Genomic DNA, 288,358 nt, shown 5'->3' on the forward strand with positions numbered 1-288,358 from the left:
TTAGGGAGTAGCGTTTTGTGAGGGAGGGGGGTTGAAATCAACTGAAAACATCTATTACGACCCCCCCCCCCCCCCCCCTCTATTACGACCCTATTCCTGGGAACTGTGAGGGGTCGTTTCAGAGAGGTTTGACTGTAGTCTGGATCTAGCCTCGAAGGCAGATAAACGTGTCCAGCCTTTGAAAGGTCCCGGCACAGTTCAGGGGCCTGAAGCGTAAACGCTGCATTTTCATATGTTTTGTCACAAAGCTGTGCACTTAGAGGTGGTTACCGACCTGACTTCAGATAGTTTTGTTGCTGCTCTCACTCGATTTGTCAAGACGAGGTCTATGCCCTCATTTGTACTCTGATTGTGGCACTAATTTTATCGGTGCTTCGAGACAGCTGGGCCAGGTTTTTTAAACAGTTTCTTAAATCCCCCTTAGTGGAAAGCTTCGCTATGTCGCATGAGATCACCTTTAATTTTTTGCCTTCTGCCTCTCCTCACCAATAAGGAGTCTGGGAAGCTGCGGTCAAATCAGCAAAATACCATCTAAGGCGAATCATTGGCAGCCAAGTGTTTACTCTTGAGGAATTGATGACGCTCACTACTCGAGTCGAGGCTGTTCTGAATTCTAGGCCTCTCACTCCCATTTCTTCTGACCCGCATGACATGGCTGCCCTTACCCCTGGTCATTTTCTAATTGGTCGGCCTCTGGTCTCGCTGCCCGAGCCTTACGAGAAGAATGGAGATAGCGATCTATATCTCCGAGATGGAAAATGGTATGTGCACTTGCCAACCAGTTTTGGACACGGTGGTATCAACAGCTGCAGCCTCGGGGTAAATGGCACACGACACAGCCTGGTCTTCAGGTGGGAGAAGAGCATGTCCCACCCCTGTCATGGTGTCTAGCGAGAGTCGTCAAACTCCGCCCTGGGAATGATGGCATCACAAGAGTGGTAGACGTACGCACACCGAAATGAGAACTGCGGCGTCCGGTACATAAGTTGTATCGTCTCCCACAACAATAGTGATAGTGCATCAAGTGACTTACCATACTGTATATAGTGTAAATTGTGTTATGATAATGCTGGACACCTCAGCCGGTCTTGGCGGGCGGTAATGTTCGGTAAAATAATACACGTGTTGTGCTTATCGTGGGATTTGGCGGATGGATACTACTCCTGCAAGTAGTCATCTGGCAACACTCCGTTGTTAGAGCAGTGGCGTCACGGTAAGCTTTGATCTGGCACAGTTGTATATACACAACAGGTAAGGTAAATCAACCAAAAACAAATTCTTTTTTAACTGCAATACCAATATACGTATAGCACTTCATGCTGTATTATTGTACATGTTAAAATAAAAAAACTTATCTTATCTGAAACAAGAAGGAATTTTTAAAATGCTGTTTCAGGAGAGAGATGTCTAAAATTTGGAATTCTATAAATAACCCACCCTCCACAACCATGAAAGGAAAGGTGTGACCCGTACAATTTACCAAAATAATTGTTAATGGTATGAATGAGAAAACATGTACTTTTACTTAAGATGTTAATACCATGTTTTCTCGCATAACCATTGTACATTTTATTCTAAAATCAAATTTGAAAAGTAGGGGTGCGACAATTATGTGAGAAAAAAAATTTGTTAGATAGTTATATTTATGAAACACCCCCCCAAAATTTATGGAAAGTACGTTTATTTAAAAAGTGAAGTTTGAAAGAGCACGCCAAACAATTTAAATTAATAAATTGTGCAACAAAAACCTTTCTTCAACTTTAATTAGAAACACCAAAACTGTGACGCGAATGCCACTTGAATCTGTGACGTGAACTAACGCGTAACTATTGTCGTAGCACACACTTGCCACGAAAGAGTGCGAGCCATCAAATGTAGTTAACTCATCACTTGACAGTGCATGTTGCATGCACTCGGCGAGATTGATATTCAACATGTAAACGCTCTATACGGGAAGCAACATAACCAAACACGAATGATGCCATCTAGCGCTTTCTACATTATTGTAAAATACATCTTGTATACGGAAAAGATACCTACACAAAGCGCTCGGCATCTAATAGCGGGAGCAAAAACATGCGACGTTTACGAGAGAAGTTATTTTTATCCCAGATTTGATGGTCTAAAATATAAGTGCGACGATTATGTGATAAAAGAGGGTACATCTGCGTATTTTTCTTCCAATACCTGCAATACTTTGGCCGATGTATTGGTATCAATACAGTCCTAGTTGGAACTGCAGAGGCTGGCACAAACACCTGAAGAACCTGTCAAAACAATGACTAGGGATAGACAGAGAAAAACAATTCAATGGAAATGAAACTTATTTTTATTTTGTTGTCATCTCATATGTAAACAATTATCACAATGAAAGTGGAAACATTTACGAGGGATGAACAAAGCTGCAGCAGATCCCATGAGGTGCACTGTATGCACAACTGAAAATGCAAAAAGAGTTGCTAACAATTATATTAATAAATAAACGAGCACTTGGTTGCACCAAGAGGGCACGATCGATCACTGCTGCATCACGCCCGGGCATCTTAACAAACCGGAGTGTTTTCGGAAAGGCTCTTTTCCAATAGATTCTTTTTCGTAAACACAACACAAAATGTGTGGTTTCCACCAGAACTGAGAAAAACGCTAGTGGTAAAGTCGCTTTCGTAAGCCACACACCTTGCAGTCGAAAATAACATCTCAACTGTGGTTCGTTAAGAGGTCTGCTTTGCTTCCCTCAAGACAGAATAAAAAATTCTTCAGATTCCCTTCACTCCCTCTTTCCGCCTCTCGTGTGGCACTGCCAGCACTTCACAGCCACTCGGATGGTTAAGGAACGTAACACGATCAAGGGCAGCACGGTGAATCTTGGAATTTCACGAAGGTTCAGAATGCCACAAGACTTGTACACAGCTACAATCAACAATACCTAGCAGGCTAACAGCTACACGAGGTAACAATGCAGCTGAATAAAAAATGTGTGTGTGTGTTAAAACCTAAAAGAAGTGTGAACAGACGCAAGGCGCTCATCAGTCGAGCAGTAGCGGCTTGGGCTTCTCCCAGGAGAAGATGTCCCGCCCGAAGTGGCCGTAGGCACTCGTCTGCTGGTAGATGGGGTTGCGCAGATTCAGGTCCCTGCGACACACGAGCCACCAGACCGTACTCACTGCTATCTATCATATGTGCTAAACATATTAATATGGCACTTAGTTTTTAAAATCCACATTACATACACGGTAAAAGTAATCAATGCAGTGTTTTTTATCTTTACTAACATAAAAACCAATATAGTTTTATTGAAATTAAAATTAATTTTGATGATAAAACTCTCAAATCGATGTCCTTTCGAAATATCTGGGAAAATTCATTAGGTAACAAGATTTTAACCCACATTTTTTATAGTATTTTCCATAAATTTATGAGTCACGATTTTTTTTGGTTGTCTACGAAAGCAGTCATTTAATGTACAATTCGCTGCAATAATTGTTTATCAAAAAAAGCTACAAACAACTCAAAAAGTAACAAACTTACTAAATACACATCTATTATTTGCAGTCCACCTAGTTGAAAATGGCGCACAAAGCACGTGAAAACTAAAGAACAGCTAATGATGAATAAACTTGAAGTACCAGTGTTACCATAAATGGCCAGATACCTATTGTGCAAGTAAATGTTATAGTAAAATAACCTTGTATGCAGTACCATAGTTACCATGAACGGCCTGATACATATTGTACAAGTTGGATATTACGGCACTGCTTAACGTGCCCAGCACACACAAAACCCAAACAAGCTTGCAAAAGAAGGGGTCACAATGCTCAGAATGTTTGGGCATGAAATGGGTTTAGATTAGTGATGGGTCGATTCCAATTCCAGAATCGGTCGGTTCCACCGATTCCACCATAATCACATGATTCAGAATACAATGGTTTTGGAATCGACCATGACCGATTCCTGCATTGTTTTTTTAAAGTTTGCAAAATACATCTCCTTCGAAAAATGTAAGAAATATTAAAATGTATGCAAATTTAATTTTTAAACTACATAATAAAATATTTTTTACGGAACTGAGATTTACGAATTTCTGTGATTAACGTATTTATTTACTTGCATAGCCATTTTCCCCACAGTACAAATGCAGTATCTACTTTCCCACTTTAAGCGAAAGCATTTTTCGGAAATTACGTTGCAGCAGCACTGCAGTTAATAGTAAACCTTAAAAAAAAATTATACAAAACCATCAATGTTTAAAGAAACTAATGTAAATTTTATTTACTAAACGTTAACTATTTGATCATGGCAGATATGTTTGCCATTGTAAACAACCTAATTTTTTGTTTGTACTACCTGCCATGGTAAACCATACGGCCATGGTGACGTGAACATGAAAATTAAGAGGTTTCACATCTCTGCACTTTAAACTTTAAAGAATTATAAAGAACATAACTTTTTAACAAGATTTTACTAAAATTCACAGTGGATTACTGCAACCATATTAAAATACAGCGAAACCCCTTATTTGCGTTACCGTTATTTGCACTATATTCTTAAGGTCCCGTTTAGTTCCCATTTAGTCCAATACAATACTTTCACGCGAATTACGTCTCAAAAATCGAATCCATCCCGCTATTTACGTCACGTAACAACCATAAACAACTTGGTGCAATCGCCATAGATGATGAAACTGGAAAAGAATTATCCGAGAATAAACATGTGAAACGCATCAAAGATTGCGTTCATATCGAAAACCACAACAAACACATTACAAGATGGCGATAAAAGTTGTGCTGGCTCTATTTGCGCTGCGAGCGCTGTTGAGTTTCTGGACGATATTTTAATCACATACAGTGAAACCTCGATTCTACATACACTCACGGTTCTCCAAAATTTGTCCTTACGACCGAGTTGTACGTACGAACCAGCGAGGCCAAATTACGTCCATTTGTGGCTGCTGCTGCCACGGGAAATGACCTGCCGTGACTATATATTATGCTGATGTAATTTCGATCGAAATTATATCTATACTTGCCAACTTTTGAAATTCCCAATCCAGTAGAAATTTTAAATGCTTTATTATAGCATAAACCAAACACAGCAATTTGGTACTCCATGATTAAACATAAAAAATAACCAAATGCTGTATATTTTAAACTATCTAACAAAAAAGTATATACGGCTATTGTTTGATGTTGTGTATCAATAATGGTGATGGACAGACTGTACTGGCAGGAGAGGGTCAGGCAGGGGAGGATGAAACCAGTTTTGAAGGGTAGCGGACAGAGGGGTGCCGTGAAGCTGGAGCGGAGAGCTCGCGAGGGGACAGTGTGTTTGTAGGCTCTGCGTGTGGACTGCACACAGAGATGCCCAGTAAATATTACAGTGAACGATGTTGTTATCATTTCACAGCCCTGCATCATAGTAAGCTTGCAACATTTTGGTCCTCCGGGCCGGATCGGTACGACAAGTGAGTGTTTACCGGTTCCGCGCACTATGAAAACACGACTAACAATACAGTGGCGTAATTTATACAAATGTAACGAACAGTCAATGGGTTTGTGTAAGAGACTTGGTGCAGTTTGGGAGCTTCCCGTGTTACGTCATCGCAATCATTCCCGGTCGCGTCCGCTCATGTTTCCGGCGAGGCACAAGCAGTAAAAACGCAACTACGCGCGCATTGTAACTAGCGTTCATCCGCGACAAGTATTCCCAGCAATAGAGTGAAAATGCCAGCAGACGAAGTATAATTTGGACTACTACAGTGGTTCTTCAGGATCAACATTGAACAGAGACAGGTTAGTCAGACATCATGACAGGCCTCCCTTGTCCCTACTAATCCTTCTACTCATATCCATTGTATATTGTATGTCGATTTTCGACCATGGATAAGGATCAGTGCAAACGACTTAAGAAACAACGCGCTGTGTACAAGGGTTCATTGACTCGTATGCAAACCTTTGCATCCAATTACGGTGAATCTCAGAACATTGGTGAGATTCTTAGTAGATTACAGGCACTTCCCGACTTATGGTCACGGTTTGACGATGTACAATTAAAATTGGAATTGGATGATGAAGAAACTGACCATAGTGAACACAGAGCGGAATTTGAAGCTATGTTTTATCATGTTAAGGCCCACTTAGAAACATTTATGACACTCAGTTCAACAGATAAATCTACCCATGACAAACCAAATTATTTACATCTCCCTGCAGTCAATCTGCCTACATTTTCTGGTGATTTTGCAACATGGGTACAATTCAGGGACACATTCAAGGGTTTGATCGTTGGCAATAAATCTCTCCCAGAAGTACAGAAACTTCACTACTTGATTTCTTCATTGAAAGGTGAAGCACTTGAAATGGTGCAAAATTTGACAATTTCCGACGAAAACTTTCAAGTGGCATTTGAAAAAACTTGGAAGATGGGAAAGGGAATATTTGGAAACGTGTGATTATTGGCTAGCACTGTTACTATGCGGGCGTGTTTGGAAGATAACGTGGTGAGTCAAGCCAGGCATAGAAGAGGGCAAAGAAACCCTTCATGACGTCATGTGTCGCGGACAGTCTATCTATCCAGGCGCGCGCAATGGCACGCACCTACGCAATTCAGTTACAGCGCCCGGAGTTTTTAAGCAATTTGAACAACTTTTTTAATTTTTTCGTATTTGAACAGATGATGCAAAGGCACATATTAATATATAGTACCTCCATTCTATTACTGACACCACAAAGTGTAATTTTTAATAAGATTCCATTACTATTTACTTTCATTTTTTGGAAATCTATATTATTATTTTAATAAATAGGTGTTTTTTTGATGGTTCCTGAAAACATTTACGTTAAATAGCTGTTTTCGTTAAATCCGTGTTCGCAAAATCGGGGTTCTACTGTATGTGCCTTTGCATCATCTGTCCAAATACGAAAAAATTAAAAAATAATTGTTCAAATTGCTTAAAAGCTGCGGGCGCTGTAACTGAATTGCGTAGGTGCGTGCCATTGCGCGCGCCTGGATAGATAGACTGTCTGCGACACATGACGTCATGAAGGGTTCCTTTGTCTGCATCCCCCTCCCCCTCCAATGCCTGGCTTGACTCACCACGTTATCTTCCAAACACGCCCGCATAGTAACAGTGCTAGCCAATAATCACACGTTTCCAAATATTCCCTTTCCCATCCTCCAGGTTTTTTCAACTTGTGACCACGTCACACCAATACGCCATTATCATTATTCTCTAGATGTGTAAAAGTAACGAAAAAAAGCGTCCCCGTATGTATTCGTTACTATAACAATTAGTACTCGTTACTATCGTATCACGTTACATAACTCGTTACTTCTGATACTGCATAACATGCTATGTTATGTTGCAGCAACGAATTGAGTCGTATTGCGTACGCGTACAGTATGACGTCGCGTAAATAATAATAAATGGAATATAAACAATTATCAATATTTGATAATTAACAGTTTTTGTTAACCAAGAAACAATTAAATCTCATTAATGCGGCTTTTTTACATTATCTCTTTTAAGATAATAACAAAAAAAAAATGTGAAAATAGGCGATAATAAAAAACAAAAACATACATATTTCTAATTTGTAAACAATACTTTCTTACGTTGTTTCTGTTCCAATCTCAAACTTTGTCTACACACACAATACCTTTAATAAACAGTAAAAAACTTGGACGACGAATTTCCAAATTATACTTTACTTAATAAACGAACATTGTTTTTGTAACGCAAATTCATCGAATATGCGCGCGCATGCGTAAAACATACGAAAAATGCGAGTAACGAGATGCAGCCGTGTGTAACGCTTCGTTACTCGTTACTAGATGGCGCACCCGTTAGTCAGTACCGAATACATACGGTTTGCTACAGCTCTATTATTCTCAGTAAGAGCTTTGTGCGCGGTGTTTAGTTTTTGGAATACGTTTTTTATAAGTGCTGCGCAGCTCAGCGAACAAAGAGTCAGCCGGCGGCTACGCCGCGCAGTAATAGCAGCTGACCGAGTACAATGACCTTTCTCCGCGTACGGCACGCTATGGACGGTAAATTTCCATCAATTTGCGGCCATTTTTTTTATTTTTTACTGTGACGCAATGTGTATGTAGCTCATTTTTGTTATAAACGCTGCAGGTTGCGACTGTATTTTAATAAACTTTAACGTATTTCTTACACTTTACATATTTTTAAACTTTTTTTATGCCTCATTTTTCAGTTTCTAAAAATCTGTATGTACGACCGAGGTGTACGTACGAACCGGGGGCCGTACGAGCGAGATAAAAAACTTTGAAGATGGAATGTTGACAAAGTCTGAGATAGCACGGCAGCACAAGATATCAGCGTCGACCCTGTCTACGATATGGAAACGTAGGTACGCGATTATGAGTGCGGGGGTCATTGAAAATCGGTAAATCGGATTTAACGAAACATCGATTTAGAGTAAACATTTTCGGTAACCGTAGCACTTCGTTAAATCGGGGTTCTACTGTATTTTGTGGTACCTGTTAAGTAATCACTTATGAAACAAATGATAATTTAAATTGATGTGTGGTGATGCGTCAGGAAAATACTTAAACTCTGCTGTGTAGATGGAAGATGATAAGCGCTGTATGGTCACAACTGGTACGAAGCAGGAAGGAGGGAGGCAGGCAGGAACGGGACTATGACCATCAAGTAGGGACCCCAGAAAATGGTAAATAAAACTGGCTCATTTCGGTGTAAAAAAATGACAAAAGCGGTGAAAAAAATCTGTGTAAAAATTGGGTGAGATACATTAAATTAAAATTGAAATTGGCAAACGAGGATTGTTTTGCTTCAATTTTTTTTTTAAATTGTAATATTTAACATAAAATGCACTCAGTTGGCAAACACTAAAAAGTTTTTAGTGTTTCTAGTTTTCTTCTTGGTCTTGTCTCCTTTACAGCAACCCTGTGTTCCCCTAGCCTGTTCTATTCCATCTGTTTTTAACCAAATAAAAAATAATAAAAAAATTTAAAAATGCAATAAAAATACTAAACCACAGTACCTTGAACATATTTATTTAACCAGGTCCTCATGTTTGGGTCTTCTGCTTTTTGAAAAGGTATGTTTGCCCCCACCATCATTTCAACAAAGTCAATTATAAATTGTTGTTTGTTTACAACTATGTTTTTAAAGTTTGCAAAGCAGCTCCTATAGATAGAGCCAAGATTTTATGGTGTTATGAAAAAGGACTTTTCGTCATTAAGAATTGTGGATTACGTCTTTATCGTCATAAAAAATTAAAACACATGTAATAACATGTACACACCTAGCAGAGCTGCCTTGATCAAATGCTTCAATAATTCGTGGTTAGAGACTTAAAATATGCACATTAAACAATACTATGTTGAGAGTACATAAAAAATTAACAACTAAAATATTCAGTATTCTTATGCAGGTAAGTACTGTTCCTGAGTTCAGGAGAGAGTCTAAATTAATTAAAATAGAAACTACAGTTAAACTTTTGTTCTATAAATGCAATATAATTAAGCTCAGGAAAAAGCCACCATTGTCAGCAGTTCAGCATTCATTGGTTTTAGAGATCATCTTCTGTCACAACTACAGAATACTTAGAAAAAGATCTTTCTGAGTCCACATTCGTTGCAGGTATCCATATTAACTTTAAAGCAGAAGCTGCAAATTCAGGATAATCCACTTTCATTTTGTTTACTTTATGGGCCCAACATTGTATGTGGTACATGTGGTCACCAAATACACCTTCAAGGGTACCAGCAGATTTTGTCATGTACCTGGCACTATCTGTAACATACGCAATTATGTTTTCTTCTTTGACTTCATATTTGGAGCATACATCAATCACTGCCCGAGAACAACAAACAGCATTTGCTGCATCAAGGACACAAGAAGCCCCTAAGATAACATCTTGTTCAGCACCTGGTTTCAGAATTTTAAACAAGATGTTGAAAACACAATTATTACTCTTGTCAGTGGTTTCATCTGCGAGTATGACCACATCTTGCCCCAAGAGCTGCTGCTTGATTTCCACTTCTTTTTTCTCTCTAAGTAGGGGAATGTACTTTTTCCTCATCCAATCCGCTGTTGGAAGATCACCAGCACCACTTACATGCTTCTGCATCCATGCAGTCAGCTTGCTGTTGTCAAGTTTCTCAAGAGGAATACCTGCAGCTACAAAGGCTTCAACAGTTTCGAGAACAAAATCTTCCTTTTGTTTTTTTGCGCATATTTGCGCCACTCCTGCTTCTGGGATAGAAAGCTGTCGTTTCAAATTGCATGGGGATCGTTTAGCTTTTACATGTTTGTCGCTAATTATGTGCTTGTTTACAGTGTCCTTAACGTTCATGCTCCAAACGGCAATTACAATATTTACAGAAAAGTATTTTTCCGTCACTAACATATAATCCCTCATTCTTAAACTCGTCAGCACGTGATGCCGCAGTAGCTTTATTTTTCGGCATGATTAAGAAATTTAGCTTTCATTTATGCACGTCATTTGTAAACAAAGCCCGGAGGTACCAAAAACTAGTACAGTAGAACCCCTGTCATACACTTTTCAACGGAGGGCACAAAAATGGTGTATGATGCGGGAAAGTGTATGAAAAGGGAATGGCAATAATAAAATTTTTTTCCAATCTAGCATACCAGCACAATGTCAGATTAAACATAAATACATATGTGTAAGTAATTGCATTATATTAATGAAAGAAATGAATTCATCATTATATATACATATAATAAAACCACCAGAAATGTAAAATACAGTCCATAATCAAGTAAAGCTGACATGAGAAACAGTGGCCTTACAAAATGTTAAAAAGTCCTTTCTTGGAATGCGGGAAGTCACCAAGCCTAAATTAGAAATATAAAAAAATAGGCTATTGTAAAAAAAAATCACAAATTTTTGCTTGTTTGTTTCATTTTACAAACAACTTTATGCAACAGAACAATTTTCAATAAAATTTTAACTTGAGAAACGTAAAATACAATACAATCCGATCGTAAGAAAACAATAACAAACGGGTATATTCAGTTCAAAGATTAATGAATGCACAAAATATGAGATCCGTTCCTTGGTCAAGCGCTTGCACACTTTTCATCATTGCTAGTTTGCGCCACTAGTCTCGCTTGATGCTGGCCATAGATGCTACTAGCGAAGTGCACAGTCTTCCTGATACTATCCATATCTATGGCGCGATAAAGTTATTTTCTTACGTTTGCAAAAGTAAACAATGAACTTTTTTTAAAAAGAAAGCATTAAAACGGAGTTTATAAGGCAGAATATTAAAAAAAATTTGTGAGTTTTAGGGCTTTTCCGCTTCGTAAAAACGTATGAAACGGGAAATTAATGATTTTATAAGTGTATGATCCGGGAAAGTAAACCATTGTAAATATAGTACTTTCGGCGGGACCAAAATTAATCGGCGTATGACACGGGAAAACGTATGAAATGGGAACGTATCATCGAGGTTCTACTGTATTTACTGAAGTTTTAGCGAAAAAATAAACCGCGGGAAGCCTACTTTTTACAGGCGAGAGAGCCATATACTCAACCCGAAGTAAAAGGTTAGGTTATGTCAGGTCAGTGAAATAAATGTTTTTATTTATTTTCCGGGAGGGTTGGGTAGGTAAGCGTTATTTAAAATATTTAATGACCGTAAAATAAATAAATCCTTGCAATATGGTGCTTTTTCATTAGCGATCGGAAAACTTCGATTATGTTACGATTTTGGCACTCTCGCCTGTGAAGTGTGAAATGAAAATGAAGGCTTCAGGGTAAACTGCTTATTCAACAAGCACACAAAATTGCGTTACAGTGAAATTTCATTAAATATTAAGTGATCATTAAATATCAATGTTCGCTTTTATTTTATTTTCATACGTATTTATTTAATGAATACAGTTTTTTTTCACGTGTATTTTTCAAAGGATACAGCAAACAAGGCGCTGAGATTTTTCACGTTGTTGTGTTTGTTAACTTGATAATTTTAAGTTTACGATCGTCAGTTGTTAATATTGCGTGATCTCTAGTGGCTAGATGCGTTTAAAAACCCTAACCTAACTCCGATAACGATCTTTTTTTTGTTCGTGAAATCGTCAATTTTTGTGATATCTTGTAATTTTTTAAGATGAATAATTAACGCATTAAATAACCACCACACTGCAGTTGGATGACGACCATTTCTTCTACAAACAGATACGGAATTTTTGTCAATCAACCAATAGTCGGTAGTTAACGATTTAAATCAATATTGAGGTGTTTATTTGTGGTTAGAAAACATTTCACATTTTTCGCGGTTTGGGATGAATTTCGCGTGAAAATTCGCGATTTCGCATAAAACCATATAATCTTGGCTCTACCTATAGACGTTTGTTTTGCAGTACCGGTAGTCGACGTTGATGCCGCACATTATTTTTTTTTTTATGAGTTGCGTTAGAAACGTGTTTTAGGCATGTGTCTTGACGCATCCAGTCCACACGAACATTGCAAAACTTACACATTACTATCTTATCCTTAACATAAAATATATAAAATCCTTCCTGCTTCATCTCTCGTTCTCAATCGAAAACCGTAAATATTTTCGGCATCTTAACACAAAAATAAGCACTACTAACTAGATGCTTGGAAATTAATAACGAGTAACCGAGACGTCATAAAAAAAAACACTACTGCAAGCTGCACCGTAAAAACATTTATGCCGTAGTGGCACGCACACGAAAAAATATTGTGTTCGGCCAGAATGAAACTATTATGTAAGCGTAAATATTGTGTTCGCTTCTGTGCGCTAGAATTTTTGAGAACTAATACCAACTACACGAAAATTGTGTTCGTAACGCTGCTACATAGCGGCAACGTAAATATACATGTTTGCCGCCATGTTGTAACTACAATCGATTTCGTTACGCGATAGCAATACAATCGATAGTAAGATTATTTACAGTATCCGACCAATGTAAACATTCTTGGTAACGGAAATTACGTGGATTTCGCGCAAAGTTTCGTGTTTTGTGAAAAAATAGCAGATTTCGTGAAAACGGTGAAATAGTGCCCAATTTCGCGGTATTTCGTGTATTTCGCGGTTCACCATTTTCTGGGGTCCCTACCATCAAGTAACCTTGACAGTTTACAGGACTAAACACCACGACTTCTGTCACGCTACGTTGCTAAGCTGGCGCGGAGGACTGGATGACTCACAGGTAGCTGCTGGGACGAGGAAGCGAAGTGGGAGGGGGACTAGTGACAACATTCTCTGCCTCTCTCTCTTATTTTACTAGCTGCTGCGCTGGCTTTCTAGTCCAGTCAACGAATGCTCAAAAGGGGGGTGTAGAGGGAAATGGAAGGAACACAATTTTTGACTTTGGGACTTTGTTTGGACTAGTAAGGAGGTAAACATACTAAAAGTCCCCACTTCTATGTGGTGAGCGGGAGTTGAAGGTCCCTTTTTTCGGTTTTTCTCTTATATCTTGGAAACTATACGCTCTAGTGAAAAGACCAATCTACACTAAAATAAAGCTGATAAAATTTTCCACAAAATGTATTCGTTTCAATTTTTCTCTATCTCGCATAGTTTATGAGATATTGGCGTTCAAATTCACTAATTTTTAGGGGGGAAATGTTTTTTTCTTACTTTTTTGCCCTATTTGACTAGATAACTCTTTATCCGTTCGTGTTACGTGATGGTCATGCAGAAAGAAAGTTGTAGAGAATTAAATTTTCTTTAAGAAAAACCAAACATTTTAGTTTTATCTTCAATCATTGTAAAGTTAGAGCAATTTTACCTATTTGTGTAAATCGCGAGATTTTTCAGAATAGTTTAACTTCCGTATTTTTCGCTATTCTACTGCTCTAACTATATATAAGTTAATATATACATATTTATGCGTATAAATAGTATTATATGTATAGTATATATAAATGGCACATAAATAAATTATTTGTATACATGTATATATAATGTTTTTTCAGGTACATATATAGTTCTCCAATTGTAATATTGTTTGGTATCGTTTCATACTATTTTTGGCACCGGGAATCGAATGGAAGATCTTTCAGGGCTCCTTTGTAGAGATACAGTGACTCACTGTATCTCAGGTCATTTTTGTTCGACCTTGTAAGTTCAGACAGCGTGATATTCTCAGGGTCCGCCCCCAGGCCGTCCACTCGAACCTCGCATACAATGGGGACCGTTAACCCCACCCCTCACCCCCCTCAGGAATTCCGAAGGGCTCGCAAGCTGGGGGCCCAACACCAGATTCCTTACCATTCAGTTGTATCTCAACTGCGCTTGTGAAATGTTGCGTTCGGTTGAGAAACTTTTTATATGTGCCACATATTACAGTAGTTGTTCAATATCAAGAGTGTTTTAGCGTCACAATGAGTAGTAGGTGTTTTGTGTGTGATGAAGAGATAAGTGAATCAAGTGACGGTGTTTCAAAGGTGAGTCAAAAGGGAATACATTCCCTTAAAAAAGCCAGCAAAGAGAGGGGTGATGGCAAAATACGACAACTAGATGGTTTGGAGTCATTTCTTGTCCACACTTTGTGTCGAAAAAATTACACAAGGAACAATACGATTGTAGCTTTGAAAAAATATGAAGCATCAACATCTTCACAACCGGCGGTTGTGAGATCTAAAATTCCAATATTCGATTTTAAGAAGAATTGTTTCTTCTGTGGACAGCCTATAAAAAGTGAAGACAAGAAGCCTCTGAATAAAAGGAGGAAAGTGTTTAATGTTCGCACTATTGAGTTACAAAAAACATGTCTGGAAGCCGCCTCGTTAAGAAAAGATAGTTGGGGCAATGAAGTATTAGGTCGCTTATCCTGTATTAACGACCTCGTCGCTGAGGAGGGTGTTTATCACAATGATTGTCGTTTGAAATTTGTTAAGCATTATTATGCTCAACCGCAATTAGACAGTCATTTGCCCCAGTCTGCCAATGTTACAAGAGCAATGGATGAAATTTGTGCCTACATTGAAGAGACAACTGACTGCCAATTTTCACAGACCGAAATACTTGGTGTCGTCACTGGTGTCAAACCTGTATGGAAAACAATAAAAGCACAACTTGAAGCAAAGTATGGGGATCGTATACTAGTGACTGAAGGCTCGAACAGATTCAAAGTTCCAGTGCTATGTTTTAGAGATGCTGGGCAACAACTGATACGTGATGCTTGGTACGAACACAAGGAGGACAATGCATGTGATGAACGACTCAGGATTGTCAAAAAAGCTGCCGAAATCATTCGGCAAGATATTCAGAGTGAATTGTACACTTATGAAAAATATCCCCCTAGTGATGATTTCCTTAAGGATGCAGAAGCTCTCCCTCGAACCTTACTAACCTTTCTAGAGGATGTGATGATGAAAAAAACAAAAAGAGTCAAAGAAACAAAGACAAAGTGTATTGCTATTGGGCATGCTATCGCCTCGATTGTCAGACCACGCACATTCACGTCTTCAGTAATGAGCAGTCTTTCCCTCTTTCTCCACAGGAAATATGCCTCTAAAAGACTAATTGATGTTCTAGCGAATTTGGGTTTTTGTTCATCGTATTATGAAGCCCAAACATTGGAATTTTCTGCTCTCATGCATGCTCAACCAACTTTCAAGTCAGACTCATTCAGCCAATTCGTATTTGACAATGCTGACTTTAATGTGTGCTCTATCGACGGGCTCAATTCTTTTCATGCTATGGGTGGTATCAGATGTTTTACACCGTCCAGTTCTGTGGAGAAAGGATCCGACATTCCTAGACTGATCAACATGCCAACATCGCGGGAGACAGGAAAACTCGGGATTATTCCACTCGAAACATTTCACGGCAAGGAAGTGGGGTTGCGAAAAGTCAAGGTACAAGAATTGGTGATCCCAGATGAACAAGAACATCCTTATCCTCATGAAACCTTGTGGTTTGTTGCTAAACATCAAGGTATTTCAATACCAGAGTGGAAAGGATACATGCAGTACATTACAACAGGACACTTCAGCGAGAAGACAAGAGTTGTACCTCTTCCCTTCATAAATTCACCTCCCTCCAGCTACGATACCATCTATACAGCATTACAATATGCAGCTAATTTATGTGGAAAACTTATTAAGCAACAGTGCTTGATCGTTACGTCTGACCAGCCTCTTTATTGGAAGGCCAGAGATTGTGGCAGCTGCTCCACCTGACTCAAAACTTTCAACATGTGTGGTGCGTCTTGGGGGATTCCACATCCTGATGTCCTTTTTGGGAGCCATTGGCTATTTGATGTCTGGAAGTGTTGTCTATGCTCCTCTGTCAGTAGACAAAATGCTGCAAGGCCGTGCTTTTGCCAGGGCAGTGAGAGGACATTTGCTCGCAACCACAGCTTTGTCAAACATAATATTAGAAAACATTCTGTTGACAGAAGAAGAGCAGACATGTATTGAAGAAGTTACATCAAATTTTCTTAACGAGCCTCCCTCTGTGCTTTCAATAAATAAAAACTCTCACCTTAAAGAAGTGTCCATGAAATTCAGAGCTGCACTGGATCAACTCAGTGATAAGGGACCAACAGCAAAACTTTGGGTGCAGTACTTCAAAATGGTATGCCTGATGAAAGAGTACATTCATGCTGAGAGGTCTGGGGATTGGAAAGGACACCTTGTTTGTGTGAAGCGAATGATCCCGTACTTTCATGCTTCAGGGCACTTTCCCTATGCCAAGTCATGCCATTTATACATCCAAGATATGGAAACTCTGTCTTCAAAACTGACAGCCGAACAGTACAACAAATTTGTAAATAGCAGTTACTTTACAATGCGCCAATCTGATCGCTTTTGGTCAGGGGTGTGGTCCGATATGACCATTGAGACCACCCTTATGCGAGCATTTTCTAGCCAAGGTGGCATGACTCGTGGTAGAGGTGTGACAAATATTACACTCAGCAAATGGGTAGTTGGAATGAGTGCGACACATGATATTTGTACCTCCATAGAAGAGTTTTGTGGGGTTCTATTCACATCAAGTGAGCAGCACAAAGATTTTGGACAAGCCCGCCAAATTAGGGATGCAGCTGATGTTACCAAACTAATTCAGTGGTTTGGGAAATATTTTCCCTTTCCGGCCACCTGCGACATAATATCCATTGCGACTGGGGTGGTTGGTGACAAAACAATCACATGCTACAATGCTGTTACAGTTGGTAAACAAGCAATAGCTAAAATGGTGAGTTGCCCATTTTCTGATATTAAACTGTCTCGAAAAAATCTAGCACTCCCCCTTTCGACTGTAAGCTCGTCAATCAAGATCAATGACGAAAAAGTGTCGGTGGATCCTTTTTTGCTATTCCAACGCATAGCCATAAGCAAGAAAACTGACCAAGATTTAAAAACTTATTTGCAATATGAATTAGCTCCTTTCCCTTTGGCTTTCTTCAATGAGGGTGGGATGAGGAAATCGAGGAAGTCGGTTCTCTACAAAGAGCTCAAAGCAACAACCAAAGAAGTTCATGTGACACACTTTGACATTGTTATGGACGGAGGACTTCTCCTCCACAAAGTTATATGGCCAAGAGGTTCCACGATATCTGTAATTTGTGATGGGTATGCCAATTTCGTGAACAGCCACTATCGTGGAAGGAGTTGTACTGTAGTGTTTGATGGGTACACGAGATCATCATCAAGTACCAAGGTCGCTGAGCAGCAAAGGCGGTACCATCTCAGAAAGTCAGCCGACATACATTTTAATCAGGAGACAGTCATAACTGTGAAGCAGGAAGACTTCCTTTCAAATGTCTACAACAAAAGTCGACTGATTAACATACTAAAGGTCATACTACAGGCACATGGAATCAGTACCCTTCAAGCACAGAACGATGCCGATGTCCTCATTGTAGACACAGCTGTAGAGTTATCACATACCACTGCTGTTGCTGTTATAGGTGAGGATGTCGACCTAATAGTCCTGTTGATGGCCAAAACACCTGGTGACCAGGATATAATTTTCGTAAAGCCTGGACGTGGAAACATAAATCGTTCATTGTTTTCTACCCAGGAGCTTCAGACCCAGGGGCTGCGGGATATACTTTTTCTACATGCCTTCACTGGGTGCGATACCACCTCAGCAGCCTTCCGAAAGAGTAAGCTTGGATTTATCAAAATGTATTTGAAGTCTCCAGATGTCCAGGGAGCTGCTGCAGTTTTCTCAGACCTTTCCTCAACAAAGGATGATATAGAGGAAGCTGGAAAAAAGTGTATTTTGAGGTGGTATGGAGCCCAACCTAAAGAGAGGTCTTTAAACGCTTACCGTTACCAATCTTTTGTTAAATCGGTAGCCAATATAAAACCGGACATCTCAAGCCTTCCACCCACTGAGGGGGCAGCGAAACAACATTCACTGAGGACATATCACCAAGTCCAGACGTGGTTGGGACATGAGCTGCCTCCTCAGATGTATGGGTGGAAGCTAACCACCAATAAATTTCTAACACCGGTGCACAGTGAGCAACAGGCTGCACCAGATGAAATATTAAAAATGATATTTTGTCGGTGCACGAAGGATTGTGCCACCACCAAATGTGGATGCAGAAAGGCATCTCTCAAGTGTTCCCCTGCCTGCCAAAGTTGCCAGGGTAACTGCCTTAATGGGGGGCCCCTCTTGGACAATGAAGATGAAGAACTCGACATCTATACTCTGCCAGTCATCCTCCAAGATCTATCTCCTTTCTCAACAGATGAAGAGGAAAACGAAGCAGAACCCACCCCATGGCTAAGTTCCCATGACGAGCCCGGACCATCTCACCCCAAAAGAGCCAGGAATTGATAACAACTATTACTGCACAATTGTACTATAAGGTAATAATATATTATTAACTGAAAAGTAACATAGTTCTACAAAAACATTTACAAGTTCATGTGTCAGTAAAATAGTTAAGTACAAATGTTGTTGCCTCTATACTCACCCTAACACAATTCCTTTACGGAATGAATGTACAGTTAATAGATACATATATTATACATTATTAAAAGTACATTATATATTTTATAAATTTAACTGTATACAAGTGTTATTGCTTGTGTAGAGGGTTATTATTGCTCCTAATTAAAAATGCAGTGATCCTTGATAAAGTGCCAATTATGAGTATTATTAGGAAGTTTTCATCATATATAGTAACTGCATTTCTTAAGGGGTAAGAGATGGAGCTGTCAAAGTTGCTCCATTACATTCAGGGTGCCGAAAATAGTTTTATACGACACCAAATTAATTATACTGTTAAAGAACTAGGTACATAAGTTAAGGCAAATATATAATGTATGTTCATATTATTTCTTTATACGCCACTTAGCCTATATGTAGTTGATACTTGATACTGTTTACACATATTAAAACTAGGGATGGGATTTTCGAATCTTGGATTCGTCGAATATACCGAATCCTATGGATTCGAGGATTCGTAGGATCTGAGGTGGGATTCGAGGTGGGTTTTTAAGAGTATTAGGTAGTAATTGATAATTGTAGTGCTGGGCGAAGTTTGACAATTTCGAACCGAACCCTTACGTTCGGTTCGAAACCTCTTAAAATATATTCGAAAAACCGAACGATCGTTTAAAAAAAAATACGTTTTTCTAATTTTCTAACCCCCATTTGAGACCATTCACAAAACAGCTCAACAAAATTCTATTACTTGTAATATTCCGACTTTTATCGCATAATCGTCGCCTCAACAGTTTCAAGCGCAGACAAAATAAAAATAAAATTATTAATCGTCGCATAACTCGCATAGCATTTTTTCACATGGGCGCGCTTTGTTTTTTGATTACTTTAGAGAATTTTGTATGCATTTGTCGTACTACGTAATATAAACTATCGTACAAATGCCAAAGGTATTGTATATTATACCTTTAACTATAGTGCGTATACGAGAAGTGTTGTAAAATCACCAAACATTGCGTACCCCATACGTTAAACTAAAGCGCATGTACGAGAACTCTCGTATTTCGGCAAAACTAACGTGATCAAGTTAACACAAGACAAATGCGGTAGGAAATGATTACGTAAATTACGTATTTTAAATTACTGGGATGTATTTATTTTCTTTGGCCTTTTTGGTTATAACAGTCAGGTAATGAAAATATTAATTTAATCTTGTGTATTAAAAGTACTGGTCCAGTAAATTTTACAGTACGGTACTAAGTTGACTAGCGTAGTCGCGGCAGCCAACATTATTTCTCGTGTTTTCTTTTTTCCGACGCAAATTTCTATAACCACACTTTTTACGTTACGTTTACAATATTATTGTTCTTGAGGTGATTTGCGATGAGCAGGCCAACGTCGTTTAAGTTTTCCAAATGGAGAAAAGATAATGACGACCCGGATGACCCAGAACCACCCCAAAAAAACCGTCTAAAGTTTCTTCTAACGAGCAACATTCTTCCAAGAAAACAGCAACTGCAGACAGCGGGTTTTGTAATGTAGATAGGTAACTTAATTTACATTCGCCTTTTTTTGATGTCCTATTAAAAAGTTTTACTTATTAAAAATGTTAGGTTATGTCTACCACAAAAATATGTAGATAGGTAACTTAATTCACATTCGTCTTTTTTTTATGTCCTATTAAAAAGTTTTACTTATTAAAAATGTTAGGTTATGTCTACCACAAAAATATGTTATGTGGCCTTATGCTGAATGTTCGTCATCTTTATAATATTTTTTTTAAAATGAATGTTAGTGTACACTTAAAAAGGAATATAGTCTTTTTGAAATTTAGATGTAACTTCTTCACGAATTAAAAGTAGGTATATATATAAGCTAAGCTATATAATGTTTTAATTTTACATATGGCTGGAGAATCTTTCTTTCTCACTACTCAGTTAAAGACCAAAATGCTGGTCATCTGTTCATTTTAATTGAAAACAATTATTTCTGTACGAGGTTCAGTTCGGCTCGGTTCGAAACCAGAGAACTGAGGTTCGTCCAGCTCTAGAAAATTGTAGGTATACCTAAACTATATTATAAAGGTAACGGAAATGGCACAAACATAAGATAAACTACGCTGCATTTTGTCAATTAGCATAACTACTCTATCATTTCCAACTTTCAATAATATAACATTGCAGAAAAAATGTAACTTTTTTTAAATGGTGTCTGTTATACAAACGTATTTTATTGAAAACATAGGAAGGATTAATTTAACAGAGAATTAGACAGATGCAAACTTACGTGTGTGGTTTTTGAGGTTATTTCTCTCTATTTTATATCAGGTGTATACACTATGCACTTATTTTATAATTTTATAAATACACATGTGATTTTTTTTTAATACATAGGCCTATGTAATTTTTTTTAATAACATGTGGTGAAGTTTAGTGTGGGACTGGGATTCGAGATTCGATGACAAACACTGAGGATTCGAACAAGGATTCGGATTCGACCAAAATGTGGATTCGTCCCATCCCTAATTAAAACGTATCTATTGGCTTACATTTAGAGTTAGATCAGTGGAATAACAAAAAAGACGGAATTTAAACTATGCTGTAAATTCTCGCGATTTACACAAAAAGGTAAAATTGCTCTAACTTCTTAGTGATTGAAGATAAAATTAAAATGTTTGGTTTTTATTAAAGACAATTTTATTCTCTACAGCTTTCTTTCCGCGTGACCTTTACGTACGACGAACATATAAAAAGTTATCTTGTCAAATGGGGCAAAAAACGTACGAAAAAACCTTTCCCCCCTAAAAATTAGCGAATTTGAACGCAAATATCTCATAAACTATGCAAGATAGCGAAAAATTAAAACGAATAAATTTTGTGGAAAATTTTATCAGCTTTATTTAAGTATAGATTGGTCTTTTCACTAGAGCGTATAGTTTCCGATTTATAAGAGAAAAACCGAAAAAAGGGACCTTCTACATGCCCCCTCCCTCCCGCTCACCACCTAGAAGTGGGGACTTTTAGTATGTTTACCTCCTTACTATTCCAAACAAAGTCCCAAAGTCAAAAATTGTGTTCCTTCCATTTCCCTCTACAACTTTTCATTGACTGGACTATTCTGTAGAGGGGGAGGTCTAAAAATACAGGGTGGCCACTCTATTATTAAAACCAAATTCCAGACTTTTTCCAGATTTTTCCAGGTTTTCTTAAGATTTTCCAGGTTTAAAAAAATTGACATATATGTGGCAAAAAAATATATTTTGAAATAGTTTTTCAATTGTTTTGATTAATGTTGTTTACCGACATCAAGGACACTATAACAATAATCACTTTAAGAATTTATTAAAACCAAGAATACTCACCAATCAGTGAACAAATTACAAAAACATTTTGAAGTATTTTGAAGTGTTCTTGATATAAAGTGTTATTTTATTTAAATAAAAATCGCTGATATAGAGGTATTTGAGAAGCCCTCAATAGAAATGAATTTTATGTTTATTATTTTACTTCTTACCTCTATGACTTTGTCTTAGTCCTGTTATGAATTATATTTACCAGTATTGTATCTCTATGGTCAGGTCAATTTGGTTTTACTCTTTAAGTATTTTCATGTTTTATCTAAGTAATAATTTTATGAAATGTCTTTGCAAACATTTGTTAAACGGCGACGAATAGGAAATGAGCTTACACCTTTTAATATTGTTTTTGGGTCATTACTGAGGAAAGAGTATATGTGATTGGACGCTCGACTGCGCATATATTTTATTTAAAGAATTTAGTATTTCCAGTGTGTTTTCGGAGAGTGTTCAATAGAGAAAGCTTTGACTGTTTGAAACAAATTGGAACTTGAGTTTCTGTTCTACTATCATGGGAGAAGGATTAGAGAGAAAGAGCTCCGTGATTTAGTCATAAATGAATGTAAGAATATCACGTAAAACATTGGTACGACGACTGAATAGCTAGAATCTACGTGAAATTGATGATTTTATAATAAATACCGGAACTACACAATGAAGAAGAGGTAGTTACCGATGTTCGAAGCTCTACTAAAGAATCGACGACGACGATAAGTTTTGACTAACAGCATAAATAGAACTGGATCAACGACGAATTAAGAAGAAAAGAAGAAAAGGACTATCAATCTTCGAGATGGAAGGAGTTCGACAGCGGTAGACGGCATCGTAGACGGTGTACCGGAGGACATCATCCTTCTAGACGACTCCAGGTGACCGACGCCAGTCCTGCTGGAGTACCAGCAGCACGAGAGGAGGTGCATCGAGACGGAGACCCAACCAGCGACATCGGAGGAGAGTGAGATCTAACCAGCAACATCGGAGGAGAGACAGGGGTTCGGAGAGGTTTTCCACAGCCTCTTGGTATTGTAACGACGCGACGAGGTTTGTTTGCCCCATCCCCGAATTAACAAGAACAGCGAGAAGTTACCTGTCCTATTTTAATGGCAAGATATCTTAAACTATGATGTTTACGATCAAGACCTAATTTGAAACTCGCAAAAACAACTTAATACTACTTAACTACGTAAAGACTTGTAGCTTGTACATACTGGACCTGGTTAACTGACCTTGATCAGTAATATGTACGATATCAAAGTTAAAATCTGTTAGTCATTAATTGTCTTGAATGTTTAAAGAATAGCCCCAGGTCCAGAAGTCTTGAGACAGTGTGATCTACCGAAAGAGACTGAGCTAGTAAAAACAAAGAAAAGACTAATTTGCCAGTTAAAATGTGTTTCAATAATATTTAAAATATTGACTGATAACCAAACTATTATTCAGTGATACAATTACGTAAAACGTAATTAGTTCTGAAAGACATTTAAGTATAACGGATATTGAAATTTTGTTTAATGAAAAACCTATTTAAACATGAATAATTGTCTCAAAGGTATTTGTATGTTGCTTGCTAATCATTGACTCTGTCACTTTTCATGTTACAGTTGGATATGTTGCAAAAGAGTATTGTCACCCATACAACCATGATTTTGACCCTAGTAAAAAGTTAAATTTTCATTATATTTTATTTTTCCGATTGATAACCATACTTACATATCATGTGTATGTTAAACCAGATAGACAGAAATATTTAGCTTGGATTGTCTTGAAAGAATAATTAGTTTTTATTACACTGAGATCAGCAGTCATAGAGAAGTTAATGCTTTTAAATACACTACTTATATTTGTTGATTTTAAGGTCAGAATACTTACACCAAAGAGAAGGAGACATACTGCTAAGGAATTATACGACATTTTATTGTTTGGTATTCACACTGAGTCAAACTACACCAGTACATACAACTTGAGAATAATTTATTTTCACTATCAACATAACAAGACATATTTTAGTTAATATTCTGTAGAGGTTAGTAGTTGTGCTACATACACAATCACAGCACTAGTACTTTATAGAGTTTTCACGGCGCCCAACTAGACCACATTTTACATTATAGATATTGGCATTTTAGGAAATATACTCCATAGAGTAATTCTGAAAATACTTATAGAATTTTTGATCACCCAACGGTGGCACACCCTTTTGAAATTTTGGTCGCTCATCCTTGGAGCTGTCTGAAAAATAACAGAAGAAAAGGGAAAATTTTGAAAACACTTCAGAATTTTTGGCGCACAACGTGTAAGCCAACGTTAGGGACTATTTTATGATCTTTTTTTGAACAACTCAAGACACTTTGAAAAATACAGACAGTAATTTTATTTTGTCAAGATGACAGACACAGGTAGGAAGTCATATTTTTTGAGAGGTAGCAATGACACTTCTGACTCTAGTCCTGAACGAGAACCTAGAGAAGTAGTACCAGAACAGCACATCGAGACTACTGGTATGGAGTCACAGCAGGAAATGGAGTTGGGTCATTCGCCGCCGACACCAACTGTTACCCTAGATGCACTGTTCCAGTTCATGAAGGAGGAGAAACTAGAACGGGAACGGGAGAAACAAGAACGGGAGCGTAAAGAACAGGAGGAGAAACTAGAACGGGAACGGGAGAAACAAGAACGGGAGCGTAAAGAACAGGAGGAGAAACTAGAACGGGAACGGGAGAAACAAGAACGGGAGCGTAAAGAACAGGAGGAGAAACTAGAACGGGAACGGGAGAAACAAGAACGTGAGCGTATAGAACAGGAGGAGAAGTTAGAAAGGGAACAAAAGGAGCGAGAAAACGCCGAAAGACTAGACAATTTAGTGCAAGTCTTAAATAACACTTTAGGCAGGATTGCAGATGAAACAGCAGAAATCAGGCATGACTTAACTGAAACACAGCACGAGATGCAACAGAAGTTTTCCAGTGTACACACTCGTATTGAAGGTGTAGAAATATTCAGTAAACGCACTGACGATAAAGTAGTACACTTAAGCGAGCGTCTAACAGGAAGGTTAGATATGGTAGAGGCGAAAATAGGGGAAATAGAAAGAGAATCCAGACACATCGCAACATTCTCGCCCCAACTAACGACTCACCACACTAGCGAATGTAATACCGACAAGGAAGACACGCCGGTAAACAAATCGATAACGATAGAAGCCGAGCGAAATCCCGCGAATATTAGTACTGCAATTATGTCAGCAGATCCGGTACTTACACTACACCACCCTTCTAAGAAATGGTTGGATGACGTTCCAACATATTCAGGGAAAAGTAATGAAAACCCTCGAAGATTCTTAAATCAGTTTGGAGAATATTGCCACACATTTAAGTTAACAGACGCAGAAAAATTGAAATGCGTTAGCCACTGCTTGAAAAACACGGCATATTATTGGTGGGAGTTGGCGAAAGATTCGGTACACGCATACGAATCGTTTCAGAAAGCTTTCATATCCCAATTTTGGAATACTCGTATCCAAAGCAATTTGCGAATACAGTTGCATTCTGAAAAATTCGAAAATCGTAAATTTCAAAATTTAGAGGCGCATATCAGCGATATGTACGAGAGAACTCGTTATCTTGATTGCCGTATGGAAGACGAAGAGTTTATTGCCATGATAATTTCGCAATTACCACTCAATTATCAATTACAACTTAGTGGACGGCAATACAGTAATATTGTAGATTTCAAGGAACAACTGTTAACGTATGAACGACTCGTTAAGCTCGATAAAACGGTAACGCACAAAGAAACTAACGAGCGCAAGAACACGAACCAACAGACACCGTTATACAATAACTGGCGTAACCGAAATGAAGTGCAGAACAGCGGACACAAACAACCTCAAATTCACACACTGAACGTTGAAAACTGCGGAAGTAATTGGTATCACAATGGATATCGAGGTCAGCGATATGGTAACGGATTTTATAAACCACAGTACTATCGTCGTAGAAACGAGAAGCGACAAGACAGACGCGAAAATGAATCACAGTGGGAGAATAAACGTCAGGAGGGGACAGTTAATTTCAGAGAGAATTCAGGCGAAAATCGAACAACGAAAGAACGATCGGCAAATTACAATAATCATTCCGGAGGTCAGTACAGCATAAATGCACAAACGTTTGTACCGTCTGAAAAAGGGAACAGCTTTAGCACCACCATTCACGACGCGCGACAAGGAGAAAGAAATTCATATTCTATAGCGCCAAGTCACGAGCAAAGCAACACGGAATGGCCGCGCATGCAATCTAGCAGAAGCTCAGATACAAACCAAGGAGGTAATAACACATTTTTGATTTCACCGAATGCAAATAATGGATTTGCTAATTTGTCACAAGAGCAAATTAGAGGATTTAAGGACAGTGCGGTAAACTAATTAGGGATGGCGAAAACCCGCTCCGCACGTCAGTCCCTAATTGTAAGTTAGACGGGGCTAGTATAAAATTGGATCCCGACGCAAATGACAAGAATAATTGTCGAAGCATACACACCATTATGTTCAAAGAAAACGAGCGTGAATTTTTACTCAGCGAGCCCACAGAAACCGAAGTTCAAGCGAAACAAGCACTATGTCCGGAGATATCGTTAACTTTAAACGGAGTTAAAGTGCCTGTACTATTAGACAGCGGCGCAGAGATATCCTGCATCAGCGAAGACTGCGTAGCCATGATAGAGAGCACCGGAATATCATTACCGAGAATGCCAGTACCGAGTTTAAAGATTCTAGGGGTTACATCAAGGGCTAGTCCCATCATTAATCGTCAGACCTTATTGGAAGTAGAAGGTTTAGGTAGCACCAAGTACATTAATGTATTAATCGTAAAAGGATTGGCTAAACCAGTAATTTTCGGTGTAGACTTTCTAACTAGCCATAAAATAATTTTGAATTTTGCAGGTTGGATGGTAACTGCTATGGATGACACAGAAAATACGAAAACTACTGAAAATTGGGAATTTTCGGAAAAATGCATTGCAATCATTCATAAGGAAACTTCGTGTATTAATAGTGACATAAATTTGATGGCGACCGGAGCTGATTTAATAGAAGCTGTAAAGGGAATTACCATGGTAAATGAAACCGGTAGAAATAATCTTCTTCATGTCTTAAGAAATTTTCAAAATATATTTTCCGAAAAACCTGGGTTAAACAAATTATATACAGCTAGTATTCAGGTCATACCCGGTGAACCATTCCATAAAAAGTCGTATCCCATCCCGGCGAAATATTTGAAAGAGGCTGAAGAATATCTAGACTTAATGTTGGAATGGAATGTAATAAAGCGAGCGCCTAGCCCATTCACGAATGCGATACTCTGTGTGCGAAAGAAAGACGGAACAGTACGTTTATGCCTTGACGCGAGGGAGATCAACAAAATTACTGTTCGAGATCGGGAAAGTCCGAGACCAACGAATGATATTCTGCGATTATATCAGGGTGTCAAGTTTCTAACCACACTTGATTTGTCGGCAGGGTACTGGCAAATACCCTTAGAAGAAAGATCTAGACAGTACACATCATTCCTATTCAAGAACTCGCAGTATGTGTTCCAAGTCATGCCGTTCGGCTTATGTAATGCGGTAGCTGAGTTTACTCGTTGTCTGGACGAAACGCTAGGATCTGAGTGCAAAGGATTCGCGCGAGCATATGTCGACGACATTTTGATTACATCGTCATCATTCGAAGAACACCTGGAGCATATCGGCATTGTCCTAACGAAACTACGTGACGCAGGAATGACGGTGAAACTGCGAAAATCCGTATTTTGCCGACAAGAGTTACCATTTCTAGGGCATATTCTGACACCGACCGGAATTCATACCGATCCTGAAAAATTGAACAGTATTTCCAACTTCCCTACACCAAAGAATGTTAAACAACTACGTACATTCCTGGGAGTTATCGGGTTTTACCGAAATTACAGCGACAAGATAGCCAAGATCGCAGTCCCATTGTTTGATCTACTCAAGAAGGACAAGCTGTGGAAATGGGAAGCAGAACAGCGGGAAGCTTTTGAAGAACTCAAGAAGGTCTTTCTCGAAGAACGAGTCATCTATCATCCCATGTTAGGTCGGGAATTTCTACTATACACAGACGCATCTGATTATGCCTTAGGGGCGAAGCTCGCGCAAATGGACGATGAGGGAGTAGAACGTACCATAGCGATGGCGAGTAGAACATTGAATTCGGCAGAGCGAAATTACACGGTCACGGAGAAAGAGACACTAGCAATAATATGGGCTCTGCAGAAGTTTCGAGACCTGCTTCTGGGAGAACATATAAAGCTAATGACTGACCATCAAGCCCTGATGTGTCTAAAAGCAGGCAAAATTTTTGGTAGCAGGCTGACACGATGGTGCTTGCTGATGCAAGAGTTTGACTTGGAAATATGCCACATTAAAGGGAAAGAGAATGTAGTCGCTGATTACCTAAGTCGAATACCCGATGTATTGAATGATGAATTGACACCGAGGAAGAACTCCAAGGAATTTTTGGTAGCTAATCTTGTGACACAACAACTTAAAGATAACGCAACAATCAAGAATGTTTTTGACCAGATAGCTCAACTGCAACAGGAAGATGAATTCTGCAAGGTCATAATAGATAAATTGAAGGGTTCAGAGGTTCCAACTAGGTTAGAGGAGAGATACTGCATGTCGGAGGGAGTATTGTTCAATCATAGCAAGGGAAAAGCCAGATTTGAAGAGCCATGGAAGCCGGTAATACCGAAGCGAAACATCAACTCGATTATTTGGGAGGTTCATAGGAATTGCGGGCATATTGGTTCAAAGAAGCTGACACAGTCATTGATTAGGCAGCTATACTCTCCGAATCTGCACAAGTCAGTCGCCGCCATTACTCGATCGTGCGACTTGTGTCAGAAAGCGAAACATGCCCAACAAAATCTCGAAGGTGAGTTTAAACCTATCCTTCCGGAGAGACCACTGCAGTTGGTATCAGTGGATGTATTGGGACCATTACCTAGATCAACAGCCGGGGTGAAATATGTGTTCGTGATGGTAGATTTATTTACAAAATACACCAAGTTGTATCCCATAGTCAATGCCACCAGCAAGATAGTATTCCAGAAAGTTAAACAGTTTATCGCGGAAGTGGGTCGACCGGAGAAAATTATTTCAGATCATGCCACACAATTCATGAGTCAAGTTTGGCAAGAAGGACTCAGAAAACTGCAAATCGTACCCACCACGTCTTCGGTGAGACACCCGCAGAGTAATCCTGTGGAGAGACAAATGCGCACACTTGGTAATATGTTGCGGACATTCTGCCACGATACACAGCAGAACTGGATGAGTAAATTAACGTTCATTGAATGCATTTTGAATAATACTGTACACAGTTCTACCAGTGTTACTCCATATGAAGCGTTAACAGGAAAAAGATCATTGATAATACCGTCATCGTTACTACCGAGACATCACGATGAAGCTCTGGCCGCAGAAGATAAAGAATTAGTCGAGATACAGAAGGAAACTGAAGAGTTGGTCGCAGCTAAGTTGACATCCACGGCGGATCTTCGGAGAAAATACCAGAAAGATTCCAGCAAGATGAGTTTTAATTGTGGAGATTTAGTACTCAAGAGAACGAATCCAGTAAGCCAATTTTGGAAGTACGTTACTAAGAAGCTATTTCTACTCTTCGATGGACCATATATGATCACGAAGATTATTAGAAGTAACTGTTACGAACTGTCTGACATTAAAACGAAACAAGTAATAGGACACTATAATATAACGCAGTTGAGGAAATATTACACTCCTGTAGAATAGTATACACTGTTACACATATGTCCGTTTGAAGACATATATCGGTGACAATACTCTATGTTTGCAAGTAAGTATGTAAATAAGGTCAATAATATGAAATGTAAATTTTCTGCAAATAATTAGAATATAGATGAGATGTTTGTATGATGAGAAATGGTCCTAAGACCTATATCAGAGTATAGTTCGTTAGTCACATTTCTGAAGGGGACTATTCTATAGAGGTATTTGAGAAGCCCTCAATAGAAATGAATTTTATGTTTATTATTTTACTTCTTACCTCTATGACTTTGTCTTAGTCCTGTTATGAATTATATTTACCAGTATTGTATCTCTATGGTCAGGTCAATTTGGTTTTACTCTTTAAGTATTTTCATGTTTTATCTAAGTAATAACTTTATGAAATGTCTTTGCAAACATTTGTTAAACGGCGACGAATAGGAAATGAGCTTACACCTTTTAATATTGTTTTTGGGTCATTACTGAGGAAAGAGTATATGTGATTGGACGCTCGACTGCGCATATATTTTATTTAAAGAATTTAGTATTTCCAGTGTGTTTTCGGAGAGTGTTCAATAGAGAAAGCTTTGACTGTTTGAAACAAATTGGAACTTGAGTTTCTGTTCTACTATCATGGGAGAAGGATTAGAGAGAAAGAGCTCCGTGATTTAGTCATAAATGAATGTAAGAATATCACGTAAAACATTGGTACGACGACTGAATAGCTAGAATCTACGTGAAATTGATGATTTTATAATAAATACCGGAACTACACAATGAAGAAGAGGTAGTTACCGATGTTCGAAGCTCTACTAAAGAATCGACGACGACGATAAGTTTTGACTAACAGCATAAATAGAACTGGATCAACGACGAATTAAGAAGAAAAGAAGAAAAGGACTATCAATCTTCGAGATGGAAGGAGTTCGACAGCGGTAGACGGCATCGTAGACGGTGTACCGGAGGACATCATCCTTCTAGACGACTCCAGGTGACCGACGCCAGTCCTGCTGGAGTACCAGCAGCACGAGAGGAGGTGCATCGAGACGGAGACCCAACCAGCGACATCGGAGGAGAGTGAGATCTAACCAGCAACATCGGAGGAGAGACAGGGGTTCGGAGAGGTTTTCCACAGCCTCTTGGTATTGTAACGACGCGACGAGGTTTGTTTGCCCCATCCCCGAATTAACAAGAACAGCGAGAAGTTACCTGTCCTATTTTAATGGCAAGATATCTTAAACTATGATGTTTACGATCAAGACCTAATTTGAAACTCGCAAAAACAACTTAATACTACTTAACTACGTAAAGACTTGTAGCTTGTACATACTGGACCTGGTTAACTGACCTTGATCAGTAATATGTACGATATCAAAGTTAAAATCTGTTAAAGTCATTAATTGTCTTGAATGTTTAAAGAATAGCCCCAGGTCCAGAAGTCTTGAGACAGTGTGATCTACCGAAAGAGACTGAGCTAGTAAAAACAAAGAAAAGACTAATTTGCCAGTTAAAATGTGTTTCAATAATATTTAAAATATTGACTGATAACCAAACTATTATTCAGTGATACAATTACGTAAAACGTAATTAGTTCTGAAAGACATTTAAGTATAACGGATATTGAAATTTTGTTTAATGAAAAACCTATTTAAACATGAATAATTGTCTCAAAGGTATTTGTATGTTGCTTGCTAATCATTGACTGTCACTTTTCATGTTACAGTTGGATATGTTGCAAAAGAGTATTGTCACCCATACAACCATGATTTTGACCCTAGTAAAAAGTTAAATTTTCATTATATTTTATTTTTCCGATTGATAACCATACTTACATATCATGTGTATGTTAAACCAGATAGACAGAAATATTTAGCTTGGATTGTCTTGAAAGAATAATTAGTTTTTATTACACTGAGATCAGCAGTCATAGAGAAGTTAATGCTTTTAAATACACTACTTATATTTGTTGATTTTAAGGTCAGAATACTTACACCAAAGAGAAGGAGACATACTGCTAAGGAATTATACGACATTTTATTGTTTGGTATTCACACTGAGTCAAACTACACCAGTACATACAACTTGAGAATAATTTATTTTCACTATCAACATAACAAGACATATTTTAGTTAATATTCTGTAGAGGTTAGTAGTTGTGCTACATACACAATCACAGCACTAGTACTTTATAGAGTTTTCACGGCGCCCAACTAGACCACATTTTACATTATAGATATTGGCATTTTAGGAAATATACTCCATAGAGTAATTCTGAAAATACTTATAGAATTTTTGATCACCCAACGGTGGCACACCCTTTTGAAATTTTGGTCGCTCATCCTTGGAGCTGTCTGAAAAATAACAGAAGAAAAGGGAAAATTTTGAAAACACTTCACTGATACAAAAATTCTCACTTTTCCACACACATGAACCATTTAAAGTTTTTTTATTTCTTCATCAATGAGGGCTGCCTCTTTTAAGGCATCATTCATTATTTTCGCCTTTTTTGCCTCCAGTTCCCTTAGATTTTTTTGAGCTTCTCTTTTCTTGTCCCTTTCACTTTTTTCAGCCTCTACCTTCTTTCTTTTACTCTCCAGATGCTCCTTATAACGCGCACAAGAATTCCTTGCATAGTGGATAAGCGATTTAGTAATTTGCACATGTTGCACACCCTTAGAATTCATGACAGCATCATACACAATTCTTTGTGCAATAAGACTATCCTCAGTTTGATTTTCAACCAGACAATCCGAATTTACGGAAAAACCACGTTCCAAAGCAGCATTTCCATGGGAAAGAATAAGCAAATGCTTGATAAATAGTAGTAAACTTGGAAATGATTTGCCAGATTCCACCATAACCTGCACGTAGAACAAATCTAGACGTTGATTCTGGCGATGATAAGACTTCATGGCTTCTCCCACGGAAGCTATCTGGATAAATTCTTGGTATTCTTGCAGAATCTTGTCAGCGGTGGACCCCGGGATCTGTTGCTTTTCAACTAGAAGTTCCAAGCATGCTTTAATTCTTTTCTCAGCAAGGTTTGGTTTACTACGTATCAACTCAGGGTTGATACAGGAGATTTGTCTAGTAAGACTATATGCAAGTGGAGAACGCTGCAGAACCTTTTGAAGGAAGCCAACATAAAATGATCTACAGTCATTTTTAAATTGTAGCACAACCTTCTCAGCAAGCTGACCTCGTACCTTCTTCAGAGCATCTGTAGCTGCAAAACCAATGTCCACCTGATTTGCCAGCAGAAGGTTTTCATTTTTCGACAAGTCAATGTTTGTAATTGATTGAGCACTTTCGATAACCTCTTTTCTAACAACTCTCTTAAGCACAGTGGTTGTGAGTGCCTGAAGTTCTTGATGCAAGAATGGTGCCATTGGGTCATCACTCTGAAATTCTCGTAGAAAGGGTTCTACAAGTGATGCTCCAGCAGTGAAAAAGGCCAGTTTGGCACCCATCATCTCATCCTTTACAGCACTACAAATAATCTTGAAATTTTGGGATTCTTTAAGAGCAGGAAAACTTCGTTTGAAGTGTGAATCTTTAGGTTTCACTTTGTCCTTTATTTGCTTTTCGATGGCTTCAACATAAGTCTTCATATGTGGCAGTAGTTCATAAGCTCTTTCAGCAACTTTCTTATTTTCCACCCATCTCACACAGCAAAATTTAAGGGGGAATACAGTGCAACCTGTGCAAGATGAGAAATCTGCTCTCCGCAGAGGAACATCCTTGAAGTGATAATAAAGCGCTCTTAAGAACCCGACTACACACCATCCTGTCACTTTTATTCCTTCTTTAAACCCACCATGTACAACATGAAGCCCACAGCTGCCAATGTTGATTAGGTCAAAACCTTCACGACCTATTTCTTCACGCAATTCAGTAACTAGATCCTTAGATAGCTTCCAGTTCACAGAGGGCCCATCCATGGACACTTGAATAATTTTTCTCAAATTTTCATGTCCTAAAACATTCTTGAGTCCCTTCAATAGATCTTGGGCTCGAGTAGAGCTTAGGAAAACTGACGTGAAATACCTAGACTGCACCATGTTGAGTTCTTCATCCCAGAAGCGGACATGTATATCCATTTGTTCACGCTGAACAACCTTGTTTAGGCTTTCATCAAAACCAATAACAATTTCAGATGATTTTTTTACCAGCTCCTTCAATTCTTTTTCAAAATATGGAGCTATGCCATGGTTAATTAGATAACCAATCTTCGAACGCTGCAACTCCATTTTTTGAGTGACCGCACAGTCAGGAAACATGAGTTTCATGACTGATACACTTTCAGCTGCTTTACGAAGTGATGTGTGACCAACAATAGTGTGAAGAGCCCACAAAATTTCCGCCCTCGTAATATGTTCCCCCAAAAGGAACCTTTGAAGAACATTTCGATTTGGAGTCTCGCTGGTATCGATAGTTGATACCAAGTTATCTACCGATGACTTCTGATCAGGATCGACATGATTCGCTTGTTCATGTCGTGCAGCAATACCTGAAACAATGGAACATGCACACTGTTGTCTGCTGCCTACCTTGGGGAAGGAATAAAATCAATAAATATGCAATAAATGTCTGCGCATAAACTTATTTTACAGTATCGCATACTAGAGTTTAATCCCACCTCGTCTACTCTATTTTGCGATACCAGTCTTCTATTTTGCTAATTATTCTCCTCTGTGTTACTTTTACGCAGTTTGTAGCTTTGTACAAACTGTTATATTTCACGATTCCAACAAGTTGCCACGTTCACAAAAATATTTTCCTTAAAAAAACTGTATCGGAAAATAGAGTATAACCCATCCGCTCAACTCTATTTTCTGATACAACTTTTTCTGTATCAAAGAAAATGTAGCAATAGACGTGGTTTCGAGAAATATAACGTGCAAACTTAGTCTAAAAACATTCAAACTGCATATAAGACACACAGAGAACGAGAATAATTAGCAAACAAATACTGGTATAGCAGGTACTATCCGACACCGTTTTAATTTTTACGAGCAAAAATATACCTTCAATGTCCTTACACTAAAACATACGGCACTTACATGGCTGACATAATCGCAAATGTTCTAGAACGCCACAGCATAACAATTATCTGATAATTATTTTTCATTTTATTTTTTATTGGTATTATGTATTATTTATAAGCATTATTTTTATGCAGCTGACTTAACCCAACCAACCTATCACTTTGTTTTCCATACCTTCTAGAACACGATACAAAATACTTTCGTATATTAAAATAACGTTTTTACATTTAGCTAATTTTTTTTATGTAGCTGACCTAACCTAACCAACCTTTCACTTCTTTTTCAGTACCATTCAGAAAATGATACAAAATACTTTCGGGTAATCAAACAACTATTTTTTCCGTAGCAAATTTTTAATTTAATTTTTCTTTGTGTAGCTGACCTAATCTAACCAACCTTTCACTTTCTTTTCAACATCTGAAAAATGTCTTCGGGTGATGCATTTTACATTTAAATATATTTCCTACTTACCTAACCTTGCATAGTCATATTGTCTTTCCCTACAATGTGCCCCGGCTGTTATTCAGCTACCAAACATTTGCCGGCATTTCTATGTTACACTGTTGCCACACCTTTGCTTATTTTTTTTTTTCAAAATCAATTATCGCATGTGGCTACCAACACTGCCGCATTTTTATTTACTTTCATACCTACCTTCATCGAATGTGTCATGATAGTTCCCCTACTTCCGGAATCGAATTTTAGAGTTGACCCTATTCTGCTCGCAACCATTTATTCATTATTAAATTATTCATTTTTGATTGGGGGACATGATTTGACTCGCGATATACTCGATTCCGCGATCAATCGGGGCGCGATGTGCCGGGCGTTTACTGTACAACGTGAAACTATAGGCTGTATTTCAAATAAATTGTAAGCAAATGCACACACTCGGCACTCTCATTAAATCTATAGAGTTCAATAGACTCTTCAAGCATTTATTTAACACAAAACAAAAATATTAATAAAACACTAGTAACTGTAACTTACCTTTGCTGCAAGACGGAACAGCTTCATGGTGTTGACCAGGATGAGTGGAAAAAAATGCAGTAACGTACATATTTCTATCTTGGCATGACTTCGCATTTTGGTGAAATTTCGATTTGGCGTGGCTTAAAAAGGCACCTCTGCCCATAGTATCTAACTTAAAACTTTTCGCACAGATCTTGCACTTTGCGCTACCTTTGTCTTTAGGGTCCTCGGTGGCCCACGGAAACTCCACCTCATAGCGACAGGAATATCTCGTTGACATGATCCTAACCTCCCTCCTGCATTCACTGCTACAAGATACTCATGCTTCCAAAAACTACAAACAAAAAATTATTCACGTTCGTGTTCCGCTAAACAATCGACGCACCATCGCCATCTTCTAAACCCTCCTCATACCTCACAAACGAAAAAACTGCGCAATACGCCAATAAGAATATAAGAACGCATATAATTTTGTCATTGGTTCCTACGACCGATCATTGCAACCAACTGCTGAATTCAAACTCATGTACTACCATTGTATTACCCACGCATTCGTAGAGCGTATTACTGTTAGAAACGATGTTTATGGTGGTAGACCTGGGTAAAGTATTTTTTTTTTTTTTTCGTTAGTCATTTAGAACAAGTACAGGTACGAAAACACGAACGTCTTCAAATACGTAAAATGAATGTTTTGACTTCCCGTTAAGTCGTAAAACACATAGATATAGTAAATAAACAGCTGAAAAATTAATTAAATTCGAAACTAAAGCCGACGCAGTTTCTTGCAAGTCAGACGCTGCGTGTAAAAGCGGGGCACACAAACGAACTTTTCCCTAATGACTAGTAAAATTCAAGATTATTTCCAGATTTTTCCCGGGTCCTTTCCAATTCCAGACTTTTTCCAGGTTTCCCGGTTTTTCCCGGGTCGGTGGCCACCCTGAAAATAAACAAGAGACCATGATGTGCGAGCTTGCGCAAGCATGTGTGTGTGTGTGTGTGTGTGTGTTGTGAGCGTGTGTGTGCGAGAGACCAGGTTGTGTGTGTGTGTGTGTGTGTGTGTGTGTGAAAGAGAGGCCTTGTTGCTTGTGCGTATATGTGGGGGCTGGCCAGAAACGTCACCTGTCAGTTAACGACTTCAACTCCTCCTCCCCCCCCCCTCATTTTTTTTTCGTGTATAGCATGCATCCTTATTTTTTTCCTTTACTCGAGGGAAAAAAAGGGTGCGCGGTAGTTACGGCCCACACCAAATAAATTAACATCTACCTTATGAAGTCAAGTGTCCAATGGACTTAATGCTCGTTACCGCATAGCACTCTGTTTATGCTAATTTTGGTAATACTAGAAGCTAGGCAAAAATATTTTCTTTTTTATTAAAATAAAATATATTAATTTTGAAAACTAAGCAGAGATGACCAAAAAACGAACTTGGTGCAAACAATGGCATATTATGACTAGAGTCCCGGAAAATTCGCAAATGCGAAATAACCGCGATAAAATGCGAAATGACTCAATAAATGCGATAAAATGCTAAATAAGAGTTTTTCTGCGATAAATGCTAATACAGTGGAACCTCATAATTACGAGTACGGGATACTACGAGACCTTCGAAGTTACGACAGTTTTGTAATGCACCGTCGATTGGACTACGTAAATCATGCTAAATTAAAATGGCTAGAGTGATTTAAAAGGCATCTTCAAACAAGGAAAAACGCCTGCTGTTAGGAAAAAAAACATTCACGTAGTATTAACACGGACTGATAAGCGCCTTTGTGTGTGTTGCTGGGTCTGAGGGTGTGTGCGTGCATGCGTGTGTCTGTGACTTCCTCCCCCTCTCTACAAATGAACAAAGAAGATGGCAGATGCCCTTCCCTTCCCCTCCTCTTTCCAACCCTCCGGTGTTTTCCTTTCTTCTCACCACTTACCTCCCCTCCCTGAACAAGCTAGGCGACGGTGACAGCTTTTTTTTTTTTCGCTGCATCTCGGAGCACGGTCATGAGTGTGACCATTTCATTCGCGATTAAAACAAAAACTGTTGCAGATACAAAAAAAATCACAGATACATTTTATATTAGAAATTTAATTTGCTACAACTTTTATTCTATGCGTTTTTTTACTACGAGGTACCGTTTCCGAGATGTTGTGCGACATTAAGACATTCTGGGAATGTTCTGGATTTTAAATTTGACTTAAATCTTATATATTTGGTTATTAGGAGTACTCGTAGTTATGAGGATTTTTCTCGCCATTGTCAGCTCTCGTAGTAGCGAGGTTCCACTGTACTGCCGTGAATGCACGAAAATCCTGCGGATGGTCCGGCGGTAGCCAGCCAGCAAGCCAAGTGTGTGTAGGTGTGTTTGTAAGCGATAAGAATGTAGGAGAGAGAGAGGGAACAAGCAAGCCGAGTCGGCCCAGTCAGCAGGTGTGTTTGTGTGCGTAAGAGATTATTAGAAAGAGGAGGAGAGAGAGAGAGATAGTGTGAGCCCAGCTTTCGTGTGCGTGTGTGTGAGAGCAAGAGGAAGTCGCCAAGGTCAACTGGTACAGTCGGTTCACACCAGCAATACCCCTCACGTGTCTCATAGGGAAAGGTTATACGGGTAGTTCCGGTGCAGAGTTTTCTTTGCAAATTGTGTTCCACAAGTTAAACGTGGTGTATCCCTAAAACATGTCACACATCTAAATATAAGAATACCTACTGATAAATGTTAGATAAACAGTATCCAGGTAAATAACATTTTAATTAGTTGAAAAATAATTAATCATGTTTTTTGAATTTTTTTATATTTTTTTTTTCAAAATGCTACAAAGTGCTATATTTCACTTTTTAAAATGCTACAAAATGCTAAATTTCATTTTTAAAATGCTAAATTATACATTTTAAAATGCTAATTTTCCGGGGCTCTAATTATGACATATAGGAGACAGAGGTGGGTCAAACAGTTAAAAACGTTTATTACAACCCCTCTAGTTAGACTATTACCGGGAACCATGAGGGGTCGTAACAACGGGGTTTTACTGAACTACTCTATGCCAAAGACAAATGAACAACCGTGCAGCAGCACGCCAATGTATGATCTGCAAGAATAATGTGCGGTGGTAAAGAATGCAGAAAATTGAGCAGACGTATAAAACCACGTGGTGAAACTTTGTGATGTACAGAAAAAGAAAAAATATTATTTTAATTTGCCGTGGAGCAACATCCCAGCAACTACTCACTTGACGATCTTGCCAGGACGCAGGTCGAAGTTCTTGTGCACGACGTCCAGCAGTTGCTTCGGCGTCTTGTTGATGGCGGTGCCGTAGTCGAACACTGTGATGGACAGAGGCTCCGCCACTCCGATGGCATACGACACCTGCAATAGCAGGAACCCTCCCTGAAGCTGAAGGAACTGGCCATTAGTAGGCTCGTGCAAATATCAGGTTTTTTAAAGTCTGAATTGAATACGAAATCCAAATTATTTGCAAAAATAAATTTTGAATTCGAATAGTAAGATTGAGAATTATAATCCAACAAACAATTTGTCATATCACGTAACACTTTCTGGAAAATTACATAAATAATAAACAAAGGAAGGGTTGCAAAATTTTAATATTTAAATTATGAAATAAAAATGTTGTGTTTTTGATCATGCAGCTAACCTATCTTTACATAACCAACCTTTCATTTCAGTTTCTATTCACATTATTTACAGAACCTGCTGTTGATCCAGAAAATTTTTGTGAATGACAAAATACAGTTAAATCAGAGGCAATAAATTACACAAAAAAAGGAATAAAGTTTTAAAAATCTGCATCACCAAATTAGTGGTTAAATGAGCTCATAACCCTAGTTATTCATGAGCTTTCGTTGAAAGCAAAACCAGGTAAATTTGACTGCAACCGCTAGACTTGGGAATAATTCAAAGTTTTAAAGCAAAGTACAGGAGAAGGCTTGTTCTAAAGGCCCTCACCATGATTGAGTGTTCTAAAGATCCAAGTTCACTGTCAATCAGCATGTTAACTGCACTGCATTTTATTGCATTGGCTTAGTCTCAAGTTTAACCCGCATTGGCTTGATCTTAAGTTGACCCCAGTACCATCAGAAATTGTTTTAAGAAAGCAAGGGTTTCTTGTTCAGGAGGACATCACAGTTGAGGATCCTGATGTCAGTGATGTTAGTTAGTCCAGGTCAGTGGGAAATGTTCGGCAGTAATGTCACATTTGACGAGTTTGTTTGTATTGATGATGGAGTTGTTACATCTGAATTACAAACACTCGATGACATAATTGAGGACCACATTCATCAGAAGACAGATGATGCAGAACCCAGCTCTGCAACTTCGTACACACAAGCAGTAGAAGCACTGGACACTTGTCTTGATACTTTAACAGTGTCAGTGGGAGTGAGCCTGTGTTCCCTCACTTGTATAAATTGGAACAACATGTTGAAGAACTTGCAGTTGCAACAGGAAACAACAATTTCTGATCCCCCCCTCCCCTCCCAGAAATAGCCTAATTTTTTCTTCTTTATTTCTAATTTAGGCTTGGTGACTTCCCCCCCGCCCCCCAACCAACCTAGAAAGGACTTCTTAACATTTTGTTGGCCACTGTTTCTCATGTCAGCTATACTTGTTTATGTACTGTATTTTAAATTTCTGGTGGTTTCATTGTATTTATATATGATGATGAATTCATATCTTCCATTAATATAATGCAATTATTTACACATATGTATTTATGTTTAATCCGACATTGTACTGGTATGCTAGATTGGAAAAAAATATATTATTGCCATCCCCCATACACCATTTTTGTGCCCTCTGTTGAAAAGTGTATGACAGGGGTTCTACTGTAGTACATTGCATCAGATAGTATGAAACATTATGACAAATTTACTATTGTACACTATAACAAAATTATGGTACTGCATAGCAGATTACAGTAGCGCTAGAGCGGCAGTGGATGCAGAGGCAATATATTTATATCGGTTTCACACAATTAGTATTTGAAAAATTATATATTTTACTTGCTTACTGTGTTACATTATTATTAAATCTGTAAGATTATCAACAAGACATTTTTAAAGTATATTAAAAAGCACTCCTGTCACTGGTGTACGGCAAGCAGAAACAGCATTCAAGCAGGAAGAAAAAAAAATTCCCATTCCGTCCACCTCTAGTAATTTAGTATATTTACGAATTTTTTTTCTAACCGAAATGTGTTTTCCCCCGTATCGGTGCGGAAGCAGTGAAATGGAAACAGTTGTATAGGCATATCTGCAAACATTTTGTGAATCGGTACAACTCTAGTTACTAATGCCATATATAATTTTATTTCTTATTGTTTACTTAGTCACTTGTGAACAAATGTTTAGTTTTTCTCGAGCAATATATTATTGGTGTGCCTAAATTTAGTACCAACCCAGGTAAAAAAAAAAGGGGGGAGAGGGAGGTTGTTTTTATGTATTACTATATATTTTCTGCAAGACAGTATGTACATTCAGTGTTACTACAGCCATCTAGCGAGACGTGAAGCAACTGTACTACTAGAATCAAGCGACTTGTTTGGGGCCAGATCATTGTAAAGTGGGGTGCTGGTAAGTCATAATGAACAAACACGCCATTTATAGTACATACTGAATCTTTGGTGCGGCTGAAAATTGCGGAGATTAGCGCTAATGAAATAGCAGTCCGTGCAGAGACAGTACCTGGACGAGGCAGCGCCTGCACAGGCCAGCCTTCACGAGCGACTTGGCGACCCAGCGAGCGGCATACGCAGCTGAGCGGTCCACCTTGGTGAAGTCCTTGCCCGAGAAGGCCCCGCCGCCGTGGGCCCCCCAGCCTCCGTACGTGTCCACGATGATCTTGCGCCCCGTCAGACCAGCGTCGCTCTGCGGCATTCCAAACACCCTCAACATAACAGAACAGACAGCACAATATTTTCAAAGTAGTACGGAAGGAGTAAAAACACTCAAATTACACGTACAATTTTTTCTTATCAAGTGAAATACGTCGCTAGATAACACGACTGATAATTGTACAATAGAAACTAATTTAAAAAAAAAACATTCAATTTTTTTAAAAAATGCTGATTCATCATCTCCCAAAAAAAAAAAGTAAGTTGCTCTCACATTTTAAGAAATTCAACAGATGATCAGGAAAATTGTGAGGTAAAAAGATTTTAAATAGCTTATGAAAAAAAAAAAAAACTTCGTTCCACGATCTTCATACATAAAATACTAATTTTCAAGTTAATTTTTTACTTTTAATAACCCAGCTTCAATTGTCACTTTTTACAAACACAATACTTGTTGAAACTAAACAGTTTTTAATTGTCTTGTGTAATTACTCCTATTTATTTCTTAAAAAAACACCAAACCAAACTACCCTGTTTAATTGCATAATCGTCGCACGTCCATAATCGTAGCACCAACATTTTAGGCCGTCAAAATTTGGATAAAAAAAAACCTCAAGCCTACATCGCATGATGTTTTTGGTCACACTATTAGATTCCGAGCTCTTTGTGTAGGTATCTTTCCCGTATAAAATGATGTGTTTTAAAGTAGAAATCTAATTTTCATTCGGACATTACCACTTACTTATTTAATTAACGGGAATACAAAGTTGTTTGATGTGTAAATTTTCTTTTAAAGACGTTTTTAAACGTTTAAGTTATAACCTTTATCTGGTCGCCTGCGTCGCCGCGATGTACCGCTTATAAAATAGTAGCCTACGGCAGTTCGCATCATTCTGTTAGAGAACATTAGATTTAACAAGTTGTGCGAAAGAATAACTTAACAACTATGTTATTGGCAAAGTTTGATTTACTAAGAAAGGAACCAATGAAGGTGTTAAAAATTAGTATTGGGTTGATTCTAGAGGTGGACAGGATTCCAAAACTCCAGATAAAAGTTGTGAAAAAGACCATTCCCTAACTCAGGTAAAGTAATTTTTCTTCTTGGGATAATACCTTGACCAAACCAGTTTTTTTTAATAACAAAAACCCTTGATGAACTTACTTTTATATTATAAAAACACACCATCTGTGTCACATAACAAAAAGCAACTTTGCACATGTAATAAACGGAAAAAGCACATAGACATCACAAAAAACACATTTAAGCACCAAAAATCAATGTAATTCAACACTCGTTCACAAACACTGTTTAAAATAAAGCTATGACTAAATAAAGATAACAATGTGTTAAATAATATTTTAGCTTAATTGTTTTTATCTGTGATGTATGTTAACATCTTTGTCATACTTTTTGGTTATTTTGAAAATGAACTTCACAAGAGCATCAATGAACAGTGTTGCCAAACACGTAACATTCGAAACACCACAAACTCCAATTTACAAATAAACTAAAAGATGCCATCTTGTTTTCAAATATTTTAGGCCAACATAAATTTCCTGTTTTGTTTTTCAGAAGCATCAGAGCAGTTTTTGCAGTTGGTCATTATGTAAGATCTAGAGCTGGGCGAACCTCAGTTCACTGGTTTCGAACCGAACCGAATCGAACCAAAGCAAAAAAATTTCAAACCGAGCAGCTGAACCGAACCTCATACAGAAATAATTGATTTGAATTAAAATGAACCGATGACCAGCATTTTGGTCTTTAAGTGAATGGTGAGAAAGAAAGGTTCTCCAGCCATATGTAAAATTAAAACATTATATAGCTTAGCTTTATTAAAACATTGCAAAACATTTTATAAGTAAAGTTTATGCAACAAATAATGAAGGAAAGAAAACAGTTTAGAGAAAATCATTTTGCATTTTATATATATATATATATACACACACACACACACAAAAACACACACACACACACACACAAAAACACACACACACACACCAACTTTTAATTCTTGAAGAAGTTCCATCTAAATTTCAAAAAGACTATCTTCCTTTTTCAGTGTACACTGACCTTCATTAAAAAATATATAATATTATAAAGATGACGAACATTCAGCATAAGGCCACATAACATATTTTTGTGGTAGACATAACCTAACATTTTTAATAAGTAAAACTTTTAAATATGACATAAAACGTTAGCCTACTCATCGCAAATCACCTCAAGAACAATAATATCGTAAACGTAACGTAAGAAGTGTGGTTATAGAAGTTTGCGTCGGAAAAAAGAAAACACGAGAAATATTGATGGCTGCCGCGACTACGCCAGTCAACTTAGTACCATACTGTAAAATTTACTGGACCAGTACTTTTAATACACAAGAAAAAATTAATATTTTCAGTACCTGACTGTTATAACCAAAAAGGCCAAAGAAAATAAACACATCCCAGTAATTAAAAATACGTAATTTACGTAATCATTTCCTACCGCATTTGTCTAGTGTTAACTTGATCATGTTAAGTTTTACCGAAATACGAGAGTTCTCGTACATGCGCTTTAGTTTAACGTATGGGTAGGACCTGGAATTTTTAGCGATCGCGAATTTTGCAAAAATTCGCATGAAAACGCGAAAAGTAAGTTAATTCGCGAAAACCACAACATTTCTATATTACACTGCGAATATATCCCAGAAAAGTACCATTAAAGTAGAATCCCGCCGATATGACCCCCTTCTGACGCGTCCATTCCGTTTATACCACCGTTTTTTTGAGAAACCATGAAAAATTTGAGCAGAGAAAGTCGAAAATTTGAGTAAAATTGGCTGAAAAACAAGTCTGTTACACTTTGTTGGGCTCTATGTGTTCACGTTTATCTTGGCGAGAGCTGTACTGTAAGCAGGCAGACATACAAAAGACAGCTAAAAATAGATACCACCCCTCTAGACTGTCCACGCGGCAGTGACTAGGAGCTCGGCGCGTCCACTATCGCACGAAAAGCAGTCTCAGCTGTCATGTTATCTTACCCACCCCGCATGAAAAGCCGCTGTGGTAGCTTCTGCGTGAGCGTAAGAAACTCGTCCAACCAGGCTGGCAGTAGCGGCGGCTTGACGTCATACGTGACGTGACGCTTACCTCTCCCATCCCCTGCTAATTCTTCAAGACTTATCCCTCCCAGAGCCACAAACCATGTATATAACCCCCCCCACCCCCCCTTTTTTTCCAACTAACATTTCAAAACATTCCCTCCCTTATTTCAACCTTCTGCGTGAGAAACTGTCAGCATCCTCCTCCCCTCCCACACGACAAAAGCCAGGTTGTATAGTCCATTCTCGGTAAAATAAATATTTTTATGGACCTATACAACTGTCCTTCACCGTTAATAAATACTTTATAAGTTTAAGTTATTATGATACAATTTGTTCACTAAAACCTCGAATTTTATTGAATAGAAAAATTTAGCAGGGCCGTAAATATATTTATTTTACTGCATAGTTACTTTTCCATCTGCATTCCAATGTGTTTTTTTTCCTTTATTTTTTTACGCTGTGAAGGGTCGTGGAAAAGATACAGTAAAACCTCTTTATAACAAAATTGAAGGGATTAAATTTTGGCATGTTTGTTATAAAGGAGTTCTTTATAAAGGGGTCATTTTTTTTATCCAAAATCTCGAAAAAGTTTGTTTTTTGACAAATTTAATAAGGTATCGATAATAGGAATTTTGAAATACAGTAAACGATCCAAGACAAACACAATAGCCTACATACTGAACACATCAATCATAAAAAATAATAACATGGCACAATTGCAAGAGAATAACTTACAATTAGGCCCTAGCAAATAATATCAACATTTCACAATAAAAACAGAAAATTAATTGATTTGATTAATAAGGACAATCGGCACTGACCCATTAATATGTAATTCTGTACAGGTTACTGTACAATGCAGAAAATATACATCTACTTTTCTGAAAAGTAGTCCCGAATTGAAGTTTGCTTACAGCTGCTGATTTTCATTTCTTGTACAACTGCACACTCTACCTGGCGTAGTGATTTCAAGCTTGACTGATTGTTCGAACAATCTGACGTCAAAAGGAATCTTTCGAGTACGTCAAGAGCAGAATACACATCTTTTCTTGATGGTCTGGTCACTTCAGCTTCAATCTCTTCACCTTCTTCATCTTGTTCATTATCCTTGCATGTTGGTTGAGTTTCATCTGTGGAAGATGAGCTTGTGATGACTGCACTGTCAACCTCAACAAAATCTTCAAATGTAGCACCTGCTGCATTGTTGGTAACATGCTTCCACTCATCCTCATCAACATGTTCAAGTGTTTCATCATCTATTTCGTTAGGGCTAACTTGAAAGCCTGCTCTCTGGAAGCATTTGGCAATGGAAGTTGCTTCAATGCTGCTCCATGCCATATACATATGCGTTGCATTGCCTGTAGTATGTTCCACTTCATGTTTTCTGTATCTTGACATTCCATTTTTCTGATGAGGTACTGCACAAGTTGGCGACGGAAAATCCTCTTTACCTGCGATATCACACCTTGATCCATTGGCTGGAGCTTGCTAGTGGTGTTTGGTGGGAAGTAAACCACTTTTACATTTCTCAGTTGTATTCCTTCCACTCTGTGTGCAGAGCAGTTGTCAAGAAACATTAATATTTTCCTGTTCTTACAACCCATTCGTGCATCTATGCTTCCAAGCCACTCACAAAATATAGATGAGGTCATCCATGATTTCTTGTTGAATTTGTAAGGACATGGCAGGTTCTTCACATTTTTAAAGCAGCGGGGTCTTGCAAATTTACCAATGACAAGTGGTGCCAACTTTTCTGTTCCATCTGAATTTGAACACAAAAGAACTGTAAACCTGTCCTTGCTTTTCTTTCCCCCGTGACATGTTTCCCCTTTCAGTGCCAAGGTTTTATCTGGAAGGAGGTTAAAGAACACACCAGCCTCATCTGCATTAAAGATGTTGTTTGGTGCATAACCGGCTGTAATTCCATTGAGTTTTGAAGTCCATGCTTCTTCTACTGCAGGGTCAACAGAGCCTTCTTCGCCAGAAACCTTTAAAGTTGTCAGGCTCCATCGACTTTTAAATCGGTGCAACCATCCATTAGATGCCTGAAAGCCTTCTATCCCCATTCTCAGTGCTTCATACCGTGCCTTCTCCTGCAGAATCGGCCCTGAAATAGGTATGTTTGCTGATCGTGACTCCATCAAAAAATCGAACATTTTCGTATCTAACGCTTCATCTTGGCATGGTCGATATTTCTTTTTATCTGTCCCAAGAAGAACTGCACTGTCTATTTTACTTCTGTTCGAAAGTATAGTCGAGAGAGTTGATGATGGTATTCCATACTTCTTAGCGACGTCAGATTTTTTTTCACCACTATCCACAGCATGCAGAATTTCCATTTTTGTGGCTAGCGAAATTGCATTGCGTTTTCTTTTACCCTCCATCGATCAAAACAAATTAATATTTCACTTCGTTAATTTCGTTGCAGTGTATCGCGCACACAAACATCACACGAATGTAACTAGCGGGCGGTAAAAAAAACTCATAACAGTCAGAGATGTCATACTTAAATGCAGTAATCGTCACCTGGCAAAACAGAGATGAGACTGCAACTGTGGCTATAATCGATAGTTACTGTCGAGGTTTTTCTAAAATGTATTGTCGCAGCTATGGAATAGGTTTTCATAGATGTTTACTTTTTTCAATAGATGTGGTATGTAGCCTGTACTATGGTTATCTATGAAGCTAAGCCAATATTTACGTTGTGAAGTCGAATGTATACATATTACGCGAAAGCATAATACATACAAGGAAATATGTAGCTTGCAAACACTATATCGTGTTTAAAGTTATTTTAGTTCTCGTCCTATGGTAAAAGTAATTCGTAATAACGGAGTTACGTCATGTGGCGAAGAAAAAATGCTCGTTAATTAGAGGTTAATATACGTAAAAAATAATACAGTTTTGGCGGGACCATATTGCGTGTTCGTAATAAAGAGTTTGTCGTTATAACGGTGTTCGTTAGGTCGGGGTTATACTGTAATTGCTTGAGCTGTCAAAATAAACATCGCTGACGGCAAGGGCGGGAGCGCATCCTGTCGGTCTGTCACTGTGATTATCTACTCCAAAAACATGTCACAGCACTTCAGGATAGCATTGTTCTTATATCTTTCGTTTATAGCCAAATGTTTTCTACCTGATCCACACAAGTTCCTTCGCCACGTTTTGAACGAAAATAACCACCAGCCGGCTGGCATAGTCGAACTCGCGTGACGCAAATTCACTTAGCGCAAGTATTTATCGGAACCCATTGTTCGGGGAATGCGAGTCCGAGGTGTAATATGAATTTAAAAAGTTGTCTTTTTTACACCATAGACTATTTGAATATGAAATATATGCGAACAAAGGCGACTTTTCTTATGCATTTGGGTATTTGTTGGGGGGGGGGGGGGGGCCATGCGTAAAAATTGGCAGGAATTCTCTATTGTGACCATTCCGTTTATAAGTCCGTTTTTCCAGAAACTGTGAGGGGTCGCATCAGCGGGATTCTACTATTTGCAGATCACTAATACGAAGGTTAAAGTATCCTTTAACCCAAGTCTTGTGTTTCAGCATAATACCTTATTTTTACATAAGCCGTATTCATGTATGGTTTTGATGCTCAAAATTGATCTCGGGTATAGTTCGCACTCTTCTCAGTTGTGCGCCGGGGTTTGTTCAAGTGGCAACCCCGTGTTCCTCCACTCCATTATGCCAATACAGTATTTATTTATTGAATGCAAGCAAACTCAAAATTTTGCACTCTACGAAAAATAAAAATAATATGATGCCGAATTCTAAACCACCCTGCACACTTGGCCGGATATGAGAACACGTTTATTGTATTTTGCGAAAAGTGTATAAAATATTATATCAAAGCAAAAGAATAACCTAATATCTTGTATTTATCCAAGTTGCGTCATATACGGTAAAATGTAAACAAAACAAATCTGGTTTGTCCAGGTTAGCCAACATAGCTTCTACTAACTTCTCACGTAAGCGAATGCTTCCTTAACGAAGATCATACATTTCCCAGACTGTGAGAAGTTTTGTTTTGTGTAAAGCTAAACACATATGTTATCAGCTGGGAGTATGCGGGCATGCGTGACTATCATGCAGCCAGCATCTGTTGTTGACGTCACGAGCCGCGACAGCGTTTCCAACGTAGTGGCATTCCACTGCTGATATTTATTTGTGTGCCAAGTTTAGTTGATTGTTTTCGTAACAGCCTGTATGTAGTATGTTGCAACATATTTCTGTCTAGAGTTTGAAAATGCCGAATAATACTTTGAGTGCTCGAGACCGAGCATCTCAGTATCAGAAACATGGGTTTTATTGTACTGACAATAGCACAGTGATGAGCAAATTTTGCAACTGTAAAGTTTCATGGGAAAGAAAAGATTTCATTGACAAACACCTAAAGTCAGCTAAGCATGTGGCATCGGCAGCCGAAAAAAAAAAAAAAAAAAAAAAGGAAAATTTCTAGTTGCAAACATCTATAGCAACGTGTCTGTTTTGTGTAACTGTTTGGGATTTAATTGGCTGTTATTATGCATATTATTCTATTCCTAGTATACATGGATTGTTTATTAAATATGTAAACTATTATATTCAATAACTGCACAATTTAGTCAACATTTAAAATACCGGTAAAATTTCCATTGCATAACAAAAATACTGACTTTAAACCACAGCTTTTCTAATTTGAAAGTACCGCTTTTTGCATACTGAAAACACAAAAATTTTCCAGGCCCTACGTATGGGGTACGCAATCTTTGGTGATTTTACAACACTTCTCGTACACGCACTATAGTTAAAGGTATAATATACAAGACCTTTGGCATTTGTACGATAATTTAAATTACGTAGTACGACAAATGCATACAAAATTATCTACAGTAAACAAAAAACAAAGCGCGCCTATATGAAAAAATCATGGTTGCTACAGAAATAGAATCTTAGAATTCCCTGACTTTTCCCTGTTTTCCAGAAATTTAAAAGAAAAGTTCCTCGACTTTATTTTGAAGTACATACCATAAATATTACCGTGCATATGATTAAATGTAATATAAAAATTTCAACACGAGGTAAAATAAGGTTTTTTGTGTGTTATTTTGACGGCAGAATTGCGAATGTGTTTTTTTCCTTCAACATGGCTGGTGAGAGCTCTTCGACCCATATTGCTGAGTTGAATACTTTTGTAGCACAAAGTGCAGTACGCAGGATTTATGTTTTTAGCAGAGGGTTTGATATGCTGAAACTGTGGCTCATTGAGCCAATTCTCCTTAGGGCCGGATTCATGACCCCCGACTAAAGTTCCGGCTAAAATTTAACCACAGGCTAGCTCTTATTTCGGTTTTATGACTCCCTGTTAACGTCTACCTTCCAGTTAAAGTTCCGGCTAACCTAGCGGGTGGATGAACCGGCCGCTAGCTGCTTAACCGGAGGCTAAGCAACCCAAAATAAAATGGAGATATATCAGGCGAGGTTAGTTGTTAGTGATGATGACTATTTGAGGAATTCTATTTAATATTTACAGGATGCGATGGAATAATTTATTACTAAATATAAAATGCTTCGCCGTATTCGTCAAAGTTTTATTAAAAATTACATGGCATGAAAGTGTAGTCTATTCTCGTCGAGCCGTGTATTATTATTTGACTTTAATTGATCACGAAGTACATAAACGTATGCTATGTATATAAACTTAAATGTTCCTGCTTAAGAATATGTGTAAATAAGTGAATTTTAAAATTGCAAAACGAGGGGTATTATTACCTATAAAATGCGTGTTTTCGTGGAAGTTGTATCTGTGAATTTTTATTCGTAATACAGTGGACATATGCCGGGAATGAAATGCACTTCATACGACTTCAGACGTGGTTCTAATTCAATGAATACAATTGAATGTGAAAATAAATGTTACCCAATTATCCCTTCCCTATCTTACAAACCAATAGGTACTTACTATCTACCTGCCACGCAAGTGCAAAACGAAAACAGCACTGGAATTATTCTGTTTACCGTATCCAAGTTTATCCCTTGATCCTATCAGCATGACCCTTTATATGTTGATCTTGTTTTACATTATACTTGCTGTTTTAATTTATAATGTTGAAAAATCATATTCATAACACAAAATACCTAACATATCACGATACAAACAAATTATGTCAGGTCTTGTAAAAATGTATTTCTTTCGTATACATTTTACAATCATAATTATTTCCCCAGTGAATATATCTAGGATCTCTCGACCTACTAAATTAAAACAGCAAGCATCCTATACCACAAACTAATTCCATCAAGATCGGATTAATTTGGATACGTGATACGAAACTATTAGTACAAAAATGAAAACTACACCAGTGAAATGAAAATCGACATGTATTTTCCCGAAACGGGGTCTATATTGTTTGATTATGAAATAAATTTATGAAAGAAATAAGTGTTCTCTAGCAAAAATGTCATCCCTATTTATTTGTTGGTATAGAATTACTTCGTTAGTTTTGGCTTAATATATAACCTAACAAAATCATGATTTGAAATACAAGAGTAAAGTTGAAAACACGCGGTTTTGAATCGTAAATTGTAATTTTATGGTGTAATACAAAGCAGGTTTGACGTCAAAGTAGTTTTTAGTTAATTTAATTATATCTGTTGCAAGATAAAGTTCGCGGCATATTTCTTTACTGCAGCTGTAAACATTCCGAATCACAATACAAACAAACAGCTGACTAACATTCTACCAGAAAAAAAAACTGTCTTGCAACAAAAGTTACCAAATTCTGGTATATTTCATTACCAACACACCCATTATTACACCACACACTTCGTCAGGTTCCGGTTAGCCAACCGCAGGCTAAGTATGGGTCATAATACACCCCTCGTTCGTTAACCGGGGGCTAGCCTAACCTGAAGGCTAGCTAACCTGAGGATTTAGCCGGAGGTCATAATATCGGCCCTTAAAAGTAGTTTTCTTCGACATCAGTGACGGCTGGGTAGTGAATCAATGGTATAAAATAACTTCATTTATTTTTTCCCGATAACATCTTTTTGACATTAGTATAATTTAATCACTCGCCAAGCAGAGAATCTATTTTTTGTAGTCACGAAAAAAATTGTTTGACGGCTGAGCGTTCATAGCCCACGGACGTGCGCGCGCGCTCCCCGGCTTTAATGTGTTATTATTTCTTCACTGTCGTTAAGTTCGAGTTCCACTCATAATTGATTCATCGCTGCTTAATCTTTCCGACTTTCATGGGTTTTCATTACCCGATAATAATGATACGATCATTGAATTAGTTCCTGACACGGATACTAAAATGTTCAGATCGCCTACTAAAAAAGTGATTTCTAATTCGCCGGGAATATCTGAAAAAGCAAGTGAAAGTTCATCGAAGCAAAAATCATCTAGTGAAGCTTGGACGGTAAAACTTCTTGATCCCACCATGGAAGACTTAATCTCGGCCGTGAAATCCCTCAGTATGAAATTTGACGAGTTAAAAAGCGAGAATATGGTGTTAAAAACCCTTCTTATCGACTCTCGTACTGAAAATGCAGAGATAAAAAATGAACTGCAACAGATCAAACAGATCTTATCTTTTAAGACTGATTCTGTTAAATCATAGTCAAGTAGTAAAAAAAAGTCTCTTCAAACAAGAAACCTGTTTGTGTCGAGTCATCCGGTGTATCTGGCAACAGTGCGCCCACCAGTGACCCACTTACAACTCAGCGTGTCTCCAACGACGTCATCAGAAAAAACGGTAAACAGCTCGTCGACGAAGACGGCTTCACCGTAGTACAACATTCACGCAAGTCCACGAATAACGAAAACTCCGATAGAAAATCATCTAACACGGATCGTAAGAAAAATCCCTTGAAAATTGGCATCAGGAATGTTTCAACATTAAAAACAATTGCTAAACCTATTTACAAAAACACAAAAGCTCTCTTTGTCACGAGTTTTGAGCCGTCTGTCACGGAACAAGAAGTCGTAGATTATATTTCCAACGAACTAAATCTCAAGCAAGTCAAAGTGGCCAAGCTCCGGACAAAGCATAATTCTTACGCCTCCTTCCATGTATCTGTTCTGGAAGAAGATTTTAGTAGAATACATAATATTGTTTTTTGGCTCAGTGGCTGTTTAATGAGTTTTTTCTTTGGAAAACTGCATCAAGACCAAATTGTTAGTACTAATTCATCTCCTGAAGCTCTCGGTAATTCTACCCAATTACCTCCAAGTTCCTGCAGTACATAGTCACCTTTTATGCCAGCAACTTCTATGCCAGGGCCTGGAGGAGTGCTTCCTACTCACTTTCCAGTGAATGCCCAATCTTAATGAATGGGAAATTGCATATCAGAATGTTAGAGGACTTAGAACAAAATCCGTTGAATTCTTTGATAATCTTATTAATACTCAGTATGACATCATCTGTCTAACAGAAACTTGGTTCAACGAAAGATGTATCAATGCTCATTATTTCACCGATAATTATTCTATTTTTAGAACTGATAGGGAGACGCTACTCTCATCAATGGAACGTGGTGGCGGAGTGTTGATCGCAGTGAATAAACATAAATTCCCTTCTGTTCAGCTAATTCAATTATATGACTATCGTGGAATAGAAGCCGTATGGATTAATATTAAAATTTATTTTAATAAGTACTTAACATTGGGTAATATTTATCTTCCTCCAACTACATCACCTAATCTATTCACATTGTATTTTGAAGCTCTTGAACAAAAATTCGTTAATTCTCATGATAATGTGATTATCTTAGGTGACTTCAATGTACCTGGGATAGATTGGAAAGGTAATCACTATTTCAATATTGCTCGTGCACATGTCAGATCCAAGGCTCAGTGCCTACTTGATTTCATATCTAATTTGGATTTAATTCAGCACAACCTAATACAATCTTCCAATAACCTTCTAGATCTTTGTTTTTCTAATCTATCCCATTGTGTGGTTGAAAAAGCTGTTGAATCTCTGGTCAAAGAGGATATCTATCATCCTACCCTACTTATTAAACTACTTATTGAGACGACCTCACACAATTTTACTCCAGATTCTACTTTCAGAAACTACAAAGCTGGTGATTACTTAAGCCTATATAACTCTCTAAAAACCCACAATTGGGATGAATATTATAACACCTCTGATGTAGATGCTCTTGTAGATCAACTTACAACTTGTATCTGTGATAAAATCAATACTCACATTCCATTATCCACACGTAAGGCCTCTAAACATCCTTATTGGTTCTCTGGTGATTTAATTCATGCCTTAAAATCTAAAAAACACTTCATAAACTCTATAAAAAAAACAATAATACTCAGTATTACCTTCTTTTCTCTAAATATAGAGCACTAGTTAAAAATATTATTAAGCGTGATAAAACTAATTGGAATCGTAGTATCAATAATAAGGTTAAGAATAACCCTAAAAAATTCTGGAGATATGTCAATGTTATGAAAAATGGTTATTGTGAACCTCATTCTCTTAATGTCAATGGTGATATCTGTAATGATCCAGGTATTCTATCTAATGTCTTTGCTAAGTACTTTGCTAGTGTATATGTACCATCCACCAACCACCCTCGTATCATTGATCCCGATATTATTCACGATTCAATTCCTGTATCATTCTTATCAGAAAGCCAGGTCTTATGGGGAATTAAATCATTAAAACCAACTATGTCTACTGGTCCTGACGGTATACCAAATTTCATTATTAAAGGCTACTCTTTTATTCTAATGCCTCTATTGTTGCATCTATTTAATACAAGTCTAAAATCACAAGTATTTCCCACTAAATGGAAAATAGCTAAGGTTATTCCCATACATAAAAAGGGTAGTAAACTCAGTGTATTTAATTATAGGCCTATATCATTATTAAATGGCTTTACTAAAATCTTTGAAAAAATAATATTTAAACATATTAACTTCCCAATAAACAACAGATTAGCTCCTAATCAGCATGGCTTTAGAAAAAGTATGACAACTTCTACTAATCTTCTCTCATTTATTAATCCTATATACAATAAAGTTACAACAAGGGGGCAGGTTGATGCATGTTATTTTATCTGGCTAAAGCCTTTGATACCGTCAATCACTCCATTTTACTAGCTAAACTTTCTAACTTCGGTCTCTGTAATAATTATATAACCTGGTTTACTAGTTACCTTAAAGATAGATGTTTCTTTGTTTCACTTAATAAAAACACTTCTACTTTATATCATGCTACTTCTGGTGTGCCTCAAGGGGGTACTTTATCTCCCTTATTATTCAATATTTATATTAATGATATTTTTAAAGTTCTTCATCATACTACTGGTTTTCTGTTTGCTGACGATCTTAAAATATCCAGAGAAATTTCCTCCTTAAATGACTGTCTGCTTCTTCAATCTGATATTACTGAAATTGATAATTGGTGTAAAATGAATTTAGTTTCACTTAACAAAGATAAAACAAAAATTATTTCTTTCACAAGGAAAATTCATCCAGTTAAATATGATTATTTTCTTGACAACTCAAAAATTTCCATATCTCTTAGTATAAAAGATCTTGGTGTTATTCTTGACTCCAAACTATTCTTTCATCAACATGTTAATTCTTTAGTATCCTTTTCCCGTAGAACCTTATATTTAATAAATTATATAACTTACTATGCATCTAATATTGAATCCATTCTTACTCTTTATTTGTCCTTAGTTAGAAGTAAACTCGAATATTGCTCAGTTATCTGGAACAGTATTAACACCACCGATAGTGACAAAATTGAATCCATACAAAATAAATTTCTCAAAATAATTAGTTCTAGACACCATCAATTACCCAAATTAGAATCTCTTTCAAATCGTCGCATCCATCTGGATGCCCTGTTTGTGTTTAAGTGCTATAGTTCAAAAATTAATTGCTTACACTTACTTGATAACTCTGGTATTCGAGTCCCGCAGTTCAAAAGCCGCCTTCGATCCCTATTATGTTCCTTACACAATAATAATGATTTAATTTATAGACTTATCTCAAATTTCAATAAATATGAAAATTTTATTAAAAACTTTAAATTTTATTTTATGATTACCCTAATATCTTGAGTAATTTTATAATCCTGTTTATTCTTGTGTCATCTTTTATTATCCTGTGTATGTTGTATTTATTTGCTTGTATGTGTCGTCTTTTATTACCGTATATACTCGTGTATAGCGCGCCCTTTTTTCCCCTCAAGTAAAGGAAAAAAATAAGGATGCCCGCTATGCACGGGGGGGGGGGGGGGGGGGGGTGAAGTTAGGTGGTGAGGCGGGGGGGGGGGGGGGGAGGAGTGGAAGTCGTTAACTGCCGCTGACGGGTGACGTTTCTGGCCAACCCCCACACATACGCACAAGCAACAAGGCCTCTCTTTCACACACACACACACACACACACGCGCCACACACACGCACACACACACACACACACACGTGCGCAGGCAAGCTCCCACGCCTCTTGTTTATTTTTAGACCTCCCCCTCTACAGAAAGCCAGCGCAGCTAGAAAAATAAAGAGAGAGAGAGAGAGTGAGAGAGAATGTTGTCGCCATTCCCCCTCCCACTTCCTTCGCTTCCTGACGCAGCTGCTACCGGTGAGTCATCTAGTCCTCCGCGTCACGTTCCTGCCTGCCTGCCTGCCTGCCTGCCTGCCTGCCTCCCTCCCGCCTTGTACCAGTTGTGACGATACAGCGCTTCATTATCTTCCGTCTACACAGCAGAGTTTAAGTATTTTCCTGACGCATCACCACACATCAATTTAAATTATCATTTGTTTCATACATAATTACTTAACAGGTACCACAAAATGTTAGTAAAATTTAATTATGGGGAAAAAAAAAAAATTTTCTTTGGAATTTGTTGCAAAAATCGTGGTGCGCGCTATACACGAGTAAATACGGTATCCTGTTGATGTTGTATTTATTCGCTTGTATGTGTTGTGTTTTTATTACTTGTTCTGTGCACACCTCCAAAGCTTCGGCTGTTGGTGTGCATGTCACAAATCTAATAAATAAATAAATAAATAAATAAATAAATAAATAAATAAATAATAAATAAATCTCTAAGGTAAAAGAAAAAGTACACATTAATATTTTCAGGTTAGGTTAAAACATTGTTTATGAATTCTTAAAAAAATATAACTACACAAATACAAAAACTATTACAAATTCACACCTAGCAATATAACAAGCCTACTTAAAAAATTACAATAGCAGCATTACAACTTGCAATACTCTTACAATGTTAACTAACGATTCTGGGGAAAAACATGTTCAGTTATGCATATTTTTTATACATAATGTGTCACGCAACAGAACTCACGGATAACGGTTGAAAAAAAAAGTCATTTATAAAAATAGGTAGAAAAAAATGCAAAAACATAAACGCACACAATAGCCACGTGTTTTAATATCAGCTTGGTAGTTTTCAAAATGAGAATTTGTATTGCCTCTTTATCAAAATGCACTTTATTTTCTTACGATCGCATCAAAAACTAACTTCACCTGAAACAACGCCTTTAAATTCACGTAATAAGCTTTGTACTCAACTTATTCCAAGTGAAAATAGCCTTCAAAAGATAAACGACGCCATGCCCGTTCTGTAGTTCACTGCATGGAACGGAACATAATAAAAAGTCTCAAGGAAAAATTAAAAAGGAGCAAAACATGAACAAATGAAGGCCTGGGTTCGCTAGTGAACAAACCAGTGCCTGGATTGGCCAGAAGTTATGGTGGGTGGTTGTAACAGACTATTGCAACGGACAATCGTAGACCAAGTAATAAAAAAAAACGTTGCAGTTGCAATGTGCCTTAAGCAGCAGCCTTTTAGCGGAGTCGTTCGGTAGCAGTACGAGCACATCAAAACAAAGTTTTGTTTGAATTATACGCAACTTTAAAATTTACAGAATTCGTAGCATTTCCCCCGACATTTCCCGGTATTCCCTGACCATTTAAATTTCCCTGACATTTCCCGGTTTTCCAGTCCTGTAGCAACCATGAAAATGCTATGCGAGTTATGTGACGATTAATAAGAAATTTTTTTTATTTTGTCTGCGCTTGAAACTGTGCGACGATTATGCGATATAAGTCGGAATATCACAAGTAATGGAATTTTGTTGTGCTGTTTTGTGGATGGTCTCAAATGGGGGTTAGAAAATTAGAAAAACGTAAATTTTTTTTAAACGAACGTTTGGCTTTTCGAATATATTTTAAGAGGTTTCTAACTTCGCCCAGCACTAGTAGGATCAAAAGTAAATAACTAAAAACTAGTGTTTTTCTAAAGTGGACGTGATTACATTTGTGTGAATTAGTGATGGCCCGATATTCAAAAACCCGATACAGATACAGATTCCGATATTTCCAAATTTACCGATCCGATACCCGATATTCCGATAATAGGCCTATCTCATTTCTAACACTGGTTCTATAAAATTGTGGTTCTGGAGTATTGTTAGACAATAATGAAAAATGTTAAATATTAATAAAACATACTTATATGAATGTATATTATTTTTATTAATTGTAAAATATTGTAAATTCACATTAAATGAAAGCTAATAATGAAATTATCATAATGGCCTACAAATCCGCTCTCTAAATTCAAGGTATTAAAAAATTAAATTGTTTTCAAGGCCAGATAAAGCAATATTCTGTTGTAGGTATTACCTACAAAATGTAAAAAACATATTTAACTACAAGAAAACAAATTCCAGATTTTTTGTGGAGAAATGTTAGCATTTGAATGTGTTCAGGTGATAAGCAATTCGGTTTTTTTGGAACAAATTCCACCTGCAGAGCTAAACAATCTTTCTGAATGAATTGAGGCAGGTGGAAAGCCAAGATATATTCTGGCTAACCATTTCAGTCTCGGAAAGGCAGAATTTGCCTTCCAGTACGCCAGTGGGCTGTCATTCCATTGTTCCATTGTATCACTCCATTTATTGGTGCGAAAACACGTTAAAAATACATGAAAAGTAATTTCAATACAACTTTGAAACGTAATATGGTGACGTGAAGAAAGATAAATTACTCCCGCGGAAATTAAGCTTGGTTTACGGTGAAGGTTATGTGAGAAGTATTATTGGCGAGAGCAAACATCAGTTATCAAAATATGGCAAGTATTTACCGATGTCCGATATTGAAAAATGTGCCGATATTACCTATCTCCGATATCGAATATCGGGCCATCACTAGTGTGAATAATGGAGCCTGGCATTCCAGACAGTAGTGGCAAAAGTGAAGGTGTGACTTCAACACCTATTTGGATTACCAGATAAATAATATGCTGTTTCTCCCAATCTGGAAAATCAAACGTCTCTCCCCAACTGAATCCCGTCCCGAAATAAAAATTCCATTCCTGCCCACCTCTAGTTGATCTACAGCGAAACCCCTTATTTACGTTACCGTTATTTACGTTTTCCCGTTATTTGCACTATATTCTTCAGCACATTTCGTTCCCATTTAGTCAAATACAATACTTTCACGCTAATTACGTCTCAAAAATCGAATACATCCCGCTATTTACGTCACGTAACAACCATAAACAACCAGAAAATACCGTGGGTACATTTAAGAGTAGATAAGATTAGCTAGTAGGCCTAAAAACATAGTGAAAAACGTAACGTTTATAGTCGGCAACGAACATTTTAAATAGCAAAATATACATATTTTATAACATGAACAGTTACTTTTATTTCTAAACATGTAATAATTTAAGCCTAGGCATGTAAAAGTCCGAGTAATTATAGCAGGAGACAATCTAAAATGCACAAGGGAAAAACGTAAACTCACGAATGTATAAAAGTGGCTGATTGTTAAGATCTGATACAGTCAAACCTCTATCTACCGAACTCGCATGTATCGATTGTCCGTGTTTATCGAATACTTTCTACGGTCCCGGCAAAATTGCCATACAACTAAGTAGTGGTGCACCGATGCGGATACCGATGAATCGTAATCGGCGATTATGAGTTTTCCGATTAATCGTAATCGGCGATTATCTTAACGATTACTGTACCGATTATCTACGTCCCGGCGTAATTAAGTAGGTTTTTACCGTGTAATATTTTGTTACACATTTTAGGACGAAATACCGTAATATTTGTATATATATTACAAAATTCATCTAACTCCGTCATATCATGATTACAAATTTTTCGTTAAGTTTAATAAATCTAATTGCCTCGAACAATAAAAAATACGTTTTTCCTACACATTTATTTACGTTTCGTCTTTTGTTCTGTCTTTTGTTTAGTGGCCTTGTACATTACCTATAGCCAGAGACGTAAAAAATATGGCACGCAATCAAAATACCACAAGCAGTTGCAGTGGATTCTATGACAATCAATCTTTTCGAGTCGTAATAGCGGTTCAAAATCGTGGTCCCGATACCTTCTAGAGTTTATACCTGCGTTTTACAAACTCGTTATGGGTATCTTTGGGAACATTAACCGTTGTGTTATTTGTATGTGACGTGAAAAGTGTAAAAGTATTTATAATTTTATATATTCAGTCAACATAAATAAAATCACATGTGCTAGAATTGGTTTTGAGTCATTTTTATATATTTTTATACTGCTGTTATAACTGTATTCTCAATTTTACCTAATCTTGTTATTAAATTCACATGGGAATAAAAAATTTTGTGTGCATTATTATTATTACACTTAAAAATTTGTTCATTATAATCGGTAACTGAATCGGTATCTGCCGATCATTGCTCTCATAATCGGTAATCGAATCGGTAATCGGTGAAGTCATATCGGTGCACCACTACAACTAAGGTTAAAAAAGTCTGTTTGTACCGATGTTCGAATTATCGTTTTGTCCGCATTGATCGTACAAAATATGTGGTCCCGTCACTAAAAATTATAATAGATGATCGTATAACCTTTAAGATTTTGCAGAAATAACCATTTCTTAGAAAGAAACCGTCATAAAAACAGGTACGATAGTATACAGAAGTAGTAAAAATCACAGTATATCTGCAGCCATTTTATAATAGCAACGAGTGAACTGTCAACAAACAGTAGATGGCTAACATTGGTGCCATATTTCCGTGAAATCGACTCGTCACGAAACGTTGCCATACTATCGACTTGTATTTATGTACGAAACTTTTTCATGTTGGCTAAAATGGTAACGTAAAAAACAAAACATTTTATACTGTACATATATAAAATCATTTCAAGAATAAACATGTCCATTATTATGACTGAGCAGTGAGACGTCTCGTTTATAAGGTACAAAGAAACCAATATGGCGTCCGCTGTGGCGTTAAACATTTATTGATTCCTGTGCAGCATCGTGAACGCATTTCTGTAGGCCGGTATTTCGTTGTTCGGGCATGCTATCCTAATCTATGGCACATGTTACATCCTGTTTCTGATCGGTGTTTACTTTACATGTGCGTGAATGTTGACGTAATAAAAAGTGCAAAAGTGATGTTAACGTTTTAGAGCGATTAAAATGTCTCGGCATAGTAAATAATTAAGAACACTTGATGAACAAATTAGGATTATTGAAGAAATTGAAATTCAATTGTAGGTATATTGTGCATAGGTGGTTTTTTTTAAGTGTAAAATGAATTAAGTAAAATGCTTCCATTTTTATATTTTTCAATTGATTAAACTTTAATGACAAGTAACTGATATATTTCTGACACTAATTTTGAGGTTGAATTTTTTTTTTTTTAAATCTAAAGAGTGAAGTCCACATCTATTGAATGCCCGCATCTACTGAATTTTTTTGTTGGTCCTCTGAAAAACGATAGATAGAGGTTTGACTGTACTGTATTTATGTCACAACTTAGCTGAAATACTGGTACGAGACAAACTTCACAAGATAAAATGAGCGGAGTCTTGGTAACTGTTTTATACATATTTTATAATTTAGGAAGTATTGTACAGTTGACGCATATTTTTTGAACTAACAATTTATTTCTGGGGATCGTAAATAATTAATTATTGATATCAAGACATCAAGATGAACGTAAACTTGAACATGTCACGACAGCGAGAAAACTGGTGCGTATACCAATAAACTGGTATTAGAACTGGACAAAACTGGTACACGGGAGGTGGAGCTTATATTTTTTTCCGCCAAACTCTCATATACTGGCTGGCTGCTGATGGAAGGTCATGAGTCTGGGCGGAGCGTTGAGTGAGTTATCCTGCGCATGCGCAGCTCAGACAACAGAGAGAGCCAGCCGGCGACTACGCCGCGCCGTAACAGCAGCTGATCGAGTACAATGACCTTTCTCCGCGCACTGCGCGCTATTGACGGTAAATTTCCATCAATTTGCGGCCCTTTTTTAAATCTTATTTTACTGTGGTGCAATGCATCTGTGTAATGTAGCCCGTATTTGTTCTGAACGCTGCAGAATGCGACTGTATTTTAATTAACTTTAACGTATTTCTTACTTTTCCCTTTATTTACACTTTCCCGCTTTTTACACTTTTTTACTTTGTCCCCATGAAAAGTGCAAATAAGGGGTTTTGCTGTATTTGGGACAGATAGGAAATTTTGATTAGGGAAACCTGACCCAAAAAAATATCATGAAAACAGGACAGGATCAGGAATTTAGGTTTGAAAGATTCAAAAATGTCTATGATTTCACAAAGTAAAAATTGTGTACTTCAATAAGGAAGAACCTAATGAAGCAATAGCACACGAATAGGAATAGGAACTTTACACTAAGCATAAAATACCACAAAATTTATTCTATTTTACAATAGCAATAAAATTTTCTGCAAATAAAGTTGATTGCGGAACAGACAAAAAAACGTTTTATATTTATACTGTATAACCTAAATTACAGTAAAACCCTGTAACAAAAGTCTAAACATACATTACAAACAAGCAAAACTTATTAACTTCTGAAAAGGGATTTCAAGCTGTCCACACAACTCTGAAGTAAGATTCTCCTGATAAATAATTCTTTCACATTCATTGTTGGCAACCTATCATTGACTGGAGAAATTGGAACACTACTACTACTACTACTGACCTGGGGGCCGCCGATGACGAAGGTGCCGCAGGGGTTGATGTGGTAGACGGTGCGGGCGTCCAGGTAGCGGGCAGGAATCACCTCGCGCACCACCTGCTCCATCACCTCGCGCCGCAGCTCCGCCAGGCTCACCTTGTCACTGTGCTGCACCGACACCACCACCGAGTGCACGCGCACCGGCACGCACGCCCCACCACTCGTGTAGTACTCGCACGTCACCTGCCACACACACATTTCCAATCATTTCATTTAAAAACAAGCCAGTATTCCAAGTAACAAAAATAAGAGTTCAGGTGTAGAATATGCTAGTGCTCTTCACCGCTCCCAAACTAGGTGTCACGGCCAGTCCCTTAATTTTAGAGACTGGCCTACAACATCTGTGCACGCGCAAAGCTCACATGTTCAGTGATTTTGTCCAGATGGCGGACCTGAATCTGGCACCATTAACTCACACGCACTGACTTCGTCAACATCGGGGGACATACCTAGCATATTAGTGTACCCAATGACACCATGATAGTGTCACTATTAACCAATACATTTAGTATATTTTAATGGTTATAAACTTAAAAAGAAATACTTGCAACTTAAAATTACTTGAAAAAATGAGCAAATATCAAAACTTTTTTTTTTTAATTTCTTTATCACATGTCTGTATCAGAAAGCTAAGTGGTAAAGTGCAAGATACACAGGAGCAACCTTACGGATAATTGAAAATTCAAAACCAGGGATTTTGTGACTTTTTATAATCTCGATGGAACATGTGCTATGCAGCGTTGCCATGCTGTGTTGTCAAGTACAACACTTGTTTTACTAAAAATTAGGGATGGGGCGAATCCTGATTTCCTCGAATCCGAATCCTAATTCAAATCCTAGACTGGAATTGCCGAATCTCGAACCCAAACCCGAATATTTTAACAGATGATGTTCACATATCTAATGTAAGTGAGATGTATTCTGCTTGCACTAAAAGTCCCTTGACTTTATCACATGTAGTTTGGTACATTTCTGGTATAGCCTAAGTGTATATAAAGACAAAAAATTTTTCTTGAGAAATTTCAGTTTTAGTACAGATTAGCGGTTAGGATTTTTTCTATAAATAACTAGAGGTCTGCGAGCCTAAGAATTTTACTTCCAGCCGAGCTCGAGCGTATGTGGTACAGTTACACTTTTGGGAAATTATTTTTATCTTAAACTTAGTATAATGTTTGAATAGAGTATTAAAATGGAGTGGGCTTATTAATTTTGGGTAACTATTTACAGTGTGTGTTTACATTTTGCACTGCTAGAAAAAAATAACATTTTTTTCCATTGAATCTTACCTGTTTCCATTGGTTCATTAGTAACTGATATCATCCAACTAACATAACCAAGTATATGTTTGTGTAAATGTAACATATCTTTGGGAAAATTTCATCCTTGTCAATTTTTCTGGAGTCCTTACTGAGCTTCAACAAACTTAGCACCAAAAATCATGTTGTTTGAAAAGTACATTCACATTGTTTCAACATTTCCACTTTTCAGCACAATAATTCTGAGAGAGATTGTCACAGAGTATTAAATTATGTTCTTTAATCTATCATGCAGAACAATAATTTGTTCTGCACGTTCAGGAGTTAAATTAGCTCTACCATTGGAGATAGTTTTTCCAGCAGAAGAGAAGCGTCTCTCGCTGGCAACCTGCTTGGCTGGAATGCTTTAGTAAAATTGCTTAACCTCAAAATTAGTGTCATAAATATCTGTAACTGGTCATTAAAGTTTAATCAATTGAAAGTAATAAAAATAAAAGCATTTAACTTCATTCAATTTACACTTGCAAAAAAAACACACACACAAAAACCTACATGGAAATTAAAGTCTTTTTCAATATCCTGAAGTCTGAAATATGTTTACTCATGTCATTAAATGTAGAGCTGTATTGAAGAAACCGATTTTGCCAATATTTAGTTGAATCGGCATTTCTGCCGACTTCCGATACAGTACGCTTGTTAATTTTCGGCCGATATTACTGAAAAACGAAAGAGACTGCCATAACCTAAAAATCCACGAGTACCATTTTCACTTTTCGTAGTAGTACTGCATTCTTTCACATCGCATTATTTCTTAGCAACATGTGCCATCCTTACATATCAAAGTTTAACATCCTCTTTTTTTTCAATAATGTTCTTTAATTTAATATGTCATAAATAAATAATACATTACAATCACGGTAAATATACATCTCGGTTGTTACGGTAACTATAGTGCAAATATGGTAGCTATCATGCTTCTGTAGTAATTATGGTATTATACAAAGAATCTTTAGTTCTTTTTATGGTAATTATCTTGAAATAACTATTGGGTTTGTACTGTAGTTATGGTACATCATCCATATTTCTTCGTATGTTGTTGTTCATTTGTCTTTTCTTCATATTTACGTGCGCCATTATTTGAGACAGGAAGTTTCAGAAAAAATTTTAATGGACTTTGTATCACACATTTAATGGCGTAAATGATGAGACCTCGGGCAATTTAAACGCTTTATACGGAAAAACTTACCATGCGGGACCTCGTAAGCGAGTTTTACTGTATTTTTTTTTCCGTAAATAGTAAAAAACCGAATCCTTTGACGAATCCTATATCAGACCCGCCGAATCTTCGAATCCCTAGGATTCGGCGGATTCGGCGGATATTGGATTCGGTCGCCCCATCCCTACTAAAAATTGTTCATGGGTTATACGCAACGACCTAGAAATACATAGACTGCTGGTACATATGCTTTCAGCGCCATTTGCTGCTGTCGACGGCAATCTCTGGAACTACTCTTCGAGTGAGTGAGACAGAAACATGTTTTGACAGAAGAGGGGGCAAGATCGTATCCATTGTTTATTGTTCCTAATGGACAAATGAAACTACTGGATCGTTTTTCAAGTCTAATTATTCGTAACAAGTAAGGTCACCATACAAAATGTGTAATATAAAAGCAGCACAATATAAATAATACAGTGAGATTCAATCAACCACTGTGCCTAGTTGGAATTTCCGTAAATAAATGTTTGTTATGGTCTTGTATTGACAATTTTATCCCCGCGATTTCGCTTATCTTGGCTCACGTAAAGTATTTGTAAATGTACCGTTTTAAAATGATTTACGTAACAATTGAATTAAGCAACTTTTTTAAGTTAAATAGGCCTAAGTTATATAATAGTTCAGTTGCCGAAACACTGCGTTTATAGTTGAAAGGTCTTTTACATGACAAGGTCCGGTATAGTCTACTAGGATGCAATTAAAGAAAATTGAATTGAAAAAACACAGCTTTGCTTGTTTCCCATAAAACTGAAAGTGATCGTAGGTGTGTGTGGTGAACTATAGTATGCTCACAGAATTATCCTGCCCCAACATTTGTCTAGATAAGCACGTGGATTAAGGTCCCTTAGCTACTTGCAGCATGCATAGCTTCTTTCTGTTCCAGTATCGTATGTAGCAAATAATAAACGCTACATATCTAAAATACATTATGTACACCTCGGCTAGAACATACAATTTAGCAGAACCCTGTGGCAGGCAAGGTAATATTCATGGATGGTATAAAAGTGTGAGCTTAGAGTAAAGCCATCAATATTTATTTACGCAAGTTCCCAGCTTTTCATACGATTTTCAGAGATAGTTGAAATAATAACAAAAAAAATTCTGTATATATGTACACACACACACACATGGCATATCACTCACAAAAATACTCAGGAGTCCTGCAGGTCGTTGGACCTCTTCTGCTCCTGATATAGATTAAAGACAGAACTACTGCAGTTAGATGCAAAGTTACATGGATATATCGTTGGCAGATTCTGATATAATAAGGCGTGAAGTCAAATAACCTGATGGTATGTTTAAAACAATTTATCTCCAAAACTGAAATAAAACCAAGTGCATTTTTCTCAATACGAATGTATGTACATCAAAACACTACACCGTTGTCATAGCAGCGGTAAAAACTAGGTCAGCCTCCGACAATATGGTGAAATAATTTGCAGTGACACATATATGCACATCAAAGAAGTAACTCTTGAACTAGAAATGACAATGACTTGGTCAGTTTCAAGTGACAATATAGTGGATAAATCAACAGTAACAAATGTACATACATCAAAACACTATACCTTTGTATAGCAGATGTAAAAACTTGGTCTGATGCAAGTGTCACTAGGCTACAGTAAATAAACCAATAGTAAAAAGTGTATTTTTTTATGAAAACGCCTTATCATTCCTTTGGTATTGGCTACAATTGGCAGTGACAAATACATATTTAACTCACTAACAAAATTGGCTCTAGCAAAGTTATATAAATCAACACACAAAACTATATAAATAACCTAAGGAAATAATTACAAAATTGAAACCTCCCTTTTTCTGTACCCCATAAAATGATTAAATAAGGTTACAAAATTTACAGAATACTATGATGTCATAACAATCAAAACTTGACATCTCAATCATAAAAGTTGTTTTAGCTACATAACTGCACTGACTAAACAATGTTGCTAAAGTAAAACTCTGTTGTAGGCAACACACGAATTCGGCATATCTACGCTTTGTAGCCTCTTGATCTTGGCTGTTACAACAAAACTGCTAACAAATATCTTCAAGATAAAGCTTGGAGGAGATAAACATATCGCTCGGACCACAATAAACCACAAATTCACGTTTGTTTCATAAAATTACAGTCACTTCGCCATGCTTTCTTTGCTTTGGGATGGAGGTTACCGCTTTGTTTTGCCCCCTCAACTGTCAAAGTCCATCATAACCAACATCATAACATTGAGTTTCAATTGGAATCAAATATGGCGTCCTATTAGCAGTCTATGTATTTCTAGGTCGTTGGTTATACGCTATCACTAGTAAACATACTAAGCTACCCAGATAATATTTTAGTATTGTTAAATAAATGTCTTATATTGTATGTGAATCAGCATAAAATATGGTAAAATTTTAATTTTATGGTGATAGTGAAATAACTCAAAATCAATTATTTATAGCTTAAAAATATCAGAAGTAGTATGTTGCATAGCAAAAGTGTTTTGAATATTTCAAGGCATTCAATTTACGGACCCAACACTGAATGTGAACCATTAATGTATGTGCAATAATATTTTTGATGGAATCCACACACGTCGTCATGCAACGTGCCGAGTCCACAATCACACCTACAATTTTTTTATATGCAAAAGCAATTTTTGTTGTAATTTACCTAAGTATTGCCTGAGCACACTCTGTTACCGTTGCCTTTTCCAGATGCTTCACACCACCCACAAACACATGCTTCTGGCTATTTCCCGAATAAGAATGAGAACAACAAAAATACAATGCCCATCATCAGAGTATGTATCATCACTTTTTGTCCTTGTAATAACAATTCACTTTTGACTTTTCTTCCTCAGCAATTTTGGGAACACAGTTCTTTTCATGCCAGAAAAGTTTTCAGAGCTTAACATATTTGTCTATTCACCATCTTACACAAGGTCATCTGCTTTCTCCAATGGTACGTAAGATTTAACATTTGAAGACATCAAGTATGGCTTCTTCCTTCATTTGTTGCGATGTAGAAGGAATTGTCTTGGAGTTTACTATAGAAATTTGTATTGAGGTAACTTTGGCATACCATAATTTTTTATTTTTGTCTAAGACGTAGAATCCCCTTCCTTGTACTCCAGTTTGCATTCAAAAACGTAGTTTTGGCAATTCCATTAGCAAAGCGAGTACTCACTTTTAATTTAATCTTTAAGAAAGAACAAGCTCTTCAACATGTCCATTCACAGAATCACAGAGATTAATGTAAAAATCAATTTTGCAGTGGCAAGAAAGAGTAAGGCAAAATGTTTTATTTTCAAGGTTGTGGTATTTTAAGGTATGGAAATTGTATAAAATTATGAAAAAACATTAAATGTAACAGGAGCACAAGTAAACAACCAAGCCGAAAACTATAGAGCTTGGATGCACAAGAATAGGAACAATTTTGCGCACGCACATGAGCAAGTATTCAAGTTATTTTTCATTTACACCATACTTAGCACATTGCATGGACTATTTTCTTCCATCAACATGGCACTAGCAATGTATATGCATCAAAACATGCCATACATTGGTGGCACAAGAGTTAATTTCTTTTGTGTGAGAGACATTAATACAGTGATTCGATTAGGTTATTTTTCTGTGAGGAAATTCACATTTTAACCATTTTTACTAATATTCACATTGCGATTAAACAGAGTTAGGTTGTCGCAAAATCAGTCATTAAAACCACCACTCGCAAAATATCATGTCCCTAGTTATAGCAATTTATAGTTTACTTCTCACGAATGACAGTTTTTTTTTATCACTATCACTTTCATCCTTAAATCACTTTTAACTCAAAAATAATCAATGTACGTATATATCATCTTCCAACAGACCTTTAACGCGAGGGTTACATCTCTGCTCATTATAATACATAACTTGCAACTGGTCTAGTCTGTTGATACGGCTATGATAGTTTTTATATTTTTAATTTCTTGTGAAAGATATTTACATTTTTTTCAAGCAATTTTTTACGAGCCTAAATTAAATTCTGAGCCAGCAAAAAAAAAAAAAAAAAAAACACCCACCTAATGCTTCAGAATAAAGGTTATTTGTTACTGTAACCACCTAGTGAGACATGAAGCACCCATGCTACCTAGGGGCTAGGTGACTTGTTTATGGTGGATGTATGTAAAATGGTGTACAAAAGTCATTATGAACACAACATTCATCGTCACTACATACTGTATCTTTGGCATGACTTTAAATTGTGCAGTGGTTAACCTAAAACCGGAAACGAACCGAGAACTGTAATTAACGTAGAATAAACACTTCACTCGTGACTACTCGTTGCCTTAATTTTAATTTTCAACCTCATAACAAGGCAGTTTACTTTTTGCAGCATCTTAAACATGGACAGTTGTCACTTCCAACATAAAACATTCTGTTGAACAAAATACCAAATTCACTAGCATTGCATTACAATTCAAAAATGTTAAAAACCATTTTAAAATGTAAGTTAGTTAGTGAACAGAGAGTAGCTGGTGATGTCTTCAGACAATCTTCTGCATCACAACCATCAGAAGTAGCAAATACTAACACATCACGAAACATCACCATCACTACTGTTTCTGCAATGCACTCTTAGTACCAATAAACAGTGAAATTTAAAGAATGAAATAAAGGATGCAGAGGAATGGAGAAACAATGGGATGAAAAGAAATATGGACAGGCATGTGCAAAGCTCGACAGTATCAAATAAGTCAAATGCCTTGAAATATTATAAACAATTTGGCTATGCAACATACAACCTCCAATATTTTTAAGCTATAAATATTTTTGTTTTGAGTTATTTCACTATCACCATAAAATTTCAATTTTGCCATCAAATTATTTATGCTTTTTGACACAAAATATGACAAGGCATTTATTTAACAATACTAAAATATTATTTGGGTAGCTTAGTATGTTTACTAGTGATTCTTCGAAAAACATGTGTTGTACTTGACAACACTGTATGGCAACGCTGCATAGCACACGTTCCATCCAGATTCAAGGTTGGTTAACCTGCTAGTGGATGGTGGACATCTTGTGCGTGGTTTGTTGAGTATGTTTGTGAAAAAGACACAATAATTATTGACTGACTGTGGTTCTAATCATCTATTGTTAAACCAGGTTGTTAATGGTTCTTCGCTGCAGTATACAAAACAACTGCTGTTGGTAGCCAATTTGTATTTATAGCACCTTCTATGGCATCATGGTAGATATGTTATGATCCAGTTAATTCGTAAGTAAAATGATTAATGCCCGAAATCTGTACATGGGTATTGGCAAAAAAAATAGTTACTGGTAATACTGATACATTTAGTAGTACTCATGTGGTACGAATAAAGAGTGCTTAAAAAAATATCTTAAAGACATCAACACAGGTACTGAGAATGCTATTATGGTTACTCTAAACCATAAAGGCAGATATATTACAACTTTTAATAATTACACTGGTCCAGAATATAGCTATGCAGTTATGGTATGGTTTTACATCACAAACCTCATTTTTTGATCCGAGTTCCAGTTTTTATTAAGCAGCAAATAAATAAACTTTACGCTACACTAAATTTTTAACGAGGTTTACTGGGTCATTATTTGGTTATTTGAAAAATTTAAACACACAGAGAAGAATAGTAGACTCTCTGCATTTGCCAATATTACAACACATGGGCACACCCAACAGGAAGTGGGGGGGGGGGGGGAAGGGGGGGGGGGGGGAACAGTCGGGGTTCCATGCCCCGCAAGAAAAGTAACAAAAAACACAACAGTAGATGCACATTACAATGATTAAACAACATTTGCTCTGTTTGCAAATTGTGAGTTATTCTGAGCAGACAGAATCATTTGTTCTCTGTTGCTGGAGTGAAAGGACCCACTTGAAAATGGTTCGCAATTACCCCTCACAAATCGTTTGGCTATTTCTGACGATGACCGTTATATTTGTCCAAACAAGAATATTTTTTTGCTTCATCTAATTATGAGAACATTTTATCCAAACAAGGGTCTCAAGTATAAACAAACATTCGGCTCATGATGGGAATACTTCATGTCCTTTTTGATGTTGAAGTCACTAATTTTTTTTTGACGTGACATCTAATAAATTGATGAACGCCGGCTGCACGCATGAAAAAGTGTCCGGTTACGCACATTTTTCCGTTACGCTGTGTCCATTTACGCTCATTGTTCCGTTACGCTGTGTCCATTTACGCTCATTGTTCCGTTACGCTGTGTCCATTTACGCTCATTGTTCCGTTACGCTGTGTCCATTTACGCTCATTGTTCCGTTACGCTGTGTCCATTTACGCTCATTGTTCCGTTACGCTGTGTCCATTTACGCTCATTGTTCCGTTACGCTGTGTCCATTTACGCTCATTGTTCCGTTACGCTGTGTCCATTTACGCTCATTGTTCCGTTACGCTGTGTCCATTTACGCTCATTGTTCCGTTACGCTGTGTCCATTTACGCTCATTGTTCCGTTACGCTGTGTCCATTTACGCTCATTGTTCCGTTACGCTGTGTCCATTTACGCTCATTGTTCCGTTACGCTGTGTCCATTTACGCTCATTGTTCCGTTACGCTGTGTCCATTTACGCTCATTGTTCCGTTACGCTGTGTCCATTTACGCTCATTGTTCCGTTACGCTGTGTCCATTTACGCTCATTGTTCCGTTACGCTGTGTCCATTTACGCTCATTGTTCCGTTACGCTGTGTCCATTTACGCTCATTGTTCCGTTACGCTGTGTCCATTTACGCTCATTGTTCCGTTACGCTGTGTCCATTTACGCTCATTGTTCCGTTACGCTGTGTCCATTTACGCTCATTGTTCCGTTACGCTGTGTCCATTTATGCTCATTGTTCCGTTATGCTGTCGGCGAGTGCAGTAATACAGTAAAACCTCCATTAACGAATATTCTATTTAACGAAAAACCCCATGCAACAAAATAAAATTTTGGTCCCGCTGAACCTCCATAAGATCAATGCTGTTTTAACCTCTAAATACCGAATTTTATTTGTTCCGAAATAGTGAAAATCCCTTTACAACGAACTGCCGCTTTTGAAAAACACGCAAAAATAAAAATCTCCTTCAAGACATCCACTACTTAAAAATACGTGCGTATAACCTTAAAATAATATGCACCATCGCGGAAGACAATAAATAAAGCATCATGGATAACACACGTGTATAAATGCCACACTTTGTTCAAAATGACTGGTACATTTAGCGCTAGTGGCGGAAACCTCCCGTACCATCGCTCTGGCAAGACGAACAACTAGTATATTTTGCGTTTCTATGGTTAAAGATGTGCATACGCAAATATTTTTAACTATGGTGTAGTACAATTTCCGTGTTTTCAGTTTTCACAGTTGTTTATTTATTTCCACGCTTAGTTACGGAAATCAACACGGTACTACTGTAAAATAAATTCTAATCCTAAAAAAGCGGCAACAGATTGACATTAAAATAAAATTATAAATTTTAAATAAAGTTGATGAAGGACAAAAAAGTGATATAGCTAAATGTTTCGACATCACGGCGTCTACACTTTCTACCATATTAACCAACCGGGAACAGATCGAAAACAACGCTTCTCTGGTAGGAACAAATTGAAAACATTTGAATGTATGTAAAAATCATGATTTGGACAAGATATTTTTTGACTGGCTAATGGAGGCTAGGGCATCTAACAACGTCTCTGGGCCGATTTTACAAGAAAAGGCATGCCAGGAAGCACTGGGGATGGGAATTGATAATTTCCAAGCATCAAATGGTTGGCCATTAAACAAGTGTATGCAGACCTGCCAACATTCAAATTAAAAAAATCATGAGGTCCTCGATAAAAATTTTCAGGCCCATAAATACAGGTTAGATATAAAAAATAACAAATGAGAATCTTTAAATTTAAGTGCATACCTGTACATATGTTACATGGTCTCTGCTTCAAAATTTATTTCAACAAATTATAGGTTGCAGATTTAATTTAGTTGAACATAATTTAGCGCTGTCGTGTAGTGATCATGCAGGGCCGCAACTAAAAAAGATGTAAAATAACATTCTGTTCGTGTAACACTATTATCACTGTTCACAGAAAAATTAATTTTTTTATTGGAAGCAATACACTTGACCTGTTAGTTGTGTTTTTTTTGTAGCGACATGTTTCACGTCTCCTCTTCCACTATGCGAGATAGAAAAATCAGCACGGCACACGTTACAAAATGCAAAATTGCTTCCTTTACGTGACTCGAGTATTGATGGCAACTCGTTACTGTAAGCTTTCGTAAAACTTGTTTTGTAACTTTTACAAACAAAATCTTGGGGCCCCAAAAAATCGTGAGGAAACACTATTTTGGCGTGAGGGCGTGAGATGGACCTTAAAATCATGAGCCTCACTCCAAAATCGTGAGAGTTGGCAGGTCTGTGTATGCCATGTACTTTTTCATGTTTAATTCCTCATATCGTAATAAACAGTCAGAAAGACCGTTCTAGCCATTTAGCTTTATGATGACTAGAAAAATATTGTGCAAGATCTCCATTAAACAAACCCCATTACAACAAACACAACAAATTTTGGCCCCTTGAGATTTTTAAATAGAGGTTTCACTGTAATAGGTAGAGCCACCTGTTTGCGGTGAAAATAAATGGCATATTTCATCAATTTTTTTTGTTGATTTCGGTGTATTTTTCGTCATTTTTAAAACTAATTTTGGTAAAATTTTCGTCGCTTCTAGAAATTTTTTCTTTTTAATGCTTTTTTTTCTTTTTAAAAACTCATGTAATTTGTGATCTTTAAAATTTTTAGTTTTATTGAAGTCATGCAGAAAAAACAAGAATTTAATAATTACTTAAATCAAAAGCACCTGGGAAAAGCATACCTGCCAACTTTTTAGTTTGGTCATCAAGAAAACTTTTAAATTGGGAAAATGTATCGTAAATCAAATGCGGCAATTTTTTTACATGCTTTATGTGCAATTATTTTCTATTTTTCTATTCCATTTGGTTTCTGCTAATTTGCTAATGACATGAAGGGCATAATGATGGCCTAGAATGAAAATCTAATACAGTCAATATTGTAAATGTACTGGGAAACTAAACCTATCCAGAATGTGCCTATTTACACAGCATGTATATGAAAAGCAAAATGATCAAGTAAAAAAAAAAACAATAGTATTCACTAAACAAGATTACATAAAGACATACCTTGCTATATCACATGTTTGTTACATATTTCAGTCATCTCCTGATTATCATCCTTGATGCAATTTTAAAACTTTAAATGTGCAGCAGTTGCCTTCTTTGCTTTACCTAACAAATCTGAGGTAAACCTTTGTTCATAACAAACACAATTTCTTGATTTCAACACAGAAATAGACTGCAAAGTTTCAGATGACATGGAGGACCTAAATTGGGTTCTGTTTTTTTTTTTACCATACTGAAAATGCGCTCACATTCTGAATTACTGTGGGGGATTGACAGAATTGATAGCATTATCTTTGACAGTCTGTTATACTTCAGGAAGCCATCTACTCCACGAATTCTTGATAATTCAGCCCACTTGACATCAACAGTGCCTTCTTTTTCTAGAAGAGATGAAATGTCATCAACTTGAAGTGCCACAAATTGTTGCTGGACTTCATCCATGGCTGAATCTATTGTTTCATTGTCCTTCAAAGGAAGGATAAATGGAAAATTTTCCACAAAAAACTTAACAGAGGAGAACTTTGCAATTTCAAACTCATTTAGTCGAGCCACTTCTGCATGTTTCAGAACTTCACTCTTGAGGGGAAACTTGTTCACTATATAGTCGCATGCAGTAACAAAATATTTCCGCACTGATGCAAAAAACAATACTTTTTCTTTTTTTTCTAGTTGAGACACTAAAGCTGAAGTTTCACTCCCAACAACTACTTCATCATCTTCTCTTTGATTTTCAATCAAATGGTACTTAAGCAGAAGAATATTACCACTTTTCACAACTTTTGGCTTTACAAATTTTGATAATAGATCTCTCAGTAATGTGGTGAGAATTTCTTGAAGAATTTGTATTTGTGGTGAAGCAGACTGAAGTAAAACATTTACTTTGTCAAACATAGGTATCGTGTTTAGAAGGAACGTACAAAATGTAAAATTCAGTTTAGAGGAAAGAAACAGAAATAATTTTTCCTCACGGCTCAAAGACAGATTCTGATTTTTCAAAACTGGAGCACTGCTATATCTATCATCCAATGCAATTCGTTTACTGCTACTTGCCTCAGTGTCTGCAACCACGTCGGATACTCTCTTCCCATGTTTTTCACTTCCCTTTGATGGAACAGGATCATCTGCAGGTTTCTGAATTTTAGGGATCTTGTATGACGACAGAAATGGCATTACTTGATTTCTTTGCTGCAGATACCTCTTGTTTAAAAAAACTAAGTAATGGTTCCCACTGATCCATCAATCTTTTCAAACTTCTGCCAAGTGATAGCCATCTCGTACAGCAATGCTTCAAAATTTTTTTTGTTTCTTTATTGTGCAACTGTTGAAATTTCTGCAGGCTCTCTTTTCGTTTCGCACTTTTCTCTAAAAAGTAAAATATGTCTATCAGGATGTCCTCTACTTTTAGTGGCAAACTTGCAACAGCCTTCTCTGCTGCCAAGTTTATTAGGTGACATGAACACCCAATAACTATTATTTCTTCATGATTTTCCTTCAGCAAAGCTCCAACACCATTCCTAGAACCGACCATATTCGGTGCATTGTCAGAACAAAACGAGACACAATTTTTTAGAGGTATATTTTTCACTTTCAGCTGTGAAAGCAACATATTGCCTACGTTCTTGCCAGTCGAATCACCGATTAACTTAGGCACTGAGAGAACCTTACTAACTATTCTACTCTCATCATTATCAAAAAACGTAATTACAATCGGGTACAGCTTTTCATCTGTATCATTACTTCCATCTGTGGCAATGGAAAATGCACTAACCTGCAAACATTTCACAACTTCAAAAGTTACATCACACGCCATTTCATTTAAGATACACGTTGCTTTAGTACGACCGCAAGCAAATTTCTTTGCTATTTCAGAGTCCGGGAACATCTTTCTAAATAATGCACCAGCGTGGTCTGCTGCGTTTAATGCAATATTATGTTCATTCAAAAACGAAACAAAGAGACATTCTGCTTTCGTCACTTCCCACCCCGTGTGTGCAGTACTGGTGAAAAAGCTATTAATCTTCTTATTTTCTTCCTCAGAAAGCACGTTTTTCCTATGCTTAGGACACTTGACGTGTGTAGTTATAACGGACTTACCTCCATGAGCAATACTAAAATCACACCAGCACACTGTGCAAATCACAAAAGTTTCTCCTTTTTGCGATTTCAGAATACACGGGAATTCGTTGTTATATGCAGCACGGTAAGTCTGAACATATTTCTTGTTGGCTGGCTTACTCATGGTTCCCACCACGTAAATACACACGAAAAAAACGGTTGCGCAGCACTAAATTGGAACTACGAACAATAGTCAGCCATTTTAAACATAATATAAGGAACAAGGAACAGACCAAGCAGGTAAGGCTGACGTCACAATTATTGTGGTCCGTTCCTCCGTTTAAGGAAGCACTTTTTCGTTGCGGTAAGACGTCCGTAAAACCGTAAAATAGTATTAAAATCCGTAAAACTTACGGACAATCCGTAAAAGTTGGCAGGTATGGAAAAGTAAGGAACGTCCGGAATGTTATACAGGAGCACAATCCTTTATCGGAAATGGTCGGGACCAGCAGCATTCCGAATTTTTCGGATTTCGGAATTTTAATACCGGAGGCCTAGTAAAGCCAAGTTAGGTTATGTCAAATGTATTAAGGATTTCAAGGAACATAGTACAAAAAACAACAAAGTACATAACGTAAATAAACACTGCAGCATAAATAAATACCTGAAACAATCGCCAAAATAATTTGTTTTTAACAACTGATACTGTAAAACATCTGGAGAATGTTATGGTGCGTCGTCATCGCCGCCGATGTCGCCGTCAACTCGTACGTCTCGTGATCGGCTGGGAGCAGATTTCCCTTCTCCTGAGATGAAGCAGCACGAATTATGGCATTTTTAAATGCCTCTTGAAGTGTCACTTGTTTTGGTTTAGATTCTGACTAAGCAATTTTTCTTTAAGAGCATACACAGACATTACTTCTTGCTCACTTACAAATGAACGTTGCTAGAGTCCAGTTTCCGTAATAATTCCACCTTCTGAGTTATTGATAATGTAAAATGTTTTTTTTTTTTTGCTACCACCCATCTTCATATCGGAATGCCTTTTAGCCATTGTGTCTTCAAATATGGCAACACGTTCACGTAACAACAGGGTTAACTACTAAACGCGATAAAACAACTCCTATCGTAGCCAGGGGCGCAACAACTAAATTTACAAAGGGGGGGCAATATATCTCTATTGAAGCGGGGGTCCGGGGGTCCTCCCCCGGGAAAATTTGTATTTCAAGGTGGAAAATGGTGCTATCTAAGCAGTTTTATTATCTAAAAATTGATTACACAGCACTTTCTTTGCCCCCGTTTGCCCCCACTTCAAGGTTTCAGAAGGGAGGGCAAAATAGAATTGGTTTCGAGTCATTTTTTTATAATTATAGTGAAATGGCGAGTACGGAGAAAAAAAGTGAAGTGTGGAAACATTTTTCTATAAACTCAAGTGAACAAAATAAAGCAACATGTTTACATTGTTAAACGGTAATTTCTCCATGGAACCTTATGTGATAGTCGATAATAATGCTAGTTTTCCGCAACAAAAACTTACCCATTGTAAATTACAATTATTAAACTGTAGTTCAAGTTGTTTACAATAATAAATATAAATAGAAGTTAATTTAATTTACACTTTGTAATGGCTTAAGTGTATTTTATATATTTTTATACTGTTATTATAACTGTATTCTCAATTTTACCTAATCTTGTTATTAAATTCACATGGGAATAAAATTTTTGTGTGCATTATTACACTTAAAAAAATTTGTTCATTATAATCGGTAATTGAATCGGTATCTGCCGATTATTGCTCTCATAATCGGTAATCGGTAAAGACATATCGGTGCACCACTACTCTAAAGGAATAATGGCTTCCATGAAAGCACGAACTGTTGACATAACAAATTCTTGTTTGTCTTCTTTAGCCTTTTTAGTGCGGGAAATTACGTCGGTGAGAGAAATCTGACGTTTGACACCTGACGTACAGTAGAATCCCGTCGATGCAACCCCCCTCTGCTGCGTCCATTCCGTTTATTGACCGTTTTTTGAGAAACCAAGAAAAATTTGAGCCGAGAAGTCGAAAATTTGAGTAAAATCAGCTGAAAAAGAAGTCTGTTACACTTTGTTGGGCGCTATGTGTTCACGTTTATCTTGGCGAGAGCTGTACTGTAAGCAGGCAGGCATACAAAAAAGACAGCTAAAAATAGATACCACCCCTCTAGACTGTCCACGCGGCAGTGTCCAGCCGAGCTCGGCGCGTCCACTTTCGCACGAAAAGCCATCTCAGCTGTCATGTTATCTTACCCACCCGCATGAAAAGCCGCTGTGGAAGCTTCTGCAAGAGCGTAAGAAACTCGTCCGGCCAGCATCAACCATAGCCAGGTTGTATAGTCCATTCTCAGTAAAATAAATATTTTTATGGGCTTATACGACTGTCCTTCGTCGTTAGTAAATACTTTATAAGTTTAAGTTATTATGATACAATTTGTTTATAAGTTACACAGCAGTTTCTGCTGAAAAATCACCAATACCTCAAATTTTATTGAATAGAAAAATTTAGCAGGGCCGTAAATATATTTATTTTAAAGCATAGTTACTTCTGCATTCCGTGTTTTTTCTTCTTCTTTTTTTACGTTGCGAAGGGACGTGGAAAAGATAATGGCTTGAGCTGTCAAAATAAACATAGCTGACGGCAAGGGCGGGAGCGCATCCTGTCAGTCTGTCGCTGTGATTATCTACTCCAAAAACATGTCACAGCATTTCAGGATAGCATTGTTCTTATATCTTTCGTTTATAGCCGAATGTTTTCTACCTGATCTACACAAGTTCCTTCGCCACATTTTGAACGAAAATAACAACCAGCAGTCTAGCATAGCCGAACTCGCGCGACTCAAATTCACTTAGCGCAGTATTTATCGGAACCCATTGTTCGGGGTATGCGAGTCTGAGGTGTAATATCAATTTAAAAGTTTTCTTTTTTACACCATAGACTATTTGAATATGAAATCTATGCGAACAAAGGCGATTTTTGATGTATTCAGATATATTTGGGGCGATGGGTTAATGGTGGGGGGAGGGGGAGGGGGAGCTAGAGGGGGAGGGGGAGCTAGAGGGGGAGGGGGAGGGGGAAGGGGGGGGGGGGGTAAAAAATTGGCCCGAATTCTCTATTGCAACCATTCCGTTTATAAGTCAGGTTTTCCGGAAACCGAGGGGTCGCATCAGCGGGATTCTACTGTATTTGATTGTTTTGCAGCTTGTGCGAACATTTTATTCTTTTTGTGGGAAGCACTGCCATTAATGTGTTTCAGACACGTATCCTTCCTGGCCCACTCGATGCGCACGTTACAATACTTTGTGCGAGAATTCTTTCTCGCGGTCGTAAATTGTAACTACGATTTTAAACGTTTTATTTTGTAACCTTACATTAGTAGACTACACGCAGTCGACAAAGCAAACAGTAAACAAGCAGATCTACGACGAGACTAAATAATCACAGAATAACAACACCGGAAGACTCCCGACATTCAACTAAATACTATTAACCGAATAAATATTTTAAATCGACGAATCGTTCTCGCACGTCCAGTAGGCAACTGTGAGTTGGAGAACGTATTTCAACTTCACATTGCTCGCATTTAAGTTCTCACAACTTCAAACTTTCTTTTTGTACCTTACCTAACCTAACATGAACCTGAACCTAATCCGGTCAGACAGAGGTATTGTAATTGTCACGTAAACAAAAACGTGTCATTTCTTTAGTGCGAACATGACATCGGAATTTATCAAGCGTAAGCAGTTTTCGTTATTCTGTTGTTTGGAAATGGTAGTTTTTTGTGGACAGTAACAAGCTAGCCGACGAAATATTGATATAATCAATATATCTCACGTTAACATGGTCTGATCGACACACAACAGCGAGAGGAATACATTAATTTCGTGATTTTTTCGCGTTTTATCGCCATCACGGTAATTTTCGCACAAATTCCTAGATTATGGCGAAAAATTCGCGATTTCTTGCGCCGCGAAAAACAGGTGGCTCTAGTAATAGGTTATGTTACAATTGACTAAAAAATTTTGGTGATTCATATAATTGATGATAGATATTTGATTACAGTTTATTTATATGAAAACTTGTTCATAATTATATTTAAACTTTATAGCTAAACGCCAGTTTTTAAATTAATTACAAGTCATCTACACGTGAACTGTTTCGTTGACTGTTTTTAAAGTGAAGTGAAAAGTTAATGTGGATTTCATTGCTTATTACAACAAAACTTTCGGCAATAAAGGTTAATTATTCTTGCAGTTTAAAAATCTGATCACTAGTATAATTTCAAGTATTTATTCTTTTATTATTCAAATAAAAATTATTCAATTTTATACATAAAAGAATGCAATCATTTCATCAATGATTTGTTATGACGTTGTCGCGTTAAACTATCGTCCGTAAACCGACTTTACAGACAACCAATTCTTTTTTTTTAATGTTTTTGGTGCACTACACAGTGTTTGCATGTTTAATTGATTTCACGTGAAGTAAAATGTCACTTCTACTAATGAGAAGAATGTTAATTTCGCAGCAAAAAAGAACACAATGCATATACAAGTCTTTTTGTCCAAGTTTAAACGAGTACGCTTCCGAAATTTTGTAAGAAAACACTGCCTGTATTTTTTTTTGGACTGCTCATTGCTATTTATACAACACAATGGTCTTATTTATGTACCTATGGCGACCATCTGTTACTACATTATCTTCAATTACACGATTCGTGAACAAAGAAAACAATTGATCCAAACGATTAATCAATTCAGATACAATATGGATGTTTTCACAACTCATTAATAAATATGTGCACACATGCATACTTCGTGCAAATAAAATAACTCACAAAATATTTGTTACTTTCGTGAAACAATGGTATTTTCACACATTTTATGAAAAAAATCATAATAGTTAGCAAGAATTCTATCCATTTGTTTATATTTAATTAAATTAATTTTATAACATTAAAAATATAAACATTGTGTATGTTCTGTCCTGTTGGTGCTCAATGAGTGTGTTAGTGTGTAGCTTTATTCAGTACAGTGAAACCTCTATCCATCGTTTTTCAAAGGACCAGCAGAAAAAAACAATGCATGCAGGAAAACAATAGATGTGGGATTTGTTTACAGACCTCGGTAATTGTATGCATAAGCAATGGTTTCCAAGCTTATTATACATAAAATCATTATAAAAAATTTAAATAATAGTATCATTTGTTAAATCAGTTTTACTTTAAATTTCTTTATTTTACTTGATAGGCCGTATTTGCTGACCTGCGCACGTATTTCTTCACGTTTGTTGAAGACAGAATTTAGTGTAGGTGGAATTCCGAGACGTTTAGCAACATCCACTCTTTTCTCGCCAGGATTCTTCTCCACTTCTTTGACAATCTTTAACCTCTCGTCTAGTGTTTTTACTTTTTTCGGTCGGGCCATCACCAGGGTCACAATAAAATGTTAAAATATATTTAATGTAGCTGCTGAATACTTTCAAATGCACCGTATTTTCACGTGACTACGTGCCAAAAAATGTTTACATGTAGATGCATAAAACAAAACAGAAACGAATTAGACCAAAATGACGAGATACATAAAAGACGTGCATAGTGTTGCCAACAAGACAAAAAGACCGCCCAAGCGATGAGGTAAAAGCGCAACTATCGATTGTAGAAGTACATTAGCCATCATCTTGCGTTGTTCAACGATCGATACAAGAAAAACAAAGGGCGCATTCCAACATTTTGAGCGATTAATACGGGAAAAACGAACATTCAAAATGACACAAACGGGATTATTTAACGTTGTTTAAATGGGCTTATTGAAGGGACCAGAATAAACAAACGATTGATACGGAAAAATGTTAGATGCGGGATCCATGCATCGAGGTTCCACTGTACTTACCAACCATTGTTAATAGAATAATATGATGGCTTTAGAAGTACATCTAATTATTTCACAATAACATTTTTTTGAAGGCAAAAATAAACATTTTGGAACAACTATTATAAGATGGGTTGCTAAGCTTGAAATGTCAAAATTCCCCGACTTTTCCAGCTTTTACACATCTGAATTGACAAGTTTCCCTAACCTTCCAGAGACCAATTATCCTGCGGCCCACCTGGTGGTGTTTTCTGGGGAAAAAACAAGGTATTTTGACTGTGCCATTGTAGCAAAAGTACGTTTGGTTTAATTTATCTGTCACAAGAAGAAACTACAGAAAATAGTTGGTGATTTCCTCCGACCATTTTAATTTCTCTGACACTTCCCTGTCTTCTATACCTATAGCAACACTGATAAACTACATTCACTTTCTTAGACTATTTCTTGCATTGCTGTTAGGTTTTTACACAGATTTTTTACACTGCTTCTGTGTTTTTTACACTTAATTTTGGCACTGCTTTTACCTTATATAAACAAAACTATTTTTAAAGTCAGTATAATTTATTGTTTTCTGGGGTCCCTAGTGGTGCACAGTTATTTCAATTAACTTGCTTTGAATTCAGAAATAGAAATTCGCTTACATGTTCATAAAAATGATGGGTCAGTTACTACATATATTATGTGGTCTGTAAATGTTAATCGCAGTATCAGGTATCAGTTAGCAAGTTGTATCATGTCACTGGTAATTGTATTGAGCTATTAATAATTGAATCTGGGTATCGGAAAACGGTATCAAAACTACTCTAAATTTTACCTCAATTTCAACACGCAAGAACAAAGAAATCTTCAGTGCTTCCTTCTTAAAAAAGTGTGGTAAAAGGACATTGCTTTGCAACTGTAAGGAAACAGAGTTGGTGCGGACTTGTTCTGGAGCCACTCCAGGCCAATGCTGGGGTCACCAACTGTGTCGGAGGAAGGGGCGCGCACCTGTGTCTTGGAGTCAGGGCGCGCCCACCAGAACGCTCCACTGCGGCGCAGTTCTGCCAACCGCTGGTTCAGCTTGTGGGCCAGCACAATCGTCAGAGGCATGCATTCTTCCGTCTCGTCCGTGGCGTAGCCGAACATCAGCCCCTGCCACAACGTCACACACTCAAGTGTCACTTGGCCAAACAAACAACTGTGGAGTGTATTTGCATTCAGTTCAATTTACGCATTTCATATCACTACTAACAAGCTGCACAGAGTAGTCAACAAAGTCAAATTAAATATATATAAATTGTCTAACATCTCTTTTAGTGATTGAACACTATACTGCATTTACATATTTATGTGATATTACAGAATGTCAATATAGAACATATTAGTTACAGCTCCTTTTTTATTTTGAAATTTTTTTGTGTAACATTTTCCAAATTCTATTATATAAAAAAGGTAAAAAGCTACTTATGATCATGCAGTTGACTATAAGCATGCACTTATGACAATCAGCACAATAAACCTAATTTTCAGTAGACCAATTATTTATTTAAACTTAACCCAGTCACTACAAAATTTGGCAGTGATACAAATTCACGCAGTGTTCCAATGTACCAGACTTCCACACTAGAATAAAACAGAAATGTGTACAACCAAGCCATGCACAAGCACACTCATCAAGGAACAGCCAACCCTTAACGACAGCCTATACTGGCACGTCTATGTTAAGTCATGTCATCCTGTAAAAAGCACCAGAAATACAACTGGATACAATGTAGAAAATATTGCATTGAATCTAGCACCAATCTAGCTAATAGTGTTCACATGTTTGAAGTGTATTCTAGCTGTTTACCTTGACTGCTAAGTTGCTGTGCCGATACGAATAGGCAGAAACAGATTTTGCAGGCATTTAGTCGAATCAAAGTTTCTGCCAATTCATGATATGCTTGTTAATTTTCAGCAGATATTAGACATCTGCGAGCAGGGTTTTTATAAGTCGAGTCGAGTTCGAGTCGAGTTCTAGGCAAAAACTCACGAGTCCGAGTCGAGTCGAGCGAGTAGCATTTTTCACATATTAATTCAAAATCAGTGTACAAAAAAATATATTTTTTTTTGTAACAGTAAAACTCTATTAAAAAAATTTCTACTTAAGAATATTTTCTGCATAGTGGTAAAAAAATTAGAACTGGCACTGTAAACAAATACAATTTTAGAAATTTACACTTTTAATAAAAAATTTCCTGTTAATGAGTCGAACTCTAAATTTCTTGGTAACCTTGATAATTATATTAACAGGGATTTACAGTATGTTACAGAAATTTACCTAGTGAATTTGTGAAACTGCATTTAATTATAAATAACTTACAAACAAACTGTGGTTACAATAGAGTTTTTACACAAGAAAAAATTTTCAATCAGTTTATTACAATTTAAAACAAGGGAAGATTTTTACAAAATTATTTTAACAACTTTGGCTAGGTAAAAGTCTCTCATGCAAAAAAATTAGTTGTTCCACATGTTGTGGCAAGAGATTCTCTCTCTTTGAAGTAACTGTATTTCCTGCAGAATAAAACAGTCTCTCGCTTGCTACTTGTGTAGCAGGAATCCCCAAGTACTTTTTTGCCACTGGTGCAAGTAAATGGAATTTTGATTCATTTTGGCACCACCATGCCAATGGATTTTCTGAGCGGGGAATAGTGCCCTCCCTGAAAAAAGTCCTGATCTGAAGATCTCTCTCAATGCTCTGCACTTCTACAAAAAAAAAAATCACAATAATTAGTTCAGTTTAGAAAAAAAAACTGAAAAAAAAAAATTAATAGAAATAACTCACCAGGTGTTGTAGATTGCTGTCCTTTCATTTCTTCAAAAACAGACCAGATATTGCTACTATCACTGCTGATTGTAGGTACACTTGATTTACTTTCATTAGTAACACTTTGTGAGGGCTGCATATTACAACTTTTCATTTCTAGGGCTTCTTTACTTATTTCATGCATTCCTAAGTCTTTTTCATACTTGCCTTCATACTTGCCTTGAATCTAGGATCAAGCATCATGACGGTCCTATACACTTTATTCTCTTTGTATTCCGGGAATCTCGACCAAACACACTGCTTCAGTTGTTTTGCAAACAGCACAGCTGAACCAGCTCCACTTGCATCAATGTGTTTCTTTAAAACACTATCGATTCCAATCAAAACTGGAATCACCATGGGTAATGTTGGAAGTCTGTCTACACACATTTCTTTAGTGGCATCATAGATTGGCTGAAGCACTTGCACCATACCTTCTGCCATCTTCCAATCCTTGGCCGACAGTCCATCCCTACCATTTTCTACCAAATCAGCCATGACAGGTTGCTTCTGCTCTAGCAACCTTGAGAGCATCAGATATTCACTGTTCCATCTGGTGTCGACCATCTGAATCAGTTCATGAACTGGAAAACCTCCTTGTTTTTGATTGGAGTGCAGCCTTTCCCTAGCCACATTGCTATGACTGTAATACGTCACTATATTTCTGGCAGAAGCAAGCAAATCAATGATACCGAGACCTTTCTTTGCATCACTGATGGCAAGTTGAAGCAAATGAGCAAAACACTGTATGTGTTCATACCCAGAAAGTGAAACAGCATTCACTATGTTTCTTGCTTTATCAGAGACAACATATATAGGGACAGTCACCTCAGCAAGGCCCCACGTGTGAAGAAATTCTGTCAGTTTTGAACTAATGGCCTCTCCAGTATGATTGCCCGGAAAATGTGAAATGCTTAACACATGTTTTTTGAGCTGAAAGTTGTTTGTTATGTAGTGAGAAGTCGGGGATATATATCCTTCTCCACTCCGAGAGGTCCACATATCAGTTGTGAAGGTCAAAGAAAATATGCTCCCTTCAATGTCAGTCACCAATTCATCTTTAAGGATCTTTGACTGCTCATCAAACAATGCTGGGATTACAGACCTTGAAAATGTAGTTGCTGATGGCAGGTTGTACCGCGGCTCCATGGTTTCACAGAGTTGTTTGAAACCGTAATCTTCAACTATTGTGTAGGGCTGGAAATCTGTTGCCATCATTTTTCCTATACACATTGTGATTTCTTTTGCTAGGGCATGATCCCGAGGGAACTTTGCTGGCTTCTGGAATGCTTCACCAAGGGTCGTTTGCTTGAAATTGTCATTTATTTTTCGTTTCTGTGAAGGTGTTCTTGTTGAATGTTCTTCCTTTAGTTTCTTGTAGAGGTTAAGTTCATTAGAATGCTTCTCTAAATGACGAATCAAACTTGTATTGGAACCAGTTGGAGTCTTCAGAGATTTGAAACATGTTTTGAACACTACTGCATCACAACTGACATGCTTGTTGTAAAAGTTCCAAATTACTGACTTTTCTGAAAATTGCGAAGAATGAGTTGATGTGGCATCCATCTCAACACTCAAGACGTATTACTTTCACAACATAAAACCTGATTTTTGAAAACTTCTTTATGATTCTGCTCGCAAAAATATCCACGCCTAATTGCATTTAATTACACACAAATCCCGGTAGTGATCAGTTTTCAACTTCTGAAAAATAAATATATATATTGATTAGGTAGTAATGGAGATATTCCAAACAAAATTGACCAAAATGTAATGTTTTTAATTGTAATCATTGGAAACAACTATCACAACGTCAATAATTATTATTAGGTTTGCTATTGTAGTACATTATTTTGGTTTTTACAAACAAAACGAATAAATAGTTAGAAAGAAAATGTTGAATAAATCCGTACAAGTTGGTACATTGAAGTTTGTTACTCCTAGTCACGTGGTTGATATATCGATGTATCGAACTTGTCAACAGAAACGTATCTGACTTGGCTTGGCCTATACTGAGTTAAGTATCACAAGATAAAATAATAAACATGTTTATCAAATAGTATTTTCAAAGTATCAATAATTAAAAATTAAAATTCAAATGTTTAGGATGCTGCTTTGCCTAAAAATTTACAAACGTTTCCGTTTCAATATTTGCAAATTCACAGCCGCCAACTTCCTTTCCAAAATTTTCTATTGATGTAAACCGAGCATCTCCGAACATGCACGAAGACGGCACACTTTTACGGGAACTTGGTTATGATGCTTTAGAACTTATTTGACTATTTTATGTAAAAACAACATTTGCAACTCATTTCATGCAAGTTACATTAACGTTTTAAGGGGAGATATATTAAACTGAACTTAATTTTCGCATTCAAGTCACACACGTTTTGGTTCATGGCTGTATTGTTTACCGTGACACGTGGCTAACGAAAATAAAAGACTAGGTTGTTTACATTGCCAAATGAAGCATTATAATAAATAAATGTCACACTATTCACTTTAAACTTTTGTTTCGTCGAAACGTTTCTGATTGTACGTTATTAAATGCAGCTCTGTTACCGTAAAATGAGGGAAATTCTTCCGCATAAAGCAGGAAAGTGATACATTAATGCTATGCGGAAAATTACAGAAGTAAAAAAAAATTAATCACGGAAATTCGTAAATCCCGGGTACGTAAAAATGAGGTGTTAATGTATACGGTAGATCATGTTACATTATAAAGTAAAGGATAATAGTGTTGTAAGACTTTTATTCCGATATGAGAGTCGGTTTTTTTCAAGAAAAGCTCGCTCGAATTTCGAGTTTTTGAAAAGCCACGAGCTCGAGTTCGAGTATTACTAAAAAACTCGACTCGAAACTCGAATTTCGAGTACTCGCAGGTGTCTAGCAGATATTATTTAAAAATGAAAGTGTCGACATAACCTAAAAATCCACCAGTACCCTTTTCACTTTTTGTACTATTACATACTTTTAATTTCCATGATTTCTTAGCTATATGTGCTAGCTGTACATATCGAACTTAAACATCCTATTTTTAATAAAGTTCTTAAATCTAATACAATGTAAATAAATATCACTAGCACTGTAAAATTAGATCAGAACTTAAACTTGCTTTATTTAGAGCACAGCTACCATTACAAACAACGGACAATACCAATTACTCGAACTGCAAAGAATGTTTGTAATATCATGACGGAGACATTTTTTAATTAACTTGCGTAAACTTTTTAAAATTGAATAAAAAATAATAAAATACAGGATTTCATATGAAGTAAATTACTTTTACTGTTACCAGTGAAAAGCCACCACGTGAAAAGCATTTCCGTATAAACGTTAGGTATCGTAAATTTTCATCGCCACACGTGTTAAGATGGCATTGGAATTACAGTTCTTGAATTGTAAACATTAACAGTATCTCACTATTTTGCACATTTTAATTCTATTTTTTTGAAAATTTATGTTCTGTGAATCAACATATTTCATAGTTATTTATTATTAAATAATCTTATTTTATGTAATAACTTATTAAATAATAAAATTTTCCAGCCTCCATTAGTAAATCCACGTTTCAATAAGCAACTAAAAGGTCATCAACAAACAAATGAAAACAATATAAAAATAAGAGTTAAAAAAAATTGAAGTTATGTTTTGAGTATAAACTCAAATACATGTGCAATTGCATTGAATGCTTTTCTTAGAATGAGTTATTTAGGGTAGTTTAGTAAATTTATAATCAGGGTGGCCACTCTTCTGGGATAATAAAATTCCTGGTTATTTCCAGGATTTTTCAAGGGTTGTTTTTATCAATATTTGCATACAATTTGTATTTTTATTACACAAAGCACACACAATATGATGTTTTATTGGTGTTAAACAATAGACAACTTAACTATAGGCTTAAAAATTAAATCAATGAACTTGCTTAAAACAAAACCTACCACCAACAAAAAAATTTATAATCTCACGTCACAAAAATTACTTGACACCAAACGCACGTGTTTTGCCCCTCTTGCGTGGCTGGCTAATGCTGTTCTTCCCATCCATGCTACCGATATTGATTTTAACATTATACAAATTGCAAATAGCGCTTGTCCTGCACTTTGGATCTTTCTCCACCCATTCAAACTCTTCCGTATATTTGTCATTGTATGTGGTGACCGAACTCGTTGACATTTTGATAGTCTGCGCCAATTACATGTTAGATTAAAAAATTCAAAACAACGTCCCGCACAACTAAACTTTTAAAAAAACTTGAGAAAAGTATTGTGATACCGTGATGCAACAACATGAGCGCAAAGTAAAAACAAATATACATACAAAACTAGTGCTACCAACATGCTGTGCGAGAAATTACTACCACCCTACAACAACATTTTCAGCCAAAATGCTGTTGCTTTTGAATACAGAAACATAATAAGTATGGAAGTCTGAATTGTTAACGGTTTCTTACGTACTACAAAAGTTTTTAAATGCAATATGAACAAATAAACTTTCACAAAATATTAGAGGTGTAAAAGTAACGAAAAAATGTGTACCCGTATGTATTCGTTACTATAACAATTAGTACTCGTTACTTTCGTATCGTTACTCGTTACTTCTGATACCGCATAACATGGCACATGCTATGTTATGTAACAGCAACGAATCGAGTCGTATTTCGTACGCGTACAGTATGACGTCGCGTAAATAAAAATAAATCGAATATAAACAATTAAAAATATTTGATAATTAACAGCTTTTGTTAACCAAGAAACAATTAAATCTCATTAGAGCGGCTTTATTATAATATATCTTTTAAGATAAGAACATAAAACGTGAAAATATGCGATAATAAAAAAAACAAAAACATACATATTTATAATTTGTAAAAAATACTTTCTTACGTTGTTTCTGTTCGAATCTAAAACTTTGTCTACACACACAATACCTTTAATAAACAGTAAAAAACTTGGACGACGAATTTCCAAATTATACTTTTATTAATAAACAAACATCGTTCTTTGTAACGAATAAGCGCTCGCATGCGTGAAACATACGAAAGATGCGAGTAACGAAATGCATTCGTGTGTAACGTTTCGTTACTCGTTACTAGATGCCGCACCCGTTACTCAGTAACGAATACATACGGTTTGCTACAGCTCTACAAAATATAGCTTACGAGCATACTGCCGTGCTTTGACGGGTGGTGAACGTGCTCATTTAACAGCCGTATGTTTTTGCGATCGTTACTTCATAAAAAAAATTCCCGGTTCTAATAAAAATTCCTGGTTGATTCCAGGTATTCCTGGTTTTTTTAAGAAATCCTGGCTATTTCCCGTATTTCCCGATTTCCCGGTTGGCTGGCCACCCTGATAATGGTTTTTAACCAAAATGTGTTTTGTCCTGTACTGGTTCGGAATTTGTGAATCGTCAACAATTGTTATCGGCATATCGACAAAATTTTGTTAATCGGTACAGCTTTACAAGAAAACCCGAATCATTTAGAACAAAGCTACGAGTGGTAAAACTGAAGTAAAAGATTTCCGATTGTATAAAAATTGCAAGCAAATATTTCATTCCTGGGTATTTATTAATTTTATTTTAACATGTTTTATATATACACATTTCCCAGCAAGTAAATATATTACTTAAAACACAGAACTACAATAAAAACACAATACTTTTTAATGCCCAAATGAAACAGTAGGTTCCCAGAATATATTATTTTAAAAGATTTCATTGATAAGTACTGAACAGTTGAAAGTTTTACTAACCTAGTTATTAAGCATAGCAATAGAAGCAAATATTTATACATAAGATGTGAAAAAAATAATACATAAAATACCAGGTAACAAGAAAAATGCAATTTAGAGTCCTATAATTAGAGTCCCGTAAAAATGGTTTTATTTTTCCTTAAATTTCGTTTTGAAAAAATCAAATTTCGGTTTTATTTCGCTGTTTTGGTTTTTCATGTTTACTTTAACTTTTGAGAATGGTTTTATGACCTACAAGTTTTGCTTGGCTAAATAATAGTGGCACGGCGTATACTCGTATACTGCACTCTAAAGTCAACACTATTGGCAAATAAAAATTGTAGGCTTGAAACAGCTCGGCACGGCCCGGTGCCGCCTAGCGCGCTGCATCGGCACGGCCCGGTGTCGCCTAGCGCACTGCCTCGGCACGGCATGTCTCAACTTAGTATTCTTTTAATATTTCTTGCTGCTGTTCTTTGTCCCGTTGACGCCGTATTCACTTGCTCTGCGGTCGTATTGCATTTGCTGAGAAGTGTAGTTACGGCAGTTAAAGGTCACTGATTTTGCTTATCAATCGGCGTAGTGCCATGTGTTCATGTTTACGAGTAGTAGAGGTGTAAAAGTAACGAAAAAAAGTGTACCCGTATGTATTCGTTACTATAACAATTAGTACTCGTTACTATCGTGTCGCTACGTTACTCGTTACTTCTGATACCGCATAACATGCAATGTTATGTTGCAGCAACGAATCGAGTCGTATTGCGTACGCGTACAGTATGACGTCACGTAAATAATAATAAATAGAATATAAACAATTAACAATATTTGATAATTAACAGTTTTTGTTAACCAAGAAACAATTAAATCTCATTAGAGCGGTTTTATTATATTATCTCTTTTAAGATAAAAACAACAAAAAACGTGAAAATACGCGATAATAAATAACAAAAACATGCATATTTCTAATTTGTAAAAAATACTTTCTTATAAACAGTAAAAAACTTGGACGACAAATTTCCATATTATACTTAATAAACAAACATCGTTCTTTGTAACGTAAATTCATCGAATATGCGCGCGCATGCGTAAAACATACGAAAAATGTGAGTAACGAAATCCAGCCGTGTGTAACGTTTCGTTACTCGATACTAGATGGCGCACCCGTTACTCAGTCAGTACCGAATACATACGGTTTGCTACACCTACAGCTCTAACGAGTAGGTTGCCAAGCCAGTCAAACGTAGTTGAAAGCATGAGGTTGTTAACTGTTCAACATGAAAGGAAGAATTAAAATTTTATATTTCTCTACAAGATTAATGTGTAAATACAGCGGGTTGAAAATCATGGCAGCTATATTGTGTTGAAAACATCGCCGGTATTTTTTATTAACTTTGTGTTGATGCTCAGGTACATTTTTCTCTTTTTAATTAGTTTATGATTGCAATTACTGCTTTCGTTTCAAATTGTAATGATTACGTGACGGGAATACTGTAAATCATTATTTACTTTCATTACTACAAAGCGGCCATGTTGAAACTTAGAAAAATGGCGATGTGCCGTCAACGTCGTGTTTACTTGTTTTTCGCGATGTCTTGCATGGGTGGTCTAATTCATTATTATCAGTTTTATTTCTCGATGCTGTGCGATTTCGGTGTTTTGTCGCGAATTAAGGTAAATTGCGGTGTTATTTCGCGATATCGCGATTCGCGAAATTTTCGTGTCTCTACCTATAATGCATTTATGTAGTTGCAGTCTTAAGTTTTCATTAGCACCTCTCAGTAAACTAGCGGTAAAAATGGTTGGATTCAATTTAGCTTAACTATCTTGGGCCAAACAAAGAATGATATTTTCTTTGCATTTCAGTTAAAATGTAAACAGATTCTACACTAGTCACAAGAAAAATTTACGAGTTTTGAAGTCATCCAATTACAAAGACAAGAGTTTAGAAATAAGGGAAACTGACGTGTGGGTGTTTTACATGCCGGTATACAAATAACAAATAAGCCACCAGAGGTTCTATGGAGTGTTAATTTGTAGTGCAACAGTTCAAGAACCCAATGAAGAAAAACCAAACTTATAAATCTGCCATAAAAAATAATAAGAAAGAAAAGTTACCAGCATCCAGAAAAATAACTGCTCAGTGACCTGTTCAATACTTTTCAAATATTTCTCTTTATCTCTGTCTTCTCCGGAATATAAAGAGTTGGAAGATAACCCCATTGCTGAGTCAATCACAATAATTACTCCATTATCAAGCACTAGTAAAGTCCAAAAGCCTGTGTGTCATAATTAATACAAAACACACACACTAGCCTTTCACATAACATTTAGGTGTTCGCATCATTTTTTCTCTAACCTAAAATAACAAAACGAAAAATTAGTTATAGTAAAATATCAATTAGAAATCTCAGGAACATATAAAAAATCACAATCTCCATTAAAATCTGTTAACAATAAGGTACAGAAAAAACAAAAGAAAAGAACTCTACTGAGCTACGAAACCAAGAAGAAGATTAACCCCATCGCAGCTGATAAAGAAGCAGACCAACGCTCTCAGCGGCCCGCCGGCAAGCACACAGCAGCATCACCTGATCTCCGGCTCCCACATTGTCGTCGTCTCGGCCCAGGTGGACGCCGGCCGCAATGTTCGGAGACTGCTGGTCTAGCGCTTGTATTACACTGCACGTCTTGTAGTCGAACCCTGCGAGAAGCCACCAGTGCCACCCACACATGCACATCACCATCATCACCCTCTGGTGTTCACGCTCCGCATGCATGGCAATGCCCCATTCAATTTTGTTTATATTAGTCATGCGAGCGCACTCACACGAGAACACACCAACTGCCGCTGAACTGTACGAAATACACACATTTGTTGAAACGATCTGTGCGCCACTTATTGTAAATTGGTTGTACTAATTCAGAAACCTTTGCCGGCACGCGCATTACAACTCGAGAAAGTTTAATCGTAAACAGATAAATGGTAAGGAATGCATACAAGAAAAACAAACAACCATTCATTTACAGAGCTACAATTTGTTTTGCTATCCAAATGCTAACCGGCCGACTTCAACTTCAGAACAGACACCCACCCCATGGACTAATACCTACATAGCTACGTCTCGCGGACCACCATTATTATTCGGACTATAGAAAAAAGGAATTGTCATAAAATATTTACTGATAACTATCCAATATGACTCAAGTGCCACCCAATTTAAGTGATCTCACCTTGACAGTAATCTTCCTCGTGTTTCTTGTGGAAAATTTCATTGAGAACAGATGAACGATACTTTAATGAAATGGCTAAACATCAACAAGAATTAAAATTTGCTTTTAAGGGTTGGCTTTATCAAAATCTCACCTAGAGTGACCTTCCTCGTGTATCAAAGGTCACACATGCAAAGTTTCATCGTAATTGGACGAATGGCTTAGGAACACAAGGACAAACAAACATTTTTATATGTAAAGATTATTCAGACATCAGAGAGCTGTAATAAAATACAATAAAATTAGAACATAACAATAAATATCTCCTACATGCCCTATTCTGCAGTTACAGTGAGGTTTCATAGTGTACCTTTGTACAATTTAATATTCCATACTGGCTTTCTACATACCGTCATCCAGAGCAATAGACTGGTACAGGTTTCTGTAAACAAAGGTGTTTTCAATCTCCAATAAGTGGAGACCCAGAAATATCATTAATCAAGAATTTGTGAAAAATCACCAAACATCATCAAACAGAAAAAAATGTCTTTAAATGAAAGTTAAATATTTTTATGTAGGCCTGTTGGATATTAGAATTTTCTAATATCAATAATAAACTATTTGTATACGATTCAACCTCAAATACTAACACTTTGAAATAATGAATATTCGTATGCTTACGAATACAAAACCTTGTGAGATTGTATACCAATGTTTGCTGCTGAAATTAAGTTATGTGTGTGATAGGAACACCCTTTTTTGATGTTTTATGGGAGTTCCATACCTACCAACTTTGGCCAGTCCAAAAGCGGGAGGTTTTTTTAGTGGAGTAAATACTTGTTCCCTGCAATCCTGCGGGGGGGGGGGGGGGGAGTTTTGTTTATTTTGTAAATTTTGAAGAAAAAAAAAAATTTAAGAGCAAACCAGCATGATTAGCACAAGCAATGGGCAAATTGTGTTCTAAAATAAAATACGTTAACAAACACACTGCTTTTGTCACACTATCTTCTTTCCGACTTGTGTCAAAACGTCTAATTTCTGATTTATTGTCATAGCATTGACGGCATGTTTCTTCGTATTTATATGCTTCACAATGTCGCCCTTTCCAGCATGCGAGACGGAAAAATCACGACACAAAGAACAAAATGCAGCATGTTCACCTTTCCTCGATTGCAAAATGCACAGAAATTCGTCACTAAATGTCTTCTTGTACACAGTAAGATACTTCACTGTAGGCTTACTTAGGGCCATTTCTATTAAATCCATATTGTGGAGTAGGCCTACTACTAAACAACGCGTACAAAATACTCATCACACAACTGCTTCCACAAAATAAAATTTTTTAGAATACACCGTTTAATAAATTCGAAGACTACTATAATGCTACCTCTACACTTCATCTGTGAGCACAGACGCGAACAAAGGCGAATTTGTTTGGTGACAAACAAACATTCACATAGCCCGCTGAAAAACCGAAGCGAATTTGGGCACGAATGTAAACAGTGGTATCATAAACTCATTATTAATCCACTCCGTCTTTATTTCAAACCAACACCACAGTTTACAATGTTGACAAAACACGCCATCTTGGAAAACAAATGAAACCTTTTTCTGGTTGGTTAATAAACACCAATGACGAACGTGTACCAAAACAGCTCCCATAATTATCGTAAATAACTACGTTTCTTTCTTAGATGTACGCTTAACAAAGCGTTTTAGCCGACAATTGTGGGCAATTAGGCTATTAAAATAACTACACGTCACGGTACGAACCGTAGTTACTATACAATTGTACAGAATAATGGTACAAACATATTAATTCTACAAATTTACTGTCTTAAAAACTTCAAGAGAAACAGAACGAAAAAACGGGAGATTTGAATGACAAATCGGGAGGGCGGGAGAAAGGGTACAAAATCGGGAGTCTCCCGCCTAAAGCGGGAGGGTTGGCAGGTCTGGAGTTCATAATCAAAAAAACGAACAGAAAGTGACATTAAACATGTAACAAATATACAAAGTTTTTTTGCTACTGTCTCGCTAACCAGTAACAGAAAAAAAACCACACACATTTAAAACTTAAAAAATAAATATTTGTACTTCTTTCGACACACACCAAGAAGGGGGGGAGGGGGGGGGGAAGGCGACACGGACACTCCATTGAGATAAGCATTAAAAGAAGTAATTGTCATAGTTTCAACAGCGCATGAATCAATATATTGTAGTTATTAAACTAACCATTAACTTTAGTATTATTGTCTAATTTTCCAGAAGTTGTTTCATGATGCGAAAATTTTTTTTTAGTGGGATTCTAATTCTCATTCCTACTATTCAAATTCAACATCCGTTTTCACAAATAATTTATTATTCTTATTTGTTTTCAACTTAAAAAAAACATTTTCACACAGGCCTAGTTTTAAATGCTTTTTATTCGAGATTCAATTAGTAAATGAATATATTGATTTGATATTTTATCTCTTCACAAATGAATAGCTGTTCAGTTATTTAAAAAATAAACAGATAGGTGCAAATTCACAATAACTATCATACGATATGGTACATTGTTAAAAATTATAGTACATTACATGAAATTCAATACAGTATTACATATTATTTACTGTACACATACCCAAAATCTGATACTTGACAGCATAAGATTATTACCGTAGCACTAAGCAAGTATGTACATAAAAAAAACCATTTTCGCACACTGCATATTCATTGGCTATAAGTTGGTCACATAACATGGAGGTCTGTGAGTAGGCTAGGACTTTGTCCAGCCAGCCATTCTCAGCTGCAAAATAAACTCGTCAATGTGAAGAAATTAATCAACCAAACTACATAAAAAATTTTAGGTTCTGATCTTTTAAGTATTATAAATTAGATGTCGTAAGGTGATTTTACATCTTGGCAATTTGGTAAAATGTTTGTTTAAAAGGAAATGCCTTTCCTAATGACAGTAGGAAGGTAATGTAATGATAGGAAAAGTGCCCCTAAGATCAAATATCAAATAGATGTTCAAGCCCACCCCAAACGATGCCCAATTTTTGCTATACCTTCCGTTATACCCGTGGTATTGTTGTTATCTTTAAAAGATTTGTGCAATGGGAGTGCAGGACTTGATGTAAGTTTTTGGACATACGCCATTGCTAAGAACTTTTTCTGTTGAAGAAAAACTAATAAATAAAATAAATAAATAAAAATACTCAAAAAAAGACAAAAAACACACAAAACTAAGCAAACAATTGCTGTTGTCAACAAGGATATGAACACCACAAAATATTCCGAAACAGGAATATGGTCAACAAACAAAGAAAAACAAAGAAAAATGTTCGTTCTCATAGTACATTTTTCTTTGTTTTTCTTTGTTTGCTGACCATATTCCTGTTTCGGAATATTTTGTGGTGTTCATATCCTTGTTGACAACAGCAATTGTTTGCTTAGTTTTGTGTGTTTTTTGTCTTTTTTTGAGTATTTTTATTTATTTATTTTATTTATTAGTTTTTCTTCAACAGAAAAAGTTCTTAGCAATGGCGTATGTCCAAAAACTTACATCAAGTCGTGGTATTGTTGTTTGTTTGGTCACTCGTGCTTTACTTTGCATTGTAGGAAAGTGAATTTTTTTTTTAATAAATGGATACTGTAGAGAGGTGTGGGAGTTCACAGTTTAAAATGTCAAAAGGACTGAGACAACTTACGATGCTAACTTTAAGATTATAGTGGCTATTCACGTCATTCAAACCAACTACTCGTAAATATTAGTGATGGGCCGAGACTCGAAAATTCGAGTCGAGTCGAGCGAGTAGCATCAGCTCAGCTCAGCTCGGCTCGGCTCGGCATTCGAGTTTATTTTACTTGACGGGGTGAAACTCGAAAGGAAATTCGGGTAAAACTCGATAATATATAATAAAATTGAATTACAATAAATTCTTAATATCTCCTTACGTGACTTCGGCCGACACTAAAAATTACGTATGTAAGACCGAAACACGTACTTACTTACAAACAATGACAATCGGCCATATTATTTATATTTTAGTTTTACATATTGCCAACTTAACAGGTGTGACCACATAGCAAAGAAGACGAACACATTTTTAATAAACAAAACACGAATTTAATTTTATAATCATAATATTGGCAGAAATATTACTTTTTTTTAAGTAAATCCGTGCTACAATCGGCGCAACGTTTCAATAATAAATTAACGGTAGCGTTATATTTGTGCACATGTTTGCGACTGATACGCCACCAATCACGAAATGGCATTTAAAAAAACTTTGCTCCACTAATTTTAGGATGTGTAGGTTGGCGAACATGAATTTTTTTTCCGTGTTTGTTTACATATTACGTTCGGCGAGATTGTGTTTTGAATAATTGTTTGCTATCCAAGTCAAGTGGCAAGTTAAAATTAATTATGAAGTATAAAGTATTTTATAAAGTGTAACTATTCAATACAAATACAAAATCATGGATTGGTTGGAAGTGCCAGCTTGCGATTGGCTGGCAACGTAACGGCGTTAGTGTTGTAGCAATAATCTTTAAATGTATTATATTTGTTATGGGAACGTTTATTGTAATGTTGCGCCAATTGTAGCACGGCCTTATACTTCCCATAAGTGAAAGTTTTCAAAAATGTTCTAATGATTGTGTGAAACTTACCCTAACCTTCGCGCCAACAAGCCTAAATTATATTCATTGTTTTTTATTGACTCGTGAATACTGCAGGCCGCAGCTAACTCGTTAGGTCCAAAATAAGGTAAATATGTAGTTGAGCTGTATTTGCAAGAAAAAAAAATGTTAAAAATCTGATAATACTTTTATTATATGCTCTTTAAATTCCTCTTTTCATTAAAGCCGGCGGATATAATAAATTCCAAATACTTTAGGAGATATCGAATTTTTTAATTTTCACAGTTGGGCGATATTTGTTAAATAAAATTTAAAAATTCCGAAAATACTTTTATTCTATGCTCTATACCTCAATTATTGAATTGTATTATATCAGTTAAGAATTTATTCTAAATGAATTATTTGTATTAATACTTGTATTTTAAATATATTTGATTAAGTGGGCCATGATATAACAAGACAACCATCTAAGGACTCTTAGCAGTAAAGTGCAAATATTCAAGCTCGACTTAAGTGTCAAAGATTCAAATAAAAATTCAAATAAAAATTCAGAATCAAATCGACTCGACTTGAATTTATGATCTACAAACTCGACTCGAACTAATTATTGTAAAATTTGACTCGACTCAACTTAAAAATTTGCAGGTTCATACATCTCTAGTAAATATGAAGTTACTGAAAGCAACGTGCATAATTGAAGGATGAATTTTCTTCGACTCACGAATACAAATGGTTAGAGGAAAGCATTCGGAGGGCCTAAAAAGAGACTGTTCTCTAATATTGAAACCTGAGTGGTAAATTTCATCAAAGAGAAGAAAGGAGATGGAATTCCAATTTCACGAGACTTAATCAAAATTAAAAGGCAAAGATAATGCTCGTGAATCGAATATTCCGCGGACTAACTTCAAGGCACGTGTTTGGTGCGTAAGAATGATGGGCCGTTGCAATTTTGGTTTTTGGTGCAGAGCATGACTAGCACAAAAAATGCCAAAAGATATCCAAGAGAAATTGATTAATTTTGGCACTATGTGAATGGTTTGCATAAACAACACGATTATTTGTACAGCCAAATTGGAAACGTTGAATGAAACTGCAGTGTTTTTCGACATGCCCAGCAACAGAACCACCGAAACAAAGTTGTAACACAGACTTGGTTGTTATACCAGCTGGAAAGACAAGTCAGGTACAAGTTATTGATGTTGCCATTTAAGAACCACCTTCACAACAGTACGGTTGGCTGCTTACGAGTGACTGTTGCCAGACACCGTTTGGAAAATTAAGAATCCATCGTCTATGGTTTTAAGAAGTGTTGCATTTAAAATACCATGAATGGCACTGAAGACGATCTGCGCTGGCAAGATGAAGATAAAGGCAGTGTCAGCAGTAGCATTGCAGAAACAGACAAACTCTTAATATAGCTATGTAAAATAAGTGTTAAAGTAAATACTATTGTTTAGTGGGTTAAAGTTCCATATCACGTATCCAATCTTACCCCTGGATCTTAATGGCATGATCCTGTACATTTTGATCGCGTGGTACATGATGCTGTTTTAATTTTAAAACGTTAAAGATCCTGCACATTAACAAAAACTTGTGTTATAACATGGTTGCTACAGAAATAGAATCTTAGAATTCCCTGACTTTCCCCTGTTTTCCAGAAATTTAAGAGAAAAATACCCTGACTTTCTTATGAAGTACATACTAGTGGTGCACCGATATGACTTTACCGATTACCGATTATGAGAGCAATAATCAGCAGATACCGATTCATTTACCGATTATAATAAAGAAATTTTTTTAAGTGTAATAATGCACACAAAAATTTTTATTCCCATGTGAATTTAATAAAAAGATTAGGTAAAATTGAGAATACAGTTATAGTAACAGTATAAAAATATATAAAATACACTATTAAGTAATTGCAAAGTACAAATTAAATTAACTTCTATTTAAATATTTGTTATTGTAAACAACTTGAACTACAGTCAAATAATTGTAATTTTCAATGGGTAAGTTATTGTTGCGGAAAACTAGCATTATTATCGACTATCACATAAGGTTGCATCAAGAAATTACCGTTTAACAATGTAAACATGCTGCTTTATTTTGTTCACTTGAGTTTATAGAAAAATGTTTCCACAGTTCACTTTTTTTCTCCCTTCTCGCCATCTCACTATAATTATATAAAAATGACTCAAAACCAATTCTAGCACATGTGATTTTATTTATGTTGACTGAATATATAAAATTATAAATACTTTTTCACTTTTCACGTCACATACAAATAACAAACGGATAATGTTACCAAAGACGCCCGTAACGAGTTTGTAAAACGCAGTGATAAAAACTAGACGGTATCGGGACCACGATTTTGAACCGCTACTACGACTCGAAAATATTGATTGTCATAGAATCCACTGCAACTGCTTGTGGTATTTTGATTGCTTGCCATCTATTTTACGTCTCTGGCTATAGGTAATGTACAAGGCCACTAAACAAAAGACGAAACGTAAATAAACGTGTAGGAAAAATGTATTTTTTATTGTTCGAGGCAATGAAATTTATTAAACTTAACGAAATATCTGTAATTATGATATGACAGAGTTAGATGTATTTTGTAATATATACAAATATTACGGTATTTCGTCCTAAAATGTGTAACAAAATATTACACGGTAAAACCTACTTAATTACGCCGGGACGTAAATAATCGGCAAAGTAATCGTTAAGATAATCGCCGATTACGATTAATCGGTAAGTACCCATAATCGCCGATTACGATTCATCGGTATCCGCATCGGTGCACCACTAGTACATACCATAAATATTAACGTGCATATGATTAAATGTAATATAAAAATTTCAACTTGATGTAAAATAAGTTTTTTTATTGTGTTATTTTGACGGCAGAATTGCAAAGGAATGTGTTTTTTTCCTTCAACATGGCTGGTGAGAGCTCTTCGGCCCATATTGCTGTGAATACTTTTGTAGCACGAAGTGCAGTACGCAGGATTTATGTTTTTAGCAGAGGGTTTGATATGCTGAAACTGTGGCTCATTGTGCCAATTCTCCTTAAAAGTAGTTTTCTTCGACATCTCTATGCTATATAAAAAAAAAAAAAGTACATATTAATATTTTCAGGTTCGGTTAAAAAATTATTTTTATGAATTCTTAATAAAATATTACTACACAAATACAAAAACTATTACAAATTCACACCTAGCAATATAACGGGCCTACTTAGAGAATTACAATAGCAGCATTACAACATGCTTACAATGTTAACTAACGATTCTGTGGAAAAACATGTTCAGTTATGCATATTTTTTTTATACACAATGTAAGTGTCACGCAACAGAACTCACGGATTATAACGGTTGAAAAAAAGTAATTAAAAAAAATAGTTAGAAAAAATGCAAAAACATAACTGCACACAAAAGCCACGTGTTTTCGTATCAGCTTGGTAGTTTTCAAAATGAGAATTGGTATTGCTTTTTTATCAAAATGCACTTTATTTTCTTATGATCGCATCAAAAACTAACTTCACCTGAAACAACGACTTTAAATTCACGTAATAAGCTTTGTACTCATCTTATTCCACGTGAAAACAGCCTTCAAAAGATAAACGACGCCATGCCCGTTCTGTAGTAGTGATGGGTCGTTCGTGAACGATTCGTTCAAAAAGAACGAAATCTTGCGATTCGTTCGCGATGTAAAGAACCGGCTCTTTGACAGCCGGTACCTTGAAAGATTCGGAAGAACGAAAACGCGGAGAGAACGAGATGAGAGAACCGGCCACGCGCCCGGTCTGATTCGTTCGTGAAATGATTCATGACGTCAGGAGTCTGAAGAATTAGTAATCACAGCGTACGCATGTTCACATGAGCAAACGATAACTGATAAAATAAAATAGGGTAACATGAAAAGTATCTACACCTGAAAATGTCAACTGTTAAGTAGTGGTTTAAAATTGCTTTTTCCACATTCACATACACAAATTTGGAAATAAAAAACTAAAAAAAAAAAAACTGTATGAATTAAAAATAACAGGGAAAGTAACTACAAATGTTCACACTTACCATTTTTGGGTTAATTAACGTACTTCATTTGTTTCTCTTCATACTGAATCGCAGTAGTAGTATTAAATTTTTGTCTTTTTTTTCTCTAAATGTGTTGGTCTACATGTAAACACTTTACTGTCACTAAAGTGTAAATAGCCTATATATTAATATTTGTAACTTAAAAAGTAATAAAATATAAATAATCTTGTTTCATATACGCAACTGTGATTCACTGGCTACGGAAAGCAATGTTCAAATTCAAATACAAAAACACGTGCCTAATAATCTAAAGGATGAACGAGTTACGACACCTGATAAAAGAGCCAGATCCCATACACAGAAAAGAACGAATTGACCGAGATGAACGAATCATTTCACGGAACTGATCCAAAAGAACCGACTCGGTCAAAAGAACCGTTCTGCCCATCACTATTCTGTAGTTCACTTAATGGAACGGAACAAAACACAAAGTCTCAAGGGCAAATTAAAAAGGATCAAAACACGAACAAATGAAGATCGGGTTCGCTAGTGAACAAACGAGTGCCTGGATTGGCCAGAAGTTATGGTGGGTTGTTGTATCAGCCTATTGCAACGGACAACCGTAGACCAAGTAAAAAAAGTTACAGTTGCCGTGTGCCTTAAGCAGCAGCCTTTTAGCGGAGTCGTTCGGTAGCTGTACGAGCGCATCAAAACAAAGCTTTGTTTGAATTATAAGCAACTTTACAATTTCCAGAATTCGTAGAATTTTCCCTGACATTTCCCGGAATTCCCTGACCATTTTAATTTCCCTGACATTTCCCAGTTTTCTAGTCCTGTAGCAACCATGTATAACAATAAATTATGATCTTAAGACAAATAAAAAGAACAATCTATTTTATATTAAACTTACAATCATTCATTGTTATATCAAGTTTTTTGTCGGGCCAGGATCTTTTGACGTACTAAATTAAAACATCAAGCATCCTGTACAAGGATCAATGCATAGAGCCCATGAAAAATGGTAAATAAAACTGCCTGATTTCAGTAAATAAACTATAGGATTTCAATATTAAATTTTGGCAAAAAAAATTATATTTTTTTGTTTTTGTTAAATGAGTGCATTTTTCCTACTAATTATTTAATTTCATGATACACACACAAAGCTGTACATGATACTTGATGCAGCAATCACTAGATTCCTGCGTAAGCCTTACAGAAGTGGAAATGTTATCTAGTAGATTATAAACACATTACTTAAATTGTACATTACAAATAGTATCTAGAATTTTACAGTCTGTGTTTATGTATTTAAACATTTTGAGTATTAAATAGGCTTATGCTATGTTCCTGCACAAAACTTTATAGAATTAATTTTTTCCTGTCAGGAGAATTGGCCACTTTGGCCAAATTGTTTGGTAAACATGTAAGAAAGGGTTCCCTAAAAAATTAGTTAATTACAATGTACATGTAAAATTTCAGGCCCAAAAGTTTTTTTAAATTTACTATCATTTTGTTTTACTACATATTTTCTGGCCTCTTTCCCATTAAATTGTGTTTATTACGTCGTTAGAACCGTAACACATTTCCTTGACTTACCTTTCATGAATTCATTTAACCATTCCCTCATAGCTGGGTGATCTAGCTTCTCTAGGGAAATATTTGCAGAAAGAAATGCACGTACTGTATCGCTTACAAATTTGAATTTAATTTCCTTTGCTCGTTTATGGAGAACAATATTATCCTTGAGTGTCACTTGCCTTTGGACTCCACAACCTGATGGTGATGTTTGACTTTTTTTCTTCTCTAAATGAGATGCTCAATACTACTGTATTGCAAAATGTACACATCATTAGCCGCTTTTCTTTATTAAAAACAATGAATCCTTCATGCTCGTATTCTTTAGCTCGTTCAAACACTGATACAACCTTAGACATTGTGAAGTATCAAGTAAACCAAGTAAACTTAAAACAAAACAAACCGCAACTACCTATTTTCATTTACATTTAACTATTTACATGGAACGTAGGATCTTTTCAAACATCATTTGGTCATTTCACATGACCGGCGTATTCTCTCTGTTATTATTTACAAGCAACACAACGAAACAGAGATAAGTATCTCTGCAACGGAAACGAATATGGCCAAACGGTAAACTTCATCCACATCCCGCTAGGAACGCTGATAAATTGTTGCCGCTTTCTGGCCGAGTGTTTGGTATTGTTTTTGCTTTAACTTATCTATGGCGCATCTCATAATAAAGATGGCTTACAATGTTTTTGTTTACTAAACTAAACTAATACGTTTTGCGGCAAAAGTATTATTGTGAAACTTAATATTCATATCACGTTAAAATTCTGACATTTCGCGGATATTTCATGAAACAACAAGAATATCACGAATAGTAATGAATTTCGCGGCATCGCCAGTTATTTCGTGAAAACGAAATGCTGTAAAATCAAAATAGGCGTTTGGAAACTCATTAAGTGCTTAGAATGTAGTTCCAAAATTTTTAGTAAAATTTCGCGATTTCGTCATTAACGAAATTTCAGTACCTCTATCAATGCATACAGGATCATGTCATTGGGATCAAGAGATTAACTTGGATGTGTGATACGGAACTTTTACCATGTAGTGTTGTGGCAAACTCGGCCTAGATAAGTTTAACTATTTAAATTTTATTACATATTTAATTTTAAAAGTTTAAGAGCCAGATATTAATATTTTTTTGGTAAGAATGCTAGTCAAATTTATGTAACATGAGTGTAGTAAACCAGGCCTGCCGTTCTTACGGATATTATCCGTTTTCACGGATATTTGAAGCCTAAAACGGACTAACGGATAAACGGCAACATTCACGGATATTTACGACGCTTCGCCGATATTTTCATATTTGAATTTCGTTCGTGTAAATATTTACATTCAACTACCTATTTGAAGTTGTCAAACCATACAAGCATCGAACAGTAAAGCAAACACTTACATTACGTGTAGCGCCATGGAACTTCCAATCGTTTAACCACAAACTAAAAACATTTACTCCCAAATAGCGTTTCATGAGTACAATATCTATGGTTTCAGGGGAAATGTTTTTTGTTTGTTGAGTTAAATGCTAAGAAGTGTCATGGCGTCAGTAAACTTTGGTATTGTTTGCCATTACAGTGAAACCTCGTTTATTCGTTCCCGCATTGTAGAATTTCCCGGTTTTATTGTTCAATGTCCGTGGTCCCGAAAAAATCCCGCAAGAACAATGTTAAAAAAATCCCGTTTCCATCGTTTACGAATATTTTTTAACCCGGTTTAACGGGTTGAACTTTACAGGCTTTTTACCGATTTCACATTCAAATTCCTGAGAAATATTCCAGTTTACGCGTGTCTACACGACACGCAATACCAATATTTACATATGGCGGCCATTACTAAAAGAAAACGAATAAAGTGAGCATGACGCTGTTGCTAACAGGTTCACCAACTTCGATAAAACAGACGAAAGCTAACGCTCGCACGATAGTTCTTGCTTTGTGCGATAATCGACACAACAATATAACCGTGGTCGATATACTGTACATACTAGCCCAACGTAAACACGTTTCTATTTAGCGGCAGTGAAATCCTGCGAGAAACATAGACGAAATTGTTCATCCTAGCGTTTCCGTGGCCAGCCGTATATGCGCGAGATTTTCTTTTTTTACGGTAAATTAGCTTTACGCATTTAACTCTTCTAATGCACGTGTGAAATTTGTAAAGGTTCATTGTAATGTATCGGCCTACAAAAGAGGTTAAAACCATTAAAGAGCGTTAGAAATTATAAATGCCGTTGAAAAAAATCCAAGCGAAAAACGGGTTGATTTAGCAGAGCGCTATGGTATTCCTCCATCGACTCTTAATTCTATCTTCGCTAGAAGAAATGAGATTCGGAAACAAGCAAGTCAGTTCGGCCAGTCTTCAAAAAAACGGAAAATGGCAAGACAGTCGAAATACAGTGAGCTTGAGAAAGTTTTGTTTTCTTGGTTCCAGCAAGTTCGGGCATCAAACATCCCAGTGGATGGCACATTTTATTCATATAAAAAAATTAAGGAAGTAGTGAAACCCCTTATTTACGTTTTCCCGTTATTTGCACTATATTCTTCAGGTCCCGTTTGGTTCCCATTTAATCCAATACAATACTTTCACGCGAATTACGTCTCAAAAATCTAATCCATCCCGCTATTTACATCACGTAACAACGATAGTAGGCCTAAAAACATTGTGAAAAACGTAACTTTTATAGTCGGCAGTGAACATTTTAAATCGCAAAATAAACATATTTTATAACATGAAAAGTTGCTTTTATTTCTAAACATATAATAATTTAAGCCTAGGCGTGTAAAAGTCCGAGTAATTATAGCAGGAGACAATCTAAAATGTACTCGGGAAAAACATAAACTCACGAATGTAAAAACGTTCTGTTACTATATTTATGTCACAACTTAGCCGAAATACTGGTACGAGACATAAACCTCACTAGATAAAATGAGCGGAGTCTTGGTAACTGTTTTAAACGTATTTTATAATTTCGGAAGTATTGTACAGTTGACGCATATTTTTTAAACTAACCATTTATATCTGGAGATCGTAAATAATTATTTATTGGTATCAAGAAATCAAGGTGAACGTAAACTTGAACACGTCACGGCAGCGAGAAAACTGGTGCGTATACCAATAAACTGGTATTAGAACTGGACAAAACTGGTACACAGGAGGTGGAGCTTATATTTTTTTCCGCTAAGCTCGCATCTATTGGCTGGCTGCTGATGGAAGGTCACGAGTCTGGGCGGAGCGTTGAGTGAGTTATACTGCGCATGCGCAGCTCAGACAACAGAGAGAGCCAGCCGGCGGGTACGTCGCGCCATAACAGCTGATTGAGTACGATGACTTTTCTCCGCGCACGGCGCGCTATTGACGGTAAATGTCCAATTTGCGGCCCTTTTATTTAAAAAATTTTTACTGTGGTGCAATGCGTATGTGTAATGTATCCCGCATTTGTTATGAACGCTGCAGGATGCAACTGTATTTTAATTAACTTTAACATACCTATTTCTTACTTTTCCCTTTATTTACACTTTCCTGCTTTTTACACTTTTTTACTTTGTCCCCATGAAAAGTGTATATACAGTGTGCTGCTGGTGTCAGTTTATGGAAATACCTAACTGATTCACTGAAAGTTTTTGCAATAGTACATACATTGTGCATTTGGTAACTTTAGAGTGTGTTCCCACATTGTAGGATTTCCTGGATTATCCGTTTTTTACTCATGGTCCATTGGAAAACGGATAATCAGGGTTTCACTGTACAATGTTTTAGGTGCGGCATTTGTTTACAAACTTCTTACGTGATTTAAGTAGTAGTTTTGGTCTTAACTGATTCTGATGGAGAAAAAACGAAAGGCTTTGCCGGACAGGTCACTTTATAAACAGCGTTATCGTAAAGAATGGGAGCAAGAATTGAAATGGTTGAGGCGTGGCAAAACGGAATTTTCCATCGTTTGTTCGACTTGCAACTCGGAACTGAACGTGACAAAGGGCGGCTTGAAGTCGCAAGTTCATGCGAAAAACCAACGAGCTGCTGATCAGAGTTGTTCTTTCACGAGTTTTGTAACCTAACCAAACAAAATAATTGATGCGGAACTGTTATGGGCGAACTTCGTTTGTGAAAACAATTTATCTGTGAAACTCAGTGATAATTTCACGAAACTTGTCCCACAAATGTTTCCAGATAGTGAAATCACAAGAAACTTTCCTTGTTCTCGCACTAAAACTAGCCAGATAATTATTCAATCTTTGGGTACATTAGCTGCAGATTATGTTACCTGTGCAATGAAAACACAATTTTTCACACTGATGATTGATGAATCAACTGATGTTACAGTCACTAGGCAGGTTGTAGTGTTAGCAAGGTTCTTTCCATCTGAGATTGTTGAAACTCATCTGTACAAAGTAATGGCTTTGAGTGGTGCTGCAACTGGAGAAAATCTGCTGTGGAAAGGGTTTTCAGCAATCTCAAGATGGTTAAAACTGTTCACAGATCGTCAATGGAATCACCAATGTTAAATGCGCTGTTGCATTGCACAATGAGAACATCTGCAGGTCTGGCTTTCAAGTCCACTGACGAGATGCGGAAAAGAGCACAGAACATGAAAAAGTAGCTAGTTAATGATGTGAAATACATTTGTTTTTTTAAACTTGTAAATAACTTCAGTTGTATGGATGTATTTATAGTTTGTAAATAATAAAAGCACCAAAGCCTATACTGAAGAGAAATTTTTAAATTACTTTTCATTTTATTGTGATACCAACTATTAGTTTTGTAATGTAAGTGGCAAATCTTAACAATTTTTTACATTCATTTGATATTTTAAATTATGTTAATGCAATGTATATTTAAAATTACAGCAAAAAATAAATTATGTCAATTACGGCTATAAATTTTACAGGATTTTTAAATGCTGTAATGAGGATTTAGGAACCCAATTTGGTGGCAGGCCTGGCATAAAGTATCACAGTATGGAATTAATGGGAAAACATGTTTTCCACTGCTTTGTAAACTTGCAAAGGCAATCTTATTCTTCCACACAGCAATGCAGGGCTGGAAAGGATATTTAGTAAGCTCAACCTTATCAAGACAGTGCACAGGTCATGTCTTGAATTGCCAATGCAAAATGCTTTGTTGCATATCTCTTCTAGGAAGAATATGGCAGAATTCCAGCCAACAGTAGAAATGAGGAATAGGGCAAAACATCTGAAAAAGTGATATTTAAATACTGCCAGTGGTGAAGTGTAGGCTACGTGTGTGTGTGTGTGTAAATACTTGTATAAAGTGTTAAAAATTGAATTGTTTTGATTCAAGTCTAGTTACGTACATTATGATCGAGTAATTTTCATAAAAATTGATTATTTTTTTGTATTTTTTAATGTACAGGATTTTACAGGATATTTTATATTCAAAACAAGGATATTACAGGATATTTCACATTTCAATCAAGGATATTGTTTTCAAAGTGGTGGCAGCCCTGTAGTAAACTATTGTCATCCATCATTTGTTTTTATTCAGAACATATTTTGGAGTAACTAAATAAAATTGTCATTAAAATAGTAAATTAAAAGTGATTAAATGATTCAGGTCTTCTTTAAGTTTTTTTAATACATATGCCCAATAATATTGAAATTTTGACTATGCAATTTTTTTATGTACATTTTAGGATTTTTTTTATATTTTGTAATAATTTATTTTTCATGTAAAAAGCTAGCTAGTGTTTGCCAACCAACGCGTACAATAATTTGCTTTATTGTGAAGATATTATAGCATTACAAGAAAAAACTAATTTATTTAAATTGATTAGTTAGGATGTTATAATTACAATATTTTACTTTAAGCATTCAAACAGTTTAAGTTGTCAATAAATTATTTATATTATATTCTTTTTCCTGGACTCTCAATCAAAAAGTTTGGGATCGCATTATATTGAGAGTTGCAGAATCCTCGGGTAAACACGATGCTACGGAGTAAGAAAACATGATGATGTGAGCAACTCCAGTTCCAACCAGAATGCTGTTAACGGCTTGTTGTGCAATACGCACGGAAGATGAAAATAACAAAAATACCGAAGCAAAAAAAGGTTCAGAAATGCAAAAAAATCAGCCATGAAAGTGAACTTAAGAATAAGAAATATGCTCATAACTGTACGTAAACCATCTTTTTTTTTTTAAAAAAACCCTGTTTGTAACAAGATTCCATATTTCGGTTAACGATCATATGAGATCGTTGAGTATATCTCCAACTAACTCAACATGTCACATGTTAAAGTTGCTAAACTCAAGACCAAATATGATACTTATGCATACTGTTCTTGGGGATGACTATAACAGAATCAACAATATAGCCTTTTGGCCGAGCCGTTGCTTAATCAGCCCCTTTTTTTCGGCAGACAACACCCCGACCAAATCCTCAACATGACTTCTTCTCTCAATGTCGGCGACTAAGATGCAGTTCCGGCTGCCTCCAAACAACAAACATCCAATGGCTCTGCTTCAATCCCCGCTTCGAGCCTGTCTCAGCACTTTGAATAAGTTCTGTGCTTTCAAGCAGCAAGCCGAGTGACATTTTATATCAAAATAGTCATGGCCTTCAAAATAAATGTGTAGAATTTTTCTAAATTCTTGTTAATACACATTATGATATTGTTTAATGATTTTAGCATAAATTCCCATTATTTCACTGATAAATATCTCATACAGATGTGACAGAAATGCTTTGTTGACATTCAAGGAACGTGCAGATGGTGTCCTGACAGCCATAAAACAAAGCGAATGTCACATCAGTTATACCTATGCATAATCATGATTATCCTAGAATTGAAGCTGTTGGCCTAAATTAAAATAACCGCTACAAAATCCTTCATACTCGGGAATATCCATTTACCTTCAAATATTTATTCTACATATTTTGAGTTTTTAGATGAGTCTTACTTCTAGTCCAAAAGATTTAGTGATCTTAGGTGCTTTCAATATCCCTGGAGTTAACTGGCATATACGTACTTGCAATCTTTATCCACACACAAGACCCAAGGCAAAGCATATTCTCAATTTCACATAGAGTCATAGTCTATTCAGGGTGGCCACTCTTCTGGGATAATAAAATTCCCGGTTTTTTCAAGGGTGGTTTTTATCAATATTTGCATACAATTTGCATTTTTGTTACACAAAGCACACACAATATGAAGTTTTATTGGCGTTAAACAATAGACAACTTAACTATAGGCTTAAAAATTAAATCAATGAACTTGCTTAAAACAAAACCTAACACCAACAAAAAATTTATAATCTCACGTCACAAAAATTACTTGACACCAAACGCACGTGTTTTGCCTCTCTTGCGTGGCTGGCTAATGCTGTTCTTCCCATCCATGCTACCGATATTGATTTTAACATTACACAAATTGCAAATAGCGTGTGTCCTGCACTTTGGATCTTTCTCCACCCATTCAAACTCTTCCGTATATTTGTCATTGTACGTGGTGACCGAACTTGTTGACATTTTGATAGTCTGCGCCAATTACATGTTAGATTAAAAAATTCAAAACAACGTCCCGCACAACTAAACTTTTTAAAAAACTCGAGAAAAGTATCCGTGATACCGTGACGCAACAACATGAGCGCAAAGTAGAAACAAATATACATACAAAACTAGTGCTACCAACATGCCGTGCGAGAAATTATTACCACCCTACAACATTTGCAGCCAAAATGCTGTTGCTTTTGAATACAGAAACATAATAAGTATGGAAGTCTGAATTGTTAACGGTTTCTTACGTACTACAAAAGTTTTAAATGCAATATGAACAAATTATCTTTCACAAAATATAGCACATGAGCACACTGTCGTGCTTCGACGGGTGGTGAACGTGCTCATTTAACAGCCGTATGTTATTGTGATCGTTACTTCATAAAAAAAATTCCCGGTTCTAACAAAAATTCCTGGTTGATTCCAGGTATTCCTGGTTTTTTTTAAGAAATACTGGCTATTTCCCATATTTCCCGATTGGCTGGCCACCCTGCTATTTCAATATAATAAAACCTAATTGCTAAAAAATCTTTTGGATATTTGTTTTTCTAACATTTATGATTGTTCGGTAACCAAAGCTGATGTAACACTTGTAAAAGAAGACTTGCATCATCCAGCATTAAATACCAAAATCATATTTGACATAAATTTTTATAGGCCTAACACTTTTAATGTTTTCAGATTCTACAAAAATGGTGATTATCTAGGTCTCTTAAATGCTATTAAAATCATGATTGGATTAAATTTTGGGATTCATCCAATTTTATCTATCTTGTGGATTAATTAAATTCTAGTATTTTTAACAGTATAATTATTACATTCCGGTAAAAACAATGTGTCAAAATAACCTCATTGGTTTTCTAAAAAAGCAATTCATGTCTTAAGTAAAAAAATAATAATTCACAAACTATATAAAAGAAACAAAAACAATTATTATCGCTAATTATATTGCAAAAAAGCCAAAGATTTACTCAAACATGATAAAATTAGACTAACAACGATAATATCAAAAGCTCCAAAACGTTTTGGCATTATGAAAAAATTATGAAAAATGGACAATATTCACTTCATGTTAACAGTTCTGTATACTAAGATCAAACTTTATTGTCAAAGTCTTTGCCCAATACTTTGCTAGTTGGTGTTTATGTTCTAGATTCTTCTATTAGTCCAGTCTTCAACTCACCTATCTACCATCTACCTATCTGTCACATCTCAAAATCTCTTGTGCCAAGGGCAATCAATCATTAAAATCATATTAAGTCTAAAGGACCTGATGGGATTCCTAATTTTATTATACAAGGCTGTTCTCATATATTGGTTCCTTTACTGAGCATCTGTCTGATTCAAGTCTTAAAATAGACGTTTTCCTGAAAAATATAAAATTTCCAAAGTTATAAATACAGCAAAACCCCTTATTTGCACTTTTCATGGGGACAAAGTAAAAAAGTGTAAAAGCGGGAAAGTGTAAATAAAGGGAAAAGTAAGAAATACGTTAAAGTTAATTAAAATACAGTTGCATCCTGCAGCGTTCATAACAAATGCGGGCTACATTACACATACGTATAGCACCACAGTAAAAAAAATTTAAAAAAAGGGACGCAAATTGTAAATTTACCGTCAATAGCGCGCCGTGCACGGAGAAAGGTCATCGTACTCAATCAGCTGTTATGGCGTAGCGTAGCCGCCGGCTGGCTCTCTCTGTTGTCTGAGCTGCGCATGCGCAGTATAACTCACTCAACGCTCCGCCCAGACTCGTGACCTTCCATCAGCAGCCAGCCAATAGATGCGAGCTTAGCGGAAAAAAATATAAGCTCCACCTCCCGTGTACATACCAGTTTTGTCCAGTTCTAATACCAGTTTATTGGTATACGCTCCAGTTTTCTCGCTGCCGTGACGTGTTCAAGTTTACGTTCATCTTGATGTCTTGATACCAAAATTTAATTATTTACGATCCTCAGAAATAAATGGTTAGTTTAAAAAATATGCGTCAACTGTACAATACATCTGAAATTATAAAATACGTTTAAAACAGTTACCAAGTCTCCGCTCATTTTATCTTGTGAAGTTTATGTCTTGTACCAGTATTTCGGCTAAGTTGTGACATAAATACAGTATCAGAACGTTTATACATTCGTGAGTTTACGTTTTTCCCCGAGTGCATTTTAGATTGTCTCCTGCTATAATTACTTAGACTTTTACACGCCTAGGCTTAAATTATTATATTTTTAGAAATAAAAGCTACTATGTTATAACATATGTTTATTTTGAAATTTAAAATGTTCACTGCCGACTATAAAAGTTACGTTTTTCACAATTTTTTCAGGCCTACTATGGTTGTTACGTGACATAAACAGCGGGATGGATTCGATTTTTGAGACGTAATTCGCGTGAAAGTATTGTATTGGATTAAATGGGAACCAAACAGGACCTGAAGAATATAGTGTAAATAACGGGAAAACGTAAATAACAGTAACGTAAATAAGGGGTTTCACTGTATTCATAATGGTGGTACCAAACTAAAGATCTCAAGCTATCACCCCATATTACTTCTTAAAGGCTTTTCAAAAATATTTGAAATTTTTTTATTTAGAATATTAAATTTACAAATGAAAAATTGGAAATCAACCAACATGGCTTTAGAGTTAAGTTCATGACCACAAACTTAATCACTTTCTTAAATCCTATTTACAAAGAAGTGATTAACACAGGCCAGATTTGTGCTTGATACTTTGATATAGCCAAAACTTTTGACAGTTAATCATTCAATTATATTTATAAATTATCTCATTTTTGTCTTTGTAATAATTCACTTAATTGGTTGACTAGTTATCTTAATTTTTTTTCTATTGAAAACTAATTCTTCATTTTATAAAGCTAGCTCAAGAGTTGATAGCTATTCTATTGGTGTTTTATTTACAGACGATCTGAAAACAAGAAACATGCTTACACATAACCACATTCAAAATTCCAGGCTTTGGAAGAGGTTAAATTTATTTCACTAAAATACGTATTTAATTTGATACATGTTATTGCCAAAAGTACCCCACAAAAAATGTTGTGCATGAAAGTAAATTTTTGAATTACATGTCAGTACAGTGATTTTTTTAAAAAAAAAATTATATGTAAGTTACGCTCACTATACTACCTACTTTATAATTCTGCATTACAGTCATCAACACTGCATATTGCAATTAAACATAATAATTAATGTTAATAAATTCTAGGTTTTATAATTTTTAGTTTTGTCATTTTATTTTTATATAAATCAAGAAATTGGTACTGCTTACAATTCTGATTCATATCTTATGAAGACTATGAAAGTAGGACTTATGCTGGCAACAATGTGTTATCTTTAAAAGACTTGTGCAATGGGAGTGCATGCAACAATGTGATACGTTATTACTAGGGATGGTGATTTTTCGTTTTCGCGAAATAGATGCGAAAATATGCTAAATTATATTTTTTCCGCTATAAAATGTGAAATCTAGACTATTCCGAGATAAATGTGAAATCAAGGTAAAAACCGTAGATTCGTCTACACACTACACAATTTATTTACCGATTGTATTTTGTTTCAGTTCAGTATCAAAAGAAACCATCATTTTATGGCGTATTCAGCACAATTATCTTATTGTCACGTCATTCACAACTATTGTTCGTAAATATTGAATGAAGAACGGCCATCCGTGCCTTGCGATTGTAAACAAAACAAAGAACAACTAGCTGGAAGAGTGTCCGTCATCTTGCAGAGTACAAGTTTTTAGGCCGCCATATTGCGACATCTCTGCTTCGCCGCGCTAGCAATTGTAAGTCCCATTTTCTGGCTGTGTTTCACGTGAAAGCCGCGTTGTTGTGTAGTCTGTGGAAGGTGGTGTGTTTACAAATACGCGCATACTCGTGAATGTGGTGTATACTGTTATTTCTCGTGGTAAAAATGGGACAAAACGTAATTTCCATTCGTGATCGCATAAATGAATACAAAAGTGAACAGTTCTACGAAAGTGATACGAATATTTTAATGTGCAATTTATGTAATCGCTGACTGGAGTGGGGAAAAAAAAAAAAAAAAAAAAAAGATGTACTTGAAAAGCACATTAAATCTGAGGGACATCAGGCTGCAAAAAAAATATTCACCGAGAAATTGGATGAAGAAAAAAGTCGGTAAAACTGCAAGCAACGGTTTCTGGCATGATCGAAAACCAAAAGAAGGCGAAAATTCAAAAAACGAAAAAATTTGAAATAACGAGTTTCAATAACATTATTTGTGCACTCTACAACTATGGCCATGAACACTGCTAAAAAATATTTATTGTAATTTTAAGTAGGCCTATTCAATTTATTGCACTCATAAGTGCTAAAATGTTTTTTGGAAACCTGCCAAGATAGGCTATCTTTGTAGTTGTGCTTGATCTTTATTTCTGTGGTTGCGAATAATTAATATGTGTATTATTTAATGCTTTTTAAAAATATACTTTTCTTCGGTAATGTAAAATGAGAGCATTCGCTAAATCTTGTTTTTAAAAATGCTACAAAATGCTAAATTTCAAATGCTAAATATTATTTTAAATGCTATAAATCACCGTCTCTAGTTATTACCTATACAAATCCAAACGCTTAAATAATAATAAAAAACTCTTACCACCTTTTCAAAACCGAACTCAATACAAAATAAAATTTTGTACATTTATGTAACTTACTTTCATTAAAAATATAATAACGTTAATTTCTGCTATTGTATCGGTACAATTTATGATAATCAAGACTAATGTATGTATTTGTACTTGCGCACTTGGTAATGCCTGCTTGCTGTTAAGCATGCAGTCCCCTTCTCTTCATCCTCCTTGCGATAGCTTTCCCTAGAGATGTCATTAATAACGGGCAAGAGAATACTCTCAATACCATGGACGTAAATCTGAAGGATTGCCGGGGGGGCAAAGGTTAACATTCCCATTTTACAATTATGATTTGGCAAGCATAAGCTTTTTGATTCCAGAGGGGACCCAGGCATGCAAGACCCCATGCACGCCCGATGCACGCTGCTTGGTACCTGGTCCCCTGCCCCAATCTCCAGCTCTGTCTTGTCGACGTGCACCCCCTGGGCTATGTCGGGCGACTGCTCCTCCATCGCCAGCAGCACATTGCACGTCCGGAAGTCAAACCCTACGCACCAGCCACGCACTGACGCGTCACCTGCGCCACCTGCGCCAAGTCCCCTCCACACGGCCGCTCACTCCCGCCCTTCCCGTACCTCGCCACCAACGCAAACATGGCAGTAAGGGACTGAGCTCTCTCTCTTTCCTAAAAATATGTTACAAGATATCATGCTGGTGTCCGCATGAAACCAACATATCTTTAGACATAAAACATTGGATGTCAATTTTTTTTTAAAAATGGTTATGACAACTGTCCAAATTCAAAACAAACTCTCAATTGTCCTCATTTGACTGTTTATTTATGATGCCTTTGCCTCCTTGTAAAGTGTATAATCTCATGTTGCTATTCGAATTCAGAGAAATTAACTTTGGAATGTGCTTTCCAGCAAATGCACATTTATCACAAAATTTTCCAGTTTAATCACTAGATCATGCTTTGATGTGTTGATGTGAGGTCTTTGTTGATTGTTCTGTTGTGTCAACGAAGTGCTATTACTAATTAGAGAAATAACCAAATTTAACACAGCTGAACCTTTACCACAGAAGAATTACAAACACGCATATTACAGTGTTTTATCGCATAATCGACTCACATTTTATACAAAAATATAGTTGCGTGAGATGCCAACTAGCGCTGGCTACATTTTTATGAGCAATACATCACGGCGACGCAGGCAAACAGATAAAGATTATTCAGTTTAAAAACGTCTTTAAAAGAAAATTTACATATCAGACATATTTCCGTGTTCTCAAAAACTTAAAATAATAATTTTTAAAAGACACTTCACCTTTAACATTGCCTTCCCCAACTTTGCTAGTATTAATAAGACAATATTTTTTAGTAATGCTGTATATCAGCTGATTATATAGCCTTAAGATCATAGTAATTCTAAACTTGTGGTTTATCATAATTATGACTAATTGTGTTTTAGTTATTTTTATCCTGAAAAGCTTTTTAACTATGTTTTTAGAGTCACAATGTTGGCTAGGTTATTATTTAGAAAAGTGTGATTTTCAATATTATATTTTATTAATTTTTTTTTTAAATCTATACTTTTAGGTATGTGTATTAAAATACATTGGTTAACATCTCCAGAATGTAGCAGTGTTTTCTGTGAAACAGAGAATGATAAGACAACATTTTATCACATACTGTGTTAGATAGACACTTCAACCAGGATCGCTGGCGAGCTCTCCAATGGGAATCACAGAATAGTAATTGTAACCATAATGTTTGTAGTCATTAAGAAAAAAAGCATTTTTCAGGGAAGTCCCCAGTTTATACGTTTGTGTGTTTTTTGCACTGTTTGTCTAGACAGTCATTAGAGTGCTGTTCTGAGAGGGGACACCTTTTGGTGGCTCACAAAATTTAAATATTTTCCTCAAGAAGAATAAAAGCCAAAATTAATTTAAAATGCTTTTATTTGAATTCAGCTAGTAACAGCTTTCTGAAAGGCTAATAATCATAAACAGAGCTTTACATCCCACTACCTGAAACTTCAAACGGGATATTTTTTAAGTGTTCATGTATGTGCAAGGAACAATTGTCGTCTTAGGCACGGCTGTGACTTGTCTTGCTGCATGACTCATCACATCATTGTGTGCCAGCCTCGTGAACACACACACTCACTAAACAGAACGGTTACAACTGTGCACCTCAATAAAAACCAAATAACTACACCCGTATTTCTTATACAAAATGCAATTATGTTCTGGAATGTTGAAACAGTTACTGTGGACTCGTGCCACTAACCTTTAGAGGAATCATCGTAGCCTATGTGTCTGACTGTATCGCGGATTACTTTCTGGTAGTCCACGTGGGCCTTGGAGGTGATCTCGCCACACACCAGGATCATCCCCGTCTTGGTGACCGTCTCTGCAACAGCCCAACGACACCCACTCCACATGCCAGGCAATCTAGGTTTCTTTATTGGGATACTGCAAGGAATGTGCACCATTAACACAATACAGGCTACAGAGAACAAATACAACAGACACAATTCATTTTAAAAAAAAAAGTTAAATTATTAATGACATGAAACGTAAAACAAAAAAATTGAAATATGTAGCGAAATAAAAGTTAACAATAAAAAAAAAGTGACTAAGTAGATTCTACGATCCGAGAGAGAAGCTGAAATTGGCACTGGAAATTGCCTAGAGAAATCAAATCAAGAGTCATTTTTTTTATATTTTCAATTTTGTTGCCATCAGATTTGATTATACTAATACAAAATTTTGAACAATATTCAAGTTTTGATCTAATTAGAACTAAGTATAGTGAAATAATGATATCCGCAGAAGAAGCAAGAAAAGTGATGTTATTTGATGAGGGTTAGAGTTCTTTTGGAACTCGAGATAGAGAGTCCATATGTTGATGAAAAAAATAATTTAGTCTACAATGATGCAGAGATCTTGTATTGAAGTATATTTTGGGATGATAGTATTGTTCAATAAGTAGTCATGTTTAATAGGTATATATTTCCTAGTGAAGGTTATTATTTTAGTTTTTACCTTATTAAATGTAACTAGATTTAAATTGCACCAATTGTTACTTTCATTGATTTCGGTTTGTAAAAGTAGGCAATAATTTTGAGATCATCTGCGCAATGAACTCTGAGTGATTCAGTGCCAGTGAGATATCATTAATTAAAATATTAAAAAGTAATGGTGACAGACACCAGAACTGGCATATAAATACGGAGAAACAGTTATTAATACTAACATAAAAATTTAGATTTCTAAGATAACTGGAAAACCAGTAATAGTGTTGCAAACAAAATAAAAATACACTTCCCAACTTACTGTTAAAAGTTTATAAGCACAATCTGAGGCCTTCAATGAAAGCTACATTCTTACATAACTTACCAAATCTTGATCACAAAGCAGATTTCAAGAAAAATCAAAACTCATGTAACTAAATTACATATCTCAACTAATGATAACTGAGGACCATTCTATGAAATATATTTGATATAAATTTTGCAAAAAAATTTTGCTTTCACAAAAACCTTATTATTGTTGAGAGAAAGTCAGATAATGGCACATATTTTATTAAAAGTTTAAAAGAACATTTAATCATTGTACACAGGAATTTCAAGATCGGTTCCATGACTTCTTGATAATCCCTTTTCGCAACGAAAATAAGGCACAAGAATCTAAGCATCAAAAACCAATAACTTACTTCAAACTACATCTAAGATGTTAACTTTGGACATGCTTAGTGTGTTCTATTCCCACGTGTAATTTATATACTTAATAGTATTAATACTAAACTTAGTAAAATGTCTACTGGAAATCCAGTTGAAAGTTTTTACAGATCACTGAATATCACAAAATATCACTAAGATTATTGCACTTAGTGTATATAAAAACTGAGAAAATTTTAATAACGAGAAAATATACTACTAAAATTTCTACAACTGCACGAAAGTACAGATTTTTAGTCAGAAGGCTAAAACCTTTCCACAGATAATTTCCACGAGATTCACGATGACAGTCTTCAATGTGCTACCAGAAACTGAAGCGAGGCATCAAAACACCAAAACGTGAGTTACAAAAGGCTGCTGGAAGTTAAAGTTTAATGATTTCCAGCACCATTGCTGTTCAGGGACTTGTTTGTGAATCATGACCAGTCCTCCAGTTTCCCGACAAGGTAATAACTCTTCCTAGTAGGTATGCCAGTAAGCTGCCACATGCCAGCTGCACTCACCGCAGGCCACCTTGGCGTCCGGGTCCTGGCGGAGGTGCTCGTCCAAGATGGCGTCGCTGATCTGGTCGCACATCTTGTCTGCAACACACACGCACAAAACAGTGTCCCGTTACGCTCATTGCATACGCTTGCGCCGCATCTATCCCTCTTCCACTCCATTGGAACAACCATTGATTTGACTTTTTCGAGGCACTTTAAACTTCAAACACCCCCATTAGTTTCCTACTTTTCCTATCATCGTCCTATCCTTAACAGAATAACACAGATTGGAAGAAGTTAAATGGCAAACATGTATAAAAGTTATAGTTAAAATCATCTCTTCATTAAAGTAATAAACATATTTGAATTAATGAGTGCAAATAAAAGTAAATTTATCAATTAAATTGCAGATTTCATTTCACTCCCTTGTATCCATAAAAAATAGTGATAATTCAATAAAAATAATTCAATTTTATTCCTAAAAGTATGCAATTATTTCATCAATGTTTTGTTATGACGTCACGTTAAGCTATCGTCCGTAAACCGACTTTACAGACAACCAATTTTTTTTTTGTTAGCACAAGGTTCGTTTCATTACATTAGTTATTTTGGTTCTCACCAGGTGCAAATGAAAGCCACACAACAACATTCCACTCTCTGCCGCTCATGTTGAACCAGAAAATATATAACAAAGAACCGAGTCCAGAAAATCTGCACATCTGACTGGGACTTAACCACAGAAAGGAGATTTCCCCCCAGGATGAGGATTATCTATAGAATGAGTGTTTCCCACAGAAAGATGATTTACAGTAGTAGTCTGGGATTTCCCACAAAATAGGATTTTTTTTTAAATCATAAAATTTATTTATTTCTTCTTTTTTTATTACACTTTTGACTACAATTTACTAATTAATATAATTTTAGTGGAGTATTAGCTGGGTATAATTTACAACTTGCTCAGATAATTTAAATTATAACATCTTGATTATTAAGTATATAATTATATGTTCCCATAAATAAAAAGAAACATTAATGAGCTAACTATTGTTATCACGGTGGAATTAGACTTTTCATTAAAATTTATTAAGATAGTATATTAAAAACATATATTTTAAGAACTATTTGGTTTAAAAAAAAAACATGGCAGGAAATTATGTAAACAACGGCATTCAGCACTCCTAGTGATAGCTGTTTCGTAACAAGCATTGAAGCTGATTAAGCAGTGAAATTTAAATAATATCAATAAAATTATAGAACAATTATTTTTAAACTGATTTGTATAAATAGTTCTGAAACTTTATTATTATCATTGTCATTATTAAGTCTGGTGACCATAATTATATGAATACAGAGTGAAGAAAAACATATTATTTATGGTCCATTACATGCATGTGTTTTTGCAGTGTATGTCACCATTATTTTTAATTCACATTAAACTCAGTTAGGATATCTTAAAATGAACCAGGTGTTCTGTAAATCAGACAAAAAGGGCTTTACTTATGTGTCTTTATTAAAATTTCATCCAAAAGAATTCAATATAATTTTATTATGTCATGAAAAAATTGTCTCATGTGTACTATTTTTCTGATAAAGGATGTACCCAGTAAAACCACTGCATGATCAACAGGAGATACGTAAAGTTCTGAAGGCTCAGTAATAATTGGTTGTGTGACATTGCTGTTTATGATTCTAGTATGTCTAAGATGTTATGAATGTTAAAGAGTTTGGTTCTAATCTCCAGACACTAAACGTTTGACAACTATTTTTCTCCTAGATATAAGTATACTTTTATTTTAGTTGCATGAGATTTGTACTAAAAATGTTTGAGTACATTGCAATGTAAATTATTGAATTAATTTGTTAACCCTCTCATGCATGAATTTTTATAAATGTATAAAAAAATTATTTGATCATGTTTCTCGCACAGTTATTTTGTGTACATAAATTTGAAATTTTTTCAGAATTTTCCTATACGAATTTCTTTGTGAAATGAAACTGCCTCATATGAGGCTTGTGTCTCCTAGTGGTGCTGTCGTCATATCTTGGATTCATAAGCCTCGTATGAGGCAGAAGTCTTGTTGATGAAAAAATATCACTTGAAAAGAATGTACTACAGTTTGATTTATTTTCTTCAATTATATTTTAAGTTATTGTTATGACATTCAGTACAAAAACAAATGTTTACTTCAGAAAAATAAATAAATGTGTATGAATAACTTCCACGGGGTGGTTCACGTTTTTAGTTCAGTTACTGGTGCCAGTTTGTTGTCTGCCCCTGCAAGTCTATTTGTTCTGATAGTTCCTGAAGCAAAAATGCCCAACTCTTTCAATTTATTCAACAGAGCTACTGATGTGACAAAGTTGTCAAAAAATAGTTTGTGAGATTTTGATTGCACTGTTTCACATAGCCTGACTACTACATCACCGATGACACCAAGCTCGCTGGACCTCTTCTTTCCTCCTGGGTTATCCTCATATATCGCGAAATCAAGCACAAAACCAAAAGCTGTTGCTAATACCCATACCTTGTAACCCCAAGGGTGTGGTTTGTTTCGAAGGTACTGTTTCAGACTGGATGCTCCTTTGAAAGGAATCATCTCGTCTACAGACAGATATTCTTCTGGGTCTACTGCTTCTCTGAAAGCATGCCTCAAATTTTCAATAACAGGTTGTAGCTTATTCAAACTGTCACAGCAGTCAGAAGGTGTTTGCAAATTATCAACAAAATGTATATCTTTCCTGATGGTAGGAAACCTGGAATATGACATGTCTGCCACCAATGGTAAACGCATTCCATTCTGTGGAGACCAATACTGTCGTAACCTACTGTACCGTAAGTACGTAATCACTAAGTTTATACCTAGGAAGATCTTGAGTTCCCCTAACAGGTTTTCTTTTCTACTCTGTACTGCATATTTGTTAGTTTCATCAACAATGATGTTCAAAAAACTATCAGGAAATATAGTTGTAAAATATTCAATAGTCATTTCCCCAGCTATTTTACACTTTTTCATGCCTGAGAAAATAGTAATATAATTAGCAAAGTCATTGTCCTTATTTGCTATACAAATTTTAGGACTTTGTTTAGTTTTTCCTTTCCCATGTGTTTCCCTTGACACAAAAGAGCTGCTAGGCTGTTCAGATGACAAAGTAGACACACCAGTTGCTTGAAACTGAGGGGACTTTGGAAGACATTCACTGTTACTTTCACTATTACTATCACTGTCAAGTTGGCTAATATTACTGTTCTGAATATCTATTATCTGGGAATTACGTGACACTTCTATTTCTGGAACCCATAACTCATAATCATCAGCAGAAAGATCATCTTCAGAATCTGATGGCAGCGACTGAAAATATTCAAGTATTTCTTCTTGAGTCTGCAATGCATTTCTGCGTTCAGTCCGAAGTGAAGGTCTACAGGGTAAATCTTTGTTCTCCATATCTATGAAAAAAATTAAACTAATAAGTGATTCCAAACCCAAACTACTGCATATCTCTATGAATGTGAAGTTTATTGCCAAATAATATTTTCCAAAGAAAAATAAGTTTATAAATTCATAGTTGTATAGGTACTTGTGTAATTCATAAAATTTAAATTTAATCGTAATAATAAAAAAGCATATAATTTATTTATTGAGGGACTATGATTACTTCATTCTAAATTCAACTAGCAAATTTTTTTTTAGGGTAAATGTGTTATTTATCACACATAAATGTTTCGCAAAGGAAATAAATTTTCCAGTAAGTCGCAAATATGTACAATAATTGTTTTAACAATAAGCAATACTATTTTCCTTACAATAAAATTAATTCTAGGACACATAATCGTAATGAATTTACACATTATATTTCAACGTGTCAATATTTGTGCTCTTACCTCATGTACACATAAGCCTCATTTGAGGCTCTATCATTTAGACAAAAATAATATTAGAAAATATCCATTTAGAGATGATTTCTTATTTTAGGATTAAAGTACACACTTTTATAAACCACACAGCATTTTTAATTACCAAATTCACTATCTTGGATAAAAAAAAAATCCCAAAAGAAGAGCTTTCAAGAAACACTAAAACTATGCTTTCCAAGCTGCACTGCTAGATGGTAACGGATGTGGCACTGAGCACTATGCATTGAGAGCTGTAAGAACTAGTTGGTGCGTTGTAGAGAACTTCGGTGACACAGTGAACAAAACAATTTTATAAAATAGATTATAATGTTTTTTATACAATTTTAAAATTTAATAAATTTGAAGCCTCATATGAGGCACATATGCACGAGAGGGTTAACATTCTGTAGGTATTTTGATAGTCAGGCTTTTAAGCTTCAAAAATGTTTTCTTTGCAACCAACTAATTGAAATAATTCTTGTCAATTTGTCAATTTTTACTCACCTCATACTTCTAAACCTCACATGACCAACATACCAAAAAGTTAGTTTGTCTTATAGGCAGCTAGTTTCCCACCCCTTTTTTAAAATTGCATACTTGCCAATTTTTACATGCCATAAAAATTAAAATTAGGTTTATCATAAGCAATTTTATAAATTTATGAAATAACTAATTCATACAAGCTCCCCAATTTTTTTTTTTTGCTGCAAGAGCTGTTTTCCCCATTAAATACGTGCTGATAGATAAATGGTAAAACTACTTATTTTACAAGAAAAAATTTCATTATATGAAAGTTTAAACTGTTATTGCTATATTATTATCATCTGAAAAATACTACACATTTTATAATGTACAAAATATAAGATTTATCAGCAATATTGTTGATTCATAAGAACAATCCATACCAAGAGAATTGAACCTTCCTAATGAACACAAACTCAATTTCGCGAAAAACATGTTTTTAGTGTTGTTATCACAGATCTACAAGGACTAAATTTGTCTTTAATATTCACCTCAACAATTTAGAGTTGAAATAAACAGAGGGTCCCGGAAGAAAAAAGTGGATCCACAATATACAAAGGACATTGAAGAAGTGAGTTCTGACGTACAGAATTTGATGTTTACGTATTTACATATTTTCGTACCAAGTGAGAACTATGCTTATTTTTTAAATAATGCCATCCTTGCTTAAATTAATTTAATTCTATAGATTTTAAATTGGATTACTTTTGAATAAAAGATATTAGATCAGTTAAAAAAGTTTTCTGTTTCAGATTTTGGTAAACATTTCATATAGGTAACAATAAATATATGTTTTTTTTTACAGTCGCAGAGTTCTGAGGAATTTAAAAGTAACATTTTATTATGAGTTCTCATGAATGTAGCTTGTTGAACTCTTAACCTCTTCATGAGTTTGGTAACCCATGACATTATTAATTACTATTATTTTAATTATAAAATTGGGGATACATATTTGGTTATCATAGTTAAATTCAAATATTTCATAGTTGTGTGTTGGGTAAAGTAGTGACTTATCCAACGTGAGTACTAATTACATAACTTTTGGTAACACTCGCACATGTATCATCTGTATCAATGACTCTTAAACAATAAAAAACTGTGCACTAGCACTATAATTTTTTACTATACATTAATAGCTAGTCGTGTCCTTTAAACATGAACATCTCCACATTTTATGGTGAATTAATACGTTACAAAATAAATTTTTTATTAAATATCTTTACATAACTAGAGACACTTGTGAAAACCTCACCAGGTTAGCTACATTAGAGCAAAAGTTCATTTTGGCATCGTTTGGGAGAGCTATATCTTCTAGAACTTGAACTAGGGTTCTTGTTATCAGATAGTAAAGAATGATCGCAACCAAATATCTACAATCAGTGTCCACCTACACAAGCTCGAGAAGTGGTGTGAACGGTGCAAGACGGTGAAGGTAATTAGCCATTTTTAATTTAGATACTAAGATTGTTAATGAAGTCATTCACTGAATAAGGTTAAGCATAAAAAATATGTGGTTCACAAATAATTATGTCAAAACTCAGTTCCCAGTCATTTGCTTCAGCCAATTTACCTGAGTTTTTTTCTGAGCAGAATATTTGGCAAGGTAACAGACTGATTACAATCCACAATATAATTAAAACAAATTCCAACATACATACATAACATGCAGAATTGACTGGGGTCAGGCAAAAGACCTATTTGACTGAGCTTCAAATTATAACTCAATAAGCCGAGTAAAGCAGACACGCTCAAAAGTTCAGGAGAGAACTTAAATAAAAAATACCCTTAAGTACAATTAATTAATTTGTTTGAATAGGTCATTGTAAATATTTAGTCCTTTAAAAAAACTGAATACGGTGTTATTTGTTGATATTAATTATACAACATTGTTTTCTGGAATAGCATTGAGATATTACAAGTAGGTAGTGTTTTTATCTTAAAAGATATCACTTTCAAGAGATGATTATGTTATTGTACCATTAAGAGCCCGTCTACAATAGTCCGAACCTGTGCGTGGTCCGTGTCCTTATCCGAATGTGAGTGACGTCACATTGTCTCACCGAAAACTGCCCTGTCCACAATTGCGATGTCCGATGTCCAAATGTATTGATTTCTAAAGTTGCTACCAGAGCGCAGTAAATGTGCCAAACCAATGTTTTTGTTTATTGTTTTGATGCTTTGTAGTTTGAGATTGAACTTATGTAAGTTATAACTGACTTACAACACTTTCCATCTCCTTCAATAACAAAAACAAACACCACGTTTTCAAACGGGAACCGGAAATTCAAATATCGTGAGTGTTCTGTTCTTTTTCTGTGTCCGAAGTACACAGGTTGGGACAAAAAGTTCAAATTGATGAATGTCTTTGGACCAGGTAGGTTCGGACCTTCGCCCACTTGTGCATGTCAGAGGGACCGTGGACCAATCAGCGACGAGTGTCCTTCGGACACAGTTTTGGACATTGCTATTGTAGACGTGCCATAACACAATAATGTGGTTCATAAAGAGTTGCTTATAAATGATACCAACTCATTATTATAAATATCAAATATTGAAATACATAAAATAATTGTAATTATTTGTATCTGTCTTGTACTTTATTGATTGTTTTTATTATTTTGTGTGAAATGACTTAATTACATTTTATTTAAATATTATAAAACAATTTTATTAAAAAAAAAAATTTATTCCTGTTAAATATATTTGAACTTGCTGAAGAAGCTGATAGTAATTTTAACCTTTTTTGTTTTATTATTTAAGTTTACATAAGTGTTCACATAATTTCATGGTTTGCCATGGTTCTTTAAAAGCGGGTTTTGCAAAGCAATGCACACGTAGGCCTAAGGGTGCCTGTTGCAATACTTGGTGGCCACGCTAAGATGACAATGGTATCTCAGCAATTTGCAAGCAAAAGTGTGAATTTAAAGTCATCAGGTACTTTCAATTAATAGGTAATATTTCTGAGTTATGAACTAGTTGGTTGACAAAATAAAGTCATTTGTTATGAGAACAACGTTTTCGCTACTTTTTCCTTGCCAAAAACACGTTTAGTGTTCGGCAAAAAAATATATATATTTCATCCATGTTCTTTTTAATTAGTAAGAGAATAGTCATAATTAACCATCACTACTCAAAGAATAAGGAAGAAAAAATAGTATTTCCAAAACCCAGCCAATTAATTCATGGAAGATCTAACTATATTAGTGTGCTTATTGAATATTTTTACTTAAGCTGGTGTCAATTTGTGGTTATGAGTTCTCTGTTAGTAGAGTCCCCAGGGTAAAAGTTCTGTATCACATACCCAAGTTCATCCCTTGATCCTGAGATCAAGTTTTTGTTATGTGCAGGATCTTTTGACATACTAAATTAAAACAGCAAGTATCATGTACCACAGAATCGAAATTTATAGGATCATGCCATTTGGACCAAGGGATAAACTTGGATACATGATATGGAACAATTACCAGTCCCCAGCCTTATAATTATCACCCCCAAAATTGTCCTGGACTTTATTGCTTTTACCACTACGAAGTTTTTTAAGGCCCGTCTACAATAGCAATGTCCTAAACTGTGTCCGAAGGACACTCGTCACTGATTGGTCCACGGTCCCTCTGACATGCACAAGTGGGCGAAGGTCCGAACCTACCTGGTCCAAAGACATTCATCAATTTGAACTTTTTGTCCCAACCTGTGTACTTCGGACACAGAAAAAGAACAGAACACTCACGATATTTGAATTTCCGGTTCCCGTTTGAAAATGTGGTGTTTGTTTTTGTTATTGAAGGAAATGGAATGTGTTGTAAGTCAGTTATAACTTACATAAGTTTAATCTCAAACTACAAAGCATCAAAACAATAAACAAAAACATTTGGTTTGGCACATTTACTGTGCTCTGGTGGCAACTTTAGAAATCAATACATTCGGACATCACAATTGTAGACAGGGCAGTTGGTAAATATTTACTTGGGCGGTATTTCCGAAAAAAAATGTTAAAAATCCGAAAATACCTTTATTAGACGCTCTTCAACTTCCTCTTTTCATTAAAAGTGGCGGAGGTAAGAAATTCCAAATACTTTATAGGAGATATCGAATTTTTAAATTTCATCATATGTAGTTGAGCGGTATTTGCAAAAAAAAATATGTTAAAAATCCGAAAATACCTTTATCATATGCTCTTCAACTTCCTCTTTTCATTAAAAGCGGCGGAGATAAGAAATTCCAAATACTTTAGGAGATATCGAATTTTTTAATTTTGCAATACAAGACCTGTGGAACCATTCGAGCGGCGCCATTTTTGTTATTTTGCTGTGTGTTCATGAATACGTGAATCGTGAATGCGTAATTAATAAAATGGTTGATTATGTCAGGTCAGTTACATTATTAATACTTTCAAACTAAGCCGACATTAAAAAATATTTTGTGAATTAATTTTAATGGCTGTTTAGTTTTAAAATATTTATAATGTAACTGACCTGACCAAACAAACCCGGACAGAGGGTGAACAGTAAACTAAAATGGTCGATTAGGTCAGGTCAGTTACATTATAAATACTTTCAAACTAAGGTGATATTAAAAATAATGTGAATTAATTTTAATTATTCTTTAGTTTTAAATTATTTATAATGTAACTGACCTTACTTACCTAACAAACCCGTAACAAAGGATGTACAGTAACAACTCACGTAATTTTTTTTGTTACTTATTACTTGCGCAACAATATCAAAATAACAAATAAGAATTTAAAATTAGAAACGTTAAAAACTCACCTAAGTTGGAGGCGGTAATTAAACACCATTTTAAACAATAATTGAACTAAATAATCACGTATTAGTTCATTTGAATTCTGGCATATCACGAACAATCACGTGACATCATTATCCAATAAAAAAAACAGATACTCGTACGTAAACAAGAAACAATGGTGCACGCACGCCACAGGAATGCGCTGGTTTTGTGCTGAAAATTAAAAATTCGATATCTCCTAAAGTATTTGGAATTTCTAATCTCCGCCGCTTTTAATGAAAAGAGGAAGTTGAAGAGCATTAAATAAAGGTATTTTCGGATTTTTAACATTTTTTTTTTCGGAAATACCGCCCAAGTAAATATTTACCGGGCAGTTTTCGGTGAGACAATGTGACGTCACTCACATTCGGATAAGGACACGGACCACGCACAGGTTAGGACAATTGTAGACGGGCCTTTACAGCAAGACATTTAAAGAATTGTTTTGTTCAAAAAGCAAACAACATAAGTATTATGCACAATCTAATCTAGCACACACACACTTTCTTGTTTATTAAATATCTATCATTCAATCAATCAATAAGTCCTCAAACAACGTCGGACATTCTGAAGTTCCGACTGGCCAAAAGGGTTAAACCTAGAGCGAACTCTAAATCATACTAATACTGAGCTTGTACTATCTCTTATCACTAATTACGATTGAAACTAGTGAGATTGAATAACTTGAGTTCAACTGTTATGTATAATCCTATTTTGTGTGGATAACTTATCTCTGTTGGAGCCTTATCCACTAATTAAAATAGTATATAACTTTTAGGCATCACAACACTTTCTTTAAAAATAATTTGAAAACATTTCTGAATACGGGGCAAGGGGGGGGGGGGGGGGGGGGGGGGGAATTGCAAGGGGCTCTCCAAATTATCAAAATAATGGATTAAAATAAATTTAAATAAAACGATACAACTTATGAATTGAAATACTTCCAGTAGAGCTTCCGTGATCAGTTTGCTTACGTAACCTCGTCATTTGACATCCCCGCCTAAACGTTTTCCTAAACACGTGTACGTAACCTAGTACGTGCGCATCACGTTCAATCGACCTTGATTTCATTTTTACAAAAAAGATGTTGAAAAAATGTCTGCCGTATCAACATAATACAACCATCGACCGTGAATTGAAGCAGTAATTAATGCTCGGCCTAAAGATCATTAACCTAACCTAACATTTAAAAAAGAGAACATTTATAGATGAAGTTACCTACGTCGATTTCGGGCAGTTATTTAATTTTCGTTATTATTTAAAAAGATATGAACCTAATATCAGTTTACGCCTGTTCTACCAGGTACGAAACGCAAACTAATTCCACCCGCAACCACAATAACATTTCTGAAAACCATGGCCTAGAATTTTGTGAACATGGCCGACACATTCACTAGGTCGATAATCAAGGTTCACATCCGCAAAAACATGATAAGTGTATCACCACATGCACTGATTTTAATTTAAAGTATAACGAACCATACACTGCAATCAAACTGATATTACATACACGTCACACATTGTACATGCCACCAAGTGGCGTCAGCGCGGGATTTGTTTAACCTGTTCCGACCATGTTGAGCCCGGCAAACACCATTCAAACTTGGGTATTGATAAGTATTTACTCTTACCTGGATGTCCTTCGCCGACGGATTCCGATGTAAAGAGAAACGTGTCCTCTTCTACCAGCTCCGACTCCATGTGTCCGTTCTGATATCCATTGATGTAAAGTGAAGTCTCAGGCATTCTGAACCTACGTTTCCACGCAGTAGATGATACTGTGGAAAAGAGGTCCACAAGCTTAGCTTCACACGTATTTATAACCTCGGGTCACGTGACCAACCAACATGTACAGTCAGAGCACGTTAAACTAGAGTACCAAACGCAACATAACAAAACCCTCTTTCACTAAAATGCTTTTAATAATTAAATGATTTTAACATTTTTATGGTATTATCAATATTAACTTGCAACAACTCTGCATATGAAAACATACTGAGACGCAACAAATTACCCCATAAATCCTTTAACGGCGTCAAACATAACGTAAAGTCCTTAATAAATTAAATACGAACTCATAAAAAAAGAAGAAAAAAATCAGTGCATATTAAGTAACTGTATGACATGAACCCAGATTTTAAAATGTATAATGCTTCAAGTGAGAACACTGCACAAAATTCGCAAATATCCAATTTACGTAGGTACTAATCATACACTCTTCGTAAGATAACCTCAGTCAAGAAAAACGAATTTAGAATGTTAGGCAAGGTCTGTGAGGGCAGAGGAGACAACTTAACAAGCATTTTAAGACAACGCTACTCACGGGCCAAAGCTTTACAAATAATTTGACGGAAACTCGGAAGGGGAACCCACATAGCCACAAAACAGCGCTAAACACACAACTTGTTATCCGTACGGAATAGCTCGGTAATGCTCAACTTTTCCGTTTACGTTACTTAGTGCGACCAATAGACGCCGAGTATTTGACCGCGAAGGTAGCCATGTTTGTTTACGTTTTAAATATTTTGTGGTTTAATTTTACTATATGAGTGAATCCTGAGCGTGTTTTGCTATCGGATCTTAATTTTTTTTTTTCAGTTCAGTTAATTTTTCGTAACCATGAAGTTTATTCTCATTATTGGTTGCCATGTGTTACATTTCCGTGTATGTATAGTAGAGGCGGAAGACAAAGTAAATGTAAATATCTTGTGGGTCCAATAGGACGGCTAGCAGCCTGGCAGAAACGACACAAAGTCACCCCCGAAAAAAACGCCCCCCCCCCCCCCCCCGCAAAAAAAAATGCTGACAAATAGTCCAAGCGCCCAACCCCAGCATGATAGACTTTATACTCTGTCCAACTCTTCTTCCTGAACCATCCCTCTGTTTCCTGTAACCAACCTGCTTGTAATTAATGCATGCCATTTTGCATCTCGCATGTAAGTACCCAGGGTTTTCCCTGTGTTTATGCAGGTTTGACCTGGGCCCAACTTATCTAGTTGGGCCCAGTTAGTCATGGTGTCAATCGCAGCCATGGCTGGCCAATCCCCTCCCAGCACATGATGCATGCTTCCTCTCCTGCGTAGCTTAAACCCAGCATGGCTTCGGCCTAAGACGCACTATAGAGTTTCTCCCTAACCCAGACCCGTCCCATACACATTTAGTTTTTAGTTCGGTTAGGAAATAAAAATCTCGGGTCCGGATTCGTTTCCATATTTACTTCTCCGTGTCACTGTAGAACGAGCCCTACATACCGCAGTTAGCCCAGTTATATATTCATAAAACTCATGTATTAATAGTATACCTTTAGGGTGTTCACCCTATAAAATAATCACGCGAACTGGCCAGCCAATTAAATGAAGGAAAAAAACTTCGAAAATATAAAAGACTTTATACACTAGGTAATTTTCATACCGGCCAGTGGCGCAGCGGCCTAGGTGATAATGACCAGAGTCTAGCGACAAGAATAATTGTTTTTTTTTTTCTAACCTAATTAAAAATAAGTGTATTTTGGAGGGGTCCGGGTTAGGGAGGAACCTAGGTGCGTCTCAGGCCGAAGCCTATATACGCCTAGTCATGAATGCTACTTGCTGCAACTGCCGAGCCTTCCCGAAATTAGCCGATCGGGAGTGCTTACGCCCCTGGATTTATTTTTATTTTTACGCGCGCGTTTTTTTCTCACTTTTACGCGCCCTTTTTTCTCTCTTCCGTATAAAAAAAACCACACTAACTGCTTCTTGGATAAATGCGCGTACTTTTCAGTTGCTGAAGTGTGTTAAGCTATGAGTAACTGTAAGCAATTAGTATGTGAAGAATGTGGTCAAGGGTACGAGTATACGAGAAATCTTCGTCAACACGTGATGAAGAAACATACCGGTAAAGTTGATGACGTATCTTCTAACAGAAAAAAAATTGTGAATTCAAATGAAAAAGTTACGATAGACCATATAATCATCTTCGTAATCTAAGATACTATGAACGGAGATATCATAGTGCGGAAATTGTTCCAAAAAAGTTTCAAGTTCTCCTTATGTGAGTTCAGACCTAATACGAAAACGTAATTTCTGGATCATCTGTAATCGGAACACAGTGCTGGTATCAAGTCCTAAGATCTCGAGTGTTCTTATTTCGAAGATTTTGTGAAACGGAAGAAAAATGTTGAAAAGGCACATTTTCCAGGTATGCGAAAGAGTGGGTCAAAATTATGTGCTGACAATTCTATTAAGAATCATGTTCTGACAATTCTATGTATTTTGTATGTCATCATTCAGGCTATTGGATGTGCCAAAGTACTGGTCAGAGGCACCGTAAAACTCAGGGTAGTAATAAAATCAATGGATCATGTCCTGCAAGCATACGAGTAGGTAATCGAATCTGAAGGTGAAATGTGTAAAATTAGTTACATTTCAACACATGTAGGCCATCAAAATGATATAGGCCATTTTAGTCTCTCTGATTCGGAAAGATGTAATTTGGCAACAGACATTGCCAAATAGAATCTATTCTAAGCCATTCTAGACAAGATACGCGATTCAGTTTCTGATGACTGTATTTGTATCGATGGTACCAATGGTTTTAACGATTACAAGTTCGAACTGATTACAATACTCGTTTTAGATGACGTGAGGCAGGGGGTTTCCTTGCGAAGTTCTAACATCAAATAGAACAGATTAACATGTACTATCAATTTTTTTAGTACATAAAAAAGCTGGTATAATATGCTCCAAAGTTTTTATTCTGATATGGCTGACTCATTCTTCAATGCATGGGTTTTAACCATGGAGCCACCGACCACGAGTCTTTGCTGTTCATGGCACGTGGACAGAGCCTGGCGAATTTTTTTTTTTTCAAAAGCTAACTGTAGAGAAAAATAGGCCGAAATCTACAAACTCTTCAGAACATTGTTGCGAGAACGGGACTGCTGCATTTGAAATGATGCTCCCTGTGGTAATGAACCGACTGAATAGATTCAGACACAGTTTATTTTTGGATATATTTCAGTGAGAACTATGCGAAAAATATTCACTAATGGGCATATTGTTTCAGGCTGAATAGTGGCATCAATACAAAGATGCATATATAATGTATGCATATCAACTTAAAATATATCTATTTGCAAGGAAAGACTGGAATATGTTTGGATAAAGCAATTTTTTTTGCTATTATGAACTTTATTAGTGGCAAGCTATTTGATAGGCTAAATGTTCTAACTAAAGGTAAAGTGACCAGTAAACTTGTGAATATAAGAAGAAGGCATAGAACAAGTATACTTCTTAACATGGACTTGATTATCGAAGAAGACAATGGCTGTAAAGTTTCATCAATATCTGATGTAAAATAATTTTATCAAATCAAAAACAAAACAGATTGGACTGCCCCTACAATTTAGTATGTACCGAATGTGCCACATGCATTCATAAATATATTTGCGCATGTGTGGATTCCACTATTAAATGGAACATGTGCAATCATTTCCATCTTATACCTATGTCAACAGAAAACAACCCATGAAACAGCTGCATTCGAAAATGTTCAAGCCAGTGCTTCCACAAGCATGGGTGTGCCCAGACATTTCCATTAGGGGGGGGGGGGGGGGGGTCCCTGCTAAATTTTTAAATCAGAAGCCGAATTTAGAATGTTAAATAGCCTAAATACATTCACTCATTGACTTGTTTATATTTTTGTGCAGTATCAACGAGATATGTTCACAAATTAATATTTATATCCGTATAATTTTAACAATCTTGAAAATATGTTTTTTTTCCATAGACAATGTTTAAAGTGTACTTACAAATTTCCCCCCCTCGAATTTCCAATAGCTTGGTCCAGATCTACCTTGAAATGAAATTCTTTTTAGTGAATGCAAACACAGCAATTCAGACAACAGAACTTTAAAAAACCTCTTAAAATATTTTTTTTTTGCTTGGCCATTTTAAGGGACCTCGTGTTTTCAATAAACTAAGACGGCTGTATTTCCAGAACGATAAAATATTTAAAAATATTGTTAATTAGCATGCTGCAACACTGAAACACAGTTTGAGTGTCACAGTGCCAGGAATATACGAATATTAACGAACGCATTAGAGAAAATGCCGATCTGAGTGATTACATTGGGGGGCCATGGCCCACCTGGCCCCCCCTGTAGGCACGCCTATGTCCACAAGTGACGGCAATTATTTATTAATTTAGAAAATGAACTAGTTTACTGAAAAGGAAGATATTTTCACTCAACTCAACAAAATAAAAAATAAAAAATCTAGTATACTTACTTTCTTTAATATAAGTGGTGAACAGGTCAAACCTGAAGAAGATATTCATGGACTAATTAAAGGCATTTCCAGTCTGAGTTGAGGTAATTAGGCGGTACACTGCAGCCATGGAAGCAAATTTATCTGCAGTTCGTTCGTAGAATAGATGTCTTTCAAATAGTCAGCAGGCCGTTCCGGAAAGAGAACAACTCAAACTAAATAAAGTGCCACAAAGAAGACTGTTTTCTACAAAACGAAGTAAAGTGAATCATCTCGCTGGAATCTCGAAACCAAATGAAACAGAGATTAAAGACATCGCAATATAATTAATTACTGCACAACAACTAAAATTTATATTTCATTTGAACCGTCAAATCTAACTTATCTGAATTAAGTAATTGTAATATGTTCAGTGGTATGTTAGTATTTCTCATATTATTTATTCACTTTAAGTATTTACAGTCAATTGATCTTAATTCAAATTATATTCATAATTTGCGGACGAAACATCTAAAATTATAACTATCCATTTGTATAGGATAACCAATAAGCTTTATTTTGGTGCACATTTCCTGGGTTCATATTCCAACATAGTTCATTAATTTTTTAATGATTGAAGTCACGTGTTTGGTGGATGACATATATTTACATATCCCGTTATATATGTGTGTGGTGTACCTAAAACTTCAAAATTTATTTTTAAAGTTAGTTAATTTGATAATTATTTTTTATTTATTTTGTGCTGAGAAGTAACAAAATAGGCTTAAAATTTTTGTTCAAAATTTGTTTTGTGCTAGCGTGTAAAACCTTGTGTTAATTAGTGCAAATAACATTTAATATGCAAGTTGTTCAAGTATTGTTTCAAGTTTCAACTATTTTAAAGTGTTGTTCTAAAAATTATTAAATTTTTAAAAATAAACTTTAGCAAAAAATAGGTTTTTATAATATTGAAAAGACTACGGTATGGCGTCAGATCCTGCGTGCACGCCATTGCGCTCACTCAAGGTCCGAGCTGGCCCCGGAACAAGCATGAGCAACTCGGCATTTGCAGCCAGTTGCAGCAAGTAACATTCCTGGTGCTAGACTCTTGTGTGGTACAGTACTTGAACTTGCTGGTCGCTCAGTCCGATTTCGGTCCTCTGTGATGGTAACTTTTTTCTCTTTCAATAATTATATAAAAATAGTTTTTTTTTTAAATAAATCTACTTTTTAAAAATTACATTAATTTTAATATAATTATATAGATATTACTTGATATTTAAATTACTGTAATAAAACAACATTTCAAATATAAAATAATGGGTATATCAGTAGTTATAAATAAGGATTCTAATGATCCTTGTCGTTATTGAATTATTGTTGTAATTAAAATATTATGTAACTAGTAAAATGTAAGGCACCTAAGACGCCAGTTGAAAATGGATGAATATAACAAACACTTTAATTTAATACACACCAAATACTTATTAAAATTTCAATTTATTTTAACATTGCGCAAAAGAAAATTACTTCTGATATGTATGAAATTATAAAAAAAAAAAAGACAAAAAAATTGTTTTAAATGAAGAAACTCTTGAAAAACTATATTGCAAGTGAATTGTCTCATTCAATAAACTTTAATGAATTACAAGCACATAATCGCTGAATCAAACAGATTTTCAACGATGAATTGAATATTTACTTCTTTGCGAAGTTAATTATTTAATTAATTTGAAAAGTAAAAAAAAATATTAAAAATCACAATTTTAAAAATAAAGCTTTTATTTAACTTCTAGCTCCTTCTTTTGGTGAAAAATTCAAATGCACTTCTAACAAAAAAAAAAAGTATTGCTTTATGTAAAACGGCTACCTGCAGAATGCCGACCTCAGACTCCTAGTTGGCGACTTCATGCCGAACGCTGGAATTCTGCAGATAGGCGCTATCTTACAGCGTTATGCGATCATTAAGTCAGTGATGAGTGTAACTATATATTCAATAACTAATAAATATTTTTATAAATAAAAAGATAACTTATATTAAAATTAATAATATTGTTAAAATGGGGAAAAATGGGTTTTTAAGGATAGCCCAATTAATTTTATAGTTTTATCTGCAACTAATATGTATATTAGTAATTAAATCACCCCACTTAATGTCTTTTCACAAACTTCTAAGTATCTGCCAAATTCACAGTTCACACTCCTCACTGAAGTTAGTCTTAACAGTGGTTCGTTCCTTACCTCGCACCTGTCCACACACACAGTCGGTCACACATGCACGGGTCCATCGCTCTGCGCCGCTCGCTAACTCGCAATTCACTCACCTCGCTTGTTAGAACTCGCCTGCCACGCAGGCCAGCATCGCCACTTTTATACCCGTGGCCGTATTTCTGGAACTGACTGGAGTGGTTGTGATGTGTCGCGTCATCCCGGGCCAACCCGATGCTCGAAGCGTCCAGAACATCTGCACTTATTCGCGGCGGCCTCTATAAGCCCGCGGAATTCCCACGCCACTCAGGGATAGATAACAGCGCTGAGGAAGAAGGGTGCCAGGGCAGGGGGACGCTCTAATCCCCGCAAGTATGCTCGCGTGACATCAGTAACCATGTGGGGCTGTCAGACAGCTCTAGTAAATGCGTCGAGGCCTTGTCTCCCGCGTTCGTAACACTGCCCTCTCCTGAAACCTGTAACAATCTGGAAAATTGTATGGATATGGTCCACTTCTTGGCAGATGTAACATCGTGGCCGTCTTTTGTCTCTTCGGGGCCATAGGTCAGATGTGCGATTACAGTGGACCTCCTTCACTTGTTGCCATGGCGCCTCCCTTCCTATCAGGCAGCCCCACTAGTCAGTTCCCGTTGAACATGCCCTTGTCCTTGGCACTCAGAACACTGTCGGCGACTTCCTGCTCCTTGAACCTGCGAATTGTCACCCTCCTTAATCCCATTGTCTCATCGCTGTCATTCTTTCTTCGGTATCCTCCCACGATTCGGGCAGTCATGCTGGAAATGCTCCCTTTCTCGACATGCGAAGCACCGTGGCCGACCTCTTTGTCCGAAACTGTGACCCATTAAAATTCTATCTTAATGACCCGAAAATAATCTCTTCGTTAGTACTCGAGCTGCCATTCACATTGTGGTAAGGTTCTATTACAGCCTGCCTCGCCCTGAATCATGTTTCTTGAGACAATGTAGGCACTTTCAATTTCCAGGACGTGAATAAGAGCATCGCGGATATTTTTGTGGCGGGCCATACAAAGAGTTTGTTGAACCTCCACATCTCCGAGTCCGTCTATAAACACAATTGGTGGCTAGCTGCTGGTGGAACTCTGTTGGTGCTTCTGGTTAGGCGTGTTGTACGAGTCGTTCAATGTCAGCTTCAAATTCCTGGAATGTTTCGGAGGATCGTTGACGTGTGTTCAGGGCTGTTCTATACACCTCGCCCATGTGCCGGTCACCATTCCTCAGCTCAAGAGCTTCTACTAGTACAGCCCAGTCTGTCTGCTCCGAAACTGGTACGGTCTGCAGCAGCTCTAGTGGAGATCCTCGCAGGGCCAGCACAAGGGCTGTAGCCTTCTCTTCCTCGCCCCAGCCATTCACTTCAGCAACTGCCTCGAACTATCCCTGTAGTCAGCCCACGACGACTGGCCATCAAAGGTGGGTGGTTTGAATTTTGGTTGGCCGTTTGCAGCGACTTTCGCCTTCACTTCCCCAAAAGAACTCCTCAGTTTCGCAGCAACTGTAGCTTCCTTGATCATTCGTCGACCTTCTTCAGTTCCAGCTGCCACTCGCTGTTCAGTGGCTGCTCGAGTTGAGCTAGCTGTTGTGCTATCAGTCCTTCATATTCGGCTAGCTGTTTCTCCTGTTGGGCCAGATGTTGTTCCAAACACTGCACTTTCCCTTCCAACTGAATATTTATTTAATTCCTCTTTAGCAGCTACCAATTCGCCTCTCATTTCTTTCTTACCCTTCTTAATTTCTTCTTGAGCTGCCACGAATTAATTAAGCACATCTTCTTGACCCCTCTTCACTTTCTCTTGGTTCTTCTTCATGTCTTCAATCTCGGACTTCATGGCATTCTTCATCTCTTCTTGGCAGTTCTTTATTTCACTCTTCATTTCATTTTTAATCTCTTCTTAGCAGTTATTCATTTCACTCTTCATATCGTCTTGGCCACTCTTCAGTTCGGCCAAGAAAGCCATTATGTTCTTAAGTTCGTTGGCAGCCATTTTCCTTGTCCACATGCACTAGTTATCTGTCACTATCACTGCATCACTACTGTTCAATTACTACACTATGATTTCACCTATGAGCAAACCTAAACTTCTGGTCAAAACTAACTAATTTTATCTCGAAAATATAATTCTAATGATTTTTACTTTATTTTTTTCATTCACTATTAATTATTCGTAAATCATTTAATCAGGGCTATCACACTTCTGACATCAAATGTTACGAGTGGGGAAAAACTAATTCGTAAGGATAGCTCGATTAATTTTATTTGAAACTAATATTTACATTACTAATGAAATCACCCACCACACTTAATGTCTGTCAAGTTCATAGTTGACACTTCCCACTGGAGCTAGGCTCAGTGGTTCAGCTAGGCTCACACGCAGTCTCGCGCCTCCAGGTCACACATGCACGGTATGCTACTAACACGCCCTTGTCAGCAGGTACTCACGGTGTCGGGTCTGCTGTGAGCCGTGGGCGCGGGCGAACGAGCTGTGTGACGTCACCGAGCAAGTTACTCGAATGCGAGCAGACGTGAGCAGCCGCGAGAGCGAAGACGTCATTTAACGGTTGTGTCTAGTATTTTTTACGAATTTTTTCGAGTCAACTAAACACTTATGTAAGGACTTGGGCTTAGCTTTTTGGATTAACACATACTTAACAATTTATTAGTTTTGTCTTGTTACCTACCTTAAAAGTCACCCGACGCCTTTAAAGATCAAAAATCATTTGGAAAAAAATAATAAAATATTATTTTTGACTTCTTAAGAGTTTTTTGTGTAAGTTTTTAAAATTTTAATTAAGATTTTTTTTAATTAGGAAAACACAAGTATCATTTCATGGGTTATTTAAAGTGTGGTCAACTTTATATTAAAGTTTATTTTAAGTTTGAAATGAATGTGAGATTATGTAGGTGTTATTTTGTGTCCAAAAATAGTTCTTGTTTTCAAAGCTGTTAAACATTATTTATGCACTCGTGAGCAGAACAATTATGAATTTATAGGTTAAGTATTTACATCACATTGGGGAACTTATTCTTAGTTTTTCTTTACCCATTTGAAGTCTTTGGCATTGAGCGGCTAGGACACAAAAGAAATCTACAAACAAGTCGAACTGGTAATCTTGGTGATCTTTCGTATCCTCGGTTAAAATGCAGAAAAGTTCGTAATTTCGTTAGTAAGTAACAATTTCCGAAATAATATCCCATGTTCTTTTTTAAATATTTAGGTAAAATTGCATAAAACGTAAATTTATCTTGTAAGAAGCTTCATGGAAATACAAGAGATTACTAAAAGATAAAGGTGTTCCTAAACAGACACAAATATGTTGCCAAAAAAGATTAGGGCTTAAATCTAGCTTGTCATGTATCATATAAAGCCGAGTTTATGGATTACTTATAATAAAAAAATAATACGCTACATGCTATTTTTGTCGTTTCTTTTGCCTTGTGCCACTTGTTATTTAAAATGCGATAAATATAATTTTAGCATGACGATTTAACATTTTTGTTTGTACTAGTTGATATTAAATAATTATTCCAGACATTGACATGAAATAACTAATATTTGACTCGTCAAATTTAATTTTTAGAGTTTGAGCGATCATCAAACAAAGGGCCAGGACTTCTCGAGAGAGTTATCGAAGGAAGTGGCATCAAACTTGTAGTGTGTGACAATCTAACCCGCCCGCTACTCTTTCGAGGATATCCGGCAGGAAGTGTTTTTTTTTTTTGCAGTTTTTACAGGACGTGTTTCCGGCATTATTAGAAGATGTACAGTTGGCAACATGGCAACATGGCATTTACTCCCAGCGGGAAGCCTTCATTTCACAGACGAGAGAGCCACACCCGAAGTTCCCCGAAGTTCATGCTCGGTTTTTTTTCCGTACCACAACAGGTGTATTTATTTGGGATGTAGCTTACTCATACGTCATACGTCGTTCTATCTCATTGTAAAACCGGTGTGGCATTAAATTTTGCGGTCGATTAGGATAGGTTAGCTACATTATAAATACTTTAAAAGATTGCGGATGGTTGGTTATATTAGGTAATTATAGCTACATTAAAAATACTGTAAAATTATTTTATGGTTGCTTAGCAAACAACTTCTTAATATGTAGCTATCCAGCGCTAGGAAACCGTTCACATGATTTCACAGTATCTTTAATGTAGCTATCCTAAACAAATCAACCGTCCACAATGTTTTGAAGTATTTATAATGTAGCTAAGCTAACCTAATTGACCATTAGTTATCATGAGTTGTCCAAAGTAAACATTCACGGACACACGGCAAACGAAAAATATGGCGGCGTACACATAAATACTGTTGCATTGTTTATGGTCTTTCCTTTTATCAAAAACGCCATATTTATTTACAATGAACCAAAAAAAAACCCGAAGATGCACGATCGGACGTTTGTCTCTCTCGTCTGTGAAAAGAAGGCTCCCCACTTCCAGCATGATGGTGCACTAGGAGCGTGCAAGCACATCTCAATGAACCGGTACAGGGCAGGTCGTGCTGCTTCGATCACGGCCTGAAGAAGAGGGGGGGGGGGGTTGCCACAATCCTCGAGGCCGGTTACAGGCTGTGGCTCGATGCTTGGGTCCGCCCTGATGAGCGGAAAATTACAAACCATTTTTAAATATAATTAATGGGAAACATTACATTAAATTTACTTTTATAGTCACAGTAAACTTAACAGTATTCACATTTACTGACGTGATAATGTCTTATAAATCCGATGAACGCCGGCTGCACGCACGAAAAAGCATGACTCATTGTCACGTTCCACTAGAGCTGAGCGTGCACGAACCGGCCAACCACAGTGCGAGAAAATCTTCTATAATATCAAACAGGTTAAGGCAGCCTCTTTAACTAATTGTTCGTGATAATATTTAAACAAATTATTTAAATTAAATTTGCAAAAACTGTAAATAATATTTGAAAATTAAAAAGTATGCAATTTTTCATCAATGGTTTCTTACGACGTTATCACGTAAAATCATCGTCCGTAAAACGACTTTACAGACACCTTTTTTTCCTTCTAGCTGTAGGTTTTGAAAAGTTGTATATGAATGCTAGGGAGGAACCCAGGGGAACCTCAGCTTCTCTCGGTGGCCCCGGGCCCGACAGCAGGCCAGCCAGGCCAGTGCACGCAGCTAGCACGCGAGTGTCCCGGGCCCGACAGCAGGCCAGCCAGGCCAGTGCACGCAGCTAGCACGCGAGTGTCCCGGGCCCGACTGCAGGCCAGCCAGGCGAGTGCACGCAGCTAGCACGCGAGTGTCCCGGGCCCGACTGCAGGCCAGCCAGGCCAGTGCACGCAGCTAGCACGCGAGTGTCCCGGGCCCGACTGCAGGCCAGCCAGGCCAGTGCACGCAGCTAGCACGCGAGTGTCCCGGGCCCGACTGCAGGCCAGCCAGGCCAGTGCACGCAGCTAGCACGCGAGTGTCCCGGGCCCGACTGCAGGCCAGCCAGGCCAGTGCACGCAGCTAGCACGCGAGTGTCCCGGGCCCGACTGCAGGCCAGCCAGGCCAGTGCACGCAGCTAGCACGCGAGTGTCCCGGGCCCGACTGCAGGCCAGCCAGGCCAGTGCACGCAGCTAGCACGCGAGTGTCCCGGGCCCGACTGCAGGCCAGCCAGGCCAGTGCACGCAGCTAGCACGCGAGTGTCCCGGGCCCGACTGCAGGCCAGCCAGGCGAGTGCACGCAGCTAGCACGCGAGTGTCCCGGGCCCGACAGCAGGCCAGCCAGGCGAGTGCACGCAGCTAGCACGCGAGTGTCCCGGGCCCGACTGCAGGCCAGCAAGGCCAGTGCACGCAGCTAGCACGCGAGTGTCCCGGGCCCGACTGCAGGCCAGCCAGGCCAGTGCACGCAGCTAGCACGCGAGTGTCCCGGGCCCGACTGCAGGCCAGCCAGGCCAGTGCACGCAGCTAGCACGCGAGTGTCCCGGGCCCGACTGCAGGCCAGCCAGGCCAGTGCACGCAGCTAGCACGCGAGTGTCCCGGGCCCGACTGCAGGCCAGCCATGCCAGTGCACGCAGCTAGCACGCGAGTGTCCCGGGCCCGACAGCAGGCCAGCCAGGCGAGTGCACGCAGCTAGCACGCGAGTGTCCCGGGCCCGACTGCAGGCCAGCCAGGCGAGTGCACGCAGCTAGCACGCGAGTGTCCCGGGCCCGACTGCAGGCCAGCCAGGCGAGTGCACGCAGCTAGCACGCGAGTGTCCCGGGCCCGACTGCAGGCCAGCCAGGCCAGTGCACGCAGCTAGCACGCGAGTGTCCCGGGCCCGACTGCAGGCCAGCCAGGCGAGTGCACGCAGCTAGCACGCGAGTGTCCATGGCCCGACTGCAGGCCAGCCAGGCCAGTGCACGCAGCTAGCTAGCGAGTGTCCCGGGCCCGACTGCAGGCCAGCCAGGCGAGTGCACGCAGCTAGCACGCGAGTGTCCCGGGCCCGACTGCAGGCCAGCCAGGCGAGTGCACGCAGCTAGCACGCGAGTGTCCCGGGCCCGACTGCAGGCCAGCCAGGCGAGTGCACGCAGCTAGCACGCGAGTGTCCCGGGCCCGACTGCAGGCCAGCCAGGCCAGTGCACGCAGCTAGAACGCGAGTGTCCCGGGCCCGACTGCAGGCCAGCCAGGCCAGTGCACGCAGCTAGCACGCGAGTGTCCCGGGCCCGACTGCAGGCCAGCCAGGCGAGTGCACGCAGCTAGCACGCGAGTGTCCCGGGCCCGACTGCAGGCCAGCCAGGCGAGTGCACGCAGCTAGCACGCGAGTGTCCCGGGCCCGACTGCAGGCCAGCCAGGCCAGTGCACGCAGCTAGCACGCGAGTGTCCCGGGCCCGACTGCAGGCCAGCCAGGCGAGTGAACGCTGCTAGCACGCGAGTGTCCCGGGCCCGACTGCAGGCCAGCCAGGCGAGTGCACGCAGCTAGCACGCGAGTGTCCCGGGCCCGACAGCAGGCCAGCCAGGCGAGTGCGCGCAGCTAGCACGCGAGTGTCCCGGGCCCGACAGCAGGCCAGCCAGGCGAGTGCGCGCAGCTAGCACGCGAGTGTCCCGGGCCCGACAGCAGGCCAGCCAGGCGAGTGCACGCAGCTAGCACGCGATAGTCCCGGGCCCGACTGCAGGCCAGCCAGGCGAGTGCACGCAGCTAGCACGCGAGTGTCCCGGGCCCGACTGCAGGCCAGCCAGGCGAGTGCACGCAGCTAGCACGCGAGTGTCCCGGGCCCGACTGCAGGCCAGCCAGGCGAGTGCACGCAGCTAGCACGCGAGTGTCCCGGGCCCGACTGCAGGCCAGCCAGGCGAGTGCACGCAGCTAGCACGCGAGTGTCCCGGGCCCGACTGCAGGCCAGCCAGGCGAGTGCACGCAGCTAGCACGCGAGTGTCCCGGGCCCGACTGCAGGCCAGCCAGGCGAGTGCACGCAGCTAGCACGCGAGTGTCCATGGCCCGACTGCAGGCCAGCCAGGCCAGTGCACGCAGCTAGCACGCGAGTGTCCCGGGCCCGACTGCAGGCCAGCCAGGCGAGTGCACGCAGCTAGCACGCGAGTGTCCCGGGCCCGACTGCAGGCCAGCCAGGCGAGTGCACGCAGCTAGCACGCGAGTGTCCCGGGCCCGACTGCAGGCCAGCCAGGCGAGTGCACGCAGCTAGCACGCGAGTGTCCCGGGCCCGACAGCAGGCCAGCCAGGCCAGTGCACGCAGCTAGCACGCGAGTGTCCCGGGCCCGACTGCAGGTCAGCCAGGCAAGTGCACGCAGCTAGCACGCGAGTGTCCCGGGCCCGACAGCAGGCCAGCCAGGCCAGTGCACGCAGCTAGCACGCGAGTGTCCCGGGCCCGACAGCAGGCCAGCTAGGCGCGTGCACGCAGCTAGCACGCGAGTGTCCCGGGCCCGACTGCAGGCCAGCCAGGCCAGTGCACGCAGCTAGCACGCGAGTGTCCCGGGCCCGACTGCAGGTCAGCCAGGCGAGTGCACGCAGCTAGCACGCGAGTGTCCCGGGCCCGACTGCAGGCCAGCCAGGCCAGTGCACGCAGCTAGCACGCGAGTGTCCCGGGCCCGACTGCAGGTCAGCCAGGCGAGTGCACGCAGCTAGCACGCGAGTGTCCCGGGCCCGACTGCAGGCCAGCCAGGCGAGTGCACGCAGCTAGCACGCGAGTGTCCCGGGCCCGACAGCAGGCCAGCCAGGCGCGTGCACGCAGCTAGCACGCGAGTGTCCCGGGCCCGACTGCAGGCCAGCCAGGCCAGTGCACGCAGCTAGCACGCGAGTGTCCCGGGCCCGACTGCAGGCCAGCCAGGCCAGTGCACGCAGCTAGCACGCGAGTGTCCCGGGCCCGACAGCAGGCCAGCCAGGCGCGTGCACGCAGCTAGCACGCGAGTGTCCCGGGCCCGACTGCAGGCCAGCCAGGCCAGTGCACGCAGCTAGCACGCGAGTGTCCCGGGCCCGACTGCAGGCCAGCCAGGCCAGTGCACGCAGCTAGCACGCGAGTGTCCCGGGCCCGACAGCAGGCCAGCCAGGCCAGTGCACGCAGCTAGCACGCGAGTGTCCCGGGCCCGACTGCAGGCCAGCCAGGCCAGTGCACGCAGCTAGCACGCGAGTGTCCCGGGCCCGACTGCAGGCCAGCCAGGCCAGTGCACGCAGCTAGCACGCGAGTGTCCCGGGCCCGACAGCAGGCCAGCCAGGCGCGTGCACGCAGCTAGCACGCGAGTGTCCCGGGCCCGACAGCAGGCCAGCCAGGCGCGTGCACGCAGCTAGCACGCGAGTGTCCCGGGCCCGACAGCAGGCCAGCCAGGCCAGTGCACGCAGCTAGCACGCGAGTGTCCCGGGCCCGACTGCATGCCAGCCAGGCCAGTGCACGCAGCTAGCACGCGAGTGTCCCGGGCCCGACAGCAGGCCAGCCAGGCCAGTGCACGCAGCTAGCACGCGAGTGTCCCGGGCCCGACTGCAGGCCAGCCAGGCCAGTGCACGCAGCTAGCACGCGAGTGTCCCGGGCCCGACTGCAGGCCAGCCAGGCCAGTGCACGCAGCTAGCACGCGAGTGTCCCGGGCCCGACAGCAGGCCAGCCAGGCGCGTGCACGCAGCTAGCACGCGAGTGTCCCGGGCCCGACAGCAGGCCAGCCAGGCGCGTGCACGCAGCTAGCACGCGAGTGTCCCGGGCCCGACAGCAGGCCAGCCAGGCCAGTGCACGCAGCTAGCACGCGAGTGTCCCGGGCCCGACAGCAGGCCAGCCAGGCGCGTGCACGCAGCTAGCACGCGAGTGTCCCGGGCCCGACAGCAGGCCAGCCAGGCCAGTGCACGCAGCTAGCACGCGAGTGTCCCGGGCACGACAGCAGGCCAGCCAGGCCAGTGCACGCAGCTAGCACGCGAGTGTCCCGGGCCCGACTGCAGGCCAGCCAGGCGAGTGCACGCAGCAAGCACGCGAGTGTCCCGGGCCCGACTGCAGGCCAGCCAGGCGAGTGCACGCAGCTAGCACGCGAGTGTCCCGGGCCCGACTGCAGGCCAGCCAGGCCAGTGCACGCAGCTAGCACGCGAGTGTCCCGGGCCCGACAGCAGGCCAGCCATACCAGTGCACGCAGCTAGCACGCGAGTGTCCCGGGCCCGACAGCAGGCCAGCCAGGCCAGTGCACGCAGCTAGCACGCGAGTGTCCCGGGCCCGACTGCAGGCCAGCCAGGCGAGTGCACGCAGCTAGCACGCGAGTGTCCCGGGCCCGACTGCAGGCCAGCCAGGCCAGTGCACGCAGCTAGCACGCGAGTGTCCCGGGCCCGACTGCAGGCCAGCCAGGCGAGTGCACGCAGCTAGCACGCGAGTGTCCCGGGCCCGACTGCAGGCCAGCCAGGCCAGTGCACGCAGCTAGCACGCGAGTGTCCCGGGCCCGACAGCAGGCCAGCCAGGCCAGTGCACGCAGCTAGCACGCGAGTGTCCCGGGCCCGACTGCAGGCCAGCCAGGCGAGTGCACGCAGCTAGCACGCGAGTGTCCCGGGCCCGACAGCAGGCCAGCCAGGCGCGTGCACGCAGCTAGCACGCGAGTGTCCCGGGCACGACAGCAGGCCAGCCAGGCCAGTGCACGCAGCTAGCACGCGAGTGTCCCGGGCACGACAGCAGGCCAGCCAGGCCAGTGCACGCAGCTAGCACGCGAGTGTCCCGGGCCCGACTGCAGGCCAGCCAGGCGAGTGCACGCAGCTAGCACGCGAGTGTCCCGGGCCCGACAGCAGGCCAGCCATGCCAGTGCACGCAGCTAGCACGCGAGTGTCCCGGGCCCGACAGCAGGCCAGCCAGGCGCGTGCACGCAGCTAGCACGCGAGTGTCCCGGGCACGACAGCAGGCCAGCCAGGCCAGTGCACGCAGCTAGCACGCGAGTGTCCCGGGCACGACAGCAGGCCAGCCAGGCCAGTGCACGCAGCTAGCACGCGAGTGTCCCGGGCCCGACAGCAGGCCAGCCATGCCAGTGCACGCAGCTAGCACGCGAGTGTCCCGGGCCCGACAGCAGGCCAGCCAGGCCAGTGCACGCAGCTAGCACGCGAGTGTCCCGGGCCCGACAGCAGGCCAGCCAGGCCAGTGCACGCAGCTAGCACGCGAGTGTCCCGGGCCCGACAGCAGGCCAGCCATGCCAGTGCACGCAGCTAGCACGCGAGTGTCCCGGGCCCGACAGCAGGCCAGCCAGGCCAGTGCACGCAGCTAGCACGCGAGTGTCCCGGGCCCGACAGCAGGCCAGCCATGCCAGTGCACGCAGCTAGCACGCGAGTGTCCCGGGCCCGACAGCAGGCCAGCCAGGCCAGTGCACGCAGCTAGCACGCGAGTGTCCCGGGCCCGACAGCAGGCCAGCCAGGCGAGTGCACGCAGCTAGCACGCGTGTGTCCCGGGCCCGACAGCAGGCCAGCCATGCCAGTGCACGCAGCTAGCACGCGAGTGTCCCGGGCCCGACAGCAGGCCAGCCAGGCCAGTGCACGCAGCTAGCACGCGAGTGTCCCGGGCCCGACAGCAGGCCAGCCATGCCAGTGCACGCAGCTAGCACGCGAGTGTCCCGGGCCCGACTGCAGGCCAGCCAGGCCAGTGCACGCAGCTAGCACGCGAGTGTCCCGGGCCCGACTGCAGGCCAGCCAGGCCAGTGCACGCAGCTAGCACGCGAGTGTCCCGGGCCCGACTGCAGGCCAGCCAGGCCAGTGCACGCAGCTAGCACGCGAGTGTCCCGGGCCCGACAGCAGGCCAGCCATGCCAGTGCACGCAGCTAGCACGCGAGTGTCCCGGGCCCGACTGCAGGCCAGCCAGGCCAGTGCACGCAGCTAGCACGCGAGTGTCCCGGGCCCGACTGCAGGCCAGCCAGGCCAGTGCACGCAGCTAGCACGCGAGTGTCCCGGGCCCGACTGCAGGCCAGCCAGGCCAGTGCACGCAGCTAGCACGCGAGTGTCCCGGGCCCGACTGCAGGTCAGCCAGGCGCGTGCACGCAGCTAGCACGCGAGTGTCCCGGGCCCGACAGCAGGCCAGCCATGCCAGTGCACGCAGCTAGCACGCGAGTGTCCCGGGCCCGACTGCAGGCCAGCCAGGCCAGTGCACGCAGCTAGCACGCGAGTGTCCCGGGCCCGACTGCAGGTCAGCCAGGCGCGTGCACGCAGCTAGCACGCGAGTGTCCCGGGCCCGACAGCAGGCCAGCCATGCCAGTGCACGCAGCTAGCACGCGAGTGTCCCGGGCCCGACTGCAGGCCAGCCAGGCCAGTGCACGCAGCTAGCACGCGAGTGTCCCGGGCCCGACTGCAGGCCAGCCAGGCCAGTGCACGCAGCTAGCACGCGAGTGTCCCGGGCCCGACTGCAGGCCAGCCAGGCCAGTGCACGCAGCTAGCACGCGAGTGTCCCGGGCCCGACTGCAGGCCAGCCATGCCAGTGCACGCAGCTAGCACGCGAGTGTCCCGGGCCCGACTGCAGGCCAGCCAGGCCAGTGCACGCAGCTAGCACGCGAGTGTCCCGGGCCCGACTGAAGGCCAGCCAGGCCAGTGCACGCAGCTAGCACGCGAGTGTCCCGGGCCCGACTGCAGGTCAGCCAGGCGCGTGCACGCAGCTAGCACGCGAGTGTCCCGGGCCCGACAGCAGGCCAGCCATGCCAGTGCACGCAGCTAGCACGCGAGTGTCCCGGGCCCGACTGCAGGCCAGCCAGGCCAGTGCACGCAGCTAGCACGCGAGTGTCCCGGGCCCGACTGCAGGTCAGCCAGGCGCGTGCACGCAGCTAGCACGCGAGTGTCCCGGGCCCGACAGCAGGCCAGCCATGCCAGTGCACGCAGCTAGCACGCGAGTGTCCCGGGCCCGACTGCAGGCCAGCCAGGCCAGTGCACGCAGCTAGCACGCGAGTGTCCCGGGCCCGACTGCAGGCCAGCCAGGCCAGTGCACGCAGCTAGCACGCGAGTGTCCCGGGCCCGACTGCAGGCCAGCCAGGCGAGTGCACGCAGCTAGCACGCGAGTGTCCCGGGCCCGACTGCAGGCCAGCCAGGCCAGTGCACGCAGCTAGCACGCGAGTGTCCCGGGCCCGACTGCAGGCCAGCCAGGCGAGTGCACGCAGCAAGCACGCGAGTGTCTGGCGAGACAGGAGACACTGGGGCAAGAGTAACAGCGCAGTGCAGCGGACTCTGGTGGCTACGTCCTTTATTCCACTCCGTCACCGCTCACGTTGTGCAATTGCCTCAGCATTTAATAGTTTCTCAAATCAATTTAATGACTTGGACCTTAAATAATATCTAAGTAACATTTAAATTGATATAAAAATCACAAATTGGCTTTACATTTTATTCTTTCGGATAAGACATTGCAGAAAAATCTAAAAATAAATAAATAAATAAATAAATATAACCAGTATACAGTGAATGCTGTAAAATACTGAAACAAAAATTTACGTAATAGTGAATTCTCTATTGTGTCAATTACGCGAGGATGCAGTGTCATTCACTCTTGCTCAAACAGAAAATCGGAGGCTACAAAATACCAACTAAGTTGATGTACATGCTACTAACATAATTTAGATAACGACAATTGCATGTCTGCATGCTAACTTCACGTAAGTTAAGACGTGACGATTCGACCACACAGTATGCACATAAAGTACGGACTTCCATGGTGAGGCTGGATTTACGATTCAAAAAAGGAACAGTGACATAAAACAGCGGTGGTATTCACAAGATTTCACCGCCATTATTTCGAGAATACCGATTCACAATTTCCGATATGCGCAGTTCTATGTTGTCGGTCCGACGTAACATGCGACGCCTTATTTTTTTATAAAGAACTCGACTTGAGCTAACTTACATGACAATTTAACAGCGAATGAATGACGACCCTGTAAGTAGTGGGATTTGAAAACAGTTCTTACTGTCATGAAGTGGGCGATAATGCATGTAACTGTTTCAGCTTTGACTATTTTTTTTAAATTACATTTAGGTTCCTTGAAAAAATTTTCTTTCGGCGTTTAAGTATTCGAAGTTAAACTTTTTTGGTGAGGGGGCTACCATTTTTTAGAGCGTTACGAAAATTCTGATCACATGAGGGGAAACGTTAGGTAGGTACGTGGTGGGGGGACCGGTGCAGTACAGTGCGTCAGCGGCGACGCGACTCCAACGCAGGCGCTAGCGGTCCAATGGGAAGACGTAATAATAATTTGGGGGGGGGGGGGGATTGGCCGTAGCTGTGTATGCTACAGTATTGTACGAATTTATGTGAACACGACCAAAAAATTAGTATATCGGTTATGGCAACATTGTTATGTCGATTCTGGCAGTTGTTTTGATGGCAAATCATAACTTTATGACCGCCATTACTTACCGCTGAAAACCTGTACAATTATAATATTTTTTAGGTTACATCTGAGAGTTTTGGTATTTTGCACAAATATTCGATAATTTATAGGATTTTTATGATTGTGTGGCAAAATGGATATTACTCCAAGGAAAAGACAAAAGATATTCACACTTCGTGAGTATACATCAATGACACATAGAAGCATTTAAATGGAATGGGTGTGAGTTTGGGTGCTGTAAATAAACTATTAAAGCAGAAGAGAGAGACGGGATCTATTGAGATGCAACGAAAAGGAAATGTTGAAGAAAACTGAAGACCATACCTCGAGAAGATGCCAGCCTTCTGCATTACAGCAAATTACACCCAAGAAAAACAAGCTACGGCCTTAAACAAGGTCTTGAACGGGTTGGGGTTAAAATCCATGACTCTACAGTATGCAGAAGACTCTTGGAAGGTTGAAGAAAAAGCCATGATGCCACAGAAAAAACCACTATTGACTGCCACTCTGATGTAAAAGAGACTGAATTGGGCCAAAAAAAGTCAATGACCCAAAATGCCTAGAGGAATGTGCTGTTCTCAAACGAGAGGCACTTTCTAGTGCAAGGCCAGTGATTAAAATTCGTTCGAAAAAGGGGTGGATGAAAAACTTACTGCAGCCCATATTGTACTATCAGTCAAACATCCAGTTAAGATGTTCTTGGACTGTTTATCGTTATCGGGACCTGGCAAACTTATTCCGGTAGAAGGAATAATAAATAGCGAAAAATATAAAGCAATGCTAGATCAATGTTTGTTTCAGGAGCTGGAGAAAGTTCCAGCCAACGAAAATGCATTTTTTTTTTTCAAAAAGACTCAGCTCCATGCCATACTTCTAAGAAAATGGTAAAATATTTCAAGGACAAGAAGATTATAATTTTGTACTGGCCTGGAAATTCGCCAGATCTCAAACCCATTGAGTATTTGTGGACAAACTTCAAAGGCCAGATTACAACATATGGACTGTACGACGAAAATCAAGATGGTTGAAGTAGTAGTTCAAATATGGTTTCGAGAGGAGGCAATTAAGAATAATTGTGAAAATTTAGTTGACTCCATGCCGAACCGAGTTCAAGCCATGAATAAAGCAAAGGGAGGACACATTCCCAATTAAATAATAGTATTTAAGCCTTGTTTATAGTTCTAAGTATTTTTTTTATTTCGAATAAACAATATATATGACAAAAAAAATCATCGTGTTCACATTACTTCGCACAATACTGTTCATGCTAGTTGTAACGGTCGGAAGGGGTGTAAGCAGGGTAGAGGTAGAAATGACGCAGCATTGATGCTACGGAATTCTCGTAACGCTGTTCGTGTTTGTCTACTCCTCAGTTTTCGTAACGGCTGACGACTGACGCTGTCATATTTATTTTAATGTAAATAATCTACAATTATTTATTCGTGTCAAAAATAGTTATTGATATGTGCAATTAACAAGTATCATTATTTTTCTTTTGAATAGTATGATTGAAAAAGTGAAACAGACGTATAGACGTAAGAGGTTAGCTTTATAAGAGTAATTTATTTTTAGTATGTGAACACTGTGATTTGAAATGTCAAAAGGACATATAGACTTGTGAGATAAACTTTGAAAGTGTAATTTATGTTTGATTGGAGTTTTTTTTTTTTCCATTTTATTCAGTTGGAGATCGTGATTTAACACCATGCCTAAAACTAATAAAAAAAGCAGAAGCAGATAAGAGGTTTTATCAAAGGCAACGTGGGAATAAACCGCCAAAAGAGGCGCCAAAAAGTGCCAGTGAACGGATGTCAGTACAGGCCAATTGCTATCTAATTTTTAATAAAAAATACTTATGCTTTATCTCTATTTGTACCTATTGAGCGAGGAGTTTCACTTCTGTCGCGCGTGAACTCCACGGACACATTTTTGTTATTGTATGTCTATTCTGAGACACTACGATCACCATCGTGAGGGCTTGCTACCCACGAAGAGTGTCTTGACGCACCCTTGTTTCAACAATCCTCGCATCCTTCACAGTTTAAAACGTTGATGTTTTTCATCCAGTTTTTTTCGTCGTTGTGTTGTCCCGTGCAGTGTCCACGCCGTTTATACAAGTTCTGCGTTGTCTAGTTTGACCCCGATACTTTGTGATCTTTTTAACACCATTTGCGTTGTTTCTGTGTTTTTGAATTGACATTATTTAATGTTGTCCGAGTGCTGGCACTTAACAGTCTGTTCTACACATTTAGCTTTCAGGAATTCAGCATTTTTGTGATAGGTCTGAAGTTTTGTAGTAGTTATCTTACGTTTCATGTATTTGAAATTTATTACGTCATATCTGTTTTTTTTATTGTGAATATCACCGTCGCTGCTCGTGCAGTCAGTGTCCATGCACGCTATGTTTATACATGTATGTGTTCTGTATATCTGACTGATGCCATTCGCGTATCTTTTTAGTAATAATAAGCTAGAGTATACAAACACACACAAAGGTCAACGAGAATTATTGCCGCGATTGTAAACTGTTATTTAAATAATACGTATTCAATGGATATACATGTGTGGCATCTTAAAATGTTTATAACAGCTGAAAGTGCCACTTTTAGCTATGAAACCTATAGTGATGTATAGACGTTCTTTAATATCCGTGCACGTCTTCTGAACTGTGTCCACCTTTACAGTTGCAACTCCTGCAGCGATACTGGATGTTCGTGTTCTCAACGACACAAGTCGTATCCGCACGGAAGGAGACCCCGTGAGTCGGCGCGGCCAGGCAGGGCACTGCGCTCCAGCGGGCACTGAGCGACGGGAAGCCTTCATTCCACAGACCAGAGAGTTACCCCAAGTTCATGCTCGCTTGTTCTATCTCATTGTATAAACCGGTGTGGCATTAAATTTTGCGGTCGATTATGATAGGTTAGCTACATTATAAATACTTTAAAACATTGTGGATGGTTGGTTATCCAGGGCTAGGAAACAGTTTACATGATTTCACAGTATCTTTAATGTAGCTATCCGAACCAAATCAACCGTCCACAATTAGTTATTCTTTGACACATAAATCGCATTTGTAGTCTGTTGGTGAATCCCAGCCCCTACATTCTTCATGTGTCCACCCACCACACTTCACATACCTGTACCACAATTCATTATCGCGGCCAAATTCGTCACAAATTGAACACACATCTAGATTCAAAGGCTCAATGTTATCATTATTGCTGTCATTAGACAAATCCTTCTCGTTGATTAATTCGGTCTCAGACTCACTTTCTGATAACGTTAGTTCTCTTGCATCTTTTGCGTGTTAGCTTCCTGTTTTTCTTGTCTGCTTTGTTAGGCCTAGACCTACTACTTGTTTGGATTTTAGCTTCCTTCTTCCATTTATTATTTTATCTTTCTTTCTCAATCGCTTCAAGTTTTTCTTTCATAGGTGTTCCAGTTAAGACTTCTGACTTTTGTTTTCTTGATTTAGGCTCTTTTGGTTTATTTGTGCTAAGGGATGCAGCATTCTTTGAGGGATCAGGCAAAGGTGAAATGTCTGCCACCTTCACGTGTTGGACATTTCCTTCCGTAGTCCTGCGTTCTTTTCCTGTCTGGCTAGGTGTACAGATAAAAGTTACATGAACACCATCACTTTTCTCGGAAGATGACAAGTCTGAAATTTCTGCCACTTTTGTAGGTATCTGACTAGGTCCAGCATCCCTTGTTCTTTCGCTTCTGTTTGTGTTATTCTGCTCTTCGTTCTCTTCAGCCTAGCCGACTTCGATTTCAGTTCCTTTACCACAGGCTTCAAACTCCATGTTCAAATGCTTATCAGGGTTAATGGGTGAAATCCCAGCTGCTGAAAATCCAGAAATCCCCTTTTCCATAGTTGCAACTGTTAAATATGCTGGGTTAAACAATTCGGTGAGTTCATACTGGGTTATTTTCCTGCCTGCTTCATTTTGGGAAGTAAGCCTACTTTTTGATTTCAAAAAATGACAACAATCTCTGTAGAAGGCTGCTTTTAGCGGACTGAAGAACGTTAAATCAAGAGGTTGAAGTCTGTGAGTTGTATGGGGTGGCAGAGATAAAAGGACGATGCCGTTTTCCCTACAGAAGTTTTAGATTATAACTGAAATGTGGCTAAAGTGATTGTCCAGGATCAACAGAATGTGATCAGCGTGTTGTATGAAAGACATGCCATTAAATCACTAAAAAGTACATTTACATTAATTGAAAGCAATATTTAAATGCATTGGGAACCTAATACACACACTATTTACCTTAAACAAATAAAACTAAGCCTTATCAATAGAAAACATTGAGGGCAATTCTGCGCACTTGCGCATTATTACACTACATCTCCGCGCAGAATTACCCCAAGCACAAACATATTTAAGGCTCGCAATAATATATATTTAAAGTGATCAGTTAAAGTTATTATAGTGCTCAACAGGAAGAATATATGGTCAACTATTGTTGCAAATATAATTTACTACTAGAAACACACGACTATTGTACCATACCTTTGTTTATTCTTCGCCAAAAATAACAACAATTTTGATCTGAACCTACACACTGTTGTCGTAACCCAACTAACTCACACAATGGCGTCTCCTTCCTCGCACTAAGTCCTCAGTGTCACCGCCGTGTGGCAGCATTATACAGACCGACGCAGTGTACGTCAATTCCGAGAAACCTCACTGCGCAGTAATACCCGCTGCGCAGAATTCGCCCACCTTCCCCTACGACTAGCATTCTAACTGCTTATTGCTTGTCGACATCTATAAGCATGTATATTCAATGATCAAACTAAGCTCCAGCTCTGTTCTTTAAATAGTAAAATTTCAAATACTGTTGACCATAGTGTGTTACCAGAGGCAGAGTTATTATTTACGAGCGGCCAAGTTACCACACAGAAGTTCAATAACTTGGCGAGCAAGATAAGAAACAGTAATCTTCCACTACGCAATTCCCAGTTCGTCGTGTAGAAAATAATCACGTTCGAAGTTCCCTACCAACTGCTCTCTCAATTTGTCACTTAAATTTTAAGAAAATGGGTAGACAATATTTCGCTATTAGGCTTAACAAGTGGTTAAGTAACCATATGAAAAAAATAACCGCTACATGATGGGCGTAGATACCGTGAAGGGGGGGGGGGGGTTCTGGAATCAAAAAAGCCCCCCTCTGAGAGGACCTACTTGCACACTGTAAAATGGGAATTTTAAATGTTGTCCAATTTCCCCCCCCCCCCCCATAATGGGAATCCTACAGATTTTCGCCCATAACCATTGGTTTGTCTTTGGGCGTTTCTCTTCTTGTTTCTACCGTTTTACAAACAAACTGTTAGTTTTCTGTCCATAATGGTAAACATGGCAACAATGCAGTGACGTTTCACGTTGGATGTAATATCATGTTACGGTTACTTGAAGTAAACATCTCGGGCACTGTGTACCGTACTGCGTACTGACTACCAATCTGGAAAACATGGACGAAAATAATAACGTCGTAGAAAAATATTCGCACGTAATTGAATTCAAAATGAACAAAGCAGTGACCTGGAAACAAAAAGAGGACAAATGCAACACAATTGCTGTCGGATTCAAATTTCTTTCAGGTGTATGCCCACGAAAGCGAAAGAAAAAAAAAGAAAAAATGATAGAATGGCAGTGTTGAAGTTCCGCCGGAAATTGTCACCAGTTTAGCCGAGAGAGAGAAATGTCTTCTGTGCAAACCAGTATCGGGACTTACTAACAAAACATAACGTTGAATGTGGCAAGTGTATGTTTATTAAGTAGATTTCGAAGAAATTGTAGCAATTACCATGGTGCGACTACAGGAAAATGGTTTTTCGTTTCATAGACCACAAAAACATCTCAACCAAATATATATCACATTTTATGGACACGATTATTGTCATAAGTTTTCACGAATCACTTCCAAACTGATATATAAAATAAAGTAATGACACAATCTTCGTTAATGGGTAAAATCCTACCAAAGGGGTATAAATGTAGACCAGTCGACGAAAGGTTGTAGAGGGAAATGGAACACAATTTTTGACTTTGTGACTTTGTTTGGACTTGTTAGGAGGTAAAAATCTGAAAGTCCCCACTTCTGGTAGGTGAACGAGGGGCAGGGGGCACACAGAAGGTCCCTTTTTATAGGTTTTTCACTTTTATCTCAGAAACTGTGTGTCCTAGCGAAAATACCACTCCATACAAAATTAAAGCTGACTAAATCATTGACAACATTTGTTCGATTCACTTTATCGCTATATCACATAGTTTCCAAAATATCTGCGCTGGAAAGTCATTAATTATGAAAAAAAATATATTTTCCTCACAATTTTTTGTCTTATTTGACTAACTATTTATTATTGGTACTCAAAATAAATCATTATGCTTAATTAAATACGGAGTTATAATTATTAATTTCCGAAACATATTTACCCCTTTTTCACCCTTTATGGGTTGAATTTCATAAACTGTAAAATTGTTGTTGTAAGTTTTTGTATGTTTGTTATTGGTACACAAAATCATTCATTACATTTAATTGAATACTGAGAATTTATTATTAATATTTAAAATTTACTTACCCTTTTTTTTAACCCCTTAGGAATTGAGATTCGCAAAATATAAAAATTGTGGTGGGTAGGTTTTGAACGTTAACTAATGGAACCAGTAGCGAATCCAGAGGGGGGTCTAAAGGGCTCAAGCCCCATCCAAAAGCATCTGGGTCCACTATTGTTTTAGTGTTTGCCTTGATAAAGCCTAGCCTCAGCTGGGTCAAGCCCCACCCAAACCAAAATCCTGGATCCGCCACTGGATCCATTAAATTTTATTAATCTTGATTAGTTTCAGAGATAAGACTATAGTTACACCATATTTACCCCATTTTCACTCCCTTATGAGTGGAATTATGTATTTAGACATAGCCTAGTTTCTAAAATAACCAAAGAGCTTTCCATAAAAAAAATCCCTTCATCAAAATCTGTCCAGCAGTTTTCAATTTATGTTCAAACAGAAGAAAAACATTAAAAATTATATTAACTATTTTTTTTTTTGAGTTCTTAATAATGTAAATAGACATTTGCAATTTTTCCCCCCATCATTTCATCGAATGTACAGATTTTTTCCTCGAACAGTTTTATTATTAGTATAGATAATGTACAGTAAAATATGACATATAAAAACTTACATTCGCATCACAAAAACATTGGGGTATGGAGTAGAGTGATTCTAGGGTCAACAACAATGTGTAGGTACATAGCTTTATTTTTATCAATACATTACCTCATAAATGTTTTGGTTAAACTATGTTACATTTCATTTCAAAATATTTTACACACTGTATTACATTCAAACAACTCTGTTAGCAAATTCTGGCTCTCTCGGGACGGCAGGTGTCCTGGCTCGTCATGGGAACTTGGTCTTGGGGTGGGTCCTGCGTAGTTTTCTTCTCCGTCCGTTGAGAGAGGGGATACATCTTCGAAGATCACTTGCAGGGGATAGATGTCGAGTTCTTCATACTCATTGTCCCATTAAGACAGTTTCCCTGGCAGTTTTCGCAGGCAGCCGATCACATGAGAGATGCCTTTCTGCATCTGCATTTGGTGGTGGCACAATCCGTTGTACACACAAAAAAATTTTTTTTAATGTTTCATCTGGAGCGACCTGCTGCTTAATGAGCACTGGGGCTAGATTGTGGGTGGTAGCTCCCCCACCGATACATCTGAAAAGGCAGCCCATGTCCCAACCTTTTCTGGATTTGGTGATATGTCCTCACAGAAGTTGTTTTGCTGGGTGGTAGCTCGCACCCATATATCTAAAGAGGCAGCCCATGTCCTAACCTTGTCTGGATTTGGTGATATGTACTCACATAAGTTGTTTTGCTGGGTGGTAGCTCCCACCCATATAACTGAGGAGGTAGCCCATGTCCCAACCTTGTCTGGATTTGGTGATATGTACTCACAGAAGTTGTTTTGCTGGGTGGTAGCTCTCACCCATATATCTGAAGAGGCAGCCCATGTCCCAACCTTGTCTGGATTTGGTGATATGTACTCACAGAAGTTGTTTTGCTGGGTGGTAGCTCCCAGCCATATATCTGAGGAGGCAGCCCATGTACCAACCTCTTCTGTATTTAGTGATATGTACTCACAGAAGTTGTTTTGCTGGGTGGTAGCTCCCACCCATACATCTGAGGAGGCAGCCCATGTCCCAACCTTGTCTGGATTTGGTGATATGTACTCACAGAATTTGTTTTGCTGGGTGGTAGCTCCCACCCTTATATCTGAGGAGGCAGCCCATGTCTTATACTTGTCTGGATTTGGTGATATGTCCTCACAAGAGTTGTTTTGCTGGGTGTTAGCTCCCCACCAATATATCTGAGGAGGCAGCCCATGTCCCAACCTTGTCTGGATTTTGTGATATGTCCTCACAGAAGTTGTTTTGCTGGGCGGTAGCTCCCACCCATACATCTGAGGAGGCAGCCCATGTCCCAACCTTGTCTGGTTTTAGTGATATGTCCTTACAGAAGTTGTTTTGTTGGGTGGTAGCTCCCATCCATATATCTGAGGAGGCAGCCCATGTCCCAACCTTGTCTGGATTTGGTGATATGTCCTCACAGAAGTTGTTTTTCTGGGTGGTAGCTTCCACCCATACATCTAAAGAGGCAGCCCATGTCCCAACCTTGTCTGGTTTTAGTGATATGTCCTCACAGAAGTTGTTTTGCTGGGTGGTAGCTCCCACCCATATATCTAAAGAGGCAGCCCATGTCCTAACCTTGTCTGGATTTGGTGATATGTACTCACATAAGTTGTTTTGCTGGGTGGTAGCTCCCACCCATATAACTGAGGAGGTAGCCCATGTCCCAACCTTGTCTGGATTTGGTGATATGTACTCACAGAAGTTGTTTTGCTGGGTGGTAGCTCTCACCCATATATCTGAAGAGGCAGCCCATGTCCCAACCTTGTCTGGATTTGGTGATATGTACTCACAGAAGTTGTTTTGCTGGGTGGTAGCTCCCAGCCATATATCTGAGGAGGCAGCCCATGTACCAACCTCTTCTGTATTTAGTGATATGTACTCACAGAAGTTGTTTTGCTGGGTGGTAGCTCCCACCCATACATCTGAGGAGGCAGCCCATGTCCCAACCTTGTCTGGATTTGGTGATATGTACTCACAGAATTTGTTTTGCTGGGTAGTAGCTCCCACCCTTATATCTGAGGAGGCAGCCCATGTCTTATACTTGTCTGGATTTGGTGATATGTCCTCACAAGAGTTGTTTTGCTGGGTGTTAGCTCCCCACCAATATATCTGAGGAGGCAGCCCATGTCCCAACCTTGTCTGGATTTTGTGATATGTCCTCACAGAAGTTGTTTTGCTGGGCGGTAGCTCCCACCCATACATCTGAGGAGGCAGCCCATGTCCCAACCTTGTCTGGTTTTAGTGATATGTCCTTACAGAAGTTGTTTTGTTGGGTGGTAGCTCCCATCCATATATCTGAGGAGGCAGCCCATGTCCCAACCTTGTCTGGATTTGGTGATATGTCCTCACAGAAGTTGTTTTTCTGGGTGGTAGCTTCCACCCATACATCTGAGGAGGCAGCCCATGTCCCAACCTTGTCTGGATTTGGTGATATGTACTCACAGAAGTTGTTTTGCTGGGTGGTAGCTCCCACCGATACATCTGAAAAGGCAGCCCATGTCCCAACCTTGTCTGGATTTTGTTATATGTCCTCACAGAAGTTATTTTGCTGGGTGGTAACTCCCACCCATATATCTGAGGAGGCAGCCCATGTCCCAAACTTATCTGGATTTGGTGATATGTACTCACAGAAGTTGTTTTGCTGGGTGGTAGCTCCCATCCATATATCTGAGGAGGCAGCCCATGTCCCAACCTTGTCTGGATTTGGTGATATGTCCTCACAGAAGTTGTTTTTCTGGGTGGTAGCTTCCACCCATACATCTGAGGAGGCAGCCCATGTCCCAACCTTGTCTGGATTTGGTGATATGTACTCACAGAAGTTGTTTTGCTGGGTGGTAGCTCCCACCCATACATCTGAGGAGGCAGCCCATGTCCCAACCTTGTCTGGATTTTGTGATATGTCCTCACAGAAGTTGTTTTGCTGGGCGGTAGCTCCCACCCATACATCTGAGGAGGCAGCCCATGTCCCAACCTTGTCTGATTTTAGTGATATGTCCTTACAGAAGTTGTTTTGTTGGGTGGTAGCTCCCATCCATATATCTGAGGAGGCAGCCCATGTCCCAACCTTGTCTGGATTTGGTGATATGTCCTCACAGAAGTTGTTTTTCTGGGTGGTAGCTTCCACCCATACATCTGAGGAGGCAGCCCATGTCCCAACCTTGTCTGGATTTGGTGATATGTACTCACAAAAGTTGTTTCGCCGTCCGCTCTGTTGATTGGGGCATGACATGTCCGTTTTGATATTGGCTTCCGATTTATTTAAGGATTGGTGACTGTGAGAATTTAGATATTTCTCTTTAGGTGGAGCCCCGTACCACTTTAGAATACACTTTTTTCCGAGTTTATTCTATTTTTTCCTTTGTTGAAGAAGGGTCTGAGGAAACTTCAGCATCTCCCTGGACGTATGGAGACTGCAAATAGAGTTTGATAAATCCCAGCTTACTCTTTCGGAAGGCTGCTGAGATGTTATCGCGCCCAGTCAAGGCGCGTAGAAATAACATTGTCTCGCAGCTCCTGGGTTCTGAAGCTCCTGGGTAGAAAACAATGAAGCTTTTGTTTCCACATCCTGGGTTGATGAAAATTATGTCCTGTCATTCAGATTTTTTGGCTACCAACAGGACGATTAGGTCGACATCCTCACCAATAACAGCAACAGCGGTGGTATGTGTCAACTCCATAGCTATGTCTACAATGAGGACATCTTCTTCGTTCTGTATTAAAAAGAGTTCTGATTCCATGTGCACCAAGTAAATCATTCTAGTTTTGCTGTCGATATTTGACAGGAAGTTTTCCTTCTGTTATGAATGTCTCCTGATTGAAATGTATGTCAGCTGTTTTGCTGAGGCGGTTAATAAAAACAAAATTATATACACATTGTTGTTGACTCTAGAATCACTTTACCCCAATGTCTTTGTGGAGCGAATGTAATTATATATATGTATATTTATGTATATATTATATACATACATTGAATACCAAGTAGTCAAATATGACAAAAAATGTTGGGCAATTTTTTTATTCTTCAAAATTAGTGACATTCGATAGAAAATATCTTGGAAACTATGTGAGATAGCGATAAAATGATTACCAATGTTATGCACATTTTTTCAGCTTTAATTATTTATAAAGTGGTCTCTTCGCTTGGACGCGTAGTTTTCAAGATAAAAGTGACAAACCGAAAAAAAACGACCTTCTATGTGCCCCCCTGCCCCCCGCTCATCTCCTAGGAGTGGGGACTTTTAGTATTTTTACCTCCTAACAAGTCCAAACAAAGTCCCAAAGTCAAAAATGGTTTTCCTTCCATTTCCGTCTACACCCCCTTTTTGAGCATTCATCGAATGGACTAGGAATATTTAAAAAAGAAGAATCTATACTAATCTCTTAATACGACTAATACCGCATACACACGAATTTTTTGGATTTTGTTATAGTAATATCAAAAGTTTTTGAATAAATAAATTTTTGATTCGACTAACCATAATTACAAAAAAAAAAAAAAACAGGGTCTGGAGAACAAAAAATTTCATAACTCCCTTAGTAGGCAAACCATCAAATCCGTTTCAATTGTTTGTTAAACTTGTTAATATAATCTAAAAATTATTTCTGAATAAATTTTGATAAGACGAACCATTGCTGTAAGGGGTTGTAAATACAGGGGTTAAATGACAAAAACAATTATAACTCCCTTAACAGGCAACGTATCAAATCAGTTAAAATTATTTTTAAACCTTATAAATATTATCTATACTTTTGCGTAATTCTTTTTGATAAAACCAACAAATGCTGCAAAGGGTGGAAAAAAACAGAGGTTTAAGGACACAAAATGTCATAAACTCCGTATCAGGTACACTATCAAATATAGTATAAGTAATTGTAAATTTTCTAAATATCATCAAAAACTTTCGTCAGATACAATTTTTTTTTTTAAGATTAACCAGTACTGCAAGGAGTTAAAAAAAACAGGGTTTGAATTCATCCATTATTTTTATAGTAAACCTAAACATCATCTGCAAAATTTCAATGAAATATTTTTTATACGACCAACCATTACTGCAACAGGGGTTGATATAATAAAAATTCATCTCACTTAGTATGCCCACTATCAAATCCAATCAAACTGTTTGTAAACCGTAAAAATTATATCTTAAACTTTTGTCATTTTTTTTTGCTACAACCAACCAATTTCTGCAAATGACAAAAAAAAAAAAACATTTAGTAGGTAAACTACAAAATACGTTACAGTTTATTGTACAAAAATCCTAAATATTATCTAAAACTTATGGCTTAAAAAATTTTTGATGTGACGTATTACTACTGCGAGGGGTTGATAAACAGGGAAGAAAATGATAAAATTCAAAACGTCCTTACTGCAGGGGCGGATCCAGGGCCGGGCGACCCGGGCAATCGCCCAGGGCCCCGCGCCTAGTGGGGCCCCGCGTCTGCCCTCACCCTGGCACCTGTCATGTAAGGTGTTCAAAATTAAGTTGTACGCCCCTCATGTTTATTGGAACCTCCTTTATATGTATTACCCGCAACATGCAGGAGACGAGTGTCAGATAATCGGGTTGGCAATATGTGGAACATTACCTGACACTTGCCAGCCGGCGATGCTGATTAGTGTTTGCTTCAGGTTACAGTTATCACAGATACGGCGACAACAAGGCTTTGCTCTGAGTGTCGTTTTCCTCTGATATATCTCTGGGGAAGGGCGGTGAAAAGTACATACAGTTGTTGTTTTTTGTTTTATGTTTATATTACTTCTGCCAGTTATCAAAGGAATTGAAAGTAGAGGTCGCTATGTAAACCCTAAACTTCCTCTCAACCTTCTAAATTTATGTGACTTTAGTCAGCGGCTTATAATTAGCTTTCCCTTCCCTTTTACGATACTCAAAAGTGGAGGGGGTGTGAACGTACGCGTTACAGACAGATGTTGTTACTTTACTGCAGTGTCGCCAGATCAGTGGAAATATTAAGTCATGTATCGTGCAGTGCACATTTTGAATCTCTATTCGTTCGTCCTGTTATTTTGTTGTAACTACTTTCAATGATATTGATTAATAGGGATAGTTATTTTTAATGAGACAGTTTCATAATCAAGGCTGAGATTTTTATTTGTTAGTTTCAGTCAGATTAATTTACAATGACTTCTCGTGATCGTGACTTTGGTAGGAAATATGATTCTGGCAGTTCCAAACGGAAAAAAATTGAAAAACGCAAAGAACTTAAAAAAAAAATTAAGTGGTTCTTTAACAATATATTTTAAGACTGATAAAATTACTGGAGATAAGGAACAGTTGTGCGTTCAAGATTCAATACCATTAACAGAAGTTAAAGACATAAAAATACCCAGTAACCAAAGTGAATCTCCCCTGAAAAACAACGAAGTGTTGTGTTCCGAGTGTATGTCTGCGTCATCTGAACATCTGTGCGTGCGAGATTCAACGATGGCAGAGGAAGAAGTTACTGTCGCTGCAGAGGCAGGACTCAGTAGCCACAGTGATACACCTTTCGGAAGCAACGAGGTGATGTATCCTGAGTCGACGTCATCATCATCTGCACATGTGCCATTAGAGGATAACGATGCGGACTTCGATATCCGTGAGGAAATCGATACCTTGCCTACCAACGTAACTGTGAGTGACCCTTTTTTATGGCCTAAACAATTAAGTGTCTTACAAATAACTAGTATAGTTCAAAACGGCCTCGTGAGGATATACAATAAATCTTACGCCAAAAATGAAAGTGGTCGACATTTTACAGACACACATTATATAAAAACACTTATAAATGATGAAGAGCAAGATAGGCGATGGTTAGTTTATTCCGAGTCAAAAGATGCTGTTTACTGTTTTTCATGTCGTTTATTCTCTCTAAGACCTAATCCCAACAGTGCCCTTGGATCTAATGAAGGTATGAGTGACTGAAAGCATCTATCCGAGGTGCTCAAGTCTCACGAAAAGAGCAAGTGTCACAAAGAATGCATGGTAAAATGGCTTAGTTTAAAAAACGGCCTTTCTTGTGAAAAAACTATTGATTCACAAACCCAGGCCCAGATTCGTGCTGAACAACAACGCTGGAGAGATATTTTAGAAAGGCTATTAGCCATCGTACAGTTTTTGGCTACTCATAACTTGGCTTTCAGAGGGCATGAAGAGAGGTCTAATTCGAATAACAGTGGAAATATATTGGATTTGGTTAATTTGATTGCACGATTTAAACCAACATTGCGAGAGCACTTGCACCAAACTATAAACAAGACAGTTGCCAGAAACCACTACCTGAGTAAAACTATTCAGAATAAATTTATCGACATAATGGCCAATCATGTTAGAGCTAAAATAATAGATAAAGTATTAAAGAATAAGTACTTTGCAATCATTTTGGACTGCACTCGAGATATAGCTCGGATTGAACAATTGTCAGTAATTCTAAGAATAACAAACCAAGACACTGCAGAAATTGAGGAACATTTTGTAGAATTTGTAGCTGTAGAAAAAACTACTGGTGAAAAGCTGGCCGATTACATAATAAACAAATTGGAGGAGTTAGGCTTGTCCATTGTCAACTGTAGGGGTCAAGGCTATGACAATGGTGCCAACATGCGTGGGGAAAGAGCGGTGTACAAATAAGGCTACTCAACATTAATCCTCTAGCATTCTTTGTACAGTGTGGAAGCCACAGCTGGAACTTAGTATTGGGAGACACTGCTTCATCTTGTGCTCAAGCGCAGACATTTTTTGGTCTTTTGCAAAGATTGTACACAGTTTTCTCTTGCTCAAGTGAACGATGGGGTATTCTGAAGTCTCATGTCAACATTTCTCTCAAACCTCTTTCCGAAACCAGATGGGAGTGCAGAATTGAATCTGTAAAAGCTGTGAGGTATCAGCTAAGCAATGTTTGTGATGCTTTGTCAAATCTTCGTAAGATTAACACAGACTGTAGTTTAATAAGTCAGTGTCAATCGTTAGAAAACGAAATTACTACATACGAGTTTGTTGCATCTCGTGTGGTGTGGTACGATATTATTGTCAAAATAAACACCATCAGTAAGGTATGGCAAAACGTAAATGTGCATTTAGGTATGGCAGTTAAGCACTTAGAAACATTTGTCAAGTGGTTAGATGAATATCGTCTGAGTGGCTTCAATATGGCATTGGTAACAGCAAGAGAAGTAGCAGAAGAAGTTGGCATCAATAGCGTGTTTAAGAACAGCAGAAGACGGCGTAAAAATAAAATGTTCTTCTATGAAAGAGAAGATGAAGCTCCCGAGCTTCCACCTGAAGATAATTTCAAAATAAACTATTTTCTGGTGGTAGCAGATGCAATACAAATGAGATGTCAGCCAAGATTTGCAGCTTTGAAGACCTATAAAAGCAAATTTGGCTTTATGTATCATATCAAGGGCCTACAGAACATGAGTGATGAAGATCTGATGAATAATTGTCAAGAGCTACAAATTTCATTGAGCGCCGGAGATAAAAGTGATATTGACGCTGTGGAACTCTATGAGGAATTGAAAATGTTGGCCCGTGTCTACGATGGAGAACAAGACGATGTATTTTAAGTTCTTAAGTACATTGTACAAAATAGCTTGCTAGATGTATACCCAAACATTTTTGTAGCATTGAGAATAATATGTACAATTCCTGTGACAGTAGCATCTGCAGAAAGGAGTTTCTCCAAGTTAAAGTTTATTAAGACTTATATAAGAAACTCCATGACACAAGATCGACTATCATCTTTAGCCCTCCTCTCCATAGAAAACGAGTTGGCAAACAGTCTAGATTACACTGATATCATAGAAGACTTCAGCCGGAAAAAAAAGTCGCAGGGTTACATTTTAATGAAGTGCAGTAACAGCAAAAAGTCACAAGAGTTTGTATTGTGAGATGAGTTGGTGTTGTAATATTTGACCTTGAAATGTTGTTGGTTTTTTTCCCCCTAAAACCATTTATTTTCATAAGTGAGGGAAAAAAATTCTCCCATATGATTTTTGTACCAAATTAATTTTACGACTAATTTACATAATTATATAGCCTAAACAGCTATATAAATTAACCCTCATTTAATGTGGCATATATTTGAGTATTTGTACAAAACCAATTCAAATTTATTTTCATTTTTTTTATTTTTCTTCTTTGTATAATTTTATTTTATGTGAAAACATATCGTATGTATGTATGTAAATGAAAAAAAAAGAAAATATATTTTTTTTTTTTGCTTTTGATTTTTTATATTTTTGTATGATTTCACTTTTAAAAATATTCACAGATTTATAGACTTATAAAATGACCAGATTTCACCAGAATTAAATTGTATGCATTAATAAAACTAACCCAATTACAATTTCCACGAAAGAAAATTTTTTTACCATCATAGAAATTTATGTTCAATGTAGGCTCAAAAGTTTAATTTTCTAATTTTCCGGGAGAGTATCCCCCTTCTCCAATGGTATTCCATACTCCAGTCTGATAATACCCAACCCCCCCCCCCCCCCTTTTCACACCGAGATACAAGGGCCCCGCTGAAATAAATTGTCTAGGGCCCCGCAGAGTCTAGGTCCGCCACTGCCTTACTATGTACACGTTAAAATGATTTCAAATTTATTGTAAACATTCTCTTAAACCTCGGTGAAATAAATTTTATACGATTATTTATTAGTGCAAGGGATGAAATGTAGGGTTTGATGCTCGAAAAAAAAAGTTTTAAATGGCGGAAGCATTAAATTAAAAAAAGATATCTGCATGGAACTTGAGAAAATGTTAAATCGATCATTTTATAATATTGTAAATAATATATCATTTTATGAGCATTAAGTATTCCAAATGTTCTAGATATTCTAGAATAATCTAGAAGTTTCCTAAACGTTCCAGAAGAAATAGGTACTTATAAATCTACTTGCCAAGTAGATTGTGCCAAAAGGATTATTTTTTTATGAAACAAAATTGATTCTCCTACACATTACAAAATGATTTAGTTATTGTTTACACTTGTATGACATTGACAAGTAGATAAAATTTGTTTCCCGACATGTAACAATTTCTTTGATGAAAACAAGTTGAGAATGGTTTTAAATATAATATATTTGCGACACTGACAATTGTTAAAAACTTCTGCAGATATTTCATGTAGTTTTAAAAGTGAATTAAGATAAAAGTTGCAATGCAAAATATGGAGTTAGAGAAGTAAATGTAATAAAGCATCTAATAAAGTGATTCATGATATGTTTTAAATGCATAATAACCAAAATTATTTTTATTAATAATACGGTAAAACGACTAATTATGGACCAATATTATGCAAATAGATTTAGTAGCCTTAAATTTAAATATCTTGAAAAGCCTTAAAATATAAATCACAGTAAAATACAGAGTGAATTTAAACTACGTTAACTTTATAAATTCAATATATGCAGTCTGCATTCAAAATAAAGATAAGAGTGTTTCACATATTTTAACATTTTATCCCTAATAAAAAAATAATTGTTTAGTTTTATAAAGTCTATGATTATAGAGAAATATTAGAAAAGTGGAAATTTATAAGTCAGCGTAATATACATTAAAAAGAAACAGCACGTTTGAACTATTTTTAAAAATTCGTTCACGAATGGAGTGTAAAGGAAGTGAAAGTGGTTTTATCAAGGGAAAATTATCTCAAGAGTCCACTAAAGCGGGAAATATTAACTGGCATACGTTCTAGAGACACATTAAAAATATACAGGTTGATATATATTACCACTTTATAAATTACAACCCATAATGGTTTTGTAATTAACAAAATCTTATATATTCCTGACATTTAATTGCGTAAATTTCTTTATTGAAAACGTTTTGAATTCATCAAATATTTTTCTTACAATGATACAATATTTGTGTGAGCGAAGACGCTGGTGGTAAGCTAGTGAAGATAATTGGGAGACTAGTTCAAACACTTTATGCCTTCACAAAGCCATAAATTATATAAATTATAATATATTCAAGATATTATATTTTAAAATGAATGGAATTAATTATTTTTAGTTATGATCCTGTATTAGAATTAAATATTTATATAGGTTTTAACAATTTTCTCCTTTAAGTTACAATAGTTTATTTTAATAAACACTTCTACTAAGCATTTAATACTTACTTGTTAAAAATTCATTGCTCACGGATGCTATAATCGTACTCTTAAATTTTGTTCCAAATAATTAGCCATCTTCTGTAAGATTACCTGCTTTGTTTTAGTGTTCAGCATACATGCTATCATGTATGACATGGCAGCAAGAGCACATCTCCATTTTGAAGACAAGCTGTAAAATTGCACCCGTTCCTCTAATCTCTAAAAATATATATTTTTTGTTATAAATTATTGCGGGCAAGATCACACGCACACCAGCTAACACACGGCATTAATAATAACTTAAATGAAAGTGTTCAGCAAAACATAATAAAAATTTTCATAAGTTGTCCAGACGCTGCCTTTTTAAACAACGAAAGTCATTATTTTATTTTACGACTCAAACATTCACTCCAAAAAATAAGATTTCTTATGAAATTTTTGGTTTGTAAAAAGCCAACTTAAAAATAAGAAAACTACAAGCGTACAGTATGAAACTACATCAGCAAGGTGTACCTATAAAAGAGAAACTTGTTCGCTGAGGTGACTACTAATGCGCCGTTGCCAGGGTGGGAGGTTTGAGTCGATCTTCGCATAATTATGAGCACCGAGTCGATACTTAAGTGATTCAGAGTCCACCATCATCTTAATAGTTCCTGAGCAGAACCATACCGTTAGCTGTACCATCGCTTATGTATTGCCAAGCATATCTCTGACACTTAGGTCTAGGGACTCAGGTATAAGGCCGATAAATACATTAATATTATTTTTAATTCAACGTTGACACCCATACAAATATATTTTTAATGCTGTGTAGTAAGTCTGTTAACACAAAGCAGCAATCGGAACTTTTTTTTTTGTAATTGACCAAGCAACTTTGTCACGAGCTATGAACTGTATGATCACACACACTGCACATTCTTACAACACGTTGTTGAATAAGAAACAGACGAGCTGTTTCACAAACTCGTCTTCTATCTTCGCAGGGCTTGCAGTCTGCGGCTGGCGGAAAGCTGGACTCACCTGCGGCAGACTGTACTCTGATGTCTCTGGGCTGATGGCTGCGAGCGCACTGCCGCGCGAGCGTCGAGCACAGACTCTTGTCATGTGTCGCTCGGCCACTGCGCAGCGCCACCCGCGCAGCCTCTCCCCTCCCCTCCCCCACCTAATCTTTATCGCACGAGCGTTTGCCACGTCCACCGCTAGAGGTCATGCGCAGGAAACCCGAATTTCGCTTACACAACAACTGCTTGTTAGGAAACACGCGGAAGGCAGTGGTCCGGACATCAAAATGTTATTAATTGTTACTTAAATGATTGAATGCATGGTACACTGAGTGAGGTGCGCGTGTACTTGCTACCCAGCGCCATCTTGCCAAGTGGTTGCTCGGGAACTTCTTCGCGAACGGTTTTAGGTTGAGCCAACACAGGAATACATTAACGTTAGATCAGTAGTTTTGACCTCGTATTGAAATGGCGTGCTTCCAGTTGATCAACAATAAGAAAAAGAAGAAAAAACTGGATTTAGACAATCAAACAAACTATGTAGGTACTAACATTTTTACAATTTGTAGGTGTGCTACTGTGCTTGAAGGAAATCCTCCAGGTCATTCTCAGCACCAATAATAATTGTACCTCTATACGAATTAGTGACACCCGGTGTTCCCCTTAGAGATACAAATCTTTTCATAGAAGCTAGGAATGCTTCTGTACACAGCGATGCCACGCCCACCAAGTGTACTGCCTCACTTGACATGCGCAAAAACAAACAAACAAAACTTTTAATAATTGGGACATTGTGTATTCTGGTGTGCTTTGTAGATGAATATCCAATAAAGTCCCAGCCAACCTTCAAAAAATGGTTAACGTGTGAAAATCTTTCATGAGAGGTGAAGGATAGTTGGCCATCAACCTGAAACACTGAATTCAATGAGGAAAACAATGCCGAATGAGAGGTATAGTGTTCACACTTCAAATATAACTATAAATGAGGGATTAGGTAGCTCGAGGTCCAGCAAAGAAATATGTAACATGGTAAAAGTTTACAATATGTTTTGGTAGGAGACTTTTTCCAGGAAGCAACTATGGTTTTTAGTTTGCTGAGGCAAAGAAGACGGTTACAAGCATCCACCCATCCTGACAGTTCCGTGATCGAGGGATCAAGTAATTGACTCAAACTTATGGGAACTACTGAAACACGCACTGCACTTCTCGAATTTGATTTCTTCCAAAAAAGTACCGTAATTGCATGGCATGGCAGTGATACGAAAAACCATTGTAAACTGCATCTCATTACAACTCAAAATCCTAGAGTCAAAGTGAGGTTGTTTTGTGAACAGACATTCTTGACACTGAGCAGTCACAACATAACTTCCTAAGTTTATAAAGTGAGGAAAATGTTACCAACAGTTCCACCATTTCATCTGCCTTGCATTATATGTGATACATGTTACCTCGAATCTGTTTACAAAATATTTTAGATCTGATTGTGCCAATCTATACGGACCATGAAATCAAAGAGAACTCTCAATTAAATTATAAGGATAAACACATCGAGAACAGCTGGGTTGCATATAAAAGGGTAAAAATGCCAAAGATCTTATGAAGTGATGGCCTGAAACTCTTGACTCACGATAGTAGTGTGTAATAGGGGCTGGGGTGTCTGGTGTCTGGCAGGAAATTGTGATTGTCGGTCCGCCATCTTGGATTGTGACATCACGGCGTCCATCTTGGACTCAAAAATTCCTCAAAAAGGACTCCAAATGACTTAAAAATTCCTGTTTTGAGGAAAAATTTCTCGTTTTCTTTCACAAAAATTCGAAAATTAGGATTTCGAAAAACCTCAAAAGTCGTTTTGCCTTAGAAACCACAAAATTCCTAAATATGTCTTAAGCATCCATGTATACAGCTTCAGATAAGCAATTTTTAGGAATAAGGATACCATGACCGCCATCTTGGATTATTATGTCACCGTTGCAATTTCCGTCACGCCCGCCATCTTGAAAATCTTTATTTATTATCTGATTTTAATGAAAAAATTTTTAAAATTTATAAAAAGTCCAATAAATAACATTTTAATAAAAAAAATAAAAAAAACCAAAAAAATATGGCACAGAGCTCGGAGTCCTCGGTTAGAACCCGGCGAGGGCAAAAAAAATTTAAAAAGGCGACCAATCCTTCCCTCACTGTGCTGCTGGCAGACTGACCCCCGCCACTTGTTTCATAGCATATATTATCAGGTAGTATGACGTAATGTCCGCCATCTTGAAATTTGGATGCCATCATGGAAATCTTTATTTGAAGAGTTCACTGCAAAAACGATGGATGTCACTATTGTGTGAAAAGTGAGTTGAAGTTGGCAATACAATGCTCAGTGGGTGTAAAACCTGCCATAGAGGTTTCACAGCAAAAATGCTGGTAGTCAAGATGCAATAACAATCAGTAGTATAGCAGTACACTGCAAGAACGCTAGATGTCAGTAGTAGACCAGCGAAAAATGCTGGATGTCAGTGTTACCTAACCTGTGTTGATGTTATCTTTGGCTGTTTATACTTCATTTGTTTACATTGGCAGATTGGCAGTATGGGTTGCAAAAGTGTTTACTGACGTGTGTATTTAACCTTTTTCTGTGATTTAAATGTAAAAAAAAACCGAGTAATGGAAGATTTAGAAAGTCAAACAGAAGATGTAGCAAACACATCACTTAATGTAAATTGTGCGAAAAGGAAACAATATGGTCGAATTACTGATGTTATGAAGAAACTACTTTTATCGTCTCACGAGACTGGCCCGGACTGCAAATGTAAAAGGTTAAAATGTTTTCAAAATGTATCTGCCGAACAGAGACTACAACAAATTAAACAATTTAATGAAATTACATCGTATGATGAACAGAATATGTACTTGTTTGGTCTGATGTCTATAAACCAGATAAAACAACGTAGATCTAGACGAGATATTAATGATGAAACATTCCATGATTATGCTTATTCTTACAAAGTGCGGGTCCTGGATGGTAAAAAGGTAACTGAGATACCCATTTGTGCTAAAGCGTTTGTTTTCATTCATGGCATCACAACACGACGAGTGCAAACTTTACAGACGTCAGGGAAAAATTTTGGTGCAGCACCCAAGGATAAGCGTGGGAAATATAAACATGTACATTATAAAAAACCTCAAGATGTTGAAAAACCTGTGTACGAGCACATTTCTTTATTTAAAGGAACGCCAAGCCATTACAGTAGAGGTGCTACTACAAAACTGTACCTGCCACCTGAGCTTAATGTAAATAAAATGCATCAGATGTATAAAGAGAAAAATCTCCCTGCAGTATCCTACGAATATTATAGAAACATATTCAACACACAATTCAATAACAAATTTGGATTTCCAAGATCTTATACATGCAGCACATGTGACAGGTTTCAAGCAGAAATACATGTTTTCGAAGAAAAATTGAAAAGTACTTTAAATAAAGAAGAAGAGAACATTCTCTTGCATGAACAGAAGAAACTGAAAGTAGAAAATGATGTTCATAAGGCTAAAGCAGAAACATTCTACACTAAAAAAAAAAGGTGCAAAATTAAGGAGTAGAAAAACCACAGACTATGAAGGTATTGTTATGGATTTCCAAAAAAAACCTCAGTACCCCCAACATTTCCACAAATGATGTTTACTACAGAAGACAGCTGTCTATGTTCATGTTCAATATTCATGTTTTGTCTAACTGCGAATCATACTTTTACTGTTATGACGAGACTATTGGAGGAAAAAGCGCCGATGAAGTTGTGTCATTTCTTCATCACTTAATTTTTACACTGCTGAAAGAAGACGTCAAACATTTGGAGTTATTCTGTGACAATTGTGGTGGCCAGAATAAGAACTACACCATATTGAGATATTTGCACTATGTTGTGCACTGTACAAGAAGACTGAACACCATTCAGGTAACGTTCCCCGTCAGAGGACATTCGTACTTGGAGTGTGATCGCAATATGGCAATGATTCAAATCAAGATTACAGCTGAACTTCCTGAACATTGGTGGCAGCATTTTTCTGTAGCAAGACTGAAACCTTCAGCTTTCCATGTCATTGAGGTCGATCAGGCACTTCTTAGAGCATGGACAAAGTTTTTATCACCCATGTACAAGAAGAAGTGTCCATTTCCTATTCGACCCGTGAAAGTTTTGTTGTTCCAGCATGCTTTGGGACCCAGTGTTCACCATAGAAGTACCTACAATGGTGCCTGGGAGAGTTCATCACTTAAAGAGGCTCGTTGCTCATGTCCACAAAATTACCAGGCAGAGGCTGTAGATGATAGTGAATTCTATCTTCCAGACTACTTGTATGATGGTAAGTTATCAGCTTTCTATAATGCCATATCTGCTATTACTATAGATGTGTTACAGAATATCTTCATTGCAGATATTGATTGCTTCATTCTTATTTTGATGTGTATATGATAACGTACTTTGAATCAGCTTGAAATGTGTCCATCTGTGTTGCAGGTTTCATTCCACTGTCACATGAAAAGTTCAAGGATGTACAACACCTATCGCAGTTCTGTGGACCAAAAGCGAGAGACTTTTACTCTAAATTGCCACACTGTCAGGCAAAGAAACAATTTGCATCAGTCAGACGAAGGGGGTGTGCTAATTTGTAATAAGCAAAATGCAGTGCTGTAACATCTAGAATTTTTGCAGTCATGTATTGTTTTGTACAAATAGCAATATTATCATAATTATGTTCATGATTATGAGTTTGTTGTTTACGAAGTGTTACCACTAATTTTGTACAGCCATACGAACACAGGTAAATATTAAGCTATGTTACAAAAACAGGTTTTTCAACTTAAAATCATTTCCTTGCAAAACTCATTCCAAGTGACATCCAACGTTTTTGCAGTGGACTCTTCAAATTTATTATCCGATTTTAATGAAAAAAATTCCAAAATTCATCATAAAATTTACTTATTAGAATACTGATTGATTATATCGATTCCCGCCCTTGGTTCGAAACCATTAAGAGCAAAAAAATAATAAATTTCGATAGTTCCTTCCTCCGTGGAAGCTACCTAGACTGACCTAGCACCACCAATACTAAGGTATATATCGTCAGCTAGTATGATGTCATGTCCGCCATATTGTCTTCATCTGCCGGAGAGCGTAATCTTGTTTTCGTCTGCTAGAGTGTGCTGGCGACATGTTAGTATAATTTTCTGTTCACCATACCTTTAACCTCGACTGTTGGCATTGAACTTTGACATTGACCTTGAACTTCGAACTTGACCTTGAACTTCGAACTTGACCTTGAAATTTGTCCTTGATCTTTGACTTTGACCTTGACGACCATCATGGATCCGACATTTTACGTTCAGTACATGCTACCAGGAGCTACCGCCTGCTAGTGGTCATTGCCACCATCTTGTTTTCGTCTGCTGGAGGAAACCATCTTGTGTGTGTACTCGTCTTACCATCATGCTAGTTTTATTCTAACCCGATACAGTGCAGTAATCATTTATTATTACTGAGGTGCCCGCCATCTTGAAATTTGGGCGCCATCTTGAAATAATTTAATTATTTAGCTACAAATGTGGGAAAATATTCAAAATACACCGAAAAAATCAATTATTAATTTTCAAATTTATTAGATCAGTTCCTGCCCTTGGTTCAATTCTCGAACCAGTGACAAATAACTAAATATTAAAATAGTTTTAGATTCTGTTTTCCATTACCTTTCGCGGAGTTTATTTATCATTCACTCTACAAAAAACAACTCTAGTCAATATACCTGACCAACGAATTAAATACAGTGCCGATTAGCCTAACATGAAAGTCTAATTTTTCGATAATCTGCATAACCTATTTGCCGTTCATGTACAAAGCCATCCATACATATAGACCAAATGTCTCCGGACCGTGAGACCGGCTTATAAACACTATCACACGTATAGGCTAGTCATTTCCGGACCGCATGACCTTTGTCGTTAGCTAATTATATTCATTTAGACCATCGTGACATTTTTATACATACTAAAGTACCAAGTGAGCTTGAAAAATATTTTAGTAACACCAAGAGGTTTTGATCTAGTAAATATTCTGTCACTACATATTTAACTACGCGCAATCAACAAAAAGGAAGCACAATCAACGAAAAGGCAGCATATTTGGAAGCACCATCTACGAAAAGGCAGCTCATTTTGAACGCACCGTCAATAAAAAGGAAGCACATTCTACAAAACTAAAGCTCATTTAACGAAAAGGAGGTACATTCTCACGTACATTCAACTCGGTAGGATGCGATCGTCAATGTTAAGTTAGGACATAATGTCTCCATCAGTCTATGAATCTATCAGTTTGTAGTTCCGTAAGTCATTGGTTCCAATATTCATTGGCTCCAATATTCATTGGCTCCAATAGTCATTAACACCATCAGTCATTGGCTCCAATATTCATTGGCTGCAATAGTCATTGGCTCCATCAGTCATTCACTCCAACAGTCTTTTGACTCCAAAAGTCATTGGCTCCTACAGTCATTGGCTCCAACTGCCTTTTGTTTCAACAGCTCCAATGATATTTGGCTAGAATGCTACGAGTCTAAGTGACTAAAAGGCTATAAGGCTACGAGTCTAAAAGGATCTAGCTGGTTACGAGTTATACATGGCTGCGAGACTGCATGGCTAAAAGACAGCGTGGCTACGAAAATACATGTCTATGAAGCTACAAGGATACAAGTCTACTCGGCTCCAAATGCTCCAACAGCTCCAAAAGGCTCCAAAGGCTCCAATTGTTCCAACAGCTCCAAAGAAGGCTCCAAATGCTCCAAAAGGCTCCAAATGCTCCAATCGCTCCAAAATACTCCAAATTTTCCAAAAAGGCACCAAATTCTCTAAAAGGCTCCAAATGCTCCAACAGCTCCAAATGTTCCAAAGGTTAAAAATGCTCCAACAGCTCGAAAAGGCTCCAAAAGGCTCCAATTGCTCCAACAGCTAAAAATGCTCCATCAACTCAAACCACTCTAAATGCTCCATCTTCATTTGGACCAACTAATTTAAATTACTTTTTTACGAACTTGACATGATTATTTGCATGCCTTTATTAGTATACATTTTGGCTGGCAGTGGTGACGTTTATTTACACCTTTAAGTTATGAGTTTTATTTAGAAATAAGATTTCGAGAAATGGTAGATACCATCTTAAAAAAATATATTAAATTTTCTTCAAGTTTATATACTTACATTTAATTTAAGCCATTATTGTATGTAGACAGCTTCCCTCAGTTCTTTGAGTATGAAGGATATTTCTTTCGAATAGTTTCCTGCACAAAGCGAACCATGTAGTAGTCGTAGCCTGTCAACCAATATGTTAGGATCTTCCCATGAGGTATAATCAATCTCTTCTGCCACCATATTCCTTGCACGTTTATAATAAATATTATGATCTCTGGTGTCTTCCGTTTTACCACCAACCTCAGGGTAACTTTCATATTTGAGACAGTAAGGTCACGTTACCACTAATTTTGTACAGCCATACGAACACAGGTAAATATTAAGCTATGTTACAAAAACAGGTTTTTTAACTTAAAATCATTTCCTTGCAAAACTCATTCCAAGTGACATCCAACGTTTTTGCAGTGGACTCTTCAATTTTATTATCCGATTTTAATGAAAAAAATTCCAAAATTCATCATAAAATTTACTTATTAGAATACTGATTGATTATATCGATTCCCGCCCTTGGTTCGAAACCATTAAGAGCAAAAAAATAATAAATTTCGATAGTTCCTTCCTCCGTGGAAGCTACCTAGACTGACCTAGCACCACCAATACTAAGGTATATATCGTCAGCTAGTATGATGTCATGTCCGCCATATTGTCTTCATCTGCCGGAGAGCGTAATCTTGTTTTCGTCTGCTAGAGTGTGCTGGCGACATGTTAGTATAATTTTCTGTTCACCATACCTTTAACCTCGACTGTTGGCATTGAACTTTGACATTGACCTTGAACTTCGAACTTGACCTTGAAATTTGTCCTTGATCTTTGACTTTGACCTTGACGACCATCATGGATCCGACATTTTACGTTCAGTATATGCTACCAGGAGCTACCGCCTGCTAGTGGTCATTGCCACCATCTTGTTTTCGTCTGCTGGAGGAAACCATCTTGTGTGTGTACTCGTCTTACCATCATGCTAGTTTTATTCTAACCCGATACAGTGCAGTAATCATTTATTATTACTGAGGTGCCCGCCATCTTGAAATTTGGGCGCCATCTTGAAATAATTTAATTATTTAGCTACAAATGTGGGAAAAATTTCAAAATACACCGAAGAAATCAATTATTAATTTTCAAATTTATTAGATCAGTTCCTGCCCTTGGTTCAATTCTCGAACCAGTGACAGGTGTAACTAAATATTAAAATAGTTTTATATTCTGTTTTCCATTAACTTTCGCGGAGTTTATTTATCATTCACTCTACAAAAAACAACTCTAGTCAATATACCTGACCAACGAATTAAATACAGTGCCGATTAGCCTAACATGAAAGTCTAATTTTTCGATAATCTGCATAACCTATTTGCCGTTCATGTACAAAGCCATCCATACATATAGACCAAATGTCTCCGGACCATGAGACCGGCTCATAAACACTATCACACGTATAGGATAGTCATTTCCGGACCGCATGACCTTTGTCGTTAGCTAATTATATTCATTTAGACCATCGTGACATTTTTATACATACTAAAGTACCAAGTGAGCTTGAAAAATATTTTAGTAACACCAAGAGGTTTTGATCTAGTAAATATTCTGTCACTACATATTTAAATATGCGCAATCAACAAAAAGGAAGCACAATCAACGAAAAGGCAGCATATTTGGAAGCACCATCTACGAACAGGCAGCTCATGTTGAACGCACCGTCAATAAAAAGGAAGCACATTCTACAAAACTAAAGCTCATTTAACGAAAAGGAGGTACATTCTCACGTACATTCAACTCGGTAGGATGCGATCGTCAATGTTAAGTTAGGATATAATGTCTCCATCAGTCTATGAATCTATCAGTTTGTAGTTCCGTAAGTCATTGGTTCCAATATTCATTGGCTCCAATATTCATTGGCTCCAATAGTCATTAACACCATCAGTCATTGGCTCCAATATTCATTGGCTGCAATAGTCATTGGCTCCATCAGTCATTGGCTCCAATATTCAAAGGCTCCAATAGTCATTGGCTCCATCAGTCATTCACTCCAACAGTCTTTTGACTCCAAAAGTCATTGGCTCCTACAGTCATTGGCTCCAACTGCCTTTTGTTTCAACAGCTCCAATGATATTTGGCTAGAATGCTACGAGTCTAAGTGACTAAAAGGCTATAAGGCTACGAGTCTAAAAGGATCTAGCTGGTTACGAGTTATACATGGCTGCGAGACTGCATGGCTAAAAGACAGCGTGGCTACGAAACTACATGTCTATGAAGCTACAAGGATACAAGTCTACTCGGCTCCAAATGCTCCAACAGCTCCAAAAGGCTCCAAAGGCTCCAATTGTTCCAACAGCTCCAAAGAAGGCTCCAAATGCTCCAAAAGGCTCCAAATGCTCCAAACGCTCCAAAATGCTCCAAATTTTCCAAAAAGGCACCAAATTCTCTAAAAGGCTCCAAATGCTCCAACAGCTCCAAATGTTCCAAAGGTTCAAAATGCTCCAACAGCTCGAAAAGGCTCCAAATGGCTCCAATTGCTCCAACAGCTAAAAATGCTCCATCAACTCAAACCACTCTTAATGCTCCATCTTCATTTGGACCAACTAATTTAAATTACTTTTTAACGAACTTGACATGATTATTTGCATGCCTTTATTAGTATACATTTTGGCTGGCAGTGGTGACGTTTTTTTACACCTTTAAGTTATGAGTTTTATTTAGAAATAAGATTTCGAGAAATGGTAGATACCATCTTAAAAAAATATATTAAATTTTCTTCAAGTTTATATACTTACATTTAATTTAAGCCATTATTGTATGTAGACAGCTTCCCTCAGTTCTTTGAGTATGAAGGATATTTCTTTCGAATAGTTTCCTGCACAAAGCGAACCATGTAGTAGTCGTAGCCTGTCAACCAATATTTTAGGATCTTCCCACGAGGTATAATCAATCTCTTCTGCCACCATATTCCTTGCACGTTTATAATAAATATTATCTCCGGTGTCTTCCGTTTTATCGTCAACCACAAGGTCACGTTCGTCATCGACCCAGTGATTATCACAAGCTTGATCAGGATAATTTCTTTAATTATGTCGTTTCCATCGTTTTGGTCTCAAGCCACCATCACAGTCTTCGATCTTGCCTGCTTTTTAGCTGCTTCAGCATAGTCTTCGATCACGCCACAAGCTTCAGAGTCAATGTAGCAATCACCGTAGATTATCGTCTTTACCCAGATTACCGTAAGAAGTCGATATCGTTGATGTCGAAGTGTCTTCATCGTCTTCATGCTTCCTTTTTAGGAGTCCATCATTTTTACAAAATATGGTGGATCTACTGAATATCGGCTTGAATGTATTCTCACTTTTCACGGTATTGTTACTTCCATTAGTTTCAGTCTTCACGAAGCCATCAGCATCCTTCAATTTTTGTACTTCGTCACGATCGGGTGAGCTAATACCATCACGCCCAGGACAAGGAAAATTATTGTCGTAATGCAGATCACTCTTCTTTAGTCTAGTTGATCCATCGATGTCCTCTATGCCGTAAGTAGGCTTTGCTTTACATGTCCTACCATGTATTTTTAAGCTGTCAATTCGTGTTAACAACCTGATACACCGATTACAGTTTAACATTTTGCGTAGTGGGTTATTAACACAATCATTCTTTCTCAAGTTAAACACCTTGCTACAGCTTCTACAATGATGTTGTTTTGGTACAGCTACAGACTTCGATGTTAGCTTCTACGACTAATGGTAGATGAAAACTAAGAGCTTGAAATTGAAACCATTACTTAAATAGAATTTTTTTAATTATTTCGTCAGCGAGAGTTAAGTTATCTCATGCAAAGGTACTTTTTGCAAGTATTTCTGCTTTTCAACAACAGATGTCGCCACGTGTCGCTTGCTGGTAAATAATATTTATTTATTTTATGCAGGATGCGGGATGTTCACTAACGATCACAAAAGAAGGTAGCTTTGCTAGACTCCAAGGAGAAGGAAGTTCGTCCTTCATGTTAGTGTTTCACAGATTTCTCAGAGCTTATTATTTGACTGAGTAAAGATTTTTATTTTAAATTCCACCTGATAAAAATATTGCAAGTGCTGATTAAGTAGCACAAATTCACTAATTAAATGTAAATTTGAATAAAATGACATGTCTCATTAAGAGTAAAACTCCTTCATGGAGAAATCGGTATCTCAGAGATAATCAGAAGCACTTGAAGAAACAACAGGAATGATCGCAAGGACACGGAAAAAACCATCAAAATATTGACAATAATAATCAGAAGCACACAGAGAAAACCGCCACACATTCAAGAATAATCGCGAGCACACACAGAAAACCGTCACACATTTTCTTTGATATCATAAAATTACAAAAAAATTAAATATTAAATTTAAAAAAATATAAAATTAAAAAAATTAAATAAAATTTTAAATAAAAAAATTACAAAAAATACAAAACCAATTCTGCTAGCTTGTGAACTTCTCATTGTTGAGCAAAGATAGAGTTCTAGTCCAAGCCAGAATGTTTTGTAATTTTATAATATCAAAGAAAATGTGTGGCTGTTTTCTCCGTGGGCTCCCGATTGTCAATGTCATTATTATGATGGTGTTCTCCTGATTCTAATGCCATTATCTTGTATGTATGTAGCTTAGTGGCAATGCTTATGCCAAATACATGTTCAATCCTTCGGAAAATAATATATTTATGATCTACATATTTAAGGCTTAAAGTAATGTTTAGCCTGTATGGTTTAATTTCTCGATTCGTGCAAGTTTTATAAATACTTATACATATGACTTTATATATTGTTGTTGTGTAGATCTACTAACATGTTGAGTAATTTTTGTCTTTACGTTCATATTATGTGGGTAAGGAGAGTTATTATCAGTACTTATAATATGAATTGGTGGCATAGTAGTTGTTATTTAAGTAAGTAATTTTATTCGGAATCTCTACAGCATAATCATTCCATGTATTTACATCGTAAAAAGGACAATTAAAATGGGCAATATGTATCAGGTATTTCTTTTTGCTGACCTTACATTTCATACACTTAAGGTGTATAAGGGAAATGGTTGATATAAATGCGATGGATATAGATCTAATGGCTTAGACTGTGACATCAGTATTATATGTTGACTTTGCAGTTCTTTTGATCTTCGACGATATTTATGTGTTTTATGCCTGGGTTTCTGAATGATCGATCGGAAAGTAATTTAAATTGAAAACATAACTCTTATAATTTACTTTTCTGGTTGATATAGTTGGTATTTGAGTAAAGTTGGGTGTAATTTATGTATGTATGCTACGATCCCTCCTCCTCATATTTGTTTTAATATACTAAGATCCCTCCCCCTCATATTTGTATTCGTATGTAATCACTTAGCTTGTATGTACCCTCCTCATATTTGTATTCATATGCAATGACTCGACCAGAATGTCAGATCGAACTTTGTTCATATCTTAAGTATTATCTATTTAGTTGAAGATGCTATATTGGTTTACCCTGTGGTTAAGTCGGTATACGCTGTGATTTTTTGTATGGCAGGATGTGACTGGTTATGTCTGTAAATGTTATTTCACTAAAAAAAAAAAATTCTTAACTACAAGAAACATTCAAAGCAAATAAAAAAAATTATTAAAGGTTTAATAAAAAAGAGTTTGTAAGATGATGAATATTGGGTACTGCGGGCTGAGGAATAGGAATGTATGTTATGTTTTGTATATTTAAAACTGTCTTTTGACTGATGTTCATGTTGGATTGTTGGGTGGACCTAGTCCATATTTAATATGTTTTAGTTAATGTTTGCGTATGGTAAATATTTATGGAATTTTCTTAAGTAGTATGATGATGGGCTGGTACTTGATAGTATTAAATTCTGGTTGCTTTGGAATAATGGTAAGCGAGGAGACAATTATTTATGTACGATTACGACTTTAACTGCTACAATGAGATGGAATGCTACATAACACTATATGTGTAAGTATTATGTCAGTAGGTTAGGTGGGAATGGCAATTATACGAAATAATACAGTGGATAATATTACACAAATATGCTTGCTTAAGACTGTGATTTGAAATAGTATAAGATTAATGATTTATGGTTCCGCGTAAATATAGTGGCCGTGAGTCTTGAAATTAAATGAGGCGTGGATAGTCCTATACAGATGTTAATATTTAAGAGGATATGAGGCATTTTATTAATAATATATCATGACAGTTGGAGAAGGTGTATTTTAGTTGTGTTTACCATACCAACAATCATCTCGTGATTGAATTGGTCAGGTTATGAATCTGCATCATCTAGATAGTTTCAAGAATTATTCTAGGATAGTTGAACGATTTGGAGTAGAAGAGAGAGAGACCCTATGTAAGCTGAGTCCTAAGTAAACATGTTGATGATGTGAAGAGTGCCGTAGTGGGGGTAGGGGTTGGCTTTATATGTAGGGATGTGGACGGAATTAGTAGCTTAGTTGTCATCCTGACTCCGAAGAGTGAACATCGCTTGGGAGCTCTTTTTCTTGTTTAACTACAAAGACATCTGGGGAGAGTATGGATTCTACCCCTAGTTCTTCGGAATCCTGCAAGGAGCCATCACCACCAATGAAACATCAGTGTCCGCACTGTAATTCGATGTTCTCAACAAGTTTTAATATGAGATGTCATGAGAAGAATAATTGCCTGAAGAATCCATTACGCACTATTGTTTTCTGTAATGAATGTCAGAAGACATTTACTCGCAACGATGATTTGAAAAGACACCTGAATATATGCAAAGGAAGAGCTAAGCGGTCGAAAGTGAGGACATCAGCACAACAGCGTTGGATTGATGTGTCAAATAGTTTAAGTGTTACGTCGTCGAACACATCTGCTCAAGTCTTGGAAGGCACATCAAATAGACATTTTTGCAATTACTGCGGCATGATGTTTGCTTTCGCTAATCATGCGCGAAGGCACGAGAGAAGTAAATGTATGAAGAGTCCCTCTCGTATAAAGATTCAGTGTGTTAAGTGCAATCAGTGGTTTACTCGCATTGATAATTTGAAAAGACTTATGAAGATTTGTAAAGATGCAGTTCGCTTGCCTGTAGAACAGCATGTGAACGTAACGACTCCGCAATTTAAACTAGAGGTACCCAAGCGTTCAGGCTCCAGCATTAAAGGAGATCAGCAGCAACAACCACCTGCATCGTCATCTGGACATAAATCTAACACTGTGCTTGGTCAGTTACAGACAAATGTTAATGGATTTTACTTGGCACAATCTGCATTTGGAGGAGTTCTGAAAGACTATTACTATTTAAATACTTTTAGTGAGGCCAAAGATATTTGCACTTTTCTAAATGATATTGAGCAGATTATAATACAACAGCTTATGGACGATACAGCATCGCATGGGCCTTTAAAATATAACGTATGGTTGGATTGTCTATATGGTAAACCGGAGCCGCACGAGAATCAAGTGAGCAAGCGTGCTTTCTAGACATCGGCTGCTGCAATCTATACTTCAAACGACGTGTAGCAGTCACTTAACCAGAGTATTGAAAAACTCTGCAAGGAAGAAAAAGAATATATGGGTAAAGTTTCTGGTTGGGCGCTGACTTCGGTAAACCGTCTGGAGCCGAGAATTAATCATTTCGACCCACTAGATAAATAGATGTTTAATTTTATGTAAAAGACTGTGTATATAATAAACTTTGTAAATAAATAGCTGTTGAATAACTATGATGTTTTTATTTCCCTTAATTTATCCTGCTTAATTTATGGTGATAACTATAAAAATAAGGATGCATGCATGACCATAACATTTGCTATTAAGATTAATTATATATATGGATACTTAAATATTGTTAAATGAGATACTGAGTTACAATATAAATAAAATGTAATCGCAAAGGAATGCATGTAAAGAAAACATAAGCGAAACTTAAAACACTCAAAGAAAACATAAGTGTAAAGGAAAGCCCTCAAGGAACTTGTAGTCGCAAGTGAAAGCGTGTTTAGAAAATGTAAGCGCAAATGAAAGAACGTAAATAAAATGTAAGCGCAAATGAAAGAACGTAAAGAAATTGTAAGCGCAAATGAAAGCATGTAAAGAAAACATAAGCTATGCAAGTTAGTTTGAGTAGAGTGCTTCAGTGCACAAGTCTGCAGTATGACTTTGATATATGGACTGTGATAAATTCAATGGTAATACTAGGAATAAATTTTTTTATCTTAGTATTTGGGATTGTCACGTGATGCTCATTACGAATAATTAATCTACATACTCTAGCAGAGGATGAAAGTTAGTATGATTATATAATCAAGTATAGCGGGTGCATACATGTGATGATAATACAATATGTTGGTGGTCAATATTAAAGTGGGTGATAACAAAATCTAAGTAGGCGGCGGTGTGGATATGTTATACGTCAAATGTAATGATATACTCCTAGATGGCGGGAAGTTCAGTGTGTATACAGTAATGTGAAATGCGATGTCTAAGATGCCAATGGTTAAGATAGTGTTGGTGACGACATATAGGAAGGCGAACATAAATGATGTAATCCAATATAGTGGAAAGTTCAAGGTGAGGGATATAGTCCAAGATGTTATATGCCAAGTGAAGACTATATAGTCCAAGATGTCGTTCGAAAGGAGCTACAGTGATGACAATACAGTATGTCTGCCTACAGAAGATGAAATATATAATGATATAATCATAATGAAAAGTACGGGTGCTTGGTGTCTTAACGACAACTGTAATATGGAGGAGCGGGGAACTAGATTACGAGATAGGCGTGATGTCATAATTCAAAATGATCGAAAGTTCTAGAGTCCAAGATGGCTTTGAAGCTGGTGATGACTACGCAGTCCAATCTGATGTTCATGATGTCATAGGTTAAAGGTGAGGATTAAAAAATCCAATATGGCTGCCCTCAGAAGATAAAATTACTATGACTGTATAATGAAAATATCAACACATAGGAGTAGGGTGCTCGATTGTGGGGTGTTAGGTGTGATTACATAATTCAAAATGGTTGAATCTAAGATGGTAGTATTCTAAATGTCAGTTGGAGTCAAGGTCATAGAATATGGCGGTGGTTTTGTGACCGTAACGTAAAAATAAAAGGTAATGCATGTAAATGGTATGATGTCATCGTAACGAAAAGTACAACATAGGAGCGAGACACTCGATTCCGTGGTGGTAGGTGTGATTTCATAATTTAAAAAAAAAATGGTGGGTGTTTCTATAAAACAAATTGGTGATTGTATAATATTAATGTGACAATCTTAAATCTGAATCCCTAAGTTTTATCAGTGGCGATGTAATAGAGACAGTAGGATAAAGTTCTAGAAATCAAAATGGTTAATGGAAATGATGTAATCCAAGATGGTGGCCGGGTCATCCAAGATGGCGGTCGGATATGATGTAATACTATATGATTGCATAATAATAATGGAATGATAGAGCATGCGAAAATTGAATCCAAAATGGCGTTTAGATATATGATGTATTACTATATGATTGCATAATAATAATGGAATGATAGAGCATGCGAAAATTGAATCCAAAATGGCGGTTGGGAATGATGGTGACCGGATATGACGTAATCCAAGATAGGGGTGTGGTGATGATATATATGGGTGGGTAGGTAAGGGGGATACCAACCCACTATGGGGATATGGGTGGGTAGGTAAGGATGATACCAACCCACTATGGGGAGATTTGCGGGTAGTTAGAATTTTGGAGGAATGGGGAAATTTTGTAGGGACATTTTGTAGGAAAATGGGAAATTAATAGGGAAAAAAGAGAAATTTTGAGGGATAAAAGGGGAATTTTGAGGAAATTTGGGGGGAAATCGGGAAATTTCCAGGAAATCGGTGATGATGTCATCGGTAAAAGATCATAACAGTGACGTCAGAGGTCAAAGGTCACGAATCCTGAATCCTATGCCTGCAGCCTGTGCGCTCGGAGCCTCATAACCTAACTGCTGGAGCCTTTTGGAGCATTTTGGAGCTGTTGGAGCATTTGGAGCATTTGGAGCATTTGGAGCCGAGTAGACTTGTATCCTTGTAGCTACATAGACTTGTAGTTTCGTAGCCACGCTGTCTTTTAGCCATGCAGTCTCGCAGCCATGTATAACTCGTAACCAGCTAGATCCTTTTAGACTCGTAGCCTTGTAGCCTCATAGTCTCTTAGACTCGTAGCATTCTAGCCAAATATCATTGGAGCTGTTGAAACAAAAGACAGTTGGAGCCAATGACTGTAGGAGCCAATGACGTTTGGAGTCAAAAGACTGTTGGAGTCAATGACTGATGGAGCCAATGACTATTGGAGCCAATGACTGATGGAGCCAATGACTATTGGAGCCAATGACTGATGGTGTTAATGACTATTGGAGCCAATGAATATTGGAGCCAATGAATATTGGAACCAATGACTTACGGAAGTACAAACTGATAGATTTATTCACTGATGGAGACATTATATCCTAACTAAACATTGACGATCGCATCCTACCGAGTTGAATGTATGTGAGAATGTACCTCCTTTTCGTTAAATGAGCTTTAGTTTTGTAGAATGTGCTTCCTTTTTATTGATGGTGCGTCCAAAATGAGCTGCCTTTTCGTAGATGGTGCTTCCAATTGTGCTGCCTTTTCGTTGATGGTGCTTCCTTTTTGTTGATTGCGCGTAGTTAAATATGTAGTGACAGAATATTTACTAGTTCAAAACCTCTTGGTGTTACTAAAATATTTTTCAAGGTCACTTGGTCCTTTAGTATGTATATAAATGTCACGATGGTCTAAATGAATATAATTAGCTAACGTCGAAGAAGGTCATGCGGTCCGGAAATGACTAGCCTATACGTGTGATATTGTTTATGAGCCAGTCTCATGGTCCGGAGACACTTGGTCTATATGTATGGATGGCTTTATACATGAACGGCATATAGGTTATTCAGATTATCGAAAAATAAGACTTTAATGTTAGGCTAATCGGCACTGTATTTAATTCGTTGGTCAGGTATATTGTCTTGAGTTGTTTTTGTAGAGTTAATGATTAATAAACTCTGCGAAAGGTAATGGAAACCAAAAGATAAAATTGATTTCATATTATACTTGTCACTGTTCAAGTATCGAACTAAGGACAGGAACTGATCGAATGAATTTTCAAATTGATTGTAAATTTTTTTTGTGAATTTTGAAATTTTTCCCACATTTCTAGCTAATAATTACACGATTCCAAGATGGCGCCAAAATTACAGATGGCGGGCACCTCAGTAATAATAAATTATTACTGCACTGTATCGGGTTAGAATAAAACTAGCATGATGGTAATGTACTCTATAAGACGAGGACACACACAAGATGGTGTCCTCCAGCAGACGAAAACAAGATGGTGGCAATGTCCTCTAGCAGTTGGTAGCTCCTGGTACCATGTACTGAACATAAAATGTCGGATCCACGATAGTCGTCAAGGTCAAAGTCAAATTTCAAGGTATAGGTCAAAGTTTAAGTTCAAGGTCAAATTACAAGTTCAAATTTCAAGGTCAATGTAAAATTTCAAGGTCAAGATCAAAGTTCAATGCCAACAGTCGAGGTTAAAGGTATGGTGAACAGAAAATTATACTTACATGTCGCCAGCACACTCTAGCAGACGAAAACAAGATTATGCTCTCCAGCAGACGAAGACGAGATGGCGGACATGACGTCATACTAGCTGACGATATATAACTTAGTATTGGTGTTGCTAGGTCAGTCTAGGTAGCTTCCACGGAGGAAGAAACTATCGACATTTATTATTTTTTTGCTCTTAACGATTTCAAATCAAGTGCGGGAATCGATCTAATCAATCAGTATTCTAATAAGTAAATTTTATGATGAATTTTGGAATTTTTCCCGATTTTATAACATAAAAATTACGGATTTCCAAGATGGCGTTCAAATTTCAAGATGGCGGACATGTCGTCATACTAGGTGTTTATATATATGCTATGAAACAAGTGGCGGGGGTCAGTCTGCCAGCAGCCACAGCAAGGGAAGGATTGGTCGCCATTTTTAATTTTTTTTGCCCTCGCCGGGTTCGAACCGAGGACTCCGAGCTCCGTGCCATAAATGTTTTTTTTTTTTATTTTTTATTAAAATTTTATTCATTGAACTTTTAATAAATTTTAAAATTTTTTTCTTTAAAATCAGATAATAAATAAAGAAGGCGGGCGTAACGGAAATTGAAACGGTGACATCATAATCCAAGATGGCGGTCATGATATCCTTATTCCTAAAATCTGCTTATCGGAGGCTGTAGACATGGATGCTTCAGCCATTTTTACGAATTTTGTGGTTTCTAAGGCAAAACGACTTTTGAGGTTTTTCGAAAACCTAATTTTCGAATTTTTGTGAAAGAAAACGAGAAATTTTTCCCTCAAAACAGGAATTTTTGAGTCATTTGGAGTTATTATTGAGGAATTTTGAGGAATTTTTGAGTCCAATATGGCCATCGTGATGTCACAATCCAAGATGGCGGACCGACAATCTCAATCCACCGCCAGAAGCCAGGCTCCGGAGCCCCTATTACACACTACTCACGATTGTCTTCCAAGTTCTTGAGTTCAGGGGGGATTATTTGAGCCATGACTACACAGTTAAGTTGGACCACATGCAAATGGCAAGATTATATGACTAAATCTCAGAAATTTTTTTCAAATATAACTACTACTTGCAAGCAGTATGGCACCTGATAACTGAAGTCTGGGAATATACAGTGTCTTCAGCAGGGGAACTTTCGTCTTGGCTGTTACAAGAAATGTTAATATTACACCATTTTGTCAAAAAAATCTTACATAAATCACAGCAGCATATGCCTTTTTTTTCTTTCAGAGACACAGCAGAAACCACTAACTTCATTAGTTTACCCATTAGAAAAACTGATAAATCTTTAAATCCTTGCAATAGTCAGGAAATACAACGATGTTATCAAGAGTAGTTCTCAAGGGTAACCATTGATGAGCAATACCTTAATTGTTGATTGATCCCACTATAAACCCAGTATACACAGAATATGGTGTAATATTTGTACCCACATTTTAACTGAAAACACCAAACCACATGGATAAACAACTTGTAATACTGGAGAGAAAACCTCACCTGGGGACTGATATCTTATTTTAACTCAGTTGTAACTGGACACTAACGAATGCCAGGAATCTAAATTGCTTGGATTTTATTATGATCAAAGCTTTTGAGAGTCTCGCAATGTTATTCAGGTAGATACTCCAACACATTGGAATAGTTGAAAGCTCACATATGAAGTCGAAAACCTCCTTGAGCTAAGACCACTAGTTGTGATTTCAGTTAAAATGTCTCTTCTACAGGATTTGCTCTAGTCAAGTTACCATCAAAAAAACTCATCTATTAACAATACTTGTAGTGCATTAGGGTACAGATTGACTTATTCCACTGCCAAATGGTGCTAAGTTCTTAATGCTCGCTAAACATATTGTTAAGTTTTATAGTGTGAAGATAACTGGGTTCGTAAGGGATAGCCTAATTAAGTTTTTTTTACAGTTTTACTGATTTATTATATATTTACATTAAACACAAATCTCTGGCACTTAAAAAAGTTTATCAAGTAACTCTATGTCTGTCAAGTTCCGCAGTTTACACTCCTCACTGGAGCTAGGCTCAACAGTGGTTCGCCCCTTACCTCGCGCCTGTCCACACACAGTCTTGCGACACTCAGTCGCACTCTCTCGATCCCACCACTCTTAGAAGGGGGTCTTTTGCCCTCTTCGCCGACGTCGCACTTCCCTTCGCTCGGGATCCGCTCGGAACTCCGCGGAGGTCGGCGTCGCGGCAGAAAGTAAAGGTTTTGCTACAACAACGATTGATTGATTCGCTTAAGAGTACACCTGGAATTTGTACAACTGCAGGAACATCAATTACTGGTTCGGGTCTGAAAGGTTCGTCTTCATCAACTAGACATCCTTGCAACTACTGTGATATGTCGTTCGAATTTTCCCATGATGCGCGAAGACATAAGAGGTGCAAATGTGTAAAGAATCCTTCTCGTACAAAGTTTCGCTGCGATGAGTGTCATGTTTGGTTTACACATATTGACAGTTTATGAAGGCATGCGAAAAAAATGGAAAGGTGAAGTTCGTGTGCCTACTGATGAACTAACTACCTGCAGACATTTTGATTACTCGCTTTATATTGGAGACTTGTATGCGTACAAACACAAAAACAGATGTTCAGCACCGAATGCGATAAGTCCTGGACATGAATCTAAGCCTAAGACAGTGCTCGGTGCATTACAGGTAAATAATAATGGATTCCACTTGGCGAAACCTGCATTTCGTGAAACGTTGGAAGACTACTACTACCTAAACATGTTTAGTGAGTCTAAAGACATTTGTGCTTTTCTTGAAGATATTAGGCCGAACATTTTCAATCAACATACTGATGAAGTGGCTAGTGTGGCCATGTGCCACTTTTGTTTAAGGTATTTCCATTTCATTTTATGGTTAGGTTCGTTTAAGTAATTTATGGTAATTTTAGTTAGTTAAGTTTAATTCTTTTGTGTTTTTAAAGTTTGTATTATTTTAAATTTATTTTAAACTTTTAAGGAATTTATTGTTGGTCATGGCCAGGTTCGGGTTTGCCGAAGGCCTCTAGTTTTCCAGAACAATCCAATATTCCAATATATGTGAGAGATAATTTATCCTATGGTATTTTAATTATTATGGGTATTTTATGTTAAGATGTTTGATAAGTAATGTATATTTCAAAGTGGGCAGAGAGATTTATATATTTGTGGGCGAGTCTACAAGTGGGGTTGTTCAAATAAACTTTTGAAGTGACGAACTACTTTCTATGACGTCAGATTGGCGGCGCCGCACAGCGCCGCGCCGTGCGCACAGTTTATCGGCGCGGAAGAAAAGGGGAGTCGTGAACCGGCCCCCGGGCTGGTGCGTTTTCCCGCGGGGAAGTATACTAGATGGTGGAACGTAATGTGGAGTCGCCGGGGTTTTTGGTTTTGGTTTGATTTAGCCTGAATGTGAGGCTGGTTTTTGAACGGTAAGCGGCAAATGGGTGATAGTTTACTAAGAAGCCTACATCGCTGAAGACCTTAGACGCCTGTGTTACAAGTGTTTGCTGCTTCGCTGATTAATTCCGCTACAACTAGTGCTCCCATAACGTCAACTTTAAGCAGCGGCCAAGGTCAATGTCCGCTCACCTGTATGAGGTATTGCGCCTATCGGCTTTGAGGGCGGTCGAGAAGTGCGGCAGGCATCGCGGCTAGTAAAATTGTGATGTCGCAATTTTTGCCCTCAATCAGTACTTTATCATCTGATGTTCATCGTACCAACTGACTTGTGATTAAGTGAGAAGCCTTTTTGTACAACCAAACAAAAAACTGTGTTTACGATAAAAAAAAATTTACGTTAATGGCGCGGCGAACTCGGTGATATCACATGCAGTATTTCTTTAGTGGGCTGTGGTGACAATTTATTTAATTCTGTGATTCTAGAATGTGTTTAACCAGCAAGAGTTAGAATTTTAATTCCTAGTGGGCTGCCCAGATAAACAATACCCGGACTTGAACAAAGATAGCCCCAGACACTGTTGGTTGTAATATTTAAAGTATTGTTTTAATTATAGCTTAAGATTCTTTGTGTGTTAATTACTAATTTAGCCTAAATTTTTGTTAACTCTATTTTTTTTTTTAGCTCAGCTGGGCGACGCGCGTATGCTAAAGGAATTGTAATATTATTGGAATGTTGTTTTACTGTTATATAATTTTTAAATTAATTTACCATAATAATGGAACTAGCATACCTATATCATGCTTGTTTTCTTTACTAGTAAAATTATGTACCAAACTGCCGAAATAGTTTTTTTTATTAGTCACCTTTTTTTTTATAAATACTGGGTATTCCGTTATTGTATTTATTAATTTTTACTAAATTATTTGGCTCCACATCTTAAAGATTTTAGGATCGGTTAGATGTGTCTCAAGGAGACCTTGGTTTTGGAGAACGTTTATTTAAACAGTAATGTGGTTTCCGTCTCCGAGGGGCCTGCCTGTTCCTGGTGGATGTGGGGGACTGTGGTTGGGCTTGGATGCAAAAACACAGCAAGTCTCAACTCACACTACATATGGACCCTTAAAATAAAACTTGTGGTTGGACTTTGTACGAGGTGTGGCTATTAAATAACAGGACTGATGCTGATCCCAGCAAACTGCGAGCATGCTGCGACATGTTTAAAAATGACTGTGTCTGATGGTCCTTCCCCCACACTGAGCTCGCCATATAAGCCAGCAGGTCACTCAGTTTGACTGTAGCAGTTGATTGAATTAGTATACGCACTAGTGACGTGTCGGAAAAATGACAAGTGGTCAGACGGAGCAACAGGTTAACCTCAAGTTTCTTGTCAATGCATTGGAAGAGCTCAAGCTTGCTAAGGCAAAAAAAAAAAAAAAAAACAACAAACCAGGATGAGCTAATCAAAATTCAAAGCAATGATGATTGTCTTTTTCTACATTCGTGGCATTGTCTACATTTACTGGGTACCTACCTGAGGGTCAGACGGTCACTCAACATCGAGGATCTGACGGCCCTACGTAAGCGCGTGAGAAGACGAAGACCCGATTTGTGGAAGACCAAGTCCTGGATCCTTCACCAAGACAATGCACCAGCCCATTCTGCCTTGTCTATGAAAGAGTTCCTCGCAAAATACGGCATCACCGTGTTGAAACATCCACTGTACTCGCCCGAACTTGCCCCATGTGACTTTTTTTCTATTTCCCAAGGTCAAGTCAGCGCTGAAGGGAACAAGATCTGAAAGTGTGGAAGCGGTTAAAGCGAAAGCGACGGCGGCTCTCAACCAGCTGACAGAAGAGGACTTCCAGCGCTGCTTTTAACAATGGAACCGTCGCATGGAGCGGTGTAGAGATCGCCAAGGGGAGTACACTGAAGGCGATAAAACTTCTGCTGTAATTGGTGACGAATAAAAAGTGTTATGACTTCAGTCCAGTTACTTAATAGCCATACCTCATATGCCAAACATTATCCGTTCGAGGACCAAGTGAAGATGTGTCGATACAAGACAGTGAATACTCCCATTTACAATTCCGACGATGTGAAGCAGTCTGTTAAACACAGTACCGATAAACTCTGTCGGGAAGAAAAAGACTATGTAGGCAAAGGATCTGGCTGGTCACTGTCTTCACTTAACCGATTGGAGCTAAGAATTAGTCAGTTAAAATCAATGCAAAACTAAATGTTTATAAGATTACTAACTTTATCAAATGTTCTTGTAGTAGAATAGAAATTATGTAGTAAATTTTATTATTTTTTTTTCGAATATGTCACTTTTATGTGAAATTGATGTTTTAATTAATGAAATTTTTTGCATTTACCAAGGATCGAACCGAGGAAGGATATCATTCGAATAAATTAGTAAATTAGTGAGTGATTTTTGTTGATTTTTAAATTAATATGGAATTTCAAGGTTAGTTATTACAGAACTTCAATATGGCGGACAGATTACAAGATGGCAGATGCCACAGTAATAATAAATAATTACTACACTCTAGCAGGTAAAACTTAAACTAACATGATGGTAGCACTCTCTAGCAGACGAAAACAAGATGGCAACCATGATGTAATAATCCAAGATGGCAACATTCATAGCTTCCTCGATAGATGACTGGTGCAGTCGAGAAACTGTAGGTAAATGAAGGCTCCCGGGACATCGGATCCGTATTTATAGCTTAAATGGTTAGTGAGGGGTGTAGGGGGGTCAGAAAATTTAGTGGGAATGACAAAATGGTGAGCGGGGAGGGTAAAGGTGACGATTTCTTGGAGAAAAATGTGAGGGGTTTATTGCGAGAGAAAAAAATAATTTTTAGAGAAGGGGTGTTGGGGGTAGGAGGTGGTGGGGGAAAAATCCAAGAAAAAATAATTGGTAAGGGATGGGGTAGGAGCTGGAGGAGGAAAATAAGAAAATTGGGAAAGGGGGTTGGGGAAGGGGTAGGAGTGGTGGTAGGAGGATGAGGGGTGTAGTTCATATATGCAATGGTATTAGTGGTAGGGGTCAATCTGTCTGCAGCCGCCATGGGGGGAAAGGGTCGGATGCTTTTTTTTTTTATTTTTGCCCTCAACAGGTTGGAACTGAGGACTCCATGACGTAAGTACGTTTTAAAAATAATATTTAATTATATTTTAATTAATTATTTTTTATAAATTTTAAATTTTTCCATATTTTTCTGATAATAATGCAGATTTTAAATATGGTGGCCATAACGAAAATTGCAACGAATTAGAATCTAATATGGTGGCCGTAACAAAATGTGCAACGATGATGTCATACACATCCAAGATGGAGGGTGTAACGAAACTGCAACTCTTTTAGAATCCGATATGATGACCATAACGAAATAAGCAACGGTGTTTTTTTCCAATAAAATTTATTAAAATTTTAATAATTACATTTTTATGAATTTTAAAGTTTTCCCCGATTTTCTAGCATAAAAATTACGAATTTTCAAGATGGCGGGCGTAACGACAATCACAACAGTTACATCATTATTCAAGATGGGGGTCATTGTATCATAATTGTTAAGGTCATGAATTCGGTGGGTTAGAGTGGCTTGTCCATGGGTTCATTTAAGCCGTTTTGGAGAATTTTCAAGCCATTGACATTTTTGAGGACTAAAATGGGAAATTTTCCCTCAAAACGGTAATTTTAGCTTCGAGATAGAGAATTGTTTTTAGGAATTTCGGTAAATTTTGTGTTATTGTTGAGGAATTTTGAGGATAATTGACACCAAAAATGGCCGCCGTGACGTCTAAGATGGCGGTCGGAACCAAAGGCACCACAGCCTGAAGTCTAGGCTCGGAGCCCCATTTATATACTACTAATAATTTTAAAATTCTCCAAGAATTAATCAACACAGGTAAGGAAGTAGAAGCAGAATTGCATGCAAATGTGTTGTGCCAGAGATAAGGTCCGCTGCTTTGACAGTACATATGTTTTAATCTAAATGGAAGTAAAAAAAATAACACTTTTCAAATGTTACAAGGGCCGTCTTTAATTCGTGGATTATTTGATGATGCCAGAAGCAGCACTTCAATCAGTTCAAAATACATTTTTCGACTTAATGTAGATTGGGAGGTGTACTTGATCGGCAGTTACCAAAGGAAAATGATGAAAAGTCCGAGACACAATCTCTTTATACGATTAATTGAAATGGAGCGAAGTGGCGCAGTTATAAGACAATACGACATTGAAAATGCATTCCAGAGGACGCGGTTTCGAAGCCTGGTCCATACATTTTGATTTCGGTTTTATTAGGGTTCCTGAAATCATTAGAGGCAAATTTTGGAGTACCTAGTTCGTTAATTTAGGCCATGTGCTATTATTTTCGTAATATCCATGCTCTGTGCCAATATTTAATATTTTTTTAAAATTATGTTTAAACCCAATATGGCTTCCAAGTAGGTGGCATATTGAATTTTCTAGAACTAAAAAATATGGTCTCTTGAATATTCTAGAATCCAATGTAGCAGCCGGGGTCAATATAAATGGGTGAGGTGTAAGGTCAAGATGAAGTGTCAAAGGTCATGGTCAAATGCAGGATCAAGGTCAAACGAGATGATGAGCGGCTGCATGGCTCCACAGCCTTAAGCCTTGTGTAGGGATAGCTAATTTTTACTACTTTGTTATATCTCGTAAAAAAAAAAAAACAGGCGCCGGCGCCGGGAAAAAACACAGATAAAAAGTCCAAGAAACTACACAGGTAGCAAGTTGGAGCCAAATGTTCCCATTTGGAGCCAAAGTTCCCAATTGATGCCTAATGTATCCACTTGAAGTCAAATGTTGTCAGTTGGAGCCATTGTAGCTAGTTGGAGTCAATGTTAGTTGGAGCCTTTGAACCAGTTGGAGTCAAATGTACCTAATAGGGAAAATTGCAGCTAGCTGGAGTGAAATTCAATCGTAGCCATTGGAGCTAGTTGGAGTCAAATTTAATTGGAGCCATTGGAGGTAAATGTAAACTGTTAGAGTAATGTTAGAATATAATTAGTCAGTATGAAATTTTTAAAAAATAAACAGCAATAAATAAAATTTATTTAATGGAAATGGTTGTTTTCACTCATAAATTATACCTGTCACTGTGAGCATATAAGTCGGGATCAGAGGCGGGGTCCTTTGTTCGCCCGTGGTTTTAGATTAGAGAGTGTATATGTTATCTACGCCAACAGAGAACTTGGGCTGATTCCTTTTTGTCATTATTGTAGTGTGGTAGGGCTTCATTACTTTGCTGCACACAATTATGCCATTTTAGTCTAATGTTGGTTAACATGCGGGAAGGAATGGTGTAATTCAAAACATCAGCATGATATTGGTCAAATGAGAAATTACTCTCGATGGCCAGAGAGGTGCACTCACTCAGTAGGGGTTGGGCGAAGGGAAAAATAACTTCCAGCAATTGTTTGTCCGGAATGTTCCCTTTCTGTCGAAGTCTCAGGAGGTACCGCAGAAATTCAATTAATCCGTTAGGGTCAAGTCCTTTGGTTCCGGGAAAACCAGACAGTAGCCTTTTGACAAGGTGAGAAATTTTTCCATAAAAATGGCAATCGTGTCCCTTAACTGCTGTTGTGGGGTGGTGAGTTTGAGGGTGGCTGGGGGGTGGGTTTGGTGTTTGTGAGGGTTTGGGGTGATTCTGTGAGGAAAGGGCAGCAAGGGCTGGAGGGTGATAGGTGGTTGAAGGGCTGAGCTATGGGAGCTGTAGTAGTGTCCGTAAGGAGGGGGGGGGGGGGGAGACTATGCACTGTTTGCACATAGCCTGTTGCATAAGAGGGGATGACCTGTGCTAAGAATGAAATTTGTGGTAGAGTCCGCGAGAGGGATGGGTGAAGTTCAGAAGTGGTTTGCAGAGATGGAAACGGTGAAGGAAACTGGTGGTGGAGGTTGTAGCTAGCGGCAGAGTTGAACGGGAGATACATGGTCAGGGTCGGCTGGAAAGGGTGTGGGATAAGCTCGGGAAAGGATCGATCCATCGATGAACTTAAGAATACACAAAGAATTGATGTTACAGCAGCATCACCAACTTGCTCGGGTTTTAAAGGTTCGTTGGCGTTGACTAGACATCCTTGCAGCTACTGTGATATGATGTTTGCATTTGCATGAGATACACTAATAAATGAGAAGGGTTTATGAGTGAAGAATTATTCTCGTATGAAGTTACGCTTTAATTAGTACCATTAGTAGTTCACTCATACTTACAGTTACAAAAGACGCGCAAAGAACTACTATGGTACTACCTGCGGACCTTCTGAGTCCTCATTTTAAGTTGAAGACTCGCACGCGTACAGGTAGTAAAGCAGATGTGCAGCAATCCTCTAAACCTAAGACTGTGCTAAGTATATTACATGTAAATGAAACTACTTATACATGGTGGCATCTGCATTTGGTGGAATTCTGAAAGATTACTATAACTTAATTGGATGAAAGCATGTGTACTTTTCTTGGTAATATCAAGCAGAATATAATATTATATCAGCTTACAAATGATGTATAGGGACACCTGTATTTCGCGAAAACATTTCGTGTCAAGGTATTTTACAAAACACTATAGATTTTTCTTCTAATTATTGGCTATGGTCGGTGAAGGCTGTTTTCCCGCACTTGACGGGGCCAATGAGGACGTAGTTACCGTACTTCTGCACGCCCGCAATTCGCCAAACCTCTAAGAAAAAAGCTACAGTTATGTGTGAAATAGCCTGACACGAGATGTATTCGCGAAATACAGGTGTCCTTAATGATGTAGTAACTAATGGTGCTTTGAAATATAACTTATGGTTAGAGTGTAGGCTTATACATGGTAAAATAGAGCCTCATTAGGAGCAAAGGAAAAAAAAGTGCTTTCAAGACGAAGAATACTGCCATCTAACTTTCTCACGAAGCAGATCAGTTTGTAAATCAAAGTATCAAGAAACTGTGCCTGGAAGAAGAAGAGTACATGGTAAAAATATATGGTTAGTCGCTTACTTCAGTGGCCCGAATGCATGACATAAGTGCAAATTTATGTTAATGTTATTTTATTAATTTTTATGTACAATTTTAAATTTTCATATTATTTTATTCATGTGCACCCACTTGGATGGAACCAGGGACTCTGAACTCAACAGCATACGAAATACCTTTAATTTAAATTATAAAAAAACATTATTAAAACTATTTTCTTAGTAAATTGGTAACGAGTATCAAATTTCACTTGGGGTATCAAATTTCAATCCAGGCCAAGGACAAATTCCAAGGTCATGGTCTCAGTCTTGTGCTGAATTTCTTTCCGCGGATTTCTTAAGCTAATGTAGGAACATTATATACTTGTCATTTTTTGGGAAATACAACGGAAAATTTCCCTCAAAACGAGAATTGTTTCTTTGGATCATTTAGGGAGCGCAATTTGGAGACTTTTTGGGGCCTTTGGAAAAAGTCAAGGTCAGCAAAATGACGACCTGCACGCTCCAAATCCTGAAGCCCTGTAACAGACTTCCCCAGTTTATATTACAAAAAAACAACTTTAAATATGCATTTCCTGTCTTCACTATTTGCTGACTTCTTTAACACCATTTAAAGCAAAAAAACCCATAGGTAGATAAAATTGTTGGTTTTATGTAGTGTAGGAATTTTCTAAGTTTAATATGAGATATACTCCTGCCATTTGTATGCCTATTAATTTCAGACAAATCTGTCATTAAAGCACGTAATAATAATTTGAAAGGAAGTTCTCAAATGTAGTAAGTTTTCAGATAGAATATTTGGTGTTAAACAACACGCAATATGAATCGCGAATCACATGTCAGAATTTGTGCAATGAGTGGTGAGCGGCGGTGTAACGTGACAATTGGTAGGCCTAATTGCTAATTGGCAGTTCGCGGTGAATGACTGCTCAAGCCAGGCGCGCTAATGGAACTGCGTAACGAGGCAGGAAGTCAGGCCTGCGCCTGGAAGTACAGGCGGTTAAGACGATGGGAAAGATCGTACCTTGCACGGATGGCAAAAATATAAACACAATAATAGAATATGAATGACTTGACAGCATTCGATGGGGTTAATTTGTCGGCTAGATATTTCCATTACGGACACCTACCTGAATGTGCAGGAATAGTCTATAGAGTGTATATTTAAAACAAAATTGCAAACAGTTTTTCACAAAATAAGGACTTGAAACAAAAAAAAATCTTTTTCGGCACAGCCTACAGGCGTAGGTAGATTTCGAAGTTTCTATTTCTTCTGGAAATGTTTCGGAAACTTCTATAAACTCCTGGAACGTTTTAAGAACTTAATGTAGGTACACAACATTTTATATGTTCGCCAATATAAAAAAAAATCGATTAAAGGTTTTCTCATATTCCATACAGCGATAATATTTTGAATATTTTTAACTCAATGCATCCCGTATTGAATGTCCTGAAAAATTTCATATTATGCCAACAATTATGCAAACACATCCCTTGCACTAATACGTAGTCGTATAAAGGTATAAGGTAATATTAAATTGGTTAAAAACAAATTTCGGCGAATTTTATACTAAGGAAGTTTAAATTATTTTAAATTTCAACCTCTGTTTTTATGGTAATAGTTTGTTTCATCAAAAATTGTTTCAGCCAAAGGTTTGAGGTACATTTAAGGAGGTTTAAAATAAATTATAAAGGATTTGATAGTATTTCTGTTAAAAATGTAACGAATTTTTGTATTTCTACCATTGTTATTTCAACCTTTGCAGTAATGGTTTGTTACATGAATTTTACTTTAGACAAAAGTTTGCAACAATATTTAGAAAGTTAAACAAAATTAAACCTTTATACGATAGAGTACATGGTAGGGAAGTTTAATTTCTGTTGTTATTTCAACCCCAGGTTCTTTCAACCCCTTGCAGTGATGGTTTGTAGTATCAAAAATTATTTCAACCAAAAGTTTTAGATACAAATCATATGATTTGCAAACAATCCAAACGGATTTGATAGTAATCCTACTTAGAGAGTTATGAATTATTTTTTTGTCAGTCAAGTCCAGTTTATGCCACCCCTTGTAGTAATGGTTGGTCGTATAAAAAATTATTTCAGATGAATTTTGTAGATAACAATTTAAGGTTTTACATTGATGTATAACGTATTTACTAGTGTATATGGTACGAAAATTATGAATTTGTTTAAATTCTACCCTTTAATTTTTTCAACCTCGTGCAACAGTGGTTTGATTTATCAGAAATGATTTGACAAAAGTTTTAGATAAAAATCATATGATTTACAAACAATCTGAACGGATTTGATAGTAATCCTACTAAGGGAGTTATGAATATATATATATATATATATATATATATATATATATATATATACATATATACTAGCTGCCCGACCCGGCAGTAGTATAGAAAAGGGACTCCTGGCACAGGCTCCAGGGTGAGGAGCCGAGGAACCGACCGCCATATTGAATTGTGACGTCACGGCAGCCATCTTGGATGGTCGTGACCGTGACCTTTGCCCTTGACTTTGACCCCGGCGGTAATTTTGGATCCGCCATCTTGGATCCGCCATCTTGGATGACGTCATTTTGTTTTCTCGAACATTCCGGCGTTGTGATATCCGTCATTTTGAATTATGACGTCAACGTTGCAATTATCGTTAAGGTCGCCATCTTTAAAATCTTTATTTATTTTCCGATTCTAATGAAAAAAATAAAATTTATAAAAAAATTAAATAATAAAATTTTAATAAAAATATATAAAAAAAACATACATTTACGACACGAAGTTCGGATTCCTCGGTTCTAACCCAGTGAAGGCAAAAAAAAATGGCGACCGATCCTTCCCCCATGGTGGGTGCTGGCAGACTGGCCCCCACCACTTTGTTAATAGCATATATATTGTCAGGTAACATGATGTCACGTCCGCCATCTTGTCCTCGTCTGCTGGAAGCCATCATTATGTTATCGTCTGCTAGAGTGCGCTGACACCATGTTAGTTTAATTCGTACCCGCTAGAGTGCAGTAATCATTTATTATTATTGCTGTGACACCCGACATCTTGTCATATGGCCGCCATCTTGGAATTGTGTAATTATTTAGCTAGAAATTCGGGAAAAGTTCCAAAATTCATTAAATAAATCACTCATTAATTTACATATTGATTCGATCGATACCTGTCCTTGGTTCGATACCCGATCGGTGCAATAATGTTTAATTTTATGTAAAAAAAAATAATAATTTCAATATATCATGTTCAATATTTTTAAAGAGACTTTAAATCCTATACTAAAATCATCCTTTCAGACATCAAGACCACCATATTGGAAATTCGTAATTTTAATGCTAGAGATTCGGGAAAAATTCCAAAATTCATTAAATAAATTTGTAAGCTATATACCGATTGATAAGATCGACTAAGGTCCTTGGTTCGATCCCTGGCCGATACAAAACAACTGTAATTTTAAAAAAATGTACCACAAAAGCAATAGGTTTTAGAAAATAAAAAAACACCACAAGTTCTTTTAGAAAACAAATAATTTTATTACATAAATTCTACACTACTACAAATACGGAAAAAACACAGACAAATTACTAAAGTCTTTTGGATTTCTCGATTTCTGCATCAGCCACCCACGAATTAAAGCCAGCTGGAAAGCCCCACCACTTGAGGTAGGACCGTCCCTTTCTTCGTTTTATAATCTTCTCCGCCAAGTATGTATCGGGATAGAACGTAGGCTGAATCTCTTTGGCATAGAAGCCGCCATGGATAGGTTTGTGGTCCAAATCTTCGAGGTAGTAGGTCCTAGGCTCTGATTCACGAACATGTGTCACATGGAAAAGTTTAGGACTCCAGTTCGCAGTGAAACCTTTATCGAAGATACCTTTCTGCTTGGAGATTCGCATAATGTCACCGACGTTAGCTTTACGCTTTCGTGGATCTTTCTTCTTCGTGTTGGAAAACACTGTTTGAAGCAGGCGATTGTACGTTACATCCTTTGGCTTCATTTTCGTGGTAGAATGTACCGTGGAATTATACTAGCTTATTAGTTTCGGCAAGATGTCAAGCCACTTGTAATTTCCGTTAGCCATGAACTGCTACCACATGTTGGAACGCAAAGTTCTGTTAAATCTTTCGACATCGGAGGCTTTGATGTTACTAAATGTAGAGTAGTGTCTGATGCCATACTTCTTCATCAAAGCCTTGAAGGTTACATTGCAGAATTCTTTCCCGAGGTCCGTTTGCAGGTGCGACGGTACACGTCCACCCTGCAAAATATTGTTCATGGCCTTGGCTACGTCAGTTGCAGTCTTTGATTTTACAGGTCTATCCCAAGCGAACTTGCTATAAACATCGATGACTGTCAACATGTACTTGAAACCTTTATTCAATCGGGAATACGGTATCATCTCAACAAGGTCCGCCTGGAATAAATCATCAATTCTACGAACTATGACTTTGCGACGAAGGTATTTCCGTCTAGCAGGAGCATGAAGTTCGCGAGCGATTCCGGTTCGACTCATTGTATGTAGTCGGTTTCCCTCAGTTCTTTAAGTATGGAGACTATTTCGTTGATGTGTGAATAGTTTCCTACACTAAGCGAAGCATGTAGAATTCTAAGACGATCAACTAATTCATTGGGATCGTCCCAATATACATAGTCAAATATCTTACCACTTTCTAGCTTTTTTAAACCTTCTCCATGTATTGTTAGTTCACTGAAGAGATTAGCGAGAATGTAGAATTTTTCATGATCTTCATCTTTATGTACACCACTATCTGGATCGTTATCACGAAAATGTGCATTGGTTAGCTCTAGCAGTGTTTTATACTCTTGTAAGTCTTTGTGAGAATATCCTTTTGGTTCCCTGCGAAACAGCAATTCGTACAGACCCGGAGTCCCGCGCGTTTTGAACTCTTCTACGCGCACGATATTTCCTGGTAGAAAGTCTATTTCTTTAGCACCGAGGAACCACTTATTATGTTTTCTGTACACTCCATAGGTAGTGTCATTATTCCGACTCATAACAATATCAGGTATGGCCGGACCATTGCATTAACTTGGAGCCCCTTTTTCGGTATTTTTTCTTGTGCATGGACTCTGTACTTGTTAAGTCCTCTTCTTTTCGATCTGGTTCATACTTTCTCTTCTTTACAGTTGGCATTGCATCTTCAACTTCTGTCTTCACAATTATGGCCGGTCCTTCCTGGTTTTTAAGTTCGTCGAGGCGACTAGAGATTGGTTTAAATATCTCCTCATTTTCCACCTCACGTGCAAGTCTGGTTTGTCTAGCAAGTAGATATTTTTCACGAACAGATTGTATAGTTCGATGAAGGTCACTGGCCAGGTCCGACACTGTACTGGCTGAAAACATACTGAAAGACCTCCTTTTATACTGTTTTATACGTTCGCAGAAACTTCTTTCTTAGGTTTGACTAAACCTGAATTTGTTGACAAGTCAGTTAGTGCTGCTTTCAAACTACTTTGAAAATACCTCAAATCGTCACGTCTTTGTGCATTCGATACTTCGATCATGTCGCGAATGCGAGAATCCGAGGCTTCCACACGCTGGTCGATGGCAACAAGATCCTCTAGTAATTCGTTTTTCACACTTTCTACTTTTTGAGCCAGCAGCGAAATGTATTTGCGGATAACGTCGTCATGAGACTTGAGAGCAGTACATAAGTCTCGACTGCTACGACCGAATTTGGAAATGCTTTGACTCATGTTTGACGATAAACTGATCGAAACCTCGTCTGTACCTGCCCTTATATAGAGGCCAGTCTTTGACAGTAGTATATAAATGGGGCTCCGGGGACAGGATGCAGGTAGTGGTGCCGGTGCTGGTGTCCGCCATATTTGATTGTGACGTCATGGTGGCCATCTTGGATGGTTGTGAACTTGACCTTTGACCTTGACCTTGACATTTGACCCTCAAAAATCTCCCAAATTTGCCAAAATTGGGCAAAAATTGCCCAAAATTCCTCAAAATTCGCCAAAATTTCCATTTCTGTGGAAAAATATTCCACCAAAAAATCTCCAAAAATTCCACAATTCAAAAATTAGGATTTCGAAAATCCTCAAAAGTCGTTTTGCCCTAGAAAGAACCCAAATTCCTAAAAACGGCTTAACCATCCATGTCGAAAGCCTCCGGTAAGCCATTTCTAGGAATAAGGATACCATGACCACCATCTTGGATTATGTTGTCACCGTTGCAATTTCCATTATGGCCCCCATCTTTAAAATCTTTATTTATTATCAGATTTTAATGTAAAAAAATTTAAATTTATAAAAAAAAAAAAAATAATAAAATTTTAATAAAAATATTTAAAAAAACAAACATTTACGACACGGAGCTCGGATTCCTTGGTTCGAACCCGGTGAGCGCAAAAAAAAATTTAAAATGGCGACTGATCCTTTTCCCGTGGTGGGTGCAGGCAGACTACCCATACCACTTTTTTTTCAATGCATATATATCATCAGGAAGTATTATGTCATGTAGGCCATCTTCAAATTTGGACGCCATCTTGAAAATATTTTTTTATTATCCGATTTTAATAAAAAAAATTCCAAAATTCATCAAACAATTAACTTATTTGAATTCTGTTTGATTAGATCGATTTACGTCCTTGGTTAGATTCCCGGCGAGAGTAAATGGCCGATCCTTCCTCCATGAAAGCTACCTAAACTGATCTACCACCAACAATACCAAGGTACATATATCATTAGCTGGTAACACGACATGTCCACCATCTTGTCTTCATCCGCTGGAGACCACCATCTTGTTTTCGTCTGCTAGAGTGCACCGATTACATTTTTGTATAATTATCTGGTCACCATACCTTTGTCCTCAACTGTTGACATTGAACTTTGACCTTGACTTTGAACTTTGACCTTGACCTTGAACATTAACATTGACCTTGAAATTTGACCTTGACCTTGAAATTTGACCTTAACCTTAAAGTTGACATTACCCTGAAATTTGACCTTGACCTTGAAATTTGACCTTGACCTTGAAATTTGACATTGACCTTGAAATTTGACCTTAACCTTGATCTACGACTTTGACCTTGACGACCATCATGGATCCAACATTTTAAGTTCAGTACATGCTACCAGGAGCGACCACCTGCTGGAGTACACCATCTTGTGTGTGTACTCGTCTTATAGAGTACATTTCCATCTGAATAATTTAATTCCAACCCGCTACAGTGCAGTAAACATTTATTACTGATGTGCCCCCGCCATCTTGAAATTTGGACGCCATCTTGAAATCATGTAATTATTTAGCTAGAAATTCGGGAAAAAATCCAAATTTCATCAAAAAAAATCACTCATTAATTTACATAATGAATCACTGGATTCCTGCCCTCGATTAGATACTTGAACAGTGACAAGTGTAACTAAATATTAAATAAATTCAATTTTTCTGTTTTTCCATTACCTTTCGCGGAGTTTATAAATCATTCTCTCTTAAAAAATAAAACACAAGTCAATGTAAGTCAATGTTCGACGAATTAAATACGTTGCCGATAAGCCTAACATGAAAGTCTAGTTTTTCGATAATCTGAATAACTTCTAAACCGTTCATGTACAAAGCCATACATACATATAGACCAAGCGTCTTCGGACCGAGAGACCGGGTTATTATCAATGTCAGACGTATAAACCAGTTAGTTCCGAACCTCACGACCTTCCTCATCGTCAGCTAATTATATTCAATTGAACCAATGGACCATGTTTTTTACGCTTCCAAGAGGACCAAGAATCCAATCAAAAAGGCAGCACCATTAACAAAAAGGAAGCACATTTGGAAGCACCATCAACAAAAAGGCAGCACATTTGGAAGCACCATCAAAAAAGGAAGCACAATTGGAAGCACCATAATCAAAAAAGCAGCACATTTGGAAGCACCATTAAAAAAGGAAGCACAATTGCAAGCACCATAATCAAAAAGGCAGCACATTTGGAAGCACCATCAAAAAAGGAAGCACAATAGGAAGCACCATCAACAAAAACGCAGCACATTTGGAAGCACCATAATCAAAAAGGAAGCACATTTTGGAAGCACCATCAACAAAAAGGCAGCACATTTGGAAGCACCATCAAAAAAGGAAGCACAATTGGAAGCACCATAAACAAAAAGGCAGCACATTTGGAAGCACCATCACAAAAGGAAGCACAATTGGAAGCACCATCAACAAAAAGCCAGCACATTTGGAAGCACCATAATCAAAAAGGAAGCACATTTTGGAAGTACCATCAACAAAAAGGCAGCACATTTGGAAGCACCATCAAAAAAGGAAGCACAATTGGAAGCTCCATAATCAAAAAGGCAGCACATTTGGAAGCACCATCAAAAAAGGAAGCACAATTGGAAGCACCATAAACAAAAAGGCAGCACATTTGGAAGCACCATAATCAAAAAGGAAGTCATTTTGGAAGCACCATCAACAAAAAGGCAAAAAGGAAGCACAAGTTACGAGAACTAAGTCTTAGTTAGAAATCAGAATACAAGAAATAAAAACATTAAATTCTTATAATTTAAATTATTTATTTTATTGCTTTATATTATACAAATGCAAGTAAAACAAGCCATTATTGTATGAAGCCAGCTTCCCTCAGTTCTTTGAGTATGAAGGATATTTATTTGATGCACGAATAGTTTCCTGCACAAAGCGAACCATGTAGAAGTCTTAGCCGGTCAACCAATAGGTTTGGATCTTTCCATGATGTGTAATCATTCTCTTCTACCACCATCTTCCTTGCACGTTTATAATAAATATTATGATCTCTGGTGTCTTCCGTTTTACCACCAACCTCAGGGTAACTTTCATATTTGAGACAGTAATCATCACAAGCTTGATCAGATTTATCTAATATATCACGTCGTTTCCATCGTTTCGGTCTCAGGACACCGCCACATTCTTCGATCTTGTCAGCGTTAGGTGCTTCATCACAGTCTATGTCTTTGTCAACAGCCTCAGGGTCACTGTAACAATCACCGTAGAAGGCATCGTCTTCACCCAGATTACCTTAAGAATTCGATGTTGATGATGTCGAAGTGTCTTCATCGTCTTCATGCTTCCGTTTTAGGAGTCCATCATTTTTACAAGGTAGGAAAGATCTACTTGAATTCGGCTGGAATATATTCTCACTTTTCACGTTAAGGATTCTTCCATTGTCTTCATTCTTCCGTAAATCACCAACCTCCTTCAATTTAAGTTCTTTGTCGAGATCGGAAGTGCCAGGAAAATTATTGTCGTAATGCAGATCACTCTTCCTTAGTCTAATAGATTCATCGTTGTCCTCTAGCTTGTACGCAGGCTTGGCATTACAAGTTCTGCTATGTCTTTTTAGGCTCTCTCTCCGCGTAAACGACTTGCTACATCGAACACAACTTATCATATTGCGCAGTGGATTTTTAACACAGTCATTCTTCTCGTGTTGTCTTTTATTCTTTCTTAAGATAAACTCTTTGCTACAAAACTAACACCTATGTTCTTTCGATACAGCGTCAGATCCCAAATGGGAATACATATTAGTTACTGAGACTAATGCCAGATACCAATTGAGTGTTTTAAATTAGATACATTACTTAAATAGTTTTTTTTTTCATTTTTTAACAGCGAGAATTAATATATCTCATGCAAAGGTACTTGATGCATGTAGTTCTGCTTTTCAACAACAGATTTCGCCACATGTTGCTTGCAGGTAAATAATATTTAGTTCTTTTATGCGGGATGCGGGATGCTCACTAACGATCGCAAAAGAAGGATGGCTTCGCTAGACTACAAGGAGAAGGAAGTCCGTCCTTCCTGTTAGTGCTTCTTAGATTTTTCAGAGATTATTATTATTTGACTGAGAAATGATATTTTTTTTTTATTTCCACCTGATAAAAATATTACAAGTGTCGATTAAGTAGCATAAATTCACTAATTAAATGTAACCTTAAATAAATTAACATGACTCATTAAATAAAAAAATCCTTCATGCAGAGATCAATTGCTCATCTGTAACCAGAAGCACTTGCAGAAAACCATCAAAATATTGTCAAGTATAATCAGGAGCACACGGAGAACACCATCAAAATATTGACAAGAATATTCAGGAGCCCACGGAGAAAACCACCATAATATTGTCAAGAAATTTCCGAGGCGTGTTTATGCGAGACACTTTGCCCAGCAAGCCAAAGACACCATTATTAATTTAGATACGTCGTCGGGTCGTGGCACGCACTGGGTGGCTTATGTAAAGACTGGAAAAATGACCGAGTACTACGATAGTTTTGGAAATTTACGGCCTCCGCCAGAACTTAGGCGGTACCTGGGCCGAACCGATACATTGTTTTACAATTACGAAACTGATCAGAAGCCTAATCAAACAAACTGCGGACATTGTGTCTTCGCTTTTTACCAAACAAAAATTAGCTGACAAATAAAAATTGTTACTTAAAGGCTGTGCAGTGATGATAATTTATTAGTCATGTCGATAACAAATACCTTGACAGGTCACGCATCTGGGCGGTTCATTTCCCGCCTCTGGATTTAGACGGAGAATGGTGTATCGGACTCGTAGATTTTCAAACGTATAATGCCATACCGAATATCGACGAAGAAAATTGCAAGATCTGCTTTCTGAAAAGCGATGGGACCGCTCATGAAATACAGTTACCTGTTGGCTCTTACGAAATTGACGACATTGCAAATTACATCAGGGATATGTTACCACAGGATGTAGACTTTCAACTGTGTGGAAATCCAAACACTCAAAAAAGCATTCTAACATGCAGTGAAAATGTCGATTTGACGAAACCTGGGACCATAGGTTCGATGATCGGATTCGAATCAAAGGTGTATGATACAGGAAGAACATACGAATCTACGCGCGCAGTAAACATTTTGCCTGTGAATGTTATAAGAATAAACTGTAATTTGGCAAGTGAATTGTATCTCAAAGGAAGACTAAGCAACATGCTGCACGAGTTTTCGCCGATGGTCCCGCCAGGATATAAACTGGTTGAAGTACCGCAAAGTATCATTTACGTTCCAGTCGTCGTGAAGTGCCCACACGAAGTCGTCGTCAGAATCGTTGACCAGCGAGGACGTTTGGTGAATTTTCAAGACGAGGAAATTACATTACGTCTGCACTTGAAGCGATGGGCATAAAGTTCGTAACACCGAACAACTATAAAAGAAATCGTATTGTCGTGAATAATAACAGTTCTCTACGACATTGGTGCATTAACACCTGACAGCATAAAGTATCTTCTTAGTATTGGACAAGTGCCGAATAAATATGGAAGACGAAATCCTCAACGTGGAAGATCCGGTCATTTTTGATGACAGCATTACGAAAATGGAATTGCACGAGTACCAGCGTTTCCTGCTCGGACCGTACGCACTACCATCAGAAGTACGCATTGCTGTACAGCACCAAGATATCTGTACTCTATCTTCGCAGTCATTTCTACGTATAAGAGGCACGCTGACAAAAGCGGATGGTACGCATCCGACAACGACGTCAATATCCTGCAATGGTATTCTTCACCTAATCGAGTGCATTACATATATACTCAATGGCGTCGAGGTAGACCAAACAAGAGATGTAGGCATAACATCTGCTATGAAAAATTACCTTTCGCTCACGCCAAATGAACTGTCTGCTGCAAAGATGGCCGGTTGGACTCTCGAGGATGAATATAAGCTTCCGGTTTATGCCGAAGGGAAGTTCGAAGTTTGTGTTCCTCTGTCCATGCTTCTTGGATTCGCTGAGGACTACAAGCATATAATCATTAATTCGAAACAAGAGCTCGTTCTGCTTCTCGCCAACACGCACATTAATGCAATTGTCGCCGCTGCAGAAAACCCTCAAGATGTCTCGCTAACACTACAGTCTATCGAGTGGATGCTGCCCCACATCCAAGTGAGCACCGTTGAACGAGTCAAGATGTTGAAGAACATAGAAAATGGCAAGACCTTTGATGTGCCATTCCGATCCTGGAGCCTGGAAACTTATCCTGGCTTGCCTCATAGTCAGCGTATCAATTGGATAGTAAAGTCCAGCTTCGCTACGGAAAAACTAAGATACATCGTCAGGCTTCAGACCGGAAGACAGCTCAATGCAGGAGTATGTCGCTCCGTATTCGCTGTCAAATACGTATTGTAAAAATATTTTTAAACAGCGAAAGTTATCCGTACGTTGACATGAACATGGGCTTTGAAAGTGGAAGATTTCTTCTCGCATATCAAATGTATGCTAAGTTTCAGCAAGCTTACTATGGACGGAGACAGTCACCGATACTGAGTCCCGACAGTTTCAAGAACAAGGCTCCGTTAATGGTGTTTGACGTTTCCAAACAGGATGATCGAATAAATTCAAACATCATCGACTGTAGGATCGAGATAACGACTAGCGGAAATATTCCACCAAACACCTATGCTTTTTTTCTGATACTTCACGATCGGCTTGCGTCGTACAATTGTCGAGACAAGCTTGTGAAAATTCTGACATAAATACTGTTTCGTTTTCGATGATAATTTAGTTATGACCGAGCATTGCTGGCGACAAGATGTACTGCAACCTGCAAGGTTTCCAGAGCCAAAATGGATTCGTGCTCAAGGAAATTAGCGTCTCGAACTCGCACTTTCCGATCTCCATATCTTTGGAAACTACTAGACGAAAAAAGCAAACGGTCGAATGAATGGTTATGTAAATATGATCACGGACTAGAGTGGGACGAAGGAAAAATTCCGTACCACCAAGTGAAAAACACCTTTGAAGATTTACTAGTTCAAAACGAAATAATCTACGTTGCCGGACCTGAACAGAAGAAATGGCTGAGCAAGTTGTGTGCTGCACCTGTTGAAATTGTAGACCTATAGACCGACTACGGCTGTCCTTCCCTGCGCCAGCTTAGTGCAATATACGACATGCAGCCACGTGACAAGTTTGAATGTGTCTGTGCCTGTACAAACGCGCAGTTAATGCAGAAATGGCACACACAGTGTTAGTAGGAGCCTGCATATATAAATGGCGTACATCCGTACGTGCCTTCAGTTGTCGTTCGACCTGCAAGAAGATGTTTACGTTTCATCCTGCTAATGTGTACGTGAGCGTAAGACCTAGCTTCAGCAGTGTCGAGTACAGCTACTGGGATTCCGGGTATCTACGTACATATACAGAAACCTGTGATGGAGGCGCTCAGCATTGGCGGTTTGCGCACTTTCATGTGTCCTACGAACCGACTCAGCAGCTATTATATTGTTGCGAACCTGGAAACTGTGCCGTCTATCACATGAGACCACACACAATCCTTCCTGCTAGCATCGCTGAGGTAGTCGCCTCGTCTGCACGTGCAACACCAACCATGAGCGTGTTGCATCCTGTTGCGACCTGTGATGATTCTACGCAGACGTCCAAACGACGTGCGTCTCGTCGTCGAAGTTCAGGCAGTGAATCTGTCCCAACTCAGCACTGAGCCAATGCCCAGGCACAGACGTGGTCACAGACACCATCGACCATGTCTTGCCGGAGTTGTCGACGTCGCAGAAGATGACCAGCTGGAAACCTGTGTTCCTGATCCCATGGCCTGCGAACCAGTTGGAACCGGAGTTGACGATACAGTGCGTGCGGCATTAAAGGCTTTGCTTGCGAAAATGCTTGATTACTTAACCTAATGTGTATTTGTATAATTTTTTATAAATAAATGTGTAAAACTTTAACTTGTGTGTTTTTTATTTCTATAATTTTTAGGTACCTAATAAAAAAATAGTTTTAAATACGGACAATATTTTGACTCATGTAGTATACCAGTAGATCGCGGGTATATAAGCGAGGTTCAGACGACTGGACCCTCAGTTCACCTCTGGCAGCGGTGCAGTACGGACTTGCTCTCTTCAGTAAGTTTCGTGAGATTTAGTTACTGCTCCAATGTCGACCGGGATAGACTGTTTACCGTCAGCAGCGGGGACCTCGATGGCAGCAACGATGATGGAGTCGGAGATCCCTATGCCGGCTGCAGAGGAGACCACGACAGCGGAGAGCTCAATGGCTGCGGTGTCGACAGATGTGGAGATCCCGATACCAACTGCAGAGGAGACAACGATACGTATTGTTCCATCATCAGCTGAAGTTTCACCATCTGCATTCCAGACTTCAATTAATGAAGAGCGTACAGCGCATCAATGCAAATATTGTGGCGCATCTTTTACTAAACCTACAAATGCGCGCAGACATGAAAGAAGCAGCTGTCAGAATAATGCTCAAAGAATACCATTTCAGTTTATAAAATGTAATAAGCTAATTTCACGTCTCGATAGCTTACATCATCATTATAAAAAATGCTCCGAGAAAGTTAAGTGCGAGTATAAAGAACATGGTTATTGTTTTGACTCATGTGTTGTACCAGCTGATGAGACTATATAAGTGAGATCCTGGTGATATGAACTTCAGTCCGTCTCCGGCTGCAGTACAAGCAGGCAAAAGCCATTTAAGTAAAAGTAGTATTAACTTGCAATCCCCATAGGCAGGAGATAAAGGTCCATGTGGATCAGGTACTCCATAACAAATTGCAAAAAGTCCCTGGGCGGCACTCAATAGAGTGCTAGCTCGGGGGCTCAAGCAGACAAAAAAAAAACAGGCTGCAGTGATGAACGGATCGGATAGTTAGACTTGTATAACCTAATAGACCGGTATCTAGCTATTCTTGAGAGTAGGTATATATAGTATGTTCTGGGACAGGGGCTGGGGGCTGGGGATTCAGGGATTCAAGGCGGCCATCTTGGATTACGTCACTTCCGGCGGCCATCTTGGATTACATCACTTCCGGCGGCCATCTTGAATTACGTCACTTCCGGCCGCCATCTTGGATTACGTCACTTCCGGCCGCCATCTTGGATTACGTCACTTCCGGCCGCCATCTTGGATTACGTCACTTCCGGCCGCCATCTTGGATTACGTCACTTCCGGCCGCCATCTTGGATTACGTCACTTCCGGCGGCCATCTTGGATTTGACTTTAACCTTTGACCCCGACGACCATTTTGTTTTCTAGAACATTCCACCTTATTATGACGTCATGTCCGCCATCTTGAAAATCCTTATTTATTATCCAATTTTAATTTAAAAAAAATAAAAATTAATAATTTAATTTTAATTAAATGTTACAATTATCTAGCACCACACTCCTATACATTACGTTTACATCATCGAGCGCCCCACTCTTCTACATTACGATTACATCATCGAACACCCCACTCATTCCTGTTACAATTTTTTGTTACATCCACCATCTTGGAAAATCATAATTATTAACTTAGAAAATCAGGAAAAAAATATATACCATCGTTGTCTGCTGGAGGCAGCCATCTTATTTATTAAGACTACCATCTTGATTTCATCTGATGGGTGTCGTCATCGGTTGTAGGTTTATAAAGTATGTTAGTGTATGTAAGGTCGAGTTTCAATTCTCTACCAGCATTATTATGACCCTTATAGACAAAAATCCACAAAAATCCACAAAATCCACAAAAATTCACAAAAATCCACAAAAAACCACAAAATCCACAGTCATTTCGTTGTTGTAACCACAATTTTTTCTTAAAGTCTTACCATTTATAGGTTTTAACTAAAATATATGTTATCAATACTATCGTTGTGGATGTGATTGTTAAAGTAATGATAATTAAAAAAAAACATTTATTACTCCATCTTAGCGGACCAGAAATTTTTCAGAGTCCTAACCCACAAGTAGATAAGTATCTCTTCTAAGTAGGAACATGTTTGCGTACACATGTTTAAAGAGCTGCACGGCAGCAAATATTTTAAATGTTTGGGTATACATCCATCCCCCTCCCCTAAAACTTTTAATGACAGAAAAAACACAAGCAGCTTTAATCGTTCACGAGAATATTATGCTACAAACATAAGTACCGAATCACATTTGTACAGTATTAGATGTTCCCCTATCTTCACGAGAGAGACCACATCCGACACATAACATTTTACGTTTCAACTTAATGTCTGATCGCTATAGTGTATATGATGCAGTTACAACACTCACCTCAGCCATTACCTACTGTCGCTACGAGCAAAGTCATTACCTACTGCCACTACGAGTTGCACTTCATATCAAATGAAAATAGTATTTTTTTAAGTCGTGGCAAGAAGTCGAAGTAAATAAAATATCAAAAACAAATATTTAACACTATCTAATAAAAAAAAACACACAATCCTTCGCACCATCTTCTGCCCCTTGCTAACAGAATAGGTACCGTTCAGAAGGCGTTACCGACCCTCTTCACAACACCCCACCCCGCAGTACTTTCCATACTAGCATCAAATACTTTGCCCACACAACTATACAAGCACCACACAGCTCCAAAGTCCTCCACAGTCAGAGTGGAGGTGTTCACAGGTACATCTGCCATGTCTTCCCTGGACTCTTCGTCTTCATCCATCGCAAGAGCTTCTTCCCGTCCGCTAGCCTCCTGACAGCACGCATAGAACTCATCCTCAACAATCTTCTCATAGGTGGCCCGACACATCTTACTAGCTCTGTTGATAACTACGAATGATACATCCTAAGGCTGCAATTGTTCAACTGTCCCCACCCCTCTACCCTTTCTATTGCAGTCCTGTTCGTGCGGGCCAAGCACACTCTTCACTGACGCACGGCCTTTGACGTCAGCAGACCTACCCCCTCCCCCTCACCCTGAACCATCCACGCCCCAAATAGCTGCGTCATTTAGACCTGTCGCCACGTGTCCCCAGCCTCTTAATATCATTTTAAGCACCTTCGACGAACATTCCGACCTCTGGTAACTAGTGAAAAGTTTCAAACAACACATGAATAAATACACGTGTCCCCAGCCTCCTAATATCATTTTAAGCACCTTCGACGAACATTCCGACCTCTGGTAACTAGTGAAAAGTTTCAAACAACACATGAATAAATACATTTTTTATTTATTTTAGACTTGAATTTATTAATATAAAAATTTACAACATTTCAAAACATTAAAATTTATATGGCATCAGTAGATTTTATCCAACTGATTTTCACATTTATCGAATCCTAGCCACTTCACAAACAAGGCATCATCTTTCTAATCTATCAATTTTTCTACTTAAAAATCGCTTGGGTACTTGGTAGGCTGAATTTATTCCCCATAGAATCCGCCACGTATCACCGAACCTCGTAAATCTTCCAAGTAGTAACATCACAGAATATTTATGTCAACCATTTATAAATACATACAAAATATTCAATTTTAGCTCTAAGTTTTATCACGCCTAGTTTATTTGCATCAAAATAAACAGTTTCCAGGAGTGAGTTATCTTTTTACATTAACAGGCACCATGCCGGTTTTTCTGTATTTTCTGTAACTTATAAATCCACATGTATCTCCCTTTTTCTGCGAACAATCGGCTACGTGTCTACAATACTACCAGGCTACAAGACCACGAGGCTACAAGGATACATCAAACACATAGAAAAAAATCTGGGTATAAAAATACCAACTCAGCAAATTTAAAGCTTACTGTAGAGCCGAAACATCCCTGAAATATGTATTTTATGCTTACTACATGACCAAGGCGTTTTGAACAATTCAATATTCAGCCCTGGTTACAGACTTGACAACAAACATTCAATGAAACGGACACACATTTGGATAAAACATTCAACTCAGTAGGATACGATATCTAGGATACATTAGTTAAAATACTAAAGGAAACGATAGAATCCAGCTCAAGCCGGCTACAATGCCTCCATCCACATTTGGCTCCAAATTATTTTAGTTACAATGTAGTACGTAACCGCCACAATTGCCGGAAAGACGTTATTATGACTCTCCATTTTGTTAGTCATTTATTACGAATTTTACATCTTTAAGTTAGAAGTACTACGAGAACCCAACCTTAGCTAGAAATTAGATTACAATAAATAAAACAAACTTTTTTATCCAATTTTGTTTTTCACTTTTATACACATGCAGACAAAACAAGTTATTATTGTATGTGGCATACATTTATATTTCACGAAGTATAGACCATATTTGTTTGGTATTGGGTAAATTTTCTTCATTTCTGCGAGGCAAGTAGAAGTAGAAGTCTTACCTATAGGTTAGAAAATTTCCATGAGGCATAATAAATATCTTCGGCTTCTAACATCTTACGTAAATTTTCATTACTAATACTTTTAAGACCACCAAAGTTCCGTTTTTAATACCAGCCTCAAAGCCATTAAAATTGTAATCGCCCCACTGACCATCATAGGCCTAATCTGAATAATTTAGTTTAATAAGTCGTTTCCATTATTTTGGTCTCAACACTTTATCACAGTATTCGATCTTGTGAGCTTCAAGTTCTTAATCATAGTCTTAGTTCTTCAGGTGAATCATAGCAGTCTTCGACCTTTTCAGCTTTAGGCTGTTCTAAAGTGCTCTCAATTTCATGAAGGCGACTAGAACTTGGTGTAAATATTTTTAATTCCCCATGAAAATGCTAGGTACTTTCTTCGTTAACTTTTAGTTCCAAATAATTAACAAGACCTGGGATAGTACTATTAGAATCATCATCTTCACATTTCTCGTGATCATTATAGTCGTCTAATATTTTGCTACCATTTCACTTCCTTGCTTTTATAGACACACAATTCTTAACATTAACCAGCCTTGTTTAACCAGACCTCAAGGAGGGAGAGAATCATGTCACAAACAAGTGTTTCTCGGCTGTACTTAGCCTATTTAACGAATGAGTAATGGATATTTTTATTCAAGTACCACCTGATTAAAATGCGGAAATTTCTTATTTGGTGTCAGGAATTCACAATACAAACGGATATCTCTCAATATATTCCAAGACCAATACAAAAAATAAAACTCAATAAAAGATATATGACTCAAGAAAATCTGGAAGCACATCCCATTAAATTAATTTATTAACTCAGATTCATTCCTCTAAAAGAATACAGAGGTGTTTTTTTACTAATGTGAACGCACATTTAAAACACTAATACTCATATTTCAAACACAACTCATCATATTTCAAACACATCTCAGCATATTTCAAACAATTATCCACACAATTCACAAAAACAGCATATTTCAATACCAAGAACAGAAGTTTGAAGTGGTGTTTTTTTCTCTTCTATAGCGACTCGTGATGTTACAATCATCTGGTTTTCATCGATGCTATAGCTGTTTATGCAGGCACGAGGATTCTGTTTCTCGAACAGAGGGATCTGGCGAAGTAAATTGGGAAACTCGTTGTTAGTGAAGTTGAACTTTCCCTCCAAGTAATTGTAGCACTGATTAACATGCTCAGATGCTCACCCGCATCTAACTTCACCAGAATTGCACACTTAAAACATATGTGCTCATCTAAGTATTTACAGATTGACCACCGCATATTTTTCTTTGATGAAGGTAGGTATTTCGATGTAGGAGCTAGCTCTAAGTGGATCAAGCTTGCTAATGTGTAGTTGTAGTCGCTTAACACCAGACAAAGACCATCCGGACCCCTTTCATCTTAAAGATGTATTCAGTAATGACATCCTCCACTTCACGATCTGCAAGGAGTGGAACATTCGTGGTTTTGAAGGCCCTCTTGTCTTCACACGTACCCATTGGCTTTTCACAATTGCACTCAAGCACGATGTAATACTTGACTGGACCATCCTCTTCAATTTCCTCTAGAAGTTGGCTTATTAATTTAACCTTGATATAGTCCAAGTATGTACATGTGTCCTTGACAGAACTGGTATTATTTTCTACCATACAAGTCTTCAAGTTACCCCAGATTCACACTTCTGCAATGATGAAGTCGTGGATGTTGGCCAAAACCCGCCTCTGTCACCAGCAACGTTCAGCTGGTGCTTGGCTTAGGTATGACTACAGGCTTAAGTGCAGCTATTCTCTGCTTCTTAGTTGATAGTGGATCAGGACCCTTACACACTTTGGTATGTGCTTTCAAATTACCAGCCCTGGCGAACACTTTAGCATAGTTCCCACACGAATACATTTTATGGCTAGGGTTGAGACCGCAAGCCGTCTTCTCATGATGTGTGACATGACTGGAGTTTTCGAAGGTTTTGAAGCAGAAGCTACACCAGGTGACTGAAGTCGTGAGGGCAGCACCAGTACATGTTGTAAGATATTACCGCAATTTATCACTGCGAGCAACCATCTTTCCACACAGATGACACTGCTTGAGGTCATGCTGCTGGTTGTCAGCACACTGACGTTCATAACGGTAGCAGTTATTAGCTGCCATATAGGTAGCAGGGCAGAAACTTCATTTCTGCATGGTTTATGTCATCACAACAATCGGTAGTCTGTGCTCAATGCACGGAACACACGAAGGAAGCCCGACGTACGGAGAACTAAAACAGAAGTCTTAAGAAAACAATGTATCTACCCATTACATGAAAATGTTAGCATACATAACTTCAAACCTACAAACTACAGCTTCAACAAACCAATCCTTAAGTTAGCACTACCTTACCCCGAAAAAATCTAAAAAAATCACTAAAATGTTAAAGTACTGTAACTGACAAGTTACGCAGAAGTAGTCAAAAAATATTCAAAGTCCTGGTAACTGGTAACAAATTTTTAAGTACAGAGAAGCATTTAGCTGAAAAATATTCAAAGTCCACACTTCCCTATCCACACAAATGTTTAAGTACAGAGAAGCATTAAACTGAAAAATATTCAAAGCCCTATAAAGTTACATTTTCAAACAAAAGATTAAGTACACAGAAGCATTTAGCTCAAAAATATTCAAAGTCCACACAACCCCCTCTCCACACAAATGTTTAAGTACAGAGAAGCATTAAACTGAAAAATATTCAAAAGCCCGCACAGCTACATTTTCACACAATAGTTTTAAGTACACAGAAAAAGCTAGCAGAAAAAAATGTTCAAAGTTCTGATAGCTAACAAAATTATTTAAAAGATCATATAGATAGCTATCTACAAAAGGAATAAAAAATGAATACACAGCCTCAAATCCACTCATTTACACGAAATCCAAAAAATTAACCCACAAACTACAACTAATCATACTACCATCAATATAACAAAGAAGCCCCTTGCTTGAAACCAATCAAACCTAAATATTGTTTCAATTTTAGCACAAAACGTAGCTCATGTGCAGGTTTTCATAACAACTCCTGAGTTTCGGTAGGTCTGTGATGTGTGAAGGGGTACGGGGTAAAAACATGTAGCAACCATGCAACAAGTATGATTAACCTCTATAGCTTGGACCAAGTACAACCACTATTGGCTTTGCCAATTAGAAATGGGGTCGCGAGGTACTTTCACAATCATGACTCATCTCTCAAAAATGTCTGAGAGCCTGAGCTATCCAAACAGTCTCAAGCAATTCACGGCATCGTGGACCCATGAGTCCCTCAGCACACAACCATTATCTACACACACAGTTAAACTTCTACATGACAATACTTGACATGGTAAATGTTATAGTTGTGAAAGGAAATAGTTAGAAAAATTAAAATCTAATACTTTTTCGGATTCAGAACATACACATACATGTGTGAAACTAAGCAGGGGACTTGATCGAAAACATTCGTTGCTCACGAAACATTTTGTGTAAATAACTTCATACCTACAAACCCACATTAAATCCATAATTCATAGTGATAAATTATCAAACCAACCCACAACACCATCAAATTAATCCGCACATTAGCATTTTGCAGCTACCCCCACCACCCTTTGAATTCAATCTAACATAAAAATCACTCAAATAACACCAATGTAAGTAAGTAAGTAAGTCGAAAAATTATGCATGAGTTCAAGTAGGGAGGTGATTTCATCCATATCGGTATAGGCTCCTACACAAAAAGAAACAATTAAATGTATCACCCCGGCCACCAAATCATTTAGACCATTCCAAGACACATACAATATCTCTTATGCTGCCATTATTCTGAAAATCACAAAATTCATTGTTTTTAACACCAGCTACATAGTCATTATCCTCATCATCTTCTCAGATACCATCAACACAGCAATCATCATGATCAACATACTCATCCAGATAACTGTCATATTTCGTAATCTTAGGCGTCGAAGCTTCTTCTTTGTCTTGAAGCATCCTTTATAAGTGTCCATCCATTCTCAAAGTTCGAAGGCTCTGGAGAAATGGGCTGAAACATATTCTCACTATTCACAATAATGATACTTCCACCATCTTCGGTCTTCCTTAAACCTTCAACATCCTTAATTTCAAGTTCTTTGTCGTAATCAGAAGAGCTACGAACATTCATCCCAAGGAATAACATTCATCAGTGAGCATAACTTTACAAGTCTTGCAATGTCTTTTTAAGCTCTCTCTTAGAACAAAATACCTGTCACACCGATCAAAACTTAACATTTTATATAGTTGGTTTTTGACATGATCATTCCTTCTCAATGTAAAACCCTGTCACAATAACTACACTAGTGACCTTTTCATGACGTTAATATCACCGATCCAGAATCCATATTAGTTTCTACGACAAATGTCAGAAGCAACCTGAAAGTTCAAACACAAACACTAAACTTAAATATAACATTAAAATAAACTATCAGCGAGAGTTAATTCCGAATTTTAAATAATACATGGTTAAGTAGTTCCGCTTCTAACCAACATATTTTGCAACATGCTGATTCAAAGTATTTAATTATTTATTTCTATTGAAGTAAACCTTATACAAATTACATAATAATAGTTAAGCAAATATAAATTTTACCGACATATGACTATAAATGTAGTCAATTCGGCAGCAAATGTAACCAATTTTCTCCATCTGTCTGCAAATGTAACCCTGTAGCCTATGTATTCCGATCTTCAACCCACTTCGTTTCAGAGTATGATGGGTGTATTCATACTGTTTATAAAGCTATGTTATTATGTAGCATGCAGGATGTATACTTGGTGTTCGCAAGAGAAGTAAGGATTCGATAGGTCTCAAGGGAAAGAAAATCAAACTTGTGTTGTCCTCGTAACAAGCTACCTTTTGCTTATATGTAACAAAATAGTGAATTTTAATCTAGTGTCATCGTTATTTTCATTTGTTTAAACTAACCGAAATTCTCAGCACATAACCAGTTACATGTAGAAACAATCTGACTATGGTGGATTATTACCACAGAATTCACTGAAAAATGCTATGTGAGAATCAATTTTATTTATAAATAAGGTCACATTCGCCAGTTCTAAGAGTGAACATTATGGAGGATCTATACTTGGTGTTCGCAAGAGAAGTAAGGATTCGATAGGTATCAAGAGAAAATCATCAAATTCTTGTCAGGTAAAAAAGCATAAGCACACGAGAAAAAAAATTCTGACACAGTAAAGTTGAAGCAAACGTAGAAATCCATCGAAATTTCACGTAAAAAAATAGGAGCGCTCAGAGAAAACCATCAGGGAGAAGATGTCGTTTATAAACATCATATATTATCAATTTTTTTTAAAAAGTACCTACCTTCATCAAAGAAAAATATGCGGTGGTCAATCTGTAAATACTTAGATGAGCACATATGTTTTAAGTGTGCAATTCTGGTGAAGTTAGATGCGGGTGAGCATCTGAGCATGTTAATCAGTGCTACAATTACTTGGAGGGAAAGTTCAACTTCACTAACAACGAGTTTCCCAATTTACTTCGCCAGATCCCTCTGTTCGAGAAACAGAATCCTCGTGCCTGCATAAACAGCTATAGCATCGATGAAAACCAGATGATTGTAACATCACGAGTCGCTATAGAAGAGAAAAAAACACCACTTCAAACTTCTGTTCTTGGTATTGAAATATGCTGTTTTTGTGAATTGTGTGGATAATTGTTTGAAATATGCTGAGATGTGTTTGAAATATGATGAGTTGTGTTTGAAATATGAGTATTAGTGTTTTAAATGTGCGTTCACATTAGTAAAAAAACACCCCTGTATTCTTTTAGAGGAATGAATCTGAGTTAATAAATTAATTTAATGGGATGTGCTTCCAGATTTTCTTGAGTCATATATCTTTTATTGAGTTTTATTTTTTGTATTGGTCTTGGAATATATTGAGAGATATCCGTTTGTATTGTGAATTCCTGACACCAAATAAGAAATTTCCGCATTTTAATCAGGTGGTACTTGAATAAAAATATCCATTACTCATTCGTTAAATAGGCTAAGTACAGCCGAGAAACACTCGTTTGTGACATGATTCTCTCCCTCCTTGAGGTCTGGTTAAACAAGGCTGGTTAATGTTAAGAATTGTGTGTCTATAAAAGCAAGGAAGTGAAATGGTAGCAAAATATTAGACGACTATAATGATCACGAGAAATGTGAAGATGATGATTCTAATAGTACTATCCCAGGTCTTGTTAATTATTTGGAACTAAAAGTTAACGAAGAAAGTACCTAGCATTTTCATGGGGAATTAAAAATATTTACACCAAGTTCTAGTCGCCTTCATGAAATTGAGAGCACTTTAGAACAGCCTAAAGCTGAAAAGGTCGAAGACTGCTATGATTCACCTGAAGCTTACAAGAACTAAGACGATGATTAAGAACTTGAAGCTCACAAGATCGAATACTGTGATAAAGTGTTGAGACCAAAATGATGGAAACGACTTATTAAACTAAATTATTCATATTAGGCCTATGATGGTCAGTGGGGCGATTACAATTTTAATGGCTTTGAGGCTGGTATTAAAAACGGAACTTTGGTGGTCTTAAAAGTATTAGTAATGAAAATTTACGTAAGATGTTAGAAGCCGAAGATATTTATTATGCCACATGGAAATATTCTAACCTATAGGTAAGACTTCTACTTCTACTTGCCTCGCAGAAATGAAGAAAATTTACCCAATACCAAACAAATATGGTCTATACTTCGTGAAATAAGAAATGCATGCCACATACAATAATAACTTGTTTTGTCTGCATGTGTATAAAAGTGAAAAACAAAATTGGATAAAAAAGTTTGTTTTATTTATTGTAATCTAATTTCTAGCTAAGGTTGGGTTCTCGTAGTACTTCTAACTTAAAGATGTAAAATTCGTAATAAATGACTAACAAAATGGAGAGTCATAATAACGTCTTTCCGGCAATTGTGGCGGGTACGTACTACATTGTAACTAAAATAATTTGGAGCCAAATGTGGATGGAGGCATTGTAGCCGGCTTGAGCTGGATTCTATCGTTTCCTTTAGTATTTTAACTAATGTATCCTAGATATCGTATCCTACTGAGTTGAATGTTTTATCCAAATGTGTGTCCGTTTCATTGAATGTTTGTTGTCAAGTCTGTAGCCAGGGCTGAATATTGAATAGTTCAAAACCCCTTGGTCATGTAGTAAGCATAAAATACATATTTCAGGGATGTTTCGGCTCTACAGTAAGCTTTAAATTTGCTGAGTTGGTATTTTTATACCCAGATTTTTTTCTATGTGTTTGATGTATCCTTGTAGCCTCGTGGTCTTGTAGCCTGGTAGTATTGTAGACACGTAGCCGATTGTAACCTTGTAGCTTGTAGCTTTGTAGCCAAGAAGTCTTGTAGCCTTGTTCGAAATAAATAATTCAAGTATGTTCACCGAGATAAAGGATGGGCGGATGATTGATTTATTCCTGCTCTAAAGGAAGTCATGTGAAGGAAGTTCGCAGAAAAAGGGAGATACATGTGGATTTATAAGTTACAGAAAATACAGAAAAACTGGCATGGTGCCTGTTAATGTAAAAAGATAACTCACTCCTGGAAACTGTTTATTTTGATGCAAATAAACTAGGCGTGATAAAACTTAGAGCTAAAATTGAATATTTTGTATGTATTTATAAATGGTTGACATAAATATTCTGTGATGTTACTACTTGGAAGATTTACGAGGTTCGGTGATACGTGGCGGATTCTATGGGGAATAAATTCAGCCTACCAAGTACCCAAGCGATTTTTAAGTAGAAAAATTGATAGATTAGAAAGATGATGCCTTGTTTGTGAAGTGGCTAGGATTCGATAAATGTGAAAATCAGTTGGATAAAATCTACTGATGCCATATAAATTTTAATGTTTTGAAATGTTGTAAATTTTTATATTAATAAATTCAAGTCTAAAATAAATAAAAAATGTATTTATTCATGTGTTGTTTGAAACTTTTCACTAGTTACCAGAGGTCGGAATGTTCGTCGAAGGTGCTTAAAATGATATTAGGAGGCTGGGGACACGTGTATTTATTCATGTGTTGTTTGAAACTTTTCACTAGTTACCAGAGGTCGGAATGTTCGTCGAAGGTGCTTAAAATGATATTAAGAGGCTGGGGACACGTGGCGACAGGTCTAAATGACGCAGCTATTTGGGGCGTGGATGGTTCAGGGTGAGGGGGAGGGGGTAGGTCTGCTGACGTCAAAGGCCGTGCGTCAGTGAAGAGTGTGCTTGGCCCGCACGAACAGGACTGCAATAGAAAGGGTAGAGGGGTGGGGACAGTTGAACAATTGCAGCCTTAGGATGTATCATTCGTAGTTATCAACAGAGCTAGTAAGATGTGTCGGGCCACCTATGAGAAGATTGTTGAGGATGAGTTCTATGCGTGCTGTCAGGAGGCTAGCGGACGGGAAGAAGCTCTTGCGATGGATGAAGACGAAGAGTCCAGGGAAGACATGGCAGATGTACCTGTGAACACCTCCACTCTGACTGTGGAGGACTTTGGAGCTGTGTGGTGCTTGTATAGTTGTGTGGGCAAAGTATTTGATGCTAGTATGGAAAGTACTGCGGGGTGGGGTGTTGTGAAGAGGGTCGGTAACGCCTTCTGAACGGTACCTATTCTGTTAACAAGGGGCAGAAGATGGTGCGAAGGATTGTGTGTTTTTTTTATTAGATAGTGTTAAATATTTTTTTTATATATTTTATTTACTTCGACTTCTTGACACGACTTAAAAAAATACTATTTTCATTTGATATGAAGTGCAACTCGTAGTGGCAGTAGGTAATGACTTTGCTCGTAGCGACAGTAGGTAATGGCTGAGGTGAGTGTTGTAACTGCATCATATACACTATAGCGATCAGACATTAAGTTGAAACGTAAAATGTTATGTGTCGGATGTGGTCTCTCTCGTGAAGATAGGGGAACATCTAATACTGTACAAATGTGATTCGGTATTTATGTTTGTAGCATAATATTCTCGTGAACGATTAAAGCTGCTTGTGTTTTTTCTGTCATTAAAAGTTTTAGGGGAGGGGGATGGATGTATACCCAAACATTTAAAATATTTGCTTCCGTGCAGCTCTTTAAACATGTGTACGCAAACATGTTCCTACTTAGAAGAGATACTTATCTACTTGTGGGTTAGGACTCTGAAAAATTTCTGGTCCGCTAAGATGGAGTAATAAATGTTTTTTTTTTAATTATCATTACTTTAACAATCACATCCACAACGATAGTATTGATAACATATATTTTAGTTAAAACCTATAAATGGTAAGACTTTAAGAAAAAATTGTGGTTAAAACAACGAAATGACTGTGGATTTTGTGGGTTTTTGTGGATTATTGTGAATTTTTGTGGATTTTGTGGATTTTTGTGGATTTTTGTCTATAAGGGTCATAATAATGCTGGTAGAGAATTGAAACTCGACCTTACATACACTAACATACTTTATAAACCTACAACCGATGACGACACCCATCAGATGAAATCAAGATGGTAGTCTTAATAAATAAGATGGCTGCCTCCAGCAGACAACGATGGTATATATTTTTTTCCTGATTTTCTAAGTTAATAATTATGATTTTCCAAGATGGTGGATGTAACAAAAAATTGTAACAGGAATGAGTGGGGTGTTCGATGATGTAATCGTAATGTAGAAGAGTGGGGCGCTCGATGATGTAAACGTAATGTATAGGAGTGTGGTGCTAGATAATTGTAACATTTAATTAAAATTAAATTATTAATTTTTATTTTTTTTAATTAAAATTGGATAATAAATAAGGATTTTCAAGATGGCGGACATGACGTCATAATAAGGTGGAATGTTCTAGAAAACAAAATGGTCGTCGGGGTCAAAGGTTAAAGTCAAATCCAAGATGGCGGCCGGAAGTGACGTAATCCAAGATGGCGGCCGGAAGTGACGTAATCCAAGATGGCGGCCGGAAGTGACGTAATCCAAGATGGCGGCCGGAAGTGACATAATCCAAGATGCCCGCAGGAAGTGACGTAATCCAAGATGGCGGCCGGAAGTGACGTAATTCAAGATGGCCGCCGGAAGTGATGTAATCCAAGATGGCCGCCGGAAGTGACGTTATCCAAGATGGCCGCCTTGAATCCCTGAATCCCCAGCCCCCAGCCCCTGTCCCAGAACATACTATATATACCTACTGTTGAGAACTCGATGGCATCATTACCACTGTCTACACCAACCTGGATCGAAGGTCTACCATCAGCAGTGCAGAGCCTGATGACAACGTCGTCTACAGCTACACCTACTCTCTTAGCACAACAGGGGGTTTCGACGCGTGCAACATCTTCCGCAGAGCAGACCCCAAAGGCTTCAGAAGTTAACATTTCAGCAGTTTTAAAATGGTTGTCAACAGTGCCAGTGCCATTGATGAAGGAAGGAGCATCCAACGGTTTATTTTTATTTTTTAACTCCCTTGTATAGTTGGTCGTATTTAAAACTTATTCAGAATAAAGATATTGGTATTAATCCTACTAGTTATAATACGTTCAACCAGATGTGATATTTTCCATACCTACTATACAAATTACAATGATTTTTTTTGTATAAAAAATCCTTCCACATTTATACTCCTTTGGTCGGATATTACCCATTAACGAACTCGACCGAGATTTTCCACTAATAAATTTTACGTATCTGTTTGGAAGTGAATTGTGAAAAATTGTGGTAGTTATCATGTCCAAAAATAGGATATATAAACGTTTGAGTTGACGATGATTATGGGTCTATGGACCATGAAACGTAAAACTATATAAAACATTTCCAGAATTCGCAGCATGGTAACGGTTAAAATAGGTAGTTTTCTTTGAAATCTACCTAAAATAAACCAATCGTGGCAGTTTTCCATTCGAGAGTTCATAGATCGTCGGTAGTTGGTTAATGATTGTTAATTATCGTGTCATTTCAAGGAATGGTGACTTGCATGGTCCCTAGGATCATGTGATCTCACATCATGTGATTTCTTATTTTGATGTTGTCTTAATAACGAGGTTTATTGTACACGATCTGCTAAAATTTAAGAATAGAACCAAATGAAATGTTCAGGATTCCTGATGCAATCCTAGTAGTGGCATACACAATGTGTCTCGCTGACCACAGGAATGTACTTGCAAGGGATGCTATTCCCAAGTAATTCCCAATGGTATTCCCAAGAAAAACGAAAAACGGTATGAAATTCAACAATGGCTTACGTAATTCTAATAGCTACTTGGCTACTTGCTAATAGCTACGTCCATAGACATGTTGATGTACTGGACGTTTAAGAATGCGTTGTGGTTTTTATACGATTTACCACAACCAAGAAGAATAACATTTTGCACACTGACCACGAAATCCCACGAGATAATCACGGTTATAGGAACTCAGGAGGGATTCTGTCAGTCTAATATCCACCGAGAAAATGACAGCTGAGAACAAAAGCACAAAAATACCAGGCACATCAATAGTATATGAATGTATGTCCGGAAACAGGCGGCAGGCGGTGGATTGATGATTGTCTGTCCGCCATATTGGATTGTGACGTCACGGCGGCCATCTATGACTCAAAATTCCTCAAAATTGACTCAAAATTGACTCAAAATGACTCAAAATTTCTCGTTTTCGAGGGAAAAATTCCCGATCCGAGGGAAAATTTCCCATTTTATTCCTCAAAAATCCCAGCGGCTGAAAATTCCTAAAACTGACTTAAGCATCCTTAACTCAAGCCAGCGTTAAGCCATTTATAGGATTATGACGTCACCGTTGCAATTTTCGTTACGCCCGCCATCTTGAAAATCCGCAATTTTTATGTTAGAAAATCGGGAAAATTTTTAAAAATCATTAAAAAAAATTATTTGATCGAATTAAATAAAAATCTTAAAAACCACTGTTGCAGTTATCGTTACGGTCGCCATCTTGGATTATATAGATTTTACATATTTCGTTACACCCGCCATCTTGGTTGAGTACCATGTCATTCTTACCCTTTATGTTACGACCACCATATTGGATCCTATTAATGTTGCAATTATCGTTATGGTCGCCATCTTAAAATTTAGACGCCATCTTGAAAATCCGTAATTTTAATGCTAGAGATTCGGGAAAAAATTTAAAAATCATTAAAAAAATTATCTAATCGAATTAAATAATAAAAAATCCTTAAAACCACCGTTGCACTTTTTCGTGATGACCACCATCTTTAAATCACCCGCTGGAGGTCACCATCTTGTTTTCGTCCGCTAGAGTGTGCTGATACCATGTTGGTATAATTATCTTGTCACCATACCTTTGTCCTCAACTGTTGACATTGAACTTTGACCTTGACCTTGAACTTTGACCTTGAAATTTGACCTTGACCTTTGTGGGGTGTCAAAAATTACCCCGTGCGGGGGCAAACAGCCCACGTCCATCTCTACCTGCATTGCCAGTTACCAGCATTGTTTTTCAACCCCGCTAACCTTGACTTCGCCAAGGTCACTTGCGTAAACGCAGTAGAGACGCAAAACTAAATTACAAGTTTGATTGGGTGTGCAGTAGGTTATTGCAGCGTTCAAAACAATTACATTATATACAAACATTTAAATTTATTCCCGATAAATTAGAATACATGACCTACAGACAAGTAAAAAAAAAAAATATGTGAAAAACGACATAAAATTTACAAATGCTATACGTGACGCCCGGCCGTAGCGATCACGTTAGCTGCGGCACAAAAAACCTTGCCATCGCAGGAGTCTAAGTCTGTCCATCGCAGCACGAGGGAGGGGTGGGGGGAGAGTCCACACGAAATCTTGGCTACCGTCCCAAAAACAACCTCTTCTTTCACCATTAATAAAATTAAGGTTTTACTTACATTGGTGCTCGCTATGCCGTAGACATTTACCAAACTGTAGCGCCTCGGGTACCCGGGCTGTAGACGGCGTAGACGACCATGTTGCACAGTCAAATGGCGCCGGTCGACACACTTCGGGGTGTGGTGGATTAACACTCGCGACTTGCGAAAAAGTTTAAAATCGTTGACGCGAAATACGTTGCCGTACATTACAGGTTATCCAAAATATAATGCAGCTGATGCGGGCCGCGGCGACGATAACTCCGCGTAGCAGTCTCCATGGTTAACCGTTCATACCGAAGTGTGGGTCGCGTCCCGACTCCCGAGCACGGAGTTACCCTGGGATCTCATATTCACAACTGACCCGCCGTGGGTCAATCGCCCGCAAGCTTCTCTACAAGACTGCCCACAGTCCAAACTGTCCGCTCGCCGCATACGTCACACTCACGTGACGTCATCCACCCCCCTCCGCTAATTTCCCCCTCTCTCATGCGTGGACAAGTCCATTCAGTAGGGGTCAATGGCCGCACGGTAAACCACAGTACTTGATTAAATATTAACTAAAACTAGTAAAGACTTATATAAAAATATATATGAAAACATTACTTAAAAAAATTACGTTAAAATTATAATTAAACATAATAAACACTAAACATAATCACCTGAGACACCAGAAGTGTCTCACCTTGAACTTTGACCTTGACCTTGAAATTTTACCTTGACCTTGAACTTTGACCTTGACCTTGAACATTGACCTTGACCTTGACCTTGAAATTTGATCTTGACCTTGAAATTTGACCTTGACCTTGAAATTTGACCTTGACCTTGAAATTTGACCTTGACCTTGTCGACCCTCATGGATCCGACATTTTATGTTCAGTACATGCTACCAGGAGCTACCACCTGCTGGAGTACGCCATATTGTGTGTGTGTACTTGTATTATAGAGTACATTTCCATCTGGATAATTTTATTCTAACCCGCCACAGTGCAGTAATAATTTATTATGGAGGTGCCCCCCACCATCTTGAAATTCGGCCACCATCTTGAAATCATGTAATAACGTAGCTAGAAAAGCGGGAAAAAATTCAAAATTCATTAAATAAATTTGTAATCCATATAATGATTGATTGGATCGACGAAGGTCCTTGGCTCGATCCCTGACCGATACAAAACAACTTTAATTAAAAAAATACTAAAAAAGTGTTAGGTTTGAGATGATAAAAACACCACAAGTTCTTTTTTTAAAAAAAAAATTATTACATAATTATCAATACACTACTACAAGTACAAAAAAAAACACTGACAAATTACCAAAGCCTTTTGGATTCCACGATTCAAACAGTCTTCTTATTGTACGGACTAAGCCTTTTACATGACTTTAAATGTCTATCCGATCCGTTCATCACCACAGCCAGAGACGGACTGAAGTTCATAGCACTTATATAGTCTCATTAGCCGGTACAACACATGAGTCAAATCAATAACCATGTTCATTATACGTCTCGGAGCATTTTTTATAAAGTCGATGTAAGCTATCGAGACGTGAAATTAGTTTATTGCATTTATTGCACTGAAATTGTATTCTGTGAACATTATTAGAACAAGCGCTTCTTTCATGTCTGCGAGCATTTGAGGTGATACTAAATGATGCACCACAGTATTTGCACTGATGCGAAGTACGCTCTTCATTAATTGAAGTATTCAATGCTGATGAACTTCAGCTGATAGTGGAACAGCAAATATCGAAGTCTCCTCCAGTGTTGTCAGAGGCGTTGCCAACGGGATCTGCTCCAACATCGTCGGCGCCGACGTCATGGTTCCCGTAGTCGATGGTACATCCTCCATCGAGTACGACGTTAAAGTCGGTAAATATGACATCGAAGTCTCAACAAACAGCCAATTACACGTCTTATGCACCAGAAGAAACAAACTAGGTGATCCGTACACCGTCGACGGCAGTAACAAACTGAGCGTCCTGCTGTCTAGGACTCGTCTATATACATTAACCGGTTTCAATAATACGCTAGTCAAATCAAGAACAATTTACTAAAATACTAAAGTCAAAACAACATTAAAAAAATAGAAGCAACAGCAAAAAAAAAAAAGGAAGCACATTTGAAAGCACCGACAACGAAAAGGCAGCACATTTGAAAGCACCGAAAACGAAAAGGCAGCACATTTGGAAGCACCGACAACGAAAAGACAGCACATTTGGCAGCACCGACTACGAAAAGGCAGCAAATTTGGAAGCACCGAAAACGAAAAGGCAGCACATTTGGAAGCACCGACAACGAAAAGACAGCACATTTGGGAGCACTGACTACGAAAAGGCAGCACATTTGGAAGCACCGACTACGAAAAGCCAGCACCGACAATGAAAAGACAGCACATTTGGAAGCACCGACAACGAAAAGGCAGCACATTTGGAAGCACCGTCAACGAAAAGGCAGCACATTTGGAAGCACCGACTACGAAAAGGCAGCACATTTGGAAGCACCGTCAACGAAAAGGCAGCACATTTGGAAGCACCGTCAACGAAAAGACAGCAAATTTGGAAGCACCGACTACGAAAAGGCAGCACATTTGGAAGCACCAACAACGAAAAGGCAGCACATTTGGAAGCACCGACAACGAAAAGGCAGCACATTTGGAAGCACCGAAAACGAAAAGACAGCACATTTGGAAGCACCATCATCGAAAAGGCAGCACATTTAGAAGCACCGACTACGAAAATGCAGCACATTTGGCAGCACCGACAACGAAAAGACAGCACATTTGGCAGCACCGACAACGAAAAGACAGCACATTTGGAAGCACCGACAACGAAAAGGCAGCACATTTGGAAGCACCGACAACGAAAAGGCAGCACATTTGGAAGCACCGACAACGAAAAGCCAGCACATTTGGAAGCACCGACAACGAAAAGGCAGCACATTTGGAAGCACCATCATTGAAAAGGCAGCACATTTGGAAGCACCGAAAACGAAAAGACAGCACATTTGGAAGCACCGACTACGAAAAGGCAGCACATTTGGCAGCACCGACAACGAAAAGACAGCACATTTGGTAGCACCGACAACGAAAAGACAGCACATTTGGAAGCACCGACTACGAAAAGGCAGCACATTTGGAAGCTCCATCAACAAAAACAAAAAAAAAAAGGCAAAAAGGATCACAAGTTACGAGATCTAAGTCTTAGTTAGAAATCAGAATACAAGAAATAAAAACATTAAATTCTTATAATTTAAATTATTTATTTTATTGCTTTACATTATACAAATGCAAGTAAAACAAGCCACTATTGTATTTAGCCAGCATTCCTCAGTTCCTTGAGTATGAAGGATATTTCTTTGATGCACGAATATTTTCCTGCGCAAAGCGAACCATGTAGAAGTCTTAGCCGGTCAACCAATACGTTTGGATCTTTCCATGATGTGTAATCATTCTCTTCTACCACCATCTTCCCTGCACCTTTATAATAAATATTATGATATCTGGTGTCTTCCGTTTTACCACCAACCTCAGGGTAACTTTCATGTTTGAGACGGTGATCATCACAAGCTTGATCAGATTTATTTAATATATCACGTCGTCTCCACCGTTTCGGTCTCAGGACACCGCCACATTCTTCGATCTTGGCAGCTTTAGGTGCTTCATCATAGTCTATGTCTTTGTCAACAACCTCAGAGTCACTGTAACAATCACCGTAGAAGGAATCGTCTTCACCCAATTTACCGTAATAATTCGATGTTGATGATGTTGAAGTGTCTTCATCGTCTTCCTGCTTCCTTTTTAGGAGTCCATCATTTTTACAAAGTAGGAAAGATCTACTTGAATTCGGCTGGAATATATTCTCACTTTTCACGTTAAGAATTCTTCCATTGTCTTCATTCTTCCGTAAATCATCATCCTCCTTTAATTTAAGTTCTTTGTCGAGATCGGAAGAGCCAAGAAATTTATTGTCGTAATGCAGATGACTCTTCCTTAGGCTAGTAGATTCATCGTTGTCCTCTAGCTTGTATGCAGGCTTGGCGCTACAAGTTCTGCCATGTCTTTTTAGGCTCTCTCTCCGCGTAAACGACTTGATACATCGAACACAACTTATCATATTGCGCAGTGGATTTTTAACACAGTCATTCTTCTCGTGTTGTCTTTTATTCTTTCTCAAGATAAACTCTTTACTGCAAAATTTACACCTATGTTCTTTCGATACAGCGTCAGATCCCAAATCGGAATTCATATTAGTTACTGAGACTAATGCCAGATACCAATTGAGTGTTTTAAATTAGATCCAATACTTAAATAGAAATTTTTTCATATTTCATCAGCGAGAATTAATATATCTCATGCAAAAGTACTTTATGCATGTAGTTCTGCTTTTCAACAACAGATGTCGCCACATGTTGATGCAGGTAAATAATATTTAGTTCTTTTATGCGTGATGCGGGATGCTCACTAACGATCGCAAAAGAAGGATGACTTCGCTAGACTCCAAGGAAAAAGGAAGTTCGTCTTGCATGTTGGTGCTCCACAGATGTATCATGGCGTAATATTAATTTGACTGAGTAACGATATTTGTTAATTCCGCCTGATAAAAATATTGCAAGTTTTGATTTAGTAGCAGAAATTATCGAATTAAATGTAACTCCAAATAAAATGACATGTCTCATTAGACCAAAAAAAAAAAAAACCCATGCAGAGAGCGGTTTCTCAGAATAGTCAGAAACACTTGATGAAACCACAGGAATGATTGCAAGAACACGGGAAAAACTATCATAATATTGGCAAGAATAATCAGGAGCACACGGAGAAAACCATCATAATATTGACCAGATTAATCAGAAGTACTCGGAGAAAACCACCACATGTTTTCTTTGATATCATAAAATTACAGGGGAAAATATCTAAAAATAAAAATAAATTAATAAAAAAATAAAAAAAAATGCATAAATTTCTGGCTTGTAAAGAACTCTATCTTTGCTCAACAATGATAAGTTTACAAGCTAGCAGAAACTGTTTATGCATTTTTGATTGTGTGGTGGGATCAGTGACCAATAGACTGACCTCTGACGTCACGGCGGCCATTTTGCTTTCAAAAATCCTTTAAATATCTCAAAATTTCTAGAAATTTCCCTACTTTAAAAGGAAAAATTACTGTTTTGAGAAACAATTTCCCATTTTATTTCCCAAAACTGCCAGAGACTTTAAATGTACACATTGAGGCTTAAATTTCCAATGAGAAATTCTCCAATAAGCCTCTGACCTAAACCTATAATTCGACCGCCATCATTGCAATTTTCGTTACGGTTGAATTCTTGAAAATCTGTAAATATAATCTTTTTTAACGGAAATTATTTTAAAGTTCATAAAAAAATTATTGTTGAAAAAAAATTCCAGCATTTTAATATTTGTACTCCATATTGAAATACCAGCCACCGAGTCGGACTTGGCATGCCTCAACCCCCCCTCCCCCGGGCCACTTAGCAGACTGTCCCATTAGGCTACTATCCCCAGAACCCGAGTCAGACATGTCGTACCTTAAGCCCCCTTCCGCCCACTCAGCAGGCTGTCCCGTCATGATTTTATCCCACGCCCCCGTATCTGACAAGGCATGCCTCATGTCCCCTCATCCTTTTAGCAGTCTGGCCCATCAGGATGCTATCCCCAGCCCCAGAGTCAGACATGGCGTGCCTAAGGATACCCCTCACCAGCAGTGGCAGAGCCCCATCCATTACCAGGTACGAGCGGGAGTACCTTGTCGTGGTCAACCCATGGAGGCCTAGAGGCCAGCCGCTGACCCAGTGAGCCAGAAGAAGCACTATTCGGGGCACAATAGCGTCATAGGCCGGGGGCAAGGACAATAGAAGGATCAGTCAGCTCCCCATGCGCCAGTCACCCCGACCCATCACCCCGGGAATTCCAAGAAAGTTGCGCCCGAGGAACAACAAGAGACCAGCCAGATGCAGGTCGAGATACCACCAGCAGTTCTACCAACTGCTTCACCGCAGTCGAACCCCATTGAGCAGCCAGCGTGGGTCCCGAGTGGTTTTCTGAAGCTCGTGGACCAATGGAATGTCTTCACCCAGGACCCTAACCTGGTACACACCCCGGAAACCAATGTGTCACTTAATGGCCATTTGGTGTAATCTGTTAATTTCACTAGAGAACAAAATAAAAGCCACAACGAGCTTTGTGACAGCTTTAATGCCACACACCCTTAACTTAAGTTCTGTCACTTATCTTACCCACGTGGGCAGTAGTTTAGTACCATCCTTTACTGGAATGCAATTTTTATAAAGTACACATATAAAATAAAATTTCTGTGAATGTTCGATGTTAATAATTATGGCTTACTACAGTTTGGTTAAATTTTGGGAAAAAAATTATTCATACATTTAAACGAATTATTAAATCTAGGTATCATTGTTGGATTATTTGATGTATTCCCAATTAATTCATATTTAATCAATGAAGTTTGACAAACACACTTTACTTTTTTTTTATTTAACAACCTCCAGCTAACCTTTCTGTTATTTATTTCAACATAGGCAGTGTTCTATAACAGTGTAAAGCATATTTGAAACATTTATTTGAAATTTAAAGTAACTTTATTAAACATACCAATCAACCGATAATTTTTTAACTGATGTTTAAGAATTTTAAAATTTGTGGTTCCAGTAAATTGGTGCTCAAAATGGTAAATAGAGATAATATAGTATGTATGTCTTTCCAATACCAACAGTTTAACCGTGGACAGCCAAATATAAATTAAAAAACGGAGTTCTACGTCTAACACTCTTAAAATAAGTTTCTGAATTCAAATTAACAAAAAAATTCTAAAACTTTAAATAATTAGTGGAATGAAATTACTTGAAATAGAGTTAAACTACACAAGGAAAAATCCATATATGACATAATAAACTTTGAATTTCATCCCAGTTTGGATTACACGTAAATGTGATAAAAAGATCTGGTCTGCCATTAGCACGTACGTAAGTCATGGCGTCTTGAATATACTCTTGCATATGACGCGGACTACCAATGTATGATGATGGGAGAATATATGCGCTACCGATGTTGTTGATGTCATTAGATGCATCTACGTTACCAATAACGGCGTCACGCAAATGAATGTACTCCTCAGCACAAAGTTTTGTTTGATTAAATTTTATATATCATAATCTCTCACTTTCGATTTTTACGTACATATCGACAATATACTGATGAAATAGCTGTCTGCATCGGAGAATGGTATTGTCTTCATTAGCACGAATCATCAATCGATAGAAGCGTAGAAGTTCATAGCACTAACTTTCTTGATCAGTTCTTCACCTGCAAATCTTTATATATATATATATTTCTTGTGTGCGTGTGTATGTCACTGAACTCCTCCTAGACGGCTGGACCGATTTTGATGAAATTTTTTGTGTGAGTTCACGGGGATTAGAGGATGGTTTAGATTCACAATTGGATATTTTATCTCGATTCTGAGTTAAGAAAAAACTAAAAAAACACGCTTTAAAAGCAAAAAAACTAAGCATTGTTGATAATTAGCCTCCATGGCAACGGGATTTTGCATTGTTGTTGTCTTCTGCGTAACCATGGGAAAGGTTTTTGGTAACGGCAGTGGCGTGCCCAAGAGGAGGGGTGAGAAGATACAAAATATCCAGCGTATAAATACTTACCGCCATATCCATATCTCACAAAAAGTACATTTGGGCAGGACAATGTCTGTCGGGTCCGCTAGAAAGATATATAGAGAGATAGAGATATAAATAGAAAGATAGAGAGAGTTATAGAGATATACATAGAGAGATAGAGAATTAGAGAGATAAAAAGAGATGCTTAGTATACGTTTAAAAAATTACAAAAAAAAATTGATTGAGGCTTTGCAACGCATGCCGGGCATTATCTAGAATATATATATATATATATATATATATATATATATATATATATATATATATGAGAGATACAGAAATTATTTGGAAAAAAAAATCTGTATGATAGTCTATAAGTTGTACCTGTAGTTGGATTCCTTTGTTTAATATTTAAATGGTATCCATCTTCTCCTTCCCAAAATATCAACGGATACTGCAATGCATCGTAAGAACGATGATTGTCTTGAATTATTTGCATCGTATTATCTCTGCGTTGAATGCAAATGTCCCGACGTTCACATGGGTCACCAGCCATAACAACTACAACTTCATTAATAGTTGGAACATTATATGTGCCTGCGTGCTCTCCATAGGGCACTTTGTCTGCTTTAATAATAATGGCGTAGTTGTCGTTTTGCAGTCTGCTAGAAAAAGTCTTGAACAATTGCAACAACTGGTTATGGTTTTGCAAAAACGTTTCCAAAATGTCCACAATTTCTTGTTCCTCCATCTGCTCTATATAGTTGTAAGCGCAGCGTGTGTGTGATTGTTGCTCATCATTGCCCATAAAATAAATTTGTAAAAAATTTGGATCGGCATCAGGCATTGGGAGCAATGAACCAATTTGGTGGTACACTTGACCTTGAATTTTGAATGAAGATTCGAAATTACGACCATCTTCATTATGAACAATTTTTGTTGCTCCAAATGATGTCATTTGGAAGCATGAATTGAATTTACGAATTTTTCGCAAAAACAATTTCGATTGAGATGTGGTGCCAGCTAAAAGTGTTTTTAATTTAAAGGTTCCGGCGGTGGATTTAGCGATGGCAGTGAAATTTTTCCAGATGCGCAACATAAACCAGCTGATTCACCTTTGTACTTGAAAGCATGACAATGTTGACACTTTTTGTCCATACTACCAATCGAGATTAATGCATGTGACGAATAGTTGATTTCAGGATCATATTCAAACGCAAGGCGATTGCGTGATGCTCTTGTCAATGCTCGAACATTTTGCATCCGGCGTTGGTTACGTTCTCTATGTGCATCCGTCGCTTGTTGACGTGCCTCTCGTTGTCTTACTGCATTAGCACGAAGACGTCGAGTGCGTTGTACTGAAATTTCATTCGCACGTGTAGATGCAACTTGATATCTCAGATTTGCATTATCCGCCGAGTGTTCTTCATCTGTTCTATTTATTCGACGATCATGGACCAATTGCGCGTTCGGAGTACGTCGACCAATATTTCTGGCTCTTCCTCGAAGACGTGGCATTTTTCTGCAAAAAAAATACTGTAATATAATACGCAACGAATGTGAGTTTTTTTTATTGAGAATGAAATTTTAATTAATTAACAAAAAAGATTTATTGTAACAAACTTTAGATAAAAAAACGTGTAATTTTATTTAAAACATGAATAATAAAAACAATTTAAAAAATTTATTATGAAATTAATGAGCTACACAAATAAATTTTTAGGTTAGGTTGGTTGTTATAAAACTCACGTGTAAATTTGATAAATTAGATAAAAAAAGTGTAATTTTATTTAAAACATGAATAATAAATTCGCAAAAAGTATCGTTTTTAGGAACACTTCAAAACTCTTCAAACATCTATTTCTATTCATAGTTAATATTTTAATTAGCACACGACTTAAACGAACACAATAATAACACAAAATTCAAATATTTTTCTCAATTTGATCGCAGCACCAACTGTCGGGACAAACTGAAATTGAAATAGAATTATATTTAATATTTGATGCTGCGATGGCAGCGCAGTCTACCGGATCGAATGTAAAACATTCCAAAATTAACAACTACTTATAAATGAAAAATTAGTTAAATAAACATTTTCCAGTGGACCAAATTGAAATAAACTCAAGTAATCCACAACGAATATGAGTTATTTATGAAAATAAAATTTTTAATTATCACCGAAAACGATTTATTGTAACAAATTTTAGATGAAAAACGTGTACTTTTATTTTCTTGCTTCTTAATTTTGAAAAAGCCCGTTGCCATGGAGGCTAATTATCAACAATGCTTAGTTTTTTTGGAGGAAAAATATATATAGAAGAAATTAAATTTAAAAAATGGGTGCGTGTACGTGAATGGTACGCGCATGTGAAGTTATACTTCTTCGGCATCATTAAAAAATAGTTTTTAATTGCATGCAAAAATATTGCGTGGAGTCCCTCCGCGTGGAAGAAGTGAAACTTCGTAATGTGGAAATGAAAATAGGAAGGGGTAGAAATTGATTTTTGGTGAAATCATATTGTATCAAATCAAACTAAAAAAATAAAGGAAATAAACTTGTAACGATTCATAGATTGATCTTCAGAGAGAGAGAGAGAGAGAGAGAGAGAGAGAGAGAGAGAGAGAGAGAGACCTATTCAATGTCTATAAAACTAACTTTTTTATGAGAGCAGATTTTCATGAAATATATCATGAAATCATTCAACGATAAAACCTGTTTATTTAATCAAGCGGACGGGTTCGCCCCAAGGAGAAAATAACGCGGCGAGACCTCGTGGACATAGAGAAATGACACACTCACTATTTATGTGTCTATGAAACATGATTTTTTTCTGCAATTTAAATTGTAATATACAAAAACCGTATGGAAAATTGAAACAAATATGGCGACACTACAAACTGTCAAGAGCTTTTTTTTTCTTACTCTCTACTTAGTTCCTTACAATAGCAAAACGTAACGTAATGGCTTGAAAGCTATTGCTCGGCAGACATAGAGGAATGACTCTAACAGTTTGTATATCTATGACACACAGTACATTTTTTAGTTTTTTCTTAACTCAGATTCGAGATAAAATATCCAATTGTGAATCTAAACCATCCTCGAATCCCCGTGAACTCACACAAAAAATTTCATCAAAATCGGTCCAGCCGTCTAGGAGGAGTTCAGTGACATACACACGCACACAAGAAATATATATATATAAAGATACTATATTTGTTTATTTATGTAATGGGTGAATGAGACATTTTTTTTTCTTTCATACTAGTTGCATCAATTTTTAGCCTATTTACCGAAAGAAAGTATGCCAATGAGAATACTTCACGATACCGGTATGTGTATATATGTGGGCATGTATTATTGTGTGCATGTGTGTGGTGCCCCTCTTCTATCTTCATTTCTCCCGCTCCACCGAATTCGACGAAAGTTTATATCTAGGCTTGCGAATCACCATAAACAACAAAGTGGCCATCTGTTTGTTAATCTAAATATATCCTTAGCGCTGTCGCGCTGATCTTGTAAGAACCCAGCTATAGGACTGGGTTTGTGCTGCGTCACGCTCTCAAGAGACAGTTGACGGAACTCTGCGGCCCAGGGTGTCCACAAGGAAAAAAATATTTCTTACCAACTTAAGCGAGAAAAAAGTACTAGATTTGAAAACAAAAAGTACTAAACAATAATTTGTTATGGTTTTAACATTTTTGGAAGTTATTATGACATTGCAATACTCGAACTTAAATATCACACCACACACACTTACATTCCTTAGTTTTTAAAAATAATTACGCTTAATAATAAAACATATTGAAGTTACTGTAATGTTATTACATTAAAGAAAAAAGCACTAGATCTGAGCGTAAATGTACTAGACCACTAAAAAATGATAAAAGTACTGTGAACACCCTGCTGCGGCCCCGGCGGCGCGCGGCGACACCGAGCCTGCAGCCAAGGATGCAACACGTGACCCGCGGCGGGGTTATCTGCAGGTCAGGACCTGCCCCGGCCCCGACACAGCGGCTAACCTGCATCTCCCGCTCGCCGCCACCGACCACAGTCTCTCACGCGCATCATTCCATACGTCAAGTCAGCAACGATCGCAGCATTTCTTGGCCATTGTCTGCAGTTGCTTGGCTTGTGGGTCCTAGCCGCGTCGAACGTGGTTTCTGTCAACCATGCAGTCGCCATCTTCCTAGCACCTGCAGGTGGCGACTGCAAGGTCAGCCTTGATGAAACATTAGGTAATGAAATGAAACAGCGTGATTATATTATCTTTGTTGGTGGAGAAAAATTTCAAATATCGGTCCATAAGTGGTTTTAAGTGAAACTCCTTTAAAGCCGGTAGAGTAAATCGAGGAGATAACACGTAAGAGCGTAAGATCTTAGCAGATCTTAGGACTAGGGCATACATGATTGAGATGGGGTGGGATATTGAGAGCCCCACTCCTCACTCTCGGAAAAGTGTTTTCCGTAAGGCGACGGTACTGCATCGGTAGATATGTTACGGTACTGCATCTTTCGTTATGCTCTAAACGACATTATTTCATTCTTAGAACCCACTGAATATATAGATAGTATTGTTCCCCCTTTAAGGAACAGCAAGAAGGATATTTTTTGATGAACGAACGAATGTGTCAAAGCAAATAAATTTATTGACAAATTAGTTCAAGTTAAACAAACAACAGAAATTGATACCCGGACGTTGCACGTGCTCTCTTGCAGGGCCGGAACTAAGGGGGGGCATGGGGGGCATGTGCCCCGGGCGGCAAATATCAGGGGGCGGCAAAATATGAGAAGTGGTTCACTAAAACAAGTTGAAACTGGTCATTAAAAACAGTTTTGAAAGTGTACATATCGCAACCAATAAGTTAGCCAAGAAATTAAGAAATTATATTTAACTTGATTATGCATAATTTGTAAATATATTCGTACTTCAAATGCGTTACTTCACTCTAAGAAACAAGTATTACCATAATTCGTGGTCTGAAGTGAGTAAAACCACTGCGATGAGAGCTGGCATCTCAAGGACCCGTTGCGCGGGTGATCACTTGGCTGAGCAAGATGTAGCCCTTTCTCTGATAGATACTCTCATTTTACCAGCCCCTACTCAGTCGCTCCTGTGTTTTCGTACCACGTGCGTCTCTGCCTGAGGACGGGAGCAGATAGCAGTTCCCGAAACGTCGCTTGTTTCTGTTTTGGAAAAACTATTGTGTTTGTTTCGTCTTTTCGTTTTGTCGTGTTATTGTCTCGTTTCAACTGTTGTGCTGAATTTTTTTGGGTTCAATATTTTTGTGCTGTCATCATTTGTGGGGTTTTTATCGTTCTATTCTGTTTTGGAAAACTATTGTGTTTGTTTCGTCTTTTCGTTTTGTCGTGTTTTTGTCTCGTTTCAACCATTGTGCTGAATTTTTTTTGGGTTCAATATTTTTATGTCGTTATGATTTGTGGGTCTTTTCGTTCTCTAAGTACATTTTTCTTTGTTTTTCTTTGTTTGTTGACCATATTCCTGTTACGGAATATTTTGTGGTGTTTATATTCTGTTGACAACAGCAATTTTTTGCTTAATTTGTGCTTTTTGTCTTTTGGATGTTTTTACTTATTTATTTATTTTAGTTTTTAGTTTTCTTCTACAGAAAAAGTACTTACTAAGCAGTGGTGTATTACATCAAGTAATGTTGAAAGTCATTGACAGATTAATTATGGAACTGAGTACCAGGTTTAAGGCTTTGGAGAACATTAACAATAAGTTTGGATTTTTTAGTGGTGTTCAAATTCATAAAATTGAAGTAGAAGATTTAAAAGTCAAAACAGCAGAATCTTAACAAAGAAGAATTCGTTTTTAAATTGAAAGTTTTAAGCACCATGAATTAACAGTAGACTATGAATTAAAAGATGCTACAGCATCAACAATGTTGAGCCTTATCTACAAAAATAAACTGGAGTAGGCACATCCTAACATTACTACTGCTCTGAGAATGTTTTTCACCCTTCCAGTTACAATTGCGTCAGGTGAAAGAAGTTTTAGTAAACTTAAACTTATTAAAAGCTATTTGAGAAGCACGATGGGCCAGCAGAGATTAACAAATCTAAGTATTATATCTATTGAACACAAACGATCTGCTTTGATCAATTTTGATATTATTAACACTTTTGCAGCTAATCATGCTCGAAAAATTAAATTTTGGACTGAATTTCTTTGTATGGTTATCAATACAATTATACTTAATTCAGAATCACATGTTCCTTATGTAATTTTAGTACTTAATAAACTTAATGGTAAGACATTCATTTTCACTGTTGTGCAAACAATAAACAATAGTTTGATAACAGTCTACTTCATTATAATAAAAAATGTAATTGTATTAGTTTTCCAATTAGTGTACTTGATAAATAAAAGTTCTCAATTATGTATATAAGTGAATGGTATCATTTCAACCCCCGCTTCTAACGAAAAAGGGTATTTTATAATGTTGGTAAGGAGGGGGCGGCAAATTAAGCTTTGCCCCCCCTAACGAATCTCCTAGTTCCGGCCCTGCTCTCTTGTCACTGTATTTGGCCCACATTTCACTCGACGAGTAGCATACTCGTGTTGACGGCCAACTGGTAACAATAATAACACAACATTGATATTTACACTAATCGAACTAGAAACACTATTACATTTACTGCTGCTGCAGCTGATTACAAAGATAATTTGCCGATTATATTTACACGCAGCAACTACCACTAATAATATTAAAACTACACCAAAGATGAATAATAATACTGAGCATAATTCACTGCAACTGGGTGCTTTATTTATTAGAGTAAAATAGAGGTAGCTCAATGAGACCGTAATCGTTCTACCTTATGAAAATTATAAAGTCTCAGCATTACTTATAACAAGATACACACGTGCTCATCAAAACCTCTCAGAACAGAACACTTTAGAAGTTGGTGTACGTACAACTCTAAAAATCAACAGTAAACTATCAATCCTACAATATCATTGTTTAAAATGTATATGGAAATACTGTACGGAAGATACCCCCTCCCCCTTTTACAAACCCGGCACCCGCGGAGCAGCGCAGGGAGTCGTCCAACCCCCAGAGTCCACCCCCCCGCCACAACCCACCCCGACGGATGGCGAGACGTCGGGAAGAGACCATTCCGGCAGCACCACGAAGCCTTGGAGCCGAGCTCTACTCGTGACTTCCGCACGAGTGCACGCTACAAAGTTTTGTTTCACAAAGAGACCGTTTCAAATCCAGTTACTCCCTCTTCACACATTAGCGACCTGGCGATGACATCGGCTTCACCTGTAGATGTCCTAAGTGTCCACCTCCTTGTTTGAACTCGACTTCGACTGCACTGTTTGTACTTGTCTCGAATGGCCGAGGTTAGTAATGCTTCGACCCACTGGTTCTTGAATCGCTCTTTCCCTCCGCCTCGCCCCAACTCGCTCATCTCTTACTCGTTCAGTGAGTAAAAATATCTCCTCTACCAGCGAGTAATTTAACAATCTTAGCTTTTCTATAGTACTAAAGGGACCAGATTTCACTGAGCGAGTTTTCAGGTTTTACTCGCTCGGCGAGTAGACAACGACAGCGTGTATGTCTTAGCTCTCGCCCGACGAGTTACTTCCTCTTGAAGACTGTCTCTGTCATGTTATCCTCCTCAGGTGCTAAGACCGTCTGAAAGTAGTATGTAAAAATGCGCTTATCACTTCTCAGGCTAAGTCCTTTCGTCGGCTGGAAGTAGACTTAAACAGCACGACGTCATACAAGAGGCTGACAGCTGGGCGGCTGACAGGCGGCTGACAGTTGGGCGGCTGACCAGGGGGTGGCTGACAGCAGGGCGGCTGACAGCGGAGTGGCTGACAGCGGAGCGGCTGACAGCGAAGTGGCTGACAAATGGGCGACTGACAGCGGAGTGTCTGACAGATGGGCGACTGACAGTTAGGCGGCTGTCAGCGGGGTAGCTGCAGTGGAGTGGTTGACAGATGGGCGGCTGACAGCGGGGCGGCTGACAGCGAGGTGGCTGACAACTGGGTGGCTGACAGTTGGGCGACTGACAGCGGAGTGTCTGACAGATGGGCGACTGACAGGCGGCTGTAGTTAGGCGGCTGACAGGCGGCTGTCAGTTAGGCGGCTGACAGCAGGGTAGCTGACAGCAGAGTGGTTGACCGATGGGCGACTGACAGCGGAGTGGCTGACAGCGGAGTGGCTGACAGATGGGTGGCTGACAGGCGGCTGACAGCGGAGTGGCTGACAGCGGAGTGGCTGACAGCGTAGTGTCTGACAGTTGGGCGGCTGACAGTGGAGTGGCTGACTGTTGGGTGGCTGACAGCGGTGCGGCTGACAGCGGAGTGGCTGACAGCAGAGGTTGACAGATGGGCGGCTGACAGCGGGGTGGCTGACAGTGGAGTGGCTGACTGTTGGGCGGCTGACAGTGGAGTGGCTGACTGTTGGGTGGCTGACAGCGGGGTGGCTGACAGCGGAGTGGCTGACAGCGGGGTGGCTGACAGGCGGCTGACAGCGGAGTGGCTGACAGCGTAGTGGCTGACAGCGTAGTGGCTGACAGCGGGGTGGCTGACTGTTGGGCGGCTGACAGCGGGGCGGCTGACAGCGGAGTGGCTGACAGCGGAGTGGCTGACTGTTGGGCAGCTGACAGTGGAGTGGCTGACTGTTGGGCGGCTGACAGCGGGGTGGCTGACAGCGGAGTGGCTGACAGCGGGGTGGCTGACAGGCGGCTGACAGCGGAGTGGCTGACAGCGGGGCGGCTGACAGTGGAGTGGCTGACTGTTGGGCGGCTGACAGCGGGGTGGCTGACAGCGGAATGGCTGACAGCGGGGTGGCTGACAGGCGGCTGACAGCGGAGTGGTTGACAGTGGAGTGGCTGACAGCGTAGTGGCTGACAGTTGGGCGGCTGACAGTGGAGTGGCTGACTGTTGGGCGGCTGACAGCGGGGTGGCTGACAGCGGAGTGGCTGACAGCGGGGTGGCTGACAGGCGGCTGACAGCAGAGTGGCTGACAGCGGGGCGGCTGACAGTGGAGTGGCTGACTGTTTGGCGGCTGACAGCGGGGTGGCTGACAGCGGAGTGGCTGACAGCGGGGTGGCTGACAGTGGAGTGGCTGACTGTTGGGCGGCTGACAGCAGGGTGGCTGACAGCGGAGTGGCTGACAGTTGGGCGGCTGACAGTGGAGTGGCTGTTTGTTGGGTGGCTGACAGCGGGGTGGCTGACAGTGGAGTGGCTGACTGTTGGGCGGCTGACAGCGGGGTGGCTGACAGCGGAGTGGCTGACAGCGGGGTGGCTGACAGGCGGCTGACAGCGGAGTGGCTGACAGCGTAGTGGCTGACAGTTGGGTGGCTGACAGTGGAGTGGCTGACTGTTGGGCGGCTGACAGCGGGGTGGCTGACAGCGGAGTGGCTGACAGCGGGGTGGCTGACAGGCGGCTGACAGCAGAGTGGCTGACAGCGGGGCGGCTGACAGTGGAGTGGCTGACTGTTTGGCGGCTGACAGCGGGGTGGCTGACAGCGGAGTGGCTGACAGCGGGGCGGCTGACAGTGGAGTGGCTGACTGTTGGGCGGCTGACAGTGGGGTGGCTGACAGCGGAGTGGCTGACAGTTGGGCGGCTGACAGTGGAGTGGCTGACTGTTGGGCGGCTGACAGCGGGGTGGCTGACAGTGGAGTGGCTGACTGTTGGGCGGCTGACAGCGGGGTGGCTGACAGCGGAGTGGCTGACAGCGGGGTGGCTGACAGGCGGCTGACAGCGGAGTGGCTGACAGCGTAGTGGCTGACAGTTGGGCGGCTGACTGTGGAGTGGCTGACTGTTGGGCGGCTGACAGCGGGGTGGCTGACAGCGGAGTAGCTGACAGCGGGGTGGCTGACAGGCGGCTGACAGCGGAGTGGCTGACAGCGTAGTGGCTGACAGTTGGGCGGCTGACAGCGGAGTGGCTGACAGATGGGTGGCTGACAGTTGGGCAGCTGACAGCGGGGTGGCTGACAGTGGAGTGGCTGACTGTTGGGCGGCTGACAGCGGGGTGGCTGACAGCGGAGTGGCTGACAGCGGGGTGGCTGACAGGCGGCTGACAGCGGAGTGGCTGACAGCGGAGTGGCTGACAGCGTAGTGTCTGACAGTTGGGCGGCTGACAGTGGAGTGGCTGACTGTTGGGTGGCTGACAGCGGTGCGGCTGACAGCGGAGTGGCTGACAGCAGAGGTTGACAGATGGGCGGCTGACAGCGGGGTGGCTGACAGTGGAGTGGCTGACTGTTGGGCGGCTGACAGTGGAGTGGCTGACTGTTGGGTGGCTGACAGCGGGGTGGCTGACAGCGGAGTGGCTGACAGCGGGGTGGCTGACAGGCGGCTGACAGCGGACTGGCTGACAGCGTAGTGGCTGACAGCGGGGTGGCTGACTGTTGGGCGGCTGACAGCGGGGCGGCTGACAGCGGAGTGGCTGACAGCGGAGTGGCTGACTGTTGGGCGGCTGACAGTGGAGTGGCTGACTGTTGGGCGGCTGACAGCGGGGTGGCTGACAGCGGAGTGGCTGACAGCGGGGTGGCTGACAGGCGGCTGACAGCGGAGTGGCTGACAGCGGGGCGGCTGACAGTGGAGTGGCTGACTGTTGGGCGACTGACAGCGGGGTGGCTGACAGCAGAATGGCTGACAGCGGGGTGGCTGACAGGCGGCTGACAGCGGAGTGGTTGACAGTGGAGTGGCTGACAGCGTAGTGGCTGACAGTTGGGCGGCTGACAGTGGAATGGCTGACTGTTGGGCGGCTGACAGCGGGGTGGCTGACAGCGGAGTGGCTGACAGCGGGGTGGCTGACAGGCGGTTGACAGCGGAGTGGCTGACAGCGTAGTGGCTGACAGCGGGGTGGCTGACTGTTGGGCGGCTGACAGCGGGGCGGCTGACAGCGGAGTGGCTGACAGCGGAGTGGCTGACTGTTGGGCGGCTGACAGTGGAGTGGCTGACTGTTGGGCGGCTGACAGCGGGGTGGCTGACAGCGGAGTGGCTGACAGCGGGGTGGCTGACAGGCGGCTGACAGCGGAGTGGCTGACAGCGGGGCGGCTGACAGTGGAGTGGCTGACTGTTGGGCGGCTGACAGCGGGGTGGCTGACAGCGGAATGGCTGACAGCGGGGTGGCTGACAGGCGGCTGACAGCGGAGTGGTTGACAGTGGAGTGGCTGACAGCGTAGTGGCTGACAGTTGGGCGGCTGACAGTGGAGTGGCTGACTGTTGGGCGGCTGACAGCGGGGTGGCTGACAGCGGAGTGGCTGACAGCGGGGTGGCTGACAGGCGGCTGACAGCAGAGTGGCTGACAGCGGGGCGGCTGACAGTGGAGTGGCTGACTGTTTGGCGGCTGACAGCGGGGTGGCTGACAGCGGAGTGGCTGACAGCGGGGCGGCTGACAGTGGAGTGGCTGACTGTTGGGCGGCTGACAGCGGGGTGGCTGACAGCGGAGTGGCTGACAGTTGGGCGGCTGACAGTGGAGTGGCTGACTGTTGGGCGGCTGACAGCGGGGTGGCTGACAGTGGAGTGGCTGACTGTTGGGCGGCTGACAGCGGGGTGGCTGACAGCGGAGTGGCTGACAGCGGGGTGGCTGACAGGCGGCTGACAGCGGAGTGGCTGACAGCGTAGTGGCTGACAGTTGGGCGGCTGACAGTGGAGTGGCTGACTGTTGGGCGGCTGACAGCGGGGTGGCTGACAGCGGAGTAGCTGACAGCGGGGTGGCTGACAGGCGGCTGACAGCGGAGTGGCTGACAGCGTAGTGGCTGACAGTTGGGCGGCTGACAGCGGAGTGGCTGACAGATGGGTGGCTGACATTTGTGCAGCTGACAGCGGGGTGGCTGACAGTGGAGTGGCTGACTGTTGGGCGGCTGACAGCGGGGTGGCTGACAGGCGGCTGACAGCGGAGTGGTTGATAGTGGAGTGGCTGACAGCGTAGTGGCTGACAGTTGGGCGGCTGACAGTGGAGTGGCTGACTGTTGGGCGGCTGACAGCGGGGTGGCTGACAGCGGAGTGGCTGACAGCGGGGTGGCTGACAGGCGGCTGACAGCAGAGTGGCTGACAGCGGGGCGGCTGACAGTGGAGTGGCTGACTGTTTGGCGGCTGACAGCGGGGTGGCTGACAGCGGAGTGGCTGACAGCGGGGCGGCTGACAGTGGAGTGGCTGACTGTTGGGCGGCTGACATCGGGGTGGCTGACATCGGAGTGGCTGACAGTTGGGCGGCTGACAGTGGAGTGGCTGACTGTTGGGCGGCTGACAGCGGGGTTGCTGACAGTGGAGTGGCTGACTGTTGGGCGGCTGACAGCGGGGTGGCTGACAGCAGAGTGGCTGACAGCGGGGTGGCTGACAGGCGGCTGACAGCGGAGTGGCTGACAGCGTAGTGGCTGACAGTTGGGCGGCTGACAGTGGAGTGGCTGACTGTTGGGCGGCTGACAGCGGGGTGGCTGACAGCGGAGTAGCTGACAGCGGGGTGGCTGACAGGCGGCTGACAGCGGAGTGGCTGACAGCGTAGTGGCTGACAGTTGGGCGGCTGACAGCGGAGTGGCTGACAGATGGGTGGCTGACAGTTGGGCAGCTGACAGCGGGTTGGCTGACAGTGGAGTGGCTGACTGTTGGGCGGCTGACAGCGGGGTGGCTGACAGCGGAGTGGCTGACAGCGGGGTGGCTGACAGGCGGCTGACAGCGGAGTGGCTGACAGCGTAGTGGCTGACAGTTGGGCGGCTGACAGCGGGGTGGCTGTCAGTGGGGCGGCTGACAGCGGAGTGGCTGACAGCGGAATGGCTGACAGTTGGGCGGCTGACAGCGGGTTGTATGTCAGTGGGGTGGCTGACAGTGGGGCGGTTGACAGCGGGGTGACTGACAGTTAGGCGACTGACAGCGGGGTAGCTGACTGGGGTGGCTGACAGTTGGGCGGCTGACAGATGGGCGGCTGACAGTTGGGCGGCTGACAGTTGGGCGGCTAACAGTTGACAGATGGGCGGCTGACAGTTGGGCGGCTGACAGCGGGGTGGTTGACAGCTGGGAGCTACAGCGGGGTGTCTGACAGTGGAGGATAACTTCTGAGTGTCTTCTCCGTAGATGCTTATTCTTCGACTGCTGGTGAGTGACTGCACTTCCATTAGCATTCTGAGGGTATTTATACTCGGCTTGCCCAATGAGCTTCGCCGTCGAGAACTAGCGAGAACAATCTGCCCAAGTATCGTTCGGAAGAGGTTGGGATTCATGTGGTCGCCGGTTTCCGGCCACGTGGTCTGACATGTAACATTGCTGGGAAGCCTAACAACTCAGGGATGAACAGAACAAAGACTTAACATTCCGTGTTTGACGGGTAAGTTTACTTACAGGCGGCAAAACACAAGTTCGAGAAGAAAGGAAGTGAGTTACAGGTCACAAAAAACCACCTGTATGATAAATTTGATAATTTTCAATTATTTATCGAATGCTTCCTAATTATATTTGAATTAATGTATTTATTGCTAGGCAAATTATTACAGAATAAGTATTACTAAGAATTATGTATAAAGTTACAATATCTTTAGAATTAGCAGAGAATAATTGTCGTTTTATTAGTTACGTGAAAATTGAATAGTGAATAGAAATCTATTTTAAACACATACTTGTTCGTGCCAAATATTTGTGTACACTACCAATTTAATTATATTTACCTGTGAACTTTCACTTCTAACGCACCTGGTGGCCAAGCACCCATTTTCTTTTGATGGTCTTTGTAAACTTGCATTGCACTATAAAGATGACTAAATTTTATTTAAGATTTTAGCTTTATCGATTTAATTAAGAAGACATGTTACTGTTGTGTTACCATGGTGCTAGTGTAATGGTTTAGTAGGTACATGTTAACATAAAGTACAATTAAGTTAAAATCTAAACTAAAATAGTATTGAAAATAGGATTTTTGAAAACTTCTGTAATTCCAATATTCTGAAATCTCAGAAAATAATATTTTCAAATGTGACACTGAACCTCGCTACTTTAAAATTATTTACGTTTGAATTTACAGTGCACTCAATGAAAACGTACAGGTGTATAGGGATTATCGATACTAGCATCCAAATTTTTGATTAGAATTGTTGATCTTTTGTCATGGATATACATATATCAACAACTGCACATTGACGATATAAAGCTTCTTAAGTGAAAAAGCTAATGATGCATCGGCTAGTCAATGTATATGGGCTATTAATTAGAACACTTAACTCAATATGGTGTCATGTGGGATTAATTTATAATAATTTCAATACATAAAATTTTTTTAACAAGATAATAGCGAACAAAGAATAAAATGAGTAAAAGTGGCAGAAATGAGTAAAATATAAAGTTTACGCAGGAAGTCTCAAATTTGGATGATTTCATGTTCCAACTACACAATGATATTTTTACAAACACAATAACAAATAAAGACATACCATTTGATAAAATTCGTAGACAATATTAATTTTAAATAGCGTAGTAGTCACCTTATGGTGTCTAATATACGTGTTCCAATTGAAATTCTTCTTGTTCACTCGTCGTTTAGTCTGGGAAAACAGGAACTGGGGAAATTGGCATCGTCGTTGCTCACCATGATATGTACAGGAACCGAAGAATCACGAAGTTGTAAATGTCTCTCGGAGATAAATACAAAGCTCCAGAACACCGTCGAAGTTAAAATTGTTCATTGGTATGTCTTTTGATATTGTTACGATTTATAATGTGGGGAGAACTGGGTTCATAAGGGATAACCCAATTAAATATTATTACAGTTTTATTAATTCCTGAAGCTAGGCTGAACAGTGATTCGCCCCTTACCTCGTGCCTGTACACACACAGCCACGCGCCACTCAGCCACACTATATCGATCCCATCACTCCGCGTCAAGCCACTCTCGAGAGGTCTCTCACCCTCTGCGCAGATGTCACACTTCCCTTCACTCGCGGAACTCACCGAATTAACTCGGAACTCGCTCGGAACTGTCGCGAAATTAGTCGTGGGACTGCCACGGAGGCAAGCGTCGCTGCGTAAGTACCTGAGGCGACCTTTTTGAACCGACGAGAGCGGCTGTGACCAATCGTGTCTTCCCGGGCCGATCCGACATCTAAAATATCGAGAAAGGTGGTGTTTATTCGCGCCACTCCGCGCGGCGGCCCATGGAATTCCCAAGGCCACTTTTAGAAATAGATAACAGCGCCAAGGAATGATATTGCGTGGGGATCAGAGGGGGAAGGGGAAAGGGGTATCGACGACCCTTATAATCCGGCCAGACGCTCTTGACATGCCATAAGTCAGTGGACGGCACGTGACACTGCGAGTGACGCCAGTAGCCATGCAGGGCTGCCAGCCAGCTCCGAATCTGGCATCGTGGTATGGTCTCTAGTGTTCGTAATATTGCCCCTTCCCTTTTTAAACCTGTTCATCCCGAACAGGTAACACTGTGATGTTGTGGACCATGCTGCGAAGCCATCATACACATCGGGCAAGTGTACTGGATATGGCCCACTTCTTGACAGATGTAACATCATGGCCGTCCTCTGAATCTTCGGGACCAAAGGTCAGCTTTGCGATTACTATGGGTCTCGCTCTTCTGCACTTGATGCCGTGGCGCTTCCCTTTTCATTGAACATATTCCCGTTCCGGGCATCTCAATGACCATACCCTTGTCGGCACGCAGAACACCGTAGGTGACTTCCTGCTCCTTTAACCATTGAGCTGTCACCCTCCTTAATCCCATTGTCACATCGATGTCCTTCATTCGGTTTCTTCACACGATTCGAGCAGCCATGCTTAACATGCCCCCTTTCTTTACATGTGAAACACCATGGGTGACTTCTTCGTCGAACCAGTAGATTCTTCTCTTGTTCGATCGCTGCATCACAGCATTGTCCTCTCTTGGATTTCCCACCACGATTCGGACACTCGCGCCAGATGTGTCCTAATTCTTTGAACACGAAGCACTGCTGTCGTCCACTTGTTCAGCGAAACTGCGATCCATTAAATAGCTCCCTTAGTGTCCCAAGTATAATCTGTTTGTTAGTACTCGAGCGGCCATTCGCTTGGTGGTAAGGTGTTATCACAGCCTTACTCGCTCCGATACTCATGTTTCTTGAGGCAATGCAGACACCTTCAGTTTCCAGGAAGTGAACAAGAGCATCGCGGATATTTTTGTGGTGGGCCAAACAAAGAGTTTGCTGAACGTCCGCATCTCTGAGTCCGTCTATAAAAGCACTAGTGGCTAGCTGCTGGCGGAACTCGGTTGGTGCTTCTGGAAAGACGAGGTGCACGAGTCGCTCAATGCCGGCTTCGAATTCTTGGAATATTTCTGAAGATCACTGTTTATGTGTTTTCAAGGCTGTTATATACACCTCACCCTTGTGTCGGTCGTTACCTTAACTCAAGGAACTTTACTAGCACTCCATAGTCTTTCTGGTCCATAGCCTTTTCTTACTCGTCCCATTTACTTCAGCAGGTGCATCGAACTGTCACCTGTAGACAGCCCATGATGGTTGGCCATCAAAGGTGGATGGCTTGAATTTTGAGCGACCAGTTGCGCCTTACACCTTCAGGTCTCCACAAGAACTACTCCGTTTCGTAGCTGACGTAGCTTCCTTGATCATCCAACGGCATTCTTCAGTTACTGCTGCTACTTCCTGTTCGGTGGCCTGCTCGAGTTGAGCTAGCTGTTGCACCGTCAGTTCGTCATGTCTGCTAGATGTTGCTCCAAACACTGCACTTTTCCTTCCAGCTGAATACTGGTTTCATCCATCTTCTTTAATTCTTCTTGAGCAGTCACGAGTTCATTACACATATCTTCCTGACCCTCCTTAAACCTGCACATACCGAATAGGTAAAACATGTCTTCCAGCATATTCTCTAAATCCAGCCAAATGTACCACTTTCATTCGTCCACTCTTCCACCTCTGTAAGCAGTATACCACCATATTTAGCAATTTCACCACTTCATATGGGCTTTCTCGAGCTGTTTGAAGCTTAGGACATCTGCCCTTCCTTTGCTGCGGATTGTAAAGCCACACCAAATCGCCTTCCTGATAACCAGTCAAGTTAGCCTTCAGGTCATACCTCATCTTCATTCAGTTTGTCGTTATTCGGAGATTCTTACAAGAATGATCGTTTATGAGTGCCACATGTTCCTCCAAACGATTGATATAGTCAGTAGTGATCGCCGGCTCCTGGCGAGGATGGCTGAACTTGATGTCACAAGGCAGCCTCAACTCCTGTACAAAAACAATACTCGCAGGTGTCTGTCCTGTGGAGTCATTGCATACAGCCCTATATGCTACAGAAATAACTGGATATGTTGATCCTAATCCTGTTGATGCTTGGCCACAACCTTGGCAAGGTGTTCCTCCAGAGTTCTGTTGAACCTCTCCACCATGCCATCGGATTGAGGATGTGTGGCTGTAGTCCTGGTTTTATTTATTCCCAGCAACCGACACACCTCCTGAAATGATATTGATTTGAAATTGCGGCCTTGATCTTAGTGGAGCTCCATTGGTACCCCAAATCTGCAAAATAAGTTATTGACTATTTTATCCACAATGGTAGTGGCTTCTTGGTTAGGAAGTGCATAATACTCTGGCCTCTTCTGAAGTAATCCACTGATAACAAAATATACTAGTTACCATATTTAGTTTTTGGAAATGGTCCAGCGATTTAGATTGCTATTCTCTCATAAGGGGCTCCCACGTATAGACCCTCATTTTCCCATAACTCAGGTGTTGTGGCCATTTTCTATCCCAGCATATTTCACATTGTGTACACCCAGCATCCACATTAAGGTGACACTTCAACCAATAGTAGCATTGACGGATCTTGGCGAGAGTTATGTTCACCCCTGGGTGATTGCCAGAGGTACCATCATGAATTTCTTCAACATATCTGCCACTAGACTTTTCGGGAGAAGTAGTAACTACTTTTCCGTTTGATCTCTCCCATTCCCTCATTATCAGTCCATTCACCATCCTTAAGGAATTCCACTGTGTCCAGTAAGCTTTCACAGCCCTTCGGTTACTGGATATCTCATGCTATTCTCTATCCAGCTTATAATGGGTCCCAAGTAAGTATCTTTAAGCTGCACTGCTCTCAAGCTGGCCTAATCCCATTTGTCTTCTCCATTAGTTATGGTTGTTCGCCCAACATCTTCGATTCCCTCATTTTTCTCTGACCCTATGAAAATAGTTGCAGTCTACCTTGCAAGGTCTTCGGGAGAGAGCATCGGCATTGCTGTGAATTCGGCCTTTCCTGTGTTCTGTCCTACAATCATTCTGCTGTATCTGTTCAATCCACAGTTAGTTGTCTCTCTGGCTTCTTTAACTGTAATGGCTGTGTGGCTTGGTCAGTGCTTAAAGGAATTTTCTCCCGAATAAATAAATGTGAAAATGTTGCAGACTTCACTACAGCCAGGAGTTCTGTATGCTGTGGCACAATAATTGCATTCAGGTTTTGCTGAAGTATGCTATTAACCGTTAATTTCAACTTGAAACTGGGAAAGCACACCACCATACCCACCTTCGCTTGCATCTGTGTCGAGGATATACTTTCATACACAGGGATTCCTTGAGATCTGAAAGGCAATTTCACATGCTGAAATCTATAGTAATTGTCTCTTGTTCTCGGTCAGCTGATGCAGCAGTTTTGCTACTGCTGAGAAACCAGTCATAAATTGGCTATAAAAGTCACAGAGTCCCAAGAAACTTCTTACATCATTCTTTTTTCTTAATTTAGGTCACTCCTTAACAGATCGGATCTTCTCAGGATCTGTTTGCACTCCATTTTGCGATTCGATATGTCCAAGGAATGGTACCTAATGCTGGAAAAGGAGAATTTATTAGTACTTAACTTAATTGTAATGTGGAAGCCTGTCGAACATTGTGCCGGAAATTAGGCATTTCGTCACCTTTTTTAATTTTTTCTATAATTTTAAATTTTTTGGGGTTTCTTATTTTTTAAATTTATCTGGTTGTTAATGGGGGTGATTTACTTTTGTTAGGCCGGTGTACGCCACGGATTTAAACATTTTCCAGTGGACCGAAGCCCCTTCCCAGGGGGCCAATCTGATATTTTGCTGTCTAATGTGGACATGGTCAGCCCGGTTGAAATTTCTCTCGCCTGCAGTCACGTCCCTAGTTTGTAATTTTAATTCCCTGCATGACCAAAACTGCATAGAGAAGCTTCTGGGCTGCAAGCTGCTACTTCTCAGAGAGCTGCTGAGAGTAGTAAGTCTTGCCACGAACGCGTATCCCATGGACGGTTGTTCCCAGCTTCGTTGTGCCTTTTGTTTCCCCCACCCTTCTCCCTTAGTTCTGAGAAATCCAGGAGCAGTGACCTGACATGAACTTAGCCACGAGACCTAAAGAGACCTCCACGAAACCTAGCGGCAGAAAAAAGCAACTTCACTCATGGTGGCCAGCGAGCTGAGACTACGCTCGTGACACCTGGCGGCGAGTCAGTTCACCACCTCCGTTAGTTCCCCTTTACGCCGCCAGAGCACAGCGCCGCTACGCCTTATGGCCCTATGCTTCTTCCTCCCGACCTGTAGAAGTCGATTGTTTGTTGCTTCCGGTACCTGCCGGTAGAGACCGCAGCAGTCGCCCTTCGGCGCGAACTACTGAAGTCGTGCGTACAACCACTCGGGCACCTTCGGAAATTTTCGGCCTAGAACCAAACCTTCCCCAACCTTTGACCCGGGGCCTCACCGCCCGATTTAATTAGGAGCTTTGTCCGCCATTGCGGCACTCAGTCCTCTGATCGCAGCTACTGACCACGTCTTCTCGACGTCCTCTGCGCTAGGAGGTTTTTCGCGGGAATTGCGAATTCGGGTGCAGAAGAGATGTAGTCAGTTGCTCTAAGGGATGTGATCCCATTTGTTCAGTAGTCGGTCAGTAGTAGTAATTAGTTCAAGTAATGTCTCTAATTTTTAAGTTTTAGTATATTTTTTAATTTTTTTTCTTCTAAATTTTCGACTTCGTTCGCGCATCCGCGTCTTCTAGGTCCGCGGCATCCTGATGTCGGCGCGAGACACCTAGTGAGCTCCGAACTCTACACCCTGTTTGGTGAGTAATCCGGCCTTTTCCCCCACATTCCCGTTTGTTGGCCTTTTGCGCCGACGGTGTATGACTGTCTGGAAGCAGGTCTAATTCGTTTTGAATTTGACTTGGTTTTCAGACAGGGTCGAAGTGCTGGAGAGACAAATTGCTCCCAGCTCGTGGTCCTGCACCTCCACTGCGGGTCACGTTAGAAGAGATGTTTCCGCGACCCGACGTTATCTTTTGAAGACCCGGGTGGTAATGTAAAATCAACATCCCCCCCCCCCACTTTCTAGCTACGTACTACATTAATCGAATGAATAGCCTACCAGCGAACAGTGCTTTCCTCAAGAATATGTAGAATGAATAAAACTAATCATCGATGTAATAATTGGATGAATAAAATTTTGGTGTGATACTTATAAATTTTTGTTTATGTAATTGTTTGTTGTTAAAGTTGAGTATGTGTTGTTATACTAATATCGGGCCGGCCCTTTCTCGAAAAACTTAAGTATATTGTTAATATCATTAATTGGGAAACTTATAAATGCCAAATCAAATGGAAAACAGAATTCATTATTTACATTTTTAAATAAAACAGGGAACCTATAAACCAAGCTACTTGTGTAGTGTTAATTTATTTATGATATACCTTCTTCCCTTAAACGATCCACCAGCTCCCAAGTTGCTTGTGTCAGGGAGTTCCAAATTGTCTTGTTCTCCACCTCGTGCCACCTCTGGTCAATAACTTTATTTTTCTTATTATTCTTACCCAGCAAGTTTCCAATGATCTTTTTAATTAATTTAAAATAATTTAATTTTGAGGCACGAGGGGCGTTACAACATATATTTGAGATTTCGCAAATGTACCTTTACTGTACTTCTCACCACAATAATTTCATCCAGGTATACTAGGCATGTTTACCAAGTCAAGCCATGAAGAACAAGTTTCACAATACTCTCAAAAGTTGCAGGAGCTTTACATAAACCGAATGGTAACACAGTGAACTCGAACAGCCCTCTTCCTGTTGAGAAAGAAGTCTCTCTTTATCCTTGGAGTGCAGTTCCACTTGCCAGTAACCACACTTCAGAACCAGCGTAGAGAACCATCTGGTGCTAGAGAGTGTATCAAGTGTGTCATCGATAAGTGGAAGGGGGTAGCTGTCCTTTATGGTGACACATTCAGCTTACGGTAGTCCATACAGAACCTCAGTTGGCCATACTTCTTAACTACTATAATGACTGGGGAAAACCTAAGAGCTAGCTGATGGTTCTACTACACCACCCTCCAACATACCCGTGATCAACTTCTCTGATTCTTCCTATTTTGCTAGAGGCAGCCACTATGGTGATTTTCGGATTGGTTCCGCATTAGCTGTTTTGAGGCGATGGTAGAACAGGCTTGTTCTCCCAAGGTTAGTATCCCTTAAGGAAAAAATCATCCTTTTGCTTACCAGAAAAGCAGTAACTTTTTTTATTTCTTCATATGTGAGGTTATTTTGGCATCACCTTAATAAATGTTTTAGAGTTTGGATCAGTGGCTGCTCAGTATGTCTAAGATGTAAAGAAGTTTCACACTGGCCTACACAAAAAAACTTATTCACAGCTTGCCATTGGGTCTCCCTGTTTCAGAACCCTTGTTTACGAACCGAGGTTGGCCACCCTGACTAGTAAAACCTCGCCAACCTTTGCAGTCCTAATAGCGACCAGGAGCTTCATGTAGTATATAATAGTTCCTCCGAGATCAGGCTTCAGGCTGTGGTGCTTGGTGCCGAGCCACATATCTGATTCTGACGTCACGGCGGCCATCTTGGATGAGTGTAATGATACACAGCGTAACGGGACACAGTATAACGGGACACATTGTAACGGGACAAATAGATCACGGCGGCCATTTTGGATCTGCCAAATTGGATGACCTAATTGTGTGTTCTCGAATATTCCGGCGTTTTTTTCCCGCCATTTCGAATTATGACGTCACCGTTGCAAATTTCGTTAAGATCACCATCTTTAACTTTTTTATTTATTATCCGATTTTAATGGAAAAAATTTTAAAAATTATAAAAAAATTCACTTAATAAAATTTTAATGAAAAATAATAAAAAAACAAACATTTACGACACGGAGTTCGGAGTCCGCCGTTCGAACCTGACGAGTGCAAAAAAAAAAAATGACGACCGATCCTTCCCCCGTGGTGGCTGCTTGCATACTGACCCCCACCACTTTTTGCCATTCATATATATCGTCACCTAGTATGACGTCATGTCTGCCATCTTGTCTTCGATGCTGGAAGCCATCATCATTGTATCGTCGGCGAGAGTGCGCTGACGCCATGTTAGTTTAATTCTTATCGGCTAGAGTGCAGTAATCATTTATTACTGTGACACCCGCCATCTTGAAATTTGGCCGCCATCTTGAAAATCCGTAATTATTTAGCTAGAAATTCGGGAAAGGTTCCAAAATTCATTAAATAAATCACTCATTAATTTACATATTGATTCGATGGATTCCTGTCCTCGGTTCGATACCCGATCGATGCAATAACTTTCAATTTTATGTAAAAAATAATAATTTCAATAAACCATGTTCAACATCCGTAAAGAGACTTTAAATCCTCTACGACCATCATCCTTTCATACATCAAGACCACCGTATTGGAAATTCGTAATTTTAATGCTAGAGATTCGGGAAAAATTCCAAAATTCATCAATAAATCAATCATTAATTTACATATTAATTCGATGGATTCCTGTCCTCGGTTCGATCCCTGGACGATACAAAACAACTTTAATTTTAAAAAATACCACAAAAGTGACAGGTTTGAGATAATAAAAACACAGCAAGTTCTTTTAAAAAAAAACTTTATTACATACATTCTACACAACTACAAGTGCAAAAAAATACACAGACAAATTACCAAAGTTTCGTGGATCTCTCGATTCAAACAGTCTTCTTACGATACGGACTATGTCCTTTACATGACTTTAAATGTCTATTCAGTTTATCAGGTCGTCATATTGGTACACCACAATTTTCACACAAAGACGAATTATCAACTTCATTAAAAGGACAGTGATATATTTCGTGTCGTTGTGCACTTTGAATATTTGTTAATGTTTTGTTACAAAATATACAGCTTGATTCCGATGAATGTACAGCCAGTCTATCACAATTCCTGAGGTGCCGTTTTAATCTTCCATAGAGTATAAACTTGCTTAAACATCTGTTGCACTGATATTTAATGCGATCAGAGTTACTACTACAATTGTGTATTACATAATCCCGAAATTTCAAGTTTTTGATCTTCTCACAGTACGTGCAGTCGGATGATGGAACACCGCTGGATGCTCCTTCCTTCATCAATGCCACTGGAACTGTTGACAACCATTGTAACACTGCTGACATGTTAACTTCTGAAGCCTTTGAGGTCAGCTCTGCGGAAGATGTTGCACCCGTCGAAATCTCCTGCTGTGCTGAGAGAGCAGGTGTAGCTGTAGACGTCGTTGTCATCGTGCTCTGCACTGATGATGGTAGACCTTCGATCCAGGTTGGTGTAAATAGTGGTAATGATGCCATCGAGTTCTCAAGAATAGCTAGATACAGGTCTATTATGTTATACAAGTCTAACTATCCGATCCGTTCATCACCGCAGCCAGAGACGGACTGAAGTCCATATCACCAGGGTCTCACTTATATAGACTCATCAGCCGGTACAACACAAGAGTCAAAACAATAACCATGTTCACTATACTCGCACTTAACTTTCTCGGAGCATTTTTTATAATGAAGATGTAAGCTATCAAGACGTGAAATTAGTTTTTTGCACTTATTGCACTGATATTGTATTTTTTTAACATTATTAGAACAACTGCTTCTTTCATGTCTGCGAGAATTTGAGGTGATAGTAAATGATGCGTCAAAGTATTTGCACTGACGCAATGTACGCTCTTCATTAGTTGAAGAATCCATTGCTGATGATAAAACTTCGGATGATGGTGGTATCACATCTGTTGAAATCTCCTCCAATGTTGACGTCGTCGTTGCCAACGGGATCTGCACCTTCTCCGTCGTAGCTGTCGTCAAGGTTCCCGTAGTCGATGGTACAACGTCCATAGAGTTCGACGTTAAAGACGGTAAAGATGCCATCGAGGTCTCAAGAACAGCTAATTGACACGACTTATGCACCAGAAGAAACAAACTAGGCGATCCTTACACCGCCAACGTCAGTAACAATATGAGCGACCAGCTGTCTAGGACTCGCTTATATACATGCACCGTATGGAATAATACGCTAGTCAAATCAAGAACCATTTACAATGATACTAGAGTCAAATCTACAAATTAAAAAAGAGGATCATTTGATCGAGAAAAAAAATTCGATCTCTCCAATATACCTCAGGCTCCAAGAGCTACAATTCGCGTCATCAGATCCATCTACATTTTGCTCCTATGCTTCAATTGACCATTAGCTTCAAGTGCTCCAACAGCTCCATCAGCTCTAACACGTAATGTACGCAATGTACGCGCAATACATGCAATTTACGTGCAATAAATGTAATGATCACCCAGTACACACAGGAAACGGAACGTACACACAGTACACACAGGAAACGGAACGTACACACAGTACACACAGGAAACGGAACGTACACACAGTAAACACAGGAAACGAATCGTACACACAGTACACACAGGAAATGGAACGTACACACAGTACACACAGGAAACGAAACTTACACACAGTACGCACAGGAAACGAAACGTACACACAGTACACACAGGAAACGGAACGTACACACAGTACACAAAAGAAACGGATCGTACACACAGTACACACAGGAAACGGAATGATCACACATACAGTAGCGGAAACACACAGGCGGAGTAGGAAATCAGAATACAAGAAATAATAACATTAAATTTTTACTTTCAATATTTAATTACTTCTCAACATTACACAAATACAAGTAAAAGAAGCCATTATTGTATGTAGCCAGCTTTCCTCAGTTCTTTGAGTATGAAGGATATTTCTTTGATGCACGAATAGTTTCCTGCACAAAGCGAGCCATGTAGAAGTCTTATTATTATTGTCAATATTTTGATGGTTTTCTCCGTGTGCTTCCGATTATTCTTGACAATATTTTGATGGTTTTCTCCGTGTGCTTCCGATTATTCTTGACAATATTATGGTGGTTTTCTCCGTGTGCTTCTGATTATTCTTGACAATATGTTGATGGTTTTCTCTGGGTGCTTCTGATTATTCCTTACTAGACATCTGATGGTTTTCTTCGAGTGCTTCTGGTTACTGATGAGGAATTTATCTCTGCACGAAGGATTTTTTCACTTAATGAGGCATGTCATTTTTATTCAAGGTTGCATTTAATTAGTAAACTTCTGCTACTTAATCATCACTAGTAATAATTTTAAAGGTGGAAATTTAAAAAAAAAAAATTCACTACTCAGTCGAATAATAATATTCTCTGAGAAATCTAAGAAGCACTAACAGGAAGGACGAACTTCCTTCTCCTTGGAGTCTAGCGAAGCCAACCTTCCTTTGCGATCGATAGTGAGCATTCCGCATCCCGCATTAATGAAATAGATATTATGTACCTGCAAGCAAAACGTGGCGACATCTGTTGATGACAGCCAGAACTACTTATATCAATTTGCTTTGCATTACATAACTTAACTCTCGCTGATGAAATATTTAAAAAATTCTATTTAAGAAATGGTTCCAATTGGAGAAAACTGACAGTTTGTATCTAACATTAGTCACAGAAGCTACCATAGATCATGGTTTGTTATCTACAGCTGAATCGGAAGGAAGCCGCTGTAGATACTGTGGCAAGGATTTTGTCATGAGAAGAATGATTGTGCTAGAAACCCACTACGCAACATGTTAAGCTGTAATCGTTGTAGCAGGTTGTTAACACGAATTGACAGCTTAAAAATACATGGTAGAACATGTAAAGTCAAGACTACTTACGGCATAGAGGACACCGATGGATCCACTAGACTAAAGAAGAGTGATCTGCATTACGACAATAATTTTCCTTGTCCTGAGCGTGATGGTATTAGCTCACCCGATCGTGAGGAAGAACATAAATTGAAGGATGCTAATGGCTTCGGGAAAACTCAAACTAATGGAAGTATCAACACCGTGAAAAGTGAGAATACATTCAAGCCTATATTCAGTAGATCCTCCATTCTTTGTAAAAATGATGGACTTCGAAAAAGGAAGCATGAATACGATGAAGACACTTCGACATCATCGATAGCGAATTCATACGGTAATCTGGGTGAATCTGGGTCTTCTACAGTGATTGTTACAGTGACTCTGAGGCTGTTGACAAAGGCATAGACTGTGATGAAGCACCTAGAGCTGACCAGATCGAAGAATGTGGTGATGTCCTGAGACCGAAACGATGGAAACGTCGTGTTGTAATAAATAAATCTGATAATGCTTATTATGATCACTGGGACGATTGTGATATTAAAAGTATTTATAATAAACAAGCAAGTAAGTTGGTGGTAGAAGAGATTGATTACACATCATGGAAAGATCCAAACATATTGGTTGACCGGCTAAGACTTCTACATGGCTCGCTTTGTGCAGGAAACTATTCGTGCATCAAAGAAATATCCTTCATACTCAAAGAACTGAGGATAGCTGGCTACATACAATAATGGCTTCTTTTACTTGTATTTGTGTAATGTTGAGAAGTAATTAAATATTGAAAGTAAAAATTTAATGTTTTTATTTCTTGTATTCTGATTTCCTACTCCGCCTGTGTGTTTCCGCTACTGTATGTGTGATCATTCCGTTTCCTGTGTGTACTGTGTGTACCTTCCGTTTCTTGTGTGTACTGTGTGTATGTTCCGTTTCCTGTGTGTACTGTGTGTACGTTTCGTTTCCTGTGTGTACTGTGTGTACGTTTCGTTTCCTGTGTGTACTGTGTGTACGTTTCGTTTCCTGTGTGTACTGTGGGTACGTTTCGTTTCCTGTGTGTACTGTGTGTACGTTCCGTTTCCTGTGTGTACTGTGTGTATATGTTCCGTTTCCTATGTGTACTGCGTGTACGTTCCGTTTCCTGTGTGTACTGTGTGTACATTCCGTTTCATGTGTGTACTGTGTGTAAACGTTCCGTTTCCTGTGTGTACTGTGTGTACGTTCCGTTTCCTGTGTGTACTGTGTGAACGTTCCGTTTCCTGTGTGTTCTGTGTGTACGTTCCTTTTCCTGTGTGTACTGGGTGATCATTACATTTATTGCACGTAAATAGCATGTATTGCTCGTACATTACGTACATTACATGTTGGAGCTGATGGAGCTGTTGGAGCACTTGAAGCTAATGGTCAATTGAAGCATAGGAGCAAAATGTAGATGGATCTGATGACGCGAATTGTAGCTCTTGGAGCCTGGCGTATATTGGAGAGATCGAATTTTTTTTTTGATCAAATGATCCTCTTTTTTAATTTGTAGATTTGACTCTAGTATTATTGTAAATGGTTCTTGATTTGACTAGCGTATTATTCCATACGGTGCATGTATATAAGCGAGTCCTAGACAGCAGGTCGCTCAGTTTGTTACTGACATCGGCGGTGTAAGGATCGCCTAGTTTGTTTCTTCTGGTGCATAAGTCGTGTCAATTAGCTGTTCTTGAGACCTCGATGGCATCTTTACCGTCTTTAACGTCGAACTCTATGGAGGTTGTACCGTCGACTACGGGAACCTTGACGACAGCTACGACGGAGAAGGTGCAGATCCCGTTGGCAACGACGACGTCAACATTGGAGGAGATTTCAACAGATGTGATACCACCATCATCCGAAGTTTTATCATCAGCAATGGATTCTTCAACTAATGAAGAGCGTACATTGCGACAGTGCAAATACTGTGACGCATCATTTACTATCACCTCAAATGCTCGCAGACATGAAAGAAGCAGTTGTTCTAATAATGTTAAAAGAATACAATTTCAGTGCAATAAGTGCAAAATACTAATTTCACGTCTTGATAGCTTACATCTTCATTATAAAAAATGCTCCGAGAAAGTTAAGTGCGAGTATAATGAACATGGTTATTGTTTTGACTTTTGTGTTGTACCGGCTGATGAGTCTATATAAGTGAGACCCTGGTGATTTGGACTTCAGTCCGTCTCTGGCTGCGGTGATGAACGGATCGGATAGTTAGACTTGTAAAACATAATAGACCTGTATCTAGCTATTCTTGAGAACTCGATGGCATCATTACGACTATCTACACCAACCTGGATCGAAGGTCTACCATCATCAGTGCAGAGCATGATGACAACGACGTCTACAGCTACACCTGCTCTCTCAGCACAGCAGGAGATTTCGACGCGTGCAACATCTTCCGCAGAGCTGACCTTAAAGGCTTCAGAAGTTAACATGTCAGCAGTGTTACAATGGTTGTCAACAGTTCCAGTGGCATTGATGAAGGAAGGAGCATCCAGCGGTGTTCCATCATCCGACTGCACGTACTGTGAGAAGATCAAAAACTTGAAATTTTGGGATTATGTAATACACAATTGTAGTAGTAACTCTGAACGCATTAAATATCAGTGCAACAGATGTTTAAGCAAGTTTATATTCTATGGAAGATTAAAACGGCACCTCAGGAATTGTGATAGACTGGCTGTTCATTCATCGGAATCAAGCTGTATATTTTGTAACAAAACATTAACAAATATTCAAAGTGCACAACGACACGAAATATATCACTGTCCTTTTAATGAAGTTGATAATTCGTCTTTGTGTGAAAATTGTGGTGTACCAATATGACGACCTGATAAACTGAATAGACATTTAAAGTCATGTAAAGGACTTAGTCCGTATCGTAAGAAGACTGTTTGAATCGAGAGATCCACGAAACTTTGGTAATTTGTCTGTGTATTTTTTTGCACTTGTAGTTGTGTAGAATGTATGTAATAAAAGTTTTTTTTTAAAAAGAACTTGCTGTGTTTTTATTATCTCAAACCTGTCACTTTTGTGGTATTTTTTAAAATTAAAGTTGTTTTGTATCGTCCAGGGATCGAACCGAGGACAGGAATCCATCGAATTAATATGTAAATTAATGATTGATTTATTGATGAATTTTGGAATTTTTCCCGAATCTCTAGCATTAAAATTACGAATTTCCAATACGGTGGTCTTGATGTATGATAGAATGATGGTCGTAGAGGATTTAAAGTCTCTTTACGGATGTTGAACATGGTTTATTGAAATTATTATTTTTTACATAAAATTGAACGTTATTGCATCGATCGGGTATCGAACCGAGGACAGGAATCCATCGAATCAATATGTAAATTAATGAGTGATTTATTTAATGAATTTTGGAACCTTTCCCGAATTTCTAGCTAAATAACTACGGATTTTCAAGATGGCGGCCAAATTTAAAGATGGCGGGTGTCACAGTAATAAATGATTACTGCACTCTAGCCGATAAGAATTAAACTAACATGGCGTCAGCGCACTCTCGCCGACGATACAATGATGATGGCTTCCAGCATCGAAGACAAGATGGCAGACATGACGTCATACTAGGTGACGATATATATGAATGGCAAAAAGTGGTGGGGGTCAGTATGCCAGCAGCCACCACGGGGGAAGGATCGGTCGTAATTTTTTTTTTTTGCACTCGTCAGGTTCGAACGGCGGACTCCGAACTCCGTGTCGTAAATGTTTGTTTTTTTATTATTTTTCATTAAAATTTTATTAAGTGAATTTTTTTATAATTTTTAAAAATTTTTCCATTAAAATCGGATAATAAATAAAAAAGTTAAAGATGGCGATCGTAACGAAATTTGCAACGGTGACGTCATAATTCGAAATAGCGGAAAACAAAACGCCGGAATATTCGAGAACACACAATTAGGTCATCCAATTTGGCGGATCCAAAATGGCCGCCGTGATAAACTTTCCCGTTACAATGTGTCCCGTTACATTGTATCCCGTTACACTCATCCAAGATGGCCGATGTGACGTCAGAATCAGATATGTGGCTCGGCACCAAGCACCACAGCCTGAAGCCTGATCTCGGAGGAACTATTATATACTACTGCTTCACCAATTATTATGTCATATGTGACTCAATCAGGTAGCTCATGTTGTTCCTTGGGTTTCCCAGTATCCGTGATGCTATTATCTACTTTTTGTTTGCTGGGATGAAACAGATTCGCTAACTAGCACTTGCATTACAAAACCTTCGAATTAGTCGGGGGTAAACAATGCTGCCTCCTGCTCTCTTATACACAGTACCTGTTCTTTCATATCAAAAACTTATCCATATAGATTAACTATGGTAACCTATAGAATTAACTCATTGGTGATATCAGCAACAAGAAAGGTCTGTGATAATGTCCAAGTTCTAATTCTTATCTCCAAATCAAGCTGTCCATGAACAAGTGAAGTGTGTCTGGTGGCTGTTTTGAGTCTGTATGGGATGTATGTACTCTTAAGCTTTCCCTACTTACAATGTATGTGCAATGCTGATAACCCTGTGTCACCAGTAAGTAAACACTGTCTGCCATTGATGCATCCATTAAGCATCAAATTGCCATAGTCTCTAAGAAGTAAGGATATAGGAAAACTCCTAGAGGCTACCATTTCTCGTAGAGCTGACATGCACCTCCTCACACCAGCACTGTTCGTTTCCCTGTTTCTCTTCCTGCTGTTACTTTTGCTGCGATGTATTCCTGTGTGTCGGACAGTCCCACTGAATGTGTCCTAGTTCTTGGCAGATGAAGAACAGCAGGCGTCCTCCTGATCTTCGGGCCTGGGGACCTGGAGTATCATTCAGTAGCTTCGTCAATGCCCTGAAAATATTCTCTTCTTTAGTGGCATTTCTTGAATGTCCTCCATTGTAGGACTCTAGTCCAGCTCTCCTTGTCCCGATGCTTATGTTTCTTGAGGTACTGTGTGCCACCTCGATGTCCAAGGCATCGCAGCTATTCTTGTGTCAGGCCAAACTAAGTGTTTGCTGAACCTCCACCACTCTGAGTCTGTCTATAAATGCACTGGTGGCCTGCTGATGTCGGAACTCTGTAGAAGCTTCTAGGAAGGAGTGTTGCACGAGTCGCACGATGTCGGCTTCGAATTATTGGAGGGTTTCCGATCTCTGTTGACGTGTCTTCAGGGCTGTTCTATACACCTCGCCCATGTGCCGGTCATCATACCTCAGCTCAAGAGCTTCTACTAGTACAGCCCAGTCTGTCTGCTCCGAAACTGGTACGGTCTGCAGCAGCTCTAGTGGAGATCCTCGTAGGGCCAGCACAAGGGCTGTAGCCTTCTCTTCCTCGTCCCAGCCATTCACTTCTGCAACTGCCTCGAACTATCACCTGTAGACAGCCCACGACGACTGGCCATCAAAGGCGGGTGGACTGAATTTTGGTTGGCCGTTTGCAGCACCTTTCACCTTCCATTCCCCAAAAGAACTCCCCAGTTTCTTAGCAACTGTATCTTCCTTGATCATTCGTCGACTTTCTTCAGTTCCAGCTGCCACTCGCTGTTCGGTGGCTGCTCGAGTTGAGCTAGCTGTTGTGCCATCAGTCCTTCATATTCGGCTAGCTGTTTCTCCTTTTGTGCAAGTTGTTGTTATTGTTGTGCAAGATGCTGTTCAAAAAACTGCACTTTCCCTTCCAACTAAATACTGGTTTAATTCATCTTCTTTAATTCCTCCTGAGCAGCTACCAATTTGCCTCGCATTTGTTCCTGCCACCTCTTTATTTCATCTTGGGCTGCCACGAGTTAGTTACGCATATATTCCTGACTTCTCACAATCTCTTCTTGGTTCTTCTTCGTGTCTTCAATCTCGTTCTTCGTGGCACTATTCATCTCTTCTCGGCAGTTCTCCATTTCATTCTTCAGTTCTTCTTGACCACTCTTCATTTCATTCTTCATCTCTTCTTGGTCATTCTTCATTTCATTCTTCATCTCTTCTTGGCCACACTTCATTTCATTCTTCATCTCTTCTTGGCCACTCTTCAGTCCCCTAATTTCATCCTTCATTTTGGCCAAGAGAGCCACCATCTTGATTGTACACACACAATTTGTCTTTCACTATATCTACCGTCCTATGAACGACATTATAATTTTACCTAAATTCTATTTTTTAAACTTTATTAATAATTTTCTGTAAATCATTTAATTATGGCTATCCCACTTTTGACACCAAATGTTGCGAGCAGAGAAATCGTATTCGTAACGATAGTTCATTTAATTTTATACAGTTTTACTTGCTACAAATATTTACCATACTAATTAAATCACCACAATGTATGTTCACAAGTTACTAATTATCTGTCAAGTCCACAGTTTACACTCTTCACTGGAGCTGGGTTCGACAGTGGTTCACCCCTCACCACGCACCTGTCCACACACACACGGTCTCGCGCCACTCGGCCACACACGCACGGTCCCGTCTCTCCGCCCTTCTCCTCGTACTCGCACTTCACTCAACTCGCCTGTTAGAACTCCCGCGGAGGCCGGCGTCACCTTCTTTATACCCGCTGGCCGTCTTTCTGTAACTGACTGGAGTGGTTGTGACGTGTCGCGTCATACGGGCCGACCCAAAGCTCGAAGCATCCAGAACAGCAGCGCTTATTCACGCCCCGCCACGCGGTGGCCTCAGTAAGACCACGGAATTCCCAGGCCGCTAAGGAAGGAGGACGCGGGGGAAGGGGTTTGTTGAGGCCGGGACGCGCTAATTCCCGAAGGTATGCGCGCGTGACTTCAATAACCGCGTGAGACCGCCAGGCCACTCAGCTACCTGGTGCGCGTCGCGGTTTTTATCGTAACAATAGTTTAATTTAAATCTGTTTTAAATACGTTTGTTATCTGAGCACTAGCTAATTCTAAATGTCACTATACGGATTCACGTTAGTATCATTAAACAGATTTTCCATAAGCAATCGAGACATATCGCATGTAAGTACTACATGAATATACCAAACTATACAGTGTACATTATTGCGGCTTCGATAATTCTGCATTTTAACATATTTAGGGCTCGATACGAGGTACTAAGTATTAATGAAATTCGACAAGCATAATTTTTCGCACATCAGTTAATAATCACACGCCGTTTGGAGCCCTATCTAGTACAGTAATTCCCCAGTTACATAACACTCTTCGGAACGCTGCGTGACGTCACAGATGCGGCCTGCACCCTGCTGGCTGTGGACCCGCCGAGGCGCTGTGACCGGCTGGTTGCCTACCCGCCACGCGCGCAGGCGCGGGCCAAGCCCGTCGTATCGCACGAAGTTAGGAATTGTCAGGAGTCGGCATGTTGTGACGTAGTTGAAGTCTTTTTATACCTCAACGCCCAAACCATTGCTGCAATGCTTGATGACCATTCCTGACAGTGGTCAATAAGTATGAATTAGAATTTCTGACGTTTAGTTAAATACGTTCACTTCCATGAAATACAGCTCTTTCAAACGTTTTCCACGTTGCAATGCTCTGGGAGTACCGCAGATATGGTACATGTCATCAGACGAAGAGCGGCTTCACTCAGTGTTTCTGAACTAATGCATGTATGCTCAGTAGATTCGGAGATTAAATTGTATGGAAATTTCTTTATAGAACGCAAAACCCTATATTCACCCCCTTAGAGAGATGACTGTCATTTTGGCAAATGGTCAAGCGAAGTTTGTCGTTTAAGTGTGTTCATCATTTATACTGGACATTTTTACTTCAGCTTGATATTAAAACCATAATTGCCCCCTTTTTCCCCACCACTCTTGCTGTCGAATAAGGAAAATTAATGGAAAAGTCTCGTGGCGTAACTCTTTATACGTGTAATTCATGCTACGTTTCGTACAAGACTGTGTTATATTAACTTTTCTTAATGAAACCAATCATACCCCATTTTAAACCCTTCGTGTGGTATATTGGAACAATTTAACGCTAAGTTGCTTTTATTTTTTACATTTACAATTCAATCCCATATCTAATTTTCAACTTAATTGGCTTTGGATATATGATTATGTAATATAAAAACTTGCGCCCACTCTTTAGGAATCAATTTAAATAAAAAAATAAGAGAGTATAAACTTGAATAATTTTCCTGATGAAAATGCGCTTAAGAGTCGTTAAAACAGTTTCGTTAACAGCAGAGTGAAAACCAGTTTGTCATCACTTCCCATTATCAGCTGTTTGGTGTTTGCATGACTCTGCGCTGTAGTTATTACTGTCAGTCATTCTTCCAATGACATTGCAAAAACCAGAGGCATGCCTTGGTGATTTTTTTAAAATTAAAAATAGCTTTAGTTGTTTTAGGGGCTATAATTTTACAACAGACAGGCAAACAGGCAGATAGAAAATTATATTGTAATATGATATTATTACTGTGTTTTAAAAATGCAAAATATCTGTAGATTATTTTGAGAAATTCCAAAAATTACATACATAATTCTCTTTAAAACGGGGTTTTCCAATAGTGTACACTAAAAACGCAAATTAAAGGTATACTTTATTTATTGTTTGCTTAACTGTGACTTTTTTGCTACATAAAGTAATTGTTTTAACATTTTCCAAAATTGTAATAAAAATAATTATCTATAACAAACCAAGACTACTTTGTGATTTACAGAGAATGATAAATAATTTAACATTATACCGAAGAAATATTTTGTGCCAGTAATAAATATTATGTAATAATCACAACGGCATCTAAAAAAAAATTGAATTGTTTTTTGTGCCAAAAATATATTCTCATCCAAAGAAAATAATTTTTTACTGTTCAGACAATTAGCTGCACTTAAACGGCGAGTGTTCTTTAAGAACACATACTATTAATAGGAACAATGTATTAGATTTATTGTGAGCACAAAAATTAACCTTTGTGTGTGTACAAACATTGCTTAGAAAATTTGTAGCTATCTCCCTTAATGATTAATATAATTTTTCGTGTCATCGAAAATTATATTATATATAAAAACCAAATAAAATTATTTAAATAACAAAGGAACGCCTTATAATTTTCCTCAAAAATATTGTAACATTATAGACAATTGACTTAAATATCCAACAAACACACGTGGAGACAATTTTTTTTAAGACTCAGATCTATGCTTTACACATTTACCGTTCATCACTAACTTGTACTGTTACAAAAATTAAGGCTGTTTCAAAAGGCTTCACCCGATTTCACATTTCATATAAGTGTCAAGAAATTAAACAGTGTCGAGGAAATATTAAATGACACGAGAGAAATGTATACCAGTATGAATATGTGCCTTGCTTTTAGTTGTATAGTTGACCGTCTGTGAAACTGTGTTGCACTGGACGGCCGCTGGAGCGCGAATGTGCGATGCGGGACTGTGTGCGGGCTGCGGGAGGCTGGGACCAGTGACACGTAACCGATAGTGTCCGGTGTTTGGTCCAGGCGGCGTGAAAATGGGCAACGACTGCGAATTGCTCAGAGGACTTCTGCATATGTAACTGTGCAATTTTGAGACGGATATCGATTAAATCAGTCTTTATTTTAATAAGTGATTTTGTTAAATGAATTTTGCAAATATTTTTTTTCCCGATTTCCAGGTCAATAAATACAAATTTCCAATATAGTAGGTAGGCATAATGGCTTACTGGAGCTGGTAGATGAGGAACTTAACAGCTTTTAGGATTTTGAACATGATTTATTAAATAAGTATTTTCTGTCCAATTAAATATTTTTGTATAGATAAAGTTTCGAACTAAGCCTGGGAATCGATCAAATCAATAATAATTTTCATAAATAATTTTTTTGATGATTTGTGAAATTCTTCCGAACTTCTAGGTTAAAAATTTCATATTTTCGAGATTGCGCTCAGATGTTCGGATGGCGGACGTCTGGGCAATAAATAATACCTGCACTCTAGCGGCTAAAAATTAAACTTACATGGCCGTAGCGTCCTCTAGCAGGTGAAAACAAGATTGGCGGCCTCCAGCAGTCGAAGACAAGATGTCGGACGTGACATCATACTAGCTGGCGATATATGTACCTTGACATTAGTGGTGGGAAGGCAGTCTGCTGGTGGCTTCAGTGGAGGAAGGATCAGTCACCATTTTTATTTTTGCCCTCGTCAGGTTCGAACCGAGGAATCCGAGCTCCATGATGTGAATTTTTAAATTAAAATTTTATTTAAATCTTTTTAAATAGTTTTTAATTATTTTTTCCCTGTATTTCTAGCTAAATAATTACAAATGTTCAAGGTGGCGGACATGACTTAATAATTTCAAAATTTTGGACCTTTTTAATAATACTTTTTTTATTAATTTTTTTATTAATTTATAAAATTTACCCGATTTTCTAGCATAAAAAATATGGATTTTCAACATAGCAGCCATGACATTCTAAGGTTTGAGGTCATGACCTAAGCGGCCTAGTGCGTCTTGTTCATGGGGAATTTAAGCTGCTTTCTGAATTTAAAGGTGTTGACATTTTTAAGCTCTTGAAAGGGAAATTTCCCCTCAAAACAAGAATATTTCCCTCGAAATATAGAATTTATCCTTTTTTATTTTTTGGCGTATATTTTTATCCTAATTACTAGAAATCTGAGCGGATGTTGTCGAATTTTGGGGAATTTTGAGTCTTTTTTAGCTATTATTTTTGCCAATTTTGAGCAAATTATGAAGGTCAAAGGTCAAAGGTCAAGATCATCAAATGGCCTCCGTGACGTCAGTATCCAAGATGGTGGCCGACACCGCCGACAACGTACATTAAACCCTGTTTCAGGACCGGCCAATATATACTACTAACATGTTTTCCCCACTCGTAACAATACAAACACAACATTTTTCAAACGTTGTGAGTGAACAATCCCGGAATCCCCAACAGCCTTGGCGTGAGTGGCGTCGTTGTGTCAGTTGAGGTTACGTCACTCTGGCTCGCCGCGACTGACATGTGTCGTCAGAGCTGACCCTGGCTGGGGGGAAGGGGGTGAGGGTTGAGATAACTGACGAGGACGAGCCGTGGACAAGGTCTACATGATTGGTAACATTATCGACAAGTCACGCAAACAAACATGCCCACAATTGCTGACTTGTGTGTCAATAAATGTTCCTGTGATTCACTGAGACGCACGCACAATTATTTCTTTAGGAACGGAATGAAAAATTGGGAATGGGGTGGTTCAAGTTCCCGTCATTTGCTGTAAGTTAATTTCCTTAATTATCGAATTATGAACCTCTGGCTTTCAGGCTTTATGGTAATGTGTTTCTTTGGTATCATTTTTTAGAAAAATAAATTGTTTTGTGAAGGAAAAGGAATAAATTTAACTCTGAACTAGCATAAAATTACTTCTATGAATAGATTGTGCCTGGATTGGTTTGTTTTATGGGTTATGAGAAAATTCAATTTTCTAAACTCTCGGAAAAGCTTTCATGGTGACCAAATTCAAGTCATGGTTTTTAAAAGAAAAGTATTGTAGGAAAATCAATTAGACATAAAATATAATAGATAAATGAAAGACAAACTCTTTATTAAAAATAGATCAATTCCGGGTTATTGGTCAATAGATACATAGGAAACTTAAGATTCACAACAGTCCATTCCAAGGCCGCGTTCTTGCATGTTTCGTTTATCTCTCTATATTTCTTTCTCTTTCCCTCTCTCTCTCTCTCTCTCTCTCTCTCTCGCTTTGCTTGCCTATTATTTATTAACACGTTGATGATTTTAATTTTAAATTTCATTTATAACATATGTGCTGTATTTGGTTTGAATTTTTATGACGCTTGGTTACAACCTTGATAATACTGCAGGATACCACGTGTCTGAAAATAAAGAATTTCAAATGTTAGTAGTTTAACATTTTAACGAGTGGTTAGATTAGCTGTAAAATACATTACAAATTTGTGTTATCATAAGTATATTCGGTTAGGTTAACTACATTAATAATGCTTTTATATATCGTGGACAGTAGGTTAGGTTCGTTTAGCACTATTTAAAATACTTTCAAAGGAGCTGATAATTTGTAAAGTTAGTTACGTTAGTAGTATGCAATAGTTCCTCCGGGCACAGTGTTCAGGGTTGAGGAGCTGGAGCCGGGTCAATGACCAAATGCTCTGATGTCACAGTGGTCATCTTGGATGGCCGTGAACTTGACCTTTGTTCTTGACCTTTGAGATTGACCTTGACCCCGGCGGCCATATTGGATCCGCCATCTTGGATTCGCCATATTGGATACGCCATCTTTAATCGAGTGCCCCACTCACTCATGATGAAATTTTCATCTCGGTCACCATATAGATTTTTTTCTGTTCCGCTGGAGGCCGCCATCTTGGATACCGTCGACTTTTTTTCAACTGTTTGTTTCTAGAGAGCACCAGCATCGCTCGTGTTTTTTTTTTTGTTCTGCTGGAGGCCGCCATCTTGGATACTGTCGACTTTGTTTCTGCTGTTTGTTCCTAGAGAGCGCCAGCGTCGCTCTGTCTCATCACATAAGGTCGATGTTCCATTACCTACCAGAGATATTATGGTCCTTATCGACATATTGAATATAATTTTTTATGCAAAATACATTGGAAGCGCTGTGATTCGAACCATCGCAGCCCTCATCAATAAGTTAGAAAACATATGCCTTTAACCGCACGGCCATTGAGACATTTGCCGGACTGAAAATTAAATAAGGTATATATAAAAATAACATGCATAATCGGACTTGTATTTTTTTTTATTTTAAGTAATAGTAACACCACTTTTTCGAGACAGAAACACCATCTTGTATTAAGTCACAACTGTTGCATATTTCGTTACGGCAGCCATCTTGAAAATCTGTAATTTCAATGCTAGAAATTCCGAAAAATTCCAAAAAGTATTTTAAAAATTGCCTACTTCAAAAGTTTAGTTATTTAAACGATTTAGGTCCTCAGTTCGATTTCCTGCGAGAGTAAACCAGTAATTTACTAAGATAATAAAAAAATTCTCAATCAAAAGTAATAAAAATGTTTTACACCGCACGCGACATTTTAATTATGTCACCACTGTAAAAATTATCGTTACAGACATCATCTTGAAAATCTTTATTTATAATCCAATTTTAATGAAAAAAGTTCAAAATGCACCAAAAAATTAACTTATTTGAATACTGATTGATTAGATCGATTCTCGTGCTTGGTTCGAAACCGGTAAGAGCAAAAAATAAAAAACGACAGATCCTTCCTCCACAGTATCCACCTACAGACTGACCTACCACCACCAATAAAAGGTATATATCGTCAACTGATACGACGTTATGTCCGACACCTTGTCTTCGTCTGCTGGAAGTCACTATCTTGTTTTCGTCTGCTAGAGTGTGCTGGCGACATGTTAGTATAATTTTCTGTTCACCATACCTTTGACCTTGACCTTGAAATTTGAACTTGAAATTTGACCTTGAACTTAAACTTTGACCTTTACCTTGAAATTTGACTTTGACCTTGACGACTATCATGGATCTGACATTTTATGTTCAGTACATGGTACCAGGAGCTACCACCTGCTAGAGGACATTGCCACCATCTTGTTTTCGTCTGCTGGAGGACAACATCTTGTGTGTGTCCTCGTCTTATAGAGTACATTACCATCATGCTAGTTTTATTCTAACCCGCTAGAGTGCAGTAATAATTTTTTATTACTGAGGTGCCCGCCATCTTGAAATGTTGGCGCCATCTTGAAATCGTGTAATTATTAGCTAGAAATGTGGGAAAAATTTCAAAATTCACCAAAAAAAATTTACAATCAATTTACAAATTCATTCGATCAGTTTTTGTCCTTGGTTCGATACTTGAACAGTGACAAGTATAATATTAAATAAATTTTATATTTTGGTTTCCATTACCTTCGCAGAGTTTATTAATCATTAACTCTACAAAAAACAACTCAAGACAATATACCTGACCAACGAATTAAATATGTTATCGATAAGCCTAACAAGAAAGTCTAGTTTTTGATACTTAGAATACATTTAAAATGTTTATGTACAAAACCATCCATACATATACACCAAGCGTCTTCAAACCGCAGACTGGGACATGAACAATGTCAGACATATATACCATGAACACACAGTACAAACAGTACACACAGGAAAACGGAATGATCACACAGTACACACAGGACACGGAATGAACACACAGTAAACGCAGGAAAAGGATTGAACGCACAGTACACAAGGGAAAGCGGAATATACACACAGTACACACAGGAAAACGGAATGTACACACAGTACACACAGGAAAACGGAATGTACACACAGTACACACAGGAAACGGAATGAACACACGGTACACACAGGAAACGGAATGAACACACACAGTAGCAGAAACACACAGGCTTAGTTAGAAATCAGAATACAAGAAATGAAACATTAAATATTTACTTTCAATATTTAATTTATTTCTCAATATTATACAAAAAAAAGTAAAACAAGCCATTATTGTATGTAGCCAGCTTCCCTCAGTTCTTTGAGTATGAAGGATATTTCTTTGATGCACGAATATTTTCCGGCACAAAGCGAGCTATGTTAAAGTCTTAGCCGGTCAACCAATATGTTTGTATCTTTCCATGATGTGTAATCAATCTCTTCTACCACCATCTTCCTTACATGTTCATTATAAATACTTTTAATACTACAATTGTCCCAGTGATCATAATAATCTTTATCAGATATATTTATTATAACACGTCGTTTCCATCGTTTCGGTCTCAGGACACCGCCACATTCTTCGATCTTGTCAGCTTTAGGTACTTCATCACAAGTAGTATGTAAATGGGGCTACTGAAACAAGCGCCGGCGCGTGGAGCCGAGGCCGAGCCACATCTCTGATTGTGACGTCACGGCGGCCATCTTGGATGAGCGTAACGGGACACGGCGTAACGGGACATAGTGTAACGGGACAAGTATATCACGGCGGCCATCTTGGATGACCGTGACCTTGACCTTCGACCTTGACCTTTAAACTGGTCCTTGACCCCGGCAGACATTTTGGATCCGCCATATTGGATCAGACATCTCGGTGACCATCGACTTTGTTTCTGTTGTTTGTTCCTAGATAGCGCCAGCGTCGCTCTTGATTTTCTTCTGTTTCACTGGAGGCGGCCATCTTGGATACCGTCGACTTTGAATCTGTTGTTTGTTCCTAGATAGCGCCAGCATCGCTCTGTCTCATCACATAAGGTGGATGTTCCATTACCTACCAGAGCTATTATGGTCCTTATCAACATATTAAATTTATTTGTTTATGCAAAATACATTGGAAGCGCTGTGATTCGAACCAGCTTAGCTCTGATCTCTAGGTTGGAAAACATACGCCTTTAACCGCTCGGCTATCGAGTCATTTACCACACGGAGAATAAAATAAGGTATATAAAAAATATCATGCATATTGGGACTTGAATTTTTTTTTTTTAATTTTAAGTAATAATAGCACTTCCTGTTCGAGACAGAACCATCATCTTGTATTAAGTCCTAACTGTTGCAATTATCGTTACGCCCGCAATCATTCAAATCCGCAATTTTTATGTTAGAAAATCGGGACAAATTTTAAAAATTCATAAAACAATTAATTAATCGAATTAAATAATAAAAATCTTAAAAACCACTGTTGTAGTTATCGTTACGGTCACCATCTTGGATTATATAAATGTTGCATATTTCGTTATGCCCGCCATCTTGGTTGAGTACTATGCCATCGTTACACTTTATGTTACGACAGTCATATTGGATCCTATTAATGTTGCAATTATCGTTATGATCGCCATATAGAAATTTAGACGCCATCTTGGAAATCCGTAATTTTAATGCTAGAGATTCGGGAAAAATTCCAAAATTCATCAAATAATTAACTTAATAGAATTCTGAATGATTATATCAATTCCCGTCCTTGGTTCGAAACCGGCGAGGGCAAAAAATAAAAAATAAAACATAAGATCCTTCCTCCACAGAAGCCACCTTCAGACTGACCTTCCACCAATATCAAGGTATATATCGTCAGCTGGTATGACGACATGTCCGCCATCTTGTCTTCATCCACTGGAGACCACCATCTTGTTTTCATCTGCTAGAGTGTGCTGATACCATGTTAGTATAATTTTCTTGTCACCATACCTTCGTCCTCAACTGTTGGCATTGAACTTTGACATTGAAATTTGACCTTGAACATTGACCTTGACTTTGAAATTTGACCTTGACCTTGAAATTTGACTTGACCTTGAATTTTTACCTTGACCTTGAAATTTGACCTTAACCTTGATATACGACTTTGACCTTGACAACCATCATGGATCCGACATTTTTCATTCAGTACATGCTACCAGGAGCTGCAACATTCCAGTGGCCATTACCAACATCTTGTTTTCATCTGCTGAAGTTCACCATATTAAGCGTGTACTCAACGTACCATCATGCTAGTCTAAGTTTTACCCGCCAGAGTGCAGTAGTCATTTATTATTACTGAGGTGCCCACCATCTTGATTATTCGGGCGCCTTCTTGAAATCATGTAATTATTTAGCTAGAAATGCGGGAAAAATTCCAAAATTAATTTTAAAAATTGGCAATCATTCTACAGATTAATTCGATCCGCTCCTGTCCTTGGTTCGATACTCGATAGATGTAATAACGTTTAATTTTATGGAGAAAAAAAATAATTTTACTAACCATGTTCAAAATTCTTAAAGAGACTTTAAATCCGCTAATAACATTATCCTATAAGCCATCAATACCAACACCTTGGAAAATTTGTAATAATTAATCTAGAAATTCAGGAAAAAGTTCAAAATTCATTAAATAAATTTGCAAACAATATACTGATTAATTAGATCGACTAAGGTCCTTGGCACGATCCTGGACGAAGCTAAAAGAAATTTAATTTAAATACCAGAAAAGTGTAAGGTTCGAGAAATAAAACACCGCAAGTTCTTTTACAAACATAATATTTACTACACAATTTCGTTCATACTACAGGATCACTTGCGAAATCCAGCAATCTTATAAACATTTAGCCCTGCATAGACGTGCAACGACTACTTCTTAGCTCCAACAGCTCCAATTGCACCAACAGTTCCAAAAGCTCCAACAGCTCCAAATGCTCCAAATGCTCCAAATGCTCCAAAAGGCTCCAAACGGCTCCAAAAGGCTCCAAAGGCTCCCATTGCTCCAAATGCTACAATTGCTCCAAAAGGCTCGAAATGTTCCAAAAGCTCCAAATGCTCCAAAAGCTTCAAATTGCTCCAATTGCTCCAAATGCTCCAAATGCTCCAAATGCTCCAAATGACTCAAAATGCTCCAATTGCTCCAATTGCTCCAAATGCACAAATTGCTCTAAAAGGTTCCAAAATGATCCAAATGCTCCAAATGGCTCAAAATGCTCCAAAAGACTCCAAATGCTACAAAAAGCTCCAAATGATCCAAATGCTCCAACAGGCTCAAAATGCTACAAAATGCTCCAAATGCTCCAAAACACTCAAAATACACCAACAGCTCCATCTTCATTTGGCTCCAACTGATTTCAATTACTTTTTTATCGATTTTGGCATGATTACTTGCATGCCTTTATTAGTATACATTTTGACTGGCAGTGGTGACGTTTTTTACTGCTTTAAGTTATAAGTTTTATTTAGAGATCAGATTTCGAGAAATGCTAGGTACCATATTGTAAAAATATTAAATTATCTTCAAGTTTATACACACGCATTTAATTTAAGCCATTATTGTATGTGGCCAGCTTCCCTCAGTTCTTTGAGTATGAAGGATATTTCTTTAATGTTCGAATAGTTTCCTGCACATAGCGATCCATGTAGTAGTCTTAGCCTGTCAACCAATATGTTAGGATCTCCCCATGAGGTATAATCAATCTCTTCTGTTACGTTCATCTTCCTTGCTTGTTTATAATAAATATTATCTCTGGTGTCTTTCGTTTTAACGCCAACCACAAGGTCACTTTCGTCATCGGGCCAGTGATTATCACAAGCTTGATCAGATTTATTTATTATAACACGTCGTTTCCATCGTTTTGGTCTCAAGCCACCATCACAAACTTCGCTCTTACATGCTTGTGGTGTTTCAGCACAGTACTCATTCATGTCAGCCTGAGATGTGCCAGCACAGTCATAGATCATGTCAGCTTCAGATGTGTCACCACAGTCTTCAATTATGTCAGCGCCACAAACTTGATCAGGATAATTTATTTTATTACGACGTTTCCATCGTTTTGGTCTCAGACCACCATCACAGTCTTCGATCTTGCCTGCTTTAGGTGCTTCAGTACAGTACTCAATCATGTCAGCCTTATATGTGTTAGCACAGTCATCGAACATGTCAGTCTCAGATGTGTCACCACAATCTTCAATCATGCCAGCTTCAGATGATTCGTCAAAGTCTTCGACCTTGTAAGCTTCAGGTGGTTCTCCATCTTCCACATTTTCATGGAGAAGACTAGATATTGGAGTAAATATTTTTTCATTTCTAATATCGTTGCTACTTTCTTCGTTTGTTTTAAATTTTAAATTATTATCTTAATCTTGATCAGTATTTTTAGCATTAGCTTTTTTGCCTTCGTTCCTCTTCCGCGATGTTGGAGCTCAGTCTTCGTTATCTTTATTCATCTTAGTTGTACAGTTCTTGCAATGTCTATCCAAGTAATATCTTCTACCAAAGGATTTCTGACACTGACTGCATTGAAATGGTTTTTGATAAGGACCCAAATTACACTCGCTTCTCTCATGTCGTTTAGCATTCTTTCTCAAAGTAAACACCTTGCTACAGTATCTACAGTGATGACGTTTTGATACAGCTTCAGACATCGGACCAGGGTACATGTTAGCTTCTATGACTAATGGCAGATGCAAACTAAGAGTTTTAAATTAATAACCATTACTTAAAAACAATTTTTTAATTATTTCATCAGCGAGAGTTAAGTTATCTCATTCAAAGGTGTTTTTTGTAAGTAGTTCTGCTTTTCAACAACAAATGTCACCACGTGTCGCTTTCAGGTAAATAATATATTTTTTTTTCATTTATGCGGGATGCGGGATGCTCACTAACGATAGCAAATGAAGTATGGCTTCGCTAGACTCCAAGGAGAAGGAAGTTTGTTATTCCAGTTAGTGTTTCTCAGAGCTTATTATTTGACTGAGTAATGGTTGTTTATTTTTTAATTCCACCTGATAAAAAATATATCGCAAGTGCTGATTTAGTAGCAGAAATTCTCGAATTAAATGTAACTCTGAATAAAATGACATGTATCATTAGGTAAAAAATCCATCATGGAGAGAGCGGTTTCTCAGAAATAACCAGAAACACTTTTAGAAACCACAGGAATGATCACAAGCACTCGGAGAATACCATCATAATATTGTCAAGAATAATCAGGAGCACTCGGAAAATCCATAAGATGCCTAGCCAGGAATAATCAGGAGCACACGGAGAAAACCATCATAATATTGACATGGATAATCAGATGCACTCGGAGAAAACAACCACACGTTTTTTTTATATATAATAAAATTACAGAGAAAATTAAATTTAATAAAAATAAAAAATTTAAAATGGAAAAACAATAAAAAAATACATAAAAATATGGGTTGTACTAGAACTCTATCTTTGTTCAACAATGAGAAGTTCACAAGCTAGCAGAATCTATTCATGTATTTTTTTTATTTTTTTTTTCATTTTAAATTCATTTGGAGCTTTTTGTAGCATTTGGAGTCTTTTGGAGCATTTTGAGCCATTTGGAGCATTTGGAGCATTTTGGAGCATTTGGAGCATTTGGAGCTAAGAAGTAGTCGTTGCACGTCTATGCAGGGCTAAATGTTTATAAGATTATAAGCCATATTTTTTTCCATCTTGGCCACTATCTTCAAAATCTGTATTTTTAAGCTAAAAATATGGAAAAAATAAAAGACTCAAACAATTACCTATTAATTTATTCATGCATTCAATCGATTCTTGTCCTGATGCGAAGAAGTTTAAAATAATAAAATTTCTAGTAAAAAAATAAATAAAAAGATGTATTACATTATTTATACTCTACTACAAGAACAAACAAATCACTAGTTTTTTTCGGTCGTGCATCTGCTACCCATGAATTAAAACGAGGCAGGAAGCCCCACCATTTGACATAGGATTGACCATTTCTTCGTTTGAAAATCTTCTCCAACAAGTATGTATCGGGATACACCGTAGGCTGAATCTTTGCGGAATAGAAGCTGTCATGAATAGGCTTGTGGTTCAAATATTCAAGGTAGTTGGTCCTAGGCTCCCATTCGCAAACGTGAGTCACACGGAAATGTTCGGGACTCCAATTCACAGTGAAACCTTTCCCGAAAATTGCTTTCTGCTTGAAGATACGCACAATGTCACCGACATTAGTATTACACTTTCGAGGATAATTGTTCATATTGGAAAACACTGTTGGAAACAAGTGACGTCCTTCATGTACTTGGGCCTCATTTTCGTGTCGAAGTAGTCGTTGCACGTCTATGCAGGGCTAAATGTTTATAAGATTGCTGGATTTCGCAAGTGATCCTGTAGTATGAACGAAATTGTGTAGTAAATATTATGTTTGTAAAAGAACTTGCGGTGTTTTATTTCTCGAACCTTACACTTTTCTGGTATTTAAATTAAATTTCTTTTAGCTTCGTCCAGGATCGTGCCAAGGACCTTAGTCGATCTAATTAATCAGTATATTGTTTGCAAATTTATTTAATGAATTTTGAACTTTTTCCTGAATTTCTAGATTAATTATTACAAATTTTCCAAGGTGTTGGTATTGATGGCTTATAGGATAATGTTATTAGCGGATTTAAAGTCTCTTTAAGAATTTTGAACATGGTTAGTAAAATTATTTTTTTTCTCCATAAAATTAAACGTTATTACATCTATCGAGTATCGAACCAAGGACAGGAGCGGATCGAATTAATCTGTAGAATGATTGCCAATTTTTAAAATTAATTTTGGAATTTTTCCCGCATTTCTAGCTAAATAATTACATGATTTCAAGAAGGCGCCCGAATAATCAAGATGGTGGGCACCTCAGTAATAATAAATGACTACTGCACTCTGGCGGGTAAAACTTAGACTAGCATGATGGTACGTTGAGTACACGCTTAATATGGTGAACTTCAGCAGATGAAAACAAGATGTTGGTAATGGCCACTGGAATGTTGCAGCTCCTGGTAGCATGTACTGAATGAAAAATGTCGGATCCATGATGGTTGTCAAGGTCAAAGTCGTATATCAAGGTTAAGGTCAAATTTCAAGGTCAAGGTAAAAATTCAAGGTCAAGTCAAATTTCAAGGTCAAGGTCAAATTTCAAAGTCAAGGTCAATGTTCAAGGTCAAATTTCAATGTCAAAGTTCAATGCCAACAGTTGAGGACGAAGGTATGGTGACAAGAAAATTATACTAACATGGTATCAGCACACTCTAGCAGATGAAAACAAGATGGTGGTCTCCAGTGGATGAAGACAAGATGGCGGACATGTCGTCATACCAGCTGACGATATATACCTTGATATTGGTGGAAGGTCAGTCTGAAGGTGGCTTCTGTGGAGGAAGGATCTTATGTTTTATTTTTTATTTTTTGCCCTCGCCGGTTTCGAACCAAGGACGGGAATTGTTATAATCGTTCAGAATTCTATTAAGTTAATTATTTGATGAATTTTGGAATTTTTCCCGAATCTCTAGCATTAAAATTACGGATTTCCAAGATGGCGTCTAAATTTCTAGATGGCGATCATAACGATAATTGCAACATTAATAGGATCCAATATGACTGTCGTAACATAAAGTATAACGATGGCATAGTACTCAACCAAGATGGCGGGCATAACGAAATATGCAACATTTATATAATCCAAGATGGTGACCGTAACGATAACTACAACAGTGGTTTTTAAGATTTTTATTATTTAATTCGATTAATTAATTGTTTTATGAATTTTTAAAATTTGTCCCGATTTTCTAACATAAAAATTGCGGATTTGAATGATTGCGGGCGTAACGATAATTGCAACAGTTAGGACTTAATACAAGATGATGGTTCTGTCTCGAACAGGAAGTGCTATTATTACTTAAAATTTAAAAAAAAAAAATTCAAGTCCCGATATGCATGATATTTTTTATATACCTTATTTTATTCTCCGTGTGGTAAATGACTCGATAGCCGAGCGGTTAAAGGCGTATGTTTTCCAACCTAGAGATCAGAGCTAAGCTTGTTCGAATCACAGCGCTTCCAATGTATTTTGCATAAACAAATAAATTTAATATGTCGATAAGGACCATAATAGCTCTGGTCGGTAATGGAACATCCACCTTATGTGATGAGACAGAGCGATGCTGGCGCTATCTAGGAACAAACAACAGATTCAAAGTCGACGGTATCCAAGATGGCGGCCTCCAGTGAAACAGAAAAAAATCAAGAGCGACGCTGGCACTATCTAGGAACAAACAACAGAAACGAAGTCGACGGTCTCCGAGATGTCTGATCCAATATGGCGGATCCAAAATGTCTGCCGGGGTCAAGGACCAGTTAAAAGGTCAAGGTCGAAGATCAAGGTCACGGTCTGCCAAGATAGCCGCCATCATATACTTGTCCCGTTATGCT

General features: G+C 38.7%; 1 protein-coding gene across 4 annotated transcripts; it reads right to left on the reverse strand.

Moving 5' to 3' along the window:
- Positions 1-2,311: 2,311 nt before the first annotated feature.
- On the reverse strand, positions 2,312-171,965 carry LOC134533290 (S-adenosylmethionine synthase). Of its 4 annotated transcripts, none has more exons than XM_063370752.1 (10): positions 171,870-171,965; positions 131,978-132,124; positions 121,172-121,249; positions 119,216-119,338; positions 93,923-94,035; positions 83,760-83,903; positions 63,038-63,256; positions 41,786-41,968; positions 39,316-39,452; positions 2,312-3,132 (listed from the first exon to the last, which is right to left on the reverse strand). In XM_063370752.1, exons 2-10 carry the CDS (start codon positions 132,090-132,092, stop codon positions 3,027-3,029), a joined length of 1,218 nt encoding a protein of 405 aa, XP_063226822.1. In that variant the 5' UTR covers positions 132,093-132,124; positions 171,870-171,965; the 3' UTR covers positions 2,312-3,026. The 4 variants fall into 4 exon arrangements, with proteins under 4 accessions (XP_063226822.1, XP_063226823.1, XP_063226824.1 ...); XM_063370753.1 differs by lacking the exon at positions 93,923-94,035 and adding an exon at positions 117,357-117,469; XM_063370754.1 differs by lacking the exon at positions 171,870-171,965 and adding an exon at positions 132,670-132,802.
- Between the last annotated feature and the right edge of the window lie 116,393 nt (positions 171,966-288,358).

This window comes from Bacillus rossius, chromosome 6, assembly GCF_032445375.1.
Source record: "Bacillus rossius redtenbacheri isolate Brsri chromosome 6, Brsri_v3, whole genome shotgun sequence".
NCBI lineage: Eukaryota > Metazoa > Arthropoda > Insecta > Phasmatodea > Bacillidae > Bacillus > Bacillus rossius.

Coding starts and splice junctions, on each gene's coding strand:
- LOC134533290 (XM_063370754.1), bottom strand. CDS start 132,721: ATGTGGGTTCCCCTTCCGAGTTTCCGTCAAATTATTTGTAAAGCTTTG. Junction 132,125..132,669: donor TATTTGTAAAGCTTTGGCCC/GTGAGTAGCGTT, acceptor TCTTTTCCACAG/TATCATCTACTGCGTGGAAA. Junction 3,133..39,315: donor CGTCCTGGCAAGATCGTCAA/GTGAGTAGTTGC, acceptor CGTGTGTCGCAG/GGACCTGAATCTGCGCAACC.